This window comes from Fringilla coelebs (assembly GCF_963513975.1).
Source record: "Fringilla coelebs genome assembly, chromosome: 12".
NCBI lineage: Eukaryota > Metazoa > Chordata > Aves > Passeriformes > Fringillidae > Fringilla > Fringilla coelebs.
The window spans coordinates 3110254-3398611 of NC_140038.1; the positions used below are offsets into that span (position 1 = coordinate 3110254).

The window sequence follows — 288358 nt, forward strand, 5'->3', positions numbered from 1 at the left end:
AAGACTGTTTGCAAAAGATTATTTACCTTCAAACATACAATCCAGCTCAAAAGCTGCTTTTGAAAACAGAAGTGCTTACATTGTCAGACTTGACAAGTATGTTTTCTGAATTCAAATGCTATTAAGAGCACTAAAGTAACTTTGAAATTAGTTTTTAAGTCTCCTGGGATCCAGCATATGTACTACATTGCTCAGAGACCATAACACAGGCACAGTCTGAAAATAATGATATTAATGTACTAAGTGTGCCAGTTGATGAGCATTCAAAATTTCAGTTTTACAAATATGTTTGGGAGACAGTTAGTCTTTTTTCTTCCTTAAAATTTAGTTTATTTCCTCAGTTACCTGTTTTATGACCAGGGTAACTGTTACAAGGTTCACGGAAGAGTCTGCAGTTTAGAGCCTCTCTGTTCAAGTCCAAAACCCAAGAAATCTTCAAGACACACAGCAAAGCTCAGTTGCACATGAGCAGAGCACACTATCAAAAACCTTGGTGTATCTCCTGGGTGGTCCTGACATTATTTATACAGCATTAACCATAGTTAAGATAATGTACCTCTAAAACAGCATGAAAAACGAGCTGTTTAAAAGTTAGAAATTAAACACTATGCAAAATCTTTGAGTGTCAAATGCCAGAGGATATTTATGACACTTAATACTTAGATAACTAAGTTTTCACAAAATAATTTACCATTTCCATCAGAGGGGATTACTGCATGTAACACTGACTGCTCAGCTCTGACAGAACATACATCCCATAGCAGTGGGAAGTTCTGTGGTAAAGGGTAATATCTCTATGTGCATACCTGTAACTAACTATCTGTGCTGCAGTTCAGATCTAATTTGAAAGAAGTTAACAAAGAAAGAACATTCTCTTACCTGAATAGCAGCAAATGCTAGTGCTGCCCAGATGACGTACATCATGATCTCCTGAAGCTTCTTTACAACCAGAGCCTCACACCCCTGAAACAAGTAGGCTTTTTATGTATCAATCTGGCAACCATATTGAGACACACCAAAAAACCCCAAAAGCATGACATAGGGCAGAAAGATAATGATAATACTAAAAAAAAGTCATTAGATGAAAATTACTCACAGATGAAAAGAGGAGAGAGAGGATTAAAACTACATCTACTTTTTGTTAAAGCAAATACACCCAAGCTTGGAGTTCTCCCAAAGAAAATGAATTGTAGCTGTGTCAGTTCATGTTGTGGCTGCCTTACCTCTGAATAAAGGTCCATGGGGCGGGTCAAACTGCCAGTGCAATTGCTGAGGGCGGCTTTGCAACAGCTGAGGGGCACACTGTTGTTTTTAGTTTGTTTGAACCAGATAGTATTCTCCCAGTCTGAATAGTTATGGATCCCACAGCAGCGCAGCTGGAAAAGTCAGACAGGTAAAGAATTCAATTCTACTGCAATACCAAGAGGACAAGTCTATTATGTTCCATTGCAGAAAAATACTTAAGTACTACCTGTTTGAATACAAGCACAGATTGAGAGATAGCTACTTATATAAAAATGTATCTCCCCATCAGCATTAATATTGATTTTAACAAAGTTAAGCTATTTGTTGTCCATTTAGCAAATTCCTAGATTTGTCAGAGTGGAGGAAGGACATCTGCACAAGCAGCAGAGCAACAGCATCTGTGTTTTAGGGACAGAAAGGAGTGTTAAACTGGCCCGTGTGTCGCTGGCTCACCTGTCTCTGTACATAGTCGATAGCACGACTGGCGGCATCGGGGTTGGTGCCGTTGTATCGATTGTACACTTTCCGAATGCTGTGATCAACTTCATCCTCCACCTAGGAGGGGGAGGAAAGCAACTGCTTTAGCTAACAGCACAGTAGCACAGGTTAGGTAACATCATTTTGCTTCCAGCTACAGCATTTCAGGAAACCAGGGTAACTCCCCATCACCTGAAATCATCATAATTCAGTGGTACAGCTTCCTAAAGTTCAACCCTGACTTTTGCTAAGATGTTGCCAGCTTACAGCTACAGGAGAAAGAAAACTCAGGCAGCTACCTTCCAGATATCAGGTAAAGTAGCTTTGCACTGTCTCTCAGAAAAGGAACACGCTTTTCCTGTGACACTAGAAGAGATTTCATGAAGTTAAGGGCTGTCCATAAGAACATGCACTCACCTCTCTACTTCAAGGTCCCAAACCAAAACCATTATAAGCGTCTGGGCTAACTCATTCCCCTTGGGACTACAAGGATATTGGGATCAAAAGGTACTAAGTCATACCACCCCCTCTTCTGCCTGAAGCACAGGTAAATAAATTCTCAAAGATGCCTTCTGGCTACAGTGACCAGGCTCTCTGTTCAGCCCCAGTCTCCCAGGGCTTCCCAAGGAACCCCAAGGGCAGGACATTGTGTACAGCAACATTTACTGCAATAGGTCTTAGATCTACTGTAACTGAGTCAAGATGCTGTCAAGTACATGAGTTAGAAATGGATGCCACTCAAGAACCACCACTTGTCCCCTCTAAAGGCATTCTATGATGCTTGGTTTGGAGGAAATCTTACTAGAACCTTTTAAGTACTATATTTTACTGTAAACTATTACTTAAATAACACAGCTTAGTGTAGATAAATATTTGTGCAATTTTAAGATTAGAGCTAACTTGATTTTTTCTATCATATTCAACAGGAATTATGTGCAAGGAATGAAGTTTTAGGATTGAGCACTAAGCATGCAAATTCTTCAGATTTGCAAGCTACAGTAGGAAGGTCTTGTCAACACATCATTCCTTTAAATACTTCAATGGAAGATTTTAATGCAGCAATAGCACAAGCTGAATTCCACCACCACCCCCTCCTACTAAAGGATGCTGCCTATTTCAAGATAGGTATGCATAGAAGTCAATTTAGCCTGCACAGGCAACTTGTTTCAGACCAGTTTAAAATCAATTGTTTGATGATTTAACTAATTTGATTTACAATGCCAACTCATAACAAAGCAGCGGTTCCATTGTCATGTAATTTCAGTGCTTGTTCATGGATCATTTGGCTTGTGGTTCAATCAGGGCAACATTATGCCTGAAAACCATGCAAATTCCTTAAGATCCAAAGAGAAATCACCAGCTCTAGTTAACTGGCAGGTTTAGTGAAAAAATGAAGAGAATGAACCCCTCCACTCAGAGGAAAAAAACCTGCAGGTCCTCAAGCAACCAGGTTTATTTAATCCCTACTGGCACTTCCAAAAAGTCTGACTTTTCCAGCTAAGGACCAATGCTGGAAGGCTCTGCAGCAGCTCAGCCCATCTCAGCAGGGCCTGGGCACGTTTCACACAGTTCTGAAAGACTCTGAATAGGATCAACACACAGGTTTACAGAGGCATGCTGGAAAATTAAGCAATTTTAAGATCAATAATGGTATCTTAAGAGAGCACAGTGCCACTTCCTTGAGGCATTATGCCCAATGTTACAACTGCTATGACTTTAATCTTTCCTTTTGTTTGCAAGTTTGTACAGTGAACACAAAGTGCTTCTAGCATGATTCAGGTGCCTCTAGAAAAACCAAAACAAGGCTCCCACAGATGTGTACACACCATGTCAGAAACAACAGACTAAAATTAACAAAGCATAAAGCTGACTTATTTATCCTGGCAAAAATAATAAGAAGGCTAAGCAGACTTCCCCTCCCAGCTCACTGGCAATACATTTATTTCTGCTTATTTCTGTTGCACTTGAAACAGTAGTTTAAGATGCTAGATACTGCAGGGTACTAGAAAATTGCCATCTTTACTAACGGAACCTGTCTGATTTAAGGCTCAGTTTTCAAATACTGACTTCCACAAACAGCTTAACATGCTGTTAAAACCAGCCAACCTTCCCTCTTCTCCCAAGCTCTGGCCCTGCATTACCTAGTGCAGTGAAAACTGCATGAGAGCAAACCAAAAAAAGAGAAGCAACAGGAACAAACAGGGCAAGGAAAGTCCATGCTTGTAGCTGCTGTGAATACTGCTCACTGAAAAACAGCAAGTCCCTTCAGGATGGAACCATGGAAGACTCTAAGGTGACTACTGCTTAGTCCAGATCAGATCCATCATAATTCTTGCAGATAATTATTCTCTGCAAGTACTGAAACAGAAGGAAGCCGTTCAGATCAACATAGGCCCACTTCCTACTCCCCTGGAATTGTAGTGCTTTCCTCAGTGGCTTCTAAGGCCTACTTCCACTACAAACTTAAGACTCCCCAATGATCTCAGTTCACTGCCAAGCTATCAGAAATGAAATGCAAAGCATGAGAAAAACATATTCTGAGTTCAAGCATGTCAGTAGAGCACTTCTGTTGAAGCAGCCTATTCCAAGTGTCATGCAGCAGGTCTGTAACACAAACACTTCAAGGTCAGGTGGGCAGCTGCTTACTCCAAGCAGCCTTCCCTGGGGCCCAAGCAAAACCAGCACTTTTACTTCCAGGCTGTCTGCCCATTTGTTCCAGGACAGCAGGAAAAAGCAAGGAGGAGAGAATGCTGAACCTGAGTTGTTAACAAAAGGCCAAAGAAAGAGACATGGTACTGTAGCTCAGCTTGCTGGTAAGATATTCCTTAGTGTCCTACACTGCAAACATGCTCCATATCACAGCTAAAATGCCTTCTCTAGTATTTTTTTTTTCCTTCCAGAATTTAGATATAGACATATCAAAAGCTAGTAAACTGTTTAAGTTAGAAATTTCTTTAAGTTACATTGTGGCATCCCTAATACCACATAATATATTTCTGTCATACATTATGCTGGAAGAAACATCTAATTTCATTTGTTCTGGTCCTGTTTCTAAATCCCATTAAACAAACAGTGGGGAAAGTTGTCATTTGTAGCTATAATCCCTGTCAACAACCTGAGTAAGGCTAGAAAGTATACATTACCACATTCAATCCATTTCATTTTATTATTATGCAGCGTTAGTTTGCACACCAAAACACATGACAACATTGAAGTTACTGCATATCAAAAAAATGTGCCCTATATTCAAACATTGCATAGCCTCAATCATTCACAAAGTCAAAGCATACACAAATTAGAAGACCATCTGGAAAATGTAAAGGTATCAATTACTGTGACTCCCTTCTCCTGTTTAACTGATAATGATGTACTCCAGGTAATCTTTTGCCTACAAGATAGCTCTCTGCATTCCTGCTCTAAATTTTAAGGTACTGGTATCACAAATTAATCCACTCAGATGTCTGATTTTAATCCCTTAACAAACACCTATTAACAGTTCTACAGAATCAAACACAGTAAAGATTACACTTCTGTATTATGGCCAGAATTCACAACAAAACATTACTGAAACTGAGAAGTTCTTACCTTTGCTCTGTAAATGTATCCAAGAACCACAACCACAACTTCGGTGATAAAAACCAAGAGCAAGATGATGACAAACTGCAAAATACAATCAAAAGTGTTTTATGCAAACAGTTTCATTCATTTGCTTTCACTAATGAAAGGCTCCACATAGATTTCTTTCTATTTAAAGTTATTTTTGCTGCAAGGTTTTGATTTAACAGATAATTTATTGCAAGCACTTACATTGACCAAATGAGCCCAGAATTCATTCAAGAAACTTTGGAGTTCACAGCTTCACCAAGTAATAAGAAGCTGACCAGTCAGGCAAGTCCAGCTGTCATTAGTACTGAAAATACCATACTGCAGGTCTTTAATCAAGTGGTTCTTTCAATTTTCTTTGTTAGATAAATAGGAATGTCTCATCAGAGAGGCTACCCAGGCAGTTAATCAGAGTGGTAGATGGACTAAGGGAATGTTTCGTCAGATTAAGCTCTGTGACAACTGGAAAAGACAGCAAGCTATGCATTTGTCTAGCTATATTTAAGAGCACTTTTAAAGAAGTCTACACAGCATTCAACAAAAGAAGCCCCAAACCCTTTTGTGGGGACAGTTCAAATACAGCCTCTCCTCTTCCCTACCTAGTTTTCAAGCCAAAATTACAGTTCAAATACTTGGAAACACAGGGCATAAAATACTGCAAAAAAGATGTCCCAGGTAAACCATGAAGAAAATAATCAGGCCTTATGACAACCCTTGGTTAACCCTGATGCAAGACACTTAAAGCAAGAAGGCTCCTGAATCACTTCTCTCCCTCCAATTCATCTTTTAAACCACAACAGATAAAAGTGAGATTTAAAAACTGTTATGACTTAATCATATGGTTTTACACTTTTTAATGAGATTACCACAGACTAAAAAAGGTAAAACTGAGAAGCCTTCTGCTGCTACAACTGTTAAATTTAACACCTTTATTCAGAACAGAAAATTGAAATAAGATGTTCCTAAAATTATGCAGATAACTTTTAAGGCCATAAAGAAAAAACTTCAGGTAATATATTAGGAGTTTATTAAGAGAGAAAGCAGCCAAGTATACACCAGGCCAAGACGCAGGAGGAGCTGTGCACTCACCGTAGCCAGGCCACAGCGGCTCTCTCGAATGGTAGCACAGCAGCCAATCAGTCCAATAATAAAAAGCAGTGTTCCCACAGCTATGATGATAACAGCTGGAATTAGTGTGTAGACATCTTCAAAGAAGTGATCATAGTCATCGTATGTGATGAACACATAGGCTCCCACGTAGCACAGGATGCCTGCTGCTGCCTACAACAGACACAAAAACATGGTAAGTTCCTTGGAACACCGAGCCCTTCCTTCAGCAAGGTAACAATTATTTTAACAAACATCATAAAGTAACGTTCTTCAGAAATTTTGCCAGTTACTATCTATGACTTACTGTTACAATAAAATAGATGTACACATTGTGAACTTCAACCTCTGCTAGGGAAAGATGAACCGCTAGAAATAACAGCATTTCTGAAGGGTTCACAGCACTGGAAAAATTTGATTCCAACCAGAAAGCAGGCAGAAATAAATACAAACCACCAACTACTAAAAGGCAGAAGCAACTACCTACAGAAATGTACCATAAACTTGCAAAATCGATGTTCTCAGAAGGATTGCTGTACAAAATGGTCCTTTCTAAATAAACAAAAAGTCAACTTAAAGTTACTGCTAAATAAGCTCTGTAGGATGAATCTGCAACTATACAGATTTAAACAGTAAGACACAGCTCTCACATCCATCTGCCATGACCTTGTCTCCCGTACAGTTACAAGGATCCCAACACATCAATACCTTCACTATCTTCAAGCTGAGCAGAGCTAGTGAAAGAGAGACAACTGTTGCTTGAGGAGCCAAAATAGCACACATTTATTTTTAAATACAAGGGCCTTATCAGTTTGTGCTTCACAAACGTCTTTCCTAACTGCCCTCACGCTTGCTGCAGAACAAAATATCAATTTTGCAGTGATGGACAATATAATCTGGATGTTTCATGACAGGCTTTTCCAATGTCCTAGTACAAGGCTGAGCTAAAACAATGCACCCAGAAGATGCAATGGCTAGGCTATGACCTGGGGAATTTTATTCTGCTGTGAAGGGTGGTGTCCCTATTACAAACCAATCCATACCCTGGACGCCAGAGCTCACTCAACTGGAAGGTAACACACTGCAGGTACAATCTGAGGGAGAAAGAACACTGCAGGCTGCCTCCAGCCAATGCTCCCACTCACTGGCCTCACAACTACCCCCTCCCTGCCAGTGAAGAGGAGGGCAGACACACATACGGCAGCTTCCAGTAGCTGTAATACTGCAAGGCTGGATTGTGCTGGTGTACAATCAGAGACTCACTCCCTATCTCAGTCTAGGAGGACATCATTTAGCCCAGCTGCCTGCACAAAGCAGGCTCAATGATGAATTCAGAACAGGCTGCTCAAGACTTTGTCACAAGTCCTGGAAGCCCTCCTTGGGAAGCCTGTTCAGCGTGGCACAGAACAAGACAAGCCACAAGACAAAAGGCATCCAGGATTTCAGCCCTGTCTACCACTACATACTAATGTATTGCAACATCACTGGAACTCCTTTCTATAAAACAATAGCACACAACCACTACCAGAACATTACTTTAGGTATGGAATATTCCCTGCAGCACTTTGCTACAGAAACGCTATGTCAAAGAAAGATATTAAGAGCCAGCTCAAAAGTATCATCATCTGCATGGATTTGAGCAATACATTTGACCTCTCTTTCTGCAGCAGAACTGTGTACTCTGCAGGAATCTTAAAGGCACCCAGGAGGCTCACATTCATCCAATAAAAGGTGCTATGCACATATAAGGAGAGGGAAAACTGAAAATTCAGTAACAAAGACCAAGAGCAAGACATCTTTTCCAGACAAGAGTGAACAAGCTATTGCAGAATCACCCCCTTGCCCAGAAGATGTTGAAATGCTAATCCATCCGTACAAACCCTGCCATATTAGGTACAACATGGCAAAATGCAGACATGCACTTTCTGTACACAAAGCAAAGATTCAAAGTAGTGTCACTGAACAATGGAATTACATTAACTGTTGCCTAGCAATGAAGCCTGTGAATGGCAGGCCAGTGATGTAATCCCCAATTTCTAAGAACTAAAATGCTTGAGAGAAATATGGTATGTTACAAGGTAGCTGATGAAAACCCACAGCTGTGGTTGGCATCAGGCAAAGAATATATACCACAAAGCTGAAATCAGAACCATTTGTGAACTCCTTTATCCTTCTTTTGTTGTAATTTAATTGGCTTCCTCTTTGTTTAAGAAAAATCTGGATTATAAACACATTTATGACAAGCATAAGCACATGCATTTGAGGAATGTATTTGAAGCAAAAGGAGTTAAAAAAAAAAATCAAATCTGTCTACAGGTGTTATCTTTCCTTCCCTCCTCCAAGAAGCACATGCATTTTAAGAAACATTACTTTTGCAGCCTTTAGACAGATTAAAAGCTGCCTGCTTTGAATACTTCATTAAATCCCTTCGACACATGGTACAAGAATGACTAGTCATCCATGACAGCACTGGGCCTTAGGTTTTACTTCTGAACAATGTCAAGGAACTGGTGTTTCTGAAACAGACACTGCCTCTGTGATAAAGTGACCACACTCCTCAGCTACTGCTGCTACCTCTTCAACAGGTAATCTGCGGGGGATGAAGGTCCTGAGAGCAGAGGTATCTGCTGGAGCCTGTACAGGGTTTAAAAGCCATGAAGATTAAAACTCCTTCCCCATGTATCACAGCTGAGGACTGTTTCTGAACAGGTGCAGGACTTAGTCTATCACAGAACAATGAAAACAGCAACACTACTAGGTTACTTTACACATAAACAAGTTCCAGATGACCTCCCTTTTCCTTTTACATCACAAACACGGAACTGTTTATTTCAGCCTGCTCTACCCCAGCAAGGGTGAGATCTCAAATGTTTTAGCTGGGATGAGAAAAGTGCTTTTGAAGCAATCCTTTTTGGTCACCTTTTGATGAATTTCTCTTACTACCTTCTGGCTTGCATCACTGGAGTGTGCATCTTAGGAGTGTGTAAGAGGAGTCACTTTGAGTGAAACTAAGCCCAAAGTACAGTTCCTGTGCTGACTGCTCAGAGGTGTTCAGTCAATGGGACTGCACAGGCCCGAGGTTCCTCCCTCTTCAGAGCTCAGCAGCACCAACATGAGTTCTCAGCACACAGTACAGTGTCATCCACTGATAGAAATAACATATCAACACTGTGACAGAGAAGAGAGTTTTAACCACACAAAGTGTGCAGTTTATGTTGACCAGGGCTGCACCAGTTAAATGCACATTTATTACCTGTTGCAAACCAAGTAGAAAGTTGAATACATGTGTTTTTTAAAGAAAAAACCCCAAACCAACTGACTCTCCCCCACCTAAAACCAAACAACCCACCCCAAACCACCCAAAATAGTACCATGTGTTTAAACCATCCATCTCAAAATAGGAATCATCTAAAGAACCCAAAGTCTGTATAGACACAAGAATAACTTAAAAAAAAAATCAAATAATCTAGATCTCAATGCTTACCATCCTGCAGAGTAAATAGAAAATCTGCAAAGTTCAACCTTGCTCAAGTCAAAGGCAAATTAATATAAAGCTACTGTGTTTACAATCATGTATTTCCTATCATTAAATGGAAGCCAAATATATGAACTGCACACAGTTCAAACAAGTCTTTGATAAACAGGCCTTGAAGGAAGAATTCTCCAACTTAATCTGCTCAATGCTCTGAATAGATGGCAGCATTTCCTGAATCTGTGCCAGGTAACATGCACACTCTAGGGACATGACTGGTTATTCAGCATTCACAAATCCTTTTACAGCTGTCTGCATCTAACTCATGGTTCTGAGCCTAGAGCAGCACACTCTTATTTTAGGATGAATTAACCTTTAAAAACACTGATATAAAAGTACAGTCAATGAACACAGCTCATTGCAAAAGGCTTGAGCAATTCAACATCCTTTTCATCAGGAGCGAGTTTCACAGACACGTAGACCTCTCGCCGTTCAGAAAAGGATCGATTTTACTGCTTTGGCTGGAACCTCTATGGGGTTATTAAAACTGGAAGATCCAATGACAATGAAAAGCATCACTCAACACATTCTGGGCAAGCTCAGTTAAAAATGGAGGTTCTTTGAGCAGTCTTTGGGCTGCTGTGACACAGCCTCTTAAGCTCATGGCTACTTCACAAAGTCAGCTTTCACCTCCTGCAAGACCTGAGGTGTACAAGGCTGTACACTGGCCCTCTGCACCTTGAAACAGTTTCAGGGGTTTAGTTTTCTTGTTTGTTTTCCAAGTAGGCTGCAAACACACACCAAGAACTGTTTTCATGTTTTCAGTAACGCTCACACACTGCAGCAGTTTGAAAGCCAGAATTGTGGCTACCTAAGACTATGAGTGTAAGACATTTAAACTTGTTCCACTGATCATTTATTTATTAGCCATGGATACTGAAGCTTCATTTACAAGCAAATTCTTCCTTACACTACTCTAATAATGTTACCGTCAAAAAGATCTGATGAACACTACTTACATGTTCATACTTTTCACCTTGCTAATGGAATTTTCTTCACTTTGGGACCCTAACAGAACACACAGCAGAAGTTCTGAATTTCTTCAATTAACTCTGCCACAGAATGGTATTTGTCCCTTTAGAGTCTATGTTTTATTCACTGTTTCAAGAAAAACACATACTCTCTGAACAAGAAAATGAAGGTAGTAGCAAAGTACTGTAACTGAGGAAAAAACACACCTGATATTCAAGGTGTAAATGCTCCTCTTAGACAAGAGGAGTATTTCACATTTTCGGTAAGGACACCTTCTTATAAATTCCTACTGCTGCCAACTTTGCCACTGCTGATTGGTAAATGTTGATAGCACACAGAGATCACTCCAAACCAATTATTCATTCCACAATGGAAACATCTTTCAAGCATGGAACTGTTAACTGCAACCATTGATATATTCTGACAGACCATCTACATCTTTGATAAAAAGAACCTAAGGATAAAGTGAGAAAAAAGCCTTCTACACTAACAAACCCTCAGCTTTTCTGCCTGGATCCTGTCCTAGGACAATTTTCCCAACATGTCTATTGCTTTCCTCATGTTAAATGTGAGCATATCTTTGTTCTCACATTTTTTAAAAAACAAAGCACATGTCTACTCCAGGGCAGATTTTTGAGAGTCTACAGTATATCAGTTTCATCCTTTCTAATGCTTGCTTTTGTCTATGCATATCAACTCCTGAACACTTCCTACCCAGAAGCAGGAACACTGGTATTGTGGTCTGCCTCCAGATTTTTGGGCTTCTTAGAACAGTACCTGAATAAGTAGGGTTTTCCCACATTTCTCCATTATTTGACTTCGAGGGTATTTCTGACATTTTTGGTTCTTTCCAACACTAGAGTACTCATAGCTGATTACTGTCATAAAAAGAAGGGGATGACAAAAATTTTTAAGACTTCCTTTTAGCTTTCTGTTCTTCAAAATTTATTTCCTTAACGTCAGAAGCCCAACAGGATTTCTCTGGGGTTTATTTATCTTATAGTCTTTTCAGCACTTCACTGCTGTGTATCTCTCTCTCTCCACTCCCCTCCCAAACAAACCCACACCCATACTTGATATTTCCTCTGGTTCCTGAAATTGATGCATAACCAGTTTAGAATGCAATGGTTTCCTGACACACTTATCTTCGTACTCCACAGCAGTAATTTAACTTGAACACTGAGCTCTAAGTGTGGTACAAAATCTTTTGGGAGAAGAAAGACAGCAATTCCATTCAGTTCTGTAACACGGTTAAAGCTACCTTAAAGGCTTAGAAAACAAGCAAGCCCTGTAAAATCCAAGCAAGCCAGACTGCTCTGTCTGTCCTGGCCACATTCAATTCTGCAGCACCGTGCCTAAACACCTCACGTTCCAAGGCTTTTCAGGCTAAAGCAAAAGGCTGAGCTAGGCTGTTCTTGCATTCAGCAGCACATATTCCAAGGGCCACTAACTGCAAGATGTGCAGCATCTGAGTATTCTACCTCTTCAGAAGCCGAGGTACAATACAGCCATTCTTTAACACCTATTTAGTCACCAGGGCTGTAACTTGAGCTGGTGCTCTACTGTTCCCAGGTTCCTTGCTCTGCAGGAGAACAACGATGACCACTCTGTGCTTCAAAGTTCATTAGGTAAAGTGATATTACAATTTCCTTGTACTATTCAAAGGTATCACATTTAGCTTTGCAGCTTGGTTTTGTTAGGTATTAGACCTTCTCAGCTCAGGTCCAGATGCCAAAAATCCTGAGAAATCCCAGGCAAAGACCTGAAACTCGTTCTGTAAAGAAACATGAATGGCACTACCATATTACTTAAAAGCAAATCAAAGTATTTACTACTAAAATTCAGGACCTGGCCCATATTTGCTATCTGAAAATTCATATTCAAATATAGTAAGAAAAATTGCTCAGAGGGCACAACACTTGAGAGTTTTAAATCTTTATTTTTTAATTAAAAGAACTGATTTTTTTAATGCACAGGATTCCAAACCACTATACAATCCTGAAGAATACACTCTCTTCACACTACCATAGTGGCAGAAGCAGAAAATGTTACATTTTTAAATCCAGAAACAACTGTCTTCCAAGACAAAAGGGCTTTGGACAACTAATCCCTGCAAAGTTACCTCTTGGATTATCCATCAATTACAGTCTTTGATCATCAAAGAACTCTCAAGAAATTTCTTTTGAAGTCCAGAGCAGTTACTATTTTCAAGCTCATAATAAACTGGAGAAATTAGTGGGCTTATTGCTATGTAAGAGAAAGTGAACTCAAATCTTCCTTTCTACTACTAAATTGGAATGAATTTCCCCATTGCTCCATTTTACTCATTTTTTTCTACTGGAAATCCCTAAACATATTACATACACATTGACTCCTGCAGCTCCTCTAAGAAAATCCTCCATTTCCCCATACTCTGGCCACTGCACTGGGGTGAGCACAGATCTAGAAAGTATTTGTGCTCTACAATCTCTCTAAACAATCATACCAAGAATGTTTTATAACTGCTTAGTCAAATGAACTGTTAAAGTAATGATTTCAAGCCAGCTAAATACTACAAAAACAACTTAAACAGTCTGCAACTACTGAGTTGCAAGTATTGTGGAAGCAGAGCTCATTTCTTCTCTCAAGAAGGACACAGAGGTGAAAGATAAAAACCTCAAGAAGCACAGGATATCTGGCACTATTTTAGCAGAGCAGGCTGTCCAAGCACATAGATTCCTTGGGAATATAAAATAGATTCCCTCTTCTGAAGCAAGACCACATGGAACTCTGAATATTTTATCATTCTCTCTTATGAGCTAAACTAAGACTGAAAACATTTCCTTCATATTTTTGTCTTCATCTACTCTTCACATCGGTTTCAACTGAATTATGCAAGTCACACCGTGAAGCCTTAATTAAGGGCACACAAACAAACACGTTTGACAGCAGTCTTTAGGTATTTGTTCCAGGTAAATATATTTCTTCCTCTTTCAAAATTATACAGACCTTAAACTTAGGAGGTGTCCTGAAGATTTTTTCAAATACTTTACTATAATTTTTTTTTTTTGCAATTAGTCGTTATCAACATTTCATCAAGGTAACAAAAAAATCTTGCTGATTAGGAAGAAATATGTACTAGAAGTTACATTACTTTACTTCTAAGCTGTATTGTCTCTCTTATCACAATTACTTCCTATGCAATACCCTTCCTTAAAGGGCTCAGCATCCCCTAAATGAAGCCACCAGCTGAACAAATAAATCTTGGGCAAACTTAAGCTAAAGGTCAGCTGAAGGACTGGCCTTCTTTAGCCATTAATCATATCTACCCAAAAATTAACTCACAGCAATGAGACACTAAGAAACTATTAATCGGATCTTGGTCTAAGGAGGGCAAGTTTTAACTCATCCTTCACATCAATGCATTTCTTGGTCAAGTATTTTTGACCATCAACACTCTCTGACAATTGCCCAAAACTCAAGCACATGTTCCACACAAAATTTACACTCTGCTACTCTTTATGACTACAGTCATGACACTGTTTTCTTACAGAACTGTATTTTAAAGGCAACATGGCACCTACAGAAGATGCACTCAATGCTCAACACCCCTGCAAATACAACTCAGCTGAACTGCCAAAATACCACACCAAAAATATGGAAAGGTGAGTACAGTCCATTCAGCTTTCTGCATGATAAACTAGTACCTGCCCTGCTTTTAGACAGCTTCCACAGCCTATCTTCTTTAAGAAATAAAAATCCTACAGTATTACCAACATGTAGGAAAGTATAGTTAATATAAGACTTTTACACAATAGAAAGATGCTTTCACAAGACAATAAATGACTTTTTAGTGTCAACGAAAATTTATCAAGCAGCACAAGACTCTTCAAAGTGAGATGAACTTGTAGAATTTGCAATCAGTAGCTGTAGGTGGCAAGTGGTTGTCACCTGTCAGCAAGGTCTGATCTGCCACTTTCAGACTTGAAAGAAATTTGTAAAAGTTAGAACCAAGACTTCAAAGTATAACTAGCACATCTCTATTTCCTCACAGCACTGATACTTTTCTAAACATCTCAGTCATAAGACAGATATAAAATCTCTCTGAACATTCACATCCTCCCACAGTTAAGAGACCCACGGGGTGAAGGGGGAAGTTATAATCCACTGTGCAGTCACAACTTGCTATTCCTACAGGTGACCATGAAGATAGTGATAACACACAAGACTGGTATATGAAACATTAAAGGGAGAGAGTACATTTACAAAAGGAACTAAAGGACATTTCATAGTTACTTGACCAATTCCAGACATTTGTTTACTGTCAAGTCCCGGGAATTCCCAATGATCTAATTATCAACATTGGAACTACAGAACCACAGGCACAACATTTCTGTAACAGCACAGAAGCACTTACATTGCCCACCAGAAGAGCACCAAATGTTAACATACACAGCTCAGTCAACAAATGAGCTATTGACTCTAGCCTGTGAAAGAAAGGAACACCACTGCTTTCTGTAACTCACTTTCAGAAAGCCTGCCTCATTCTACATGCAGCTGATGAGCTACAAGGTTGTTCCAACACAACAACCCAGTCACTGATCTGCCAAAAAGCTATCACCACATGCTGACTTCTGAGGCTGGAGGTGGTTTACAGGACACAAGATTGATGACATTTTAATTTGTCGTGAAGTACATCTTATCTAAATACAGTCTGCCCATTTTAAGTTAAAGTCAAGTTTATCTCAAAAATAACCAAAAATTGTAAAGCACAAAGTTCAGCATTACACAAAATACCTTTGACCCCGCCACTGTGTGAGATGAATAATTGCAAACTCCAACATGCAGCTAACTTACTAAATGCAGCAGACAACGAGCAATACCTATCACTAAGCTTCTGGAGCAGAGGAGAAACCGCACACGGAACTTGTGCTCATTTACTCCAAACAGAGCCTCGTTTATATCAGCAGCTACAGAAAATTCTGCTTCAAGGGGCCATCAAGAAGGCAACCCACAAAAACTGCGTCCAGTCAAAAAGTTTTAAGTATGATGTAGGAGTCGTAAAAGAGCTTAAGTCACTTGCAAGTATGCATGTAACAAAAAGCCACACCCAACAAAGCAGATTCCAACCTTACTGCTGCACTAAGAGGTTGATGCCACTACTTTAAAGATAAAGAATGGAGCCTGTGCACCTCAGCCAGAATGACAAACTTTACATCTGCACCACTTAAGGCCAAATATGCCTCACCTTTACTGCTCCTCTCCCAGAAGAGCTGTATCGACAAATGCCGGTAAGAATATACAGATATGCCTTTTCCCGGACCATGATTCATTCCCAAGCACCCTTACGGAGCATTCCTTGGTAAAAATTCAGGCAAGAACAGCCATCTAGTATGATTTCTTATGACTTTCAATAGTAAATGAAGCAGCTATATATAGCTACACTTTTATGGTCCAACAGCTTGTTACCCACTATTACGTTTTCGAAGATGTAATCTCTGAACAGTTGGGACAACAGATATTCTGTTCCTGGAGCTGGGATTAGAGCAGGAAAAATGCAGTACCTAAATGCACAAAGGGAATTCAGCAACCTACCGTCCCTCTTTTGTAAGCTTTTGTCTTACTGTCACTATAGCTGTGGGAAGTTTCAGCGATGCATACATACTAAATGCTACCGTGGCTAGTGGAATATAGTGAAACATAAATACATACAGAGCTATTTTGCTGATTTTGTGCTACAGCCTCAGAAGAGATCGGTGCCCACACTGAGCGCTCGGGATGTCCCGCCGCGGACAGCCAAACCCGAGATGGCCAAAAGAGCGCTACAAAAACCAAACCGGCTACACAAATTAAACTGCCAGAGACCTGAGAAGCTCAATAATGCAAGAGAGGAAGGCAGCATGCGCTTACACAACAGCCTCTACCCCAAGATCCCCAATGCTAGTTAAACCTTCAAGGCCAGGTTCAGCTCCCCCCAGGCTGCAGCAGCTCGGCAGGAGGACTGGGAGGGAAGGGACTGCGCCCAGCCCCCACAGCCCACAAAGGGGCTCGGAACGCCCGTTAAACACAGAGAGTTTAAATACGAACGGAACCCGTGCGGGCCGGAGGGGGGAGGGAGGGCTCCGGGCTCCTGAGCGAGGCCCGCAGCGCTCTCGGGGCCAGGCTCCGACCTGGAACCCCGGAGCCGCCGTCTCTCGCGAGGCGCGGCCGGACTCACCCAGAAGATGAGGTTGAGGAAGACGAGGACGGTCTTGGAGGAGGTGATGCCGCACTGCCCCATGGCGCCGCAGAGCCCCGGCCCGGCCCCGCGTCCCCTCAGCGCCGCCGCACGTGACCGCCCGGCCGCGCGGGCAGCCTAAGATGGCGGCCGCTCGCGTCACGTGGCGCGAGGGGGCGGAGGCACCTAAGATGGCGAACCGCTCCCCCTTAAAGGAGTCCCGCCCTCCGGAGGCACTGCTTGGGCAGCCGCGATGGCGCGTTGTTGGGAGTGGCAGGTTAGTGCTGCCCTCCAGATTCTCAACCCAGGCAGCAGAGTCTAACAAACACAGTCTCTGCTTCTCGTTCAGTACTTGAAGCGATAATTTTCCCGTTACCTTACAGTCCTAAAACAGGTGGCAAAGAACTCTGAATATCCACATCCTCCATCAAAAAGCACTGTAAAGCCGGTGGTATCCTCTGGAGACCTTCGGCTGCTGAGGGAGATAACGGCCCGATTGCTGCCTGAGGGGAGGTTGGATGGCGGGCCGTTCCCACAGGGGCCGTGAGGGCCGGAGAGCTGGGCCTGAGGGGAGGGTGGATGGCGGGCCCATGCCCTCAGGGGCCGTGAGGGGAGCTTGGATGGCGGGCCGTGCCCTCAGGGGCCTGAGGGGAGGTTGGATGGCGGGCCGTGCCCTCAGGGGCCGTGAGGGGAGGATGGATGGCGGGCCCGTGCCCTCAGGGGCCGTGAGGGGAGGTTGGATGGCGGGCCGTGCCCTCAGGGGCCATGAGGGCAGGAGAGCTGGGCCTGAGGGGAGCTTGGATGGCGGCCCGTGCCCTCAGGGGCCGTGAGGGGAGGTTGGATGGCGGGCCGTGCCCTCAGGGGCTGTGAGGGGAGGTTGGATGGCGGCCCGTGCCCTCAGGGGCCATGAGGGGAGGATGGATGGCGGGCCCGTGCCCTCAGGGGCCATGAGGGCAGGAGAGCTGGGCGGCGGGCACGGAAGGCAGGTATTCCGTGAGGGGAACAGCCGGCCTTTCACAGCCTTTCTAGGCGTTTCACAGCCTTTGGGCGTTTGTCTAGTGTGGAGGAGGCATGTTCCCAGTAAAGTAAAAGACTCTGGCTCAGAACCTCACTAATTGTCAGGAAAATGCAGAAGGTGGTGATTGTTGGGGGCTTTGGGCGTCCAGAGAAGGCGGCGTTTTCCAGCGAAGAGCAAAGGAAAAGTAAGTTAAGAAGTTAAAGATGTGCATGGGTTCTAGAAGTGGTAACACCAATCCAGGATTTGCTGCCTAATTTATACATAAAGTTTATTTTAGCACGGCCAGGATCCAGCCCTTCATTTTAAGGGCCTTTTTTTTCTGCCTCACTAATCAAACCAAGCCCTTTCTTCTCTCTTCCTTCATGCACCAGGACATCTTCCTTCTCCATCTTCCTCTTTTTTTCTCCTCTCTAATCCCTGCTTTTCCTAGAAATGCCTGTCATTCCTGGGCTGCTTCCCCTGGTTTGGTGAGATTGTTCTTGGTCCTTTCCTGCAGATTTACTTCTCAGGTGGAAACAAAACTACCCGTGGTAATGAAGGCCTTAACATTTTAGCAATTGGTCTTGTAAAGGCAGACAAGTAACAATCAGTTATATTGCACTGCTCTGTTTCCATGGTAGCAAAGTTAGTTCTTTTTCCTCCTACAGTTTGGGAAGTTATATCCAGACCCAGTTCTGGATACCATGGAGATACTAAGTCTTTTTTCAGCTTTCATTTCAAGTCCTTATATGTTCATGGATGAAGCTTCCCAATCTTGGAAGTGTTATCAGACCGTTTTCTGACACTAAAAATGAATTTATATACCCAGAAGATATGCTTAAAGTTGGTTGCACAATTAATGAGGTTTTGCACTGAATTTATGGCTTTTAGGTTGTGATTGTCTTCTAATTTCTGCTTTTTATGTGCTGTTTATATGGGCTTTATATTACAATCCTGTGACATATGGTATTTTTAAAAGCCTATATAGAAGATACTATCAAAAAAGCCATTAAAAGTTGATAGAGAGAAAGCCTTTTAAAGAGCAATTTGATAGGGAAAGGATCAATGATATTTAAAAACTCACAGAAAGACTGTAGTACAATGCTGTTACACAATTTCAACATTGAAATTAACAGTCTTATCTGATTTTCTGTACTAATTCCCTCTGCCTTCACAGGTAGAGAAAGATAGCTAGATAGATCTCACATAAACTTTTATAGATTCATAGGAACTGGTGTTCAATAGAGACTCTTGGGGTTCCTTTTTTGCATTTGACATTGAGAGCTGGCAAGGAAGGGCCAGGACTTTGTGCCTGGAGGGGAGCCAAGGGGCTGCAGGTTTCTGCATCCAGGGAACACCAGGGAGTCGTGGGGAGAGAGGAGGAGTGGGGAGACTGCAGTGCCTCAAGCTGGCACAGGGTTTGTGTGGGCTGGACTCACACTGCCTGAAAGATAAATGCCGAGTGTTCCTCTAAGCATGGCTCCTGAAAAACTCATAAATACAGCAGTGCCTGGCACTCTTCTTTGCAGTGCTGCCTTGCTGCTTTCATGCATAGAGTGGTGGGTGCCAGGCTGGGGTCTTTGCAGGAAAATACTCTTGGTTCTTTGGAGAACACATGTAAAACTTTGGGTATTGTCAGACTGAGATTTGCAGTCTCTGTCTGGGATAAGGTGTGGGCCTGTGCTGGCATCTCGTGCCAAGCATGGCACACCAGCCAAGTGACATTGAGGGGGAAAATGGGGTGAATAGTAAGGTGCCATCAGAAATTGCCCCTCCTCCACACATGGGAATGTAGGCAGGGAATTCTAGCTCTCTGCAGAGAGGAGGAAGGGTGGATGGCTTGCTGAAGTGAGGTGGGGCAAGGCAATTCCCAGGAGAGAAGGCAGCAAGGCTTGCTGGAAAGCAGGTTGGAACAAGCACTGTGAACACTGGCTGCAATTTCAGTCTCTGGCTTAACTGAGTTGGATTGAACTGTCTCCAGCACAGCTTTGCTGCTTAGATCTCCACCTTTCTTGATGTGGACAGGTAGCTTGACTGCCAAGATATGCTTTTGCTTTTAAAACATTTTAAACCTCTTTACAATTCCTCAGAGAATGTTTACTCAGCATTCCACTGCTTGTGACCGTCATCATAGCAGTATTTTCAGAAAGATGCACCAGAAATGAGTACAGGGATATCCTGCACTTCCACAGCCTGTGGGAGAGGGAGAGGATCACAGGCTGGATGGGTGCAGGGCAAGAGTGGCCCAAAGGTCTCGAGTGCAGAATGGGTGCTAGTGAGGGGCCCATGTGTGACCTTGCCAGGGCTCAGTCTCTGGTTCCCAGTGGCATACACTGGGCAGCTTGGCTGGGTGCCTGCTTGTTGTAGTGTGTTTTTATGTGTTATAATGGTTTTGGTTTTGTATCCCCTTATTTTCCCCAAATGGTTTACCCCAGATTGTATCCCCTTTCTCTACCTGTGTAATCCCTTTCCTTTGCTGAGATCATCCCCAAATCCCCACCCTTTGTCTCTGTCAGTCACTCAGCATCCCATCCCCTCCATCGGGAACTTTTGGTCCAGAACGCCGAGTGATCAGCCAGAGGCCAGGGGTAAACCCCCCAAGTGTTATCCCATACTCTGTCCTGAATGTCCATTCCCCCAGTATCCATACCTTAAGTTTTCTTATTGGTTAGCAAATGTTATCTACTTTAGATTTCCACCTCCCTTTAATGTAACCTTGGCACCTCTCCCGGGGCTCTCAGCAGGAGCCCCCTGAGGTTGTAGGGGCTCCCCAGAGCTCCTGAAATAAACCTAAGAGTCGGCTCCTTCATCTTCAGCTGTTCCAGTATCTCCTCTGCTGGAGGTGATCAGCCTGGCTGCCCTCCATACCGCCGGGGCACAGGAGAGCTCCCTGCCCCCGCCCTGCTGTTCACCGTCTTGGGGCTGGCCGGGGTTCCCTCAGTGGCACTCAGAGAGACTGGAACACCTGTTTAAGGTAAGTGGCTGCAGAAGCTGTTTTGCAGACTCAGAAAAGCAGAGGCAAATGTGCAAGGAAATACAATAATGATGTTGTTTGACCTCCAGTTTAATGATGCCCGATTCAACTCTCAGAATTTTTAAACACCAGGAGTTAAATTCTGTGGGCACAGTGCATGTTGCGTTGGTGCAGTTGAGTCTGGACTGCCATAAATCACTCATCTGGCAAGGCTTGTAGAAAATTCCACAGTAGAAGTAATTTTCATTTGCAGGCATGCTTTACAAAAGTAAAAGCGTACTCTTGCTTTTGGGACAAACAATTTAGCAAATGTTATAAAAATGAGTTAACTCCATTTGAATGAATAAGGTAGAATGATCTCATGCTTTTTCTCCAGCTCCTGAGGAGGTAATCATAAGCTTCTTTGAAGTGTGTAATAGCCTGGAAAGGTCCATGAACACTGAAGGATGCATAGTAAAAATGACAGATTACCTGACAAACATTTTGCCAGTCAATCTTTTCAGTATTTGGAAGTACAGTTAGAATATGAGAGCACCCATATCACAGTATTGTAAACCAGTGAATAGAGGGGAGAAGTGGGACTGTCAGTGTAAGGTGGAGAAGGCAGCAGTGGTGAAATCCAGTCGTTCATGTGCTCTGGAGGAGAAGAGATCTCTTACCACTTTGATCCCACCCACCTGATTTTGTGGTTCCCAGGAATGCCAGTCATGACTTGCAATCCATTAACTGCTCTTCAGTGGGAGTAAATGATCTCATAGGAGTCACTCTGTGCATTTCTTCACTTTTTGATGGGCTTGAGCACTGGGGACTTCTCGGTAATGATCAAATGTTGGAAGCAAGGTCCATTTTATTGCTACTGAAGGGGATGCTAAAGGAATGAGCAGCATAGGTTGACATTAGTTCATTATCTTTTCTTTATATCTTTATCATCTATTAACCTACATGAGATACAATTTTGGTAATAAATACCTATATACACTGCATTTAAATACTATTTTCATGAACTGATATAATAATGTATCCTTGTTCAAATATATAAAGGATGTTTGTGTGCTCTAATCTCTATTTCTAAATTTATATTTGATAGCAGTCATTGTGTCATGCTAAGGGTTGGCATGTTAGAGAGAGACCTTTCAGATTTGAGAAGTATCACAGAAAACCAGTTTGGAGCTAGAAGTCTGATGTTAGACAAACTCTGAAGCAATTCTGCATATAGATCCAGAGGACTGATATAATAATTCGAAAAGCAAGAGATCAGAAGTTCTGTTTAGAAACATGTCACTGGCATTGGCAGTTTCCCCAGAGGTACATTAGCATTGTTTTTGTTATGAAATAGGTGTAGGTTGGCCTCCAAGTCCACTCTGGTGCTGGAGAGGAGCTGAATCTGTGCAGTTCATCCATTTTTTTGCTGTAAGAAAAAGTGAGAAATCATGGCACTGTCCATTCTGTTCTTTGGAGTCTTTTGCACCAAACTACAAATAGCACCTTCTCCCTCTTGGCTCCCCCATCATTACATTTTCTGCATGAGTTCTCTGCCAGCTCCAGTCAGCTCAGTTTTCAGGATCTGTCTCCTGGAAAATGACATCAGTGTTCCATGGCTTTTCCCTGGCAGCAGAGGCAAATCCCTCCTGTCTGCACTGCCCTGCATCCTCTCTGCTGCACCGAGGCACTGCTGGAGGAGAGGGTGACACTGTCCTATGCACAAACAGCTGCCACTGCTGCAGAGGGCACTGGGCTGGGGACTTCTTTAATCAGACCTGCTGGAAAGGCAAGGCTTGTGAAATCTCCGAGCATCCTGTGATGAGATTTCCCTTTCTGCAGCCCTCTGCTGGCTTCTCCATTCTCCCTAACCCTTCTTCACATGACAGTAGCAAAGGTACCACCAGAAGTATTTGTGTAACCATGGAGACCAAGTGGAGGCAGCAGATTGGAGGAAAAAATAACTCAGGCAAAAGAAGGTGTATTTTTAACCCAGATTTTTATCCACTCTGTTTTCTGGATGGTCCTCAGGAAAAAGCACACCAGCCTACCTCTCAGGGCCATGCACAGGCAGAAATGAAGAGGTGTGGACTTTTACTTGGTTTCAGCAGAAATGTTCTTGAGACTTCACCCTCCAAGAGCCTTAAAGTGTTTCACCTTACCTGATCATCATTTACTGCTTGTTTGCTGGTTTTTTGTTCAAAATTCAGCTGTTAAGGTCATTTTCTATAAGCTTTTGTGGTCTTTGGACAGTGCCTTGCCTGTTCTTGCACATGCTCTGTATTCCTGTATTGCCTTTTGCAGCACCCTCTTCAAGCCAATTCACAGTTCTCTCACTGTAGCTATTTATGTTTGTGTTTTACCTACTAAGAAAGTCTTTCACAAAGAAAACTGATAAAAAAGAAAATTTTAAAGCTGATGTAAATATAGTAAGTCAGTGACAGGCAGAAAGTAAAATTTAAAAAAAATAGACTTCCTGTGTAAGCACTGCATGATAGGCTCATCATCCAACATGCCTGTCCCTGTGTCCCTGTTACATGATGGGTAGAGCTTCATTTTGGTGATGTGGTGGCAAACCCTGGGGATGTGGCTTGGGGGGCACAGGGACGTGGGGTGTCTCTGTAAGATGTTGTGGGGCCTCCCTGCCTCAGATGCTAAGCACTACTGTCTGAGTTCATGACATAATCTGCAGCTGAAAATATAATGAAAATATTTCATTCTTGTAACTAGCGCTTTTCTATCTGGAAATTTGATCAGTATTCTTTAAAAAATCCCAACTTCCAGTTGGAAATTTTAAAAAAACCCAAGCTATAGTCACAAACCAGCAGGGCTGCCTTTGCTTCTGCAAAACAGAAACACTTAAGTGTTGTCTCAGTGCCATCTGGAGCTGCTGTGAGCTTCTCCAGGTTGAGTGTGTGTGTTTGTACACACATTCTGACCACAGCCTTTGCAGAGTACCTACCCACGGTTAAACCTGTTCTGCTGGAAGGAAAGGGGGTGTTGCTGTTACAGCACGCACTCCATGGATGCAGAACCTTTCCTGGATGCACTTCAAGGTGCTAGGAAATCAGCATAACCTCTTTTTCTGCTTTGCTCGCGGTTTCCTGAGGCTGCTGCTGTGCCTCACAGTGTGTTGTGGTCTTCAGTTGATCCCGTGGTGTTCTGAAGCCTCTGGAGGGCTCCTGTAAGAGGAGCAGGGCCCCTGTAACTGTTGAGCTCCCTGCCATGGATCATCTGTGATCCCTTTCTGGGTGCTGTTGACTGGCTTGGAGCAGATGCCCAGCACGATCCTGCCAGGTATTAGGTGCTGTGATACAGCTCCAGAGAAGTATTCAAAGACATCCATACCTTCAGCAGTGATTCCAGTAGAATGAAAGGCCTAGAAAAACCAATTGGTACTTTCCAAATGGGTAAAGATAATTAAAGGCAAAGTAACTCCTTCTCTTGTATTTCTAAAAGCAATGTTTACTTCTGTACTCTCTCTATTTTAAATTTATTTTCCTTTCAAATTTTGGTATTTTCTGGAGGGCACCTTCCTCAGCTGTTACAAGGAAAATTAAACATCTTTCTTACCAGTTGTAGTTTGCAGTGTCACAGTCTGAAACCAGGTCTCTGTATAATTCTAGCAACTCAGGTGTGGCTCAGTACCCAGAAGCGGCAGCAAACCAAACTGATATTAAGTAGGTGAATCCAGCTAGAAAAGGTAGAAAATGTTAAGCTTTGTGTTGTACTCTCATCATTGTTCTACCACCTCTGTGTGTGGCAGTTTTTCAGGGGAATAATTTATGTCATCCAATATTATGTGTATTTTAGTGCTCAGTTAATGACGACCTAATATTTCAAACAAAATACAACTTCTGTAATGAGATATCTCGTTTCTGCCAGGATGTTATTAGGATCCCTGCTACAGTGATCTAAATGAGATTGACCTTCACTTCATAACAAATTGTGCTCCCCGTGAAACTATTTTTAATAGCATTCATGTAGGGAAATAAATGATTCGAGTAATTATAAATTTTATGAAAATGACAAGTTACTTTAAAGTGCTGCTATATTTTTACAACGTTACACACCGATTGAGTGCAACACTGTGAAAGCCTCACGCGGCTTTGTTCTCTCTGCCGCTCCGCAAAGAACAAAATTAATGAGTTGAGTTCTTGCTGGGTAGAAGATAAACCCGGTGTAATTGGGAACCGGGCGCTGATTTGAGCATCTCGCAGGCTCACCCGGCGCTCCTGCCCCCCGAGTGCCATCTGCTGCCATCTCCTGGGCGGTTCCCAACATTTCAAGGAGAAAATCAAATGCGGGCTCTGATAAATTGCTGCTGTCCTGATCGTCAGTCGTAGTGCACGTGACTTCTAATAGATACTTTAATGAGGTGAATCCTCTTTTTTAGGAGGTGATGAAAAAGAAAAAGAGGCATCCATATTCTCAGTATTTCTGTTAATTGTCTTAAAACTATTAGTTGAAGCAGGATAGGTATAGGATTTCAGAGGGAAGATGAGTAGGATTTGGATATACTTGGCATTATATTTCTAAAAGATAAGAATGCTCTACTATGCTGTAGCTATTTTAATCGCAAAAGCTTTCTACCTGTTATTTAATCCTCACCACGTCCTCAGATTTCTTTTCTTATGTGGTACTACTTTTGTGATGTCATCCATTGTGGTGCAGAAGATTCTTTATATTTATTTCCCGTTGCAGGCAAATAAGCGATGTAAAAATTATATTACTACGTATTTTCTTATATTTTACTCACATATTTTCAGCAGACCTGGATGGAAGTCTCATGCTGTAAATTCTGTCTCAAAAATCCCAGCACCAAAGCTGTTCTGAATAAACAGCTTAACAAAAAAGCTATTTGAGATGAAAAGACTAGGATGCAAATTAAACTTTAAAGGAAAGGCTTCACAAAAATAACATCGTTATTTCCTCAAAGGCCGTAGAAGTTCCCACATTAAGGTAAAGAACTTTCAAGTCTGTATGTAGAGCACCATCTGGTGACTCGTGCACAGCAGGATCCCACGGCAGGGATTTACATACCTTGCCACATGGCAGACAGCGGGGCAGCCGACGTCCCCCGGCAGAGCTCCTCCTGATGTCCTCCCTGCCAGACACAACTCCCTCACAAATGTGCTTTCCTGTGCCCGGGCTTTGGCTGCTCTTGCGTGTCCTGGTTTAGGGCAAATCTGGGAGACAACCTCCAAAGGGGCAAAGCAAACCCACAGAGTCCCTCCCCCCAGCCGGTTCGGGAAGGACTCCTTGGACAGAAGTGGGAAGAACCTGTTTATTTAACAGGCACAGTACCCCCAGCACACAAAATGAACAATACTGGGTGACAACACTCTTTCACTGCTCTGAAAAAGATGACAAATTCAGAAAGTCTCTCCTGGGAGTGGTCGCTCTGTTATCAGTCCCTCCGGTGCTGGGGCAGCTGCTGCAGCCACAAGGTGCCAACTCTTGGTGTTCCCAGGGCCCAGTCCGGAGCAGGTTTGAGTGGTTCCAAAATAGGGAAAGGAAAAACAGTCCAGGGAAAAATTTGGACTGCTTAGTTAAACTAACTAATGAGCAGAAGCAAAAAGCAAGAGCAAGAGCAAAACAAAAAGCCAAGCAACAAGCAAAACCTGCACTATGTACTGCCCCATCTCTGTTTCCCACCAGCCGTGGGGGAGCAGGCTGATAACAAAACCAAACCAAAACAAAACTTTGCTCTTCAGATCCAGTCTTGAAGGAACAGATCATAACATCCAGCATAAACAGAACACAGAAATGGGGATACAAGCATCCTAAGGTCACCCTAGGACATCACTGCTGTTTGTGCAGGGCGCAGGAGGATCAGGGTGCTGGTGCTGTGGCTCACGTCTGTCCAGAGGCAGGCTTCCCTTCTGCCCAGGAAGGGCTCCGGGGACAGGGCTCACAGTTCCAGCGCCAGGCTCGGGAGCAGGCAGCAAGCACAGAGATGACTGCCTGGCAGCCAGCCTCTCTTGGCTGCCCCTCTTCCTGCCTGCCTGAGACATCACTCACTCTGTGCCTCACTGCTGCTGCCACTGTCCTGGCTGTCACAGCTGTCCTGGGAGTGCCACAGTCACTGACAGGGGACAAACCCAGCAGAAACCTGCCTGCCTGGCCGTTTGCTGTGGGTGGTGGAGAGTGGTGGTTGTTGCTGTTTATTTCCACAAAACCAATGAACTGGATTGTTAAAAACGAGAGCAGGCTCCCGGTACTAAAGTGCTTTCAGCATTTATGATAATAAAAAGAAAGGCCTAAAGCAGGGGGCCCGGGCCGAGCAGGAGCGTTCCCGTCAGGATGGAGCAGCGCCGGCGCTGGGGCTGCTCAGCAGCGATGGCCCCGATGCTCCAGGAGGAGCGGCACAAATTCAGTGGGTCAGATGCCCCCTTTTTATCCTGTTTTTTGTTCCTTTGGATTGGTTTCTTTTTGGATTGGTTTCTTTTTGGATTTAAGGTTTAAGGCACTTGATTGTCCCATTACAGTTCTATCCAGGCTGGCTCCTCTCGCTTGGGGGTGGTGCACTTACTGAGGTGTGTAGTGCTATGTTGAGTACCATATATAACTACCCATTAAACCCCTTTTACAATATAACAACCAAACTAACAGTACATGTTTAACAATCTATCAACTATTTTACAACAGTTTCTAACCTGTTTTTAACATGGATGACCCAGTTGTGAACATCATTCTTGGGTGCCTTAACTATTTGTGGATACATGGATTTTGAGCAGTCTTCTTACAGAAACAGTTAGACTTCAAGAGGTTTTCGTTTTCCTGTAAGCATAGAGCAAGTAAAAGATTTGAAGCCTAATTCTCCACTGCATTATACCATAGTACTATAGGTTTCAATACAGTTCTATTTAATCTTAAGGTAATTGTCTTGACTATCATGTTTTCAACCCATAATCCTCTATATCCAACATATCTCAGGCAATCACCTCAGGACCTGTGGATCTCTGAATCACCTTACCACTGAAAAAACATCTCTCCTTTTTTCAGTAGAATAGCCCCTGGACTCAGCAAAAGGATCATGTGTCTGGATACAGCATACAGCATACTTCCTCCAGCAGTAACCACACAAATACTGCAGGAATGAGATGTGCTACTAAGGCTTTTTTTTTTTCCATGTGGCAACTTTCTTAATTCCTTAAAGAACAATTTCTTATAATTTAGCACAGTGGACTGGTTACAAAATCAGTCAGTGTTGTATGTGAGAAACAGAGAAATGCCAGCAGTTTAGCTGATGCCCTGTTCTGCTGGAGCAGACAGGTGTCTGTGTTTGAGCAGGAAGGGAGGATTGAGGGACAGAGATTTGACAGTGAACCTGCATTGCTTCAAACCTCCTTCCAAACACCTTTGCTTTCTAATGAACTTTCATGACTGTGAAGCCTGCAAGGAGGCTGTGAGGATATTTTGGAAGGGTACAGGACTTGCTGAATGTTAAAATATAGCCTTATACTGAGATTTAATATGATAAGGGTGAACCCTATGGTAAATACAGAAGCCAGTAGCTCTGTAGACCACTGAAGATCTACAAATTTCATCATTTGAAAGCTCATATTTTAATCTTAATTTTTTGTCGGTTTAATCCCTTGGGAATTTCTCTATAGCGAAAGGCATACATTAGTTTAGGCCTTTAAATTATATTTATATATTAGCAATAGGGAAAACATGCTACACTACTGTTATTGATTCAGTTAGGTTAAAAAAAAAACCAACAATAAAACAGAATGAAAAGAGAAGCAAAAGATTGAATCTGGAAATTTCCAACTCTATTAACAGTCCTTCTGAAGCACACTAATAAGGCCAGTCCTGACCATGCTGGATTTGTGTGGGTTTATGAGGCAAATGGCTGCAGAGTGTCCAGCCACTGAACCTCCCTACCTCCAACTGTGGGTCCCACCACATGGGACCTTTGCCAGGAATCTGCTGCCTTTTTATGAAGAGTTTCTAACTTCTGAATTTTTATAGCTGTCACCAAACAGTTTAGATGTCCTGAGGCTCATGGTCATGCTTCAAATGTTTCACCATTTGATGAACAGCACCCACGGAAGAACATGTTACAGCTGCTCCTTTGCATGCCACCAGCAGGGCTCAGCTGTCCTGAGCCAGCCTAGCTCTGGGGGCTGCAGTGGAGCTTTCTTAATTTACACTCAGAGCTCCACAGACCAAAAGATGCCGCTTTGCAAAATGCACATCTCCATCCCAAATGGAGCCTCCCTCTGCAGGGATCTGCCACAGGCAGGGGGATTCTCTGACTCTGGAATCTGGGGAGTTGCACAATGAACTTGGGCATTTATTCTGAACTGTAATTGCAATTGATTCTTACAATCAGCAGGGAAAAGTCATTCTGCCTTGGCTGTAAAACACAGCTGCATTTCCCACAAGGAAGACCTTTTCCAGAGATGTGGAGCATCCCAGAGCCCAGCCATGCATGGCTTGGGGAAGCACTCTGGATTGTGTTTGAGAGGGTTATGTGCAGTTATGGCCTTTATCTGTATGAATAATCTTTACTTCAATAGAGAGAAGAACTGTTCTGTATAAGGGCAGCTGTTTTGAACTTTGAATGTTTTGGAGAGAGGAGGAAATGCAGTGAAGGATTGAATTAGGTCACAACTTCCAAAATCTGCCAAGATTTTTCTCTTGATTGGCTTACTGCTTCTGTAAAGCAGTCTCTCAGATTGGAAGGAATAATCTGTCCTCTGCACTCACTGGATCAAAGTATAAAGGGAACTCACTGAAATCATAAAAAATTTAATTTTCTATATTTCTATGTGGAAGTATGGCAATAAAGACAAAGCAATCTTCTCAGCTCTGTAATTAGCATTTATGATTGGGAGATAAACAATCAATCAAGTCACTTAAAGCATTTCTCACAAGCAGTTCAAAGTCTCACTAAAATGACTGAAATGCAGGGCAACACAAGTACTGCTGTGATGGAGTCAGACTCAGGGCAGGAATAGCAATGGGATTGTTGGTGATTAGTAGGATAAGAAGCAGGATTAGAAAGACCACTTTTAAAACTGAGGAGCTCAGTTCAGTTCAGACAACGTCCTGAGCCCACTGATTGCTCCCTGTAGAGAGCAAGCTTGAAATCTTCATTCCCTGTGCTATTTAGAACTAATAAATATGTTCAAATTAGAAGCTAGGGAAGTGGTTTCACATCATATCACTCATTAAGACACTTTGGGGAGGGTGGAAAAGAGAAAATTATTCAAAAGCAATCTTATTAACTGAAGGAATGTATTAAATTTGCCTGCATCCAAAGGGTGGCCCAGAGTTTTGCTTTCAGAGGCTGTGTGCACCCATGTCTGTGAGGGAGGCAGTGGGTGAACAGAGTGTCTGGAAATCTGGCCTACAATGTGTGAAACAAGAAATTAGCAGAGATTTGGTGGCTCATGTTCTGATTAAATCTTTTGCATTATATCCTCTTTGAAAACTGCTGTGGATTTTGAGCACTTACCCAGCTGTATCCATGGTAAGGCACGCTTAGATGCAGTCAAAACAACCTGTTCATGCTTTTTCATGAAATAACATAAATTCACAGCCATACCACTGTCTTCTTCTGGCAGTTTGGAGATATAGGAAATATTGCAATCAGATGTTTCTAATTTAATTCAATCCCTCATTAATTTGATCTCTTCTTTAATTCAATCTCAGCCTCAGGACTTAAATAATTTGTATTAAAAATAACATAATGACCAGTCTTTCTTTAATCAATGGTGACTGCTTTAGGCAGGTATTAGCAGATAATCTGATTACTAAATACACAGTGAGTTGGCATTTAGTTCATAACTAAGAGGGAAAATTTGGAAAGCAATCAAAGGAGAAAAAAAATAAAAAGAGGGATAAGAGAAGAGAGCCTTACAAAGGCATTCAACATTAAAGAAAGTATTGTGGAAAAGTTATTTTTGCTGGTGATTGTTATTGGTAGAAGCCTCTAAGATGCACTGCCAGTGGTGTCAGCTCTGGGCGACAGGCTCAGCCCAGCAGGGAGACTACTCCAGAGTCAGGTCTGTGGTAAATCTGGCACCTTTTCCCCTCAGAGTTATTTAAACTTACTAATGGGATTTGGAGGTTAGATGCTTAGAGTTACTGGGCAGGCACAGCTCCACTGAGCTCTGGCTACACCATTTGCAACCCTCTCTCTCTCAGTGTAGGTAGACACCATTTGCCTGCCCAGTGGCTTTTTTATGGCAAAGATGTTGGGAAAGCTGATGTTGTCTGGCAGGAAAACTTGTGATGCACAGCTCACTGCAGGTTGTACAGAGAGCAGTGTGGAGCAGCTCTGCAGTTGTTCCTAGTAGCTGGTGGGGAAGGCACCAGTCAGGCCCCCTGGCCAGTTCTCTGATTGTCACAAGGTCCCCAAGTTCTCTGGAGACTGGGACTGCCAGGTCTGGCAGTGCTTGACAGATGCTGACAGGGGCTTCCTTTGAGGGGACAGTGCTGCAGCTCTCATTTTCTAACAAACCCCATCTTGGCTCTGCATCTGAAGCAGGTAGTTTGTTGTCCACTATCATTTCCCGTCAAACTGGCAATACTGCTGTAATGACAGCCCTTCCAGCAAGCCAGCAGTTCTAAAGGAGCCTTGGATTGTTATTTCCCACCTGCTTCCCCCTCTCCCTGCTCCTGATGCCTGGATGGGGCCCGTGGTGTGCTGCTCAGCAGGTGGCATGTTTCCAGCGTTGGAAGGGTACCCAGCACAGAGCAAGGGATCCCAAGCTGTTATACAGACAACTTTTGCCTACAGCAGAAGAAAGAGCCCTGACAGTTTGCTGTTTGCAAGTTACCCAATAGCAAAATGGAGATTTACATGGGGAACTGACATTTTCCAATGTGCTGTAACTCTCTGCCCAAGTTCCCAAGTTCACTGGGGCTCTGTTCAGTGTATTTTACACTGATGTGGTGGTGAAAGATGTCATGCCATCTCAGAAGGGACCTCTGGGGCTGACAAGAACTGGATGTGCTCATCACACAAGGGCCTTTGAAGCTTCCAGTAGAGACTGCTTGAAGTCATCAGCATAGTACCACAGCAGATTTGGGAGTTAAGAAATGCAGTGCCTGGCACTCCCATTTCTGAGGGGTGCCAAGGCAGTTCACCACTGGACTCCTACTCGTGTTAATGAGGCTCATTCCCAATGCCCTTTTGTAAGAAAGGCTGCTCAGCAATACCTGGGAATCAGGCTGGTCCAAGTGGGAAAGCTGCTCCAAAGCAGAGTTGTCTCCTGCAAACCGGAGGTATTGACACCTCCCTGGCAGACAGAAGAGGATGCTCAAGTGACAGAGGACACTAGTCTCAGTCCAGATGTGTACTGGAGCTGAAATGGTAGAGCAGCTTCACCTGGTACTCCAGTGCTGTAGCTTTGAACCCCTTTCTTTTGGGACTGTAATCTTGTTACTTTTGTGTTTGAGCAACCGTTATTAAAATTGACAAAACAAATTGATAAGCCTATAAAAATCATTCTGCAATAGATTTAATTGAAGGAGGCTGTCAAGTCACGATGGATAGTTGTAAGTCAGTGGTGAATAGAATGCAAACAGAAATACTGTAGGAGATGGTTTAGTTGAACAGGCCCTGGATTCCTGCATACAATTGCCCCCAATGGCTTGCAGCATCTTTTTTATCCACTCCTTTGCCATGCTGTCCACCAGTTCCTGGATCTGTAACATAGCAATTAATCTCTTCTTGTAAAGTGATTTAGGATCAACACAAAACTTACACTGTATTTTTATTATACTTTTGGTGAGTGAAGAAAAAGGAAACCCTTTTAATGGGGACAGAACAAAACCAATGTAACAAGTACAAATTCTTTAGGGAAGACAGACAACTGTGCCTAAGACTAGTCTTAGCTCAGTGTTTCCAGTTGCTGATTTGCAGGAAGAAGTAATTAATCACCAAGTGAAATCTGTTCAAGATTAGCATAAATTGCAGAAAATTGTAAAAGACTCCAGATGGATTTGAATAATTTGAAAAAAAACAGACAAAAACACCAAAGGGAATGTTGAGTTGGATGAACACAGACTAATTCCTAATAAAAAAGAAACAAAATATTTTTATGTGAACATCCAGAATTTTCAAGACTCTAGGCATGGACATGTCTGCCTAGCACAAGGAAATAGGGTGCTGATGGGCTGTGGATGCAATGCATTCTGCCATTTCTACAGAATGCTGACACCCTTACTCCCAGCCCCTCAGTCGGAGCCAAAACACCTCCAAAACCTACAACAGAAAAGGTCTCACTCACAGCAAGGAAGAGATCAGGACTGTGTGCTGCAGTTCCCATGGCAGGAGATGTTGAGGCTCCAAGGTAAAGGGAGAAATGCTTCGTGCCACAGGGACATGATCTGAACAGTTCACTGCTGCAAAAGGGCCAGGGATGGTGAAGCTCTGGGTCTGGATGGAGTTTATACATTTGTAACAAATGCCATCAAACATTTGTAACCAATGCCATTAAACATTTGTCATGCAGTATCTGACAACCTCTTCTGACTTCCTGTTGTGTCTTCTTGTTTGAAGCTGAAGCACACCTTGGTGTCCTGTGATTGCAGCTTTAGCAATTACTCCTGTACAAACACAAATACATAAGATGAAGGACTAATGTAGCACAGCACATAAAACTTTTTTCCCCAGTAATGAAAATGGAAAGAAAGTTCAAAGGAGACTTTCTTCCCTGGCCAAGAGAAGCTGCATGACTGGCTCACAGGTTATGGGAAGTTCCTTCTCTTCTGATGGTTGTACATGGGCACACTTCTGGCCCATTTCCAACAGTAACTTGATTCAAATTTAGTGCCCATGTAGGAACCTGGAGAATTACCTTGATTTAATTCTTCATTTTCTTTACAAGAACATTTATGTCTTTCTGCACTTTGGAGAGGTGCAAAGTTAATAGCTTGCTTCTTGTAGATACACTGCAGGGCTTTCATGTTTTTTAAGGGTAATCTGCTATTCACTGCAGTTTATCTGGACCATTAAGACTCCAGTGAAGTCAGGCAAAACCTGGCATCTGACATGAGATCTGTAAGTGCCCCCCAGCCCCACTGCACACAAGTTCTGTCCCCGGGGCTGTCCTGTCTCACTGGGCTGTGCAGGGGAGTATGGGCTCCTCCCAGCACCTGTGAAACACCAGGCAACAGCTGGAGAATGTCTTTCTGTGGATCTCTTGATAGAGCAGACAGGTAAATACCTGAGCAAGAAACCTCCCTATTCCTGATCCTTCTCTTTTTGGAAAATAAGAAATGGAGTTTTGTGATTTTACCTTAAATTATTGCCCGTTACTTCCAGTGCTTCCTTCTGTGCATGTCCTGAGTCTGCCAGCTGCAGTGTAACAAAAGCAACACTCTAATGACAGCAAAACAAAGGGTGAGAACAGGAGATATAACAGAAAATGCACCTTTGGTAGCTATTACTTTGAGTTCTCTGATTTTACACAAGCAAATCTGCTTCAGAGCCTCCGAGCTGCTCTCCCAGTGACTCCCCTGGTGTCTGTTTGCCAGACAATGACTTTTTGCTCATCTGGAAGCACTGAACTGACGGCCAGGAGCCTGCCCCCATCTTCCTTGGGAGTGGGCTAACCACCCGGCCCTAGTGCTGCCTCCTGAGACAGCAGCAGCAGCAGCAAGTGCAGCAGATTTGAAGGCTCAAACCTGTGTTTTAATGTGTATCTTTCTCCACAGATCTACCAGTCAGCTCAGAATGGAAACTACAGCCTCTGTCTGCAGAGCAGCTTGCCTTGGGAACTGCTTCCACCAAGCCTGGTTAAAAGCACCTCTGGGCAAGGAGGATGCTGTGATTCCTGTGGGGCACCACAGAAGCTCATTAACTGGGGCAAAAGCAGCAGCCTGCAGAGCTCCAGTGATGCAGGGAGGCTTTCTACAAAAGAAAGGTCCATCATGTAGAACATAGCTCTACTATTGGGTGAGTTTCTGGGTTGGTGAAGAATCTGATACAGACATTTTTGCATCAACTGAAACCAGGCATCTGTTCCACTTGTGTTCATGTCTGGCACAAGCTGAAACGAGAACGCCAGACTGCGACTGCTTAAGGACACCCACAAGAGAGTTTGCACTAACAGAACTAAATTAATTTCAAACAGATTTTAGTTAAACTAGTATAATTATCATGTCTTGACAAGGGCTCAGTCTATTTCTGCATATCTTTTCCCTGCAGAGTGATGATTGCCACTGACATAAATGGCATAATCGAACTCTCTAGCTGAAGTCCATGGCACTTTGTTGAAGTGAGCAGGGATTACTCTGGCAAAGCCAAAGTATCTGTCAGGCTGTAAAATGTGCTGTGTATTTATGTGTGACACCTTTGGAGTCAGCTAGCTTTGTACTTTCAAAAGGATAAGGACAATAGCTTAAACTGTTTTTGAAAGGCTTTCATACCGTGTCTAAGGAATAAATGTGAAGGGCAGGCAGCAGTTACACTTCAACTAATTCTGATCATTGAAGCGACGACATACCTGTGCAAAGCCACTGTGACTGCGGGGAGAATAGAGCCTGCAGGCTGGTTTTTTGGGTTGTTTTTATTTTTCTTTCAAGAGTATTTGTGAGCAGTGTGATTGTCATGCAGAAGCACGGCACTGCTCTGACGTATATTGTGTCATCTGTTCTACACTAATAAATTAGCATCTGCAGCTAGCACTGCTGCCTGTCAAATGTGGGTACAAAATTGAGCTGTTTGATCTCAGTGCCACTGAAGTGTGTCTGCACACTGCAGAAGATGCACATCATCCCATCTGTTTCCCACAGACCCTCCATCAGGTCGGATGCTTCAAGGTAACAGATCAGACACAATGAATTCCACCACAGACGACTGCCTTGGAGGCATCCTCCTGCTTTGTCCCTGCATGTAAAAATTTGACTTAAGAGTAATTTTATTCCTTCACAGCAGGTCATTTAAACCCTGTCCACTCTAGGGAAATCTCTAACTTTGGCTCAGCTCCTTACATGCCAAGGGTTGTCCCCAGCGTGGCCGTTGTCATTAACGTGCCAAGTCACGTCTCTCCAAGCAGGCCTTACAAGACTCTGCTTCAACCAACAGCAGCCACTGGGGGCCAGTTTATTTTTGGGCTGTTGCTGCCACTGGCCAGATGGAGCTGAAACAGTGCCAGCCGTGGTGAGGCTCCTGGGGCAGCGCCAGAGGTGGGAGCTGGGACAGTGTCCTGAGCACAGGCGGCTCCTGCAGCCGGGATGTGTGACCTGCCACACCCGCACTGCTGCTGCCAACCCAGCTGCTCGTGGATACAATCCTCTGCTGCCCTGGCCACATGCATTTGCCTCAGAAATACATGGTTCTGTCTCGTTATCTAGGAAGGGGGAAAATCAGGCAAGGGCAAGTTTGATTTGGAGTGTAATAAAACTAGTTTATTTACACAGTAACATGAATGCCACGGAGTACACAGCAAAGTACCACAGCAAACCAGAGTGTAACTGCCCCTGATCACAAAGGAAGGCTTGAAGTTTATATACTTATTTATATAAAAATGTGTAAATATCAATATGAAGCACCAGATAAAGCAATGCAACCAGGAATTCCAAATACAAATTACCCACAAGAATGGAACTGAAAAAAGAAATTAAAAGAAATTCCCTTATTCAAGGCATTTAAAGAAATCCCATTTATAAAAGTTCACAGATTTTGGAATCCCCAATTTAAAAATAAATTTCCCCCTTTTATTAAAAACAAGAACATATTCTTAAATGCTCAGCATAATCAAGTTTTAAAAGAAAAAAACCCAAGGATTTCAACTGCAAAACCTTCTAATACCAACAATCCAAAGGATAAGGAAACAGAAGTTTTGAGTACGTTTTGAAGAGGTGTTATTTATGAAATAACTATATTAAAATTTACACACTCTTAAAATATATATTATATATACAATATATAATATATATATATTTTCAAGCAAAAAGGGGCAAAGAATACTTTAGGGATAAAAAATTCATATACATACATATATATGAAAACATGCCCACATGCACTCATATATATATATGTATGTATATATATATTTATGAACAAATATTTCTTCCATATTAAAAAAAAAGCTCCAACCTCTTCTAAATCCCTGAAATCTTCCCCTTAAATTTATGGAAAAAAAAATCTTTATAGTCTGAAGTAAAAACCAAATTCTCAAAAGCTGTAGAGTGGTAAAATGCTTATGTACAGGTAAGTTGAGTATTTCATTTCTCACTGGCAACTCTGCTTGATCTGAAAGCATTCTGTGGTTTCCAGGTAAATGCTGAGTGGAGCACCAATGCAAGGAGACTTACAGGAAATTATTTAAATTACATTCTACACCTATTCAAAATCACCATCCTTCTAACACTGCATCCAGGTGAGCAAGAAAATCCATACAAATGTCTACCAGAAATTCTCTGCAACACAGCAGGGAAAAAGACTTGCTCCTTCTTTTGGAGTTGAGGGTGCCCTTATGAAATTTCTCCCCAGTGTTTGGAAAAGTATTTTTTGTGTATTCTTTGCTTGAAGTCTTTGTAATCCACATGACTGTTTACAGAATATTTCCACAGGTGTATTTTTACAGAGGTATTTAAAATTCTATTCTGTACTTCTTTGATGTTCTCTTACTGCATAACTAAATCACAATCACATCTTTCTCTGTGCTGGCTGGAGGGCTCTGATTGTGCTCCAGGTCTTACAAGGAATTTTAGCAGAACCAGCACCACCTCTGCAAAATCAGAGTAAAACTGACAGTCTAGTCATGCAGTAAAGTCCTGATTGTACTGAGAAACAGTCAATTTAGAGAAAGGGGGAAAAGAAAGTGCATTAAAAGGTCTGACTCAGTTTCTATTGTATCCCTCAGAAAACTTAAAATTGATTTAAATAAAAACAGGATCATTTATTTTATATTTACATAAGGATTTGTTATCACAAAAAAAAAGAAATTAATTTAGATGGGAATCTCAGCACAAGAATTCAGAACCAGATACATTTTATTTCAGCAGCAAATACACGTTAAAATCAAGGACCTACAGTATGAAGCTACTGAATAAATTCTGCAGGCAGCTGAACCCTAACACACATATTTTATTTAAATAATATATTTTTCTCTATAACATGTAGGAATCCTCTTGTATTAACACGTCAAGATGATCCATTCATACTTTGTGGGTAGGATGTGTGGAGCATGAAAGATTTAAGGTGGAACACTTTTGTAAAAGCTACCTGCACTCTTCTCTGTGGGGCAGCAACACGGTATCCTGGCTGAAGTTACTGATTTCATCAGTCTGAACTCTGAAGTGAGACCAGGCTTCTGCATCTGGACATTCCAGGGGCTCCAGAAGAAAATTCTGGATTCCCTCATTCCTACAAATGTACAGGCAAGCTTTTACCAGTAGAGTCTCTTTACATTCACCTGGTTCTGCATATTGACTGGATCAGATCTGAGGCTTGACAGACAATTAGTAATTCCCATTTAAGAAATACAAAACTAACCCACTTTCCAAATCACCTCAGGAGCAGTTCTTGTAGCACTCCTGTTTGAAGAGAGGTTTGCATTTCCCACCACAGCCCAGGGCTGCTGTGCAGCCCCTCCAGCCCCTCCAGCAGGAGCAGCACGTTCCCCCCTCCCTGCTGCTCCCAGCCAGACCCCCTGGCCAGCACAGCACCGAGTGTCTGCAGAGATTGTCAGAGCAAGAGGCTTCTCCTGATGCCTGGCCAGGCTGCAACAACTGACTTGGCATCCATTGGTATTCTCCCTGTTCCAGATCCCAAATTTGAAAGCCCACAGTTTTGTTACTTCAGGTTTACACTGTACTACAAGCAACTTAAAGGAACCCGTTCACACGAGTCTTATGGAATGGATCAACCCAGTATCATACAAAGTACAGCACTGAACTTTGTAAAGTCTTTTGCATCTTTACATGGGCAGTATTATTTCTAGGGCTCTTATGAAAAGAATAAGATTTCCACCAACTGACCAGCTACATTTCAGGTTTTTGACAAGGCACTAAACATTGTGAATCCAATCACTGTGCTCTCTCTGTAATATTAGAGAGGGTTTTAATGGCTCTAAAAGGATCAGAAACCACTCGTCATAATTCTTCAAAGAAGCATTTGATTTTTCCAGAAATTAGTTTCCACTGGAAAAATCTTTAAGAGTTCATGTTAAAAATATTTGAATGACAGCTTTTATTAATAGAAAAATATATATTTACAGTCAATACTGTTATCTTAGATTTGCAGCTCTTCCTATTTCTTGAGCTCAACTGAAAGTGCGACATTGCTAGAAAAAAATTCAAGATCTGTGCACATGTTCAAGTACGTTCTAACATGCACAGCCAGGGGTTTTGTTCCTGCCATACACAGGATCCTGTTACAAACAGAGCGGGTTTTTTTCCTTTTGCTTAGCAATTATGCTGTAGCATTCTTAGGATTTGTTTACAATCAGTTTAACGCATACATTCTTGTGTATTTACGTGGCACGATCTGGTGCCAGGATGGAGAACCACCACAAACACAGTTGCAATCATCGGTTAAGGGCAGATCTGCAAAGTCAGCCTCAAGCTCCTCAAGGAAGAACTCAGGCCAGATCAGGTTCGATTACATTGGCCAGTCTTTCTTTTTTAAAGAAAAAAACCACACAACATTACAAATTGCTAAAGTTTACCCAGTGCTGCACAAGAAAGAGGTTGGTAGTGAACATCTATCCATGCTTGGTTATACTGCAGAGCTAAAATGAGTATTGGTGCATCACAAAAGATACAAACTGAAGTTAGATAGCTAGAGATACAAAGGCCTTGGACCAGCTGCATTCATACCTACACTTGTACAACATTCAACATCCAACTGCATGTGCGTGTTGACATCAAAGTGACAGTGGGAACACGTGTCCCTAAACAAGGGAACACCCAGAGCATCCAGAGATGGCCCCACTGCAATGCCAAGTGGTCCAAGAGTTATTCCTATGCCTATGTGAGCTAGCTGGGAAGTCAGGAGCACACACACACACCACGGAACAAACACAAAACCAGACCACAGAGAACAAGAAGCCCCACTGGCAGCTCAGCACACTGGCACTAATAGCTAGTAGGTAGTACACAAGTGATTGCCATGCTCGGTGTATGTGAATTATGGGAGCATTGCCCTCCTGTGTCCAGATAAAGCAGGGCTGCACTCAACAGGAGATTCTTTGTAAAGGTTCTTCTACAAGCTGCTCAGCAGTAGTGCAGAAACTTTCTTTCCTGATGTAGAGGAAGTACTTCAACTACATACATTGCACTTGGGCTTTTAATGCACTGTCCTGTTTTTTCTGCATCAATGCCACCATCCTAACCTTCTTGCCAAAAAGAGAAAGAAAAACATACATATCACATTAAAATATATTATCCTCATCCTTGCCTGATCCTTCACTGATACAGGTGAATCAAACAAAAGAACAATCAGAAGTTTCAAAAAAATCTTCAGAAAGGTAACGAAGACAGTCTATACTAGGGCACAATCGATGTAGGCTTCCACAGGCCATTGAGCTGAGCTCTGAGAGGTGCCAGAGAAGAATCCCACAGACACGTCAGCCCTCCATGTACGCCGTGGATCCAGAGCTACTCTTGCTGACTTTAAGCCTGCAGGACTGTTTGTTCAGTTTCCATGCACGTGGTCCAAGAATGCATATGTTGTATAAAGTGGCTATTTGTTTCAAGGCTGAAGTGAATTGATTCCTCACAGTTTTAACAATTACAATGGAACATCAATCCATAAAAAGAACACATGGATATCTGTGCATTTATGTGCCAGGAAAGTAAAGGAAGGGGCTGCAGATCTAGCATTGGGTAAAGGCTGGTGTGTAAAGTGAACACTGTAATGTACAGCTTTAAAAAATAATACAAGAATTGCACATAGATCCATAGGAGAGAAGCACAGGCTCATAACTACGGCTGTCTGCTTTCCATCACCTGGGTCAGAATATTCAGGATTGCTTTTCCCTCTGCATCCAGATCCATTCTTCAGAGCAACTTGGGAAACAACTTCTAGCCTACCAAAACTGAGCAAAGATACTGTCTGTACAGAGGTTCCACGGGAAACAGCTCTTAGGGCACAGAAGGAAGTCAGCAGTGGCCTTGAAAAGTGAAAAAGCTCCTTCAAGTTGAGGTTTTAAACATTCTGACTCTTCAATCCTTACTAATTCCTGCTCTAGTCCAAAACTCTGTCTGTGATGCTCTTTGAGCTCTTCTGACAACATTCCATTTTTAGGGTGTTGACTATAGCAACATTAGAGAACACTGGTAACAACAGGCAAGAGATGGGCAGCCAAGCACTGCTGTAGGAAATGTGGATCATGATGCTGTTGGTCGTGGCTGCCAAACTTAGCAGCTCCCTCAATAATTAAACAGCAGTGTTTTTGCACCCTTGTTCTTACCCTTCAGAGAACTCTGTCTGCAGTAAAAGTATCTCCACGTTGCCTGTTAGCTACACACAGACAACCTCTAAACATTTCAATCTGCCAACAAACCTGCAGAGCCAATTTCAGTCTCACTTTGCAGTATGGCATAAGTGACAAGAGCAGACCAAACCAAAACAGAAGAGGTGGCTTTTATTTTCGTCCCTGATTCATAGCAGTGATTGTCCATCCATTTCAAGTCAGGCTTTAGTGCTTTTTGCAATGGAAGGGGAATTTCAAGGGTCCACCAAGTGTTGTATTGTTCTTGTATAAATGTGGTTATGGCTACAGTACATCAACAGTCCAGACTGGGGAAAGTTGCCTAGGAAATAGGATAGATAAAGTGTGCATATGCTGCTTTTTAATGCACAGGTCTCAAGGTAAGGGTAATGGTGTGATTAAGGCAGTACTGATGAAATTGTGAATGGTTAGAAAGGATATGGGTAGGCAATGAGGCAGAGGAGGAGGGAAGAGGACTGAACACAGGTGCTTACTGCTCACTGACACTTGCCATGCTCAGTGGGAAAAGCACATCTGGGGAGGAAAGTAGAGGTGGTGTAAAGTGTAAGAGAAAGATCAGAACCTGTTTGGTTGAGACCAAAGGGAAGAGGAGCACAGCCTGCTTGTGGGGGACTAAGCTGAGAGGAAATGTGTGGTATGTGGAGTGAAAGCAAACGAGTGTTTTGTGGCATGGTGGATAATTCATCTCACATTCACCACTAATCCATCTCTGCTTATGGTCACTGCTATTCACTAATCAATGCTACGTAGGAAATGACAGAAACTACCCAGAAGAGGAGGGCAATTTGTTTACTGCAGTGGTAGAAATAGTGGTATCAAAGCTTGCTCTCCTTTTCAGCCAGATATGAATCAAGTTACATACTGGCTGATCCAAATGCAGTCGTGTATGTGATCAATCCCTAGCAGGCCTGGCAAAAAAGTAAAGTTTCTGTCATACTTGGTACAGGATGCAATTTCTCCAATTAGAACCTATTTGCTCAGAGTTGTTGGCTTCGTTGTCTAGGCTGTTCTGTAACAATTGTACAAAGTGTGAGCCCTAGTGCAGGCTGGAGTGAGGGCTGGGGCAGAGGTGGGGATGCTTCACGAAAAGCAACAGGCTCTACAACTAGTGCTGCTTCATGAGTCTCACAATGCGATGAAGTGAGTCTGTAGTGGCAAAAGCCAGATATTGACAACAAAGCCAGTCTTCCAGAATAATTCCACAGTCCCTCTCCAAGGACTTCTCTGCAAACTTGATCATCAGCAGCGTCCTTTTTATATCGAGCCAGTTCTGAAGTATGGCATCTCTCCGTGAGGGGTTGGAAGATGTACTGAGCGCATGGAACAAGTCCTCACGTGGGCCCCAAAGCAGACACTGAAGGATTCCTTTGGCTTCTGATATCAAGATCCTCTCCGAAGGGTTGGGATTCAGCAGGCAGCTGGCAAGTTGCTGAAGCCCTTGAGAGTAGAGGGAACGGCAAGGAATCTTGGGGAGATCGGCACAAGTGTACTCCTTCTCTTTCAGCTCTGGATTCTCATCAAAGGGGTTGGGTAAGTGCAGCATTTCATAGATGAGGATGCCAGTCTGGAACTCATCACACTTCTTGTACTGCGTTGCAGTGATGATTTCTGGAGCCAGGCGGGACTGATCCCGTAGGACCTCAGGATCCACCATGTGACTCTTCTGCTTGGCCTGGGAGAAGTTGCTCACAATTAACCTGGCCGGGCAGGCGGTGTTGGGGTTGGGCTCTGTGGCCTCGGGGCTCAGGGCGCTGCCTCCCGGCCTGGAGTGAACCAGCAGCAGGTTCTCCAGGCGCAGGTCACAGTGGGTGATGTGATAGGGCTTCAGGTGCTCGAGGCCCAGGCACAGCTGCAGGAGCAGCAGGCACACCTGTCTCTCGTACAGGTCGGGGCTCTTGCTGTGCCGGGGCGCGGAGTCGCGCACGAAGTCGGCCACGGTCAGCTGCGGCACCTCGCGCGTGATCACCACCACGCGGCTGCGGGGCTTGCCGATGGTGCCCTGCCTGCTGGGGCTGTCCCTGCAGGAGGCCTCTGGGCTGCAGGCAGCGTCTCTGTTCTTCTGCTCAGGCTCCTTCTCCTCTTCTTCCCGCTCTTCTTCCACGTCCGCCGCGTCGTCGTCCTCCCACGGGAGGAGGCGCACGGGCACCTCAGCCAGGAAATGGCCACAGTCCTGCTGGATGTTGAAGTTGATAGCCAGGCTCTGCCGGATGGACAGGCTGTGGTAATACTGCTGGGACTCCTTAGCCTTGCTCTTACAAATCTGGGGGAAAAGAAACAGAACAGACATCATTCTTTAATTCCTAAATTCTCTATATTTTTTTTAATATGTACTTTGCTGGTGGGATCTCCAGTCTAGGCCTAAACACCAGCAATGAACATTTTTTTAATGGACGACCCTGGCAGACTGTCTTAAGGCACCCAAACAGTTCTCACTGGCTAGTAAGCAACTGCAGAGCAATACATGCAGGCATCTCTCCCTCTGCACAGACGATCCAATGGAAAATACAATTCTGGTTTATAATCAGAACAGCAGCTGATACACGGTAAATGCACAGCAAAGCTTTTTTTACCTGTATGATTTTATTCCAAGTTCTCTCAGCTTTGTGTGCAGCTTGAACAGGATAAAAATAATCAATAGCAATAGGGGATACAAAGAAATATGCATAAAGCATTTGACCAAACACTTGCACATGGCTGAGTTAGCATGGCACAACGAGTCGAGCCCTGTCAGCTCGGTGACTGATGTTTGCTCCTTGCCCACTGGAACTGGAACTGAAACCCATGAGCTGCAGCAGTGTGTCTGCAGTGAGGGGTGCATGTGTGCATGGCACAGCCTGCAGCCAGGCAGACTTGGCTCACCTGATGAGTGGACAATCAGTAGAACATGGTACCTTAACTGCTTTCAATCAATTATCAAGATCCAAAATATGGTTTGTTTTTTTGCCATAGATACTGTATTTATGTCCAGAAGTATCTTATTGATATATACATTATCAACATACTAATTATCCTTATTAATTGTTTGCACTCCCATAACAACTGGCAGCTCCAACCTCTGACAAAAGTCACTATTAGGGCCTCTGTTTCTAAGCTACTAACTGATTAAAATTACAAAGACTCATCTGTCTTGACCTTTGCATATTAACCTTAGTTCTGCTAAATTCAGAGAGATCATTCACAGCATGTAAGGTTAGATGTATGTTTTGATCTTTTTCATGGTTAGAGTGTAACTATTCACTTGCTGTAATGCACCAACAGGTTTTAAGTACAAAGCTCAGAGAAGAAAAAAGAGGAAGTCATCTCTCTCCAGATGAAACTCCAGCTTCCCTTAGCTCATCTCTGGAAGCAAGGAAAGCCAGATAACTACAGTCAGCACTTGTTATACACAGCCACCACCACCAAGAGACCCAGATCTCATCCCAGCCCCAAATGTAAGCATTAGGTGACTTTTCTTCCTGTTTCTCATTTTCCCCCTTCTCAGAACTTCTGCAGCTAAGTTATAAACCTACCTTTCAGTAACACACACATAAATTTTTCATATTTTACATGCTTATGTGGTTAAGAAATATAAATGTGAGATTTAATCTTTTATGGTAGTTGATCAGAAAACTGCATTGTTAGATAACCACAGGAACTCAGACAAAATTTGTAACAACATTCTGATTGTCCTCTTGTCTTTGAGACTCTGCTTATTTCCATACTTCACAAGCACTTACATTTCCCTACTCATTCTGTTCACTGAAACTGCCTGTTTATAACTGCCACAAAACCATAAAACTGATTTGAAAAATCCATTTTCTAGTCAATTTTATTTATGAGAGTAAATGTTGATCCTTACCCTGTTTATACAGGGGCTTTTGCTCACTTAAATTTTCAAATGTATTTTACCCTGTTAGAGGTGAAATGAGTTCTCAGTGGCATGTGTGCCCCCTGGTCCCTCCTCTCAAGGGTTATAGAGGCAAAAATATAGCAATAACCTTTGAATTATACAGAAAAAGAAAAAGCCAGCTGATTGTCTTTGAGACTGAAGTCCCCAGATTGATTAAATACTTAATACTGCACAGAAGACAGAAGTAGAAAAGCTGTACAGACTCATATATAGGTGTTGAATGTACACACATGGTGTGTATCAAATCTGACTGGGAGAACAGCTATTAAGGAAAACAAAATTGTTCCATCTTCTATGCCCTTCAGGTCCATGGCCTTTTTCTTGCACAGCCAGCCATGGGAATACTCAATTCCAACTGCAGAAAAGGTTCAGCATGTTGTAATTCAGCCTTTAGTTTTTAAAAATACTTAAGTGACCTAAGAAAAAAAACCCAACAAAATCCTCATTCTGAAAGAGTTTAAAATTAAAGTCAAGTTTGCTTGCTGATAAAAAATGTTGAGAACCACACTTGGCCTTGGCTACTGCACTCTATTTCTTAATCCACAGAGGATTTCTAGTGCCACCAGTCAGCTAAAACTGATATTCTGCTAGGAATATATAATCCACAAAGTATGTGCTCTGAAAACAATATACACATCTCAGTTTGGTGAATATAAGGCTTTTTTAAAAGTTTATGGAAAGAATTTCTCCTTGCCAACAGAAAAAGAAAAGCAAAGGAATCAAGACTTTCTCCTAGTTTCTAATTTTAGCCCCAGGCAGCCTCTTTTCCTGTTTCAGAGAATGTTCTCAAATTTACTGCTATTTCAGATAAAGCTGGAGACAGGACCTGCACCTCTCAAAATCAGCTTTGGTTCCCTCATTCTAGTAGGCATGGCCAATCCCAGACCTGTGAGAGCACAGAAGCATGCTTTCATCCCTGCTTTATGGGTGTGCTGATGCTTTCTTCTCTTTCAGCAATGGCTGGCCATGCACATCTGCATCCAAAGGCATCCAGCTGTTGGTGCAGAGGATGTTTTTCCTGAGCCAGTGGCCTGCAAGACCAGTCTCCTCTGTTTGGTCATGCCTGAGATGACCTCTCCAGCCTACTAAACAGTTCTGCTTCTCTATCTTCTTTATTTTTCCTTCTACTATTCAATCCCAAATCAACTTCACTTCAAATTAAAGTGACAGCCCTTCTCCTTGCTGATTGGGTAAAAATTGATTCCTGATACCCATCCTTGAATATACCTTCACATCTGGGGAAAATGTAACTTTCCCATCCTCTTTGTTTATTTTTGAAAATACCCAGCCCTTACTTCTCCTATCTTTATTCCTAATCCTCTGATTTGTGTTTCTCTTTCTGGATTCTCCCCATGTATTAGAACTTTCTGAAGAGTGGTACCTATAATGAATTCAGTATTGCAGCTGAGGCCTCTCCATCACTCAGCAGAACAAAGCTTTTGTCCAATGATCCTCAGAACACTTTATACAGAATAAATTACATTACTAACTCCATGTGTTCTTGAAAACATTCAGCACTGTCCACTCTAAGGTAGGAAGACACACCAGGGCCAAACTTTCCCCAAAATCAGTTTTTAAATTTAATGAGGTCTTGCTTCAGACTCCTCTCTACACCAATAAAACAGAATTTAAGTTATCAACAAACCAGACATTAAATACTAAATAGAATAATGATTAAAACTGATACTAAAATGACTGCATTCATGAAAAGAGATTTTCCCTCCTTATTGTGCTGTTAGGGAATCCAACCAATATAGGGAAAAATCCCTAATCCCACAAATGGCCAATGGTGATGGCTTTTGGACACTTCCAGCCCTCTTGTTTAATGCAGAGAAGGAGATGGGAACATGAACCTGCATTCAATATCTACAAAGACAAGAGAGCTGAGATCTGATTTGAGATGTATTTTCTGCTTCTTGCTTTTTGTTTACAAACACCATGAAGTGAGAAGTGGAAGAGGCAGCTGGGTTATTTCAGGCTGATTAAATTGCTGACTACACAAACACTAAAATCTGTACACTGGGCACTCTGCAATTGTCAGGAGGAAGGGAAAGCTGGGATTTCTGGAGGCAGCACCCAAACTCAGAGTGTGAGAACAAATCAGACACCTGCCTGAATTCATAAAGCAGTTTCTAGAAGACAGACCTGCAGTAATCTGATGTTCCTGTAAGTGTCTGGCTTCTCTTCAGGTAAGTCTTGGGGGTTTGCATTGCACTATTCACATTCTTTTACATTGCAGGCTCTACTCAGAAGTCTACTTTATATTATGATTTTGCAACAGAGTAGCAAATACTGGTGTTTAATACCATCACTGGGTAATTATTCTCACCCAAGCCTTTTGTACTGGAATAACTCCCCTATCACCTAAAATTACCATCTGAATGACAGAGATTTTAAACTTTCAAAATGGTTTGAGGTGAAGTCAGTATTTACATTTGAAAAAAATTAGGGAAAAAAAGGTGAAATTTATTGGCCTCCCTAGCAAGTATTTGCAACTGCTGGTGATGAATTGCTAAAGGAGTGCACACAGAGCTCCTTTTCTGCTTGTGATGGTTAATTCTGTGTCAAAGCTGGGAAAAAAATATATAGCCTAGTTTCCTTTGCATTTTTAAAGCTTTTTTCTGTTCCAGTCATTTACTCAAAAAGATGGAAATCCTGTTGCCTTTTACATATAGAATATGCTGAATACATGTTTTTTGGCACAGGAAGAAAAGGTGAAAATACTTTGACTAAAACACTAACACAGAAAGTAGGATCAATGAGTCATTTACTATTTGCTTTAATGAAAAACATCCAGCTGAGCTATGAAGATATGGCATGTGATAGCAGCTGACAGGAAGGTGTTGATAAGGGCTTGGCCAGCCTTATTTCATGAGCTGATAAAGAGCTGGTTGCTCAAAAGATGAAGCAATGTTGATGAAAAACCCTTCCACATGACGCAAGAAAGCAATGAGAAAAAAGGAGAGTACAAGGAGGAAGGAATGCAAAGTATCCAACTTCCTTTTCACTGGAATGCACTGTCATCATGTATCTTTTCCTTAATGCACCCACGTGAACAGAATGTCTGTCACATTTATAGGGATAGGACAGCTTTCCTTATACTCTGCCATTTCAATTTTCCTCGGTGTTCCCAGCCCAAGAAGCAGAATTTGAACATTTCAGAGCTTGTGCAAAATGTTCTGCGTCAGCTTTTCTTCCTTTGTGAGTGCTGTGGCCCACAGTGCCATCAGCTGACTCTCCCTTCCCAGCAGGGAAGCTCATTCCCACTCTGTCCTGTGCATTTCACACGGCAGCAGTGAACTCACAGCACCACCAGGATTGTGGGAAATGAATTTACAAGCGCTGAAAATGAGAAACACAGAAGATCACAAAGACTGCACCATCTGTGCCACTTTGTTGTATTGCACAGAGGGACAACTGCAAATGAAATTCTGTGTAGAATGAAAGCTTGCTAATCCCAAACTGATAGCTTGTTCTTGGCACAACCTTGTTTTCCAAGGAGGCCAGTTTGATCTCTGATTGACCTCATTTTCTTGATCTGGCCTTGGAATAGAGCTTTGACTTTTTAATGATGTGCCAAAACACAGAATTCTGTTTTGCTGTGACTGAACTGGGAATGGGCTGGAAGTTGAATGTTTTGTTTTGATCTGAAGCACGAAGTTCTGGGATAACCTTTAACAATCCTTCTGACAGGAAGCTCCACTAGGAAACTGAATTACCAAATAAAACCACCTTAGCACTCTGTGACAAACTAAACATGACTAGGAAGTAATTGTCAGCTGCAATAGAAAACTGCCAGCCAAGGTCAGCCCAGCACTGCTTTCTTCTGCATTCCTGTGTTCTATACCTGGCACACAAACCTTACCAGGAATCCTCAGGTTTTACTGCTAGGAGAGCTTCTGCTGCCCTGCAGAATCCAAGCAATAAATCTGAACTGCTCCTCTGAGCTGTTTGCACCCCTGCAATTGCTGTTACCCACCTGACCAGCACAGCCACACGTGCCTGTGGCCAGAGCCAGCTGGGTTTTATGGCTGTTGTTCTGTCTGGACTCTGAATCATGGCTCCTGAGTCAGCCTGTGACACTGCACAGGTCTGCTTGGAGTTTATTTCTGAAAGTGGAACCAGTTTATGTCACTGACACAGTGGTCATAGTGTCTGTTTTTCCTTCTGAGTAATCTAATTCATTTATTTATTTATTAATAAAGGATGTCCCTACCACATCGGTGCCTTATTCAATTTGTGTCAGGGCACTAAGAACAGAGCTCATCCAATCTGCTGTGTCCAAGAGCTGGTGCTCTGTGTTGCTTTTACTTTGGTGTAACCTTTTCACCACATATTTGGAATTACTGATAAGACTGTGGTTTCAGGGGAATGTTTATCCCTATTGCCCCAGATCTACCAACAACTTAGAAGGTGGTACTGCACTTAGGTGAAAGAAAAACACCTCAGGGGCTGGAATTTTATGGAAACCTTTCTTGAAATTGAACTTACATTTTTCCAATTGAAAAACTACTTTTCTGATCACGACTTATGTACTGGTTTTATTTCAGTCAAAATAATTTCCACATGGCTTCCTGCAGCTATTTTTGCACTGGGTGTTTACTAGCAGATTAGGTGAGAGTTGAAGCAAAAAGCAAAATAAAGTGCTGTGAAACAACACACCCCTATGAATGTTTCCTCTCATATCCACCCCAACAGAACGAGTTGTGCTCATTCTCCACCAGATTTATCAGAGCATCTTTTACTGGTGAAACCACCAGAATGGAAAAGTGCACTGGTACATTCACCTCTACAAATCATTCACTGTTCTAAATTTAATTCAGCAGTAGTTAAATGGTCAAAGCCGGGTTTTTAACAACGCTTTTGTAACTATATTTTTGGAAATAGAATATTAAAATGCAAATTTTACGTATCAAGAGTATTGGCACTGTTTGGGGGTGAATCTCTGGTTTTCTACAAAGAGAATAATAATTTTAAAAATCTCATTATGACATTGTTTCTCAGATCTAATATTAAAATCATAAAACTTAAGAACTGTCTGAATTGTTAGCCAGCGTTGCTTGGGTAGTTCTGCAAAACTCAAAAGAGCTACATTAATTTACACCATCCAAAGATGTGGTTCCATATACACTTTCAAAGTGTATTTCTAAAACTTGATCCAGAATAACAGGAAGACTGTTTTGGATTCAATTGGCACACCAGCAATTTTCATCTCACTGCTTTTTCCACCCTGTTTTGGGGACAAGGGATTTAAAGTGGCAGGCAGACATAGGTTATTTGTTGAAGGTAGATTACTATGTAATTTGGCTCACACAAAATACACCCATGGCAGTAAAAACTAGCATATTTGTTAAAGCTAAACTCCCCAAATCTCTGAGTAATGAAACAGCAATCTGTGGTTATGAGCTTTTGGACAAATCTGATCCTGGACTGATGGCTTAGAAGTCAAAGATCAGCTTGGGGCCAACACCTTCCACTACCACAGTAAGAGCCAGGGGGGTATTTGCAGGAGGAACTTTTCCACTCATCCTAACAGCACAACAGCTCCTGGTGACCTCTGCCTCAAGGATATTTTGTGGATACTTCACTCACATCTATTACCATGCAATAAATCTTGTTAGTCAGAGAACTATTTTTAAGAAATCTGAATTATGAATAAGAAAATTTAGCACCTCTTTGACCATGTTACCCTGCTGTTCTTTCTTCTCCCTGGCTTTCTACAAGGGTATTTCGGAGGCCAGGAGATAACAGACCAATGACACAGGTCTTGCCTGTCAGGGAATATTGGAAAGGCACATCTGTGATGTGATATCACATTAGTGCTAACTCAACCTGCCCATACAGAGAAACACCACTTTGGGCCCTAGAAGCCATCATTTTGCATTGCTGTATTAAAGCAAAACCCTCCAGGCCAGCCATGAGAATGCCAGATGCTGATTCTGAGCCACAGCTGGCTGCCAGGCAGGCTCAGGGGCTGGCTCTCCCTGCCTGCTCTGTACCACTGCACACAGCAGCTCCAAGACATCTACATTTCATTTCACATCTTCTCCAATGAGAAGTCCTTAATAATTAATGCAATAGAAATGGTTAGAGCCAGATATCTGCATTAAAAAGATACCTCTTCAGGTCTCAGAAAAACATACTAGCTGCACCAATCTTACCTTTCAGTTTTTTATATCTTACTTGTAAACAGTCATGCAGGAGTGGTAACAACATTTTGTTCCTGTAAAGCACCACCCTTGTGAGAATGTGAAATATAAGGAATAACAGCTCAGGCCTCACACATCTGGGTCAGCCAATAAATGTTTTATCTCAGTTTGAACAAGGAGGAGTCAGAAGTTCAGTGATTTACTCAAGGTCACACAGGAAGCCTGACAGTGCTATGAGTCTCAGCTGTCCTTCTCACTATCTTCCTACCAGATAAGCATTGAGAAATGCAGAGTTACAGCACTCAGAAAGAACTACCTATATAGAAGTCCATGAAATAACAATATCTGGTGAGCTAGCTGCCAGCTAGGCACTCATATATTAGCAGTGAATCTAGTAAATCTTTTTTCTTTAATGTGTTAGCTGAAGAATTTATAATGCAAACACTGATGGCTAGGCAGAGCTTCTGAAAGGCTGGTAATGAGCCCTGGTGAAAATCTAAGACCTTGTATGGGAACTGAAAGGTCTAATACCATAGAATTTACACTTAAAATTACATGGCTCTGAAAATGGAGAACTTTTCGAGTTTTTAGGAAACCTTTCCTGACTAGGAGTGATGATCTCATTTCCTCTTCATGCAGGTGAATCAAAGGATTTTGCTATTGTGAGTTTCAAAAAACCTCTGACACACGTTAAAAGAACACAGCTTTTCTGTCAAGATGTCATTAAGCAGTGACCACACTAAAGACTGAGATGTGTTGATTTCTCTTTCAGTTTTGGAGCTGCAAGAAAAACATGCAGTTAAGCAGCAGGTAGCAATGGCACAGATGGGTGTGGACAGAAGAAGAGCCTGCATCTTGGGAACCTTCCTTCTCACCCTCTGCCAGCAGCAGCCCTATCACTGCGGGATGTGGTGCAGAGTGGCTGCTGTCACAGTTTGGCACCAGTGCCTGGGGTTGGCATTGCTGCAGCCCCTCCTGCCCTGACCCAGGTCAGCATTGCTGCAGCCCCTCCTGCCCTGACAGGGTCAGCATTGCTGCAGCCCCTCCTGCCCTGACAGAGGTCAGCATTGCTGCAGCCCCTCCTGCCCTGACATGGTCAGCATTGCTGCAGCCCCTCCTGCCCTGACCCAGATTAGCATTGCTGCAGCCCCTCCTGCCCTGACCCAGGTTAGCATTGCTGCAGCCCCTCCTGCCCTGACCCAGGTCAGCATTGCTGCAGCCCCTCCTGCCCTGACCCAGGTCAGCATTGCTGCAGCCCCTCCTGCCCTGACCCAGGTTAGCATTGCTGCAGCCCCTCCTGCCCTGACCCAGGTTAGCATTGCTGCAGCATCTCCTGCCCTGACCCAGGTCAGCATTGCTGCAGCCCCTCCTGCCCTGACAGGGTCAGCATTGCTGCAGCCCCTCCTGCCCTGGCAGGGTCAGCATTGCTGCAGCCCCTCCTGCCCTGACCCATGTCAGCATTGCTGCAGCCCCTCCTGCCCTGGCAGGGTCAGCATTGCTGCAGCCCCTCCTGCCCTGACCCATGTCAGCATTGCTGCAGCCCCTCCTGCCCTGGCAGGGTCAGCATTGCTGCAGCCCCTCCTGCCTGACCCAGGTCAGCACTGCTGCAGCCCCCCTACCTTGACGGCGTAGTTGTTGAGGGGGTCCTTGGCGTAGGAGGCGGGGTAGTAGACGGCGTCGCCCGCCTCGCAGCACGGCTTGTCGCTGGTGAGCCGGAAATCCGACCAGCTGTCCACGCCGAAGCGCAGCTGGTCCTTCTGCCCCGCCATGAACAGATCCTCGCACTTGAGCGCCAGCTTCTTCAGCGAGTCCGCGTGCAGGCTGCGGATCTTGCCCACCACCTCCTCCCTGTTCTCGATGCCCCGGTACAGCGCCTGCCTCTGCGGCTTCTGCACGCCGCGGCCCGGCCGGGCCTGCGAGAGGCGCCGCCCGCTCAGGGACTCCATGCTGGTGGAGCAGCGCTCCTTAACGCCCACGGTGGCCAGGCTGGAAACGCTGCTCGTGGCCGAGGCGGCCGCCCTCAGCTTCTCTGCGGGCCTGTCCAAGGAATCTCCCGACTCGTTGTCCAGGACCTTGAGCTCCAGGCTGACGGAGGAGCAGGCGCTGCTCGCTTCCCAGTTGGTGTCAATGTCGTAGGTGGGGTTGGCCATGATGCACAGGTTGTTCTCCAGAGCCTGCTTCTGGAGATCTCGCGGAGTCGGCTCCGTGTTGGCTCTCAGAATTGTTTTCTTTGGCAGTGGAGGTGGTGTTGGCTGCAAGTTGTTCGCCGTCTCCTGGTCTGCCAGCCCTCCGAAGGCGATGGCATCATCCAAAGCTCCCTTGGGTTGCCTGGGCTGTTTTGGAGGGATCATAGCTGCTCTGGACTGCCCTGTGGAATGAGATAATAGTGAGAGAAGATTAAAGTACTTCATATGTGCTGCTCCTGTTTGCACTCTGAAAAGAAATTTAAGGCAAAAAACTCCCAAAACTCTGACTAGAACCTACCCCCCCAACATTTCAAAAACCCCATGATCCATATTTGAAAAGATGAACTAATTAGAAAGTAAATGACCAAATCAGCATCGTATATATCTAATTACATCCAGCCAGTCTTGATTTGACCTTGGCATATATATTGAAATCACCTTCAGCACTAGCACTGCTGCCATTTTACATCCAGCAGACCAATGACAAGACCTGCAAGCAAAACCCAAACCTCCATTTGACACTTTGGCCAAGTCCAGTTTCAGCAATTACACCCAGTGTCCTATAATTTCTTCTGTAGTCAACTGACTGTAATATTATTCCTTATTTTCTATTCAAATGTGCTAAAACTAAGGGTGGATTACAGTCCATAAAACAACTGGGAAATGCACTAGACAGGCTGAAAATCCTATTTCAGAATGGAATCCAGAAACTGCCAGACACAAGGAACAGTTTAGCTACTCTGGAGGTCACATCAGGCAGTCAGGACTGCCCCAGCAGATTCACACAGTGAAATCAAGGAAGTCAAAGCAACTTTCACTCAAGTTGACGAGTGTGTTGCCATCAAGAGCAGGACCATAATTTGACAGAAATAGTTTCTACCCTGCAATTAAAACTCCTGTGCCCTCCCCCTGACTGTAAGTTGTCTAATGCATTTCCTTCCTAACTTGCCACAGGTACCTCTGCTGGCAGTGTGACATTCAGAGATAACCACACCTGGCTTCACTCAAGAGATCCCAAATGGCAAGTTACGTACACACAGGCTGGGATTTTCTAGTTTCAGACATTTGTGTGAATCTAGGGAAGATAAACTTCCTGTCATGTGTTGTGGATGGCTTTTATCAAGGGTATTTATGTTTCATAAGCACCAGAGTCCTTGGAAATGCAGAATAAATAAATGACAAAAATATAATGGAGAATAAAAGCTAATAAACACACAATACAAATGACCAGCTCACTGCTCTGGGACAATGAAAGTGTTGTTACTCATACAAAGATGAGATCCTTCCAATCAACTCCTGTTTTCAGAGAAATCATTTTATAAGCTTTCTACTTCTCCTGGGAGGTTCCCCGACTGCCATGGTAAGGTAGGAAGCCAGCTCTGACAGTTGAAAACAGCAGACCTGAAATGGATGCTCTGAATGATTGTAGCTGAGCATCTTTTCTAGTGAGGGAACAGACACCATAACTATTTGACTGTTTATAATGTGCTGAATCATAAAATCATTTTGGCTGAAAAGACCTTTAAGTTCAGAGTCCAGCTGTTAACCTAACACTGCCAAGCCCACAAAATCCTTGTAAAGAGAGGACTCAACTGGAAGACTAGGGGGATCTAAGATTCAGATCTGAATTACAACACTTCAACCCATAATTAATAATTAATGACTTTGCAGTTTGCAAAAAGAAATATTAGCTTCCTCTGCGTGTTAAGATAGGTTGTTACAGTTTTAATGAACACTACAGAACCTGAAATCCACATGGCCAGGATGCACCAAACCCTGCAGTGCTGGGATAGAATGCTGAAATACCCCTCCTAATTTCAGAAGATCAGAGAGGATCATATTTCTGTAGGTATCCACAAACAAACCAGCCTTACACCCTGCTTTCTTAACAATTGTTCTCTTTCCAGTCACTCCAAGGAGACAGCATCCCAAATGAAAGTTCTATCCCCATCTTTTGTTTAAGCTCCAGAAACCCTCAGAAGAAGACTTATGGATTTAATGATAAGTCTGACTATTCCAATGTTTAAAAAACCCCCAAGTTTTGAGCAGGAAATTTTATCAGTTTTGTACATACCTGATATTCAGGGAAGACTGTAAAGGTTGCTGAAAAACAATGTAACTCTTGGAGGGCTGGGGGGACCCTACTGCTCCTCAGTATTGCAGTGAGTGTTTGCTGTGCTGCAGCATCAAATGCTGCTGCCAGCTGGGCACTACAGGAACTCTGTCCTGAAGCTCCTTGTGCAGAGGTGAAGTGTGGTGTGATTCCAAGTCAAAAGCAGAACGGATGTCTGTGTGCCAGACACACATCCTGCTTAATCCTGAGACAAGTTCATTTCTACTTGATACCCATGTGTCCCCTTCCACAACTGCTCAGTCTTACAAAATCCATGACCTATGTACTTCTCCCCAGCAGCACTCTGTGCTAAAGATCACTTGCCTGTTTTCTCCTCCTCACCCTGCTCCCCACTCTGCTGGGTTTTACAGACACTGCTCAGCAGGCACTTGGCTAAGGGGCCTTGCTTGAGGGACTTGCTAACCCAAGGATGCTCAGGTGCTACAGGGAAACAGGGAAAGGAATTAGACCAAGATGCACATCCTGAGCAGCAGCAGCAGCAGCAGCAGCAGCAGCAGCAGCAGCAGCAGCAGCAGCAGCTCTCCAGGAAAGGTAAGATTTATAACAGTGTTACTGCTCCATTCTCTTGTTTTCTGTCTGCTTTAATGACTCCACTCACACAGAGGAGAGTGTTGAGACTGCAGCCAGGGCTGCTTTTGCATAGCTACTGGCACTGTGACATCCAAACAGAATTGGAGAAGGTTTTCATAACCAGAAGTTGTTTTTTCAGATGTCTGGAGGGGGTGGCAGGTTCCAGAGAACTGAATGTACAAGTCATTCTGTAGTTACTGTTTCAAGTACTCTCAGCTGAGAAAAAATGACTTTGTATAACATGCTATGTTACAGTGTGGTTTCTTCCCACAAGAACAAGTTTTCCATATTGAAATCTAACCATCTGTACTATCCAGTTGAAAACTTTCATGTCTGCACTGTTTCTGTGCTGAGTTCTAGCACTGTACACTTCTTTCACAGCTCTTGGGCCAGTCTCCAGCTCAGATTTCCCCAAGCATGGCAGGAAACTACAGGGCCAATTTTTATAAAATCACTGCCCAGCAAGAAAAAGATTGTCTTCAATGTTGTCCCTGTCAGAGGCACAAGAATGTCCTCTTGCATAGAAATACTAGCAGAGCAATTATTTCTTTTTCTTGCCCATCCTTTCCTTCTCCCCTTGCATGCTTAAACTCATCATTTCCTTTCCTACTGCACAGACTCTCCAGCACTGCAAGCTCAGCCTGAGCCACACTCTTGGGAGGCAAAATGAAAAGGAAGAACAGGAATGATATTAGGGTACCAGTGTGAGAGATCTTTGAAGTGGATTCCAGACTGCTTAATGACAGAAAAAAATTTAACTCTTTACAGACAGCAGATTTCTAGAGAGCTTTAAATAATTCTACAGTTCAATAAGATCTTCCATTATAGAATCTCACTACACTATTTAAATATTAATGCTTAAGTCTCCAGACACCGTGCAGAGTTCTGAAACTCTGAAAGACATCTGAGAAAGGCATTTAAGTTTAATTTTTCTGGGTAACTGATTTATCATCAGACTTTGCATTGCAGCCTATTTATGTTAGCTGCTGAAACTATCAAGTCTGACATCACTCCTTAATAAACACTTATCCTGGCTGATAAAAATAACCAAACCATGAAACAAACCCACAAATGCATCAAGTACCTTCCAACCACAGCAAAAGCTGCCAGCATGCTTCACAGCCCAGCCCCAATAAAGGCTGTGCATGTACAGCACCATGCTATGAACCTGTCCTGTGCACAGATTTGCAGGAAATCCTCCACTGTTTACACATGTAGTGTTAATTGAATAGTAAAAAAATCTTACCAGAATGATGATACATGCTAGAGAAAGGGAAGCTAACCTTTGTTAAGTGACATTGGTGATGCATGTGCAGTGTCTCAGCAGTACCCTGAGACTGGCACAGGTCTCCTGGGAGATGCAGTAAGAGAAGTCTCTTTGTTTGCCTGGTGACTTGTCAGGTCTTGCTGCCCACCCTCCATTGCACCACCTTAGACGTTACCTGTGCTAATTATGTACTACACAAAATGCACCAGACTGATGCTATAATCACTGTCTGTCACTGAACTGTCAGTTTTCATCAACAATGACCTCATTACTTTATTTACAGCATGGCTAAAGCACTGCTTTCTGCCCTGGTCCAACTGACTGACTGACAGAGGCAATGCCCCATGGCAGACACTGTGATTGGGATTTTTTTCCAGTGTCAGCAATCACAAAGCCTAGAAACTCAGCCTCCTTTTTTCCCCATTTCTTTAGGTGTAAAGAGAAAAACAGCTGATAATGAATTAACCAATTTTTTTTCAACGGCAGAATAACTATTATTTTTTTCAATGGCAGAAAAACTATCCTGAGTATACTGAGAATACCTTAATCTACTTACAGCCATGCAAATTCAATCAAGCCAATTTCCCCAACAAATTCAGACAAAGACAGAACAATTTAAAGATTTGTAAAGGAAAGGCTTTGTCTTCCTTATCATCAGTTACAGGGCTTACCTGAATTAAGTTCTGTAACAATAAAGAACCCCTTACAAAAGAAAACATCCAGGCCCTCCTTTACACATCTGAACATTTGTTTCTTCATCTTGATTCAAGTGGCAGCCTCTGGATTTTGTTCAATTGTTGATACCACAGGCCTCCCTCACTGCAGTTCTGCTCACCATGAGCACCCCCACCATGATCAAGCCAAACTCTTACTTTGATAAACTGAATGGATTCAGATTCTCAATTAGTCCCCAAGAAGTGCTTGCCACAATACCAGGGCATTTGCAAAGCTTTTCTTTAGAGCCTGTGCAATTTTTAAAGCATTCTTCATAAACTGTGGGCACCAGAGCCTGACTGTGACCATGGCAGTCGAACCTCTCTCCTCCTCCTCAAGTTTCCTCCTATTTCTACAGCCAGGAGCACACCTTATCCTATCATCACAGTGGGATCTCATAAAAGCCCCAACTCTCTTATGTTGTACCTGACTCCTGGAGGAGAATCCTCTGCTTTGTAAGGCTTGTCTCTTGGAAGGCCAAACCAAATATATTCGAGGGCAGTACCTGATAGAAACTATTACCTGACTGCAGATGAAAATTTACCAAGGCTTGTAATTATTTCTGTTCATGACACTTCATGAGTGCTAAGGCACCATGACGTGTCAGAACTGAAGATTAGCCATCTATCAAAGTAGAGACATATTATCTGCTTTTTAATAAAAACCATAGAATATATATCAGATTAGTTTAAAAGGTGAACCTTGTGCATTATGCTGCAAATTGAGATGTGGTGCACGTGATGTATTTTGCAAACTACAAACTGTAGCATGCAGCTCTAACTGCAGCTGAGGCAAGAGTGAAATGTGATGTAACTTCTCATATTATCCTTTCTTCCAGTTTCACATGCCAGTATTTGTTAATTCTATACAAGATAAGGTTTTGCTGCCTAGGTGATGCAAGATGTGAGAACAAGTAGGGATTTTTCTCTGTCCCTACCTAGAAATCTCTCTGTTGCCATCTGAACTAGAAAGTGAGGTTGCCTGAATAAAGCAGGAAGCCTTTGAAGGGCAGCCAGGGAGCTCAGTGCCATTTAGGGAAGCATTGCTCCCACTAGCAGGCAGCTCTCCCAGCCAGAGCCAGGCAAGCCCCAGAGCTAACTTAACCCTTTCACACCAAAAGGTATTTGGAGGCAGCACAGCTCAAAGTGAACCCAGGCTGAGGAGAAGGTTTTGAATAAATTACCATGGGGTTGACTTTTCTATGGTTTTAAAAAGAAACATTCAAACTTAGGAGCAGCACTAACACAGGCCAGGACTGATGGAAGGGATCTCTTGGGACAGACAGGCAGGGTCAGGTGGAGCAGGTTGTCCAGATCCTCTCTATTTGGGCTGGAACTTGTGAATATCTCCACAGACACAGATTCCAAAACTGCTCTGGGCAAGCTGTTCCAGTGTTGATGGTATTCTGCTGCACAGGATAAACATGGTACAGGCAGTTCTGATGCAGCTAGACCTCAGCTGCCTGGACTCTGTCTGCAATGTCCCTGTCTTCTAAATACAGCAAATATAGATACACATACATACCTCACTAAATTGAAAAGAATTCATTAGATCTAGGAGTCATTCACCATAAAGATACAGATTTTAGTTTTCCTTCTCAGAGGAAGAATTTCTTGGTAGATGTTAGCATCACACTTGGACAGGATATTTTTCCTCCTTAGGCTTTATAAACAACACCTAATTAATGTTTCAATAGCAGAATGACTAATAAGCTTGCCACTAATTCCCATTGAAGCAAAAAAATGCAACACTTTCACTGAATGTCTAAGGAATGTATGCACCTGAGGGTTTAAAGTTTAGTGCTTGATCCCTGAAACCTGTGTGGACATGCCAAACTCCCTGTACCCGTGAGCCATCTCTACACAATCACTTTACTCTTGCCCAAATGCTTAATGAGTTGCTGTGTACAGGATTGGGATGTTCAAAAAACATGTACTGGGATATCCTGGAATGTAAATAAATGAGAGATGTTGTTGCTCTAGAAAACCTGGCTGTAGGTATCCCTGAATTCACAGTACTGCAAATCAAAATGCTTTAAAAATCAGGCTGATAATATTGGTACTGTGCACTGGGAGATGCTGCTTTATCTTGCTCCCTTATCTTCCAGAGAAGTTCTGCTTCCATGGATCTCTAAATGAGTCAGGAATTCAGTAATCTTTGAGTAGTACCTTCAGGACATTTGTATCTCTTTGGGAAGGACCGAAAATGAACTCTCTGACAGGATAAGAACAGTCTCAGCCAACAAGAGATGGGTACAAATATTTTAGCAGTTATTGATGCTCTAAAATAAAAATCCCTATCTTTTGATGAAGTTTAGAAAAATATTGAATTTTATTTATTCCTTCTAAAGAAATTAGGTAACTTGCTCTGTATTTTAAACCTCTTTGAGAAAAATCCCTCCAAAGAGATAAAACAATGTTGATTTTAAAAATCATCTGAGATGTTTATCACTAACGGCAATTAAAAGACTGTTTTAAATTACAGGAAAACAAACCTTTGAGTTTGCTGAACCTCCACTTCCTTGGTTATGATCTCTGAATGAGACAATATATCTTTATTTTCTGTACATCAATGTTGAACAGTCAGCCATTAAAAGCTACCCTTATGAAGATGTGTTGAGCTGCTCAGAAGAAAAGCCTCTTCACACCCTGGAGAGGTATCCAGAATGTGACCAGTTCCTGTCCACTCACCCAAGTTGCTGTAGGTAGCACTGCAGGTACTCAGGTCGGGCGAATTTGGAGCTTCTTCCTTCTCCTCCTGGCCCGGGGCGCCGCGGGCCGAGGCCGAGGCGGGGATGACGGAGGCGCTGCCCCCATTGTCCTGCTTCACGAACACGGCCCTGGGCACGCGCGGGGACAGCTCCTCCAGGGCCGGATCCTCGGGCACCTGACTGCAACAGACACAGCAGCGTCACCTGGGCACACCTGCAGCCGGGGGGGCTGGGACAGAAGGAAGTTCTGCACCCTCCTTTTCTAAGAACAATGATCTACAGTTTTTATTTTCCTTAGTGAGAAGGAACGACTTGTGACTGAAATAGTAACATGTTAGTTACTATTATCATGGTTATAATAATATATATCATATAATAGTTCATGCCTTTGATATAAAAGCTACAATTAAATGTTTTACAGCTTGACTACCATCAACATCCATACTCATAAAAGTGCAGGCATGATTCTGGGTAAAGTGAGTGGCACTCAGGACAGCAGCAGAGTTTAGGGTGCTTTTTTGCCAGTGCCAACAACTGTGCCTCAAACAAATGTCACAAGGTATAGCAAGGGGGATCGAGTCCCAATAAATGCATAAAACTTCAATGATACATTTTCATATCCTGGTAGGATTTTGGGAACCGACACTCTGGGAAACAGACCTCATTTAGGCCAATAATCTCTTTCCCGTATAAAATTCTCCACCATTAAAATCCATCTGCATTAGGCCAACTGCAGAAGGCACTGAAGACATCCCTCTGTGCCTGCTCTTAGCTATGAAGTCTTAATCACACTGTGATGACTTACAGCACAGAACTCTGAAAATTGTGCATTTACTTGGTTTCCATGGATATATTTATTGCAGTATAATTTAAAAATGATGCATTATATGCATAAAAAAAAGTCGAGATTTAATAAAACCCCACAATCATACTGAAAATATAACAGCAGTTATCAATAATATGCCACAAAAACATGTCAGAGCAAAAATATTTCCATGCCTTTATGTTCTCTCACTTGCAGGAACAAATACTCATTACAGGCCAAATCTCAAGAGCATATGTGCTGTTTGCTAGCTCTCATTACTACAGCCTGATCAAATACAAGAGGAAGAATTTGAACTACTTGTGACCTCCATTAGGGACAGGAGTAACACACTTCCATCAAAAAACAATCAGCACATCGTGTATCTGTAGAGATACTTATTTTTTGCGATAAGGATTTCAAACTTCCACAAAGAGTTAACATAAATGATAGGTATTTGTCTATGGCAAAGCCAAACCCCTGAAACTCCTGGGACAGGATCTCGTAGCAATCCCCAGTACAAAGATTCCAACATGCCAATGCTCTGCATGACAAGACCCAGGACGGTGCAGTGAGCACATGCTGTTTCTGCTCAGACTCATGAATTTTAACTGCAGGCTGACACAAACCAAACTCATTAGAACTTGTTAGTAAAAGAGAAAAAATGGCGTCAGTTCAAAAAGATGTAATCTTTAATCAGCGAACCAGTTTTTGTTCCATTTTAGTACCATGCATAGGAATGGTGTGAAGAACATTCCATGTGCCATAAATATATCCACATTAAAGAGTTAACCTCAGTAATTTCAGAGTAAAGCAGACATAAAATTAAAGCAGTAACAAGGCACTCAGGATAATTGAACTGAAGGCTTGTAGTTGCTGTGAATAATGTACATACCTGCATTCCTCAACAGGAATGTTTTCTTTAAGAAGAAATAGGTTTTAATAGCTTCACAGTTCTGTCATTGCCACAAACCAGGAATTATCACATCTCAAAGTAACTTTTTAGTATCACTTGGTGAGGTAAGAACATACTCATTCTCCAAACCGGACACATGCATGCACATACGCTAAACCTAAGCTCAGAAGCATTTTGCCAAAGTAAACCGACAGCTAGCAAGGAAGAAAGAAAAAAAATACCAACTCACCCACTGTACTCACTCACACAATTCCCCATTAAAGGAAATTCTTTCAGGGCCTTCTTGAGTCTTTTAATCATGTCTTGAAACTCTGGCGAGCCATTGATTCCACAGTGTTCTGGTGTGCTACAAGTTGTGCAAGCTGTGAGCAAGAGGGCTGAACTCTGCACAGAGTGATACACCTACTGCACCTTAGTGTTTACCTTCAGGGGCTGGGCCCTGCCAGGGCCCCGGGCAGGCAGCCCTGCCTCCTTAACTCCTGCCCTGCCTCCCTGCAGGGCCAGGGCACGCTGCATCACTGCTCTGGAATGGCGCTACGGCCTCACTCGTGCCCGCTGCTCCGCCAAAAGCACAGCTCAGCTCTCACCGGGAGCTGCAGGAAGTGACACTATCCTATTGTTAAGAGTAAGAGAGTATCTCGAATCTGTATCCAGCGCCTCAAAAGAATACATTTTGAAGCACAGCAATTAGAGGTCAGGTCATGAAATCCATGGGGAAACGCTTCCCAGTATCTTAACGCTGAGAACAGAGAGATCAAGCTTATGTACACAGTGCAAATGTCAGCCCTTCAGTGGTGCTGGCAGGACACAGGAGGAGTAAAAGGGGGAACCAGCCTCACTCAGGGGACGGTTCTCACTCCAAGAACCACAGCCCAGCTGCTTCATGAACTAAACGGTTAAAATGACTGGTTTTTCGAGGAAAGAGGAGCAGCTGATGAACAGGCAGTTCTCCCAGATTAGAACCATTAAAACCTGATTTTGTATAATTTTCTATCTGCTTACTGGTAACAAGTCATACTTAAAGCTATCTCCTTATTTGGGATATTTATAGATATTTTGCCAGGATGGATTCTTTGATGCCTTGCATAAGAGCACATATTTAGCATCTAGCACAGTGGGTGCTGCCTCCTCTGTCCGAGTTTTTTTCTCTCTCCTTTTCTATTTCAAAAACAAACTTCATAGAAATTAATTCTCTTAGAGAACTCTGCTCCTCGGGCACAAGTGGCTGAAGCTAAACAATTATTCAGTTAGTGGAGGAAGCAGCCCTCTGCATGCAGAGAATGTGTCTGCTTTCCTAAAAGGCTGACATTTTGTGAAGCAAAAAAACTTGCCATAAAAATGACCGTCCTTCAGACAACACCCCACAGAATTCATATAACTGTCATTCACATGTGCACAGGCTCAAAACTGTTTGAAAAGTGTTATTTTTCTGCAGGGACAAATGCCTCTCTTTCCTTCAGGCTCTCCTCCTGCACGGTTTTTGGAGGAAAGCCAGAAGATGATGTGGTCTAACTCGCCTTGGGAACAGCAGGATGCAGAAAGCTGCCTGTGTAGGGTGTTAATTTTGGAGAGGACACTGGAATCACAGCTCTTGTGTGACCTGTGCTCTCCTCTATTCAGAGCACGCCTGCCCAATTAGGGTGATTAATAAACAGCAATGAATAAGAGGGAGATAAAGTGGAATGCTTATAAGAAGTGAATTGTGAGAGTGTATCCTGAATTAGGGTCAGATCCAGAGGTAAAGGTGAGGGAACACAGTTCTGTACAAGACAGCACATAAATCCCAGTGGCAGGAATTAGTGACAGAAATGGAGAAAAGCTGAGGTGGCCTTGGGGCCAGCACAGGCTCTGATCTCCTCCCTGAGTGGACATCAGCACAGCAGCCACCAATGGCAGCTGTACAGTGGAGGTGACAAGGAAGAGGACTTCATTTTGCACACACAAAAACCAACTGTGCAATTTGTAGCTATATTAGTTTCAAAGAGAGCCCTTTGGGATGCCCTCAGGCCCTGCACTTTTAAGCTAATAAAGCAAACATAAAGCCTAAACTGACTGAATCATGCTGAGGAAAAATGCAGAGGTTGATGGCTGGAGGGAGGGCAGAGGCCACCTTCCCCAGGAGCTTCTCCTCAGAACACTGCCCCCTTTGATCCTGCAGAGCACTGGGCAGGGACAGGCAGTGCCCAGGTTTCAGTCACAGGGCACTGTGGATGCAGAAAACATTCCAGTGGCTCCTGCACCTCCCTCCCTCACCACCACCAATAGTCACTGAAGAGGAAAGTGAACCAAACTTCTCAAATGACAACCTGAAACTACTAAGCCATGAAGTTCATTCCTGATTCTGATTATTGAGAAGCTGGCTTAGTCCTGAGAAGGTTTTTTTTTTAGATCTTGTATAATGCGATGTTTGCACGGATAAAGGGAGTACACTTGATAATCCAGTAAAGACATCCTGCTAAGCTCTTTAGTGTCACTGAAACTTAATGGTAATGAGTTTCACAGATTAACTCTGCATTATAAAGAAGATATTTTTCTTTATCCATTTTAGGTTCTCCGTCTTTCCATTTTACAGATGGTATTAGAGGAGTTAAGAACAATAATACATGATTTACCATTTCCTAATTTAAATTTATAAAATAATAAATGGTAAAGTTCCTTCTACTTGGATCTTTAACAGTCCCTGGTGTTTACAAGTTCTCACATAAAACGTTACCAAACTTATTGCTTAATGCACATGCAGAATTTCCAATTCTGTTAGAATTGGAAAATGTTCTAGAGAAAAACCTCACAAGTTTTCAATTGATGAAATGGTAGAAGAAAGCTAGTTAATACTTTTAAAAGCACTGCTAAGCACTGCTGAATAAGGTAGATAAAGCTTGCTGACACCAAGATAAGAAAAGCCCTAACATGGATTTGACAAGAAGGAAGAGCTGATCCACCTTAAATTTTCAGGGAGAACTTCTCCCATTGCAGTAGACTCAAGCAAGGAATTTCTTTTCATCTATAACATCCTTGAAAATGCTCATCAATTTACTTGGGCTGTACCTAAAAGGTTCTGGGTTCATGTGAGAACCTCACCCTAAGAGGTTCTTCTAAGAGAAGCCCCCAAACAGGGAAGGACTTTGTTTTACACAGAGCTCTACTGTGATTTCACAGATTTTCTTATCTTCCCAAGCAGTTTCTGAAGCAGCTGTGGAATCTGCAGGACTGGATCGGTGACAGTGTGAAAGTGGAATGTGGCAGTGGTGGTTATTCCTGCCTGTCTCTGGATGAAATCCTGATCTAAATGTATGGCTAGATTTTTGTAGAACAGTGATTCCCATTGTTTCCACTGAGTGATCTGTCACAACACTCATATTCCTCTATACAGAGCTCAGATCTATCAGTTATGAGATCAAATCCCTTTGCAAAAATTAACACAATCTTAGGAATTAGACTGGTGATCACAAATTTAGCTATGAAGAAATCCTTCCTTATCTGAACCAGAACAAATCAATACACAGACCTCACTACCTGAAGGAAGTATTTCAGTAAAAACAGTTTTATCTTCACTTCATCCAAGACTGGCCCAAAGATCCCATAAAGGGAAGTTATGGCAGACTTGCAGCTGTGAAAGGAAACTCCTGAGTTTAGCCTGTAAATGGAGATGGCTGTGCCCAGCTCAGATTAGTTCAGCTCTGATGTGCTTTATGAAGACAGCCAAGGCAGCAGCAGGACTGGGCTGCACTTTGCTTTGAGGAAATGTCTCAATCTAACAAGTTGCTGCTGGGCATGAGCAGTGATGTCTCAATGAAGGAGAGAAGCCTTTACCTTGTGAAACTCCAATAGGAGCACTCTGATCCATAAGATAACAAAGCCACTGGAGGATCTTTTTATTCAACCTGTGATGAGTGGATTGCAGCTGTGCTGTACCACCTTCATCAACTACAGCAACTCAGGCCAGAAATACCATGGTAACTTTTGTCAGTTTTAGATTCTGCACCTGAGAATGACTGCTGCTTCATGAACTAAAGGTTCATGAAGTTCTCATTCTAATTAATGAGAAAAATGACATGACTGCTGATTTTTAGCAAAAATTATCTATCTACAAATTTTCAGTAAATTTAATATATCATTATTTGCTAGCTCCTTTTGAACCAGCATATGTGCATCCTGCCATCAAACAGACACAACCACACTGACAAACCAAAACTAAATTCCTTTGAGAGAGATCATTTTCAGCTTTCTGAAAAACTGATAGTTTTGCAAGTGCTGTTCAAAGGGAAAACTGACCTTTCTAGTGATAACTTGAAATACCTTCAGCTGTTTTGTAGTTGTGTTATCAATCTTCAGCAGCTCTGTAATCCATTGCAAAGTAAGGAAATACTGGATCTTCATTAAATTTACTTTTGAGACCCCCCAGTAATCTGACATTTTTAAAGCTTATCTTATTTTCCAGGTCATCAGTTTGTTTTTTCAGAGAGCTTGCTGTTCTTGGCATTCTGAGTTAGGGAAGTGTCCTGTTCACTGATTGCTATCTTCAGGTCATCCATTCTCCTCTAAGCCTCTGCAGGCTTAACTGAACATTCTAAACATCTTTTTCATGCACATATTTTAGCCTGAATTACAGCTAACCTTGTACTAATACCTGGAGGGTTAACACAAAACAAGCAAAGCTTCTCATGGGTTATGCCTCCTGCTTGAGCAAAAATGGCATTTAGAAATCCTGATTCTCACCCACCAGGATATTAAAAACGAAAGCCAAACCCCTTAAACAACAATGAAACCCTTCAATTACGTGGCATTATAAGGTTTCACTTGGTCTCATTGACAACATTAAAAAGTATTAAAAACCCTAAATAACTCAAGGCACCAAGAATATAAGAACTGAAGCATAAAGCTACCCACTGCCCAGTGCTCCCACAACTCAGCACCTCAGTGTATTTTCTTTGAAATTGGTAGAAACCAGGGAACAATATTGTCAGAAAGAAGAAATTCCAATTCTAACATGTGGAAAATTCCAGTTTTCACTGGGGAAAATTCTGAGATATGGTTTTAATGAACATCCTTGTGACTTGAAGAAAAAACTAAAGAGTAAACATGCTTTTTGGAATGAGTGAATGAGAGATCAGTGACCCACTGCCTTCAAAAGGAAGGGCAGAAGGAGAACAGGACACATCCCAACAGCACCATCTCCAGGGCAGTGCAAGGATCCCTGCCAGGCTGCTCCTCTCACCACCCACAGAGGCAGCTGCACCCTCCTGCCCATCCCTGCCCACCAGCCAGCTGATGTGGCTGAGCAGTGCCTGCCAAGCTCCTTCTCACTTGGATCTCTGCCCTGGCTCACCAGAGCACAGCACCTGGGCACTGAGGGAGCAAGGCAAGCTCCTGATGGCACTGGAACCAAAATCGACATCACTTTCCCTAGCTTGCCCCAGGGACAGCAGAGAGAAACCAGGTTCCTGTAAAGGAACAAACTCCTGGAATCCTTCAACCTGCCCTCTAAAGGCAGCTACTTCTCACCAATTCATTTAGGGCAAATCTAGAGACTGCACTATTCTGGCACTTGTCTTGTATGGAGGAAGAAAACCAAGTGATTTTGCTTTAGGACAAGTGGCAGTCAGTTTATGGTAAGCTCTAACTATGCTCACAGAGATTTCTATTAGGTTAAAACTGATTTTCTTGTGCAGAATATGGAGAAAGAAAGCCAAAAAACACTGCCATGATACATTTTCTGGGGCTCACACTTCACAAAATTTTTGATTTCCTCCCATTAGGTTGTTGTTATAATGAAATAAATAATTCAAGTTTGAGGCTACTTTGGAATTGGTTTGTGTAATAACACTGGAAGACAAATTCTAACACATCCACAGCTGTGGTCCAGCACTCAGGGAATTCTACTCTGCCCACATGACTGACTGCAACTGATGTGACCAGCTCTTGCTGGATCTAATACTGCCAGGAGACAAAGCACAGTCACTGCTAAAGGCCTTGCAAGACAGAGATAACACTATTTGTAGGTACCCTAATTCTGTTACTACCTTTTTACAAGGTTTATTTTGAGAGTGCTGCAGCGATGCTGCAGCGTGGTTAATTAGCATCTGTTGAATTCTTGAGCATGTGAAGTAAAGTTAGCACAACACCTTCCATGAGCCACGGATCTTTTCATTTCTATTGTACTTCTCAAGAGTTGCCTCCTATTTCTGCTGAGAAATTGTCAAGTTTCCCATAACTTTCTTAAAGCAGAAATTAAAGAGAATGGATCTGATCCAATGGAACATGACTACTGTGACACATGAGTGAGCCTGCAAGACAAACTCTAAATATCAGGTACTGCTTCTAGCAAATGTTTTACATCTTTTCTGGTATCTAACATAAGAGAAAGTTTTTAAAACACTCTCTAAGTTACCTAAAATAAAGATACTTTGAAAAAATTGCATTAATGTAATAAAACCCCTCAGTCTCTCCCTTTTCAGCAGCATATACAGGAGAGCTCACAACAGAGTAAGTGACTAAAACAGCTGAGCGGTACCTGGGGATTTTCTTGGGAGCCTGAGGCGGTGAGGAATGGCTGGCTGTGCTTTGTTCTGAGCTCTCTGGAGGCTTTTCCTGCGCTTCCCCCTTGTCCTTGGCCAGTGCCTCTGCGATGGCAGAGTCCAGGCCAGGCTGTGCCGGGAGCTCAGCCCGGGGCTCGGCCTGTGCCGGCTCACACCTGTACATGAACACAATGGACGGCTTCTCGCTCGACTCCGACTTGGCCTCGCTGAACCACTGGTGCCGCTGCACCGGGGGCGGGGGCAGCATGTGGATCACGGTTCCATCCAGACCCACCAGCTTCCCTTTCTCCCTGTCCTTCTCCCTCTCCTCCTCATCGTCGGCTTTCCTGCGGCGGAAGAAGCTCTTGAAGGAAATCCAGCGCTTGGGTTTGGCATCGGGGCGCCGCCCCTCCGAGTGCAGGATGGACTCGGCTTCCGTGGACCTGGTGGGGCTGTTGGGCTTGGCCCAGTTGCTGAAATGCCTTTGCAGCAAGTTACTGGCATGGTAGGGAGAGGAGGTGGAGCGTGGAGGGGGGAACGGCGGGGCCTGCTCTGCCTGGGGACTCGTGGCGCTCGGGGTGGCTCGCGCTGCCTTCGGAGAGGGAGTGGCAGCTGGCTGTGACAGCGGATCCTTCTGCATTTTAACGGCAGCGCTTTCCATCTTGGAGGACTCCGCTTCAGGCTGCGATGTAAACAGAGATTTGGGTCGTACCAGGGTGTTTTTACTAGCATCTCCCTCAGGGGGTAAGGAGTACAGCTCTTCTACACTGCAGGACTTAGGAGCGGACTGAGGTGTCTCTGGAGGAGACTGTGGAGGCTGGATGGAAGCCACAATCTGTGAGAGCACCGTGCTCGCGTTCTCTCTGCCACCGCCGCTGCCAACAGGACCGTCCGGGCTCGCGTCTGCTTTTGCTGCAGGCTCTTGCATTGCCTTCTGCACTCTGGAGGGGGAGCTGTGGTCAGCACTGTGACTTCTCTGCGGGGATATCTGGCTTTTACTGAGGCAGCTGTTGAACTCTTGGACCTTCTGAGCCACGGAGCCCAGCCTGCACTCAGAGCTGCCGGCCACCCCCTTTGCTTGGGGTAACTCCGTGGATTTGCTGCCTATGGCTTCGGTGGCTTTACTTTCAGTTTCTATTTCTTCATAGGTATGGCTTATCACACTTGTAGTTTTATCTTTGACAGACAGCTCCCCAGTGGTCCCTAGAAAACTTTTATAGATTGCCAAGTTATCATAGGCATTTGGATTGATTACAATGGGAACTTTAATAGCATTTTTGGAACTCCTAGCGTAAGTGGGCTCATCGTGAATGATAATAGGGAAAGGTGGCATGCCAGCATTGTTGTAACTGTTGAATTTTATCTCAGACAAATTGGGAGACTTAACTGGGATGGTTTTCGAAGAAACGTTTGTAGCTGTAGGTGAAGTAGGAGCTGACTTGTGGCTCGTCTTCCTGGGAGGAACAGAAGGTCCTGAGCTGTTTCCAATCAGTTCCACCTTAGGTATCTTCTGTCTCGGACTAGTGCTGGAAGTCCACACTTCCTGGTATCTGATTGCGCTGGATTTTTTCAGATTAGCGTGTACACGTACAGGTGATGCTGCAGAGGATGCAATAGGCGTGCCTGGGGTTACTGGTGAGCTCGGGTTAGATGATGCCTTTTTGGTTTCTGAGGTTTCAGTCTGGTTCTCTTTACATTCACTGGTCATGGCAGCTGATACATCCACTACGGTGTATGGCTTGCACACTGGCTGTTCCATGTTCACCACCCTGTAAGGTTTAGCTTGCTCCTCCACAGGCACCAAATTAATAGTCACGGCTTGACCAGCAACATCTGAAGAACTTTTATTCTCCTGCGTATCAGTCTGCACAGCGATTTTGCCATCCTTCTCCTCCAGGCGGAGCGCAAGGACCGCCTTGTGAGTTTCCTGACTTTTCAGAGCATTTCTGGGTGCTTTTGGCACATCCTTCACTTGCTGATTGTCACAAAGACTTTCATATTCTGGTTCAATCACTTTGAGGTCCTGAGGAGTGCCAGGAGATAACCCTCCATTACAGAGCTTCTGGGAAGAACTGCTGGTTGTCCCAGAACGAGACTCTTCTGTCAAAGAAGAATCAGGAGACGTAGAATCAGAAGATACCATGCTCTGCATGCTCTCTTGCCCATAAAGAATCACAGTCTCTTCCCCATAACCATTTAAAATTTCATCATAACTGTCGTCATAATCCACGGCACAGATCCGCTGCAGGGACTTGTTCCGAAGGGGCACAGTATTCCATTTTTTGTCAACACAGAACGGAACAGGAGACAGGGTGTTAGCTCTGAAATTAGCAAAGCGAGGTTGGCCCCTCATGCGGATTTCCATTGCTAACAACTCTTCATCACTTTCATCCCAGCTCTCGTGCTCTTCCTGCATGCTGCCAAAAAACGTGTCATCCTCACTCTCATCTCCACTAGACAACTCTGGATAACAGAAACGTCCACCTTCATTACTTATGACTTCAGTGCTTCCACTCAGAATAACATGCTTACTCTGTGAGTCCTTCATTCCACCCACCATGCAGCTCGGAGGGATCTTCCTTTCTAAGGATCTCTTGTAACAATTATTTATCCTTCCCAAGAAGGTTTCTCTTGCGTTTGTTTCTTTTCCAGCGAGCTGAGGTGCGGTATCCAAACCCGCAATCTCCTTCAGAACTTCTGTCAGCCCATTATTATTGTTGTTGGGAATCTTCCCCACGCCCTCGCTGCTGCCGTACGGCCTGGGAACGTGGCTGTACCCTTCGATCTCCTCCTCGTTGTTATTGTTCAGAGGTTTTTTGCTCAGCACCGCCTTGTTGCGGTTCCAGCCCAGGGGCAGGGGTTTGTTCTCACACTGCTCCAGCGCGGCCAGCTCCCCGCAGAGCCCCTCTGCCACCATCATGGTGGGTTTCACCGCTATCGTCGGCTTCTTGGCCACGGGCGGGCGGAAGCTGCCGCTGCCCCTGGCCGGGCGCTGGCTGCTGCTCTGGGTGGCATTGGCTTTCAGGTTGGCATGGGAGAGCGGCTTCTTTTCTGACACCGGGGGTAACTGGTGCAAGCTCTTGGGCTTGAAGCAGTTCTTACATTCACCGGGTTTCCAGACGTGCTCAGTGAAAGTGTTGCAAGCGGACATTTTCCCAGAGGCCGGCGCCTGAAGCCCTGCTGCTCAGTGCATGGCAGGAGTCTCCTCCATGGGCTCTGCTCACCCAGCACCGACACCTCCTGGAGCAGTGATCGTGCTGCAAGAACACCAAACACAGAGAGGATGAGAATGGGGGAAAATCTGCTTGATCGTGATATTTTTCACACTAGGGATAATGTGGAAGGAGCAAGTTGCCTTTTGCTGACATCTTCATTTACAAAACTATATAACTGAAATGTAAAACCAAATTGCAACTATCGTTCTTCTCATACATAAAGAATTAAAACTTTGGCAGCTAAGTCCTATGGTACTTAAAGCAGAGAGAGGGAAAAATGGCAATGACTGAGAATTTAGAGTAATTCTCTTGACTAGTTCAGGACCATTGACCTTTAATTTTGTCCAATAAAACAAATGCAGGAAGAGGATATAAACCCAAAGATTACCACACATTACGCTTTCACCACAATCACTCAAACATGAGATAGAAGAGCAAGAGTATGTTTACTCTCCTAAATGCAATTGAGATAATTTGTTCTAGCTTTGAATGTGAACAAGCTCAGCCTAAGCGAGAAAATGTGTTCAAACAATCCCAAACTCTGCCATTTTAGCACTTTTTTCATCAGAGTCAAATGATAACTGGAGAGGTATTTTGGCTGAACAGACACACTGTTCTGATGTCCTGGAAAAGTCAGATAACTACACAGTGGAAATCTTTCTAGAAAGTCACTGTTTTTTCTCCTTTTGCTTACCACAATGGCAATAAACCACTCTGATATCCTCAAAACAAAGCTAAGGATTTTTAGTCCCTGATTTGTTTCACGTGTAGCTTTTCTACCTAACCCCTCCAGAAATAACAACTGAAGAAGAACTGAAAATCTCTTTCAAAGTGAATCTTTTTATTTCCTGAAACAATCAGCCTTAAGTAAAAATCAAACACGAATCTGCTGTGCTTTATAGTCACCAGAGTATCCAGGATTTGAGAGTTTCATGAATTAATGCCTGAAGATTTTAAGCCTTCTGAGCAAAATCCGCAAGTCTGTTCTCTTCGTTACTGTTGCATAACTCAAATTATCCCAGACATTTCACTGAGGGGAAAGCATCTCTATGTCCACTGCTCCTTCTGTGAGCACAGGCACTGGGAATCAATCATGTTCTATCCTTACAGGCCTTGGGGTGCAAATATCCTTGCTGCTCTCCCAGGTGCCCCAAGGGCAGCGCTGACCCCCTGCAGGTGCAGCTCCCCGAGAGCCCGTGCTGGGAGCAGCACCAGGGAGGCTGTGCTGGGACTCTCAGGGCACCACTGCCTTTCAGCAGCCTGGCAAACAACGGGATCATCAGGAGAGCTGACACTGGGACGGGTTTGTCAGTCTCCTCACGTCCTGCTCTGTGTTTTGGCAAGGGCTGGCCCGTGCTGGCAAAGCAACAGAGCAATCCTGATCCAACAGCAGATGGGGCTGAAGCCTAACTCTATTAGTGCCTGCAGACACAGCCGTGCTACCAGGGCTATCACATTTCATATGCTGACTAAATATGTTTCCAGACAAAGCTTTTTGCCAAAAAGCCACTGCCAAAAGCTTTCTCTGTATGACCTAAGAGATAGAAACTCTGCCAGACTGAGATCTGCCCAAACTTTTAGACTTTTTCTAACATATATAGAGTAAAATGCCTTTGTATGTTTCTTGATCTCTCTCAAGTTTTGTTGCTTCAACACCTTGCAAGGCCATATACTGTAAGCAGAAAAATTACATTAAGAAATAGTTCTCCTAGAACCAGAGTGAGAGCACATACAACAATTTTATACTCTGGTTAGCTCCTTCTTTTCATGTGTTTAACAAGCAGAAGAAGGAAAGTTACACTAATAGGAATCTAAACTAAATGCTTTCTTGAAAAATACATTTCTCCATCACATAAAAGCTTTGAACAACCAATTTAAACAAAAGGGTTAGTGCTCGTGTGTGGGTTTTAAGATTTACCCGTGTGATCTTTTTCTCTGGAATTGCATAAGCTGCACTTGCTCTAGAATCCCATCCCAAGGCAGGCAGCTTTAGGGTGTTCCAGGCATTTCCTGCCAGGAACAGGGGGGCACTGAGGAAGCTCTGCAGAGCCCACCTGCCTGGGGCTACATCCTGACGTGATGACCCCACTGCCTGTGTCACACCTGTCACTCTCCTTTGCCCTGACCCTGGTGCTGGCACTTCCTCTAAGCCAGAGAAGGGTTACACTCAACCTGAGAGTGAGAGCTACAGGAAACTCAGCAGAACCACAGTTCTGCAGAGAGAGTAACAACTACAGCTGTGTGCTTCATCCCAGAACACCCCCTGTGTGCCAGCAGCGCTGCCTGCAGCAGCTCACCCCAGCAATCCCACTCCTGGTGACTGTGGAAATGCAGCCGTGGAACCTGCACACAGAGTACATACCAGCCATGTGTGGCTATCCCAGCTCTTTTGGTCTCCAACAGCCAACAGAAGTGGTTTGAACACAGCCCTGACCCCAGGATGATTTGTGACAGTGTGGAACAGAAGAGCCACTGACTCCCTGCTCTGTGAACCCCAGCTGCGTTTGCAACTGGCTCGGGCACAGCAGGACGAGCAGTTCCTGTCACAGGCCCTGACACTGCCTGCAGCTGCACCACAGAGGAAACAGCCACCTTCCAACCAGAGGAAATGGATCTTAAGAAAACAACCCAAACAATTCCAACACTGTGCTACTTTTGTACTTTGAAATCAGAAGCACTCCTACGCTATTTCAAATTAAATCCGCAGTGACCTTTATATGCTGAAGCAAGCATTTGCATTCTAAAAAAAAGTCAGTTTCTTCCTTGCTGGACAACTAAAGCAATCTTTCTGCTGCTTTCCTCTCTTTTAAAAAGAATTACTTTTTCAACTACAGATTCTCTATCATGTGTGGTAATTATGGTGAGAGTAATTAGGAGTGATAAGAGAAATGAAATCTTTCAGTAGGCTGCTGCTTCCATGGCTGTCACCAGCTGCAGCTTGGCAGGGGGCAGCAGAGGCCATCGAAGGGACTGAAAATGCACACAAAGGAAAAAATCACCCTGACATCGCTCCTTGCTGGATTCCAACACTGGATTCCAACACTACCTCCAAAACAAAGCAGGGCAAGGAGCGATCCCGGCACTCACACTGATCTCTCCAGCTGCAGGTGACCAGGTGTCTTTTCTTCCCTGCCTTCCCTGCTTCCACTGACACTCCACGTGCCTGCTAAGGAACAGGAATGTGCACCCTGCTGAGCTCCTGGCTCTTCTGAAATGAGTAGTTCAGGTGACAAAACTTATTTGAAGACGCTCAATCCACGCAAAATCAAGGCAATGACAAGATGTTACAAAACAGCATCAGACTTGTAAAAGAAGTATTAATAGCAAATATGTGACATCAACAGTCTGCATTTCATCCCCGTGCCTCAAAGCCTTTTATGTAAGTTGGTAAACAGAACTATTCACAATTTATACAGGGAACCACTGCAGTGCAGTGACGTTAAGGAACTAAAATTCACCCAGTGAGTCAGTGTCAGGAGCAAGTACAGACAGACAACTTCTGCTCCCAACAGCAGATCGTGACACTTCATTCACTAAATGCTTGAGTCAGCACAGATTATTAATCAGCCTTAAAGGCCAAATCATTCTTTGTGTGTGTGAGACTAATGCCCCGCATTCCAGCAGGTACACAGCTGTGCACAGGAGGGCTTGGCCTGGCCCTGTTGAGTTGATACCAAGCAGTCAGGAAGGCAAAAGCATATTTCAGTGTTCAGGTCAGAGGGAGAAGATGACAGATTTGGAGTTGCAGCGCAAAGATGAAGCAGGGATCAGCTGAGATACCCTCGTCTCAAGAAGCTTCCACAGCAATGCAGCAATGTCTCTCTGGAGCTTTTATTTGTTGACATCATCTTTGCTGAGTGCATGAAGATAGTAATAAACATGCATTTCAGGCATTTTGCCTTTGTTCTAGGTAATTTCAGGCTGGCAGGTCTCCTTTGGATGCATGCTGGCTGAATCACAATGAAGGCCTTCTCCACTAATACTTTATACTAAAATAATCCAATTAAAAAGAACTTAATTGGTGTGCAACATTCCCTACAATTTCAACATTTTAAAAATGAATAGTCTCTGTAAGTACCAGATGGTGACACGCACTAATTAATCAGGCCTGCTCAATGAAGAGCATATGAAAATGAATGCACCTATTAGACATGTGCTTGCAACGCTGTGTGCTGCAGAAATCTCCCCCCACTGACTTTCCTGAGCTGGGACCAGCACCCTCTGGTCTCCTCTGGGATCACCACATCCTGGCACGGGTTTCCTTTGGTTTGTCCTCCTCCAGGGAAAATCCATTTACCTTTAGTGCTGCTGGCCCTGACAATGGGGCTGCAATTTTTATTCTGCAGAATAAACTGCATTGATCAGCATTCTTGGGCACCAGTCCAGTCAGGGCTGCTGCACAACCACAAACCTCTCCCCACTGCCAGGCCTGTCCTCAGACTGAAAAAATCAGCAGTGGGAATTCAACCTGGACTTCCTATACGGGAGTGCCCAAAGGCCACAAAACCACCACGGCTTTGTGGTTTGTCTGAACCACTTAGAGGCATCTGGACAGTCACTGATCATCATAAACAAAAGTGCGAGTCTCACACAGCACGGAAAAAGGGATGGCTCCTCTCTGCCAGGATTTGATTTCTGTTTCTCTTCAATTTTAATGCAATCATGAACATTTTCAGAGAGTGTTTTAAAACCCCACCCTGGGGCAGGTGCTGCCTGGGGGGCAGGGGCTGTGGGGATGCTCCCAGGGAGTGTCCAGCACTGCCCTCCCTCAGCCTGTGCCAGGAAAACCCACGGAATAAAGAATGCAAGAAGCACTATGGGCTGGCACTACTTTATTCCCAAAGTGAAGGATATTTGCTAAATATCAGCTCGATGCAGTACCAAGCCAGAGCACTGACTCTGGCAGAGAGCACAGATGGACATTTCCATAAATGCTGGGCATTACCACTTTTGTTAAAACAGAAGTTTTATCTTGCTGCAGATAGGGTTTTTTTCCTGTTTTAATGTTTCCCACTGTATTTTCTCTCCTTTAAAAAGAGCTTAAATGACATAAGTATTTCAAAATGCTAAGTAAGTGAAGGAAAACCTTAAATATGGGGTTTTTTTTCCTCCCTAAAACTTGCAAGGATAAAACCTGATGGAAATAACCAACGAACTGGAGAAAAAACCTGCCCAGGGCTAGACAATCTGTGATGCTTCAGAAGAAAACAGGCATTTCTTTGCAATTTACCTAACCCAAAGAGATAATGCCACAGAGCAAGGAAAAGGCAAGGAACATCCTTGGGATGTGCCCAGCTACCCTGAATGGATTCTGCATCACCACACTGGAACACACAGAGCTGTAATAAGGCCAAGCTCTGACCTTTGGTGCTGAGGCCCAAGGGGCCAGCCAAGGCAGGTATTGCAATAGGGACTCTTATGTGTCCCAATAATAAGAATTCTTGACATTCTAAACTGGAGATTTTTTCCTTTTGGAAAAAGAAATCATCATTTAGCATTAATAAGATTTTAAATTTATTTGGTGCATTTAGACATATATAAATTCTTATAATGATGATCACTCAGACACAGCATGACAGTATATTCTTTGGGAATACTTTTTTATTTACATGGAAAATTGATTTTATTTTCTACTTTTAAAAAAGTGAGGTAAGCCAAACTACAAATTGTTTGCTTTCTGAAAATGGCTGTACAACATTCTAAGATTTAGCAGCAAATTATGGGTGTACATATCAGCTGACCGGAAAAAAAGCTCAATAATTATAATTTCAAAAAAGTATCCTCAATTCCAGTGCATTTCAGTTTCTCCCTACTTTATTTAAGGGAAACTATGAGAATTAAGCCCTCCACAGCATTTTAAAAGTGCACCTGTAGGACTGTATCTTGACCAATCTAATTATCTTTGATTTACCCTTCCTGGGCTCACTCGAAATTCTGCCCTTTGATCTTTTCCCTTTTGTTTAAGCACACGCAAACACTCGTGGAAAAGAATGAACTTTACCAAACCTCTCCAGAGGTTGCTCACAATAAACAAAAAAGCAATAGCTGAGAAACATTAGAGTGCTCCTATAGTCAGAGAGCTGGGAACAGTTGTGGTTATCCTTCTGCTGAGCACAGCTGGAGAAGGAAAACAGGGTGGATCACCCCTGGATTGTGGAGTCCAGCAATTTTGTTTGCTTCAGCCTCTCTCCCTTGCACTCCTCCACCCTGGCTCCAAAGATCTGAGTGCTGAACACCTGAGGCAGCAAAATCCACATGTGCCAACCCCCAAAACTTCCCAAAACCCCCATTTCAGTTTAGCAAATAACTTGTGGATAGCAAAATACAAAAGGGCATTGGAAAGGATGGGGAAGAAGTGACTAAACAGGAAGCGAAGACACAGGGAAGTGTCAGGGCAGGTAACTCAGGAGGGAGGGGCTGGCTCACAGCCAGGGCAGGATCAGCTCCAACACCAAGGCTGCAGCACAGTGGGCACCCTCCCGTGGTCCCAGTCTCCCCTGGGAACTTTAGGAGTCATTAAATAAAGGCTTGGCAGGATTAAGTTTAAAAATAAACCACCACGAGCCGTTATAAAAAAATGAGGTATTAAAAATAACCCATAAATTACAGCAACAGCACAGCAGGGCTGGGCTGTGCAGAGCCAAGAACTGTGGAGAAATTCAGGAACCAGGTGGCTGAGCTGTGCAAAATTACAGTCCCTTATCAGAACCAGGCATCAGTACAGCACATGGTGAAGGGACCTGCTCTTTATCATCACTTCTGGCAAGGGAACCTGCTCTTCCTACCAAACCGTGAACCAATGGGCAAAAGAGAAATTGGCAGAGTTTTATTTTAAGCTTTTAAGAAGTTCTCTCCAATTCCTAATGGCAGGGCATGCAAATGGTGTCTCAGCAAAGGCCAGGCAACCAGCAGATTACGTGCTTTCTGTGTGAGAAAATCAATGGCATGATTTACTGAGTATTGCACTCAGTTCTATTTATGACATCTCAGGAAGAAATGCTGCATAAAACAGCCACAAAAATATTTTAATATGGAAAGCTTTTCATCCCTTCAGTGAAACAAAAAGATTAGGATAGTTTAGTTCAGAATGGAGACAAATAAAATAATGTAATAGTACATTAAATGATCTGTCACATAAAGAAGACAGACTGGGCGTTCCCATTTAGTGTCTATCTCAAAAAGAAAAAAAAAGCAATAAACCCAATGCAGCATATTTACATCTCCAAAAAGAAAATTATTCCACATAAAACGCTGGCACTGAGATCAAGGGGTCAGTGGGCTCAGAGGAACAAGCAGACACTGATACATGGGACGAGCCATGACAGTTGTACGAGGTGGGGAGAACCCACAGTTCCCAATTCCAGAGTTTGAAAGCAGCAGCATTAACCCTTTCAGTGCAGAAGAGGCTTTGCTCATTACCAGATTGTTCCCATGCTGGCCACTGGAGCAGTCAGGGGCTGGGCCTGCCTGCTCCTCCTCTTAGCAGATCCTGCTTTTCCTGCTTTCAGCTGGAGCCAGCAAAATCACCCCATGCTGCAGGAGCACTGAGATGCCACCATCTCCTGCTGCAAAGGTCAGGCCTTCCTCTCCTCCTCCCACACTCTGTCACTCTGTCCCACACTTGTCACTCAGTCCTGAGCCATCCCATTTGCACCTTTTGTGACTTGGTGTTTGACCCTGGGCAGCAGGGGCTGTGCCACTCCCACAGGTCCTGCAGGACAAACCCACAGGAATCAGCCAGCTGAGGAAGGCAGGTGGAAAGACATTGCTAAAGATTAGTACTGTTTGAAGCTTGGCACACTACAGGCTAGAAAAATGAGGGTAAGGTTAGAGAGGAATGATAGAAAAGGGATTTTTCTTTAAAAATAACCTAATCAATTTAACTTTTGAAGAAACATGCATTACAATTTTATGGTGGAAAATAGAAATAAAAATAAGCCCTATACTGCTGTCTCATTCACTATGTGGTAGAGCAATGCCTGGAAAGGGCCTGAATCTTTGTAAAAACTCCTCCAGTTTTCCATTCCACAGCAACCATCTCCTCCCCCTGCCATCTGCTTGGTGCACTCATTTTGCCTCATTCCTCACATCTATGATCAAAGACAGACATTCTAATTTGAGGGCCTCTTTGATAATCTTGAGAAACTAGCTACAGGTAATTTTTTGACCATCAAAGCTGGTTCCAGCAGCTTACTCTCACTCAGGCTACTCTTCTAATTAGGGTGTCATTTATTCATCCAATAAGCTACTCCACCAAGCAAGATGAATGCAAGAAATTTTAATCTGCAGTCATAAGCCCAAGCAGTGAAATGAATGATGAGCTCCAAGTCAAAAGGTTAAAGATATTAATGTTTACTAGTGTTGAAGTTTACAACAGATAATTTCTTTGCTTATTCTACTTATGCTTTGCCTAAAATCCATTCCCATAAAATGGCAAGCTACCACTGATAAGAATGTTATTAGGGATAAAAAGCACTAGCATAGATGAAATTCAGAAAAGGAATTAGGAGGTACTGGCACTGGATGCTTTTAGCATACAGAATAAGAATTGACTTTTTCCTTATTCTGATGATTAAGTGCTGTGCCTGCCAGCCCACAACACCCCAGTGTGGCAGGCACATCGTGGGGGCTCTGTGTGCAGCCCTTTCCCTCCGTGGGGACAGAAAAGGACTAACAGCCAAACCCAGGGCAACTCACAGTCAGTAATCAGCTTTTTAGCCTTCCAAAAGAGACAAGATGTAGGGCAGGAAAAAAACCCCAGCAAAACCCCAATCATTTATTTTAGTTCCCAAAATCTGATTCCATACTTTAAAATAATTTTCCACACATGGAAAATTATGCAGTGAAGGCATCATTAAATACAATCAAGGACAGAATCAGAAAGGAAATGCAACAGAAATCCTGTGTTAGTTTTTATCCTTACAGTCAATGACTGGTTTTTGCAGCTGGGCAATTTGCTCAATTTACTCCATGAGAAAAGAAATATCCTGCATTTTCACAGACAGATGTTTGCACCTATCAAGTGCATAAACCACTATAATTTTTAGCCAGTGCTGAAGGAGGAGGAAGGGGAAGCAGGAATCCCGAGCAGGCTGCTCCAGGCAGGAAATCGCTGCCCATGTGCTCCGGGGCAGCAGAGCCACAGGGCAGCTGCGAGCGGCCAGCCCGGCACCGGCGGGGGCTCCCAGGGCCGCAGGGCTGAGCCCAGCCTAACGCCAGAGGGGGCTCCCAGGGCCCCAGGGCTGAGCCCAGCCTAACACCAGAGTGGGCTCCTCAGGGCTGAGCCCAGCCTAACAATAGAATGGGCTCCTCAGGGCTGAGCCCAGCCTAACGCCAGAGGCGGCTCCTCAGGGCTGAGCCCAGCCTAACACCTGAGGGGGCTCCTCAGGGCTGAGCCCAGCCTAACACCTGAGGGGGCTCCTCAGGGCTGAGCCCAGCCTAACACCAGAGTTGGACCTCAGGGCCGCAGGGCTGAGCCCAGCCTAACGCCAGAGGCGGCTCCTCAGGGCTGAGCCCAGCCTAACAGACCAGAGGGGGCCCAACAGAGCCGGAGGGCTGAGCCCAGCCTAACACCAGAGTTGGACCTTAGGGCCGCAGGCCTGAGCCCAGCCTAACGCCAGAGGTGGCTCCTCAGAGCCACAGGGCTGAGCCCAGCCTAAGACCAGAGGTGGCTCCTCAGGGCTGAGCCCAGCCTAAGACCAGAGGTGGCCCAGCAGAGCCGCAGGGCTGAGCCCAGCCTAAGACCAGAGATGACGCCTCAGGGCTGAGCCCAGCCTAACACCAGAGATGGATCTCAGAGCCGCAGGGCTGAGCCCAGACTAACGCCAGAGGTAGCTCCTCAGGGCTGAGCCCAGCCTAACACCAGAGGTGGCTCCTCAGGGCTGAGCCCAGCCTAACACCAGAGGTGGCTCCTCAGGGCTGAGCCCAGCCCAGCCTAACACCAGAGGTGGCCCAGCAGAGGCGCAGCGCTGAGTCCAGCCCAGCCTAACACCAGAGGCGGCTCCCCAGGGCTGAGCCCAGCCTAACACCAGAGGTGGCCCAGCAGAGGCGCAGCGCTGAGTCCAGCCCAGCCTAACACCAGAGGCGGCTCCCCAGGGCTGAGCCCAGCCTAGCACCAGAGGTGGCTCCCCAGGGCTGAGCCCAGCCTAACACCAGAGGTGGCTCCTCAGGGCTGAGCCCAGCCTAACACCAGAGGTGGCTCCCCAGGGCTGAGCCCAGCCTAACACCAGAGGTGGCCCAGCAGAGGCGCAGCGCTGAGCCCAGCCCAGCCCGGGCCCTGCAGCCCCTGCCCATTGTCCCTGGCCGTGCTGAGCTTGCAGCCCGGCCAGCGCTCACTCCTGCAGCTGGACACAGCAGGAAACAACAAAGCCGAAGCACAGCAAACGAGCTCTAGCAAAGGAAAGAGAATCACCCCCAACATTCAATTCTCTTTCTTTAGTTCTTCTTTACAGATAGAAATGTTTTCCTAAAGGAGCTGATTGCCAGACACAAATTTTGCTATTTGTGCTTGACAGAATCCTGAGAATACAAAGCTTTTTGCAGCCAGAAAAAACAATGTGAATTTTCTACTCTTGTACTGCTGAGATGACTCAATACCAGTCCACAGGGGTCTGAAGGTAAAAGCAAAACCACACTCATCTGAATTCCTTGCCTTTCAAACGCGATTTTTATGACAGAATGCTTTATTAGCAAACTGGGCTGCTGCAAGCCCACACCAGGAGCCACACCAAGCCCAGGGCAATTACCTTTTGTCACAGCCATTCCAGTGAAACGGGACAGGCTGCTATTACCTGCTCTCTTGGAGGGTCTTGAGGGAGGTTTATTCCTGCCATGTGCAACACTGTGGTGTTTGGAAGCAAATTGTTTGTAACAAGAACCGGTGTGAGACAACAGCCACAGCAGCAGCATCAGAGCTCTGTCCCTGCTCCCTCTGAGCTCAGCCTCCAGGGGCTGGCCAGGAGACACCAGCCCATTCCAGGGCTGAGGGAATGGCTCAGGAACACAGCCTGGCCTTGCTGCCACCTCCTGCCCAGGGGGGGAAGGTGATGCCAGGTGTCCCCGGGATGGTCACACAGGAGACCCTACGCTCTCTGTAGTGCTTAACCCTGCAATTTATGCAGAAAAAAAAAAGAGTTATGGCAGATCTCAAGGTTCTGGGCTCAACCTTGGCTTAATTAGTGGTGGTGGCATATGTTCTGTGATGGTTACATAAACAGGGATGGCATCCCGACCGGTGGCCAAGGGGTTGCCATGGTAACCGTGACAGCCATCAACGCTGCCTTACTCATTGCTTTCCCCCATCTCCAGCAGCACTTCTGCTTCTACTTTGCTATTTTCAAACACAAACATGAATAAATGGAGCTCTCTGGCCTTCTCTGGGAACGAAGCAGCCCAAAGCCGTAACCCCCAGTGCCACTTGTGAACTGTGAGCAGCACCCTTGGGCTGCTGCTCTCCCAGGACAGCCGGTGTTCCACCCTGGGGACAACCAGCAGAACAACCCTTCCCCTGCTGCAGCGCATCCCTGCACACCTGCAGGCCAGGCACTGTCCTCTGCAGCCCAGGCTGCTAGCCAGAACTCATGATGATGATGTGCTCATGCCTTCCACAAGCTTTTCAGCAGCTTCACTTCTCTCAGTGCAATCAGACAAGCCTGGCCTCAAATCTTTTTTTCCCAGTTTACAGCTATACATAAGAAATAAAATGCATTTCCTCCATCTTTTTTTTCCAGTATAGCCAGTGCACATCTCTGCTTTCAAATCTCCTGCTCTCCCCCTCTTTACATTTTCTTTCAGACTGCTCATAAAAACCCCTGACTAATTTTAGGACAGAGCATCCTGCTCAGTAGCACCTCCTACCTACACCCAGTTTCAGACCTGTCACCTATAGCCAGGCCTAACCCACAGAACATCCACTGCATTTTCATCATTTTGGTTTACCAGTAACAACATAGAACAATGAAATTAAAATATACCAGATTTAAAAGTTAATTTAGCCTTTTGTATACTTGTTAATCAGGTTATCTCTTTGTCCCTCACTAAAATCCAGCACCTGCAAAGACAATACAGAGGCACAAGGAAGACAGGAAACATGGTTTTTCAAATACAAGGAATTTGTGTTTTATTTTAAAGCTGTTTTAAAAAGCAAGCTTTTGTTTGCAATAGTATCCAGCAGTTATTTGACAGAAAAACCACTAATGTGAATAAAGATTAAATGCTAAATTTTTTGGATTTCAGTGATTTGCAGAAATATTTTTTGGCAAAACCAGAAAATGAGTCACTACTAACTTCACCTTCTGTGACTGTTTCAAGTACAAATCATTTCTCATCTGACAATCACTCAGCTTTTAAAGCCAGCTGTTTTATAAAGCCTTTTGTTGAAAGCTGGTATGTGAACAGTGATCCCAAAGCCTTAATTTTGAGAGAAATTGCAGTATGTCAAACTCAATGAAGGCAGAAGACTTGTTTGGATGCCAGAATTCTGTATGTAAAAAAAAAAAAAAAAAATCAAAAAAGCTGAAGTTAATAATAGGAGATTTATCAGCTGCCTGGATACAGGTGTAGGATTGGCCTCTTGGTTGCTTCATACAGCAGAGCTGAGAAACTGAAGCAGATTTACTCTGTGCAGGTCTTCAAAATACATGTTAATACAAACATTTCTGTTACATAAAAATACTTGTTTCTTCTTCCTTTGCTTTGCTCTCTAAAGAATTTCCTTACTGCAGGAACAGGAAGAGTAAAGAAAAAAGTGGAGAGACAGTGATTGTGAGGAGCAGCTCTGCACAACTTCTGTTCACCTGTGGCTGTGCCAAAGCAAGGCTTGGGTTGAGGAGCCCCTGCCCTGCCCTGCCAGGACACAGTGCAGCCCCTGGCAGTGCCCCAGCTCCCAGCACTGCTGCTCCAGCCCAGAGCTCTTCCAAGGCTGAGTTAATCCAACAAAGGACAGGCTCTCAGTGCTGATTAGCTCTGTGTAGTCAGGAGATAGACTGGAGCCTCTGCCTCCAATGCCCCATGTGAAATCTCTGCTCTCCACGTAAAGCCCGGCACATTAACCATGTCTTATTTTCCCATTTTTCTTTTCAGGGAGCCTGGATGGATTGTAATGCACATGGATAGACTGAAATGCTCAGCAGATGATTTTGCTTAAATCTCAAGTAAGACAAATGTGAGGAGATCTTCAATCACTGCCCTGGGAGGTGTGGGCGATGTATTACACTTTACAAGGAACAGCATTTGGAAAAATTCCCTTTTCACTCCTCAGCCACTGTACTCTTTTAATTACTTGCTAAACTTGGAGACAGAAGAACGGGAAAGGAAAAGGGCAGAGGAGACTTGACAGACATAATGAGATGGCTGCCTGCTGAAGTGAGGCATCATTAATGCCTGGGCTGAAGGAGGGCAGGCAGATCCCTCCCCTCCCCTCGAGGCAGCAATTCCTGCAGCCCCTGCTCTGGAGCCACACACCAAGCTCCAGGACATCCTGCAGCCCCTGCTTTGCAGTCACACACCAAGCTCCAGGACATCCTGCAGCCCCTGCTCTGCAGTCACACACCAAGCTCCCATCCTGCAGCCCCTGCTCTGCAGGCACACACCAAGCTCCAGCAGCAAGTTCCATGCTTGGGTCAAGGCCTTTGTTTCATAGGCTATGATGGAAGATTTCAGTCTGAGGCTCTGTAGAAGTAATAAAATAAATTCTGCCTCAAATCTCCACAAACCTGTAATATGCCAGGAACCAGAGACAAATGAAAGTCTCTAAAGGTCCCTGGAATTTTACCACTTGCTCTGCCTATGCATTCCCTGGTGCACGCTTCATTTTTACTGAAAATTCAGTGCAAAGAAATAAATTAGGAAGAGCTGTCATACTAATTTTTTTTTGAAGTGCAATTTCAATCTTCCCTATGAAAAATGTGATTTGAAAACTCTTACAGATATTAGTATCCAAGGGCTACAGGTTTTTTAATCTGGTTGGATTTGATGAGCTGCTCCACACCAATGTGGACACCTTTGTTTCTTTGTAGATGCAAACATGGGAGCATCTTCCCAAAATCCTGAATTATGCCCTGCTGCTAAACCAGGAGTTCTCAGGTGAGTACATCCTTTTCTTACAGAGGTAACCAAGTTCTGACTCTGACACGCTCACAGGTCATGCATCAGGTTCAAAAGTTTTGCACGAGTAAAGCACAATTGAGAGCATTATTGTCTTTCAATATTATTATTGCAATATCTGGTGATAAATGTAATGCCACAAGTGTACAGCTTTAATTGAAATGTAAACTAAACTGTTTGTTGATAGTCTCCTTCAATTGTCCTTTGCTAATGCTGAAAATAATTCTAATAATTACTGTGCCCAAAACATCTGGGAAGGAGATCAAAATCACTATCTGAAAATTAAGTACAGTAGCAGTTCAGGGGTTAAAGTCACATAAATGGTGGCTTCTTTAAAAATACACCTCTATAGTTTGCATAGTGCTGTAGCAGAGAAGTATCAATTAGACATATTTATAAACACAAACACAAAAAAGGGAAAGAAATCACAAGTATCAGATCCATTGGGATATTCTGGTATCTTCAGATTGACATCTACAGAAGACACACACATCCCAGGCAGAAAGCTAAAGTGTGACCAGATAAAAGGGGACTTAAATCTGAGAAAATATGATGACAAACCAGAAATATTATACTATTAATGAATTCCAGGAAGAATTAAGTTAGCCAGCTGATCCAGTGAAAGATGTTAAAGCGGGGATGGTTTAAAGGCCACCCCATAGAAAGCAGCCTGTGAGAAGCCAGTGGGGAGGGTGAGTAACACCCAGGCAGACCCTGCTGGAGCAGATCCACGGGAGCTCACAGCTCTGGTCACAGCCCTGGCTTGGGGATGATTCCCACTCTGCCCCCAGTGGGTCTGCTGGACCAGCCCAGCAACGAGGGGCATTGCAGCCCCACATCACACACGGTGTGCCAAGCTCCAGCAGGGAACTGCCAATCCACATCATGCACTCCAGCTTTTAAAAAACACTGCAAGTCTTCAATTCCTATAGTAACCTTGTGGACATGAGAACGTGCAATTTATGGCAATTATTTTATAAGGGAGAAGGGGAGAGGTTACAATAGGATTATGAGGAAGGAACTTCCAAACCCAGTTCTAAAATTATCATCAGCTTTAACAAATCACAACTCTAACCCCCTCTCCTTTTTGCTTATTCCTAAAGCCTTTCTTCTTTCTCCTCTTATGCTTAATCTGATCTAAATTCTTTCAGGATGTCAAGGGGATAAATCTGCTATTAAGAGCTACTAGTTTCCATTTGCTTTTTAGAAGTGGGTGTGTGACAACACTCTGAGGCATTACACAGGCAATTAGGTATGCACAGGATGCCCTACTCCAGAGAGACAATATGCAGAGAAGTGGAGGCTAAAGCACTTCTGCATTAACAGGAGGACCCTCCAAATGCTCTGCACAGTGTGCTCCAGGGCCACTCAATTGTCCCACAGTGTCAGTATTCCAAGCAGAAGACATTTAACTCTGTTTCTTCCCAGACCAAAGGATCAACACAGGAATCAGGTATTTATCCAATGCCAGTAATAAGATTTCTGCCTAGCAATTTCCTGTAACTTAAATGTAAATGATGCATGTTCTTATGAGATATTAAACACAAGCCAAGTGCTTTAACAGAAAAGTAGGAAACACCCCAATGATCTCTGTGTTTTGTCATCATCGGTGACTGCAGCCCTGAGGAGCCTCCAGCTCCTGCCAACCAGTAGCAAATAAGGACTCAGTGCAGCTTCGAAGAAATGATGGCACTTTCTTATGTGCATTCAGAAAGAGACAGCCATGAAGCATTGCCTTGCTAAATGTTATAAAAGTTCTTATAAATATTCATGTGCAGCATTTGTACTCTGAGTATTTAATCATTTCTTTACAAGAAAGGAACAGGGAAAAGGGGAGAGGAAGAAACTACTGTTTCTTGAATTCCAAAGAGATCAAGGTAACAGAAGAGGCAGGTGATCTATAAATTAGTCAGCACCAAACCCAGAAACCTACAGAAAATGAGAAATTTTTCAGGTAGATTTTCTTTTTTCATTACATCTTTGCAGGTATTAACCTAACGATTTTTTTGATAATTTGAATTTTTACATCATTGTCTTTTGAAAAACAAGCCTGATGTGTTGTTTCTGACATTTGTGTGAAGACAGACTGAGCTGGCTGCACTCTGCACTCCAAAGCCCAGGGTGCCAGGGAAGGCCAACCCCAGAGCAGCAGCACTGCCTGGCACAGAGGCTTTGTGCCAGGGGCGCTGGATCCATCCCTTTCGAAACAAGGCAACCCCGACCAAGGGGGAGAAGGACGAGGAGGACTCCATGGATAGCACAAGGCTAATTAATTACTTCATTATGCTGTATTATGCTACATCTAAACTGAATCTGCACAAGCACCCAACTCAACTGCACAGGATCCTGCTGACCGACAGGCCAAGGAAACAAACCACCATCACTGTGGGTACATAAGCTCCATGTTGCATTCCACTCTGGCACAACACAGGAGCAGCCAATGAGATAAGAAATATTTTGATCATTCTTTTCTCTGCTTCTCTCAGGTTCAGAGAATTGAATCCCACACAATCCCTCTGACCCAGCAGGGCTGAGAGCCCTGCCAGCCTCCGTGCAGGCACTGCCTGTCCAGCTCTGGCCATGGCACACAGCCCTGCATCAACGCCTCTCAGAGCTGAATTTATCAATACTGCTGGGAATGAATATAGATTCTGTAACATGTGCTGACAATACAAATGCCTGCTCACAAGTGGCTTGTGCACAAAAGAGAAAACACATTGTAAAACAGCTTTGATGTCAAATTATAAACCTCAAAGAAAAGCCAAGAGATGTGGAACAGTAACACCTGAACTGCTCAGAAATCACCCAGCAGTCAGGGCTCCTGCATTGCTGTGATGTGGCCTCCAAGCCAGAGCAAGAAAGCCTTGGACACTTTTTCCTCTCCTTCTACAGCAGGAATAGCAATTCCTGCTGCAGACACGTGTTACACCGAGGCTGTGGGTACCAGTGCCTTTGCAGGCCCCACAGTCTGGATGCCCCTCCCCAGGATGCTGCAGCTCAAGGAAAAAAGAACAATCTCAGATGTTTATTACTGCAGGCCCAGCTCCTTCACACACACCTTGGCTGGCAAGCAGACCCAGTGCTGGCTGAACAGGCTGGGACAGCAGCAGTAACAGTGGAAGAAGCTTATTGCTGTGGTGCTTCTGGTTCCCTGTTGGATCAGCCAAGGCAGATTCCTGCCAGCTGTACCTGTCTGTGCTCTCAGGTGTATTGGACAAGTCTCTGTGGAGTCACTCCAGGCCCATGCCATGTTTAGAATTACAAAGCAAAATGAAAAGTGGTGCTGCCTTTTGCTTCCCTCAGGAAAACTGCCTCTTGCAAATGGTTTTATCATTTTCATTATATCCTGTTTGATTTGCTTTACCATCTTGACTGAAACAATAGCTAAGACATAATAGAAAAAGATTTTTCCACAGGCTGGTTCTAATTACATTAAATCTCAAGTGAGATAGGACATTTAAATAAGAAACAACAACTGCAGAGTCTGAGATAATGACATACCGAGATACCAGGCTTTTTGAGAGAGCCATTAAAATGATGCATGAAGCATTACAGCTACTCCAATTGGGTTTCAACACGAAAGCCATTCCTTCTGTGGCACAGTGCTGCAGAGAGAGGTCAGCACTTACTGCACTCAATGTGCTACTCAACAATTAGGAACCATTATCCCTTATGCTGAAGTTGCAACATAGACTATCACAGGCTTAAACTTCTGCATGAGCTGAGGCAGTTGGGAAGGCAGGGTCTCTGGGATGAATCACCTCGTGAACCACAAAACAGAGTGGAGGAGCTTCTGAAGAGCTCCTGGATTTTGCTGCAAGTTGTACCTTTAATATTTTGCCATCATAACTGAATTCTCTTCATTTCCTGGAAAATAATCTTCAGATTTTCTGGAAACCACTGAAATGCAGACATGCCAAATGGAGCCTGTGGCTGTGTGTCCTGCAAACACAGTGCCACCTGTGACAGTCCCACTGCTCATTTGTTTAACCTTGGAGCACTGCCCAGCTGTGCTGCCTGTAGGGCCCTGCAGCAAAGTCCCCTGCTGGAAATCAAACTGAGAAAGGGAGCTTCTGTGGGGAGGAAAGGACTTCAGGCACTTCCCCTGTGCCTCCCTTTCCTTTGGTGACCAAGTGCTAACCCAGGCTAAAGGGAAGGAGATCCTGAGGGGCTCGAGGGCACCCTCAGCCAGGTGGCAGACAGACTCAGTGGGGTGGGAATGTTCATCTGCTGGAGGACTCTGCAGAGGGACCGGGACAGGCCAGATCCATGTGCCAAGGCCAACTGTATGAGGTTCAGCAGGGTGAAAAGCGGGGTCCTGTCCTTGACTCACAACTCCCTGCAGTGCTGCAGGCTGGGGCAGAGGGACTGGGAAGCTCCCCAGCAGGAAGGAAGGACCTGGGCACAGCTGGACATGAACCCAGGTGGGGAACACGGCTGCTGGTCCCTGGCCTGCAGCAGGAGCAGGGCAGTGACCATGGCCCTGTGCTGGGCACTGCTGAGGCCACATCTCACACCCTGGGGTCACAGGGGGGGCCCTCACAACAAGGAGGGCACAGAGTGCAGGGAAGCTTCAGGTCAGAAATGAGGGAAAAATGTCTTCCCTGAAAGGGCTGTCCAGCCTGGCAGAGGCTGCCCGGGGCAGTGTGGAGTCACCATGCCTGGGGGATTAAAAAGCCATGTGGATTTGGGGACACAGGTCAGCAGTGGAGCTGGCAGGGCTGTGTCAGTGGCTGGACACAATGATCATAAGGATTTTTTCAACCTTAACAATTCTCTGATTCTGTAATGGGGCAGAGCAGTTCACCAACTGCCCGTGCTCCCAGCTCATCCCTAGGCTGAATAGCTGACATCAAACCATGGCTAAGTGGCTCTGCTCCATGGCTGAGCTGAGCCAGGGCTCTACTTACACTCTGCTATCACTTTCTTATCTGTCCAGCTACTTTTGCACAGCTGTCATAGGAACGTTTCAAGGCAATTAGCGAGATACTGAGGATTGAGAGGCTTTGTTTCAGTCAATCAACAAAATCTGTGATTCTAAATTCTATACTGAGAGAATAGAAATTTTCACAGAAGCAGGTCAGTAAGTAAAGCATTCTTGTCCAAGTAGCAAAACATTAATTCTCTATTAATAATCAAGTCCACAAAAGAAAATTTACGAAGTTTTTTTCAGCACACAAAATAAAATTATTTTTTTGGGTGTGTATTGCACACTTCAGCCTCGCCCCACTGAAGTGCTGTGACACACAGATTGTCTGTGTTCAGCCAGTGCCAGGGCACTGCAGGATGATGGCTCAGACACAGCTCAGTATTGCAGTTCTGTGACCACGTGGCAAAAGCATTTGCTAAATGCAGCTCAGGTAGCTGCCCAGCACTGCTGGGGATGCCTGCATAGAGCCAACCTGAAGAGAAACACACATGCAACTATTACTGCTTGTGACAGTATTTAATCTGCATCAAACAAAGAAGGAATTTAACTTGTACACCTTTCCTTATCAACTACTGGTTTTGTTAACTTCTTTAGGCCCTTATAAGGTTTATAAGCTAAAATTAGATGGCCATGCTCACCTCCATGACACCTGTGAACAGCCCCAGCTTTCAAACTGCAGCAGCTCCACCTGAGGGTGGGGAGGAGGGGTGGATTTCTGTCAGGTCAGGGAGTGAAGGACATCAGCAGTGAGGGCCTCAGCCTCCCTCTGCTCCCCAGAAGTGCCAGGGGAGGTTTCAGCAGGTTTTGTGCAGCATCATGGCTGGAGCAGATCCTGTCCTTAAGTCCTTGGGCTCACACTGACTGCACTTTTCCCTCCCCAGCTGCTGGCACAAACCTTCCCCACTGGATCCCACTGAAACACCAACATGCAATTTTACATGCAAACTACACAAAAGGCTGTTTTGTGTATAATTTGTGTATAATTTTTGTGTATCATTTGAAAACTTGCCAGTGCTGCTCATGAGCTGAAATAGAGGTTGCACAGCTCATGATGACCTGAGAGCTGAAGGGAGCTGAGGAGTGTCTCCCCAAGCCAGGACATCCCTGGAGCCAGTGCCAGCACTGCAGAGCTGGGAACTCAGCAGCACAAGGGCAAACCCCAGAGCCTGCACTCCACAAGGGGCTGGCACCTCTGGTACTGGCAGTGCTGTACCCCAGGGCACCTCACCCACTGTCTGTCACACACTCCTCTTCCTGCACAGCCTGGTGGTCTCTCATTAATACCAAAATTCACAGAGCACATTTCATCTTTTATAAAACCCACTGTACTTTCTAAAGATCCACCTTGTCTTCCAGGCAAGTGAAATAACACTTTCTTTCTATGGCTCCTGGGAGTTGTTTTCCATCTTTATTTTTAAAAAAAATTATTTAGATCTTGCAATGCCTATTTCTCAGCCAGACTGTCAGGGATGTTAATGAGATTTATCTGCACAGCCTCTCTCACTCTCTGCCCCCTTTCATTCTTTGACACACAAGTGCTTTTATGTTGCAGGAAATGAGGACAACAGAAAGCTGCAGATCCCATGAATGTAAAAATTGTCTTGAAGGCATGGAACAATCCAGCCCTAATTACAGCCAGCTGGAGCCTGCTCTCTTTGCACAGATACTTAGATAATTAACTGAATACTGACTGATGCAAGACTCAAGTATGTCACTACCAGATATTCAAGGTTAATTTTTGTATCCATCACCAGCATCAAGCTTAGTGGATATTATCAGCTCAACTCTTGAAAATCAGTAACACAGACTCATAGTCAGGCAAGGACTATTTTTCCTTCAGTAAGCTTGGTGCCATCTTTCTTTAGCTGCAGAAGAAATGTCTTTTACATCAACAAGGCAAACTCATAAATTTTGATCCATTTAATACCTGTAAATTCACTCACTTAAAGCCTTAAACTTAAATACACTGAAACCACAACAGTGATGCAATAAAATACACCCCAGACTGCTCCAGTGGGCATTACTGGAGTAACACATGTTTATTTCTCAGAGTATGACATCTTTGAATTGGTGGGTGTGTGTATCCCTCCTCAGTAAGCTTTATATGGATGTTGAAAGCAAACAGTTTTATGCTGAAAACCAAATATCCTGATTTGACTGGGCATATATCTGAAACTATTACAGGAGGGGACAACAGAGATAGTGCTCAAGAAGTCTGAAATGTCTGTAAGTCAGAACTGCTGATGCACTTCTCCTCCTGCATGGAACAATAAATGTTCAGATTGTGAGGTACCTGAACTGTGCTGTCAGCAAAAAAACTGAAAGAGGAAGTCAGTCCCAACAAGAGAAAGTTGTCTGTCTCAGTTCCACTTTCAGCAATGCCTTCCCTGGAGACAGGGATTTTTGGACAGATTCAATCCCTCTGACTGGTTTACAGCTGTACTGATAGGAGAAAACAAGGTGTCACTGCTGCTTATCAAGTGGTACTTTTATTCCTGGTTACTAATTCAAGAGATGACTGTGAAAAATCTGAAGTATTTTAACCTGTCAAAGATGTTCATAAGAACAGCAATGCAGCACAGCAAAGCCCCAGTACAAGAGGAACAGAACTAATCAGTAATTGGTAGAGCTTGGGTAGGGTATGCAGCAGATAAGCTGCATGCATCTCAGCAGCCTGCAGTGCTCTCCAAACATCTGGGTGGGGAGGCAGGAATCTGAAGAATCCGGAATAGGGATTCTTTTCATTTTGTATTTGATTTGTCCTCGCACCTTCTTATCTAGTAATGGAAAAATAAACAATCCCAGTTATGTTTGCACATGGCCTGCCATACTCCTTCAGCAGGAAAAGTCTGAATTTTGTGAAATATCTTTGGAATGCCACTGTAATGTAAATCACAAAGCACTGCCACCACAGTGCAAGTTAAAGTGTAACCTGCAGTTTTCCCCAAGAGAATACACAGAATTTATATCCCCAGAAATGGAAAGCAACAGAACAAAAATAAAAGCTTAGCAAAAAAAGTAGGTTAACTCATATAGAGAATGATACATAAGACAAGGCTGAAAAAGAAAGCAAGGCAGGTATTTTGGGAAATATTTTGAAGTCTCTTTAAAGCCCTGCCTATTTGCCTGTGAAGTATTTCTGCTTAAAATATAGATATGCTAATGTTCATATTTAAAATAGAGATGATTGGGCTGAAAGAACTCCTCTTTGTAAGAGCAAAGGAAAAAGACTGTGCACCATCAGCAGCTGGTTCTGAGTGCATTTTCAGAGTTTTCCTGGGGAGGGTTAAGGAATCACAGGATCATTAGGGGTGAAGGGGTGGCTGGAGGTCATCTACTCCAGCTCCAGGAAAATGGATGTTTGAGAGGAAAAGCTGCATTCTGGATAAAGTGAAGAAACCTTTGGAATGTGAGAAGCCTCCAAAACTCCAATTATTTTGTGTTAAAGGGGGCATGAGAAGTGCTGCTGCAGGAACTCCCTGGATGAGGTAGGTGCTGTAGTACCCAAGGGCATCCAGCACTGCCCAGAACCTTGGCACAGTGGCACTACCTGCATTCCATGGAAATGATTATTGCTTGCAGCAGGTCCAAATGTGATAATTATCTTTTTCACCTACAAGTTCATAGTTTTCTTAATTGGAAGGATCTGAACTGTATGCAGGTTTCTTTTTTTGGTTTGGGAATTTTTTTTGTTTGGAAGAATGGGAATGTGTTTCTTGCCAAGGCCACATCACATAATAACAGACTAGAGAAAAATGAAAGGACCCAGTATGAAAAATACAATGCAATTATCACCAACTGAGCAGCTGATAAAAGAAATGACAGAGTAAAACACACAAGTTTCACATGATGGAAATTCAGGGAACGTGAATTTGTTACAAATATTGAGCAAATGAAAAGAGGAGACCTCACCATAAGCAAGACCTATCACCTCCCAGCCACAGAAAGCTTCCTCCTCCTGCAAAGAGCCATCTGCCATCCCATCACAAAAGGAGCTCCAAGATCCCCAGCAGCAGATCTGCCTGGATGGAACTCACAGGGGCATGGCCAAAATGAAGACCAGGAGCCCCACACACTTACAAGATAATTTTTCCATTTTGCCCTGTTTGTTTGAAATTTCCAGCCATCACTCCAGCAAGAATTCAAGCAAACACAGCCTCAGCTGCCTTCTATCAGCTAAACTGACAAGGACAGAATTTTTAACACACCTGTGATGGGCACATTTCAGAGATAAGTCTGAGTGAAAACAGAGACTGCAAGCGTGAAAAATCTGAACTGCCCTCTGGAAAGAAGTGCATATAGGGACATGGAAAAAATATTATTAAGTTATTGTTGCTTAGTCTGTCAATGTTTCCATTTTGAATCAGCCCTCAGCCATTAAAACCTCAGCTGGAAAAGCCTGGTTGAACCTGACAAATGAACAAGCCAGGTCTCGGGAAGAAAAAAAGTCATTTTTCCTTAACCCCCAACTCAAACACATCCTGACTTCAGTATCTTCAGCTTCTTTTGAGATCAGTATCCTCAGTTTTGCATCCTTTTGTGCATGTGCAATTGCAGTTCAAATGTTCCTCTATCTGTTCCCTGTTTTACCCTCAGAGGGAAGCAGCTGGCCTGTTCTGCAGGGGAGCACACCCAGCACAGTCCTCTGTGCCCAGAGTTTCTCCAAACTGCAAGCACACAGAAATGATACAGCACTTGGAATCTGGAAAACTGTTCAGGAATACAAACAGGAAATGCACTATAGAAATGTAAGATCTTTAAAATAATGCTATTATGGTTATTATCCTAAAAACCCATCTAAGCCAGCAGCCCTTGCCTGTCCCTGCAGATACCTCACTTTATCTCAGCTCACATGGATCACAACAGGCTCCTCTTCAGGGCCAGCATTTTCTGCTCCTTCCTTGTTCTTTGTGCCAAGCCAAAGAGAAGCAACAAAGGCTGGTGTTGTTCCTGGAGAGGAATGGCTTCTGCAGGAGTCAGTGGGCAGTCTCCTTTCATGCACACACAGGCTCGAGCTCTGTACAGTGAGGGAACCTCTGCAAACACGTTCCTGGTGCAGCCTTCTCCATGGAGAGCATCCCACAGAACGTGTGTGGGTCCTGTGTGTGGGACAGGAGCCTGGCAGGGGCCTCAGAAGCCTCTGTGTGGCTGCAGAGCCAGGCAGGCTGAGGTGTGTGAGCTGCCCACAGCCTCCCATTGTTCCTGGGAAGGTGGTGACTTCCTCTTCATTGAATCTTTCCCCTTACTTTGTCCTTCCTTCCTGATGATAAATGCAGTTTTTATTTTTCCAACCAATTCAACATTACTTTTAGAAATTTTATCACTCATTCAGATTTCAGTCAGTGAGTCAAGCGGAAAAAATGTGTTCTGAAGCTGAGAGAAAACCCTCCCATTTAAAATCCCTGAGCCAAGAGCACCTCCCAGGCAACATCCTCCAGCTGTTCTCAGAGACAGAAAGAATTTGTGCACTCCATCAGTTCCCACCTAGGCCACTCCAGAGCATCTCCAGCAGGAAGGAGATCTACCTGCCTAGAGCAGCAAGCCCTGGCTCTTCCCAGGCCTCATCCCACCCAGCTCTTCCCTCAACTGCAAAAACATCTTGGTGTTCAGCTGATGAACATCTTCCTGTGCCAGCAGAGGAATCTATCCCATAGTATTGCTCTCCCTGTTTCTGGGCCTCTGACTGTCACTTTTATCAGCTAAATAATCGTAATTTGAATGCAGAAACAATTATGGGAACCTATTTGCTCTGCTGAAGTCCTTGTCCCCAGCAGATTTACAGTTAGTGCTGTTTTGTCAAAGGATGAATGCATGAAGAAGTTGTTCTGCCAGGCAGGGATGTACAAGGGAACAGACAAAACATCACCTTCCAGCTTCCCAGGAATGTTTCCTCTCATGATGGTGGTTAGAGCCTGTTTGTAGCCCCTCCTGATTGCCTGCATACAGACAAGCCAAGGTGGTGCATTTTCCTTAGAAGAACGGGCAAGAGTTTGTGGCTAGGACTGCTTTGTAACTCGTGCTGCTCATATTTCTGGCTCTACAGTGCCCTACATCCCACTGAGGTGCTCCAGCTCCAAAACTTTTGCAAAACAGACATGAGAGCTGGAACTGTCTTTTTTTGTTCTCATTAGACACGTGAGTGAATCAGATCTGAGGATCTATGCACACATTCAAAGAGAAGGGACTGCAGGGCTACAGGGAACAACAGAGAAAAGGCTCTAAGGAGAGCACAGTAAATCTGAAAACCTGAAAGAAGCAAAACATTTTTCTTTTAAGTTCTTTTTGAGCTTCATTTGTCACCACTGCAGACAGATGGAATCTGCAAGCCCTCCCTTCCTGCCAATGCAGCAGAAGACACTGACACAGTAGAGAAACAACTCTGGCAACAAACCAGACAACTCCTAAAGAGGGGAACTCAGTGAGGGAGGAACCCAGCAGCCTCCTGAGCACCTGGTGCACTGGCTGGGCTCTAAGCTCTTGGCTGGGAGGCTCAGTGCTGCTCTGACAGTGCTCTCACAACAGACACAGGAGCACAGTGTGGATTTCACACAGAGTTGCTGACCATTTTCTGAAATCCCACCCTTGGCCTCACAGAATCCTTCTGGGGCACTGACTGTTCTCCCACTGAAGTTCTAACACAGACTATGATACAGGGGTGGAGTGAATACCTCACCTGGACTGGTAAATAAGAACAGGGATATTTGTGAGGCTCAGAAATGCTGGCCTAATTTTTCTACCATCAGTCAAAAAGAACTACTGTCAGATCTGTTCACTCTCCCTCTAAAAAATAAGAGGGTAGAATAAGAGATAAGCATTTCAAACAAAACCACAGCACATAACAGATTTCCTTTGTTTTGTTCATGACAAATGAAAGGAATGTGGTGAGATATCATTTTGGATATTTGCAGTTACATCACAGTTTTCTAACTAAGTCAGATGGTACTGAGCTGGGGTTTGGTGAGGCTTTGAGGAGAGCACAAACACCTCCTTTCACTCTCTTGCCTGAAAAAACATGGAAACATCATCTTGGTGTGGTATTAAAGATGTGCTAATTCCCCTCTACCCCTTTAAAAGCTTCTGGTTTCAGTGGCCAGTTCTACATTGGTACAAAGGCACAGAGCCCAAAAGGGGACAGCAAGACAGAGCTGGGGGGGTCTTTCTGCTCCCAATTTAACTTTAAAAAGTAGCACAGTTTTGTATTCCTGACTAGTAAAATGACCTCAGGTGAACAGGCACAGAAGTATTCAGATGTTTAATACCCAGCTATGAATGGCAGAGAAAAAGATAAGCAAATAAGAAGAGCAAAGAAAAGAAGAAAATGGAAAAAGATTTTTGAGGAAATATTGAATGTCAGCAGAAAAAAGCAAACTTCCTAGTGTGCCAAATTAGTGTGTCTTTCCACAGGTTTCAGGAGTCACACAAAGTACTTAAAATATAACAAAAAACAGAGACAGAGCTACTTCTACACCCTATTCCAAACTGCATTTTGCTGGGCATTGGGTAGGAAAACAGTCAGTAATGGATAAAAATCTTTTTGTTTTTCAAATAGGAAGACATGGGGTGAAACCACAGGAAGAAATTTCAACTACTGAATAAAGCACCAGATACTGAAATTTCAACTTTTTGCTAATGAATGAAGCTCACAAAATCACATGTTTGGCTCTTCTAAGATTCTCTATTTAAACTCTGGTAGTAGTAAAACAATATAATCTAAAATAGAAATGATCCTACTGTACTGTATTGGAAATCAGAAGATGGCAGAAAAATGAGTTACCACTTAAGTCTGAGGCACTGAATCCATTCTCATGTCAATGGCTGGCTTGGCAAAACCTCCTGCAGTCACTGCTAATAAATCCTGCTGCAAATTTCAAACTTCATTCACACTTGTCCAGACAAATTCGCTTCACCCCCTTCTCTTCATGACTGCTGGTCAGGGCAGCAACATTTTCTGTGAAAGAGACAAGAAGATTATTTCAAACAAATTTCCAATCTGATTTATTGTAAGTTTTCCTTGAGTGTCCTCCTGATCTCTTAAATGCTGTGAGAGAATTTTTTTTACAGAAAATACATTTGAATTCTTTTCAGGATTGTGGCTGAATAGCTGGCCCCCCAGACTTTTGTCCTTAACATTCTCATTTCTTTCCCATTCCCCAGGAGCACACTGCTGCAGCCTTCCTTTAACTTTATCTGCCCAAGGGCCATGCTGCAGCTCTGCAAGGAAGGCAGACTGGAGGCACAGGCTGAGGAACAGCCTCTAGAACCTACTGGAAGAATGAAGGGTTTTTCCTGGGAAAAGGAGGAGAGAGCTCTTTGGTGTTATTCAAGGAAACAGCACTGTCCAGTACTCCTGGGGTTTTGTTTGTGGGGTTGGTTTTTTCCCCTCCTCTGGTATTCTGCTTCTTGTGACTTTAAGTGTGAAGACGTTTGTGGGTGACAAAGTTGGCAGAAAGAAAGCAAACACAAATAATTTGTGTAACTGGAAGCCACAAATAACAAGGAGCAAAGCACTTAAACTTGTGTGCAAAGCCAACACAGCCTGGTGAGGGCACAGACTGAGCAGCACAACCAGAACTCCTTGACAACGATTACCACCACAAAAGAACTTTTTAGGACATTTGAAAGGAAGATTCTGAAATAGCTCTGCAGATGAGCAGCAACAAGTGAGATGAATAAGAATTATCCAAAGAGAAAACACACATTATGTGCTTGACAATAATAAGAAGGGTGAACACCCTGGCATTGAAGGCAGGTAAGGGAATAGCCACTAAATCAGACTCCAACTTGTGGCTAAATAGAGACATTAGAGATGAGGAAAAAACTTACTCTGGATGGAGAAGGAATCTTCTTCTAACCCAACTGTTCCCAACCAATTTGCTTTTGCAGATGGGATTAGCCAGAAATAGGATGCAGGAGAAGAACAGGAATGAAAACTGAGCCCTGCAAAGCCTCCAGAAGGAATGTTAAGGGAACATCACAATCCTGAGAACCTCACACAGCAGCAAACTTTTTCTTTGCATATTATCAAGTTATTTGAAATAGAGAAGAGAGCCCAGAAGAAAAGAGAAATCAGCCAACACTTTGTGGCATGGAATGGCCACAATGAAAGATTATTTGAAGTCTCAGCGTAAGGGATGTTGTTTGTGTAAAATTTTAACCCCTTCCAAAATGTTTTTTGTTGGCTAGAAAACAAGAGACTGGGAATTCTGTGGATTCAGGCAGAATGCTGCAGTTCAAGGAGCTGGCTGGGGGAGGAGGGGGGGATGGATTTCTCCTCCTTTAGTGCCCACCAGCCTGCAGAACCTTTTCCAAATTGTGGGCACCTCTGTGCACGTCTCTATAGGGAGCTCCAAACCAGGAAACATTGCCAGAGCTGTAGCTATATAATAAAATACCAACAATTACATGCATTTTTAAATGTTAGCTGCATGCAGGTGTTTATACTTCTGTCCTGAAATTCTGCAGGCTTTGCCCAGCAGTACAAAGGGCTCCCCTTGCCATTTGCCTTCACTTGTGGAGCTGCACTCCAACAGCTCTGGCACAGCTGGAGATGGCAGAGACTCACTGCCACAGCTGGATATAAATCTGGTGTTCCTGTGGCTTGTGAGGATCACTGAGGTGTTTTATAGGTGCCACAGAAAACATTATATCTCCAACATCAGCATAGTGCACATTAAAGGGTAGCTAGGGCAACAGGTGGCACAGAGATCACAGACACAGTTGTCATTGTACTCACAAGCAGCACAGGGACTTGAAAACCACAATCTACCCCTCAAAAAGACATGACTCAAACCACTCCATATTCACTTCTGTTCCAGTGCCCAGTACTACAGATTCATTTAAAACAGTTGAAATTAATTAATTAAGATGATGTGCAATGCTTTTTAGCTGCTGCTCCAAAGAGGCAATTCACATGGGTGGAGTGAATGATGCTGCACAAGAGTCCCTCTCCATCTCCCTTGGCTCTCCCCGGAGGCTGGGGCAGGAGAAGCCCTGTGTGAAGAGCTGCCATGTGACTCGGGCCCCTCTGCTGTCCTCACAGCACAAAGGGCAGGAAGGCTCAACAAATGATTCACAAACCATTCCTGCACACATCTCACAGACCATCCCTGCACACACATCTCACACACCATCCCTGCACACACCCCGAGCAGCTCCTGGCCTGTCAGGCTGAGTGTGACAGCCAGGGGTAAAGGGGCACCTCCTCACAAGATTAGGAGCAGGAAGGCTGTTTCAAACCCCTCCATCTGAATTGTGATTCCTGACTGTGTAAGGAGGCAAAAATGGAAGCAAATCCACAAGGAAACAAAGCTTCATTTGGGAAAGGTTTTTCCTATTCATGATGATGGCAAGTGAATTCTTCCCGAGCTGTGAACAACTGGTGATGCTTTAGTGTTCAGTACATGGCCTGATTTTATCATAAAAGCTCATCCTGGCCTTCAGCTGGCTGTCAGATTTGCCAGGCTGGTAGGATTCTGGCAACACTTGTGCTGTTTAATGTCTCAGCATGTTGTATCTTGGACACAAACCCCTGCAAAAATGCCTAACTATAAATATTTATGTTTGTTATCCTTTTTGCATGATACAGTAAATAGAGGGGAAACAGATTTTTTCCAAATGGACTGAGTCAGAGAAGCATGACAACATCACAGGGTCAATATCCACTAGCAAAACATTCCACTAAACCACGGGATCCCCTCAGTGGAATCCCACACACACCATGAGCGGGGCAGCTTTGCCCAGGAGGCTGCAGGGACCCTCTGGCACAGCAAACTCTGCCCCCAGGAACTCCCAGCCCCCATGGGGACACTGCTGGGGGCTGCTGCTGAGCTCCTGAGGTCACTCAGGTGGTATTACACAGCCATTGAGCAGGGAATGGAGAGATGTGTTCTGCTTTCAGAGCAATAACTTCTTCACTTCCAGATTGTCTCCTAGGGCAAAGAAATGCTGCACACAGAACACATCCACTCTTGGAGGAGATAGGGAAAGGGAATGCATCAGTACAGGGAATGTGCAGCTCCTGACAGATTTGTTTTTAATACAAATTCATAGAGGTACACAAGAGACTCCAGAAAAGTTTAAAAGTCAGAACTTCTGATACTTTAAAAAAATATTAAATATGTGATGACTGTTTAAAATAGAACTGATTCATGGGGAGAAAGGAAGTACTTAATGACTTGCTCATGCTTAAGGACTCTTCAATAAAACAAGTATCTGTTACTCATGCGTTTGAAGGATTTGCTGCTCCCGAACTACTGATTTGAAAAGCTTTTGACACAGCAAGATGAAGACACATCCCCAAGGGCTGCTGTGTGAGCTGAAAGCCTGTGTGCTCTCAAACACTCTTCCTTTCATTGAAGAAGGGAAAGATTAGCAAGAGGAAGAAAAAAAAAATAAAGACTGAGTTGTTTTGGCTTTGGAAATGAGGTGTCAGTAAGATTTTCTGGCCTGAAAAACCACCAAATAACCCCAAATTATCATGTCAAGAAGTAGTGATAGAATTTGAGACCATCAGAGGCCATCCAGGCCCTCATCTGCATCTCTCCTACTGTAATTTTATTCATTAATTATTGGCCTAATATTACAGACCTAATACCATTGAAATAAGAGAAGAAAATTAGCAGAAAAGACAGAAATTACAACTAGTCACCCTCCATCCTTATGAATGAATCACATAGTACAAACTTCAAACACAGGGTTTATCAAAGCTTGGCCAAAATGCAATTTTGGCTCTGAGATAGGCAGGAACAATGAAGCAACATAAGCCTCTGCTCCATTTTTACCGCTCTGTGCTCCAACAAGCACAATTTCTTCTCTCAGCAGCTCCTGGAAACCTAGACTGTTATTGGGATTTCATGTTCCTGAAAGCCCTATGAATAGCTGAATGGGGCTTTCCAGAGGAGGGCTCTTGGCACAGCCAGCCCAGCTCAGGTAGCAGCAGGGACACCGGGAGAAGGGAAAGCTGGCAGCTGTGGCAACAGGAAAACTGAGAGCAACAATAAACTGCCCCCAGTGCCAAAGCCTCAAAAGGCTGTTTATGCAACTTTCTTTCACAAACTAACCCCAAAACTTGCACTGGGATTGCAATTTGCATTTCAGCCCGCTCTCCCCCCGCCCCCGTTTGCTGTTTGCCCAGTTTTATTAGAACCATCTGCAAGATCCTCCCCTTCCAATTTCTTGTGTCGGTTCATCTGGCAGCTGCACTTTCTCATCTATTCAAAAAATCTTTGTTTCAAAGTTGTTGAGACAGAAGGTCTTTGACAGGCTAAAAATCATCTTGAAAATCAACACAGAAACCACATCATATGCTGTTCTGTACAGATTGAAGGGGAAGAATGGAAGCTGAAATAAATAAATATATATATTTTTTAATGGGAAGATAAATGAGGGTTTTGGGGATCAAGAAAAATTTTACCAACTCTATTTATCTAACAAAAGCCCCAATTTACTGAAGTACTGCAAGTTGCCACTGCAGAAAGGGTTTCAGGCTCGCCATTATTACTGACAGAATAAGAGAAATGCAGAGAAGTATTTCCTTACAGCAGCTCTTGGCAAAAGATAAGTGAGGGGAATGCAAAGGGAAGGAGGAATGTTGGTGAAGTGAAGTAGCAGGGTTTGACTCATTTTTTTTTAAACATGATACAAGTATTACAAGTTTTTGAATATAACATGCTTTGCAATCCCTTTCATTAGCTGGGGCATGGTGCTGCTTAAACTTCCATCTTTCACTGTAACCCTCCTAAAGATCCTCGTTCCTTTCTGTGGAGAGATATCCCTGCTGTCACCAAGCTGTCCATCCTGGGGGGACAGCTCCTGCTGCAGCACAGGCCAGGGCACTGCTGAGAAATGGCACAAACCCTGGGCCCTTCATTGCTTTGGGTATTTTTCTTCTCCAAATTGTTTCTGCAGAAGAACGGCACAACCTTCACTTTTGGGGATTCACAGAGAATTCTCTTCCAGATTCCTCTCAATCTCACATTCTTAATAAAGCAAATTCACCTCAAGTATGAACACAAAATAGTCGAGGAACACCACTCCAACTTTCCCATTTAGATTAATACAAACATTTTTCTTACATTGCTGCTGTTTAAAAGGTAACAAATAACTACAGACAATATTCACTTGCCATAAAATACTGCTCGTACACGTGTGAATTTGAGGAATCTGTGACATGAACTGAACTATTTCAAGTCTCCCAGAGTGGCAGCAATGCTGGCAATAACTTTCTCCACATTTGCAAGAGCTGCCTTAAACTCTCCATCACATCCCAGCCATCTCCCCTGACCTCTCTGATCCTGCTTTATACAACCTCCAGCCCACGTCTTCCCTAAGCAAATTCCCAATTCCTTGTTTAACTAAACAAGACCATTTAAAATATCTCAAGCACTCTGACAAGACTTCTACACTGTGATTTGCCATTTTCTTCCCACACTTTCCTTTCAATACTAATAGAACATTTTTGGGTTTAAATAAAAGTATTAAGCAGAATTTCAAAATTGCCATGAACAAATTGGCTTATCTTCTTTCTTGAACTTTATCATAGAACACAAACAATTTCAGTGCTTTTAATTGCACAGGCTCTAAGAAAAAAAGATGCAAATGTAATAATTTGACAGCTCATGCAAGGCAGACTTTTAAAGTATTTTCAGAAATACTGGAAATAGCATTATCCCAATCTAACTTTATAAATTTTATTTGCAAATAAAAAATTAAAAACACAGACCTGAAAAGATTTAACCAAATCTATATATTTCACTGAATAATATAAAAAAAGTAGATCTGCTCTTGAAAAAGCATCCTGGAATCTCTCAGGGGTATTAATGGAATAACCACAGAGTTTGTGCTTTTGTGATCAACTAATAGGAGAGATTTTTATTGAAACACTTAACATTACTTTTGTTAGCATATATTCACTCCAGTGGCTTATTAGAAGTTTTGGTTAAAATGAGACATCTTGTGAAAGCAAGAAAGCTGAACAAAAGCAAAATCTGAGACACCAAGCTTGAAATTTCTCTTCCCCCCAGCCTGGCATGAATTCCAAAAAAATACCATTTTGATGAATAATCTCTTCCAAATCCTCTTTCCCAGTCACTTTTGATCTTTAGAGAATATATACATTTATATAAGCCAGAAACAACCACAAAAGCAATTCAAACCCCCATCTCAATGCATACCCCTGTTTCAAGGTATCATGAATATATTAAGCTAAAATTGCAAACAAAGGAAGGCTTGGGACTATAAAAAAAAATTACACCCTGCTGTTAATGCCATTTTTCTTGCTCTTGAATACGTGATGTCGATTCCCTGGTTTCCATTCAGCAAATAAAGCTGTGAAATGGCAGTGGATTTTCTGCTCCAAGTGCAGGCCCACATCCAAACAATTCAAACATTAAAACTTGGGGCTGCCAGCCTCAAATATTCCCTCCCACAGGAAAAACCACTCCTGGATGTACCACAGAGGTTATCAGAAAATCTTATTGAATTGGGGTTAGAGGAGAAAGCGGCAGATAGAACGTGTGCATGGCATTCTCCTCATGGAATCTGCTCCTACAGAATGAAATTCCTGAGAGCAGAGGCTGCTGTGAGCCTGCTGAAAGCTTCATGCCATGGACAAGGGAAAATCTGGGCAAATCCTGCTGAAAGCTTCATGCCATGGACAAGGGCAAATCTGGGCAAATCCTGCTGAACAGCTTCATGCCATGGACAAGGGCAAATCCAGAGTCCGCAGCATCAGAGGGACTGCAGAACTCTGCACAGCTGCCACAGGAGCCCCAGGACAAACCCAACACAAATGAGCACAGCAGCTACCAAAGGGCAGGGGGTTGGTTAGTGCAGCCTCTGCAGCCCCTGGAGCTTGGGGGGACCCACTGCCACGGGCTGCACCTCTGTCCTGGGCACACAGCCACAGCTCCTTCCTCCCCAGGCTAAGGCAGAGGATCCAGCTCTTGATTCCCATTCTGTACTCTCATGACTCTGTCAGAACAATCCTGCCCTGTCCCTGGCCTGTCCAACACCAGCCCTCCCAAAACACAGGAGTTCAGGCCAGGCAGGCAGCTCAGCTTGAGCACAAGCCCTCTCTGGAGCCCAGAGCCAGCATGCCCAGCACAGAGGGCTTGTGGCTGCAGGAACAGCTTCTCACACAGAGCTGGAACATTCCAGAGATGTGTGGGACCGAGCTCTTCCCACAGCTACAGCCAGACTAAGAACACTCACTGCAGCAGGAAGCTGGAGAGAAATGCTTTAGCTGAATTCTTCTCATCGCTCAAGTCAGAAATGCAATCTTTACTTAAATGTTAAGCCATATACATGGGCCATTAGTCAAAGTTCCTGTTCTTTTTTTAATAGCTTTACCAGGTTTGACATTTTGTAATGCTATTATTTTAAGTCTGGTCTGGTCTAGAATTCAAATATTAGGAAAATGATTTTCAAAAGACTATGCTAAAATATCTTCCTCATATTGCTATCATTTGTCAAAGTTTTGCTTAAAAGCCGGTATTAAGATAAATGAAATGGATCAAGAATGGAATACTTCCAGGAACATAAATGATGGTTAAATTAAGCTTGTGACAAGAGCCAATCCACACATTTTGACTTCTCAGTGAAGTAACATTTGACCTTGCAATGAGAAAGGCACTCATATACTATGTAAATCTAAAGGAAGAAAATACATCAAAAAGTGAACTCAATTGGTTGAAAGAGCCAGAAGGCAAAAAAAGGCAACAAGTGGTGAAGGTGAGGGAGAATGTCAGAAATCAAACAGCAGCTCAGGGAAAGGGCCAGAACTGTAGGGTCAGTCAGCAGAATAAGCAGAGTTTGAAGACAGGTCAGAAGGCACGGTGCACTGAATGTAAAACCTGAGTGAACACTGACAAATTGAGCAGAACCAGCTCTACTTGCTGCAAAGCCTCCTTAAGGCAAACAGCACCGGGGTGACACAGTGCTCCCTGCAAAGGCCTGAGGGCATGGGAAACAGGCTCTGTGATTCCTTCCTGGGCTATTTCTCTCCCTCAAGTACTTAAGGCATTTTCCCTTGTTCTGACTGCAGTTTAAAAATACTGATGGCAAACAACTACAGTTGTAATAGGGAACTTCAAGTAGCACTTAATATTTCTGAAGCATTAAGATACAGAGTATGCATTTAAATAGCACAAAATGCAGCAAGTGTTCAGTGGCTCCAGATTTTTTTTCCCAGTTATCTGAAATACTCTTGCCTGAGCTGCATACATAGCTGCCCTGCTCACCACCAACCATTCACCCACTGCACCACGGCCTAAGATTGAATGTACCAGGCAAACCACATCATAACCCAAAGCACTGCCATCTTTCAAACACTGAAGAAAAGCAAGATTATTTCTTTAAGCTCTCTCTTGCTAGAGACAGGTTGGGCATTAGTGGTTTTGGCAGCTGTATGAAACAGCTGCAGCTGGAAACAATTGGTGCTGAGCAATCGGAAACAGGCGAGGACAGAGGACAATACACTGCAAGTATTGCTCCCGTTCTGGCTTGTCATTAGACACAGGAGAGCTTGCTGCAGCCTCACTTCTCCAACAGCATTTGCTTAAAAAAGAAGAAAAAGATACTGAAATTTAGTATCAAGATCAATATAAGGGTTATGCACTTGCATTGATAAGTATTGTTATGGACAGGGAGACTCTGAGAAGCTTTAATTGTAAACTCCCTTGCCAGAGAAAAGTGGTTGTTTGAATCCTGCAGTTAAAGAAAAATGAGGCAAAAATCAAAAGAGGGTAGTAAAGGACTATCAGAAGAGTAATGCAAATGGTGACACTTGAGAACATCCACAGCTGACAAACAGTCCACTGGGAATACCCAGAAAGGAGAAACAGGTATCAGCAGTAAGGATGAAATCCTGGATCACAAGGAAGAACTGCTGGTGAACAGGAACCATTTGCCAGGTTGGTGCAGACCACAGGGCCAAAGGAACACAGTTCAGGGTGCTAAAGCAACTGCCCAGGGTGAGGTGACCTCAGTGAGTGTTATACTTCAATAAAACAGTTACCAAAGCTACAGAGGAATCTTTTAAATGCTCCTCTAGAAAATGATTTTATATGTTAGCCCAGAATAAAATTCCAAATTGGAACAGCAAGTTACTTTTTCAAGCATTTTACTCCTAAACACAAATTTAAGGGCAAAGGACTTGACTGCCATGGAAAAGCTCCATCTGTGCAGGATAAATTACGGACTAGAAGGGAGGACACAATTCAGCTGCTGACATTTGAAACAACAGAGGTAATAAACTGCAGATTTAGCAAAGCTGCCTAATATCAAAGATGTTGAGAAGAAGATCAGAAGGATCACAAATACCTCAAGGAGAGCCCCAGAGAGGACAGAAGTGGTTACAGGATGCCAGCAGCTGAATCCAGTGTGTTCCGAGGCACCAGCAGCTCCACCTTCCCCAAACTCACTGCCACCTCCATCAGCAACTTGGAGACTTCTGTGAAAGAACTGGGGTCTCTGTCCTTCATATTCCTGCATGGAATTTTCCTTTAGAAATTCATCCAATTACCTTTTGAACCCATTTACAGTCCCATATCCACAACATCCTGTGGAAGGACATTCCACAGCTTCTCAGCTTTGTGCGTTTGTTTTGAGCTGCCAGGTTCTTGTCAGAAAACAAAAAAGAAACCAGATAAGAAACTTGGTTCCTTTATCACCTCTATTTATTTTTCCTATGCCATAATGGTTTGTGATTTCTTTTCCAGGCCCTCTCAGCCTGCCTTGCAGTGGAAGTGTCCTGTTGTATTTGTGCTGAGTGGATGCTGCTCCATACCTCCAGCTCCCCACCCTGCATTCCTCTCCTGCATTCTTTTCAAGTGAAGCTGTGTGTCATATTCAGAAGCTTTTGAGAAGAGGATGAAAGAATTCTAGAGCAGTAAGAACAAAGAGGCGTGTTTGAAGGGAGAGAAAACTTATTTAGGGAAAAAACACAGGAAATAAAAGAAGTTTCACTGTGATTCTACACGTTTGCAAGCAGAATTGTTCAAGCATTATTAAAAGATACAAAATAGGGAACAAACTGAAAGATCTGTAGTAGCAATCAGCTTATTTTTCTGTGCCTTCATGCTTTACAGAGCTGAAATAATTTCAGTGTGCTCTGTTTCCCCTTCAAATGAGCATTTCACCACAGTTTGTAACCTCCCAGCTCATCTAGAAAAGGGCACCAGTGCTAGAGGCAGACACTAATGAGCCTCTGTATTCCAAGTGTATGAATATACTGAAACAATAGAAATAAAGGCAGTGAAACAGATTGCAAAGAACTGGACAGTGGCTGCTGGTAAAGGAGGCTGAAAAAGAATTACTTGTCACTGTACACTTTTAATGTTGTAGGAGTAATACCTGGAACTCAATTTTCCAGTATTAAAAGCCAACTGGGATCTTTATCACTCACTTCCAAAAGTACAAAACATCCCTGAAACCCTGGAGCAGCACTGTGATCCAGCACCCAGGTCAGGCCCCCCTCAGGTCCCACTGAAGCACTGCTGCCCCAGGTAAAGCTGCTTTTCTCACCTTATCACCACTACCTGGCTGTAGGTGGGCACTGGGCATGAAACAGCTCCTGGCAGCTTTTCTTTACTAAAGGAGTCCTCAGTGAAGCCCAGCTGAGGGCAGGTAGGTCACTGCAAGTACAGTCCCCCTTGGAGAAAACATCTTGGATTAAAAGCTGCTGCAAACCACACCCATGGCAGGCCCTGCTCCTCTCGGGATCTGCTCTGAAGGTTTGGTCAGCCCAGACATGGACATTGTTTATTTGCTGCCACAAAAAGTGTCCTATTAACATTTTTGAGGAACACCCCACTTCTAATCTCTGGTGAGCATCTCAAATACCCAAAACTATATTATCAAAAAGAAAAAGAAAAAAAGGCAAAAGGAAAAATCCCACAGGAGGCACACACAAAACATTCCATGCTATTGCATCCCTGGGTTCCAGAACCCCACACACGAATTTTACAGTATATTTTTTCAGATCACAAATGTGCTCATAAATGCTGTGAATTGCATTTAAAATGTTGGCTTCCATTATTTAACAAAAAATCCCAGCAGGTGTCATTCATGAGAATATTTAAATTTTTGTAGTCTGCCACAGCAATCTCAATTTTTTTGTTGTTAAGTTACACCAAGTGTATTTTATATTTTCCCAAGAGTAAGACAGAGGAAAGGAAAAAAAGATATTCCAGTGCTACTCTGTGTATGTACTTGAGAGCTTTCCCACTTGGAAATTAACTTTAGAACTGAATTTTGGCGGGTGTAAGATTTTTGCCTTCTTTGTAAAATCCTTCTAATTTGGCAGAGTTAGGACAGTTTGAAGAAAAACACCAACTCTGTTTATATTTTCAGTACGTTATCTTAAGTGTTGATAAAATTCAGTATTTACTGAATACACTTCAGGACATTGGAAACTAGGGAAGGGGTATTTGCCCTTGATTATAGCAGGTCAGGACTGGAAGAAACACGAGGTTTTCCACATATGACTGTTTTTGAAAATAGGCACAGAAACAGGAGAAAACCCAATGATATCTGCATGTCAGGTAACACTTCTGATATTTTAAAACTTTTCAGCATATATGACTTCATAAACTTGATGCTGCTATGAAGAGCTACAGGCAATGGAAATAAAATGAGTGCTGTGCTGGTTTGCAGTGGGAATTCTTCCCAGCTCCCCACTGCCCACTCTGCATAAACCCATCAAAGTCTGATGCTCTGCCATGATTTCCCCACTGTAATCTGCTGCCTATTATTCTCTCAAACCCCATCTGCAGGTCATTTTTCTATCAAATGAGCTGGTTAAAATTCCTTCTTCCTTTTTATTTAAACCTAGGGGAATTTCAAATAGTCCAGCACTAACCGACAGGAATTTATTTTAACCATTATTTAAAACACCAGCAGCTTTGCACGACTACAGTTTAACAGCTCTGATGGGTTTCATGCAGTCTCCCTTCACTTTATCTCCTCTGACACAGGCATTAGCATCCTGGGAGCCCAAGTATGGCTCAGAGAGTCATTGCCATTGCCTTTATTCTCTTTTAGGCTCAGGCCTCTTTCCACACAGAATTTGGAGCATTACACAAATTTTCTATGGACAGAAAAGCATGTACTAGTGTGAAAATAGCTATATAACAAGTAAAAATATTTAGAAATGTATGCTAAGGTAAATCCTCTTTCCCTTTATAATTTAAGAAATTTTGAGGTGATTTTCCTTATATAAAGGAAGCAAACTGATTATTCCCTGATTTTTGAGGAAGGAGATACTTAAGAGTTAAAATTCTGCATGTGCATTTTGAACTGAAGCTTTTTCCTCTACCAGATACCACTGTGAGTGAAAGCATCACACTTGTCAGCACTTACCTCCATGCCAGAGGCTGAGAGGGAGCATGACCTGGATGGGCTTGCTTCCTAAAGCCTGTATTTGAAGTGATCTAACAGGGTCCTGTGCAGACTGGCTGCTTCTCACAGGCTGCCACACACACTCAAACTCTGCAGCCAAAAAGCAGCTGTTCAGCAAGAAGCTGTAGAGAAATGTATTTTTGCAGACTGCAGCTTGAGAACCTCTTGTAGGAAGCCAACAGAATAAAAGACAATGGAAAACTGTTGGCAGTGATGGGGCTTGAAAATAATGAAGCTTAACATGGCTTACTTTTTCTTGTATGTGTGAAGGAAGAGAGGCAGGTGAGAGAAGCAGGATGGCCAATGCTATCACAACATGCTTCCCTAAAAAACCACCTTTGGAGCACTGTGACAAAGCCACCTAACCAAAGCATCAGGTGTCTGTACTTCAGTGCAAATGCTTCTTTGTGAGTTTCAGAAATTACACTTAAACTACAGGTTCACAAAAACCATTCACCACAAAAACCAATCACCGAAAACACCCAGTACAGGCATCAGGGTTCTCCTCCTTTTAGCAAAATGCCTTTAGGTGTGGGTTTGCAAGCTAAAGTAATGTTTCCTTTTTGGATTCTGAGCTATGCACACGCTCATGGCAGTGCTGCAGCTTGGCTTGGGTTTCACTGAGCTGAGAGCTGACACACACAGAGCAGTGAAGGTGTGACACACAGCGCTGGTGCCACAGGCAATGCTCCTTATCTGCACCACCTGTGGCACTGAGTGAAGTCACACAGGCTGTCCTGACAGATGACAGGCAGGATTCAGCCCTTTCCCTGCCTCTGCTGTCAGCTCTGCTTCCTCTTCTGTGCCCACCCACTCCTCACACAGCAGGGAGCTCTGTGCCCTTGCCAGGCTCTGCTCCCGAGCTCCTGCGGAGATCTGAGGTGGCAGCACCACCGTGGCTGGGGAGGAAGGGCACGGGCAGAGTGCTCAGGAGCAGCAAGATCCGCCCTGGATCTTACAGAGTCCTTACAGAGCCTCTGAGGGTGCTCTCCCCACTGTCTGCTCTGACTGATCACTGTGCAAGCCACACAATGGCACACACACACACCAACAACTGCAGAGCTGCCAGCTTGGCTCTAGCCTAGAGAAAAACAAAGGGAAAACCAGGTGGAACACCTGATCCTCGAGGAATCCTTGTCTTCTTCATTTGCCCAAAGCTGAGTCAGTGGAGCAATGTGCACATGGACACAGAAGCTGCTGCTGTGGCTCAGGGGGCTGCTCCTGGTCCACAAAGGGCACCAGTGACCAACACCTGCAGTGCAAACACCACCTTCTACAGTGCTCCTCAAAGAGGCTGCAACCTGCAAACCTGGCCCACAAAAGCTGCACCAGGAAAACCTCATTGCATGGAACTTCAGCAATCAAGTCCTGTGCCTGAGCCTCAGCAGCATCAGATGAGTATGCTTTGATTTAATTTATCTTAGTCAGGACCTGACCTGGGCTAAATCAGTACAGAGATCTGAAAAAAAGAGACCCTGACGGTGGTTGTTGTCACTTTTGTTGTGTGTGTCCCATTTACATATCACTTATTTTTCGGCAAAACCTTCATTTTTAGGCTGTGGCTCCATTATAACTTTATCAGCAGGAGAACAAACTTACACAACTCCTACCTTTTCTCCCCAAGCTGTTTGCTCCCATGCCAGCCCAACCACCCAAGACCACATGGGTTTATGCTGGCAGTTGGTTTTTTTGGCAGGATTCTCCTTCCCCAGCTGAATCACTTTCCTGGCTGGGTTCACCAACATGTGCTGGCACAGCACAGGAGACAGCACAGAGAGGAAAGGAATGACCAGGAAAAAACAGAAGTCAAGCTTTACTGGGCTGCAGTGCCACCACAGACACAATCCCAGCTTCAATTACCTTCCTGTTCTACACCTGAGATGAGCTACAGAAACGTTTAAGAATGGGGAAGAGTGATGTTAAACTAAAGATGAGGGAGGGATTCAGAGCAGCAGCATTTAAATGGTTAAATCTTGAGAGGACATCTTTTAATCATCCCACAAGTCACACAAATTCTAAGTTCCACAGAAAATTTAAACACACTTCAGTCTGCCAATGCAAATATACTATTTGATATCAGTCTTCAGAACAGGGCCATAAAAGTTGCCCAAACTAATGATTTACTACTCAATGCCCAAAAACATTTCTAGGCTTTGTAATTCCAAGTTTGGCCACATTATCCTCCCAAATGTACAGAAAGCAATATCTCTTTTGTCAATAATGCCATCACTGAACAGTATCATTCCAGAAATCGTGCAAAGAAATATCAATTTGGTTAAACACCAGAGTTCAAGAAAATGCCTTAATTTACAATAAAAAGTGGCTTCAGAAGAAGACAGGGATGGATGTGGAATTGAGGATTTGGTATTTTTGGAGACACTACGCTTTGGCGTTTGCAAGAACAGTTCCAAGGGATGCCAAAGTGCTGGCTGAGTGCCAGCAGAGCTGAGCACCATGCTGGCAGTTGCTCCAGGAGCAGGGAATGCCCATCAAGGCTGTTACACACCAGCAGCCTGCAAAGGGAAGGATTTCCCAATTTCCAGGGACTGCTGCAGACCCCAGGAAGGGGATGGGGACAGCCAGCTGCCTGGAAGCCCTTCTGAGTCCTCAAATGCCCATTAGGTCAGCAGCCAAACATTTCCATAATTTCCTGCTTCTCAAAAAGGCTGTGGCCCACAGCCCACAGGTAGGAGTTACTTAGGCTTAGGAAATGATCTAGCAATAAATCTAGGCAGAAATCCTTCATGGTCTCATCTGAAGTTCAGCATTAAAGGGACTCCAAGGAGACATTTGGACATCATGGCAATCTGGCAGCTTTGCAGAACACATTTGACTGCTGAGCTGTGCAATGATAAATACACAGACAGACAAACCGAATGCCCCACATCCATTAGGCACTTACAGCCACTTTGCCAACACATCAAACCAATAAACACTGAATAAATATCACTATTTAGCCCACCATCTAAGCTGTGTTGTCCAAAAAAGTGGCCATAAACTACCGAGTTTTATGCTAACCCTAAGTTCTGATGACTAATCTGGTTCTTTCATTCCAGCACAATGAAAGACAATGGACACAGGGGCTGATTGGATGCTGGAAACTACAGCTCTTGTGTGAGCTAATCCTTGGGATCTCAGCAGCTCCAAGCAGACAGTGGGGGAAGGTCCCATGCTTATGACTCATGCTACCATTTTTCTCTCTCCTATTGTTTTGCAAATTCTCTGCTTAATCTAAAATCCATTTCAACTAGAAACTTCCAGGCTCAGTGGAAACTTGAAGATAATATATTCCTTCAAAAGGGTGTGGATCTACAACCCTTGAAATCAATATAAATCTGGGCTGGCACTGCCCTGCCCTTGTCACTGGCCTCTGCTCCTTCCCATGCTTGCATGATCCCACAGAGAGCAGATCCAGATGTGACTCAGCTGGAAACCAGGGCAGTGCCACCACGAGGAGCCACAGTGATGGAGGACATGTCACAAGATGAAGTTGTGGCAATCCAGATTTAGACAAATCTAAGTGGAGGTCTACCACTAAGAGTTATTAATCATCCTGAATGAGCCATATCTTAAAGGAAATGGGCATCCTGAGCTTTGGGTTTCGTTTTAAGGTATTGATTTATGTCCCTAAAACATTTTAAACCTGTACATTAGCAGAAAAGTTATCCTACATAAACTGGTAATATATTCTCTTAATGGGATACATAGCAATGAAATTTTGTCTCACTAGATCTTTAAGAGCAGATTCAAACTTCAAGGATTATGAGTTCAGGCAGGATAATGCCCTGATGGCTGGCAGTAACACTTGGAAGCTGGTTTTGATAATAGGTAGGATACCACACTAGCCCCACTCAACTCTAGGAATCTTTTCTGCTTCGTTGCTTTAGCTTAGTTTAACAGCCCATTTTTGAGTGGTAAAACAGTAGTGGAAATGGCAATATATTTATGAAGACACGCTAAATAAAATTGTATTACTTTTACAAGGAAAAGCAATGGATTATACCAAAGTTATAACAAAAACCCCGTGCATCTGTAAGAACAGTGAGAGAACTGCAAGACAGGATTCCATTTGCCTCCCAAGACAACTTTTCATGCTGGGTACCCATGGCATGAAGCCAAACACACCTTCAGAAACAAATGCACTATGTGTCAGATATTTTAATATCACCTTTCTATGCAAAGCATTTCTATTGGCCTACCACCCTCTGCCAGACAGGGAAATTCCCACTAAATCATCAATAATACATCCAGGCAGCCATCAGTCCACCTGCTAATGAGCAGTTCTAGCACACAGCACCTATCCAGAGAAATCAGGCCTGGAAGATGAGAGCATAGCCCTTAATAATTTACAAGACTCATTAACCTTATCCCATAAGACAAACAAAAAGAATGTGGTATCTACTCAGATTTCCAGACCAAACCAAGATACAGTGTTTCAGAGGCCATTAGGATGTATCAGTCAATAAATACTCTCCAAATGTTCTTCTGTGGAATGACCTGGCAGCCAAAGTACCATCCATCTCTAAAAGCCTGTATTATTAGAGACACAACATCAGGAACCTTAAGAAACTTGCATTGCTGAAAATGAGATTGAAAAGGTTTGAAAATTATTCAATATGCCAAATGCTAAACAGTCTTTTGAATTTGCTATTTTAAGTAGACAAAACCAGTCTGGTTCTGCATAGAATAAATACCAGCCCTCTACAAATGTCAAGTGTGCCCAGGGACAGAACTCACATCCAACATCAAATACTCACTCTGGCAGCACAACACAGAACCAGGAGTGGGGGAAAAGACAGCCCAGGGTCTTGTCCTGGGACTAAACACTGAGTTCTGTACCTGGCCAAACAGGGCATCCCTCTTCCCATAGACATTCCTCACCCAGGGATTGGTATGAGGATCTGGGAAGGAATTATGATGATGCAGTTTGGTCTGCAGTTTATGAAAACTGACAAAACCAACCCTAACACAAATTGCTTGGTTTTCATGGTGTCTCCTGCTACAAACACACACCTTACTGCTACAAAACTGCTTTTCTCTCTGTACAAACACCCAGCAGCAACAAGGTTTGCCTCCAGAGGGAAGCTCTCCACTTACATCTCCTTTTCTATCAGATCCCACACTCAGTTACCATATTCCTGTGCCTGCTTTGAAGTCTCCCTAAAGGAGATAATCTAAATGCTGGAGGAGCTGGCTGGAACACCCAGTCATGCTCTGTGGGAAAGGAGGAGGCCCTGTGTTCTTCCCTGGCTCTGCTAAGCAGGTGTAGGAACAGGAGCTGGGAAGCTTTAGGTGCTCCACCTTGTTTCTCACTCCATTTACAGGGATCATGTGGGTTTTTAACAAGGATTTTTTTCCAGACATTGTGTATGAGCTGCTGTACCTTCCCTTCCCTCTCCACATGCTCAGTGAACTCTCCCTTCCAGCTACAAAATCAACATGCAGAACTGCTACACGACATAGGCTAAAACCACTTAAAACCCAGATGTGCTTCTTAGAGCCCATCCTATCCCATTCCTTCAAAAGCCAGGACACAAAGCCCCATTTTACTGTCGATCATTCTGAAATGGCAGCAATTAAGGAACATGCTATTTCCCTAATTACAATTTCCTTTTTACCAAAGCCCCTTTACTCACAGCAGCTTCTATGGCAAGCAGTGAAGCACAGCCCTGTGCTGCCTTGCCAAAGCCAAGTGTGTGTGACACTTGTTCTTTCCTAAAGCTCTGCCTTTCCCTACCAACAGCCACCCCAAGGTGGGCCACAGCACCGGGACTGTTCAACTGCTTGATGACATTTTGGGACTACAAGGAGGAAAAACAGCACTTAGAACAGAACAGAAGAAGTGTGAATTAATAGAAACAAGGAATAACAAGGTAACCAAATATTCCATAAAGTGTGCTGATAGAAATTATCAGAAGAATAATGGTTATCTTCCTGTAAAGAGAGTTTTTACTGAGGTTTCATATTGCATATTCTTTTGAAACAGGACATAAAGATGAAGGAAAAGGTGGTATCTTTTCAAACTTTCTGTCACAATTGGAGTGTATCCTTAATGCTTAAACCTACCTAAACTCAGAACAACTAATTCCAGGTTAGTAAAAAAACTTCCATCTTAAACAAAAGGTGATCTGATAGGGCAAAATTATTATTTCAGTGCATGATCTGGGACATGCTGAAGATGAAACATTAGCAGCATATGCTCATGGAAGGAAAATAAAAAGATGGCATGTTAACAAATACAGTTTTTCCTTCTGGCTTTCACGAGGTTACATCAAGTTCATTATATATAAAAACTCAAATGCTTCAAAATAAAAATTTTTATGTATCAACTTGTCAGACCAACGCAACAATGTCTCAGCCTATAAATAGCACTCCCTGACCCACGCAGTTGTGGTTAAATAAACATTATCCCTGTTTCCAAAGGAAAAGCTGCAGCTCTGGATGATCTGCAGGGTGACTGGGGCAGTCTCCTGACAGAATTCCTGACTGCTCACTGGCAGCACTCGCCCTGCCACACCCCATGAGATGAGCACAGAGTGAGGGTGAACAGGGCATGAAGTACAAATACTGCAAGAAAAGCAAGTAGTGCCAGAATAACGCTGCTGCTGTGAACAGGAAGACATCTCTAAGGTTACTTTTAATCAAAATTAAAACCAGTAACTGGTGTAATTTATCTGGACCCATGTTCAGTGCTGCCATATTTCAGTCCCAACATACCTTTCCTCCACAGAAAAGTGCTTTTCTAATATCCAAAAGTAAAAGAATTTTTGAAAGACCATTCTGTCTCCAAAGAGACCATTAGGATCAGTTTTCCATTCTAAACAGAAATTCCTATCTTCTCAAACAGCTCCAGCTCCTCCAAAATAACCAAACCATCCTGAGCTTTCTCGTGTCCTCACCTGCCAAAAGCAACAAACACTTCTAAAGCAGGAACAGCAGAAAACCAAGAACTATTCTTTAATGGCAGTGAAGTTTGAACCAGTGAAAATTATTGTTGCTTTCCCTGGAATTACAATTACCAAGGGTTTAGCCCAGAAATGCCTTTAAAAAAAAACCAAACAAAAACAAAACTAGGCTACTAAGATTTGCTGCCTTTCTCCATTTGTTTTTTGTCACAGATCTTTAAGGATTTCCTACCTGCAAGTGAGAGATTATCTGTTAACACTTTAAATATTTGTATAGGCAAATGTTATCTAAAATTTTCTAAATCAGTATCTCCCAAAGTTTTGAGGTTTCTACTTCAAAAGTCTCAGTCCTCAGTAAATTTTATTTGCACATCCCACTATAAAGTCCTGTGAGGTGTTTCCTAACACAGTGGTGGGCCATAAACACCAGGTATTTTGTGGTATAAGCAGCAAAGAAATGCACACACCATGTACACTTATTGAGAATGGGTGTAACTTTGCACCAGAGCATCTCACCTTGCCTCTGCCCAGCCTGCACACTGCTCAGCAGGGATTTCTGCACTTGGGAACCTTATTGTTCACACACACTCCTCTCCTCGGCACTAAAAGTTTTAAAACAACTTTCTCATTCATAACAGGTCAGAACATTTTGCCTGCAGACCACACACAAATGCTCAGCTTGACAGCTCGGGTGTTTGGAGGCTGCTGAGGTGCTGCTGGATAAATTACAAAGGCCATGGTACTTCCAGCCCCCCCAGGACCTGCCCAGCTGAGGATGCCAGAATCCCCTCTCTCAGTCCAGCTGCAGTGGGAAATAAGGTTCCCAATGCACATTTATTGTCCTGAAAGTTACAGCATGGACACATTACCTTACAAGGTGCACACAGAATACAGGACATAAATTATGCCTGAAGAGCCCCAGGTCTTCCTATAGACAGGAGAGAAAGATTACATGGACAAATTACTCTTCCAACTGCCCTTCAGGCCAGTAGCTTTCAATACTAACTTTTTATTAGATACTTCATTAAGTTATTGACAATCTTTATCTTCCTTTTTGAAACTGCAGAGATTTAATTTATTTTTCCTTAACAGTACAAGGTATGCATTCCCTGAGGATCTTAAGTTACTTCATTGCTATAGATTAATTTTCTCTAATCTTACTCCTTTATAACTCATTCCTCTGTTCAAAGAGATTTTCTCTCCCCATGAAAAACTAACATAACATCAAAGCTGCAATGCTGTGCTTTTCTCAGTAGTAAGAGAAAGAGATATGTGAGATACCAAATTTTTTATATTGGGATTTTGAACAGTATCTTGTGACAGAACTTGAGCCATGACACCTTACAGAACTTTGAAATTTTCTATTCTTTATGACTCTCAGTTACTGTACACAGCAACTAAATGAAATATATAAAATATACACCAACTTGATAAAAAATCTGATGTTAAATTCTTCATTTTCAACATAACACAAAGTAAACTCCTCTGCAAATGCCAGTCTGTCGATCTGTAGACACACAGGCTCATCTCTCTACTGCTGCCTCTCTCCTCTGTTGAAGTAAGCACTGAATTCAAATAGGAAACATTCTGAAGCACAATTGTTGAGCTGCTCCCAAGGGATAGTTACAGTTTCATGGCTTAATCACGTCAACTTTCCATTTTGTTAATAACATAGTTGAATAAAAATGATCTGATGCTACTTGTGCATTCATTTTAATGAGTCCCTGGAAAGAAATGCCTACAGTGAAGCATGCCCAGATCTCCTGAATCAGTGGGAAAAGTTCTGCACAAAGATTAGAAATATCTTCAGCTTCTATGCATCAGTAACATATTTTTGATCCTGAATCCCAGTTCAGCTCTGAAGAAAAATAAGTTTAGGAGAAAGTTTCATAGTTAAATATGAAAATCAGTGCCTGAGCTAACATAATCCTCCAACCCCAGCTTCCCCTTCCAAATCTAAGCATATTAATCTCCTTTCCTTTTAGCTGCTCCAGTTCTTGCATAACAATGCCATTTCCTGAATTCAAATCTCCACAAATAAACCTTAAAGCTGAATAATACATTATTAAGCCCTATGAATATTCCCTTAAGCAGGGCATCCTTAAAAAACTGGGCTACACTGTCACAAGTCAGCATCATTTTCTTTGGACTTTCAGGGCAAGAACAAGAAGTACTGCAGCAGCCAACAACCTAAAACCTTACTGAAACATAACATTTCTACCCTCTGCAGAGGAGATTTTTAATAAGCTACTAATGCTTTGTTGAAATCCCCATCCCTCCACATAGCAGTCACTCATTTCTCTGTGGATATGTAATTTGCACAGGCTCCCAGGGAAATTCTGAACTGGTATTTTTGGGGGAAGGAAAAGCACACAGCATCCCCAGCTTCCTGCACAGCCCTGAGCCACACACCTCTCCCAAGTGTTCAAACTATCAGTGCTCAAATATTCACCTAAATGATCATTCCTGCAATATGAAAAATTTAGAAGTATTTTACCTAAGAAGGTTGTTCAGTTTCGATTTGCCTGCTCCCTCAGTTCTGATCTGCTCCTCTCCAAGTGCAAATGCTCACTAGAGGCTAAAAATGTGTGTAATTACTGTGTTCAAGCTCCAAGCTGAGCACAGGCTGGAGATTCTCTGCATTAGTTATTATCTCAAATGAGCTTCCTCAAGTGTGACTTGCTGGATGAGGAGGATGGCAGCTGATGGCAATGCAGATTGTACATGGACATGGTCCACAGGAGACTTTTCACCACAAGTCTATCTCAAGCAAGGAAAAAAATCATCTTGAAGTGCAACTACTACAGGGTAAAGTCAGAGGGCAAAATTTATTTCCCAATTAGATCCATAAAAGCAAACTATTCATTACCACTGCTTTATCATCCACTCAAGACCCATGAGACACCTTTTCTCTAAGGGCTGGGAGAATACAAACAGTATTACTAAGGAAACATCAATTACCTGTTGTAAGCTAAACATTTAAAAAAAGTCTTTGCAGTAATCCCGAGTGAAAAACAGACTGACATCCAACAGGACAAGACAGTGTTTCACACATGGAAATGAGACAAGTTCATTACACAGGGAACAAGAAATAAGGCACTGAGAAACAAAGGCACATAATCTCTCAATTTAAACTTTGTTTTATCAGCCACTCAGCAATCAGCACACAGTCCTGCCCCTGCCTGATGGAGCAAGTGTTCAGTACCTTTATCAGCTCAGTTATGCAGTGCAGCAAATGAATGCTGAGCCTGGAGCATGCCTTGGCACGATGAAATGCCAAGCAGTGAAAAGAGCTGAGCCAAAAGAGCTCTGTGCCAGTCCAGCCTAAGCAGTGCTTTCCTAAGGAAAGAGGAACAGAAACCAATGCACTTTCTAAAAACTGATCCTGAACATTTACCAACCAGGAAAGAGACTCACAGCTCTTGGAGCGGTGCCACTATCACCAGCATCTTGTCACCTCCCTCCCCATGCCCTGGAAGATGCATCCTCCAAAATGAACCTGAAAAATCAACTGAAATACAAGTGAAGAATCTGGGACGGCAGACTAGATCTTAAGGTATAATTATTTTAGGGAAAAAAAAAAAAAAAAAGGGAAGCTTGAAAACAAAATCACAATTGAATCCAGCACATTTCAGCTCACTGTGTGACACCGACACCTCTAATTCCAGTATCTTACAAGTCTAGACATCTGTCTGGAACTTTTAATCTGAAGCTAAAAACTGGGGAAAACTGATGCAGTAAGAATACAGCAGTGTAGCAGACTTCATGAAGAACCCTTGTACTTTGGTAAGGAACAAGATCTGTTTACAGGGCATTCTGCTCCAAAACATCCAAATTTAATCAGAAGGAAGTTTACTCATAAAATGATTGATCACTCCCTACACAACTCCATTTAAAGCAAAGCTTCTGGAGCTTTGTTTTTCTCTTTAAAGTGCAAGGAAGCAGCTGAGCCATCCTGAGCCCATCTGCATGTTAACAAACCATTTCTTAAGGTAGGGATTTACAATCTGTGTAAGAAGATAAAAATCTGCACTTTTGGTGGAAGGGACTATCCCTGCACTCCTCTGGCAGCTGGACCTGCTGAAAGTGCTTGTGGGTTGTGTAATCAGCCTGATAGATGTGCTCCCTAATCTGGCTGGAAACTAATCCCACACACAAGAAAACTTCAGCTTCGTGCTTTTCATATTACTTCAGGTCAAGATTATTTACAAGAGGCAGTTCTAATTTCCTACCATGCCATTGCAATTTTTTTTCCTAAGTTATTTAATGGAAACACATTTAGATAAATGCTCTTCCAGAACTGTGGTAATTCTTAGGTAAAAACTTGAGTGGGGCATGATATAAAAACATCCTCTAATTTTCTATAAATTGCATCTCCATATTGGTATTCTAAGAAAATGAAGTGCCCTCCCTTACTAACTGCCAGCCAAATAAAAGGAATGTTAGAACTACTGTGTCTTAAAATCTGCAAAATTCAGGGGGGAAAAGTACCATCCAGTAAATAAAGTCAGCTGAGGAAGCAGACTTTGTCCTTGGCAGAGCTGACAAAAAGGCCACTGAGGGATGCATTGGGTGTGACAAGGGGATGGTGGTGATGGAACAAACCAGGACAGGAAAATGAGGAACCACAGGGAAAGTGGATTGGAACCTCAGCTCTCTCCTGTACTTAGAGATGGCTAAAAATCCTCCATAAATCCCAGTTTTCTAAGAACTTGTTTTCTGCCCCAAACTGAGAGGTGTAAAAACATTTTTTCAAGGAAATTAGATATTCCACAGCTTTTTTTTTTTTTCTTTCCAGTGCTGTGCTTACACAAAGTGATACCACCACACAAAACAATCCAAAGGTAACAGGTTCAACAAAATGTATTTCAGCTCCTTTGGAGAAAAAAGGGAAAAACGGTGTAAAGTAGCTCAGGACAATTAATGCACTTTTGTGCATTGTTTTGGTCATAAAAATGACACTTCTCACTTAAAAACATGAACAGACTTGTACTCACTTTTCCAAACATGAATAGACTTGTATTTCCACCATAAATCTAATCTTTCCACCCTGACACTGAAAATTTTCCACTGACCTCAAGTGCTTCCATGTTCTTTTAAGTCCCAAAAGGACAATCAGCAGCATAAAAGCTCCAGCTGAGCAGAGACCAGATCCATTACTCTAGAATGGATTGGATAACTGATCCATAACTATAAAATATTTATCTACATTTGGCATGTGGCTATCAAACACCATCAAGTTCATTAGGCAGTTTGGTGCAAGGACACATTTCTTGCAAGAATTATTCCAGGGTTTCACAAGAAGTTGGGGTATGTTTTCAAGCACCACAGCGTATTTAGAATATAATCGATCTGTAGAAAAAGAATTGGTTAATTGGCAGATCACCTAATCAAAAAATTCTGACAGAATTACCTCATTAATTCCTCCCTCCTACCCACACAGAGTAAAAGTCACAGGAAAAAAATGCTCACACTGTTTTAAACCAGTCACTTCAGCTTTGTTTTGTTTTTTTTCCACCCTGAATAGAAAAATTGAAGTAATTTTCTTAGATTGGCAACAGCTTGTCTCTTGAATCCACATTAATAGTTGGCTTTCAGTTTTGAAGATCCAGTTTGAGTAGTTCTCTGAACAAAATCCAAAAACCAGCAGCTGGTCCCTAAAGAAACTTTCTTCTTTTGGGGAGAGATCTTGTCCCCTTTTCCTTGAGCCTCTCACAAGAAGGATGCAGTCACTGCCAGACTCAGGATTTCAGACTGGTAATTTTTATGTGGCTCTGAGTTTGGACTGAGTTATTAGAGTAAGAAACTCACTAAGACAATCTCCCAGGTTAGCTAAGCTGAACTTGCTGGAAAAGGACAATTTAGCACCTGAAGGCAGATGCAAACTGAATTTCTCAATATATGGATAAAGGACAACCCATTTCTATTTATGTCTAAAAACCAAGGAAGGGAAGAAAAAGAATAGCAAGTTACCAAAATACAACTGCTGCAATACATTATGTAAACAAATATTTGCAATCCTAGCCAAATTTATTTGTTAATATGTGAATGTATTTGACACATCAGAATGAAATCACTAAATAACCCTGCCAAAATGTTCTGGAGACAAAACTCCTTCTCTATGAGAACCTGGTGGAAAAGCAGACAGGCTTTTCCTTCTGCTTTTCATTAATATGCAAGCCCAACAAGACCAACCAGATACTGCAATAAGTTACAGCCTCACTTGTTACAATCAACCATTGCCAAGCCTACAAAGATAATCAGAATCATCTGATGGACAATGCAACCTGGGACAAAGGGTGGTTTTCAAGACAGGGATTACAGCTTGACACATTTTATTTTTTTGTGGACAGCAGAGGAGAACAAGTCAAAAGCACCCCAAGAAGCAGCTTTCTAAGTTTCTAAAAAAAAAAAAAAAAAATACTTTTTGTTGCACTCCTAATTCCATGAAGCTCCTAAAATTTTGAATTATTTTAAACTCCCAAAATCTGAACAAAAATTATTTTTCCAGAACTGCAGCACCACTTGCAATATACTCAGAAGACAAATTCTGCTCATTTTCCAGCATTAAAAAGCAGATGTTCTTCCGTGCATTAACAACACTTGATTATAAAATAAATTTATCCTCTGTGCAAAGAGGAGTGAACATAATGGCTCCCTGAAGGCACAGCTTCGAGGTATGAGGGCTATTAGTTCAATTTCTTTTTCAAATGCTGCAGAGAAGGATGACAGAAAGAAAGCTTCCAGTTGTGATTCTCTGTCTGGTCCATGGATGCCCTGACTGCAGATTTCCCTAATGAACTCCATTACAGCACAACCCTGCCCTGTCCTCACGACACACAAACTGCAATCTGTGTGGTCTAGTCAGAGAATAGCTCAGGGAAAGCATTTTGGGTTTCCAATGATTATTTTTTTAAAACCTGGGATAGCAAGAGAAGGTCATTTCATTTAAAGAACCCACAGGAATCTCATAACATTCCAAATATTTTTATTTGTGTGTGAAGATAGACATTTGTGTGGGATGTGGAGGGGAAACTTTGGGTTTATATATTAGTTTATTTGGGCAGAGGACGATTGCTGGTTTCCTACCAGTGTTTTTGCTAAATTGTTTTGCTAAACTCTCTGTAGTACTGATTACCTGTTAAAATACTTAACTTGTGAAATTAATGAAGAAGAAATAACACAGCCAGGTAGTTGGTCAACAGCAAAAATTATCAAAAGGGAAGGCAAATCTGTGTTGTTTGGGAGTGGGAGAACAAGAAGTACCACTGGTACATTTAAATAGCAGAGATACATTGAGGGAAACATAAATGCCATCAAGCATGTAAGAGGGAGGAGGAAAACCAGGCAGAAGCATAAAGGGCAGAGGAATGAAGAGAATGAAGGGTGGTTGAGTAACAGGCCATGCAAAGAGGACCATCTTGGAGAGATCTGATCTAGCTGCTCCAGATTCCTCTGCAGAGCACAGACTGCCTTTCCAACAGTCCATAGGACGTAAAATTCAAAGCATGCTCCATCACAAAGCCCAGGTCCTACAAATAACTTTATTTTAACCACATCCTATAGGCTATGTTTAGCCCACATATGTTTCATTGCATTTTTCAACAACCAGTTACTGGCTATACCTCCAACTTTTTTGAATAAAAGCATCAGAAATGTACACAATGTGAGAGTATGGGTAATGAATATTTATTTTCTTTTGTGACAAACTCAAATGTGAAAGTTGTCACCTCCCCAGCCAGCTCTCCCAAATCTTGCTGCTGCTGTTCTGCAGATGTGCTGCTCCACAGGCACCTCCCCTCTCCAGGTGCTGAGCCCACAAAGTTTCCATGGCCTGCTTTCCAGCACAGCCCTATGAACCTGTCTTCTGCACAAATGAGAGAGCAACAGATCTGTGATAAGCAGATGGAATGCAATATGGCCAAGGGGCTGTAAAAAAAAAAGTCTGACATAACTCATTCCTGGTGATGCTGACATCCTTCTGCACGGCCACTGGTTGAACTCATCTGGATAAACAGCAACTCAGCTAAACAAGCACTTGACTCGTGCCCACTTTTTCTGGGATCCATTTCTGGACACAAGTACATGAGTGCATGTGCTAACCAAGGGACAGGACAGGAGCTCTTCAACATGGCCTGTGCCAGACATCTGCCAAAGCACTACTCTGATCTGAGGGCTTGGGTAACCACTAGGCATCACATGGGGAGCAATCCCAGAGCCATTCCCTTCTCTTCTGGCATGCTCTGTTTCCTTCTCACATGCCACAGCATAAGCTCTTTCAGAGACAAAAAGCAACATAGATCTTTAACAAAAGTCATGGTTAAGCAGAATGAAGAATTTCATTTATTTCACTGTGTTACATACAGAGCTTGCACAGGTCCCTCTCCCTTACCACTTTTCCTGGTGCCAGCGTGGCTCCCTCCTGATGTTTGTGAGCCTCATCACTGAGCCAACCTGAACTGCAAACCTAGTGCTAAAACTCTCTTTTCTCCACTGGAGTAACTCCCCACTGCTTTAACAAGTTGACTCAAGTTCAATGGAGGGGCCACAGGTGCTCGTGGCGGGGGAAGAAGCAGAGGCAGCTGGGGAGAGGAGGAAATATAGGAGGAAGAACTAAGCCATTATTTTTGGATTAATGTAGGTGCTGTTTCATGCTACAGTTGAGAGAGGAAAAGGAAATAAGACCTATAAAGAGCAAAGTACTGCTGCTGGTTAATTAAGACCTAGGAGTAAACATGCCAAATGGCATTTGCCACACAACAAACAAATGTGAATCAGAATGTGAATCAGTACTGGAGCAGAGGAGGGAATGTTTTCTCTGCTACTCAGGAAGCACTTCAATTGTTTGGGAAAGGTGTGAGTCATTAACTCTCCATGTACAAGTGAGACATCCCAAGCTATAAATACTTTACATACTTCAAGGGCCCTTTGGAATGGAAGAATGGAAATCTGTACATACTTTTTCAAAATTATAGCAGCGTGAAGCCACGCATCACTTCACAGATTTTGATTTGTTGTGTTTAGGCTCTTCTGAATTGCATTACCCAAGCATGACAAGCTCTAACCTTGAAAGGCCCTGCTTTCTGAGCTCTGGGTAGCTGCACAGCTCTTTGGGATAGAGGTGCACAGCAACTGATGGAATGCTATTTTAATGCAGCACTTTTCTATGTCTCAATTTGTTGCTGATCACAGCCATTTAGCAAAATTACCTTTCTGATGGCAACCAAGAATCTCATGGCAACAGTCACATGCCATAAACACAATCCTTCCCCTCTTTGATTGTGCATCTGCTTGCAGGAGCTCAGCATGAAGGCAGTAAGGAAGTTTTACTGCCATCTTGCAAATTGACTTTTATGGATTCTTCAGACTGTAACACACTGAAGCTCTTCTTAATCTAACTCCTAACATAATTTATTACTTCTAGACACAGGTAAAAGGCTGGTTTGACTTCAGCAAGGTTTTCATTCCCAGGTGAAACCCACCACAGAGGGATAATCAAGCCATGGTGAAGGGCTTGGCTCCTGAGCTAGATTTAGCCAGTCTGGCAGCCTAATGGCAAATATTAGTGTAATAATCCAAGTATAGATCCCATTCCTTCAGATATGCAGCTTTAACATTTTCCCCTATGAACATCATCAAGCTGAGATGGTATTAAACGCCTACACAATCCTTCTAGAGAAAAATATGTTTTTTTCCTCACGATGTGTTCTTCAAAATGATTCTCGCACTGCCTTTTACCTTGGATATCAGAGATTGCAAGGAATACTGATGGGCTGTATGTGATCACACTACAGGCACCTCCCAGAAGGGAGGCAGAAATACCCTGAGAGTCCTGGCTAACCCAGGTTCAGGGAGTAAATGCATTACTCCACTGTGACTGACAAACTCCTGGGAAAACAGATTGCACAACAGGAAGAGGGTGAAGCAGAGCTGAAGAGCTTGGACACACATGAGAGTCATTCATTTACCCCTGACCCCAAATCTCAGAACAGAAACAAGAGGAACACAAAAATGCTTGGCTTTATGTAGGCACATGGAAAGTATGATTTTGCAGCATCATAAATGTTTAATTACACTTTCATGCAACTAGTGATATCCTTTCTTAATTTAAATTCCTTTTAAAATTCCCATTTAAAAAAACCTCTTCAGAACTACACTTCTTAATAAAAAAACCCCTATTTTTCTTAATTTAATAAAAGGTTACGAAAAAATATTTTTATGAAGAACTTATTTTCTTCCAAACACATCTAAGTTATTTTGTCCTCAAGAGAGATTGATCAGGTGTTCTTACAAGCCAAATGATCTGTAAAACCTTTCATGAAGAGCTTCCAGAATGCAGAAGTCTGACTGCCCAGCCTATGGCTGCATTTGAAGTGCTGCAGCCTGCACTGAACTGGTGCTACATCACACCCAACTTCCTTAAGATTGGGAAACCAGTGCAGTATGAGGGGACAGCCCTTCCTTTGCTAGCAAGTTCCAAGTTTTATTAAATTCTCTCACTCAGTGAAGGTTTGCAGTTGTTGAACACTTGGTATTACAAAGTGAGCAACTTTCTATACATTCAATACAAATCTCCCATGTTTAAAAAACCTCCAAGTCCGAAACAAATATTCCCACTTGCTGCTTCAGAGCAAGTAAATCAAGAAACAGGAGCTCATCATAAAGGTTCTGCATGCCAGAGCTGCCCAGACTGCAGTGTGATAACACAGACCCTCACAAGTACAGCTGCGTTATTCTGTTGATGTATTTGTGCAGGCACCATGGCAATGCTGACAATTTATGTAATAAAAGACATCTAAAGAAAAATTAATTACCTTGTGCTGTGGCATTGGTGCATCTTCTCTCCTCTGTCATCTCAGGAAGCAGAAGCACTGCTCCTGCACTGAGACCTGCCACAGCTACCTGTGTCTGAAGGACACTGAGACTCTGTAGTCACGAGCTACATTTGCAGCACAGCTCATACACAGGCTCTCCAACATGGCAGCAATAAGAAAAACATGAGTTTGTCTCACTTTCCAGAAGTCTAAAGTAGCAGTAGGGCTTTTCAGCCTGGAATCACAAATCACTTAGCACTGTGCAATTTCAGAAGGATCCAGGGGATGCAGGTTTTCCACAGCAGGGCCCCATCAGGCTGTGGAGCCAGCCAGCAATCTGCCCAGATCTCCCTGAGCACGCATCTCTGGACTAAAATGCACAGAATGGAAAAAGCTAAACAGGCAAAGAAAGAGATACATGTATAAACACATCTATGTTTTTCAGAGAAACCTTTCCTGGAAGTGTCAGTCAAATGAAGGTACCACATTAGAGTGATTCTTCCCAAAGGACTGCAGGGAAGTAGCCCAGAGGTCCCTTCTGGGGTCACTCAGCAGAGGTTCTGTCCCCCAGGGGGGCACAGCCAGCTGCTGCTCCCTCAGCCCAACAACTCCTGCCCTAAGGAGGGGGGCTGACACATTTTACCATTGCATACACATATTCTTTTCTCACATAATCAGACATCTGAAGAATGGAAAAAAACCCACCTCATTTGTGAGTGGGCTGAAGGTACCAGTCAAGAAGTAAAAACTTGCTCTTGTCAGATGGAGTGATTGATCAAGCTGCTGTCTCTCAGCAAGGGTATGGAGAATGCTTGTGCAAGCTCACTGCAGTGCAAAGGAAAACAACTTAGATTTAAGATGTTTAAATCCCTAAGTAAACAAATTGACCTCACTTTGTACTGAGATCAAGTAAGAGGTGTTGCAGCTCTGTCCTGCAGCGTGGAGCAGGGGCAGTAACCTGTAGCTGAGGGATGGCTGACAGGTGAGGGACAATGTGCCCTTCATGGATTCCAACTTGACCCAGAAAGAATTTACCAGTCTGCATCAACAGAGCACTGAACAGAACTGCAGGAACACGGCTGGCAGGTCTAAGGACTCCATAAGTTTCTGAATAAAAAATAAAATTATCAATGTACAAAATACTCTGAAAAAAAGCTTTGTTAACCAAATTTTTTTTTTGCTAAGTACATAGCCTCATTTTCAGAAAGAGTAGTGGCAATGAGATACACACACACACAATGGTCAGCAGAACTCCACAAGAAATATTTTGGGAACACATCAGCGTTCCAGGCTCTCAGCTCTGCCCCGTTGTTTTCTCTTTGATGTCAGTAAGTTATTAATCTTATTAGTTCAAGCTTTATCTTTTGATCAAACTTTTGAAATACATAATTTGGAAATTAGTTTCTTAGAGGGACAAGAGCTGTCAAATCAGATTGACCCAAACAAAGCAGTAACAGCTTAGGACAAGTCAGACCAAAGCTGGAATTTCAGAGCATACGTGCGAGTTATTATTTTCTAAGAACCACAGTGTTGACATTACAAGGGAAGAAAGGAGAGGAAAGATCCTATCTCCTGAGCCCTTGATCAAATTACTTCATAATTCACCCACTAACCCTATCCCCTGGTTCCCATAACAGACAGCAATCTGAGACAGAACAAACCTGTGGATTTTGGAGCATTAAGGGAGAGAAAGGAACAAACTACAGCGCTGCAGCTAAATCTCCCGAGGATGTAGAAGCACTCAGAGGTATTTTACGTGGCAGAATAATTTTAGGGAACCTTGCAGATATAAAATATGGGGACAACTTGAAATTAGTCACAGTCCATGTGCATGCTATAAAAACTAGGAGCCCAGAACTGTACAGTGTCTGCAGTTTCCTATGGTTTCTTTCAGCAAACTTTTTTCAAAGTAACTGTCAAATATATTAGATTCCAGTATTTTGAAGATGGTATCTACTAGTTCTTAATTTATACTAGCCTCTTATCTTTGAAGCAATTCAGTTTCTGTCTCAGTGCCTAATTTCCATTTTACACATCCTATAATTGTGTTTGTCCTTTTGTCCTTTAAAGTTGACTTCTAAAGATTCCCATCATTAACACATCTACCAGGAACAAACAACTTGGTCTCTGTGTTCTTTGGTTGAGATCTAATTATTAAAGTTATAATTATTTCTCCTTACAGATTTTAATAAGTTGGAACTGGCTTTAAATTGTTCTTTTACTGAAAGCTGTGGGCTTGGACATTTCTTTCTTTAGGAAGGGATGTGTGCTTTGCAGAGGTTTCAGATCCTTAACCTGTAAATTAACTTGTTGCATGAGTTACTGTTCACTTGGCTCTCTATCAAGTCCTGGCTATTTTCAATCATATTTAGTTTCCCTTTGCAAATTTAGGAACTACTCAGCCCAGAAGTTTTATGCATTGTTTCTAGAATTCCTTACTGAGATTTTAAACATTTTACTTACTTTCTCTTTTCTTCAATATCTACTTTCTTAATGGATAAAGCATGAACTTCATCTTCTTAGGATATGGACATGCTAACACTTTTAAACATGTAAACCCAAGAGCTGGCAAGCCCTCTCCCAGATTAAAAAAACCCATGAAAAATAACTCACAACATTGAGCTATGCTTATTTCATGACACAGACTCTTTTCTATACAGGAAAGTATAAATAGTGTCCACAGCTGTGCAATTTATCCTCAGCCATTAAATGTCTCCACAGTCTTACAATTCCTAAGAGTGTCTGCACTGCCTACAAATGAGCTGCATTAATATAAACAGCATGTGAATGTCCAGAGAGCCTATAAAACAAAAGCCCTAGGAAAAGACCTTAACTAAAAAGTGCCATTCTCAGATTTAAAAAATAAGAGCTTGTAACTATTTCACAGTTGATCAGTTTGCCAAAGAACCCTTTCCAATGTTTTGATCCCACAGTTTTGAATCCCTGGGTTAGATACCTGGAGGGAAAACAAGAGCTTGCTTGAGAAGCCTGGAGCCAGGCTGCACCGTGCCCAGGTGCTGGGGTAGCAGGCATCCTGCTCCCAGTCCCAGAACTGCCTGGTTTCACCAAAACCCAGCTCCCTCGGACACAGAGGATGAAATAACCTGCAAAGACTGACAGATCCAAACAAGGGATCACTAACAGGTATGCAGGGGAAACACAACTAAACCTGATTCATTGGCTCAGGTCCTAAACAAACACGCTCATGGTATAGCTATACACTGTTATAAATCCAGCACTGTTCACTTACAGCACTCTGCCGAGGAATAAGTGAGACTAAAATAAGCTGTACACTGTATCTTATCTCCATTTTAAGAATGAGCAAGTTTCTTAACCTCTTTGTCTCAGTTTCCAAGGCTACAAGTGAGGCATGACAAAGGCAGGAAGAAAACCCAGATATTTTTTGGCTCTCAGCTTTTTCTTTTTTTCTTGCTGCTCAGTCATCTTCTCTTCCTAAACTCTGGGATTCAGTTATTTTAACGTAGATATTATTCTGTGTTCAGCCTGTTTTCTTGGTGATTCTAATCAGTCTTCCTCTATGCAAGTCTGGCCAATTGTTTGCTGACTAAATTTGATCACTTTGTGTTTGATACATAGAAATAATCAAGGAAACAATACCCTGACCAGCACTAGCAGAGGAAGAGACACATTCCTACAAAATAAAGTTAAACCAAGCTATTTTTTAAAGGTATGCAAATGATGTGAGAGAAGACAGGAAACCACATTTAAAGTGTAAATCAAATCCATTCTTTTGTAAAATTTCTGGAAAAGCTTTGAAAATGGCTTTTTCTACTTTTATCTCACAGAATTTCTTTGTTCCTTACAAAAGGAAAAACAAAGCAACAGGAAAATGAAGTGATGTTCCTCCTCTGGCAGAGAAGTAATGGAGTCTCCTCCCCCTTCCAAAGGGGATCACAGTTTGCCAGCTTTGGCAGCCACTGTAGCATTTAAAATAGAAATGAATCCCAAAATGCGATTTGGCAAAGCCCTGCTGCAATATCCAGTAAGTCTGTTTTCCCTCTTTTCCACTTCCTTTTTCCCACTCTAATATGGAGAGATGCCTGCAGGCACCTCGGGGATGAGAGGCACCCGTGGCTGACCCCCAGGGAAGAGCCCCATGAACTTTAACACACATGGAACACAGGGATCAGACAGACCAGCTCCTTGTATGGCCACAGCCCCGAGCCTGGGACACGTCCAACAGCTGCTCTTGCTCTTACACAGCTTCAGCTCCACGGGAGGCAGCCCTGTGCCTCCCAGACCTGAGAGCATCACTTCCTCTGGCACTGGAATAAAGCCAACAACACCAGGTTTTGCAACAGGTTCCAGCAATTTTTCAGCACACACAGACAGGACTATGATTTTCGTAACACTTCTGTTTTCACCTACACTGAGGTGAACGCTGCAAGCCAGAACACACAGTATTTTAGAGATATGCTGTGTTGAAAGAAAGAATAAAGAAAATACAAGTGCAAAAGATGAGAGATGAATCAAAGATGTGAACCCTTCAGAGGGATATCCAAATCCACTGCCAGAGTGAAGAATGCTAGCTGGAGTCAGTATGCAAGAACCTTCACTCAAAACAATTGCTTTGGAAAAAAATGACTTCATATGAGACACCACTTGGCACTGGTGGGACAATAAGCCAGTTGTCACAGATGCTTGAAGCAACAACAGAAAGCATGTTTGATTAACAGAGGCACTGAGCTCGAGGTGAAGGAACCATGACAGCCCAGCTTTAAAGAACTGTCTTCAACAAGAGGAGCAGATTGTGCGGCATCTATAACCACTGCCTCACTGGGCTTTCAAACTACTGACTTCTCTCTGACTAAGGAAGCGTTGTATATAAATTAATCCATCTTATTCATTCACAGAAAAAAGCTATTAAGTATCTGAACCCACAAAATGTTAGCTTTAGCATGCAAGCAGCCAGCCTGCTGACTCATTCATACCATCGTTTCAATTTGAAAGGTGGGCAAAATGTCTCCAATATATTTATGCAATAGCAACATTATCAAAGTAATTCTGTTCAGGATCTTGTGACATACCTCCAGAAAATGTCAGGACCAAAACTCTCTCAGTTCCAATTGTAAAGAAACTTTCCAAGCATCAACATTTTGTCTTCTGTATGTTTTAAGCTTTCGAATTTTTATAATCACATCCCAAAGCCTGAGTCATTTCTGCTTTGCCATCAATGAAACTGTTCAAAGGCAGCAGCAGGAAGACTCAAAGACTGATTTCACAGATCATTGGTCCAGGCAGAGTTTGTAAACTGCTGACCCCAACCATGGAGAATTGCTAGGGCCTTGCAGATGGAAGGGAGACTTCCAGTTTAAAACTGATTTGAAACCTGAGGTTAGCCTGTCAGTTTTTCCTAAAAAAACCCAAAAAACCACCTTTTAAAGGAGTTCATTCTAAATGAGTCATATTAGCCCACACAAGTAAATCAGCACATTGTTCTGATTTCCCCTCCCTAAAATGCATCGTGTCCTCAGCACAATGCTACTGCACAAATAACTCAGGACTTGCCAAAAGCTTCCATCAAGCTTTAATTACAGCAGTCCTACTTTGTACATTGTCAAATCAAACAAGAACTAAATCAGCTTGCTAAAAACCAACCAGTAGTTCAAAATCTCCAATGAAGATTAAGAAGTAAATCTCTGCAATAAAGCATTAGCCAGCCCAGGAAGATCCTCATTTTCTTGCTTCAAGAGAAGACTGTGGTACACACGTGAAAACTGCTGTGCAAAAGAAACGGCAGGAACCACCAATTAATTGCAACAAACTATTTTAATGCAGATCATTGCTGCTAAATGTTTCAGACAAGTTAACTGCATTTCCACTTTGCCTTTTTGGCTGCTCTTTCCGACTGATTTAGCTCCACAAGTGAGAATGTTTGCATTGTCAAAGTTTTTGTCACTGTCAGCCATTTTGCTGAGAACACCATGCCCCATGTCAGATTTCAGTATATTTTCCAGAAGAGTTAAAAAATAGAGGGTGCATGTCATTCTGCCAGTCATTCTCATCTTATTAAGCTTTTGTCATGGCCTGACAATACCAAAAGATTTGAAAGCATTTTACTGTTTTGCAAGCAGACTGCTTTCTCTCTTGTCATAAATGATGGAAAATGTGATCCTGGGGTCAATAAAGGAAATTGTAAAAATGAGGCATCCTTACTTATAAGTATTTATTCAGTCTCTAACTTGGAGTTTAAAGGCAGGATCTTCCATGATCTAAAAATAGCAAAACTCTGTTTTAATCCAAAATTTCAATTTTTGGATGGGAAAAGAGCACCTAGATTAAATAATCTGAAAACTGAGCAACAAGCCAAGCATCATCCCAGTTCCCAAGTTTTACCCATGGCTGAACAATACAGAAATTAATTCCCAACACGACTCCCAAATCACATATCAAGTATTCAGCCACAAGCAAAGCAAATACTCATCAGCAGGCCGGACTGCAAGCTTCTGATATGCAAGGCAGCTCTTGCAGCTCCCAGAGAGAAATATTTAACTGGCAAAATGTGTGCTTGCTCTGAACTGACTGTAACACATGACCTGGCATGTGCTTTGACAGCAAGTTATTCAAGAAAGATGACAATACAACAGAGTTACAAAAACAAAATACAGCAGTGCCAGGAGAAGCCTTTGGAAACACAATTTGTGATGTAAAGCCATAAATCTTTAACATTTGAACTAAAGACTTGAAGCTTTTAGAAGCAGCAGCCTCACTGCTAAGGTTAGAAGACATTCCCATACTCTATTATGGCAACTAAATAAATATTTACCATGGCTCTTTTCAAAAGGCTGGGTTAGCAAAGTAAGACCATCAGAGTGTTGTGGGTCCTCTTTTAAACACTAGAATAATTGACTTCAGGCAAGCCAAGCTTTTAGCTCTCTTATTTGTAAAATCAGTAAATTATGGAGTTCTGGGTTTTGATAGGAGTTGACTTAAAAAGCCATTTCACTCTGCTGCCTTTCTGCTTCCAACACACAGGCAGCTGGGATGCTCATTAGAAGTGTCCTCAACAGCACTTTAAAGGGAAAAAAACTTCAGCAAACCAAAGTCCCCGCAAATTTCTGGAAAGATGAGCACTTCAGTCACACTCTCCAGACAGTGAAATGTTTTTAAATCACCCCTACCTTCTACTGTACTACTCTGAAGATAAAATGGGTTCTTCCCAAAACATGAATATAGCAGAAGATTCAACACCACTTCCTAAGCCAGCATTAATAGTCACTTCAAACAAATATATATGCAAGATATACATATCCACATCCAAATAAATCTGAGCAAAGACACACACCATTCTCAGATGTCTTCTCTGTGAATGAAAGTTTGTACAACATTTTTTTCACCAACAACACTAAAAAGTTGATTTTGAGATATAAAGATTTTTAAGCTGTACATTTCAGAGCAACATAGTGTAGGATGATCACATTTGTCCAAATCTTCATGGCCAAAGATATTTACAGAGAGGCCTCTCGAACTACTGACAGAAAATTTATAGCTTAGCTTCCACAAATACTAAAATGGATCAGTCAATAACTGTTTTCTATGAAACTAGAAACTTATTTATACAAACAAGATATGAAATCACAGAAGGTGGTGCACGGAAATGCCAGAACTGACTGGTCTGCAGAGCCAAACAGCATAATAAGCCACAGCAGCTCAAATTGTTTCTTCAATTCAGGCACTTCTTTTTTCTCCACCCAAAAGACATGCTCTCTTTTCTAAGTGACTGCCTTTTTGTCAGATTCCAAAGCAGACACTTCAGCCTTGAGTTTCTTTGTCCGCCTTAATTATGAGGTGAAAGAAGAAATAAAGCAAAGAAAATTAATAATTTGAATACAAGTTCCAAAACCTAACAGCTTCCACAGTTTGTGCCAATATTACTTCAGAAAGTCATAATTTTATACAAAGCAAATTCTAACATGTTTGAATTCTCTAAGTGTTAAATAAAATATTTTCTACTCACAACTCTGCAGAGTTAAAGGTGCCAAACAAACTGTGGGGCACTAAAGGTGTTACAGAGCTAGAATAAAGGGAAATGGATCAATTTTTACATAGCTACAAGCAGTAAATACTTTATGGATGCAAAATAAAAACTTGTGGTCATGCTCTGAACTTAAAAAAACTTAAATGTTATGTAATAAAAAGCACAAAGCTCAAGAGAGTTGCTCATTTGAAAAATATGAAAAATACCCTTTCAAAACAATGTATTTATTCCAGCACATCTTAGAGAGGCAGAAGAGACCAAGTTCCCTCTATGTGCACATTGTGTACAGCTCTTCCAAAGGGAAATGTTTACCCCAGGTCCCAGCACACACTGTGAAACAGTGCAGACACAGGAGGGTCACCAACTAGCAAAGCAGCATCCAGAAAAAGCTGTCTTCATCACAAGACACCTTCACTTTCCTCTCTCAGCAAAAAGAAAGAAGGCAGACTTGTATTTCAATATTTTTCCTTATCTAAAGGCCAGAGTGCTGATTTTTCAGGTGCAGCACAGTTAATTTTGAGACTGCCACCCCTCTTGTTTTCTGTTCTGTACCTGAGTGCTGCTGCCATGTGCACCCAGAGCACAGCAGTGAGGAGCTCCTGTGGTTTGCAGGGCTCCTTATCAGCCTGAGGAAGGCAGCACAGGAAGATATGACTGTCCTATTTTTTAAATTCTCAGAATACAACTTGACTCTAGTTCATCTCTCAAATTAACAAGAAGAGTGCCTTTTGGGTGCTGTGACAGCCCTTCTTTCTAAGCTCCATCACAAACTCACTGCCAAGAACACAACAAGAATGTTCAAGAAAAACTTACATGTGCAGGCTGATGACTGCAAGTGCACTCCTGAGACTACAAATCCCCTCCAACGTGTCCCAGGAAGGATCCAGGAACTGCCCAGCCTTTGAGCTGTCCTCTGGCTGTCATTTTTCAGAACTCTGTGGCAGATTTTTTACCATGTGTCATGAAATGAACATTTGTATGTCTGATACACATTTACCTTGCTTGCAGAACAATTACTCCAAGAAGCCATGAAAAAATAGTGATGGAAAAGAAACCTTGACCCATGTGGCAAAGTCAACTTTAGGAGCTGAAATCTATGGATTTTAAAATACCCTAAGTCACAGACATTTGTAAACTGGCAGCTGAAAGCCAAAAAAAAATACAAAAAAACCCCCAATTCTTGCCTCACATTCACAATAGGGAAGAAACAAAGTTTTTAAATTATAACAGTTACAATTTCATTAGAAACAGCAGCTAGAATTGACAATCATCTCACTCATCATCAGCAAGAGAAACCCAAGAAGCCACATCCATCTGCTGCAGAGATGGAGGATGGGACTGTGCTCCTCTACAATGGCCACACTAATGACAAGCCATGGTTTTGGGAAAAGCAGAACTTACCTTGGTTTAGAAACTGATACTGATTTTCAATTATTTCACTCATTCAGTAATTTTTTATCCACAGTTCAGATATTTGCATGCAGCACAATCCCTGCAGCTATAAACTGAGTACTGGCTGCTTATTTTTCCAATATATTTTCAAACTTCTATTGTGATTATTTGATTGAAAATGTACACCAACTCTTTCCGTCAGCAGAACACAAAAAAAATTCAATGTGTTATCTGTGCAATACTGAATACTATTGACTGAACTTATAACACCCTCAGTAAGCTGTGCTTGCTGCTGAAAACAACATTCATTATATGGATTTGTATTTCCTCCTGTGTTCTACAGATCTCATTCTGTTTGGGTGTTTAAATACTTTTTAATGAAAGCACCCCAACTTAGCTCTCTGTGTAGACAGACCAATATTGAACTGCAGAAACAGAACTCCAGGGGGAAACCCAATTATGTAACATTTGATCTATTAAATCTAATTCCCACTTATTTAAAAGCTTTTGCTTTGGTATATCACCTGTTTACTTTTATTCCTCCTAAGAATTATTAGTGTATGCATGAACCTTCCAGCTGCCCCAGCAGTTGTGCAGGAATACTTTAGAAGATGCCATTATTCCACAGCATTTCCATCATCCCCTCTGGGGGGACTGAGCAGAACTCCCTGATAACCTGTGCTGGTTTATCTTTTCCACCGTGTTTCTGTACAACTCTGTTTCTCACTCAGCAAATTTGGCTTCAAAAGGTCTGTCTGTTGCTATCTCCATTGTTCAGGAATGGCACTGTTGATTTACACTGATAAACAAAGATAATGTACTACCATAAGCAATGAAGTCAATTTGCAAAGGACTCGGTGGGAAAAAAGCCTCCAATGTTATCACTATCAAGTACTACAGAGAAAAACTACAGCCTTGTGGAAAAAAAAAAAAAAGATGAGGGGTGAGGACTGGGCACCTTTTTTTATGCACCACTTCTTGCTGTTTACAACATTATCCAATCCAGTATGATTTGCAGTTGTGTGTGTAAAGAATGTATTTACTGAATGCCCTTGTGATGCTGATGGCAATACCGTCAGAAGGGAACCTGATTCAGCTTCTCTCTTTGAAAGCAACAATCAAACACTTCCCACACTCCAACAAGGAGAACAACAGAGAATTATGCAGAACACAGGAGAACTCACCATGACTAAAGCTCCAGTGAGGCTGAGGAATCTCCATCTAGACCACTGCAATCTCTCCTTTATGCTGCTGCAGGAGGTTTTTCATGGCAACTGTTACTAACAGTGCCTCTCTACCAGCTGCTAAAAACAGGTACTTTGTGTACCAGAGTGCAACACTCCTCCTGATGCACCAGTTACTGAACACCTCACTTAAAGAACCACCTTTGGAAAAGATCTGCTGCTGCTCTGAGAAGATAAGTGGGTTAACTTATAAAGAGCCATGACCCAGCACCCTGCCTGCCAACAGGTTCATGGAGCAAGACGCCAGTTAGGATATGGCATGGAAGTGCCAGCATCACAGGGAAATGAAATACTGAGCTCTGAGCTCTGCTTCTGCTGACATTTTCTCACACAGGGATGCTGCCTTTGCTGCACATGAACTACTTCCCAGGCAAAATTCAGAGGAGCAGGAGCCTCAGTGAGCTTTGCCCTAACATGCCTTCGTTTTCTGTGCTTCCCAAGCAAAATTCTCTAGCCAAAAACACTGGCCTTAAACCTGAACCCGTCTCACTTCAAGGCCTGCAATAATAACACTTTCCAATTTTTGTTGTTACAACTGAAAGGTATGTTATTGACAGCTTCATTAGCAGCAGAGCAGGTTTGAGATGTATTGCTAATTATCTGATATTCCAAATTTAAAAATTAAAAAATCACAACATGAAAATACAATTTTACATCTATAAAGCTCTAAAACAGTCAGCATTTTTGTGTTGGATGTGTGTTTAACACCAAGTTCAGTGAATTCTTCCACTGACTACAACATACCACAAGCTGTTGCACAATCACAGCATGTGTAAATGACCACACTGGCAGCTCTCATGTGCCCCCCACTCTCTACATCTTTACTAGGAGCTGTCTCCTTGCTTCTAAAAACTGAGAATGTCTACAGTTTATGGAACAAAAGTCATTAAATAAACTATCTCCTCCACAGATCATTCCAAATGGCAGGAGTCACACTCCTTAACCATATAGTTACAGCCTTAGAAGTCTCAGACTGGGGAATATTGTGCAACCTGTTTTTAAGGAAAACTACCCAATCTAGATGAGGAAGGCCCAGAAGGACAATTAGCAAGGTTTAAAGCAAATGGAAAAGCAATTACACAACATGACTTACTCCCCCGTGGAAAACTCCTGGACCAATATTTATTCTCTCTGAGCTTGTATATATTTGCATTAAACTTCAAACTTTATTAAGCAACATTGATGTAATTCTGAGCCTTCACAGAGAGAATCAGTGATTTTAACAAGATGCCAAACAGGCTAAAAGGGCATTTTGCAGAAGGCTACTCAGGGCTAAAATAAGGTAGAGAGAAAGGCAGAACTGAGGGGAAGAAAAAGGCACAAAAAGACTTAACTGTTACCCAAGGACAGCTTCAGCTCCAGAGGCACTGCAATTTGAAGTGTCTCTATTACCTTCACACACATGCTTCTGAATGTCCTGGCCAATCTGGGGGGTAGATTATGTATTTTTAAAACTGTTCTTCCTTCTTGCTGCACCCCAGAAGCCCCCAGAAAGGACACCAATAAGTATAAAAGCAGAACAATGACACTCACTAAGAGGAAATTTGGCAGCTGAGACAACAATAAGAGCATCTGTGATATGTACAGAGACTTATGCTAAGAGGGAATATACATGAAGCCAGTGTGGAAGGATGTCTATATTTGTTCATGTTTATACTCTAAGATTTAAATGCCTTTTAAATGTGTTTGAAGGCTTTTCTGACAGCAAGACCCTGGGAGCTGGAAGACTGGATATAAATATATACATGCAGAACTTACATCTCCTGCATTACAGACTGTCTTCCTCCTCTGGGGAGCTTTGTAGAGAGGCCTGTGTAAATACAGGCATGCATCCAAGAGGGAACATTTTAGGATTGAGATCAGTTTTACAAAAACATGGAAGGTCAAACTGTGAACACTAAACAGCTTCCTACAGAACCTGTAGCCAACAATACAATAACCCAAATCTGCTTGAACACCAGTAACGTTGCTTTGGCAAATTCTGTGCTAGTAGCAGTATTTTCTGAAATAGCACTAACTTTATCAAGTCAGTGATCTTACTTTTTAGCACCACACTGAACTGGCATCTCAGACAAGATGTTACTAAAACAAGTATTGCTAGAAGCCTACAATGTTTAGCCTGGCATGATTTTTATCCATTTGTTTACTGTGATTTCAAAAACTTTGCTAAAAATGTCTCCTGCAGACAACAGTGACTGCATTAAGACAGTTGAGCATTTTTCAGGATTTATATTTAAGCACATATAAGGCTTTTTAACTGAAATATTACTCTTAAGGAAAATATGGGATAAAGTCTACAAATGGAAAGATTTTAAATTGCCTTCCCCAGACAACAGAAATTTTTTTTTACACTTCATGTAGATAGAATACTTCCCCCCCCCCCCTCCATTTCCCCAGAACCAAAGACTTTAAAAAGGAAATCCATTACAGATTGATTACAAAACACTTCTCTAAGAGGTATTGGTCAAAACTGAGTTTGTCTTTGTCCTGCACAGCAATATGTGATTACAAGGAGGAGATAAATGATGACTGAGGATCCCAGGGGTTCTGAAATCCTGTTGTTCTTGTTGTCATCTGAACACACAAACTCAAAAACATTTGTGGTAAATCCATTTTGTAACTTGGTGAGTTAACATGTTAACTTTTATAATAGCTGAATGCATCCCAAAAGAAATTCAGTTCAAAGAAGGTGACCTCAGAGTTACACCCACTGTGTAGTTTTCCTCTATTCACATTTTGCACTATCAGGCAATCTCAAATCAACTCAGTCCACTTAAAGAGATATGGGAAAAGAAATTGCTCGAGTCACTCAGCTACTTATCTATCTCAGGCAAAAGGAAAACTGAAAATTTCTTACACAGTTGATAATTTCTGCTTTTGATTTGGAAAACACAGAGCCCACAGCGCTAAACCACAATTTATGGAAATTGCAGCTCAAATATTGGACAATAGTTAGAATTATTACCAAGTAAAAACAAGCCATTTATCCTTGTCACTGATGTTGTAGAGGTTCTAAAGCTGTCACATTCTCCTCAGTGTACACTGTTGACTTGCTCCACTTCACCCTGCTTTAAAACACTGAAAGTCAACTAGCAACTCTTACTCCAGCTTGCAGCCTGTATTTTTCCACTCTAGATTTAAAATTGTATGGTAATGGAAATTCAGCATTATTGTGCTGATCCATAGGAAACAATGGAAGTATTTCAGCCTTAGGCCAACATAAATCCCAGCACAGCTCCTGGTCCTCACACAGCGTCTGTGTGGGAGCACAGGAAGGTGGGAAGACTGGTAATGCCAAGTAAGGCTCTGCAGACAAGGTCCCTGCAGCAGCCTGTCCCAAGTAATGCACTCACAGAACATGCTCCATCCATCCATCCATCCCTGCAGGTATCAGCATGGAGAAGCCAAAGCCTTTTCCCGTGGGTCTGGGGCTACACATCTTCTTCTCCAAAATCCACGGGACTTTACATACACAGACAGTGGAATTTCCCTCACTGGTGATTTTTGGCTGCCACTAACAGCCAGTAAATTCTATATATGGCTGCAAATAACTTGACATTCTCTCTCTCAACTTTGCTTCAATTACTAAACCAAAACATGTTCTACAGGTTATTATTTTTGTACTCAAAGTAGGCTAAAAACATCTGGAGGTGTTAATAGCAGAAAGATAAGAAAGTTACATTTTTCATTTCCCTGTCAGTTGTTTTCTTCACAATCTCCTTTCACACCACAGGTACTCCACAACCCTCTCAGCGCTTTTCACCAGCGCAGCACCATCTCCTCGTCAGAGCCGAGGCATTTGCATTTCAATGCCCTGCCCGTACCCGAATGTCAGCTCTGACACACCGACTGCACGGGAGGGAGCAGCTCGGCAGGATTCCTCGGCAGGATTCCCGGCAGCTGCAGCAGCACAGCAAGTGGGACAGCGCGGGGCTGGCAGGAGACAGCCCGGCTCACCTCGGAGCCCCACCTGGCAATCCTTGGGGGCTCCGGGCCGGGCCAGAGGGGCTCCAACAGCCTCACAATCCAAAGAAAACAAAAAAGAGAAAGGATTACTAACACTGCCTGAAACCCAACCTCATCAGAGAGCGATCAGAACAAGGGAAGCAGTGACAAGGAGGAAAACTGCAGATCCCTTCAGAGAAAAGGGCAAAGAAAACGTGGGCCATTAGCAGGAATGGGATAGCGTGATCCTAAACCGGGAGGGAAAAGGGAGCTTAAGAGCAAAGACTAAACAGGAAAAAGGAAAAGGAGACACACAGGAGCGTGAATTCAGAAAAAAGGTAGAGAAAACATGTTACAAGTTAACTTAGAGTAACTTTTTCACATAGATATTCTTCCTAACAAGATACAAAAGGTTAACAGTAACTGTCAATATCTACGACCCTTATCAATAGATTACAATAGTTATCATAGTATTTTACTATCTTATTTAGGAAAAATAAATTAGTCAACATTTAGGAGTCATTTAGCCAAATAGCATCCTCCCCTTCATTCTTCTTTAAATGACTGATTCCAACCAATTCCTTTACTTGGAAAGTAAACAGGAAATAATACATATATCAGTAAACATGCCTGGAAATGGGTTTTCTGAAGAGCTGAAAAGTCAGAAACACAAATTACCCAAGAAGCTAAAATGATATTTTGTCTCTTTGCTCTCTTTCACTGAAAGAGCCATAAGACTTGCAGATACACAGGAAATGCTGTTCCTTCAAATGAACTGTATGCTCTAAAGTAGAAGGAAATGCAAACATTGCACCCATTATGAACTGCAGCTGAGTGAAAGTGCCTACCTGCAGCCAGGCCAGGCAGCAAAGTCTGCTGGCTCCTTGTTCTGCAGCTGGGACCTCCTGCCCAGGCTCAGGAATCACACCCCACCTGCCACTGCTCAGGGGAGGAAGGTGTAGTTGAGCCAAAGAGATCTGTCCAAAAAGGTAATTTAGGAAAGCTGTGACTGAAGTTATCTACATGGGATATCCTAGCAATACGGGAAAGCCATCAGGAAATGAGTACATAAGATTAATCATGGAAAGTTACTCATGGAAAAACTGGTAATTCCTTCTTGCATAGTTCTGTATTTTAGAGAATAAAGCAAAGTTTTCCTGAAAACACACTGAGCAGTAACTCTGCCAGAAAGATGCTTCATCTGGATAAAACAACTTAGCTATTTTACAGACACAACCTTTTATGCCAGTATGAAGCTAGATTAAGACCTCTAACAAGTCCAAACAACCATATAAAATCTCCACAAGTATTTACCACTCTTGCTACACCCCCTTGATTCAGACTGTCTAGAGGAGGTTTTAAGTCAAACAAAAGTCACACAGAAGGAAGTACATCCAGTTTGTCACAAAGGCAGTTGTTCAGCTGGCAATTTAAAGAAAGTTAAAGTAAACTTTCTAACTATAGAACCTAATTATTGGAATTCCATAAAGTTTTGGTTCCTAAAACAACTGTGTGTTCTTTCCTTCATGTCCATATATCCCCATGTGTTATTTTTTCTGCAAGTATCTGGGAATAAAATGTTTTAGCAGACATCAGACAGCCTTTAAGCCACAGTAAGGGGAAAAACTTTGGAGGCACTTACGAAGTGGTTAAAGAAGAATGAGCTCTACAAAAGTAAATGGCAAAGACCTAAAGTAAACAGAAGTTACATTCTCTGAGAAGGAGAGAATCTGAGGTCAGAGATCCACCAGACGACATTCCGCCTTGCCCCTGTGCTCACCTCGGAGCAGCCTGGCCATTCTGCATCAGGTATCAGCTGCTCCACAAGTAGCAGACAACTGCAAAGTATTCACATCGTTTCACTTGCTGTCCCAGCGCGAATCCCAGCTTTCCCAGCCCAGCCTCAACTTCACCCTCAATAAAAACTGGCAAACAGACCGACCCACCTACAAATCCAAAATAACCTTCGAGAGAAAGGACCGAGAGGATGGAATGCAGCTACACACGTACACGCCAACACGTCAAGCCTTTCAAGTCAGTAATTCGTAATAATAACAGAGCAGGGACGGAGCCCCGGCAGGAACAGCATCCACCCGGCACCCACAGCAGCTTTATCCCGGGAAATTCCTCGAAGGTGTCAGCGCGGCGGCAGGCGCTCCCCGGCAGGGCGCGGGATCGCGCCGCACGCTCCCAGCCGCGCTGCGGGCTCGGCCAGCGCCCGGGGCTGCCGGCGAGCACCCGGGGGCCCCGCGCCGCGCCCGGGGGCGAGGGCGCCGCACGGCCCCGTGGGGGCCCCGCCGCGGCTGCCGGCGCCAGACGGGCTCTGCGGGCGCCGCTGCGACCGGGACCGCGGCGGGGCGAGGGGAGCCGGGGGACCCGAGGGGAGGGAGTGACGGGCAGGCGGCGGCTGCGCCCCGCCGGAGCCCGGCTCGCTGCCCCCGCCGCGGCCCCGCTGAGGAAAGCTGACCGCCGCCGCCCCCCGGCCTCCCCTCACGGCGTGAGGGGCCGTCACCCCACTCCCGTCCCTCACCTGGCAGGGGCTCCCCGGCCCCGCGGCGCCTCCCGCGGGGAGGAGGCGGCGGCTGCGCCCCGGCGGCTCCGTGCGGGCTCGGGCTGGGGCTCCGTTCCCGCCGGGCCCCGGCGAGGACGCGGCTCCCGGGACGGGGCTGCGACCGCCGCGCCCGCGCGCAACAACCAACTCCGGGCGCCGCCCCCCGCGCGCGCACCGCGGCGGGAAGCCCCGCCCCTCGCTCGCTCATTGGCTGCCGGCGGCGAGCGGGCGTGGCGCCACTGCGGGGCGGGCCGCCACTCGGGCGGCCGGGAGAACCGCCGCGAGAAGACTACAACTCCCGGCGTGCACCGCGCGCGGGCCTTTAAATGCGTTCCGTCAGTTCGCGCGCGCGCGCGTGTGTAGAAAGCATGTGCTTCCGCCTGCTGTGGTGAAGTAGTCCCGCTGCGTGGTTTGAGTTCCAGCCCCGCGCTGGGCCGCTGAGGGGAGCGGAACGGCGGGCACCGAGCCGGGAGTGCTTCTGACTTGGCTGGGCCTTCTCCAGAGGGGCTCCTCTGGGGGAGGCGAGAGGGCCGCGCTGAGGCGGGAGCGGAGAGATCCCAGCAGGCGGGGCTGTAAGGTGGCCGTGCGCGTGCGGGAGGCGCGGCGGCTGCGCGGGCTGAGGGGACCCGGCTGAGGGGACGCGGCCACCCCCGGTGACCCCGGCCCTGCGCCAGAGCCGCCGGCAGGTCAGTAGGGACGGGCCCGCCGCCCCTCCTCGGCCGCGGCGGGCGGCTGCGGGTGCCGTGGCCCGCCGTGAGGGGGGCTGGGGGAGCCGCCGGAGCTCACGGGGGGTGAGGGGGAAGAACCGGATGAGGGTCTAAGTGCTTGGCTTTCGGTGTTCTCCATTATATCTTTCCACGGTTCCCCCAGAGCGGTATTTCATGGCTCCTTAGTTCTGTTTATTAGTTCTTTCTGTAGGTCCACTTAACGTTCCCTTGTCAAGCAGGTGATTTATTATGGCGTGGTTTTCTGATAGTTCTGTCCAGGTTTCCACATTCAGTTCCCCCTTCGTGGGGAACCAAGTCTCTTATTTCGAGGCGGTAAAAAGAAGCTCCGACCCTGGGGTTGAAGACCCCGGGGCCTCGTGCCTTGCGAGGCGCCATTCATTCCAGTCCCCTGGAAAAGCAGCGCTAGGGCGAAAAGGAGGAAGGGCAGGGGAAATTGAAATAAAAGAGTTCCTGCTCTTATAGTAGCGGCCTCCAGCTTTTTTGGCTGTCAATAAAGAACACTTTTTATCATGCATCTCTCATGTATGTAAATTTATTGGTTTATCAGTTACCTACAAGGAGTAGTATACCAATATATATATTAGAAAACATACTCAGACATAGAAATTGAGAAAGGATAAGACAAAAGTGAAATAGACAGTATTTTAAGACATTATTTCATAAAGCTGCAAAAAATGTAGCTTTTTAATTGGCCTTGCATGTGACCCCCTTGATCACTTTTAGAGCACATGTATGTTGTTCTGAAGTGACCATTCTTGACTTCTGAAGAGTGTAAACATAAACTGCTGATGAAAACAATGAATTTATTTTTCATAGGTTTTCTTTTTTAATCCTGGCCACATGTGTAGAGGCACAACCTATTTGAAGATAGTGAAATGATAGTGAAATGCTGTTTCACCTTCTCTTTGCTTTTCCCACCCCTGTATCCTATGCCTGTTAGAAGGAATGAGATATTCAGTATTTCTAGAAATATATCACTTCATGGCAGATACTGTAACTTCAGAGTTCAGGAAATTGAGGGAAACTGGTAATTTTTTCCCCCCTGTCCTTAGAAATCTGGCATGTCTTGAAATAGAAGTTGAGAAGTTTGGCTTAGAAATGGTGTCTAAAGTATTTGGGTTAGTCTTTGAAATCCTAGGTTAACTCTTATATAGGATCCCAGCAAAATGTCAGAAAAATGAGAGATTGTGTGATCTGACCGCATTGTCTTGGTTATAAATGGATTTTTGTTCCTTTGGTTGCCCTGGTGGGGCACACAGAGGGTATGTGGTTGATAACCTTTCATGACTCAGAAAAGGGAGGAGAGAATCGTGTTCCTTTAGTACCTGAGGCTTGGGTCCAGCTCCTGTGTGTAGGTGACTGTAACAATTTCTGGTGCTCTGCAATAAAGCAGCCAAGGAAAGATTCTCGCTGTTTACACCTTGTGCTCTTGCAGGGGATTTCCCTGGCCCAGCTCAGGCTTGCAGGGTATGGCTGGCCAGCAGTGCCCCGGAGCTGAGGAGCTGATCTCCCTGTGCTGCTGGATTGCTGGATGCCAGCCCTGACTGTGAGCTGTGCTTTTGCTTGTGTGGCATCACAATGTTATTGTCAGGGCACAGGAATGGAGAAGATTGTGCAGGGATGTGTTGGGGCTGGCTCTGTAACCTGTGTTAGTGTCTGTTCCCAGTGGAGTTAAATGAAGGCTCACTCAGATGTGTCTCCTCACCTGCCACAGCTGCTCAGCCTTCCATGCTAATTGCTTCTCCTTGACTAAATAGGAAGTGTTTTAGGACCAGTTATTCAATGGGATTTTTCTCAAGCTTGCTGGCTCATACAAGTCTCTGAATTCTTGCTGTACTTCTTGCCCTCTCCAGGCTGTGGGTGAAAAATGTAACTATTCCTGTTCAGCATTGCTGCAGTGCACACCGAGCTCTGCTTGGTTTTTTTGAGTGTTGTGGCATGTACTGTGAGGAATTGTTAGAGAATAAAATAATGGAGACACTCTGGATAGTGATCTATGGGAGAGATGGGTGACTCAAGGGAGCAGGCCTTTACAATTTTGAGGACAGTAGGTGAATACAGAAAAGTTGTCTTTTTTTTTTTTTCCCCCAGTTGTTCATGTACCTTTAATAAAATGCTGTTTCAGTCTATAATGTGAGTGGCTTGGGAGTCCCAAAATGAAGTTGCTTTCTGCATTCCTTCTAGCTTTTTTGGTTTTTTACTGCCATGATTTCCCTTAGAAAGAGAGGGGAAAATGTTTCTTATATTCATGGAAGCTGTTAAGCTTCTGCTATTTTTAAGATGAGAAGAGTGATCAATAAACACACTTCAACACTAAGTGTTCACAAGGTATGAATTACTAAGTGTAGTTTGTTTTCAGAAGCCACTGGTTTTTCCAGAGGATTGGTTTGTGAGAGCAGGTAAGGCTGTTTGAAATACACAATCAAGTGGTAGCTAAAGCTTTATTGGTGTAGGTCAGGCTCCCTGGCAGGATGTGCAGTGTTGGCCATCTTGTGGGCTTGTGGCTCCTTCCTGTCCAGTGGCATCAGCAGCACAGCTGCTGGCTCTGATGGCAGCTGTTGCTTTTTGCTGGAGTTGGACTCCGTGGTCCTTGTGGGTCCCTTCCTAATCAGATGTTCTGTGTTCTGTGGTGCAGACCTGTAGTCTGATACTGGACCTGGAATTGTGAGAGCAAACTAGCCAGATCTGGGTTTGTGCATGCACTGCCAGTGGGACAGGTCTGGTGATAAGCATTTCATTACCAGACTAGTCTGTTTTAATCTCTTGCATAATGGGATTGTTGGGATGGATATGGTAAAGCTATTTGTATGCACATTAATCCCACAGATGACTAATTCTTGTTAAAGGAATAACTTGCATTGTTCATAACTGTTAGGGGCAAAGCTGAGACTGACATTTGATTTCTGAAAGTCTACTTGGTACCACCTTGAAAAGGTGAGCTTTTGATGAATTGCACCTACACCTACCTTTAAGTGTGTTTATTTGTGAGAAATCTTCATTCTGTGTTACAGGGAAACAAAACCACTTAACTGTGGAATACCTGAATTTCTTCCAAGTTCTAAATTTGTTAGGAAATATTCCTTGTTCCTAGACCTTACTTTTGCAAGTTCTGATGTACTTGGAAAAAGAACCATCTTTCAGAATCACAAGGAGTATTATTGGCTAGAATGTTTTAACAGTAAATATGCTGAAAGGAGCCTGTGCTGTGTTGCCTTCATTAATGATTTTAGTCCTAGAAACAAATAATCCTGCACTGTTTTGCAGGAGACTGTGGCAAGAGGTGACTTTGGCTGACTGATTTCAGTCTTTTGGACCATGCATCTCTCCTGGCATGCAGTGAATTGCAAAATAAACCTTATATTTCACTGTTTCTGAAATTCTTGTGACTTGGATTGTTTATGCTGCTTCTTCATGCAAGAGGGAATGTAAATCTAAGACACTGGAACTTTCCTTTTGTGCATCCTGGCTGGGATAAGTAATGAGGTGAGCAGTGGGCACCCTTAGCCTGCAGTTCAGGATACCATGAAAATGGCAAAGGATGGTTTGGTCACAAGATTGAGTGGCAGAAGGCTTTGTTGCTGACAACAAAAATGTCTGCAGTGCATAAGAGAATGGGGGTAGTCAAAGTGTTGGTTATTAGTTGACTTCAAGAGGCTTAAGACTGACAGGATTTATTTCTGGATCCTTTTTTCCATTTTTTTTCTTCCCCTAACAAGTGCAAAACACAGAGGATTTCTCAGCAATTTAGTGAATTAACAGGGGAAAAGTCTACTTTTGTTTTATTATTGTGTTCAAATATGAAAAGATGATAAATTCATAGCTTTAATTATACAGTGGTGTCTGAGGGATTGCTTGCAGCCAAAAGAAATTCAGCAGTTTTCAAGTGCCCTTCAGAATGTCATCTGTAGAACTTGCCAGGCTCTGCTTGGAGGGGTTCTCAGTCTTAACCAAATGGTGGTTAAAGCAGGTCTGACTTGGCTGTGTCTGTTCTGTAGTTCCTTTTATTTCAGGTAAGTAGTATGGCATGAATTAGTGGGGCTTTTGGTGAATTTTTGTGTTTGTTACTTAAGAAATTATTTGTTCCTCTTGGAATTCCCTTGGCTGCTGTTTTGATGCCTTGGACATAAGGTGGTTTGTTTCTTCTTAACTTTGGAGTATTGTTTGCTGAAATCCAGTAATTGGCAAAACATTTAGTAATGGGAATGAAAGAGATTTGGGGAGAGTGGACTTTGTGTAAGAATAGGCTAAGTAATCTCAAGCTGGTGTCCTGAGATTATAATACAATTTTATGTTCAGCAAAGGCTGAGTTTCTGATGTAACAGAATTAGTGTCCCATACCAGTATTGAGGATGTGCTGTGCCTAACAATATATGGGAAGTGTCAGTCTCCATAGTTGGGAAAGCAGTGGAGAGAGAGCTGTGGCAAAACAAGCTCTGGTAATAGTATGAGACTGTGCAGGACAGAAAACAGATCAACACAGAGCAAAGTGCTGGAAACAGTAAACTGTGAATCTTCTGTCACACTTCCAAATCTGGAGTTTGCTAACATTGCATTTCTGCCAGGAGGGTGTTCCCAGTGCAGGATAGTGGCACATGGAGGTGAGAGAAGGAAGCTTGGAGTACAAGCTTTGTAGTTTGTCATTTTAGGGGTGTTGTTTCCTTACTTGTATTCTACCCTGAGTATGGTGGTGCTCTTCTGCCCCAGTTTTCTCCATCTTACTTTAAGAACAGTCTGCCTTGTTTGAATTTTCACTTATCCAGGACATTGACAAAGACACCTTTTGATACCCGAAGGATAAAAAAGTAAATCTTACTGAAGTAGGATATTCCATTTAAAGCTACCATCTCTTCAAATATACAAGCATCTTGTTGGAATATCTCAATGATGACAAATTCTGTGGGATTTCTAGAGCAGAGGAGCAAATCTTCAGAGTCTCCAAAAGTCCTGAAATACAGGCATATTGGCATGCATTTTTTTCCAGCCCTGACATCCAGTCAGTAACTATCATGGGTAACCTCCTAAAATCTTTTGGAGCAGAGTGCTGGCTTTGGGTGCATTTACTGCAGTATGTTGTAGCTGCTATTGCACATGACTCATGCTGCTGAAATGAAATTGAGATAACCAATATTTGACTAAATCCTCACTGTTTCAATATGTGGGAAACATGACAGAATAGACTCCAGCTACCCTTTGCTGAGCTTAAGAAATTACTGCAATTCCTGTAAGATATGACAAGCCAGTATAATAAATAATAAAAAGAAATTAATCAGAATTGTAGAATTGAAGTTCTTTTTCCAGACTTATAGGGAAGAATCTCATCTTTCATCAGGAGAATAAATGTTTACTTTAGATTGGAAGGGGGGAAAAATGTCATGTCAGTTTATGATATAACCCTAATTTTTTCTGGTAATCATATTTTGTCCCACTTAAGACTATTTTGGGGCCCTCTGTTACTGGAATAGCTCCAAATGTTCTTTGTTTCTGGCAGCAGGAGAATTTTAGGGAGAGCTGAATCGCAGCCTGTGGAGTTATAGCAATGTACATCACTAACTCCTGGCTGTGTTACTCACATCCCTTTTTCTTCTGCCAGCTGCTTGTTGGATCCTTTGCTGAGCCATTTCACCCTTTCATTTGGCATAAACTAATTTGGTAAATGAACTAAATGCTCTTCTGTTTCTTCAGCGTGCTGAACCACCATGTGGTTTGTCCAGGGAACAGGTGCCAGGCTGAAAGATGATGCTCTAGGAGTAGTTGGTAGCTCAACAGGCTTAGGCTGCAGTGAAACCGTAGCCTGAGGCAGTGGACAGCTGGTGTCTGCACCTTCCAGCACCTGGCTTGTCTTCATGCAGGCAAAGGATCTTTCTGGATGCTTCTCTTGATGTCTTGTGAGAGCTACAGCCCACTGCCGGCAAATGAATCCAGAAAGTTATCTTGGGTGATTGGAGGTGGCTCTTCAAGCTTGATATGACTTTACCACGCATGGCAGTGGGAGTTCCCATACACATTCTTTTGCAATTAGCTCTGGTATTTCTTTGAGCCCTTCCTCCCAACTGTGCCTAGTTGGAGATACTGAGTCTCCTCGCTTTCCTGGGACTCTCCCAAAAGGAAGAGTTAGGGAGTTAAGTAGCTCTGTAAAATGTCCAATAAGCTGTAACCAGCTGAGAAAGGGAGAGAGGGCATGACCTTCCTCTTTGCAGCAGCAGGTTGCTGCTTTGTAAGCTATCAAAATCTAGGTTGTATCAAAATATGCAAAGCCTGAGCAGTAGAGAAATACAATTTTCAGGCCTCTTCCGTCTTAGGCCACCAGAATTTTGCTGGTTTCCCATTCTGTGTCAGTTGATAGCTGTGTATAACTCATGTGACATCATCAGGATTCTGTAAATTGTTCACTAACGCCAAACGTGTACCTGTAATGTAGAAGCACAAATATTTTTTCTTAAAGCTCTGCATATAGGAAAAAGAAAGTGAGAAAAAAGGCTTCTGAATCATATTAGTTTGATCCCTGCTTTCTAAATGTCAATTCCAAGTAACAGTGCATGATTCATACCGCTTGCTGATGGTTTTGAGCAAAATGCCATCAATTTAAAACTTCTGGGTTATTTGTGGAGAGGTAATGTGACAAGTGCTTTTTCAGTAGTTGTGGTTGACTAACCTGGTTCAGCTTTCTGTTTTTAAAGAATGTACTCAAGCAAACCAGACTTGATATTTGGTGCCATTAAAACAAGCACGGCTCTGGACAGGTGTGGGCTGGGAAAGCTTCCTTGGAAGCATTGACATGAGGAGGTGTTGGAGGTGACAGGATAATCCAGCTTGGGAACTTTAGCATTTAGTGAAGCTTGAGCAGCTAAGCCTTAGGTATAAATAAGAGTACAGAAGAATCTTAACAGGCAAGGTATAACACGTGTCTGCTGCAGCTGGCACTGGCACTGCTACAGCTGCTTTGGAATTCTGAAAGGGTTGCTAGCACACTGGAAAAAGATCAGTTTGAACATGAGTTTAAGGCATATTTTAACTCCTAAAAATACAGGCAGGTGCAGCTTTGTTTAATTTCTTGAAATGATACATTTATCAAATAACTTAATCAGAGTTTATTGATACAGGCTCTTAGCTTATAGGGTCTAAGCTGTGAAATCATAACAAAATCTACATGACAGCTGCAGTAAGAAGCTGTACAAATTTACTGTGTGCATAAGTTCCATGTGGGACAGCTACTGTAGTGATGCTTCTTACTTTAAAACCATGATGAAAGTTTGAATTCCTCTGTGTTTCTGTTTTTTAGCAGAGGGTAGTGCCTGGTGTTAAATGGGTCACAGTGATCACACTCATCCCCTCTGGCCTGTTCCTGTGGCTGTGCTGCAGCTTTTTTTATAAGGAAATAAGCTTTTCTAATTCCAGCCCAGGAAATTTTGGGAAAGTACAAAAACTTTTCAGGTATTTGTATTAAACTAACCCAAGTGGTCTTTGTCTTGACATAAGATGTGATTGTTCTTCTGTTTACATTTGGATATAAAAGCCTATAGCACTATTAACTGCATATTAAACTTGGACTGTGAGACTTTATGTGAATTGTTTTGAATGTGTAGTGATGTGAAAATTTTCAAAATATCAAAGATACTTTTCTTACTTGAGAAATCTTTTCTGTTAATATTATTTTAACCTTAAAAAACTTAAAGTTCATGGCAAGTATGAAAAGTTGTGAACTCTGTTACAGATGGCTTACTTCAATTTTCTGTATTAGAAATACACTTTACATGTTTGGATTTTTTAAAGCAAGTTATTTATATCATTTTATTGCCACTTGTAAAAACATGCATTCTGTCCCAAAGTCATTTCAGCAAAGTATTTCTCAAGGGAATTACAGAACAGACGTTTATCAGGAAGGATTTGCAAGGCATGCAGAAAATAACTGATCACAAGGAACTTTTCAGCACGTTCTTCAAGTTTTTGTTCTCACATTGCTGTTACATGGAAAAGTACTATATTCAAATAACCACATACAAAGGGTTTACATTTTTATAGTGAGGAAGAGTGGGAAGACAGATTTCAAATGCATACTAAAGGCTGGATGCATTTTTAAGAAAGATAGCCTTCAGCTTTTATCTTCATGTCTTTGTATTACAGAGTTCTGGGAATTACACTGGAAAAAGATATTTTCTTTTTTGATACAAATTCCTTATTCACAAGTCTGAGATCAGTAATGTTTGTCAGCTCAGTGTCTGTGCTTGACTTTTCCTGGAGACATTTGAGTGATGCTCTTTTAAATGCAGGGACCTGCTGCTCTCTAGCTCTGGTGCATGGTTGGGTGTTTTCAGTGACTGATCAGTAGAAGACTCTGGGCAAGGATTGTGGTAGTGCAGCAATACATTCTAACCTAGAAATGGTCCGTCCTGTAGATAAATTTTACTTAAATCAGTTGTCAATCTGTAATAGGAAATGTGTCTGTCATATTTGTAGTTTTGAGACTTGAGTGTCTCTGCTTCTGAACTGCTTTGTAGCAGCTCTGTTCTGTGGATGTGTTTGTATACCACTGTAACTAAAAATACAGAAATTTGAGCAATTGGAGGTTTTGCAGATCAGATAAAGGAGTTTCCTGGCATTTGCTGTGACTTGAGACTGCTAAATAATTTAGCATTTAAAAGGTGAATGAAATGCAAAGAAGCACAACAGCATTGACAAAACCAGACAAGACTTAGAATGGCAATTTATTGAAAGAATAGAGAAGTGTCAAATCAGTGAAACAGTTGACAAATCATTTGCTTTTTGGGTGTTGAGTGTAGAGGGGGGTTGCAAGTGTGTGAACTACTGCAGCAGTTATTCAGGTAGGGCTGCAGTAGAGATGGGTTCATGCTGCTGGTGGCAGGAGTGTTAGTTGGTGATTCATAATCCAGCTTTGGCACAGAATGTCTCTTCAATTTTTCATATAGTGCTGACTATTTCTTTTAAGATTTAAAGCCCTTTTGTCATGCAGATAACAATATATCCTCTGTCTGGCTAGAAATGAGAACTTCCTTTGCTCATAGGCGATGAAGGGCTTGATGCTAAAATATCTTCTTGGTCCCTCAGTCATCTGTCCCTATCATCTTTTGAAAGTGTGTGCAGCTCATTTTGCTGTGCCTTCCACTTGAAGGACAGAATGAGCAAGTGGACTAGTTAGTGGAGTGGCAAAATAGCAGCCCTGAGCTAAGCTCTCCATTTGAAGAAAAGAAAAAGAACCTGTTTAAAGCTGCTACTGAGTTAAACCTGCTTGAGATCACTGGAAGTTGGGTTCAGTGAAGTGAGCCTAATGTGGGACTTCTCTTGGAAATGGCAGCTCATCATTGTTTTTTACAGTTTGTTGAAATGGTTTGAACTGGGGTAAATGCTGCTTATTGTACTCAGAATTGAGAGTAAGCCTGAGCTCAGTTCAGAGGCTGAGGGTGTCTTTGATTAGGGTCAGTATTGGAAGTCCAGCTCTAGCTTCACAGAGAGAAGATCCTGGATTCCTTGCTAAGGCTGTTCTTGATGCATCTTCTGGTTAATAGATGAATAAAGTGAAAACCTTCTCTCTGTTCCTGTACTGTTTTATCCTCCTGTCCATCCAGCTTTGTCAGGACTAGGGGAGATGTTGTCTCCTGATATACCTGAGTTCCTATGGCCACTGTAAGGGCTTTTTCAACTGTTTTTGTCCTGTCTTCCATCCATCACTGTCTGTGTCCTAAGAAAAAGCAGTGCTTATCTCTTCAGCTCTTGGTAGCCTTCCTAGCAAAAAACCAAAGCAATTGAGGGCATTTGATGATTTAAATCAGTGTTGATCAGGATTTGAGTCAGACAGTGTAATGTGGTGTCTGCCATAAAGATGACTTTACCTTGGTTTTGAGTAGGTGTGGGGATCAAACGACCTCTAGAAGCCACTTCTAGCCTAAACTTGGAATCACTGAATTTGAATGATGCAAGAGATGTACTCCTTGATTTCTGGAAGTAGATTTAATTCAGTATAGCAGAAAATGTGGACCTTTCTCACAGTTTCCATTTTTTCCCCTTCAGCTGGGCAGGGGCAGCTGACAAACTGTGGTGTCTGGGCATGTGCTTGGCTGGGTGGATCTCAATCAGCAAAACTAGTTGGGATCTTCAGATTTTTTTTTTTGTATGCTTAAGGGATACTTGTGTATAAAATGTGTAACTGTTGGGTGATGTCAGCAAGTGGTATTGAAAAAGGCATTTTAAATAGGAATACAAATGAGTTCATGCTGATTAAGACATGGGTACTTGAGTAGAAGGAAATTTAATCGTGAAGAGAATGAATGTTTTGCTTCTTGTTAATTGAACTGTTAGCTGTAAATGAAATACACTTCAGTTGTCAAAAGTCACAATTTTTACAAACTGAAATTTCAAGCAGGGTTTCCTATTCAGCTTGGTTACTTGGCACAGTTTCAAACAATAAACTGCTTGCTTCCTACATGCTAAACTCCAAGACCTGGGCTAGCTGTGCTGTGGATGGGAGGTGTTAAGTAGAGTTTGGTGCAGTATCTTCTGCCAGGATTCCTTATTTACACAGTGCAGCCTGCTCTGAGGTTTCCTCAGTGCTGCTCCTGATCAGGCAGCAGTGGGACCGGTGATGTGTGTTTTGGGGATGTCCTCATTGCTGAAGGATCAGTGTGTGCTGCTTACAGCAGCCAGGTAAGGCATCACTCAAACCTAATGCTTCCTTCTGAGTGTTCTGTCATGAAAAACAAAGCTCGGTTCAGATGGGAACTGAACCTGCTGAATTCTTTTTGGTGCTCTTATCACGGAGCTTTGGAATGCTCTGGCCATATTTTGTCTGTGTTATACATAGATGACCCTTTCTGTAGGTCAGGAAACAGTTCCAGGGTAGGAATTAGCTGTTTTGGGAGACTGTTAAAGACCAGGAAAAACAAGCTTCCATTACTGTAATAAATGTTTTCTCTTGGGACATCTATAAGCTCAAATATGACTGAAGTTTCCATAAAATCTGAAGACCTTTTACTTTAAAAAATAAAATGTTTAAAAAGCAATATCACACCTTTTTGCCTTTGTTTTGGGAGATGTAGGGAGGAGCACAATATAAATGAGTGCCTTTTCAGAGGGGTCTTTTTAAATGAAAAGGGAGTGCTGGTGACTGAGAAGGCAGTTGTCTAACTCAGAAAGCTCTTGAGCTAACTTTGGGGATTAAATGTGGTATTTGATCCTCCGCTAATCTCTGTGCTTACTTCTAACAGAGTGCAAAACGCAATCAAACAATGTAACTTTTCTGTGCTTGCACTTCTGTTGTAAAATGTTTAGGCTACACAAATCAAACATTGTAAAATGTTTTGGCTCCACAAATCAAAAAAGACAGTAGTGCCTGAACTCCTGTTTTCCACCAGTTGGTTTCTTCTGTTTCTGCTCAAGGCAGTGAACTTCAGGTTATGATATTATACTGAGGTGAAATCCATGTTGTAGCACTTTTGAAAATAGAAATGTTTTTCCACTTTCCCACTGTTTAATGCTGTGTAAACCAGAGTGTTGCTGACCTTTTGCAAGGATCACAAGGACTTTAGTTCTTATTTCTCTTTGCAGTAAGAATTGCATGAGCATGATGTGTATTCAGGTCAGAGTCTCAGCACGACTTGAGATCTCAGAAACCAAGCAAAGACTAACAATTAGTTGAGATGTCCAAAATAAAGGTTAAGATTGGTAGTGCTTCAGAGTTTGTTTCTGAAGTTTGGTTGTATTCTTAGCTTTGGGAGATTTCCTTTATGACCTTTAAACCAGCTGTGCATCTCTACCCATATATGGGGGTATTGGGATAATATTTCTGCTTTAGCTCAGAGGAACCATATTTACTTAACAAATATATATAGAAATGAAACCATGCAAAAGAAATGTAAAAGCAGTATAAATCTGCTGTTTGCTAAATATAGTAAATACTCAAACCTGAATGCCAGATATCCTTCAGAACACTTGTACCTAAACATAAATTAGGCATCTTTCCAAGTGCAAGTGCTTGAAGACATAGTGTGTGAGACCTCCGTCCTCATGTCTGTTCAATCATCAACCTGTTTGGAAAGATTTACATTCTCTTCCAGGGCTAAATTTATTGAGTGCTTTATCAACTCTAGTTTTCAAAGATTGTGCATGTTTCCCACCTGCAGTTTCTTATTTCCAGCATATGAGGAGCAGCTGTGGAAGAGCAGATTAAGTCTTGGACTTGCTTTTCCCAGGTTCTTTGCTCTTTGGCTCCAAGCCCTAGACAGTGATACTCTGCTCTTAAGGGTTTTCCCTCACCTCGTTTGCCTTCTTGCCTGTGATGTGTCAGGAGCTGCACAAAGAGGCTGCAGGGGGAAGTTCACCACTGCCTCAGAGCAGTTTCTTTGGGCTGCTGGAGACGGTCTGAGGATGAGGTGCAGTATTGCAAATGTGCTGCTGTTGTTCCAAGCACTCAGCCTAGGATATTTAGGCACACTGCTGGTGTGGATGCTTTTTTGTCAATGCTGCTTCATCTCCAAAATGAACTATTTTCGTTACATATGCTACAGGTGTTCCAAAAATGTGCCCTCTGCCTGCATATTCCCATCCCTCTCATGGACCTCTGGATCTCTTATGTATTGCTGGAGAACAGACCGCCAGTCAGACCACTCCAGTGGCTTTATGCTTTTGTTGGGTTTTTTCCCCTTCTTTTCCATTCATGATGCTAACTATTGTCTTTTCCTCTTGCTTTTGGGTGAAGATGAGTATAGGGAAAGCTTTATTCTAATTTGTCTACATTCTGCTGTTGATTTAAGTTGATTCTTTTATAGAGCCATGGAAGTACTGGGGTTTTGTATGATTTTAAAATTTCTGTGAGCTTTCCCTTTGGTGCTGAGAGGGGTGTCCTGGAATGTGCCTAATTTAGAGCACAAAGTTTGTCTTTTTATATTTTCCTGAATTTTTGTTACTGGTGTAGTCTTTTCCTCTCGTATCCATTTTAACACATTTTGTCTGTGAGCTCAGACAGCTTTCAAATCTTGTTAACAGTGGTAAAAAAATCTGACTGCTGTTCCTGGAGAGGATGCTTTGGCAGGACTGGGCTGTCTTTTCTGTTTCTTTTCTTTTCAGGAATCCAGACAAGGTTTTGTAAGCAGTGCCCACTGATGTATTGATGCTTACACGAACCTCTTGTCTGTTCCTTTGTGCTCACTTTCCTTATTAGTTTTTCCATCAGAGTGTTTCCAAGGCCTTTACAATTTTTACCCTGTGGGACTGCAAGGAGAGCCTTGGCTGAAAAGGGAGTTTGGTTCACTTCATGTGATGTACCTCCAAACTTTAATTTCTGAGAGTTTTTAGGCCAGATTAGAAACAAACAGCCCAACTCAGTTCTTCACTATTCTTGCTATTAGAAAGTATTTGCTAATAGCAGTTCTGTTGTTCAGATTTATATGCCTGTTCTTTTGCACAACTAAGGCTGTCTAAAAATTGTGATTTCTCCTACATGATGGGTTTGAGGGTTCAAACTCACTTGTTTTGTGTTGGAATAAAATGCCATGCTTGTTTTATGTTGTATGCCAACAGGAAGAAAATAAGAACAAAAATGTGTGGAAGCTGACATGTCATATTTTTTTCTAAAGATGGATCTTCTCTGAAGACAGGCAGAATGAGTTGCTTGTTTTGTGTGAGAATCACTGACTCTTCCCACACTTCATTTCCTCTAACCTTTGTCCCTGTACCCATATCAGTGCATTTAAAATATCCAGTTCCATGCTGTCTTTGTGGCTTTTGAGGTCAGAGTAGATGCTTTTGTGTTGGGTCATGATGCCTGTGGTGAGTCATTCTTGTAAGTGTATACTCAATCTCTTTCTCAGTGCTTTCTCACATCCAAAGTATTCGACCCCATATTCTGTAAATGGCCATAATGGCTTGTTTTGGTGGGTATGTGCATGAAAAATTCCAATCTGTATTCCTCTGTGGCAGCAGCCAGAGCTTCCTCTTGCAGAATGTAAGTGAGCTTTGAGTATATGCTCTACTCCTGTACAACTTCTGTGATGAATAAAGCAAAAGTGCTAAAATAGCTTGAAAACAACTTTCCAATCTCATCAGGTATATGCAGTCTTCAATTATTTTATTTTCAAGTATGTGACTTTGCATTTCTCTGGCCAGTCACAATCAGGATTCCTTGACATTCAGTTATCTCTAGTTCAGAATAGTTGTTTGGCATTTTAAATCAAAGTATTCCTCAAGCATTAATTAATACTGTTTCTTATTTCACTGGTGTGATGCTGGTAAATGTTTGAACTGGGTAAACACCATGAAAAACTTCAGTCTGTTCATTTACATTTTTTAATAACTGCTTTGCTTATGGCACTTTTATGTTTGCATTGCACAAACAGTGAGTGATTGAGTCTTACAGACATAAATGATCAGAGGAATGGAGCTCCACTTTTGAAGGGAAGTGACCTGTGCTCACTGCTGGGGAGGGCTGGGTGGTTTCTGGCTGCTGGGCTGTGGGAAGTGTCTCTGCCCTGGGCACCGTTTGTGACACTCTGGAGCTGCTGCTTGTGGGGTTTATGGGGTGCCCCTTGTACCTCCTTAATGGGAAAGGAGCTGTTGGGCAACTTTGTCCCGTGAAATACGAGGTCCTCAGCTCCCAGAGGAGTTTTCAAGTGGCAGAGCAGGTGAAGAAGACTGAATTGCTTATAGTAACTGGAAATTCAAAAGACATTTTTATGGGCAGATTACAAAACCCACTCCCATCCCTGTTAGTCATCTGTTTTACTTACTTTAGGGAGAGTGATTAATGAAAAATAAAACATTCTCAAGATTTATTTTGAGACTTAATTTTTGTGATCTGAATGGTTTCTGTTTTCTCATGTGAGATCTGTAACACGAGAATTAAATTACTTTTGCAGAATTGTATTTGTTAATGGTATTAGTTTAAATGGCAATTGATGCTATCATGAACAAAGTTAATCCAGAATAAAATGAACTATCCTAATCCACAGGTATGTAATACCTGCAGTGAAGAGCTAGATAGCAAAGCATTCCCTCTGGATACCAGAGGTAACCACAGTTACTGGTTTTAGCTATCCAGGGATCTATAGCACAATTAGTTTTCATCTCTTTGTGGGCTTTTGTTTTCCCTGAAGTGATCTAAAAGCTGGATTATTGGTAATGCAAAATTTCACTCACGTATTTGAAGGGAGAGAATCAACGTGGGGCTGTTCTTGCCTTTGTCTGGAGAGTTGAGTATGTTCCTTTCCTGTGGCTTTCATTCCAGAGAGCAGCAAGGTTTTACACACACACACATATATATTTATATCTGTATGAGAGATGTCTTGTATGTGCCTCATCCTAAAGCTTTTCTATAAGTAAGAGTAGAATGCAGAATTGAATATTTGTGTTTTTATAATACATGTTTGCAGATGTTTGACAGCTGTTTCTAAGGTCAGAGTATGAATAGCTTTGTTAGTGTTTGCTGCAAAGACCAAATTAAACTAAACATAAACCTAAGCTTTACATCTTTCCCTCTTTTCCTTAAGCTGCTTGGAAATACAGTGGAGCTCTGGAATTTTTTCCTACAAGTCTCTATTTTGGTCTGTGGTGTTTCTTTGGTTTTACTGGCAAGAACTAAAAATAAAAGCAGTTGGGTATTCTCTGGTATTTATTTTCTGACAAAAACTTTTTTTTGGCAGAAAAACCTTCGTCCCATTAGGTTGAGCTTGCAATTTTCCTAGTCACAAAAACCTTTGTCTAATGAGTTGCCTGTAGGGAAGAAGTCAAATCTGATTTTTTGCAATGAAGTATTTTAGATATCGAGCTTCTGCTACAGCTTGATGGACGAAAAGGCTCTGTCAGAGGGATCTCAACTTCCTCTGACAGCTCCAAAAGCATTGTGGTTTTAATAGGAGATGGACTTACTACGGTTTTCTTTCTGATGTTCTGGTTACTTGTGGAAAGGCAGAGGAAGTGATGGTCCTGTGGGTATTTGGTTTTTCTCTCAGTGAGTCATCTGAATTTAGATTGTTTGCATTCTGAAGTGCTTGGGTTCTGATGCTGAGATAAGGAATACTGTGACTTCTGTGATGTAGCAGATGATCGGTTTTTTGTAATCTCTTAGCCTCTGAATGGTAAAATTTGGACATATTTACTCTGGCAAAGGGGGATGAGAGACTTGAGGAGAAAAATTCTCCGCTCAGCAGTAACGTTTCTAAAACTAGAGCTAGTGATGAGGTAATTGGAACTCCTGCAGTGTTTTATAATCAGCCTGTGAGTTGGATTTCTGATGCTGACTTCATATTTAAATATGCTTAACTGTAATAAAGAATCTTACCTTGTAATTGGATAGCTAAAGAGTATAGTAATTTATTTTTTTATTATTCATAAGATTTTCTGTTGTAATGTAGCCATTGAAGAGGCAACATTGTTAAGAGTGTTCTCCCTTTTCCCAATGTTCAGGGGCATCTAAGGCTCGGCCTGCCTTGGGATGAGAAGGAAGGCAGTGGCAGTGGCTCAGTGGTGACCAGGGCTGTGCAGACCCTGCAGTGCCAGTGACTCAGTGGTGACCAGGGCTGTGCAGACCCTGCAGTGACTCAGTGGTGACCAGGGCTGTGCAGAGCCTGCAGTGGCTCAGTGGTGACCAGAGCTGTGCAGACCCTGCAGTGACTCAGTGGCTCAGTGGTGACCAGGGCTGTGCAGACCCTGCAGTGACAATGACTCAGTGGTGACCAGGGCTGTGCAGAGCCTGCAGTGCCAGTGTCTCAGTGGTGACCAGAGCTGTGCAGACCCTGCAGTGTCTCAGTGGTGACCAGAGCTGTGCAGACCCTGCAGTGTCTCAGTGGTGACCAGGGCTGTGCAGACCCTGCAGTGACTCAGTGGTGACCAGGGCTGTGCAGACCCTGCAGTGTCTCAGTGGTGACCAGGGCTGTGCAGACCCTGCAGTGACTCAGTGGTGACCAGAGCTGTGCAGACCCTGCAGTGCCAGTGACTCAGTGGTGACCAGAGCTGTGCAGACCCTGCAGTGACAGTGATTCAGTGGTGACCAGGGCTGTGCAGACCCTGCAGTGACTCAGTGGTGACCAGAGCTGTGCAGACCCTGCAGTGGCAGTGACTCAGTGTTGAGCAGGGCTGTGCAGACCCTGCAGTGGCAGTGGCTCATTGGTGACCAGGGCTGTGCAGACCCTGCAGTGATTCAGTGTTGAGCAGGGCTGTGCAGACCCTGCAGTGGCAGTGACTCAGTGGTGAGCAGGGCTGTGCAGACCCTGCAGTAACTCAGTGGTGACCAGGGCTGTGCAGACCCTGCAGTGCCAGTGTCTCAGTGGTGACCAGAGCTGTGCAGACCCTGCAGTGACTCAGTGGTGGCCAGGGCTGTGCAGACCCTGCAGTGACTCAGTGGTGACCAGGGCTGTGCAGACCCTGCAGTGGCTCAGTGGTGACCAGGGCTGTGCAGACCCTGCAGTGACAGTGATTCAGTGGTGACCAGAGCTGTGCAGACCCTGCAGTGACTCAGTGGTGACCAGGGCTGCGCAGACCCTGCAGTGACAGTGATTCAGTGGTGACCAGGGCTGCGCAGACCCTGCAGTCGCTCAGTGGTGACCAGGGCTGTGCAGACCCTGCAGTGACTCAGTGGTGACCAGGGCTGTGCAGACCCTGCAGTGACTCAGTGGTGACCAGGGCTGTGCAGACCCTGCAGTGACTCAGTGGTGACCAGGGCTGTGCAGACCCTGCAGTGACTCAGTGGTGACCAGGGCTGTGCAGACCCTGCAGTGACTCAGTGGTGACCAGGGCTGTGCAGACCCTGCAGGGACAGTGACTCAGTGGTGACCAGGGCTGTGCAGACCCTGCAGTGGCTCAGTGGTGAGCAGGGCTGTGCAGACCCTGCAGAGCTGGGTCCTGCAGAGCCCCGCCCTGGCTGTGCCGGTGTGACTGCACAGGCACAGTGAGTGGTGCTGTTTGTGGAAGTGGGTCTGCTGGATAAAATTGTTGGCACATTTTCAATGGCATTTTTGCTGTTCCTGATGCTGTGACTGTGGGTAAATTTTACCCTTCATTTATAGCATGTATAAAAGGCCCTTGAACTTTGTCATGTCCTTACATGTGCTGTCCTGTAGGAGTGCTGTGAACAGTAATGCTGTGGCAAAGTGAGTCATTCTGTCTAGCTCCAGCCATGGACTTGTTCTCACCCTGATTTTAAAGCTACCTGCTTCTGAGTTTTCCTCTCTGCTGTACAAATGTGATTAGAAATTTGATCATATGGTAGCTTTCAGTCCATGTAAAATGTAATTCAGCTACTTTACTACTAGAATAATAATTACATATCATGGCCTACAAAAGGTAATATGAGAAGAAATTAAGAAAGGTTATTTAAACCATTTTCTGGTTTTGAATGGTGTTTAATTACCCACTGTTTGATCCTTGATGTGTGTAGTAGCACTTAGATCTTTATGCTGTAAAAGTTTTGCTGTCATTTCCTGACCATGTTGGTACACTCTGTACCATTTTGTATAAGTATGATCTCTGTGGCATGCAACCAAAGTGTTGAGGTGAAGAATTTAAACTGAAAGTTACAAAATACTGTTGTCCACTTTCTGTGTCATGAAGTCATGATTGATCAGGGAAGAGAGGGAAAGGAAAAGCTAAATTAAGCCACATTTTTGATAATGTAGGATTTTTTCTAGGCTCATATAGAGGTTTAACTAATGCCAGTGTATGTGTTAGTTGAACCTTTGAAATCCTGTCAAATACTGCTGTAAATGAATAAATCAGTATCTATTCATTTGTAGCTTTCTTGAGCCAACACAGCCAGTAGTGTGGCAGTACAGTGAACCCAGAGCTGCTCCAGTTTGAATTAGTTTAATTTGGAGGAGATGCTTCCCTGCATTGCACTGAAGGGCTGGTAGGGTTTGGGGTTTGACTGTAGTTTCAGTTTTCTTTTTGCATTTGGGTAGACATAGTTAAAAAATGAAATTAGGGTATGTGTGTGAGCCACTAGGAAACTAAATGTACATTGTTTCTGTTGCCTTGAATTTAGTTAAATGTGTTTCAATTAATATGGGGCTCTGCAATGGGTCTGAAATGAAGTGGATAATGATTCTGGAGCAGAGGTATGGGAGGTTATCCCTGAGAAATGGGACTGAAAGGCTTCTGTAGGTTCCCATCTGCTCTCAGTGAGTTTTAGGGGAGCTGCTTTGTTTCCTTGCTCTCTGGAATTGATTAGAAGCCATTGTAAATTCACTGATGTTACTTTTTCTTTAGGATGTGGGTCAGCATCATCTGAAAGAGTTACTGTCTAAAGCATATGGGTTAAATAAAAAAAGTGTATGTTCTCCTGGCTTCCTGTGTTTGTGTTCTGTTTATATGTTGTTAAGGTTGGTGTCCAGCTGCCTCCCTGCAGTTTGAAAGTGAGCTTGGGCCAGATGTGAGCAGACAGATCAGGACCTGGTGAGAAGGTCACACTGGGCATAATTGCTTAGGCTTCCTTTTTCAAAAATCTTAATTTAGAATTTTTGACTGATGAATATTGTGCACCATGAAGCAGAACTTAATTTCCTTCTTAGATGATAACTGCATGAAGCAATTTATGTTGTATGTTTAGAAGCTGTGCTTAAACAGCTTCCTGGGCAGTGAAGAGCATAATTTTCAAATCAGTTGAATTTTCTGATTTTTTTTGTATTACATAAGGTCCCAGCCCTTATGTAGTTTCTTTTCTCTCTGTGTAGATTCTTATCCATGTGTGAAGTATTGTTTGCACTGCCTTCTTTAAGGATTTAAATCCTATTTGTTTCACCAGAGTATCTCACTACTTTTCCTCACAGCATTATATTATTTGAGTTGTCTTTCTTTTCCTGTCAGAGATGCTGGTATTTGAAAAAACCTGTAATGTGGAGTTGTGATTCACAGAACTGCAGATGTTGCTTGGAAGGGACATCTGGAGGGAGGTCATCTTAGTCCAGCCTCCCACTCAGAGCAGGACTATTGCCAACATTGCTTTAGGTCAGTTACAGCTTTTAGCATTTAAAATCTGCCAGGATAGACTCCACCTCTCTGGGAACACATCCTGGTGTCCAGCCTGAAGCTGCAAGGCCGATAGAGCTGGGGAGAATTTGGTTCTGTCCTCTCTGCCCCTTCCACCCAGAACCTTTAGGCTCCATTGGGTTGGCCCTTGGCCCCTGTGCCAGGCTGAACGAGCCCATTTCCCCACCACCCCTTAGGCCAGCTGCTTCAGATCCCTGAGCATCCTGGGAGCCCCTTGCTGCTCAGTCTCCAGCTGTGCCACAGCTCTAAGGCTGAGCCCCCAAAACTCTACCAGTCCCTGGTCTGTAGTGGCAGAACAGGAATTCAGGTTCTTCACTCCTGGTTCATTCACTCTGCTGGAGATCAATGCCTGTACCACCCAGGAGCAGTCTGCTAAGCTTTAATTATTTTCCAGATGAGAAGTCAGGATCCTTAAAAGTGGTCTAAGGAGCTCAGCAGCTGCAAAAGCAGAAGAGAAAAGGGTGAATGTCGTCCATGTTGTACTTGTGATAGAGATCTGCAAAATGTAAGATGCAAGAAGCAGTGACCTCTGTCTGTAGAAAACATCTGCCTGTAGAACTGGGGTGGGATGTGGGAAAACTCATCAAATATTCAAAACATGGAGCAGGATTTTATTCTCAGATCACCTGGATTTCAGTGCTGGGTGGAAAGCACCAACCCAGGAGAAAGCAGTACAGGGTGATAGCTCTCCTCAGTCCCTGGAGCCCAAAGCCCAAGTGTTCTGGGTGAGAGGGCCAGCAGTAATTGAGTGGAGTGTCTGCTGCTCATCAAAGGTGACTCTGACACTCAAGGAACAGGAATTTAAGTAGTATGGCCCTTCAAAATGGCCTGAACTGGCAACTCATAATTGCAGAGTGAATTTATTAAGGCTTTTTGGTTTTGCTTGTATTTTTTCACTAAAATACAACAGTTTTGTATTTTAGAAAGGAAGGGGATAAATTAATTAATCTTTGGATTTCCTCTCTCACATTAAATTCCCATGACAGGCCACAGGGTTACAAATGGAACTGCTTCTAATTTGGGGGTAGTTTGTATTCAATGAGAAATACACAGTTCTTAAACCATTTGCTTCAGCAAAAGTTCTGTGGGATTGAAGATAAAATACTCTAAATAGCTGTGTCCTCACCTGCACACATAGATGAATTGTGAAAATCTGGACAGGAAATTATTAGTACAATCTTAATTTGAAACTTCAGGGGGAACTTGGTTTCAGTTTTCTTCAAGGGTCAGCACAAAGCTCTGGTGAAGGGTGCACTGTGAGGAATGATCAGGCAGGTGGACTGGAAGGGCAGGATCTACCTACCTGTGTGCTGAGTATGAGGGTTTGTCTTGAGGGATAAAACAGAACTGCAGGGATTTCCAGCAGCACTGTGGCACAGGGCTCAGTTAAAATGGAAACTGGAAGTGAAGTGTCATTTATGGTCTTTGTTCTCTGTCCTGAAGCCAGTCAGCTGGGACTGGACAATTGGTTCATGGGGTAAAAAATTCCTGCTGTGTTATGATGTTTGATTTGAAGGACTGCTGAAGGGAAACAATCACATAGTTAAATTAACCTTTTTGATCTTGTTCTTTTTTTTCCCCAGAGGTATGGAGAACTTGGTAGCTGGCTCCAATCTTCCTCCACTTTTTACAGATGAGGATGGATCTAAGGAAGGTGCTGAAATTAATGTAACCGGGTAAGTAACTCCTTTTTCACCTTCAGCTGGTCGATGTTATCTCTGCACTTGTCAGGGAAATTGTTTCAGTGAAGGAGGGCATTCTGTGTAATTTGTAAAAATAAGAGAAATAAACTCGACAGAATTTCATTTTGCAGCGTTCCCTTGGCCTTGATGGAAGATCACAGGACTCTGTTTAGGAGAACCAGAACCCTTCTGAACTGATGGAAGTGGTCACAAACTGTTCTTTAGTATCTCTAAGCTTTAAAGGGTAAATCCCTAGGATTTCAGTCTTAAGAAAGTGACATTATGGGGACAGAGAGGGAGGAAGTATCTGTTGGCCATAGTGGTCTCTGCTAGGTTAATTATTTCAATTAAAGATATGATCAGTGTTCATCAAAAATCTCTGAAGCTGATGTCTGAAACTGGTCACTGACACTGATGTCTCATTTTTGTCAGTCTGACTCTGCTTTTAGAAACTGCAACAATGGCCTCTTAAAATCACATTGCCAAGAGAAGTTTTCTTTTAAGAATACATGGAATTTTTGCTGTGTTTGGATAGTTGAAGCTTCTTTTCCATTTTGCAAAGCACCAAACAGTAAAATTCAGACTTTGCAGTTAGGTAAAGCCCTGTAAAAATTAATGTGAACACTTTCACTCTGAATGGGTCTGAATTTGGATTTACTTATCTGGGACTTCAAACTTCTTGGTGACAAATTAGGTCCATGTTCAAATTAGGCTTGTGTTTAAGAGGTATTAATGTTTTGGCTAAGCTTTCATTGGTGTTTGCTGCAAATGGCTGCATCACATGAAGTTTCTCCTCTGGTGTAGTTTAAAGAGCTTCTCTGCAAAGTAGGAATGGAGAGGAAAACTGAAATACTCTTCAAACCCTAACAGTGAATCCAGAGCTGTGTTGTTCCTATTCTTTTTGACACATACCAAATATAATTAACTTAAGGGAGGATGTCTGCTCTGTTCCCTTGGTCCCTCTCTAATTGTCAGTAATGTGAGCTCAATCTGCTGTCTCAAAGTCAGCCATGGATCTCTGCAGCCCTTTTGTCTTTACCAGTAATTATGTCACAATTGCTGATTGTAGTGAGTAGTGAAAATATGCTGCTCTCTCTGAAGACAGATATTCCCATGGGCATTCAAATAACAATTCTGTTAATATATATCAAATTTTTATAGCTGTATTCTGCATACATAGGAACAGTTATTTTGAATATTTAAAATTTGCCATAGACATGAGTAGCTTTAGAGTGGAAAAAATGAGCAAAGGAGACTTGAAGCATATCCTGCTGTTAAAGGAATTTTCATGAATGTAACTGGGTAAGGCCAAGTATTCTTTAGTCTCAAGAAGAGTTTAGAATCTGAGATGAGTCCAAAAATCTTACATTAATTTGCCTACTGAGCACAGGGCTGAGAATGTTCAGGGGGTTGTTGCCCCAAAATGTGTGTTCAGCACTGTCAGTCTACCTTCAGAAGTATTTCTGCAAGTTTGCTCTTTTTTTTTTTTTGCCTGCAGCCATCTTACCCTTTTTTGGAGGAAGGTAGATTGATACAGCTCTTGCAGCAAAATTAAATTATGGCCATTCTGGAGCCTGTTGGGACCTAGTCATGATTGTGTTTAAATACCCGTGTGTATGAGCAGGAGAGTGTGTGGAATGAAGTTCAAGCCAAGATCATACCAAATCACAGATATCTACATGTATTTGTGGAGAAACAGATTAAATACATCCAGAAAGGTGTGTCTTGGCTGATGATTAAACTTTTCGTTTCAAATTCCTTATGGTACTTTTGAAGAAGGATAGATTCACACTGATTGGTTTCTGATGCAAACTTTCACTTGCCTGCAAGTTGTTTGTGTGATCAAATGCTTCACTAAAAATGAAACAAAATACCACTTTAAAAATCAAACTGGGTGTGAAAGTCCATGGGAGCTGTGGTAGTTATAGTGGTTGCTTGGATGGAACAGCCAGTTCTTCAAAAATCACTTCTAAATCCCATTTTTCTTGCTAGTGTGAGAATGAATATATTTGCAACATTTTTACATGTTTTAGAAGATTAGGGAGGAAGTGCTTTAGGAATGATGATTAAATTTTTTGTTCTCCACTTCTGTGCTTTTTCAGATTAGCTAATTCCGAGAGTTCATTCAGTGGTGGAACTTCACAGCCTGTGAATAACCCAGATTTGGTGGAGGACTTGTCACAGGCTCAGCAGCAGCAAAATGAGTCTTCTAATGCTGCTGAAACCACTGAGCAGAAGCCTGAGGAGGAGGTGAGATGAAATAATAGTAACTTTTCAATGAAGCAAAGGCATGGAATTTTGTCATTATATTGTCTTACCTGCTCAGATTTTATTTTTAATGGGATCACAAATTTTTATCTGTTTGCCATGTTCATCTTCAGATTCCCTGATTTTCTCCTGTGTTGCACAGCTGCACACAGGTAGCTGGCAGTTGGACTGTGCAGAGAGCAGCACGTGGGGCTCAGCTTAGCCAGAGGGGCCCACAAGCTGGTGTGCTGCATTCAGGACTGAATCTGAAACTGCCACAACTTATCTTCTCTTGTGAGCCAGCAAAGTAAGACCACTGTGATGTTCTGGTAGTAACTGAGGTCTTTAAAACCATTGTTTTTACTGCTTTAGACTATTCCTTGTGTACCATCCAACACTGATTTTTGGTGACTAAATCGTGAAGGACCTGAACTTGCACTAGGAAGTGGTTTGGGGGTTTTCTGGTTTGGGTTTTGTTGGTTTTTTTCCCTTGATATATGTATTTGATATTCTTCCTTGTAGTTTGTTTTCAGCTGTGAGGTCCTTTTTAAAATGAGTAATAAAATTCCAGGAGGAAAACAAAAACTAACATGATGGCAGGAACATGTTGATCTGGGGAAAGATTAGAAGTACTGAAAATAGATGTATGTACACAGCACTAGAAAATAGTGTTGTCCAGAGCTTGCTGTAGAAATAATTTGAAGCCAAGAGGATGAGTGATAATGTTTTTATTTCTGTGAACTCACAAGTGTGCCCTAGACACATCTTAAAATATTCCCTCCTTTGGAGTTTGTTTGTTGCTCCATTGGAGGTGGTTACTGGGAAAGACAATCTACTTAGCAGATGAGAGTAGAAAAGCCTGTATGCTGTCTTAACAGCCACATTTTGGGCACATTGTGCACGAAGGACAAAGATCTGGAAAGTGCAAAATGACTACTTATCTATTATTAACTAGTACACAAAATCTCTCCAAAAAACCTATTGAAGTAAATGACTTGCAGGGGAGGGTATGCGAGGGTGAGAATAACTAAAACCAAGCAAACAAGTAATAAAAGAATATTTGCAGTTGCATTAGTTGAGATGATCATGTTGTGGGCGATCAGTCCCTGTGATTTTACAGTCAGAAGTTGATGCCAATGTTATTTTGTTGTCCTTGTGGACTAGGAGAAACTGTAAGCTACTTTTCACAGTGAGACTTGTTTGGCTTTGTTTAGACAAAAGTCAGGAAAGCTCTAAAGTAGGGTTTGAAACCCGCATCCATGGAGAGAATTGCAGCCATGTACTCCTGATGAAGTTGTTTATTCCTTCCAGAGGTGCTTATATTCACTCAGCCCAAATTACCTTCATTTTCATCTTGCAGCAACAAAGAACCAAACGAGGAGGCTGGGCCAAAGGGAGGAAGAGGAAGAAACCCCTGCGGGACAGCAATGCCCCCAAGTCGCCCCTCACCGGGTACGTGCGGTTCATGAACGAGCGCAGGGAGCAGCTGCGGGCGAAGCGGCCGGAGGTGCCTTTCCCTGAGATCACCAGGATGCTGGGCAATGAGTGGAGCAAGCTGCCCCCTGAGGAGAAGCGGGTACCACTGCACTTCCTTGTCCTTGCTGCTACGTGGGAATGTTGTTTAGTGAGGAGGGTGACTCAGGCTGGTGGTTGAAATTGTGTTTAGGAGGATATTTCAAAATGAGGTTCACATGATGGGCCCTGGCAGGGCCATGGTGTCTCCTCCAGGGGGGACTTGAGGAGAGCTGTATCCTCTAGGAGGGCAAGAATGCATCCAGAATGGGGGTGTTGCTGTAATGAGACATCCCACAGTTCGTGTGATCCATCTGGATGTAACTCTGCTGTACCAGCTCAGGTACATCTGAGACTTGTAAGGCCAAAGCCTTGGAATGTGATGTCTCCTAACTGGGAGTCCTGTGGCCTTCTGCACTATCTGACAAGTGAATGAAGCTCAAGGCCATGTTTGGGCTGGTTTTTAGGGCCTTCTGGAGTGAACCCTGTTAATGGGTTAATTGCTAATGGATGTCTTACTGTCCACTCCTGATTGCCAGTTAGAGATTACTTCAAAGCAGTTTTTAAAACACTACTGCTACTGAATGCTCTCATATGAATTTGATCTTCATATTTGAACTTTGAAAAGTACCTTAATGGTGTAATGAAAAATGAGATGACACAAAAAACCAAGATTTCCTTTTCTTGCTTTTTACTAAGCTAGTAGAATACCTCTTACAGAGATGGTATGAAATGGTGCCTAGGCACTGTGATTGAACCATAATGGAAAATATGTGGCAAGGCAAAGCAGTTGATTTGGTAGCAGGGGTAGTGAGAATGATGATGCTTAGAGAAAAGTCAGGATTGCTCCTGTGTAAAGTTGGAAATTTACATTCATGGAGAGGATGTCTTGCAGTGATGAAAATGTTTGCTGGGAGAGAAGGGTAAAAGACATCTGCCTCTCTGTCCCCCTGCCCTTTAACATATTCTTATCATGTCTCAGGCAGATTTTTAACCTGAAAAAGGAAATTGAGTTCAAATCTCTATTCTGTATGCTGCTTTTTAAATCCCCAGGAAATCTGTCCTTGAGTAAAGCTGTAAGTTTCTGACTCTCAGAGCAGGTCAAGGGAAGACTGCTGAGCCCTTTCAGCAACACATTCCTGGAGGTGGAAAAAAAGAATTAATATCTTACAGACAAATAACATGTCCAAAAGCAATGCCAACCCAAAAGCATCACCAAATTTGCACCTCAATCCAGAATGTTACTACTGTCACCAGCCAGGTCAAAACTGTGTTGCAAATGTTACATGTATTGTCATGATGGCTTAAAGAGAATCACTGACTAAGGTTCAGTGATTTAATTCTTACATTCATTGAATTTTAAACTCATTTGGAGAAAAAATTGGGAAGGCAACTTTTTTTCTTGAAAGGATCCCATTAGTAAGCCTAGTGACCATTCATTAAATGTTTTTCAGTTCATCAGTTCCCTTAAAGAATTTTCCGGCTAAGCTCATTCTGTCATGCAGATGTGTGAAATACCTTCAGGCTGATAAAAAAAGGTTTCTGTTAACCAAAATGCTGATGGATTATATCAATTTTAAAAAGTTTTCTATTACCAAAAATGCAGAAAGATTATATCAATTAAAACCAGGCTCTTTTATCTTTATGCTGCTCTTTGCAATAGCCATGATGTTTTGTTCACCTCTCAGATGTGCCAGCTTTTTGGTGGTGCTTTTTGCCTGTGGGACCTGAAAATAAGTCTGTATTTGGAACTCCACTGTTGTAGGTCTGAACCATAAAAGCATCATGTGATCTATCATCTGATAAAGATGTTATTGTTTGGCAGCACTTCCTCCTGGCCACAGAACAGGAAATCTGAAGTGTATGGTCTGTGACATGTTGGTAATGTTCAGTTGAGTAGCTTAGCAGCAAGTTACTCCTAGGCCTAGCCAAAAAAAAAAAAAAGAGAATAGTTATTATAAAAAAGAGAGAGAAATGGGACACCAGAGTACAGTAAGTTTATCCAGAGATCTTATGTCTTTGCACCTCATTGTTTCTTCACTCCTCTCCTGTTTGCATAGGGGAAATGGATCAGCACTTCATTTGACAAGTTGTTTTCCTTCCCTTCCTCCTGAAGGGGAGGGAACTCCTTGAAACCCTGGGACTTTTTTGTTTCAGCGCTACCTGGATGAAGCAGACAGAGACAAGGAGCGCTACATGCGGGAGCTGGAGCAGTATCAGAAAACTGAAGCCTACAAAGTCTTCAGCAGGAAAGCACAGGACAGACAAAAAGGCAAATCACACAGACAAGGTATTGAATGGGACAAAAGTTATGTGCCTAGCTAGAGCAATAGAAGATTCCCTGCCAGTCCTGCAGCCTGACACTCCTTGAAAGCCTTGGAGTTAAAGGCTGGTTAAAAAGTGTTCTTTCTGTGGCATTTACCTCAGCTGTGTGTAAAGGGAATTAGACTTACCTGAATTTAACTGTGTCTAGATTGTGTTGGAGGATATGCTTTAAGAGCATCAAAGTTAGACACAGCTTCTCTGTGGCTTTGTGGGAGAGCTGCACAAGTCTGTCTAGAATTGTTGTGTAATTAGGGTTGTGTAACTGCCTTAATTCTTTGCTTCTTGTTTTCTTAAATTTTATTTATTTTGAGAGACTTCTTGCTTGTTTTCTTTTTCAGATGGAGCAAGACAGCCAGCTCATGATCATGAGGTAAACCTCTTAATTCTACATTTACATCAGTGGGTAGACTTTCAGATGAAAAAAATACTTTTAGTGAAGTCAAAACCCAGTTTATCAGAACTTGAGTGTGAATTCTTCCTCCCTAATGCAGGGTTTGAAAAGTTAGAAATGACTGAGTATTCTTACACTCACTGGTATAACAAAACTAAATTTGATGAGTCTTGGGCAGGTACATATGATGGAATGGAGCATAGTATACACTTAAAACATTAGTCTGTTTTGTAATGCAGTGTTAAGAACTTAAAAGTAGGGTGAGACCTCCATAAGCCTGCCAAGTCAGCACCTTTAGGTGGCTGTTTTCAGGTACTAATTTTTTGCAGTAACACAAATGCTTGTGGCTTCCTTGAGAGGAAAATGGGTAAAGCAACGGAATAATTGGAAAATCTCTGGCTTAACTCCCCTCCTGCCCTCCCTTGCCCTCTGCATATAATGTCAGAGTGATAGTGTCTGGAGCTCATCAACTGCAGCACAGGCATCTTACCACAAATCTCATGTGTCCTGGCTGACTGTGCTTTCTCTCTCCTTGAAACACTGCAGCTTTCTCCAGTTGTATTACCTAGGGCCACAGTGCTTCTGTAATGGTTACCAATAAATTGCAAACAAAGAGCAATGAAAAAAATCTTGATTATACACTGCCTCTTCACTTGTAAGCAGTAGGGCTTTCTGAAAGATCTGTTTTTCTTTGTGAGGCTTTTTGCCTTGGGAAAGCAATCCAGTTTGCTTCTAATGTGTTCATTACAATAGTGACAAGTCTGGGCACTGCTGAGAGGCAGCTACTGGTCTTGAAGGAAAGTACATTTCACTTTCAGGAAAATGTTTTGGTAGCATGGTTTTTATATGCCTTTTATTAACTCCTAAAGGAAGTGCTTGCAGTGAGATTATCCTTTAGAAGTACATGGTCCCCAGGTTTTCTGATTCTACAGTCACTGAATCCAAGTTTGTCTGTAATTGTACAAAAACTGAAGGCTTCAAGTTCTAGGTTGACTCTGACTGTTACATAACATTTAAGTTATACAGGCAGCACACTACAAATTTGGAGTCTTCCCTCTTACCCTTCTGATTCAAGCTATCATTGCTGATGTTTCACATCATAAATGCAGTAAAAAATGAGCTCTCCTCACTCTGTAGGACTTCTAAGCTTCATCAGATACAGCTGAACATCAACCTGTCAGTCAGACATCCTACTCTGAACTGTGCCTTTGACTACTTGGTGTTTTTCACCTTTATCTTTATGAAATCCCACATGCTTATCACCTGATGTGCTTTTGCATCTTTTGTGCAGGGAAGTCAAGTATTATAATCCTCTATAGGTGGAAAATAAGCAGAAAAACTAAGATTGCTTTTAGAAGTGTCTGCTCAAGTTGTTACTGGAAGTGAGGCTAAAGCTTTTTGTCATCTTGCTGCTTTCTCCTGTCCACACTGACTTCTGTTGTGTGTTTGTGATTAGCAGGTACAAGCTGATGAAATTAGTTCTTGAGAGAATATAAGAAAATAAGGTCAAAGAAAGCTTTTTTCTTTCCCTTTCTCCACTTAAGTGTTTATTGATGTAGTTTCTGTGAGTTGGTGTTGAAGATTTTTTCAACATCATACACAGAGTTGACCTCTAAAGAGTTTCATGATGGGCAATTCAAATATTGATTATAATAAAATATAACTAAAGGATGAGAGAGAACTTATAATAGATATTGCCTTGAAAAACATGCACACACTGTCCCCTGAGCTCATCTATATGCATGAAATAGAACATTTTTCTTCCTTCAAATTCTAGTTTCATAAATATCACACATAGCAATATACACTGGAACTATTGTCATCAGCAGTGACTAAACCCCTGGATAGTTGTTCTCCATTGTTCTGTTATTGTTAATTTCCTCAAGCTGCTTGATCCCAAGTGGGTCTGGCATCATGCACTCAGTTACACTTGTTACTGGAAAGCTTTCAAAGGTTTGTGCACACAGGTGGAGGAGAGCAGGGGTTGCCTCGTGGTACCTACTCTGAAAACACTTAATGGAGTAGCACACTTATTATATCTGTTCCTTCCACTGTCTGCAGCCTGACCATGGCAGAAAAGGTGAGCTTAAACCCCCCAAAATCTCAGCTATCTCATTACCATACTTCACCAAGTTTCTAAGAACTTCAAGCCTGATTCATTGGAGAATCTTCAGAGTTCATCCTCAGTTTTAATAACCAGATGAGATTGTTGTCTCTTGAAGCATCTCAGTCTTATTTAAGGTAAATGATAGAATTTTGATTCTCTTTTGGTTTGAGGGATGACTAAATGATACGTGAACTGAACAGACTGGGTCCTTTCCAATAGGAGGTAATCAAAGCCTTAGGATTTTAATCTTCAGTGAACCTCAGAGTGGCTTAAGTACTTCAGGGTTCTCAGGAGGATCTTTTATGTGCAGGGTAATGTATTTTGCAATGGGAGAGTGCTGATGGTTTTAATGATCACTCTTCTGCTTAGTAGAATTTCTTGCCTTTTGGAAGCTGGGCAGTTACATCTAAAGCCTTAATATTTTTGGTTTTGTATCTGAAGAACCTGTATCCTAGTGCTGCAAGGAGAATATCTTCTTGGCAGTACTGTCTCCTCCACCATCTATTCTGTAGGAGCCAGTGATGATCCGAGCCAGTGATGATCCAAGCCAGTGGCTCTTTGCACACAGGTAGTAGCAGTGAGCACAAATTAGAATGTGTAAAATGGATGTTTTATAAGTGTTCTAACCAAGCTTCATAACTGCCAATATTTCTTAGTGCACATTAGCGTTGAGATCTTGGGTTCTGGGGTGTAATTAATTCTTAGCTATCTAGGTAGTGTTCAGATAAAACAAATGCATTATTCACACTTCTGTGTATGACTTCTCTTTCTAAATATACTCTTGAGACATTTGCCCTGTAGCATCATGTACAAAAACTTCAGTGAAAAGCATGTGTGATTATAAACCCTAAATAAATCCTACTGTGCCTTACAGAGCAGGGAAGAGTTGCCCTTCCCTCCAGTCTTCCCTGTTTCTCGTGTGTCTCCAGTTGATTCAGGCCAAGTGAGGTTTGAATTCTCACTCAGTAAATACAGAGCTCCTCAACTGTAACTGTGCCACCCAACAAAAGCTAGCTTATCTTTAAAAGCAATCAATGGACAGTGTGTCTCCTCAGGGAAAAACAGAGTAGCTGTAGTTCCATCTAGTCTTGCCTGTTTGGTTGGCTGTCAGGTGGCATTGAGTACCCCTCTGGGGCAGACAGCACCGTGGTACTCTGAGCTCAGGGGCCAGAATTCCCTTCTCAGCTCTCTTGGGTTGTCTGCTGGAGGACACCAGTCATGTGTAACACTGCAAGTCTGGATGATGAGTTTGTGGCACATTATCAGCCATGGTGTTTCAGAGTTGTGAAAAGGTTTGTTCTCCACAGACACTTTTTCCTGCATTACTTTATTTCTGTGTTAAGTTACAGGTTGATTGCAGTTGCTACAGTTTATCAAACCAAATTTACGTTGGCTTTGTTCATAGTGATTCAGGTTCTAAAACAAGCATTAATTCCTTTTGATTTAGAAGTGGTAACTGAAGTATGTTATAGTAGGGGGGTTTTGCCTTGAGTCAAATCACATTATATACAGTTTTTTGACTAAGTTGTAGAGCATTTCCTTATTTAAAAGTGCTTTTTGTTTTTTCGCTTTGGTGTTGAAAGGCCAAGAGCCATGAAACCTATTGTGCATTTTGCTCACTCTGTCTCCTGTTTGTTGATATTCCTGTAAAGAATATTTCAGAATGTGTCAGTTGGTTGATGGTGGAAAATATAAGTGCATTCAGATAGTTTTTAAAACTGAATAATTCTCATGTATAATGCCATTAGGATGAAAGGGTGTATTTTAGTATGTTGTATGTTCTCTCTTAATGATGGTTTGATTAAACCTATGTCTTCAAAATCTAAGACACTTCCTTTGGCCTTTCTTGGTAGGAACTGGAAGTGTCTTTAATCCACACAGCTTTTAGCTGCCTTGGGTTTTGGTCTCCTTGGCCTTTTATTCTCATGATCAAAACAGTTAAATGAATTCTTGAAAACAAACTGTTTAGCTACATTATTACTTGTTCTGTTGTAGAAAGAAGCAGATACGAAGGAGAGATCTGTCTTTGATATCCCAATCTTCACAGAAGAGTTCCTGAATCATAGTAAAGGTAATTTTAACTTTTCCAGGATGCTTTCCTCCTCACTTTTCCAAAATTCTTGGCAAATGCTGTCCAGCTGAAGAGTCCTTGCACTCTCCCATCTCAGCTCACATAAAGACTTGGGTATAGTTTCTGCTATTACCTTACCTCTGTATATACACAGTGGCTGAAAAGCAGCTTTTCCGGGCATTGTCTTCCCAAATTAGCCTTTTTTGAGAATGTTTCTGATGTTTATTCCAGCCAGTCTTGGAATATTGAAGCTGTGTCTACTGTTCTATAGAACTAGGAAATATTTAAGATTTATCTTGATGGTGATTCAGGCTGGTTAGCAGTATTGTATTTCCCCCCATATGTGGAAGATTACACTGATATATTTTCTGTTACTCTGTTTAGTTTTCCTATCTGTGTGTCTCAAGGCTGTGTATTTTTTGCCAGATTTCTTGAAGACTTTCTTGACTGAACAGAATTTAGATTCAGATACTTTCCATGGTCCATAGAAGATTATTTTTGTAACTGGTGTCTTGATTGCAGGATTCTTAGCACTGCTGCTAAACTTTATCATGCTGATTGCATTTGAAATCAGTCTTGCAGTCTTCCTCCCTGATCAATTCCCCATTCACTTCCATTCTGATGCTTTGAATGTTTTCCTAGTTGTCATTCTCTCTAGGAATGATCTCTGTGAAGTGCCGCTGTAGGTGCTCTTGTCGCTCCATAATGCAATGCCTTTTTCATCTCTAAACCACAATGGCACCATTTGTAATTACCAGCTGAGCACTCCAGAACATTCTATCCCATTGCCTGTTGCTCCTAGAGATGTTTGTAGCGTTTTTTTGACTCTCTGGGACGGGTTGGTGTTGGCAGCCCGCGAGGCGGAGCTGCGGCAGCTGCGCAAATCCAACATGGAGTTTGAGGAGCGGAACGCAGCGCTGCAGAAGCACGTGGAGAGCATGCGCACGGCCGTGGAGAAGCTGGAGGTGGACGTGATCCAGGAGCGGAGCCGCAACACGGTGCTGCAGCAGCACCTGGAGAGCCTGCGGCAGGCCCTCACCAGCAGCTTCGCTGCCGTGCCGCTGCCAGGTGCGCCCGGGACGTGGAACCGCACAACAACTGGGGTTGTGTCGTGTTGTGGGCTGAGAAGGCGTGGGCTCCTCTTGTACTTCTGTGCTCCTCTTGTGCTTCTGTGCTCCTCCTGTGCTTCTGTGCTCTTGGCTGTTTCTGAGCTTTTGTTGCATGGGATAATGAAATACTAAAATGCATGCAGGGGGAAGTGTAGAGTCGGTGCTTTATTTCAACGTGACATTTATTTTCTTATTGCTCCTACTCTTCTTAATAAAGTGAGACACATATTCAGTCCTGGCTCTCCTTCAGTTGTTTTATGAAAATGTTACTGAATAGAATAGACAGGACGTGCAAGTTCCTTGATTAAAATAAAGGCTTTGTCTGTATTGTCAGCTGCCAGGGAGCCTGCTTAGATTCTATGAATGCCCAGCTGAAAGAGTTTGTTCTAATCAGCTATGAGACCCAAATAAAAGAGAGCCATGCTTCATTAATCCTGATATCCTTGGAACTACTCACTTGGTGGAGTTAGGAGGACATTGTTTAGCAGAGTCTGTCACAAGAGGTGGTGCACGGCACAATCACCTCCTATAGCAGTTTGGCACAAATTACCCTTAGCATAGTGCTAACTTTTTTGAATTGCTGTGGTGATGCTTGTGGCTCATTCCACTGTGTTCACCGTAGGCAGCGGGGAAACCCCCACGATGGAAACGATTGATTCCTACATGAATAGACTGCACAGCATCATCCTGGCCAACCCACAGGAGAACGAGAACCTCATTGCCACGGTGAGGGACGTGGTGAACAGGCTGGAGCGTTAGTCACAGGGTAAGTGCTCTCTCCCAGGCTGCTCCTGGTGGCTGCTCCCTGCCTCTGGCACCTGTTCTGCTGCTGATGCCTGTGCTGATCACCATATTGTACAATCAAAAAGGTTTCTTCCTCAAAGCTGCTGGAGCAGTTGTCTTAATGAAAGTCAAATTGGGTTGAAAGGATTCCATGGCATTAAAGGGCTCTGAAATTCCCTTTAGCTCCAAGATCTTTATGTATTTGTATAAGGTGAGTAAGAGTTCTGACAGAATGGTAACAGGGTGACTAATTTAGAAGAAGGTTCCTTTCTTGAGTGAAGTATATCTGAAGATTTTAGCAGTAGTTGTAGAAACTGATGGCCACAGGGAAATTGTGTTTGTCTCAAGAGGTTACAGGTGAACTCAATTCTGTTGTAAATTGAAAATGCTCTACCTCTTCTCAGAGGCACCTGTAATCAAGCAGTTGTAATTAGGAAGGCTTAGATGCAAATGGAACACTGAGGTATGGTTTAAGCTGTACATAGCATTTGCTGAGTCTAATGTTTATGTGGCATGTGCATAGACTATTATTGAGCTCATGATTCTGTATTTTTGCTGCTGTTTAACAGCTTGGAAAACTGTAATAGAGAACAGAGTAGAAAAACAAATTAACAAAGAAGTAAATACCAGTCTTTCTGCATTACTGTGCTGCTTTGCATTTCCCACACCTCTCACTCCCCCACTTCCCCATGATGCACAGCACTAGGCAGCCATGAGGAGTTTGCCTATTTCTATTTTAACAAAGTGCATACCTTCATTCTTCAGGCATTTATTATGTAGAGATCTACTGTACATGTCTTGAATAGTGTTTAGAAATGCAAATAAAGCTGCCTTGTGCCATCTGCAAATATGAAGACAGGGCTTTTCATCCTTTCTGGTTCTGACCTTTTGTGGTGCTGTGTAGAACAGTTAATTACACATTTCCCATTATAGTGTGGCTTTAGCTGGGAGATCATTGTCCTTCAGGAGGGTAGCCAGATGGAACGGACTGTAGTTCTAAGAGATGACTGAGCTCCCAGCAGAATAAAGAAGTGCCTTTACTGCTGCTATTTGTGAAGGGAACAGCTTGTCGATCCAGGTCTGGGATTTTTCAGCAGCTCATCAACCTCCTCCTTTTTGTGTACTGTTTTCAGTTAGTTCTCAGGCTCAGAGAGAGAATTGGGAGGGGAGGTTTTACAGAATGGCTAAGAGGGAGAGCAGTTCTCATCCATCAGTTATTAGAAGGGTATGCCAGGCCCAGAAATGGATATTTGTCCTTTAAGCTAGAAAAATCATATCACAAAGCTACTGAAATCTAGACTTTCATTCTCTTGCCAGGTGGCTTCATCTTTCCTAAAGGATACAATTTTCTTGGATAGGCTAGATTTGGCTGTAATTGATTTAGAAAAAGTAATTCTTGCTTTAAAATCCTTCCTTCTAACCTCTACTTGAAAAGTAGTACTTCTTTCCTTTCTTTTCTTTTCCTACCAATGCCTTCCCTCTTTTCCGTAGCAAAACAGTTGTGAGGCAGTCAAAAATGGGATTAATAATCACATGGTTTCACTGGATAATGACATGCATGTAACAGAATATAATGATCAAGTAATTAATGGGACTGTTAATTGCACTGACTTTCACTTGGCACTGATTATATTTTGAAACTAAATATTGGAAGGAAGAAGGTTGGGTTTTGTTGGATGCAAACCTAGAAAATGGTGGAGATTCCCTGGAAAACAAGGAAGCTTTGGATGAAAGGTTCCTCTGGCACATGACAAACTGTATCAACAAACTGCCATCATCAGTGTCCCTTTGTCAGTGTTCATATGTGTATATTAATGCTGAATGTAATCTCTGTCAACCAAGTGGTCTGTGTGAGTTTGGGACACATCAGAAATCAATACCACTGAAAACTGTGCCATAATGCTCCTGAAAACAACTCTTTCACAGATCTGAGGTGGGTTTTGGTGGCTTTGTACATTGTGTTGAGGGATATTTGATTATGCTGGTCAATATTTTGGTTTTTCTGTACTGCATGGTAAAAACTTCTTTGTGCAAACAGTATATGGGAAGAAGAGGAAGGGTTTTGTTATTTAGCACTGGATGGAAACAGTAACTCAGTTTGATTGTGTCTCTAGAGGCTGCTTTGCTATCCTGAGTGTTGTGTTTTCAGATCAAACACCCAAACCCCTGTCATGGTGCCTGTTTGGTCCTGGCAGATTGTAGCCTTCTAACCCTTATTTTTCTGTTTCGTCTGCAGGTCTCGTGACCCGGGGAAGCTTTACAAAATTTTTTTGGCCAGTGTGGAATAAGAAGCCATGGGGGAAAGCCTGAGGTGGGAGGCAGGATGGCAGGTTTGTCCTGGGCCCTGCCTGTGTGATTTGTCAGGGAGACAAACAGATCAATGCATTAAGAGATCTTAAGAAGCCACGGACACCGCCCACGAAGCATTTGGAACTGTCCTCTGTGTGAACATTTAAGAGCATGCAACTTCTGTGCAATCTACATTTTTTTTATGGATTTTGCTGGGTGTGAGGGTGCCTGCGTTCTGTGGACTGGCTGGCTGTGGAGATGAAATCTCAGCTTGTGAAATGGAGTCAGCATATATGTTGTAGTAATAACTTTGATGTGTTATATTGCCTAATGTCTTCTAGTGTCTTTTATTTTGTTTTCATGTTTATCCTGTGGGGTTACCTTCCTTCACTTCAGTTCTCTTCTTTTGATCTTGTTCCCTGATTCTTGCAGTACTGGATGGCAGTGCTTGTATTCTCTGCTCTAACAGGGAGTTTTCCTTGGTGCACTGTCTTGTCCTACCCCTCCTGCTATGTTATAGGAGCTTTTCTTAAGCATAATCCTGGGTTTTTCCTGTTTTGTTTTTGTGTTGGCCTGCAATTCCTACAATGTGAGTTTGCCCCTGCTAGAGACTGGCTGTGGTTGATGCTTTGTGACTTGATTTTACTATGAGACAGACTTCTTCTCTCCCCTCTCTTCAAGCACCTCTCTTGCACATTGCATCCTGCTCTTCTGTGAAGGTCTCCTGTCATCTCTTGAAAACGTTTGCTGGAGCATTTTGCTATCACAAAGATCAGTGGAAATCAAGATAGAAAGTGAAACATTAGTTCTCCTCAGCAAGGAAAATGGGATTCTTCAGTTTAGACTAAACCCACAAAGCTTGCCCTTCCTCTGATACACTGTTCAGTCTAATTTAATGTTATTGCTTTGTTTTTGAGACAATGATCTCATGGGGAAAGCCGTTTTCTATAAAAAGAGAAATGGGCACAGAGATTGCATTTTTTTTCCCTCCCTGCCCTCCTGAAATTGCTGTGCTGGGAATCAATGTGTCTGGAAGCAGCACATATATTTTTGCATGAATTATTAGAGCAGACAAGGTTATTAGCAACTAGGTCCACGTAACCCACAGAACTCAGCACTTCAGCTTGTTTGTGCTCTTGCCTTTTGTAGAGTCCAGTACTGCCCATGGAGCCCATGGCATTCAGCATTTTGTGTTCCAGCTGACCTAAATGCCTTTTACTTGCATTGAATAGAGCTCTGCATGTTTGAGTCTGATCTTGCAGGGCTACACCACCCCTCCTGGCAGAGCTGAGGCACCCACTGCCTGCACTGGCTTGTGCAAAACTTTCCCTGCCCTTTGGTTCCTGTCAAATTGTTAATTCTGACTTTGGCTCAGCACTTGTTGGACATCTCTGGCCTTTATGGGGGTGGATGAAATGCTCTTGCTCCCACATGACAATCTCTTTGCTCCTGCTCAAGACATGTGTTAAGATTCCCTGCTGTGATGTGGAGGTTGCTTTTGTTGCTGGGGCATGTTGCTGTCAGCATCACTTTAATGTACCTGTACACGAATATTTTGAAGATTACAAACCAGTTTCTTCTTTTCCTGCGCTGTACACATGGATGTCATGCTGGCCTGGAGCCATCTTCAGGTCAGCACCTTTATGCCAGGTCTCAGCTTACTCCTGGGGTTATTGCTGCAGCCAAGAAGCAAGGATTTCCATGTAAATCAAGTCTTCCTTCAGGGAGGAAACTCCTTTCTCTTATTATCTGTTTTGTTTTCAAGACTTCACAAAAAGGAACCTCAGTTTGCTGCATTGACTTCCACTCTCCTTAGCATGGATGAGACCAGCTCATGCTGCCATGAACTTTTTTAGTGTGTTCTGTAAAGAATGTTGTAAATCCTAGAGGTTGTTAATGCCTCCAGTAGAAGCACCTACACCTTCATCTCATGTATGTATCTTAGTTTTTTAGAACTGGTGATGTTTGACTCTCTGTTGAAGTGGCCAAAATGCACTGCATAGCCAAAAACTGATGTACAAAATCCTGAAGTTCTGTCTGTAGCATCCTACCTAATACCTGGAGCTGTATCCCATAAAGACTCCAGAAATTCCATGTAATGTAGGATGCAGTTCCAGACTGTAACATATCCAATCCATCAGCAGGGTCAGGTGGCTTCAGGCTGCCTGCTTGCAGGAATCTGCTCGTGGATACTGCTCATCCATCTCTGCTGGGACACATGCAAGTGTTGTGGGATAGGAAATTTAAGGTGATTTTATTAGCTGGGGGCTGACAAATCTCTTGCCTTTTCCCACAAGGAAGGAGGTGTAGGGTGGATTATCCATCTTGAAGCAGCTGGGAGAAGACCGAGTTCTTGCTTGCTGATGATGTGACAGATGATGTTTTGTCTCATTAAGAAGCTTCTTATTTATGTTTATTAACCCTATAAAAATGGATTTTGTCTTTCCAGTGTTTTCGGAGTGTCACTTCAGTTTACAGTTTTCAGTGTTGACTGATTAAAAAAAAATGAAGTGGGTGTCAAGGGGAAGAGAGGAATAAAATGCTTTTGTCACTTGCAGAAATGTTAAGAGAAATATATGAAAGCAGAATCCATTTGCTGGATTAATGTGTTTGGAATTGTTTAAATGCCAAGTTTTCTGTACAATGTTTTTGTAATTAAACTTTGGAGCTCCTTGGTTTCTAAGAAGTTGATGTGCTTGTTTGACACTGCTTCATTAAAATTGTTCAACGCTGAATCCACTCTGATTCAATTTTAACTACATTTTCATGAAAGAACTATTGCAACATTGATCTCTTGTCAGAGATTTTGGCAATTCCACGTTAACCTTTGAACAGAAATGTGCCTCTTCCACCTCTCCATCCTAAGTGCCTTCCTCTGGAAAAGCTGAAGGAATTTAGGTAATTACTTATAGTGGTGAAAGTGTCAGAGTTTTTGGTTATAGCTAGTGGTTGCAAGGGTCTCTCCCCAACTTGACTAACTTTAAAAATGTCATATCTCTCACTCAGCCCTTTTTTTACATCCTTGTCTCCCTTTATCCTCCCTAATTTCCCATCCTCATAGTGATTTTCTTGGAGAACCTTCTGTATCATAACTATTGCTCCCCACTTGATTTTCTTTTCCCCTACTAGATTTCTATCCTCTCTTTACCCACCTGCTGGCTGAGAATGAAGCAAACTGTAGCTTCATGACATTTTGTACTGGTGTAGGTGCTCTGTGGAGGAGTTTAGATGACTTCTGCCTCTGCTGGTGCTCTTTCTGAGGTCACAGTGCTGTGAGCAGCCATGTCTTTATGCTACTTTTGTGGTCACATCTCATTATTTTGGTTAACAGATAATGCCTGGTCTGTCTATACCAACAGGCTTGGTACTGTCTTCTTCCTGGGACAGTCTATCTTGAGATTTAGAATGCTTTGGAGATTTTTTAAACCACTATTTGTGTAATGGTAAAGATACTAAAAGCAGAAGGGATGTAGGGAAAACCTGCATAGGAGAATTAGCAGCCATGTGGCACTGGTTTGGAGCTGGAGACAAGAACAGCACGACAGGTGCACACCCAGAGGAAAGAGTAAGAGCAGAACAGCAGTGAGTTCATAAGGAGAGGAAAACCTCATTCCTCTGTAACCTGTGCTCCTGTTTGTGGCACCAGGAGCAGATGGTGCTAAATCATGCTCAATTTGAGCAATGTGGTGTAATACTTCCTCTGTTTGTGTCTGTTTGTTCCCCCTGTTTACTCTGCAGCTGGGCAATTGGACTGATGATTAATTATCATCTAAGGGAAGTTGGGGGATCTGAGGCCTTCAGGCTCTCTAGAGGAAGAGATCACTTCCTCTCTGCTCAGGCAGGTTCCTGTTGATAATGTGGAATGTGGATTCATTTGGAATCTGAAATTGGGTCTTTTTAACCTTCAGTTTAATGTCAGTTGAATCCTTCAGAGTCAGGAGTACATTGATGCTTCTCCTTTATTTTTGCCTTACCATCTTTCTGCTTGGGAACCATTAAGAGTTTTGCTGCTTCTTTCTCCTTCATTGCTGATAGTATTGAGGTTTTTAAAACATTAACTTTCTTTTTAATATATTCATGATTTGCAGAATCTATGGATTTTGTATGAACTGTACCATTTTTTGTGTGGTGAAGTACCCATATCCATTAAGTAATACATTTATACTAACTTTATGGGTTTTATTAATTAACCTATCATTCTTATGCTGTGGAGGTTTGGGTGTTTTTGCTATTTACTGTGCAAGCACTAATATGTGCACTTGTGTGTGTGAAGATGTAAAAATGCAAGTTATTCTAAGATGTAAGGTAATTGTAAGGGTCTCTGCTGTCTCTTCCTGTTGATGAAATGGCTCTTCTCCTAAAGCTGTTAAATATTCTGTTTACTGAATGGTCATGCCTGCTCTGGAAGGCAAAAGGCATTCTCACTTTTCCCTAGAAATATGTCTGTGCACTGAAGTCTATGTGATCTTTTTGTTTATAAATTTGAATTCTAAAACCTTAATGAAAAAAGAGTTCTACCTGTCCAAATCCTGGGCTGCTAGATACCATCTGGTTGCCTTGAATTGAGTGGAACAACGTTACACCCACTGAATACCTGACTTGCTGGAAATCAGAGAGAGAGTTCTAGTTTTTGTTTTGAAGCAATAGCCCTGTGGGATTTCTCTTTCTATCTCATATCAGCAGTTCTAGTTTTATTAAATCTGTTCTAGTGTTAATCAAGAGAGAATTCCCTCATCTAATTTATTTGAAATACTGCTGAAGCCCAAGACACTTGCAAAGAAATCCCCAGCTGAAATTCAAGGCCTACAAACTGTGTTTCAACCCCTCCCCCTTCAAAGTGGGTGTTAACAACTGTATCAGCATTTGGATTCTTCTCAGAGGAAGTTCCTTTTCCCAATAACACTTCAAATTCCTGCCTGTGTTGGTTTTGTGTCTTGAATATTGAAGGAAGAGAAGTAAACTGTTTGGGCTGGGGGCAGATTAGCAGGAAATTTATCAAAATGCAGGCCAGCAGGGTGGCTGAGTCCAGGAGAGTGAAAAGCTCTGGAAAATTAATCTTACACCTTTCCCAGAAAGGACTGCAGTGCTTTTAGGATGAATGTTGTACATGCAGCAAAACACAGGCTGCATTCCTTGTGTTGGACAGCTGGTTATGGAGAGTGTTGACATGGTCATCCAGTGATTTCAGTTCTCTGAAATTGCTTTTACCCAAGCAAAGCATCTGCTCCTGTAGGAGTAATTCTGTGTGGTGGTTTGTGGCTTTTAGGCACATGTATGAACTTGATGTGCAGGAGGAAGGGGTTAAATTTCCTTTTACTTGCTGGCATTAATGATGAGTGGCTCAGACATATGTAAATGCACAGAGACAAATTCTGTTTACAGCCTGCTTTTTTCCTTTTGTGATGAAGGTGGCAAGAATTGCCTTCTATCTTCACCCTGTTAAAAACCTGTGAAGGGATGTGGTGGGATAAGGACAGAAGAGGATACAAGGATAGAATTTGCCTTTATTCTTGAGGTTAATGTTCACTTACTGCCAGTACAGAAATGATTGAGTTTTCAGCCTCAGTAAATTTGAATTCAGACCTGCAAATTCCATACATTCTTGAAGAGCTTTTGAGGAGGAAGAGTAGCAAATGTAAAATGAAATTCCAGCTGCACCCTCGTTTCAGAACTTCACAGTTATGTGGGAAATGTGCATTTCCAGATATCTGAAATCTCTGTCCACTTAACCAATTTCCTCCTGGGGGGAGCAGTGCCCTCTGATGATCCATCTTGGTATCTCTGAATGAGAGTGAGAAAGCCTGGCAGTGAAGGCCTGAGCCAAAGCTTCTGCATGTGAAAATTTAAGTCAATTCCCTGGTTTTGTTCTAGGCATATGGCAGTTTCTCAGGGTTTTGGTAAGTGGTTTTTTTAATAGATTCATATCTTTGTTTCATGCAGATACATTATTCTTTTCCTACCACTCAGAGCTTGTCAGGGTGAAAGTGGTTCAGCAAGTATTCCTGTGTTACAAGGACAGCAGCATAGAAAACATGACCTGAGCTAGCTTGTCTTTGAGGTCATCGTTGTGACTGCAAGGATGGCTGTGATAAAGATTTCTGCTTGGCTAAAGCTGTCTCTGTGTGTTGGCAAAATCAGCCTGCCTGACTTGGAGCTAGCAGGAGCTGTGAATACATAAATCCATGGAATGGAAGCTTTTCAGCTGTTGGTATTTACACAGTACCATGTCTTTGCAGAGCTGGTTTTTGTTCTGGAAGCCTGCAGCAGCTTTGCACTTCATCAGCCCCAGCAGCTCTCAGGTGTACAGCAAGGTTGGGGGCTGCTTCTCTATGGTCTTACTCCAGCCAGGAGCACCCCTGAGCTTCTCTAGTGCATCAAAATACTCAAAAACTACACAGCTTTTGGTTGTTGTAGAATGTTCTCTGTAGTTTGTGAATTGGCTGAGCTGCTGTAGAAGTCTGGCAAGCACTGGGGTTTTTGTGAAGTGAGCAAGAGGATCAGAGAGGAGAGGAAGAGAAGCAGGAGCTCCTTTCTGGAGGTATCCTGCTTGCATTTTGGCTCCCAGTTTCATGAGACTGCACTCTGAATTGATGTGGGAGCACAGACTGTAGAGTATTATCTCCTTTTCAGCACCTAGGGCTGTCAGTGAATACATGACAATCAAAATATAACTCCTGGCTTCATGCTGTTGCCCTTATCTGTATGTTTTTATGTATGTCTTGCCTTTCTTTCTCTCTCTTCCCCTCTTCCTTTGTGCTGAGCTGTTTCAGCTTAAAACCAGCTAAAATTGACTTAGGTGGCTCCACCAAGATTTTTCTTATAAAGTCTTTTTTATGAATGTCACTGGAATGTCACTATCCAGTGGACTTCAAAGGGGCTCACAAGTACTGCAACTGAAGTATTTAGAAAAGGCAAAATTATGGAAATGAGTATTTTAAATTATCTTGTCTTTTGGGAAACGGGGGCAACAAATCAACCCAGCAACAGTGTTCTTCTCTCTGGTACCAATTTCCAAGCCAGATACTGACAAAAAAAACTGAAGGGATAAAATCAAGGCTGCTTAATCAGGGGGAGGGGGATGAGGGGCAAGATCACATTACTGATAAAAGAAAATATGTAAAATAACAAATTCCAGGCTTTCTCCCTTGGGGTGTGCATTCAGCTGTAGAAATAATGTTTATGGAAGAATACATTGTGCTGTTTAAGCATGCTTCAAAGAACAAATCTTTTCTTACCATGTAGAAATTCATCTCAGCTTTTTCTTTTCTTTCTTTCTTTCAGACCATAAGTCAGTAGAAGTGATGTATGTTACCCATGGGCCAGTTTGTACAGGGCTAGCTTAATCTGGGCACGTCCTTACCTTGGATTGGAAGTCTGTTGTATTTAATGGAGTGTTAACTCAGTTTATTCCCTGGGATTTCTGCAGTAATTTTATTGCCTGCAAAAGGAGCAATTTGAAGCCAGATGAAGTGAAGGTATGCTCTGTACCATACCTGCTGAGCTTGGCAAGGATGCCTGAACACGTCTGGTGTTTCTGTTTTCTTCATCACATCTCTTGCATGCATTTTCCTGGTAGTCCTGCTTTGAGTTCAAGGGTTATCTCCCTTCTTTGAGGAAATAGATCCATAGGCACTGCATCTGGTCTGTTCCCAAGTCTGTGTCAAATGTTCTTGGCAGTACAGGCAAGCATAAGAGGAATGGATTCTGAAGTCAGATTTTACAAACGAGGCTGTTTGGTGAGTTCAGTGATACTGCAGCAGCACCTAAAGTGAATTTCAGTCTAAGACATTTATAATGTTAAAGAAATGGGTTCCTCTAATGCTGAAGCACTGACAGAACAAAGAGGAAAAATCAAAGACAAAGATAAAATATCATCTTAAAGTGGACAAACTGTGCAGGATGACAGACTTTTATCCAGACTTCTGTCAGCTGTGGCTGTTTGGTGAGGGAGGATGGTGTAGATCAGCATTGATGCCTCAGGACACAAAGCTCAATTGTTCAGTCCTCTTACACAGGTGGTCTTACAACTCATATGTGGTAAAAGCACAGTCAACAGTTTCATGAACATTAAAAAGCATTTGGATGTTAAATTACTGGGCAGTATGTGTTTAGTGTGAATGAGAGACACGATGTCACTTGTGCCTGGTGTTTTGGAGAACAGACTGCAGTAACTTCAGCAGACTCTTCTGAAGCACAACTTTGCCTGAACTAACATGAAATATCAGGTTGGTTTCTCTCAGTTCAGTTTGTTGTCATGTGGTTTTGACATACCTATCTAGTAGGAAATACTTCACAATCAGATCAACTGTTTTCTAAAGCCAAAGCTTCAGTGGAAAGTTTTTGGCCCCTATAAAATGAATGAAAATTTAATTATTGACATTGCTGGAGCCAGGATTTCATCTGCAGTCTTCAGCAGTTCTATGTGTGGTTATGGATTATCAGTCCATATGGAAGCTGAAACTGTGTCTCCAGTTCTTCCTAGACTCATCCAGTGTCTGTAACCCTGCAGCTTCACAGAGGAGTCTGTGTGGGGGTTCTTCCTAGGGAATATCCAGGAGGAACTCCTGCAATATATTGCCAGGTTGACAAAGCATATGTTTCTTCAGCTAAAATAGCACTGCTCTTTCACATATAATGGGGTCACTGTTTCTCTGCTGAGTTTCTCATGTTATTGATACTTACTAGCTGGGCTCCAATTTGATGATAAAATATCAGCACTTCAAAATCCTAGCAGTGAGAGGGCTTCACATCACCAAAATGTCAGTCCTGTCACTTAAAGAAACTTCCTGTCACTGCTGCTACTTTTTCTTCTATGATGGGAAATTTCAGTTGGATTCCCAAGCAGTTCTCCATTAGCAATTTCACTGAATCCAGTATTTCACTGCCATGTGCAAATGCAATGAAGGTGTTCTCAGGGTGGGGTGGGAGGACTCAACCTGGATCCAGAGGATCTGGGTTTGTTTTCCAGGCTCTCTCTGTGTGACAGATTCTATTTCTGCTTCATGGTCCAGTCAACAAATTAGTGAAAGATACTCAGTTCAGTGATGATGATGTTAGAAGAACTGATGGAGACAGAATTTTTGGGCAGGGAGCTGTTTTTTGGTCTGCTTCAGTTCTTCATTGTACAAAGGAAAAGAGTAAACATCATCCTTTTAGACAGAGCTGCCTAAAAAGGGGGCAGTGTCTTAGCCTGTGTCTCCAGGAACTACCACTGAACAGGAATCTATAGGCTTTGTTCTGTAAATTCATCCACCTCCACTGATAGTTTTGGATATGATTAAGAGGATTTGGGGTTGGAAATTGTAGTTTCTTGTTGGCTTTTTAATTATTGTGTAAAGTAGACTTGTGATGTCTTTTTTCTGCTTGAGCTGTACTGCCTAAAATAGTGCAACTCCTGCACTTGAATCCTATTTTCATTATTCTTTCTCGAGATCTGACCTTTAAGAACACCAGTGGAACTGGTATCTGTACAAGGAGGTGGCAAAGGTCTTGTGTAGCCTTCTGAAAACAGTCCTGTTTTGTTTGCATGACAGAGTAGTCAGAAAATGTATCAGGAAAGAATAGTGGATAAGAGAAAATGAATGACATAGCTGAGAGCAGCAGCCAGAAATAACCTCCTGCCTGGGCTTGTTCACCTCACCAGAAATCATCAGTATAATGGAAGTGTGATTTTACACCATCTTTAACCATGAGGGTGTCATCTGTGTAGTCATACATTTATGTCAAAATTCTTAATTTTAGTGTGGATACATTAATAAAATGATCCAATGTAACAATCAATGGCTATATAGTCTTACATCATTGAACTGGATCAGTTTAAAAGCTGTTTATTTACCATACTAATGAGCCCTGTCTGGGTTTGATTTCCACAGACAAGACTGTGCATAGTAAATAATAATAACCATTGCAAAAAATTTGTTTCTCAGGGTCACCAGTCTCCACAGTCTATATTTTCTCTTCGTGTGCTGCTTAATTTCTCCTGAATTTCAGTCTTGTTCCTCACTTGAGTCAGTGTGAAATGTGTTTCTACTGGGTTTTTTTAAGATTTAGAACGAATGACAGGCTGACCCAAGGGGTTTAAATGGAGAGGGAAGAACACTGAGTGCTGCTCAGCTAAAGAAATCTTGTTTTATTAGCCCAGTCTGATATTTGAAGAAGAGAACAGATCAGATTTGGGCTTCACTGGTAGATCTAGAGCTGGCTAGGATGCTGCCCTAGAGGGAAAGGTTCCTGTCAACTCCAGATCTCCCAAGAGACATCATTTGCTGAGCTGGTGTGATGAGAAGGTTCAGAGGTAGTGTCAGTCTGGATGGTTCATTAGTTTAAATGTCTGGTGTTGGGAGGTATGTTCTCAAGCAAAGGCTTCTAAATATAAAATAGTCTTGTGAAGTTTTCATCTTATGCATATTCACTTGTTGAATTTACATTTTGTTTTTCATCTCTGAGCTCCTAGAACAGGGCCTTTCACAGAGGACAGCCTTCCCATCTGTCTGAATAAACTGACAGAAAGTTTTTGCAAAAACAGTCCCTTGTTTAACATGTCCATGCCCTCCAGCTAGTTTCTTTCAGAACATTTTGAAGACACAGCCATTGTCACATGCAAGCCTGAATAATCTAAAACTTGAGGAGAAGTTTTGATCTGTGCACCCTTGAATACATTGACTGCAATTGGTGGAGGTGCAGGTGGAACCATAGCACGGTTTTGCCTCAAGAGACTGAAGCATCCAGGCAGTGCTCTCAGTCCAGACAGTTCTTGGTGAAGCTGGGAGAGAGCAAACACATCTGTCACACACCTGTGGGCATCTGGAGTGCCTGCCTGGGAGCTGCAGGATCACTGGGATGGAGGATTTCACCTGAGCTGCAGAGATGCCCCTGTGGTTCATCTGAGCCCATCATCTCTGGCTGTCACTCCTTGTGCACTGCAGTCACAGGAGAAGGCATGAAATGCTTCAATAAGGGGATGCATTCCTCATCCCCTCCAATACTCTTGGGTGCTTGATTGCTTCCAGGCTGTGGCTTTTGTTGTTCTGTTCTCATTTACTTTCTTTTTTCAACTACATATCAAGTTCTTTCCTGATCTGGCTTCATATGGTGGCTAATGGAACAAAATTGATGCAATTGCTCCAAAACCAGGCTTTTAGCTAGTAGATTCTAATTAGAGCAATCCTTTTTTATTTTTCACAGGGCAAAAAAAAAAAAAATCCTTCCAAGGGCCCACTTTCTTTGTATCAAATGAATATATATGCAATAATTTCCCAGCCTGATGGAGACAGAAGTTGAAATATGCTTGGAGCAGTTATAGCCAACCATATGTAAGTGCTGGCATTACCTGGAGCTTATTTCTCCCACAAGGTGGTATTTCTACCATGCTAATCTTGCTGCTTCCTGCTGTAGGCTGTATTAGGGAGAATGTGTCAGAAAATTTGTGAAAATGGCTTTTTCTCAGAAGATTCCATTTTAGTTATGCCCGGGGGGGAAAGAAAAGTATAGGTTTAGTTGAAAATTCATAGTTCTGTGGTTTGGCCAGCATGGGTTTTAGGGACAAAGTCCATATGCCCAGCTGCAGAATCTCCTGTATTTACAAATTCTACTTGCAGGTCCTCCAGGGAGATGGCTTCTTTGTTCTTGCCTGCTTCTTCCATGTGCTTGGTTGCTTAAACAGATGGAGGTGAGGAGATTTTCCCTGCTTCCAGGAATAAAACCCCAAACTCCACACCTACAAACATGATTCAAATTAACCAGTTAAATTCCAAGTGTGGGGTAGGTTTTCAGTGACCAAAGCTGAGTGGAACTGTGCAAGGGAGGAGTTCAGCTGCCTTGGTATGACATGGACTGCTCATTGTGCTAGCTGGATCTAATCTGGTGTTGGGGGAATTACCTTATCTCCAAACCTCATCTCCCTTCCAAATCCACCCTAATGTCAGACTGAGAAATCAGTGCTCAGGAGAACAAAGACACATCACAAATGCACTTCCACTCCAAGTGCCAGGGGCAGGGTTTTCTTTTTTTAATCTTCCTTCTGTATTAGTGAATCTGCTTAATAAGGCTTCTCAAGGTAAGTTATTGCCTGACCCCCAGCCATCCCCAGGAGGAAAGAGTAATGGAAGGAACCAATTGCAGCTCATTCACTGTAGCCTCAAGATGAAAAGACATGGTGGGTAAGGAGGCTTAGGTGCAGGAGGCTCAGTACATGAGAATCTCTGTTTTTTCCCCTCTATAACTGCCTGTGTGCTTCAGAACCATTTTTCATAATTCCCTTCCCTTACTGTCTTAAAGACCAAACAGCCTCTTACTCCCCCTTTGGAGCATTTAGGCTCTCTATTCATGGAGAACCATTCCCTATCACTCCCTACCGAGCCTGAAAATCCTTCCTGAACAACATTAAAAAAAAAAAAACATCCTTTCTTTGTCTGTCCCATTCCTGCTGGCCCCCTGCACCTGAGCTGGCTGTATCTGCAAGTGATGCTGTTTGCCTCTGAGTCAGAGAAGCTTTTAAATCTGAGTGTAAAATGAGCCTCCTCCAGCAGTAAACAGCCCATCATACACCTCCTTTGAAGTTGCCATTTAAATAACCTCCAGGGCTTTCCTGATTTGGGAAGCCAGCAAGAGGAAGCAATTCCCTCCTTCTCCTCTCTCCAAAGCAAGGAAAATGAATTCCCTGGCAGAGGAGGGATGCTGGTTTTCAGGGTACTGCAGAGGAGATGAACAGCTCTTGTTTGCAGCTTAGTTAGTGAGTCAGCACATATTCGTTCATGGGCACAATTTATTAACCCCTGAACACTACAGATGATGCTGTTATCACTGTAAAGTCATTTTAATTTGTTATATAATTTATAAGGTAGCTGCTGCATCAGAGAGAAGCCTGTATCTGCTCATGTGTCCAGGTCCTGGTGTGATGCTAGGGTGGGAAGAGGATCAGGGAAACAAAAAGGAGGGGTCCTGGCAGGACTGTGGGGGCTGACCTGGTTGCAGATGTTTTTTTTGCTGATTTCCCACCCCTGTGGGTTGTTCCTGGTGCTGCTGCCTCATTTAAAAGTGACTGTGTGTTTGCAGGCCCCCAGCTCGACATGTGAATTGATGCTTGGATTTTTCCTGAAGGTGAACAGACACCTAGCAGCAGGAGCACAAGTGAGTCTGTGTGACACCTGACAGCAGTGGAGGGATGTGCAGTGGTGTGTTGGACAGGAGGGTGTCCTGTGCTAGATGGGATCTGTGATGCTGGATGTCAGCATTTTATATTCCTGAGATTATCTTAGGGCCTTCTCCATGGGCTGGTGTCATGTGGCTGCCCAATGTGAGAGTACAGTAAAATCCTCTGAGACCTTAGTAGTCCCTGTGTGCTGCAGGGATTTAATGGGACAGCTTTCCAGTGAGACAGCAGGTTTGCCCATTACTGGAAGGACTGGAAACTGAGGAACCTGGTGAAGTAACATTCCTACTTGCCTGGATATTACTTATTTGCTAGGTAGGTTAACCAGTCAATACCTCAATGAGTTCACTCCTTTGTTAAGTGATTTATTAAATAGTAAAGTTTATTCAAATAATTAAATAGGCTTTACTAGTGCACCATCTTAACTAGAGAATGCCCTGAAGACATCTTAAGAAAGCCTGAAGCTAACCAAGCTGCCTGAGGTCAGTTCTTCCTGGGCTCAGAGGGGCAGAACCCAAGAATCCCTGCATTCTCAGACTGCTCTTAAACAGGTGTTTGGGGTTTATCTTCCACAAGGAGAAATGTGTGCTTGCCTGAACGTGCTGTTAGTCAGTCCTTGGCCTGACTGAAAGTGTGGGGAGTTCCAAGGCAATTATACCTGCACTAATCATAATTTGCTCCTTAATCTAGGAGTATCTGCCTCTATGTCCCTGTTTATGCTAAGTTGCTGAACAATTTGATTAGGTGCTTTGAATAAACCTTGTAATTATGCCATAGATACTCCTGATGCATTATGTTATTTTTATTATCTAAGTTAACACTGCCCATTGTTGTAGCATGGTTACACTCAGAGGCTGCTATTAGAGCTGAAGCTCAATTGTGCTAAATATTGCACAGACATCCAGCTGCAGTCTCTGTCCTGGAGGACTCACAGCTTGGCTGTGCTATTGTGCATCAGCCCATTAGAGCACCCTGAGAGGCATTAGTGCCCCAAATAGTTTCCTAGGTTCTGTAATGGAAATGGCCTTGCAGACCTTTTAACCTGTGAAGGCAGCAGTGCTCCTGAATTCAGCTTTGTCCGTGCTCTCCCATCATTATCACTGCTTGTTAGACAGAATCTAGGGAAATGATAGCTTCAAATGTGGTTGGAACAGGCCAATTCTGCTTTCTCAGTGAGTCCTCCTGAGGGTGGAAGAGTAGAGCCAAGCCACCCTCTTTCATGTCCCCAGCATGGTTTCTGTTTTGTCAAAAGCATTACAATGTGAGCTGAATCCTTTCCTGGCTGGTTTGTACTTCAGCAGGTTTCCCTGACCTTGTGCCAATCAATGAGGAATTGTACAAGTCCCCATCGAAAACACTGCAGAAGCCAGAGGAATGCCAGCCTTGCTGTGTAGTACATTAAATCAAAATATTTTAAGCCTGAGACTGATGGGTATGATTCTTCTATTTCAATCTGCTCCTTCAGATTAAAAAGCTGCTAAAAGCTTCAGCTTGTCTTGCTGCATCTGCTGCTTCAAGACCAATGAATGGCATGTCCAGGACTGGAGGCTGTGGGTAGGAGGATGATATTTTATGATAAATGTACCTGATGGTGTTTTATGTTCACAAAGTTTTTTAAAAGCCTTCTGCAGCAAATGATCAATCTGTTAGAGAGAATACTGAAAGAGCACCTAGCTCTCCTCTGACTGTGAGGAATAAGTAATGTCTAAAAGACCACAGACCTCTAACCTATGTAAATTATGTCACGTTTTGCTTACGTTTCCTTCTTGCTTTACCCTCTTTGGTGCTGTTACTGCTGGATTGGCTATAACTGCAGGACATTATTTTGTAATATTTTGTGTATTGGCTCTCTTACTAATTCTTTATCCCCTTTTTACAGTTTTGTGGCTAAGAGATGAAATATGCAAAGCATTTATATGGAAAAACCATTAAATGACAGATTATTGTTGTTTTTCACTTGCTTTGCCTTAAGTTTTCACTGTCAGTTTCAGTGAGGCAGATTCTGTGGTGATGGGAATCAGTGGTGGTAGAGTTGATTGATTTGAATTTATTGGTGTAAGAATATGAGGATTTCCTGAGTAAGCTGGAAGGTGGGAATCATGCCCAGAGGCATAGCTGGTAGAGCCAGTCTGTAAAACCTTTGAAATGATGAAAAGGCAGAAATATCAGACTTCTTCCTGTTAGACTACTGTGATCTGCCACAGCACCAGTGGTAAAAGGAGGAGAGGTGCAGAGGCTACAAAAGGCAGCTCATATTTCTGGAAGTGGCTGGTGGGATTTAGAACTGGTTTTAGCTCACATGAAATTTTGGGACTGAGGCCAAGTGCTATTTCTGTAATTTGAGGTTGACCCATGGTTAGGATTAAGGGCTTGAATTCGATTTGCTTTAAATCTGAGGCTGAACTTGGTTGACACCTGCTGGTTGGGATTCTAGGAAATCAAAGGGAGCTTCGCTGACTGACATGAAATTCTGCTTTCAAATACTGGTGAGAAATCAAATACTTTTCAGCCATTTTCCAACAACAAAATGAGAACTCAAAGTGGTGATGCTTGGGTCTGACCTCAGCACCCTCATTTCTCCTGTTTAAGAAGCTGGAGCTGGCAGAGAAGAGAAAAAAGACGTCTGGCAAATGGACATTCAATTGGCTTAATACAGGGACTGTTTTGCTGCAGTGTAACTGGAGCCTCTTATTAAGAATCTGATGGCACTTCTAAACAAGGAGAGCTGCTCCCTTGGAGGGGGCAATCTCCAATCATATGCCAACATTGCTTTTGACATATTTATGACTCCAATAAAATCTCCCATCTGGTATATTTTAAAATAAAATTGAAAATTTATCACTTTGCTGTAGTTGGTTTGTCGTTCTCCCTGAGAGAAGATAGCCAGGCTGAGATTATTGCATTGGCAGCCTGTCAGCTGAGGTTAGGCTGAGGTGTGATTTAAATTTCAATACTTTCCACATTACAGCTGTCTGGGGTGGGGAAATTACAAGGAGAAAAGCAGAGAGTCTGTTATTTTTATTCATTAGTCTCTCCTGATTTGTTTTGTTTTTCTTTTGTTTTGTTCTGCTTACCGCATAGAGCACCTGGAGGAAAAGATACTCCCCATTTTTTGGGCTTGCCCAACCTTGGCTTGGCCAGAGCTGTTTGGGAAGGACAAGGTAGACCCCAGGTTGTGTCTGTGTCTCCATGGCTGTGCCATCAGCTGTGATAGCAGGATGAGATCCTTCTGCATGTGGGGTACTGTGCAAGTTTATACAGGGAGACTGCAGCTTTCAGCAGAGCTAAGGGAGCAGTGCTGCTTCCCATTTCCCTGACAAAGGACCAAAGGAGAGATGTGGAAGGCATTTTGTTTCACTTAACATGGACAGCTGTATCTGAGTCGAGATTTCATCTCGGCAGAGAGAAATGTGCATTTCTGGAAGCAGAAGCAAACCTGGTGTGATGTGCCTTGCTGTTTCCCAGCCTTTATGATGGGGTTTGGTCAGGTACTTTTAAATGATGTGCAATAGATGAAATGAATCACCTGCCACAGGATTTCTTTGTGTGTCCATAGCTGGAGTAGGTTTGGAATGTGGAGCAGCTGGAGCAGAGTCTGGTGTTCAAGCTGCAAGGCAGAATGTGTCTCCCAGTGGGTCACTGGGATTTCCCCTGCAGCCTGTGCTGGACAGGAGCTGTGGAACAGGAGTGTTTGTGTGTGTGCAAGCCTCTCTGGAGTGGAAGGCTGGCTGTAGGCCTCAGCAGACTGTTCAGACTGTTCTGCTTCCTGCCCCAGTCCTGCCTGGCTGGCTGCTCTGGCAGTGCCCACTGCTGTGTTTGATTAGGTCCATTTGTTTCTCTTTAGGTACTCCATATTCTGACTGCAAAATTATCAGAGGTCTTCTCTGGGCAATAAAAGGGAGTAAAATGCCTTTATCCTCCACCTCCAGCAGTTGCTTTGTTGCTCAGGTTGTGACTGGTGCTGTAGTGGAACCAGTGGCTGCCCTCCACTGCAGCTGTACAGGTAGTAAGGGGAGAGGACACAGGGCTAATTGAGATGCCCATGTGAGGGCTGCATTAGTTTACCCTCCATAAAATCGAGTTCTTGGGCCCCCCTAGACAGGGGGAAAAATGGGAGAATTGCCAATGAAGCTCCAAATGGATTTTGGCAGTCCAGACACAGTAGCTTATGTAGTTCTAAGAGAGCTTGGGGAATTACAGCAGCAGTGCAGGTGCTTATTCTGGGAGAAGATGAAATTGTGCACATGAACTGTAGGCACTGAACCTGTGTGGGGCCAGCTGTGACCTCAGCCCCACTGCTCTGAGCTGCAGGTGAAATGCAGCCCCAGTGTGTGAGGATTATTAACTGCAGCCTGCATTTGAGACTTAGGAATTATTTTCTCTGGAGCACATATATAACACTTATATGCCTGAGCTGGGTATTTGTGTAGTGTGTTCCTCATTTCTGAAGTGTGCATTTTGACTCCTTATTATGTGTAATGGGCTTTTGTTCTTCTGATACACATTTGTGCAGGTGAGTGTATGGTTAAGGATCTGCCTGGGTGCACTTGAGCACAACAGAAGTGCATGGAGGAGCCCTCAGGGAGCTCTGTGTTTGTTTATGGTGGGGAGTGCTTTCCCCAGTGTACATTCTGTGCACACACAGTGCCTGTGTGTGTGGCATTTCAGATTGTTCTGTTTTCCTGTTTTCTGGGCTGAACAATTAAGGGTGGTTTTTTTTTTTTTTGAGTGCATCAGATGTATTATTTCCTTTCACAGCAATTGTGCATTTGCTGATGTCAAATTTATTCTAAATGGATATACAGGTGCAATTCTTCATTTGGTAGATGTAAATCTTTGCTGCATGGAATGAATGAATGTTTTGTCTGCATGCTCAGTGCATGTGTGCTCCCTTGGTACACATGCTCCTGTTGCCTATAGAAAAAGGTGCTTTGCACTGAAAATCATCTGTGCCTGCCTTATGTGCTGTAAATTTGTTTTTCTGAATGTGGGGGTTAGAGTATGTGTGCAGGGTGTGTAGTAAATGCGTGGCTCTAAAAATCTATGTGCTCAGTTTAGTATTTGTGCCAGGTAAGCACATATTTCCCTGCATTTGCTGGCAGACTTACACAAGTGTTGAGTCTTCATATTGTTAAAATAACAGAAGAATTGTCCACATATTTTCTAATTTTTTAAAATGTCCTGCAGCTTCCATGGCTTAAATTTCTAAATGTCTGTCCAAGTGATATATGTCAAAACATCAGGAAGGATATTTAAGCAGTTATGTCAGTGGAATGAAACAAAGTCGTGAGTTAATGCTTTTCTGATGCTATATAAAAGGGAAAATGGTGAAGAAGGGCCACAACTAAAATACAGAATGAACAAGATCACCCAGAATAAAGTCAGGCAGTTTGCTCTTAAACTGGAGACATCTACAGCAATAGAACTCCCATGACTGTATTGCTATTTTTACGCCATCCTATGATCACACCATCCTGTCCCAGATCTCCCACCCTCTAGGGTCAGTCCCCAGGAACCAGGAAGGATGATGGAGCCCTCCCAACCTTGTTGCTTCCTCCTGTCTGTCCTGCCAGGTGCTTTGAAAGTGAGTCAAGGCATTCATTATCCCACCATTTCTTTTCAATGACATTTTTAAAGACCTGGCACAGTAGGAATGATTGAAGTGCCTGCTGCTTTTCTCTGTAATTATGCAGTTTCCTTGTTGGGACTGAAATTATTGCCCTGCAAGAGGGCAGTGTCCCTATTGCCACGTAAGAGCTACCCAAACACAAACCTGCTTGGCTGCCACCAGCAGCACTCCACGTACCCAGACACACAAAGGTTCTTCCTTGGCTGCTGGGTTGCACTGGGAGTGTGACCCAGGCTCAGCTGGTGAAGCTCCAGTTGGCTGAGGTGATGTTCTGGTAGATGGTTGCAAAAACTTCCCCCTTTTTTGTCTCCCTTTTCGTGGCAAAAAGTAGTGCACTCAAACAAGGGACATCGAGCTGTAATTAGTCCTCAAACAACCTTTGCTGTGGACTGCCCAGCTGAAGGCCTTGCCTGTAATCTGTGGCAGGAACAGGAGGACAAAACCCCTGAGATCACCAGCTCAGCTGGTTAGACATGGTGCTAATAGCACCAAGGCTGTGGGTTTGCACCCTGGATGGGCTGTTCACTGAAGAGTTTCACCTGAGGATCCTTGTGGGTCCCTTAGTGTTCTGTGGAGCAACAAATACAGGTAAAAAATGGAAGGTACAGGAATAGCATGATGGTTGAGGGAAAAGTCTCACTCAATTATGGAGCATCTTCTGTGGCATTTGCTTTTTAGAGGGTGTTCAAGGAGTGTGTGCAGCTGTTGCCAGGGCAAGTTAGATCTATCAGGAAACTCAAAAGCTGGGGGTTGGAGTTTATTCAGCAAAAGGTAGGACTGTGCCAAGGATGGTGTGAGACAGCAGAGGGAGCTGACAGGGATTCCTGTAAGTTTTTGTTGGACAGCTGCTATTCAAAGCCTGAAGAGTTAACAAATAACTAGTCTTGATGCTCAAGGACTGCCCCTCTGCAGTCTGTTGAGTTCTCTGCCTTCACCTGGGCTGTGAATTCCTCTCCAGAATGGACGCTGGAGTGTAGTGGATGAGCAAGCTGAGAGAAGGGGGAAAAGAAGATGAGGTTGAAGGATCAATGAGGTAAATGAGAGAGCTGTTTGTAATGAGCAAGGAGGCAGAAGGACCCTGTGTGGCCTCAGGTGTGTGTGCAGATCCTGTCTCAGCCGTGGGGCGTTCCTGGAGCTCAGCTCACACTGCAGCTGCCTGGGCCCTCGCTTCCCCCTCCCCTTGGAACACACGCTGCCTCTGCCCTGCCCCCTCTGCCTCCAGCTCCTTGTGACAGGCTTAGAAATCCTGGGACCCCTGATGCTGGAATGGCATTTTGGCCTAGCTGGAAATGTTTATAAGCCCAGAGCTTTGATGCTGTCTCCAAAGCCTCTGGAGAGCTGAGAAGGGCTATTTTTCATGTGATGCTTTTGGAGAATGCTATGGGAAAAGGTCAAGGGACAGAGTGGGAACGAGTAGGTCACATACTCATTGGTTTAGGGCACCAGGACAGCGTTGGTTCTTTAGGATCCCAGAGGCTGCTTTGTACAAATAAGCACCTCTCAGTGAGCTGCCTGGGAAAGAGCAGGGCCACGCCTCCTGCAGCGATGTTCCCGCGCCTCCTTCTCCTGCCCTGGCCTTCCCGTGTCTCAGCATCCCTGCCAACCAGGCAGATCCCACAGATGGTGTGCAGCATCCTAAAAAGCCTCTTTGCCTTCTGCTTTCACCTTTGTAATGCCAGGAGGTGTTCTGTAAGCAGGGGCCTTTTGCACCTGGCACAGATGGGGTCTGGTAACAATGCTGCAGGGTTCCTTAGTCCGTCCCTGTGTCACCACCCTGGGCAAGAAGAGCTGAGCCTTGAACAGCTGTTTGCCCCTTGATCTAGCATGTCACCTTTCTCATTTCAGCTGGGCTGGGGGGAAGCAGTCTAACCAGACCTGTTTCCTTTTTCCTCCCTGATTCACACATGCTTCAACTACCAGCCGGAGTGTGGGGGCTCCGTGAAGGAACAGGAAGCAGAGGGGTGAGGTGGCAAGTCATTTACATTGGAAATATGAGCTGAATGTGCATTTCCCTACTGCTGCCATCAATCACTGCGATTTCCTGCACGCTGCAGAGCAGGGGAATGGAGTTTGCTTGCTTCCCACTTCCCCCGGGAATGGAAACGCTCGTTTGTTTCACTGCCTAGAAATGCTGATCACTCAAAACATTTATTGTTTCAGAGATACATGCACTTCTGAAGCTGAATTTTTCAGCTTCCTCTTATCTGGTCTTCAGAAATGTCTTCAGATGTCCTGCAGACCTGGGGAGTCACTCTGCTCTGGTAGAGATGTGAAGGTGCTGCTGCAGGAGCACAGAGCAGATGCTTTACTGCAGAACCCTGGCAGACACCCTCTGCTCTCCATCAAACCAGTTGCTTGTTCATGTGGTCAGCACCTGAGCCAGTGAGATGAGGTTTTCAGAGTCCTAAGTCCTTATTGTTGGAAACTTTTTAGTGACTATTTTATGGGGCTAACAAATCTGTTAAGTGCAAGTTATAGTAGGGAATGACATGGAGCAGACATATCAGCACATGTTCACTGTTCAGATCTGGGGACAATAGAAGAAACAGAACCTAAAATGTGGAACTAAGAAGGAATAGAAAAAGAAGAAAACCAGAAGGAAGCAGTAGGACAAACTAGAAAATAAATGAAAAGTCCATACCAAAGAGCAGAAAATAACTAAGTGTAGAAGAATTCAGGTGACCTTGCACACCACAAAGGTAAAATAAAAGTGCCTGTGTAGTCATTGCCCTTGTGATCATGTGAAGGTCTGGCACACTTCTGCTTTGATGGGATCTGATCTCTGATTAAGAAACATTTAACCATCTCTCATTAGCCAAATTATTTTCCTGCAGAGGAAATGCTGACTTCATTCCTACATGGGGGCCCTCGGGCTGTAGACAGTTTGGGACTTATGGATAACCAAAGGGATGGGGCACTAAAACTCTGGTGTGGTTCCTGCAGCCCTTGTTTGGGGATGGCAGGGCATCTCTGAAGCTTCTGTGCTGGCTGGGACTGGGATGTTGTTGCTATTCAGTTGAGTTGCTGTAACAAAGAGGATGGTGAGGCACCATGTCCTTAAGCATGGTGGTGGCCAGGAAAGCTCTCCTGGCTGTGGGGGCCTGCAGCCCTGTTCCCTGCCTGGGGCAGTGAGCTCAGCAGCTTTTATGAGCTTAGGCACTGTGGGTCTGGGCAGTAACTCAGAGGGGACCTGTTGGGAAACCCAGGGGCTGGAAGGAAATGCTGTTGGTGACTCAATAGGCAGAGCTCTTCCCTCTGTTGATGTTGGAGCTGAGCCACACAGACACATCCCTTCATAATTACCCAGCAGTTCCTCACAGTCCACGCTTTTTGAACCACTGGCATTCGCACATGTGGATTTGGAAGGCTCCAATCCATCCCGGGAAATCTGCTATCACAGCAGTGCCTGCAGCCCCTGAGAAGCAAGGACGTGTTTGCCTCGAGGTGAGGGCACGTGAACACGTCTCAGGCACACACAGGCGTTGTACCCACGCACACAAATCGGGGATTCCTCGCTGTGGCTCCGGGAATGCTGCTGGGGGATTACACGCACAGACCCCAGAGATGTGTCACTAGCCGCTGGTTCCAGCCTGATGAGGAGCTGGGAGGTGGCCTGTGTCGGGGCGCTGTGGGATGCTGGGCAGGGGGAAGGGATGAGCTGGGCTGACAAACATCCCGCAGGACAGAATTCCAGAGTTCCCCGGGTGGGACCGGGCGCGGGGGACCCCTGGCGGGCAAGCGGCGCGCCCGGCCCCGAGCCCGGCCGTCCTTCCGTCCTTCCATGTGCGCTGTTCCATTCGCTCATTTCAGACATGAGGTCATGCCGTGACTTCGGCTCTAGACATGAAACACAGTTTCAGCTGTGTTAACTCCATTGAATAGTTCCACTTTTTTTTTTTTTTTTTTTTTTTTTTTTTTTTTTTTTTTTTGTTTCTTGATGATCCTCTTGGAAATAGGGAGGTGCTTTGTAAAGCTGACACAATTTTCAATTGCTGTATTATTGATTGCTGTGTGATATCAGTGTATTCTGTTGCAACTGCTGCCTTATGCTGAGAAGTTCCTACTTCAAACTCCTTGTAAATCTGTTTGACCTGTCCCTGTGCTTCCATCCAGGCACAGTGGCTTCCTCTTCTCCCTTGCTCCCCACCAGCCCAGTGTGGTTGAATTTGGTGAATGCCATGAATGAATCTGTTCTTCCCTGAGCGGGTGGCGAGGCTCTGGCACCCCTGCAGACCCTGGGAAGCTGGGGATGCCTCACCCCTGGCAGTGTTTGAGCCCATGGACTGTCCTGCTCTAGTGGAAGGTGTCCTTGCCCATGGCAGGGCTTGGAATGAGTTGGTCTTTGAGCTCCCTTCCAAGCCAAACCCTTCTGTGATTCTGCAACACCTTTATCCAACTTGCTAGCAAGTGCACATAGAATCTTGTTGTGCACAGAGAATCTTGTGCTTGCTGCTATCAGAGTTATTTCTGTGCAATTATTCTCTCTGCTGTGGCTGGCAGAGGGACCAGCCCACCCATGCAATGGGTACGTCCTGGCAATGCTGCAGCACTGCCTTCCTGCCCTGTTTGTGAGAACAGGGTTCTCTAGAATGTTCCTAGGTAACAACCAGCAGCGGGAAAATCATCTCAGCTCTCGTGCTCTTTATGAGATTTAATCAGTGCCACTTCAGAAGTCAGGGCCTGCAGTATTCCAAGTGTAGCTTGATGAGTGACAGGCTGGGAATTGGAAAAGATGGGCTGGACATCTCAAGGGGTGCTCATTTGGGGCAAGTCACCTAGGGCTAATAACAGAGGTGTGCAAAACAGGGATAATGGTCTGGCTCACCTTTGCAGAGAGCTTAGAGAACTCAGATGACACTGGGTTTTGCTGACACTGGCTTTTTCTGCCACCTCCCTGCTCCAGCGATGGTTCAAGACCTCCCTTAGGACTCTGACAGCAGGAATCTACTGGTCTATTAGGAATCACAGCACTCTATTGCAGGGCTCTTCCTTCTCTCCCAGTGCTGCTCAGGAGCTGTGCACAAGTTACCACAACATCATCATTGTCATCATTAGGATGCTGTGTGAAATCACCACTTAGTGTGTTCACTGAGTCAGCTCTTTCCTGGCTTCCACATTAGAGCTGACTGATCAAAACTAACACTATCCTGCAAAAAAAACTGGAAAGCTGAGATTTCTTTTCTGCCCAAATTCCCTTCTGCATTGTTATTATTATCTGTCAGTGCTCTAAGTAGTAAATTTTCTGAGGTCATGAGCTGTTACAAGCTGCTAATGATGCTGTATGCAAAGAGCTGATGGAAAGATTGGCTTAGAAGAACCATGGGATCCCAGACAACTTCTGGATAAAGGATTCCAGTAGAGACTGGACCTTGAAGTTAATGTCTCTATCACTGTTGGACTTCTTCCTGAAGCTTCCAGCTCTCCTGCTTGTAGGAGACAATGAGTATAAAGCAAGGGGTGGTTGTTTCTTTAAGGCCCCCCTGCACTGCTCCTCTCTGTTTTCCTGCTGACACAGATTTTCCTCTCTTGCTCAATTTCAGTGCACCTGCTCCTATAAACTAGGCTGCACTGGGTTCTCTCAAGCTGAGCTTGTGTATGGTAACAGAAGCAGCCCCCAAAAGCACATTCCTAGGCTGAGAGGAGTCATCAGCATGCAAGGAGCAGCCTGGCTTCAGCAGCCCCACAGAAACTAGTCAGGAGGTGAAGGAAGTGCCTTTAACTAAAGGTCAAGCCACCTGACATAGCAAAATGCAGGGATATTTTAGAGAGGTAGCAGCAGAACAGGAGGCTTCTCTGTTGGAGCTAGGTATTCACTCTGACTATATATCATTATTATATATCATCTTATACACTCAGTACAAACCTATTTACCTGTGCAGGCTAAAAGCTTTGCATTCAGATTCAATATCAAACAAGACAAGCTGACTTGAAATGTGAATTCCCACATTGTTTTACTGGAGCCTCCAGGTCAACCTCCCCTGTCTTGGTCCTGCTTTATCCTGAGTTAAATAATGTGGGTTAGTCAGCCTGTATTCAGAACATGTATTTTCTTGGTTTTTAAAAGCCATTTTTGTGTAACCAGAAGGACTTAGAGATGGATAGGAAGGCCTCTGTGGTCAAATTTCAGGAAGCCAGAGTGTGCCAAGTGGGAACTGGTTAGAGCTGTGGAGGAAGCTGGCAAATAGCTGGAGAAGCCTGAGAGTTTGGGGGCAGCAATGTCCACCAGGCCTGTGCACATTTGCAGCTTGCTGGAGTTGGGATGAAAAATGTAGTCTCAGAAAGTGTCTGTGTGACAGCTTGTTTGCCATTCTGCCTGTCTGGAGGAGGGAGGAACTCACTCAGAAGGAGAGGAGCAGCTGAATTCATACCCAGCTTCTGGAGCACAGACACAGTCTCTGGCAGGATGTTCTTGCTCTCAGCTCTGTGGGTGGCAGAGCTCCCAAAATGCCCCTCCTGGCAGGGTGCTGATGCTGTTCTGTGCTCTAGGCCCTTCCCTGTTGCTCAGGGCTGCAGCACAGTCCCTGATGTGCACCAGGGCTCACCTGTGAGCAGGGCTCAGAGCTTTGGACAAGGCCAGTGCCATCCAAGGACGAGCTGCAGCGCTCCCCAGGTCTCAGGAGTGGACAAAGCAACTGTGGTGAGGCTCCAAATGATACTGCAGGAAGGCAGGGTTCCTTGGAGTCTGGGTGGGGGCTAATCAATGTACATTCATCATTAATTTATGCATAGAAGGGGCTTTTGGAGTGGAGTTGTCATGCTGGTTTTGATAATGCTAACTCTATCCACCCTGCCAGCTGCTGCAGTGTCGTGGCAGTTTGTGTTGCTGCATGCAGAATTATGGTGCTTTTGTGGGAATGTTATGTTCCCTGAATAGAGCCCCACAGAGCAATTTGCTTCATCCTTACAAACCCATCCAAATAACTGGCAGTGCCTTACAAATACAAAACAATTGAGAAAATAAATGTATTATACTGTACATCTGTGACAAAACAATGCTTTCATGTGCAAAGAGAGAAATGTGTTTGTTTAACTTACGGTCTCCCTTTTGGAAATAAATGCATTCATTTAAATCAAAATGGGATGTTCTTCACTAGTACAGTATTTTCCACGCCAGATGTAAGAAATATGCTGCTTGAGGAGCAGACAAAAAACTTGGAGTGGCTGATCTTACCAAAAGCATGTATGCAGTGCCTTATTCTAGACCCTGCCTGTCCTCTCCTGGAGTGGGAACCTCCTGGCTTGGTGCATGAAGCTTTGGGACTGTGTGGTGTCCTGTTTGCACACAGCAGAGCTTCTTTCCCACCTGGGTTGTGCCCAGAAGAGAGTGCAACCAGCAGCCACACAGCAGAGCTTGACATTGCCACCATCATGAGGCAAATTCCCTGCAGGAGTTGTAGCAGTCCAAAAGATTTTTGATCCTTTACAGCTTTTGTGTTAAAGAAACATTAGTTTCATTTATATGCAGCAGTAGAAGTATTAGATGGGAAAACATAATCAATAAAATACAGGTTGAATGCTCTAATATTTGTTTTAAAAAATGTGCCCCATCTTGTAATTTTCATCTTTTTAAATGGTTGAGCTCTTGTAATGAAAGTCTGCTGCATTTCAGTTTACACATAAGCTTAACATCATCAAGCAAAGTTTGTTCTGGGAGTTAACATTTGCATTTTTGAAAGCAGCAGCCTAATCCAGAGCAAAAGCAGATAGAATGTATTATAATATAGCACATTACCAGCTGTCTGTCAGTAGGTGTGAGAATTGTCAGAAAGGTGCTGAAACTCGACTTCAGTGGTTTTCCAAGTCTGCAGTTTCTTCCAATTCAGTTTGAAGATCACTGCCACCAGGAGTAGGAGTTGTAAACAGAAATTCCAGGAATGATTATTAGAAGGAAAAAATAGCAAGAAAAATAAAGTATACACCTGATCTTTTCCAACCCGATCTTTTAATGATAATAACAATGCTCAGACCACCTTCTATGCTTCCTGTTATTCCTTAATTGAAATCATTTCTCAGATTATAGGTGAGAAGGAAAGAGCTAGGAGTTTCAGCCCCTTGCCAGTGTTGGCCAACACTCTGTAATGGTATTTTCACATGCATCATCAGGTCTGGGCAAGCATTTGATTGTCTTTATCTTTGAGTAGCTGGAGGGCTCCAAGCTGAGATTCCCAATTCAGCAAGTCTAGCATTAATAAATACTCTTTAATTCAGCTGGAAAGCATCATGGTCTGCATCCTGCCCGTGTGAAGTGTGATATCCATCTTACTGCTGGATGCAGCCAGCCAGAGGACTCCTCAGAGCCTGCAGGAAATGTGACACCTTTCTGGAGCCAGCGCCTGTGTATTGACTGATTGACCAGCAGGGCTGTGCAGCAAGGCTGCTTTGGCCTAGCTCTCTTTTTTCCCCTGGATTGATTAATCAAATACTTCAAATAATTGCTGCAGTTGTGATTAATGTCAGCTGCATGGCTAATCTCCCAGGAGAATAAAGTGACTCTCTTTGAAAAAAAAAATCAAAATCCTGTAAATGAGTTAATTATTTACTCTGCTCACCTCTCTAACCTTGTTATGCTTGTAAATGAATAGAAATATTGATCTTGGAGCTGACTTTTGTGTTATCCATCCTGCCTCAGTTGAATTGGGGGGTTCAGTGTAGCCCTGTGCCCTCCTTTTGCCCAAGGACATGCTTTGATTTGCTGTGACCTGGGAGAGCAGCGCTGGCAGCACCGTTGGGGTGGAGCTGACCCCAGGATTTTTAGGGCACCCCTGAATTAGTAATTCCTGCTCTCCAAGGGCCACCGTGGCCCCTGGCAGCAGCACCTCCTGGGCCACCTCTCTCGGTGGCAGACTCTACCACCCAGTGGCTGCCGCTGTTAAAACAATCTTGTTTCCTCCCATTAGCTTCAGCTCACATCCAGATTTCCCACCTTCCTGCTCTGCCAGCACATTGTCCCCACCCTCCCACGGACACAGGACACTTAGAGAGCAGCCAGGGCTGGTGTGCCCCAGCACTCCTCCCCAGCTCTGCAGTGCCTGGCAGCTCCAGTTTGAGGAACATTAGCAGGGGAGTACCACCAGCAGCAGCACAGAAAGCCCCTCTGCTCTCTGCAAAGGAACCTTTAAAGCCAGCTGCTCTTTGTGGTCATGTCAACTCCCTGTGCTTTCCTTTCCTTGCAGTTTGGATTCCAGAAAAAGGTTGGATGTCTCAGCTTTGGAAAAGCTGTTTTAGACACTGTCCAGAGAGCATCAGTTTGTGTAACACAGAGCTGGGACGGGTCCCGTGATGCACAGGTGCTGTTTGCTGGCCACAATGTCACGTTTTCCTTGTGAAAACTCAGCTTCAGGAAACAGGGAAAAGCAAGTGAACAGTTACTGCAATATCTCTGCATCAGATGGAACCTGAGAGGAGGCTGTAGCCAGGTGGGGTCAGGTTCTTTTCCCCCGTGACAAGCAACAAGGGAAGAGGAAAAAGCTTCAGGATGCACTAAGGGAGCTTTAGATTGGATATTGGGGATTTTTTTTCATGAAAAGTGTTGTTAAGTCCTGGCACAGGCTGCCAGGAATCACCATCCCTGGAAGGATTTAAAAGCTGTGTGGATGTGGCACTTGGGGACATGGGTTAGTGGTGGCCTGGGCTGTGCTGGGCAAGCAAATGGACTTGGTGATTGTAGGGGTCTTTTCCAACCTATACAATTCTATGATTGGGAAAAAATAAAACACCCCAGCACAGAGATGGATTTCTCTTCTGCATCAGACTGCAGTGAACACAAAAGGGCAGGAGTTTCTAGCAGAGCTCTGGAGGAGATGTTAATGTTTCCCAGCAAGGCAGACACAGCTCCACCAAAGCATCCTGATGGCCAGACACAGGAATGAGTGTATGAGAGCCAGACAAAGACTTTGTGCCAGGCTCCATCAGCAGTCCCTGCCCAGACACAAATGGTCTGAGTTGGTGCTGAGAGACCCACATTTTCTTCTTCTTTTTATTTATTTTTTTTTGGCAGCAGGAGGCTGAGTTATATATGTAGCCTTAGGCCTATATGGACTTGGTACAGGCATGGCTGGTGCTACAAAGATAAAATAAGTAAAATAAACAAGAAGCATTTTTGCTGCTGGACTCAGTGGCTTGACTTTAATGCCAGGTGCCATCATGGGAACTTGGCTGCAATTCAGTTGGTGAAACTTGATATGTTTTCTTGTAGCTTTTGGATGTGGCTGTGTTTTCTGGCAGCTGAGGAAAACGGCTTTGAAAAATAATAGTGGCTTTTAAGTCAAATTAGTGTCAGCATTCACTCCATGGTACTAGAAGCCAATCAGTTTAAATTCCTACTTGGCAAATGAAATTTCTGTCTTGATAGCCACTCTCTGTAGCCCAGTTCTCATAGCAGCCCAGCTACTGTAGCACAGTTCTCATGCTACTTCTTTTTCACTCCCTTTCTTTCCTTTTAGTGTCTGCTTGAAGAAATGTTTGGTTTGCTGGCTTTGGATCTGGTGTGGTTTTGAAGGTGCCTCTGTCCTTTTGTATAGGACCAGTCTTGCAGGAGCAAAGGGGGGAAAAAAAGCAAAAGTTGGTGAAGCTTTAACACCTGCCTTGGGCACAGTTCAGCTCATGAAAGCCACCAGTGCCTGCTCTCAGCAAGGCACCTGATTCCAGCTGTCCTGCCTGGGCTGAGGCAGGTGGGTAGGGAGGATCCATGGGGGAGCCATTACAGGCTATTCCAGGTGAACAGAAAAAAGAAAGAAGCAAAGCTGCCTGTGAATAGAGAGAATCAAGAGAGCAAGAGGTAGATGGGCTGCTGAAATAATGCTGCCTTTAACTGTGAATAAGTTCCAGCATCACAGGATGCATTCAGGGCAGCAATTTTGGAGGGTTAAAAGGAAGGTTAAAGATTACATTTAGGATTAGGATTAGGAAAATTGGGACCCCTAAGGCACACTCAGTGCATGCTGAAGATAAAGGCAGAGGCAAAACTGGCTCTGTCTGGAGTAAGGACTGGTAATTAGGTGTGTGTGATACACTTCATCATTTTTTGTATTAACACCCCTGTATTTAATATATACAATATCCATGTTATTAGCAGATTAGATGTTATGCAGACTAATTCCTTGGATTTATGGAAGTGTTAGAGGTTGCTGTGCCAAGAAAAAGGTTTCCTCTGGCAGCTCTTTGCATCAGCTCCTGTCCAGGAGCAGCTTCCACAGTGAGCTGAGTGCTGGGCTGTGAATGCAGCCCTGGCTCTGGCTGGAGCTCTCCTGCCCTCCCTGAATGCTCAGGGATAATGCAGCCTGTGTTAGCACGCAATGCAGATGCTGGGGAATGAATAAAACGGGAAAGGAAGGAGCCAGCCTGCCTCTGTCATCCTTTTCAGAGAGCAGAGGAAGGCATTAGCAGCCTCCAGAGGGAGTTTCACTGCTCAGCTGCTCCCCAGGCACGGGCAAGTGGTGCCTCAGGGAATCCTGTGATGGATGAGCCTGTTTTACTCAGTCCTGTCACGGCCCTTCAGAAGGCACTAGTTTCCTGTTTGGTTTTAAAGGATTGGGTTCAGTGTTTGCTAATTTTGTGCGAGGGAGAGGAAGCAAACAAACCCCCTCCCCTGTGTGCAGCACTGTGCCTGCCAGCCCTGGGCTCTGCCTTGGGGGGCTCAGGTAAGCCCAGGTGTGTGCTCTGGGGATCAGCTCCCACCATCCCTGCTCCCCTCTTCCAGAGCAGGGACAGCTCCCCTGTGCAAGGCTTGACTGAGTTGTTTTGTAAATCTCAGCAATAAAAACGTGTCCACAATCGCCCAAATAATGGGAGGAAAAGATGAGAGCATAAAATGATTATGCTGGTGAAAGAAAGGAGGAACTAGTGGAGTCTGAAAGAGATACAGGCAGGTGAGCAATGGGCCTGGTGAAGCAGAACGAACTGCATTATTATTTTTAATGGAAATTCAGAAAAGGCTCTGTAGATGCGCTGGGCAGAGGCTGAGTAGAGAAATTGCTAATTCTGTACTGCTGGAAGTGAAACCAGCTTTGTTCCAGTGCTCAGGCAAATGGATGTGGCAGCTGGAAAGGACTTTCTGGCAAGGGATGGGAGGAACTTCATGTGAGGATTGCACTTCACACCTGCCAGGTTTTCTTCCTGTTTGCACCACGGGAATCCATTGTGCTGGTGTGGAGCTCTGAGTGCCCTGCAGAGGATGTGTCTCAGAAATTTCAGTGTGACACTATTTCCAGGCTCCTTCCTGCCCCTCTGGCTTGCACATCAAACCTGGCCATGCTCCCTTTGCCTTCCTTAGTCCCTAAGCAACCTTTCTGACCTAGGCCATCCTCCATCCAGTGTCCTCCCAGTGTGCTCAAGCCTTGCTGCCCTCAGAAAACTTCCTGCACGTGGGATTTGCAATAAAAGTGCAAGATCCCTGGTAAGCAGGTTTACTATTTCTTCCAAATTACAGGTAGCTAAAGCTATGCTCAGCTTTTTGCTCATAAATTAAGGGAAGGTTCTGATGCCACCACCAAGGAGCAGAACTGAGACTTTCACAGACTCTGAGGTCTTCTCTCTTCTCCTTTCTTCTGGGTGGGGTGACTAAAGCTCAGTTTAGAGAATGGCAATCATGTCACATGTGATGATGGAGTGTCAGAGGGGACATTCCCATTGTGTTCACTGCTCCTTAGAAAATGGTTCCCAACACCTAATCCAGAGGCTAAAGAAAGTGACACACTTAAAAAATAAAATAGAATTAAACCACAAATCAATCTGTGTCCGTGGGTATTCCCAAGAGCAACATTTGCTGAGAAAGAAAGAGCATTCACTCTGTTTCAGGCAGAAGAGCAGTAATTAAGGCACAGCACCTCCCCAGGGCACCTCCCAAGGCTGCTGGCTGGCCAAGTGGGTAATGTGGAGGGATTGAGGTGGTGATAGTGGCCTGTGATGGTGTTTAATAGAAAACAGGGGTTGGGTTATCATTTATTGGGGAATTGAACTATCCCAGACTCGGCACAGCAAATGCTGTGTCTCAGGCTGCACCTGATTACTTGTGCCAGGTCCCCTTTTCTGAGACCTGGGCATCTGCTGAGCTGCATGCTCTCATTCTGTCTCTGACAAATTGTCACTGGCCATGCTTGTGTAGCCTAAATCCTGGGCATCCAGCTGGATCTTGAGGTGACAGGACCAGGCTCACCTCCCTTACAACCCACCAGCCAACATGGAGCATTTGCTTTGGAATTGCCAGTGCCCAAAACCTGATTTCTGTGGGGAAGCAAGAACAAAAGGAGGGTGAGGTTTTAGGATTTGCTTTCTTGGTGGCAGCTCCTGATCCTTTGTGCAAGTGCTTGGGGAGTGCAGGAGTGGAGGGGATGCCTCTGCTTCCTTCAGTGCTCCAGAAGACTAATGGACCTTGACAACTGCAGCACAACGTGGAAACGATGAGAAAGGGAGGGCTGGTTAAAGCCCCAGCCGTCCCAGCATCCCCCTGAGCTCCTAACCCCGTGCTGGAGCTGAGCAGCACAGCACTGCCTCCTCCCAGTCTGCACAATTAACATCTCTTGTCGCTAATTGATTCCTGTGGTGCTCGCAGGACAATTAGAATTTAAATTGCCTTTTACAAAGGTCATGAAAACATGATAAAAGACGAATCTATTAGGGAGGATCACTCAGGAGTCTCTCTCCTTTTCTGCAGTGCTGGCTGTTGGTTATCACACAGACATGAGTGAGGGAGGTTCATGCCTTGGGTTCATTTCTTGATTGTAGTTCATGACAGAGGCTCGGCTCTTTGTGACTTGTGAATATTCTTGCACTGAAGAATATTTTTACTGCCTCTTTTAGAAGGTTTTTGTGTCTGCATGTCTTCTGATAAACTTGAAATGCTGGTTCTGTGCTTGAATCTTGAATTTACTGCAGAGGGGAACTTACAGCATTTGCAATGTGAGAGCAAAAGATTTGCCTTTGCAGGGCAAAGGTGTCCTAGTACAAGCCTGTCTTGGTTCCCAGAGGGTGGAGTAATGGATTAAAATCTGCCATGACTGCCTGGAAAGCACAGGCAGTGAGGCAAAGGGCAGCTGAAGTGCTGTCTGCACAAGGGTGCATTGAGGATCTGAGTCCTTGCTTCAGCAGGGCTGTCACTGCAGCTTTCTGTAAAGCTGTCCCCAGGTCCTCAAAGAGAATGCATAAATGTGAGTGTGTGAAGGCATCACTTCTAAACCCACACTTGCAGCTTTTCCCATCTGCAGCTGGTACTTCTAGGAATGGCATGATGGCTTCAGAAACCTCTGGAGCTGCTGGCATCACATCTGAGCTGGTGCAAACTCTGAATTCAGGTGTCTGCAGCTTCAGGGCTCAGAAAGCTGTGAGCATTTTGCCTCCAAAGCTGAATATGGCAATCTGAGGTGTGTCACAGACATGTTTTATGAAAAATCTTTTCTTTGGGATTTTTTGCCCTGAGAAGCTGAGAGGCCTCAGGAAACAAAATGTAAACTGATTGTTTGGTGCTGTGGGATGCAGCAGGTGGGTCTGGGATTGGTTTTGTGGTTGTTTCTAATTAATGGCCAATCACAGTCAGCTGGCTCAGACTGTTTGGGTCAGTCTGAGCCTTTGTTCTTCATTTCTTTTCTACTCTTAGCCACCACTCTGATGAAATCCTTTCTTCTATTCTTTTAGTATAGTTTAATATAATATATATCATAAAATAATAAACCAAGCCTGCAGCCTGAAATCCTGCAGCTCATCGTTGCTCTCCTGTCTTCTATGCCCCAAGTGTGGGGTTGGACAGGAAAAGCAAAGTTTGAGAGCTGCCACTGTGGTCCAGAACCCGCCTCATGTAACTGCAGCAATATTTCATGCTGAGAGAGAAAATCCAGCCAGAATGTCCAAGTGCCCATCCCATCCCAGTGGCATTCCCATTATAAAGAAAGCTGGCTGGCTATTTGAAAATCTCATGTCCTTTCCAAGTCCTGCCTTTGACTTCTTGCTATTCTGGTTATTGAAATTGATTTTGCACTCCAGGCATGGGATTTTCCATTGCCAAGTTTAATGTGGGAGATAATAGAAATTATGTTTCCACTTGCACATAAATCTCAGGGCTGTTTGTGCTCAGATGACTGGACAGTAAGTACAGGTGAAATTGCTCCTGTGATTGTTTCAGTAAAAGTGTATTATTGTTGTAAGGTTTTATAAAGTGTGTTTAACTGGCTTACACATATTTCTAGCAGTCACCAAGTAGGTTCTTTGTTGAGTTTTTTTTTTTTCTATTCCAATAAATATAAACCTCTAAGCAGGGCATCTAATTTCTCTTCTTGACAGGGTGGTAAATCAGCTGGTTTTGGCAGTAGGCCAGAGAGTGAGCAGCAAGCCCACCCTGCAGTTGTGCAGTGCCCCTCTGCTGTGCTTGCCCTGCAGCTTTGGGCTTGGAGAAGCCAACCTGTGCAAAAACCCCCAGGGATCTCTCTGCTTCTGCACACCTCCTCACACAGAACAAGCACCAGGCTTTGTTCTGACCGCAGCCCAGCCTGCTCTGCACAAAACCCAGCAGCCATCATTAGTCAGAACTCTTAGGAGCCGGCTCTAACAAGCTTGGGAAGGAATAAGCAAAGGTCAATCTCTTGAGCTTTAAGGGCAAAACAGGCAGAGAAGGTTTCTCCAGCCCCCAGGAGCTCAGGGAGATAATGGTGTCAGCGTCAGCCCCTGGGAGATCAGCCAGGGGCTGTGACCTGAGGGCACTCCAGCCCTTGGGGTGCCCCTCTCCTAACCCAGCAGCTTTTTCTGCTCCCAGGAGGAAGGACTTTCCTTTGTCAGAGTGCAGGAGACAATCCCACGCTTTACAAGGATCAGGAGTGGAGGGAAGGACTCCAGAGTGCTGCAGGGGCTGAAGCTGCATCCCCTTCAGCTCAGGCTCCTCTGGGTGGGTGGTTGTGAATCTGCTCAGCCCTGCAGCGCTCACCTGGGTGACATCCCTGTCATCTGGAGGCCTTGGTCAGCTGCCCAAAGAGCTCCAGGTAACCCAGCCAGCTGGCTGCCACCCAGCCTGCTGCCATCTGCCACCCTGGGTGCCAAAGATGCTGCCACAGCTCCTTCCTGAGGGAAGCCCAGGTGTTCAGAAAATATTCTTCCTGCCCAGAGTGCCAGCTCCAGCAGCCAGGGCGTGCTGTGTGTTGATTAGTGCACACACCACATTTCTTGGGTGGTTTCCTATCTGTCCTGACCCCACATTTCTTTTATTCTTTGCATGTCTTGTGTCCTTGGCTGGAGGAATATCATTACTGTGTGCCAGGTAGTGCCCAGCATGGTGAAGCCTCAGCTTGAGCTGGTATTTTAGATACTGCTGAACAGTTAAAAGTGCTGCACTTGGCTTGTTTCTGTACATGTGTGCGTTTGGCAGAGCTGCTTTGGTGTATCACATTGTCTCCCTCCCAGAGATCTTAACTTTGGCTGGGAGCAAAGGGACTCAATTTATCTATGCCTTGCCTTGCAGGGGTTTGGTGAAGCTCAGCTAGCAAAAACTGGTAAATTGCGTGGAGATCATTAGAGGAAAAGTGCTGTAAAAGAGCAAAGTATTATTTATTAATGTGCCTCTGTCTTACAGTGCCAGAAATATCAAGGTTCTAATTGTGCAGACTTGTAATCTGAGTAACTTCCTGTTGTTGTTGGGTTTTTTTTTCCTCTTTGTTTTCTTCTTGGTAAATAAATTCATGGAGCAGTCACTGCCCAAAGTGACACATGGGAGTGGTGTTTAAAAGCCAGGTCTGTCAGATAGGAGGCAAGGGGATGCCACAGTATGACTTTCAGCTTTCCTCTGCCTGCTCTAATCTCTACTGCCTCAGTCTTATCCTCTGCATCTAAACTTGCTTTTCCTCTGTCCTTGTTTAAAACCTGACCTCTGCTCAGGAGAGGAGCGTGTGACACAGTAATGGAGCAGTGAACAGAGACCTTACACTGCCAGCATCACTCCATGCAGCCACTGATAAACTCTGGCCATGCCTGAAGATCTGCACTATTGCCACTTTTGGGCAGGAGATGAATGATGTGGCTGAAGGGCACAGGAGGGAGAAAATCCTTCTCAGACCATGCCAGCAGGGTGGCTGGGAGCTGACTGTAGCTGCTCCAGGAGGAGTTTGAGCAGACAAGATGAGTTCAATGTGTTTCCCTCTGCATGAGAGCTGTCTCCAGATGAGTGATTTTAGGGGAATAATCACCTTGCCCACCCCAGCAGGACTGGACAGGGATCTTGCCCATCCTTCTCTCTGAGGCTGGGGAAAGGGGAAGCCTGGTGCTGCTGCAGGCTGCTCTGCAGGGGCTGATGGCAGATGCTGTGGCTGGTGGGATGGCATCAGGTGATCCACAAAGGATGATGGCAAACACTCTGGTGTGTGGGTTTAAAATTGAACCTCTCTGTAGTATTTCTAATGTGCAATGAGGAAATTCCTGCCCCCTCTCTCTCAATATCTCTCTCCCTTCGCCTGTTTTGTTTCAGTTGCCTCAGAAACACGGCAAGGCTCAGCCTGCTCCTGTTTTCCCAAGTGCATGGGCATCTAGCTGCTTGCTCCTGCATTTCTGGGGTCTGGGACTGGCCCTTTGAATACATTGTTCATTGGCCTCTCAGATCTCCCCATTTCACACAAAATTCACCACAAGCAGCAGCAATTTGGGTGTGCTCTCACTGTTTTCCAGCTCTGGCTGATCAAGACCAGGTTTAAAATGTTCATATTGGCTGTCAGGGAGATGTAGAACTGGTCTGGAGACTTTCCTTTCTTCTGGGCTACAAGAGATGAACAGCACTTCTGCCCTCCAAGTCTCCCACCCTTCTCTCTGATCCTTCCCAAGCTGCCTGTGGGATTTTGAAGGCTTCAAGACAACGATTTCATGGCAAATTCAGGGGGGTGGAATCCCAAATCCATCACTATGACAAGGAAACCTTCAGGCTGGGTGGTGAGCGTGTCTCCAGGCAGTCCCAGGGGGTTGTGCCTGGGGTGAGGTGATCAGACAGCTCCTCTGTGGCCATCACCTCACCTGGAAAAGAGAGGATATCCATGTGATGACCTTCACATGGCTGGAATCCCCCAGGCTCCAAGGGATGGGCTTTCAGCTGGCAGCAGAATTCAGGAGTGCATCTGGCTTGGCCCTCAGCTGTAGCCATCTGCCTTTCCTGCTGGCTCACAGCCTCACTTACCTTTAGCAACCCTCCCCAAGGAGCTCAGGTGTGCCACCTGAGAGAGAAGGGGAGCAAATGCTTCCAAGAGAATGCCAAGACCTAATTCAGGGGCTGTGGCAGCCTGCTCTTCCCTCAGGAGCCAGGGACTCTGTAGGAGAGCAGGTCTCTAATATCTGCAGGTCTCTAATATCTAATATTGACTTCCAGATGTGCAAATGGGAAACAGCTGCAGATGCTGAGGGCCATGAAATGTGCTCCAGGGAAACATCTCCAGTGACAATTGGCCATTCCTTGGGCATCATCACTCAGGCCCCTTCCCTTTAGCTATGCTGAAAACCTCCAGTGCAGCCCTTCAACACTCTCTGGTTTCAAACATGTGGCTGATACTGAAAAGGTGCATTTTAAGCATAAGAGGGCTTTAAGGAGCTGTGTTTATACCTAAGAAAGGAGATCTATGTTTCAAGGGTGTAGATGAAACGACATCAAAGTGGGAAAGGAAGAAAACAGCACTTTTCTTGACTCCACAAAGATTTCAGAAGTATTTTGAAACCTAGAGGAACTCCGCACTGCAGAATCTGTTTTCCTCATATATTTTGGCTGAGATTTCCAATTATTTTTGCAACATGAGCACAATCTGGAGCCTGAAGAGAGAGGGAATGTGGTGGAGTGTGCTGCTGCATTCGCTGGGCAAGCCTGGGGTGCTGCAGGAGGGAGAGGCAGGGGAGGCTTCCAGAGGGAATGGTGCTCACAAGGATGCCCTCCCTGCACAGCTGGGGACAGGGACTGCCCCTGGCCTGGCTGAGGATGTGCCTGGAGTTCAACAGCTGGTGGAAACAAATTCTGGAAGCTGGAATGAAGACTCAAATTGTGTCCCAAGAGCTCAGCACAGGGGGATGCTCCTGCCCTGCTCTTTGAGCCTCCTGCTAGAGGTGCACACTGGTGAGAGCCTGGCTGAAACCTTAGTTTGTGCCTGGAAGGAGAGCTCCTGCAGACTGCTCAGCAGTGATCCCAACATGTCCTGAGCAGTTCTGGGCTCTCAAAAACATCTCTACATTCAAATGATAGAAACTTAACACTCCTGCTTCCATGGCTTCTACTCCCTTCAGCTGATGGCTGGTGACTGATGCCTTCGAAGCCATTGTGAGACTCATTAGGGTAATTAAATGGTTGGAGCCCACCAGGAGTGCTCCCCTGTGTTCCCATTGGGGCACAGAAGGCAAGAGGCAGCGTTTTGTCTGGGTTTGTGGGGAGCACTGACACCTGTGAGCTCCCTGCTGGAGCTCTTGGCGGTTGCTGGTGCTGCCAAAGGCGCCGTGGGCAGGCTGAGGTAAAAGCTGTGTGCACCAAGGAGCCTCCCAGCACTCAGGCTGGAGCTGAAATTAATCCCAGTCCCTTGAGATAGGCTCAGCCTGGGACTTCCAGCACAGTGGCATGCTCAAAGTTATGGCTGGAATTAATTACATTTATATCAAAGAGCAGGTGGGATAGGGCAAGAGGGAGAAAATGAAGGGGCTGTGGAATAGATCTTCCAAGGATCCCTGGGAGCCTGGGTGGTTGCTGTGGCTGTGTTCAGCTGAATTCTCTTCAGCAGAGAAAGGGTTAAGGTGGTGCTTTAGCAGTCCAGCGTGGGAAGAGCAGGGGCTCTGAAGATGGGCACTAAATTGGTACAACAGGCTGGTGTGGACAAAGCTAGTGGGGAGACTTCGTTTCAGGAATGGAAAAGAAATGAAAACTGGCACATGATTCTGTTTCCACTTATGAAGCACCCATCTGCCTTTTTAAAATTCAATTTCTGGCCGTGGTGAGTAAGGCTGGGCCAGTTCCCAGCTATTAGAGCCATGCCATTAACATCCCAGCCCCTTCAGAGTATCAGCAGCACACACGGGGCGAGGGACAGCTCTCACGCAGGATTGGCAGAAATTGATATTAATAAATGGATCTAATATTCTTAAATTTGTATTCCTTCCCTAGCCTCACAGCGACCCCAAAGGGCAGGAGAAATAATAAGTGAAGGCCTAATTCATTATTTATAACCGGGCAAAGCAGGGAAGTAACTCTGGGAGATTACCTGGATAATCCAGCATTAGCATCTTGTTTCAGATATCTTTATTAGGACTCAGGAAGGGCTGCTGGGAGACTGAAGACAGCACAGTCAATTCATGTGCTGGCCTTTGGCCCTGCTGCTGCCCTGGCCTTCTCATTTACTTGGAGTTTAAGAGAAAGATAAACACCTTTGGGTGAGGAGAGAGGGGAGGAGGCTGCAGAGGGGCAGTGCCTTTGCAGGCTGCTTGGAGTGCATCTCAGAGCAAGGTGCTCCTCCATCTTTTAGACTGTTCTACAGAATGGAAAGAATAATATATCACAGAATGGAAAGAATAATATATCACATCCCACAGCTCAGGCTGATGAGGTTAATGTTTATGGGGTGCTTTTAGGTTAAAACACATTAGTTTTTCTAGTGAAATGTTTGTTATTCTTTCTCAGGGCAGGGCCAGCCTATAGGCCTGCTGAAAATTTATTGCCTTACTGTCCTATGCTTTGTGGCTCTTGTGTGTGGTATGTGGATGATTTTGCAGAAGGTTGAGAACTATTGTCCTCACTGGGTTTTTGTTCTTTTTTTTTTTCCTGCAGAGGTTTAGAATGGTCTCAGGTTGCAGGAATGAAATCAGCTAAAAGGTCACAAATAAATTTTTGGGAGAAGATGTAGACGAGAGTACCGTGGGACAGAGAGCGAGATCCTTCTCCTGAGATTCCCAGCTGAGTTTTGCAGATGTGAAATGTTTGAATAAGTTATGGGAGAGGAATTTAATGTGTGCTTAGTCCTGATAATGCCTTCAGCTCTTTATGGTTTGCTGAGCAGCCCCTTATGGCGTGAAGAGCTTTGCTTTTGTGTGCTAATAGCAAGGCAGATGGGAGACACACTCCTTGGAAAAGTGGTGGGGACTCCCCTCTGGATGACTTTTTGATTGGGGCTGTTCCTCATCTTAATTCTTGACATTCATTGTTGATTCAAGTGGGCAGGCAGTTAAAAAGGAGCAGAGCAGGCTGTCAACAGTTAATGGAGCAGCAGTGCAACTGCTTTGCATTTATATTGTACCTTCCCTCAGAGGTTCTCAAAGTGTTTCCAAATATTAGTTAATCCCCACTAGGCACCCACCAGGTAGGTACAGTCAATAATAAGCCCATTTTAGATGAGGAAGTCTGAGGTGGAGCAGTTTAATGGTTCTGTAACAGATCAGTGGCAGTGCTGGGAATAAAGCCCAGGACTCCCAGGTGCCTCTCCCTGGCTCTGATTCACTCTTCTTTGCTTCTTCCTCATCAGAATGGATTTACCCATCTCTAATAGAAAGCAGATCAGATCACCTACCATGTCTGCTTACACGAATTTCCTTTAAACACTAGCTGTCAGTGGGCCTTTTTGTGAAATTACACACAGAGAAAAGAGGGAATATTACCATCTGGGATATCATATCAGCACTTCTAGAGATACTCGGTACAGGATGTATCCAATTATAAATGAGCTAGGAGCCTACAGCCTGACAAAAGCACATGGAACCTTATCAGCAGCAAGGAACAGTTAAGGGAAAGAGAGTTAGCAGGATTATTAACCCTCATGAAATAGATTCTGTCTTCCAAAAGGGAAAATAATAACGTCCAATACCAAAATAATTAACAGAAAAACAATTTGCAACACTTAATTAAATGACTTAGAATATGCTAATGCAGAGTTAAGACTGCACAAAGGCTTCTACTACATTGCATACCAAGTATGCAATTTTCATCTGCTCATAACTTGGTCAAATCAAAGCCCAACTTTTGCCAATTTAGGGAAGCAGAGGCTCCTCGTTGAGGTGCCATGTGTCAGGTCTCAAGCACCAGCCACACTTCCTGGCTGCAAGGCTTCTGAGATTTGTTGGGGGCTTTTTTCCCACCACAAAGTGTGCTTTTCATCATTCTCTAACTCACAAGCAGCTGAAGAGGCTTTTTCAGAGATGATTCAAAACTCTGCAGCTCTGGGAACACATAAAATCCTGAAAGAGCTGTTGAAGAGTGAGCTGGAATGGCCTGGGAATGAGAAGTGTCTCGTGGCCGTGCCTGCTGAGGGTGTGCCAGCTCCAGCCTGGCACCCTGGGCATTGCACCCTGCTGCAAATGTGCACCCTGCTCTGCCACCAAATGGCACAGAGGTGGCTCTGTCTTTATTGTGGTGGTGCCAGTTCTGTGTCCCTGTGTGTGACACTGGCTGGCGGAGCCTGGCCATCCCAGCTCAGGGCTGCAGGAAGGAAACCCCCAGTCCTCCCCCTGAAAAGGGCTTGTGCAGAGAGAGGGGATGAAGTGCCAGACCCTTCTTGGGATGCTCTCTCTGCCTGTCAAGGAGTGCAGGCTGTGCCCTGGTTCTGTCCTGTTCTGCTGGGCTGGGCTTGTGTCATGGAGCCAGCCCTGGCACAGCAGAGTGGGAAATTGGGGATGTCCTGCAAGGTGTGTGAGTCCTGCTACGGTGGCAAAACTGAGGTGGGACTGAATCCAGAAGGTTCTGGGTAAGCAGAGCAGGAAAACATTCTGCTTGTCTCTCAGGATGAGGTCCTTTCTGCTCCAGTCTCTGACAAGGGGGCACTAATAGGAGAACATTTTAAATCTGCATTTGCCATCTCCTTTCCTTTCTGCTGCCTGCACAGAGGCTGGAGGTGCTGGTTGTGGATTGCCTACGTGCATTTTCTGGTATCAACCTGCAAACATTACCTAGTGGCACATAAAATAATGATAATCCTAATAATCCTAATGGTCCTAATAATTGGGCATTGTGTGCTTTTTGCAACCTGCTTGCTTTGTGCTGAGAACTGTTTGGGGTTTAGACTGGCTTTCTCAGTGGTTAGGGGGTGCCATTCACCCCAAAAGCATTTCCAAAACAAAAGGTCCCTATTTCCAAAGTGAGCCTGTTCTGGGCTAATGGTGTTTGCAGCCCAGCTCCCCTCCTTACCTTTGCAGGGAGTGCAGGATGCTGGGGCTGATGAGCACGCTGGTGTTATTCTGGAAAATGCTATTAAAGACAGCCCAGGAAACCGTGTTCTGGAAGCATCAATATCTGCTCTGGGAGGTGGTTCAGGCCCTTTAAACTGATCCCTGCTATTGCAGATTTCTCTGCTGAGAGCCCCAGTCTCATTCCTTACATGTCCAATTCTTTTATGCCTGGAGTTAGCTGTTAAACAACTGGTTGTAAGGTTGGCACGTGGGAATAGGGGGATTCGGTTAGCAGGGGTGGATTGAGCTGAGCAGCACAGGAGAGCAGGACTGGGGGCTTCCCAGGCTGAGCTTAAACCCCTGCTCATCCTCTTCTGCTGCTCACAGCACCCAGGCTGGCTCCAGCAGGTGGGAGAAACACGACAAGAGTGTGGGAAGAGGCAGAAATGGTTCTGGTGCTGTCTCTGCCGAGCTCTGCGCTCGCTTTTTATTGCCTGTGAGAAAGTTGGGAGAGAAATTCCCGCTCAAGTCCCAGGCAGGGGGAATTTTAAGAGATGACTCCAGTGGCAAGAGGGAGAAGAGCACATGAGAGTGGATGTGAGCAGCTCGTTGGAGTCCACGTGACCCAGAACAGAAAGCTCTGGCTCCTGCTCAGGATGACTTATTCCCACTTTGCCAAAACGCAGGCTTTGGAGTACACTATCTGCTGCTTCACCACTCTTTTAAGGCTGAAATGATGTAGCCTCCTCTCCCATGGTAAATGATTGCAGGGCTTGCAGGCTGTTTGGTGGGCTGACACATCCTAAGTGGAGGTGCTTAGGTAAATATTGCCTCTTCCTCGCCTGAATCAATACCCGCGCCGATGGCTTTGTAAACGGATGCCTTTTGATGAGAGGAGAGGGTGCAGTTTGCCATTTCACAGTCATTCTGCAATATCTTTCCCTTCAAATTGTTCTGCTTTTATGGGACTCTGGCCTGTATTCTGCAAATAGCCCTGGAATTTTAAATAGTTAAATGGAGTTGGCCAAATCCTTCCCTTGGAGATGCCCGTGTGGTTCCCATGGCATTGCTGAGAACTCAGAATGCATTTCTGAGGACAAGCTTAAGCTCAACAGAGCCATTTCACTCCAGGCATAACACTGTTCAAAGTCAATGGAAGCATGATTTGAACACATCGTGTTTGTATTTTTACAAGTGTTCTTCTATATTCCTTTATTTCCAGGCTAGAATCCAACTATGCAAATGCCAGGCAGAAAATTGCTGTTTTCTTCTTAACCCTTGTTCTCCAGGAGCTGTGCATGGTTTTGGGGGGGACTTGGGTTTCTGGGTACATTGAGGTCATCTGGATTTGGTCCTGCTGAAGCTGGTTTGTAATCTTGGCTTCCCAGTGGCTAAATAAAGCTGGAGCACAATGCCTTGGAAAAATCTCGTTCCTCCCTGAAAAAGATCAGTTTCTGACCAGTTAAAATCCTTTTCTTCCCAGATTATCTGTCTGAGGTCAGCTGTCAGTGCTGGTAGCCCCATTCTCTCAGCTTAAAGCACCTGCTGCCTTAGCTCCACAAGGTTAATTATGCACGATTGCCAAAACTTAATTGACATGTGTTAAAAGCTGTCTGACGGGAGACACAGCCTGCTTGGTACCCAGGCTGGGTCAAGCTGTCTGTGCTGCTAAAAGTGTCTCCAGCCTGGAAATTCCACCTGCAATCCTGAGTCTTTGCTGTTTGCTCTCCCTTGCTGTGTGGTGGATTCGGGGTTTTTACACGGTGCTCTGTGCTGAGATGCTGGGGGAGCTCTGTGGCCACTTGTGGGCCAGTGTGGCTCTTGAAAGGAAACCATGAAAAAGCTTTGGAAAGCTGCCAAGATGGGAGATGGCATAGCTGGCATCTCATCTCGGCTCACAGCCACCACAAAAACGTGTCCAGACTGGGGCTGGGAGCTGTCTGTGGGGATTTTATGCTAAATCCTGGGTCAGAGGGAGTGCAGCATGCACTCTGTCCATGCTTGAGCTCCTGACTCCACTTAAATAAGTCTGGTTTTATCTTGGGAATTGTTTGGCTCTGTTGGGAGAGCAGTTTAAGATGAGCAGAACCAAGGCTGTCAGCGCAGTTGGGCATGTACAGTGTGTCTGGGCTTGTGCAGCAAATCCTGGTCTTGGATATTAAAAACCCCACTCTTGGCAAATTCATCTGTCTCCCCAGCAACTGGCAAGATGACAGGAAAATTGGGCAGGCAGATTTCCAGCTAGCTTGTGGCAGCCCTGATTTAAGAGGAATATTCCCTGTCAGATTTATTTAGAAGCTCCAAGTCCTCCTTCCTGCTCTCTCCTCATCCACTTCTCATTGTTTTTGTTGTCTGCCTCTCAGCATCTTATTTGCTGTTGAGGTTTTCCTCAGTGAGGTGTTGAATGCTGCAAAATGAGCTCTGGACTCTGACAGTGGGCCTGCTCATACAATTCTAAAGTAATTCCTGGGCTCCCAGGGGCACCAGGAGCACTGGCTGAGCCCTCCTTGTGTAAGCTGGGATGGAGGGGGGCTGTGTCCTTTTTCAAAAAGCACAAGCTGCTGTGCTTGCCCCATGGGATTTCCTTATTGTTCAGCCTGAATTGAAGCCTTCAGGAAAATGCCAGAGATGCTCCAGTGACCTCCTTGCAGTACATCCCAGAGCTCCACCATCAGATATTAATTACAGGCAGGCTCTATATTAAAGCAGAGATTTGCCAAGTTACCATAGGGCTTTCAATAGTTGATGCACATTAATTTAAAGTGGAATTTAGAAATTCCCCCCCCCAGCAACTTTGGAAATCTCATAAAAGCAGAAATGAGGAATTTTGCTGGATGTGCCCTGTTTAGCCAGGTAGCTGCCTAGTGGGCACCTGGCTGAGGTAAAAAGGGTTGTCCACGTTGCACAGTATTTGCTCTGACCCTCTTTTCTTCTTTGTGCCACCAGCTCTATTGCCTGCAGCTCTGCAGAGACTTTAAAAATTGTGATTTCTCCACATGCAAGGCCTGAGTCTCCTGTCACTCGTTTCAGTCCAGTGGCTGATGCTGCTCTCATTGTCCTCTTGCACCCAGATCTGACATAACTTCTTGGCTTTTCCAGCCTGGGAGGAAAAGTCCCATGGGGCTGCATAGCTGTGTAACTGAGCAGTGCTGTGGCTTTGTAGGGCTTCCACTGGGATAGAAACTGATCCTGGGCTGCTTCTGCACAGGAAATCCTTTTTCCAGAGAGAGCCCAAATTCCCCTCTAAGCATGGGGATCAGCAGGTGAAGCAATGGTCGTTGGGCACGTGGGGAATTGGACTTTGTTTTGAATGCTCCAGGAAAACAAGGACCAATTTATTTCTAGTTTAGTGAAGTAAGCTGTGTGAAACAAGAAAATCTCCTTCAAATTCCCCTGGAAGTTGCTAGGAATAAACTCCAGCTATCTGCAGCAAGAGCTGGTCACTGGAACAGGGCATCTGCTCAGCATCCTGGTGGGACCTGGCTCATCTCTCTAAATGTCCTGCAGCAAAATTGCTTCCTGGGATTCCCAGCAGAGGAGATGTTGCCTCTGTGGTCCCAGGAGAGATGCTCCCACTGTGCTGCCTGCTGAAAGCTGTCCATTCTTAACCCCAGTGCTGGAGTGGGAAATGGGATCAGTGGGTCACAGAGGGGCTGTGTCCCAGCTGCCTGCCTGTCCTGGAGAGGAAAGCATGGCAGGGCTGGCTGGGGACATCAAGGGACGTGTGTGAGTGACTGTCTGTGTGAGCAGCAGGGATTTCCTGCCTCTGCCCACTGGTTATAATTCTCTGGCTCTTAATTTCCCTTTTCTTCCCTTCTCTCACCTTCCTCCTTCAGAGTCTGCCATCTCTTGAGCTTCCTCATCATGTTCAGCTCAATATTCTTTGACAGCAGCTCTGGAAGGAAGGAAGAAGTTCAAGCAGCCCTGTTCCCTTCAGAAAACTCTTCCTGAGGCACAGGGCAGCAGAGCTGTGCCCTGGAGCACGGTGTTTCCCTGTCAGGGCAGGGTGCTCTAACAGGCTTTAATTGCCCTGACCACCCTCACCTGGGCCCTCCATCCACCAACCCATCCCAGGTGTGGGCATCAGCCCTTCCCTGAGCTCCCCTGTATCTGCTTCCAGCCCTTTCCTGAGCTCCCCTGTATCTGCTTCCAGCCCTTTCCTGAACTGAGGCTTCTTTGGATTTCCTGGGCTGCCCTCAGACCTGATTTGTTATCTACCTTTGCCTGATGATTTATCAACAGACCTGTTTTTAACTGCCTGGCTCAAGTGCTGTGGGACCAAACCCTGCTGGGGAGGTTGCTGTCCACACCTCTGCTTGCAGCCTTGTCTGCATTTATGGGGGAGCAGGACCTTGCTGTTTCCTGACACTCCTTTGAGAGCTTCAGCTTGGAGTAGCTCTGTCTCTCAAGTTAGACATGGACAGCAAAAACAGCTGTAAAGCTTAGCCTTGCTAACCTGGGGGCTGGTTTTACTCTTCTGCTGATGGCTTGATGAGTGTGCTGTGTGTTCTGCCCCTGAGCAGGCAACTGAGAGCTGGCAGGCAGTGGCCACTGCCTGTACTCCCAGGCTGCAGTGCTGGGGGTGATCCCAAGCAGGACTAAATTCCATTTTGCTGATATCTACAGAAGCTGATGCAGTCAAACAAACCTGTTGTGACAGCAGCATTTAAAAGCCTTGCTGTCTGCAAAACCCTGGGTTCCTGTGCTCGCTGGCAATGAACGTGTGTTTTCAGCAAGCTGAATTTATTGTCTTGGAACTGGATTTACAGCTCAGCATCTGCTGAGTACCTGTGCACCCAGACTGTAAAAGACAGAGGAGGGAGATGGAGGTGTTCAGTGCTCCAGCAGACCCACAGGAGGGAAGGCAGCAGCTTTTGTGCTCCTGGGTGTGCTGGAGCTGACACCCAGGAGGGTGGGAGGCAGGGAGGCAGAGCAAGGCAGCAGCAGGCTGACATCTCTGCTCCCACAGAGCTCCTGTCCCTGCCTGGGGGAGGCTTGTGGGGATGGCACAATTTGCAGGGTGTGGAGCAGTGCCAGGTCCAACAGGCTCTTCACCTTCCTGGAGCTTTGCTCTGTCCTTACAACAGCCTCAGCCACACTGACTCCTGTGAGGAGGAGTTGGTAAGGGGGATGTCTCCAGGATGGAGAGTGAGGAAGGAGCAGAGGGTTGGGGATGTCTCCAGGATGCAGAGTGAGGAAGGAGCAGAGGGTTGGGGATGTCTCCAGGATGCAGAGTGAGGAAGGAGCAGAGGGTTGGTAATGGGGATGTCTCCAGGATGGAGAGTGAGGAAGGAGCAGAGGGTTGGGGATGTCTCCAGGATGGAGAGTGAGGAAGGAGCAGAGGGTTGGGGATGGGGATGTCTCCAGGATGGAGAGTGAGGAAGGAGCAGAGGGTTGGGGATGTCTCCAGGATGGAGAGTGAGGAAGGAGCAGAGGGTTGGTAATGGGGATGTCTCCAGGATGGAGAGTGAGGAAGGAGCAGAGGGTTGGGGATGGGGATGTCTCCAGGATGCAGAGTGAGGAAGGAGCAGAGGGTTGGGGATGGGGATGTCTCCAAGATGCAGAGTGAGCCTCTGAGGTGCCTTCAGCACCCCCAGCAAGGTCACTGCACATCGAGGCAGGGTCAGTAAGGAGAGCCCTGCTTTTGGTTTCTCTCCTCTCATGTTGGGAAAGTTGTGGCAGGGAGGAATTGTGGTGCTCCCTGCCTCGTTTCCCTTCTGTCTCCTGTTGTGGCTGGTACAGTCATGCTTGTTTCTGCCTTTATAGATTAGGTGCTGTCACTGCACAGAGTTGCATCCCACCCTGGGGGTGGCTGCATTTTGGTGATTCATGCTAGCCCAGAGGACTGCCTCCTTGTTCCATCAATTTGATGGAAACAGGCAGTTGAACTCCTTGTTTACATGATGGCTGGAATGCCTGCATGGCAGAAAGCTGTATTTGTAATTAATATCCGTACCAATGGCCTAACAGTTAGTCATCTTTCATTACTGGATGGGCATTCTCTCTCCAGCAGCTGGCAGGGCCTTTCTCTGATGTTGTGGCTAACAGCCAGGGAGGGCAGCCAGCTGTTCAGAGAGCTCTTGGGCCCCAGCAGAAGAGGTTTCAGTTGCTGCATGACACAGAAGGCGTTGCAGCATTCCTCTTCTTGCCTTGTGTCTAAAGGGAGCTTTCAGTGGATGCCTCAGGGAGGACATCAGAGATCTGCTCGGCTGGTCCATCTCTGTTCTGCTGCTCTTCCTGGGAGTGACTCCTGTCCCTTTGGTGGCCACTTGCTATGGGGAGCACACAAACACTCCTCCAGGCCACAGTGTTCTCTCAGGACCAGGGTTTCCAGGAGACAAAGTTAGTGGTGGGTAACTCATTCTCATTTTAATACCAAGGAAAAGGATTTACAGATCACTTCCCCAAGGACTTCACCAGGCTCTTGCTTTTCTCCTGCTGGATGCTTTGCCCTGCACTGAGGTGCCCTGCTTGACTGCTCTGCTCCTCCTGCCAGTCCACATTGTCTCTTCCTCTCCACAAGGTCAGAAGTGTGACGCTCTCCTCGCTTGACTTCAGGCCTGGGGAGCTCTGGGTCACTCCTTCCCCCTCCAGCCCTCACCTCTGCCTTCTCAGCTGCCTCTTCTTCTTCCCCAGCCACTCCTGTGGCTGCCACAGGACTCATGGTCACCTCCTGCCCCTGGCTTTGGCTCAGGCTGAGGGAAGCACCTTCTGTGGGCCCCCCAAAGCACTTTGGTGCTGTTCTGCTGGAGTTTCAGGGGTGCTAAATGGTGAGGTGCACGAGTGGAGGAACTAGAGGGGACGTGGGAAATGCTTTACCTGGGGGAGCAGTGGAGAGGATGCTGCTCTTGTATGGAGTTCTGTGATAAATTCCTCATGGGAACAGCCTTGGGTAAAACAAAAAAAGCAAGCAGAGCTGGGTGTGTAACAGGTCTGCCAGAAGCTTCACTTGCTGGATGTGCTGCCATTCTCAGCCATCCCCTGTGTGTGTTTCCCAATCTCTCCCTCTCCTCCACTCACAGTGAGTGCTTTGGGACAGCAGCCTCACCTGCCAGTGTGTTTTGCAAGCACCTGAAGCACACTTGGTGCTGAGTACCTGACTGCCACCCCTGTTGTTATTGCATCAACAGCTCAGGGCCCCTGAGCACACCCAAGGCCAGTGTGTCCTCCTGCCCTCCATGCCAGCCAGTGGCATCATGTCCTTTGGTGCTTGTTCCTTGATTTCCCCCTCTCCCCACCCTGCCAAGGTCCGTGGAGTGAACGCATCGTTTGTCCCGAGGGATGCTGTGACTTGTCCAAGACATCCCAGCAGTCAGGAGCAAACCCAGGGACTCCTGCTGCCCAGCTGTGTGTTGTACCTGCTCCTCTTGCTGCCCAGGAGGACACCTGGATCCTGCTGGAAGCACAGCAGATGGAGCCAGGCAGCAGGTCCAGCCTGGCAGGGAAAGGGCGAAGCAGCAGCACCAGTGACCTTGTTGATTTATTCATCAGACAGTGCTTAGAAGAAGGGGAGGATTGATTTGTCTGTCAAATACAACATGAAACCATGTGGCCTGCAAGGGGAGGACTAATTGTGCTGCTGACACACGGGCCAGCACTGACTCATGCAGTCAAGCACCTTTTTATTGTGTTTTCCTGCTAGTCAGCTTTTCTTTTCATCTATCCCATTATCTCAGGCAATTTATTGATGCCAAGTCAAATTTGAGTGGTTATTTTGCCTGTGAAAATGAGGAAAAAGTGTCTGAACTGAATACCAGGAGGTGTTGGATCAATCTCTGTTATGGAACCAGTTTGAAGCCATCCAGCTGTAGGATCCACAATAACAAAATGCCTTCGAGGGGCCAAGTCCCTTCTTCAAAAGCCCTTTATGGGCTCTTAGTAAGTGTCCCAAAACAGTCTGCTTCTTGATCCTTGAATCCAAGGGATTCTTGAAAGCACCACACTGCCTGCATGCCTTTGGAATCAGCGCCAGAGCTGCTTTAAAGATAAAAAAATAAAAAAAGGAAGAAAACTTTTTGTATGTGCGATGTGATGGCTCTGAGGCTGCTGTTCCTATTTAAACTGCCTGTTTCACCTGCAAGCAGTGGCCCTGGGCAGCCCAGGCACTGCTGAGCCTCCCCCAGCTCTGTGCTGGGACAAGGTGAGCCAGGCTGGGTGGCAGCAGGGGACAGACCCAGCTGTGCCCTGTGCCCTGTGCTGTGCCCTGCCAGCCTCCCCTGCTGCTCTCCCTCTGGATGTGCCACTGTCCTTCCTGAGGACACTGACCATGCAGGGCTCAGCCACTTCTCTCAGCTTCCTGTCCTGCTCAGAGCTTCACCTGCCCTGCAGGAGCTGAGGACATTCCTGTGTGGGGGATACCTTCAGACAATCCAGGTTTTCTTGGGTCCTGGACAGCTCCTGCTGAGATTCCCAGCCCAGGCCTGGCTTTGAGGGTCAGTGCAGTCCTTTGGAAGATTTCCAGTGGGTGCTGAGCTGAGCCTGCTCCAAGCACACAGGGGAGAATTCCTCGGCTTTGCTAATTTGGTTTTCATTCTCCCCCGCTGCTCTGCTCAATGGACCTGAGCCCTGATCTTGAAGCGAGTGCTTTGCCAAAATTTGCACCCTACAGGACTTGAATGGCTCCTCCTCTCACTTCCAGCCTCTCCTTTCCTTGCAATTTCTGTTCCTCCTCCGCAATTTTTTGAAGGCCATTTATCCTCTGCTTGCAGAATGTGCCTCTCTCCCCCCTGCTTTAGCTCCTTGCTGCCCACAGGATGTTGAATGTGATTCCATCCTGCATTGCAAAGCTAATCACCTTGTAATTATATAGAGGAGAGGGAGTTGGGAAAGCCTTTCAAAGCCCAGAGTCCTCCTGCAAAGCAGAGGCAATGTGAACCTTTTTTCTATTGATAGTGAGCTGCTCCTTTAAGCCAACATTACACCTTCCACCAGTGTTTAGTCATGGACAAAAATGCCAACTGAGAGACCCCTGGGCTCTTTTTGAAAGCCAAGGGGGATTCATTTGAACAAGACCTGGATTCCTTTCTCTTGGCTCCTCTCATCCCCAGGGAGATAAATTAGGGATACTCTCAGCATGAAGGCAACACATTTGGAAAGCCAACTGTTCTGCAGAGGGATTTCAGAAAATCTTGTGGATTTGGCAGGGAGGAAATCAGCACAAATGGCCAACAACCTCCCAAAGGGTAAAACTCTTCTGGATCAGGGAAAAGCTGCTTGCAGTTTGTTTTGGTGCTTTCTGTCTCACTGTGGGACTTTCAGGGCTTTGGAGGGAGTAATGAATCAAGGGATTCAACTTGCAAGACTTCCTTTTTGCTGTGATGCTCAAGTGAAAAAGTGATAGCAAAGGCCTGTGAGAGCTCCATTAATGTCTCCTTTTCATACTGCCTGGTTTATGGTAGCCACTAAATTGGCTGCTTGCTAATCTTGTGCTCACTTCTCTTATAGCTGTGCCCTGCTGCTTCTCCCTTCATAGTTCCTGTCCAAATCATCTGTAAGACAGCAATATTCTGCATTTCATGGAGCACCTGGCAGTCACAGCCAGGCTTAGGGAGCAGCAGTGGAGTCTGCCAGGGGACCCTGACCCTTTTCTGTATCCCAGGTGAATGTTCCACTGGGCTGGATTATTGAGTCATTGCAGTTTTTCTCACCTCAAAAAAAAAAAAGCAAAAAAAAGAGAACACCTTTTAACCTGAGCCATTCAGGTAATTCAAGGGCAGAGAGAGAAACAGGTCAGGGATCTCCAGTTGCTGTGTCATGTGTGTCATAGCAGGTCACACTCCCTGTGGTGAGGTTGAGATGGAGCAGCTCTAGGCTTGGATACTCACCTGGATTTCTGTGAGAGGCTGTTCAAAGGGAAAATCCTGTGTGACCACGTGTTCTGGTTATTCTCTGTACCTGAGCTGTGGCAAAGTTGAAAAAGCTGCAGAAGTACAACTTTGCTGCCAGCATCCTGGGGTGAGGAAGCCCAGGATTGGGTAAGCCTGAAGGACAGACAGGCCTGGCAAAAACCAGCAAGCTGACTTGAGCTGTTGGCATGAAGGTTTGGGTGAAAGGTGAGAGGGGAGCTGAGATGGTGAGGGGCAGGGAAGAGGAACCTGAAGATTCCTGTCCCACCTCTGCACCTCCCTAGAAAGACAGACTCGGATCAGTGTGTTCAGCCTCTGATTCCTGTTTTGATACCTGCTGAGTGATTCTCAGCTATCACATGGCTGCAGCTCTGCCTGGGGCACTGGGATCTGCTGAGTGATGTGAAGGTGCTTGGTGTGGAGGAAGGGCAAAGTCCCCTTTATTGACACTATATTGCACCAGCAGTCAGCAAACAGCTGTGCTCACCTTTGGAAGTCCTTCTGCCCCAAGAGGGGCCCAGGATTAAACCCTCACCCCCTACCCTGAGGACAGCAGGGCCCTGGAGTTGAGGCAGTACCTTCCCTGGCCAGCTGCAAGCCTGTGCTTTGCTAGCAGCTCATTTACATGTCAGCAGGGCTCACTGCAAGCTGGCAGCCAGCCAGGGCAGCGATGCATTCAGCTGGCAGGCCGGGCTGCAAATCCTCTGCAAGTTCATCTCCTGATCTCCAAAAGACAAAAGTAATGAACCTCTTGAAAGAAGGTGGCTGTTTTTGCTGTTGTACTGCCACAATGTTTGGACAGCGGTTAGAGGAGGCTGGAGTCAAAGCAAGAAACTGTTGAATGAATAAATCGGCTTAGAGGGCTTTGTGGCGATTTATTCTGGTCCTTTGGGTTTGTCTGCAGCTCATCAACGAGCTTATTATTCTATCATGATTCACAGCTCTGTGGCAGAGGCTGGATGTGCCACCAGGAAAGGCACAGGGGCTGGAGATGGAGCTTTGGAAGAGGAGATCAGGCAGAGGTCACCTGGAACACGGGGAGAGGGAGAGGCTGTGGCTGCAGCCAGCAGTGAGAGACAGGGCTGGGGATCAGAGCTGGGATCAGGGCTATGGATCAGGGCTGGGGATCAGGGATGATGGATCAGGGCTGGGATCAGGGCTGGGATCAGGGATGATGGATCAGGGATGATGGATCAGGGCTGGGGATCAGAGCTGGGATCAGGGATGATGGATCAGGGATGATGGATCAGGGCTGGGGATCAGAGCTGGGATCAGGGCTGGGGGATCAGGGCTGGGGATCAGGGCTGGGGATGAGGGCTGGGGATCAGGGCTGGGGATCAGGGCTGGGGATCAGGGCTGGGGATGAGGGCTGGGGGATCAGAGCTGATGGATCAGGGCTGATGGATCAGGGCTGGGGGATCAGAGCTGTGGATCAGCGTGCTGGATCAGGGCTGTGGATCAGGGTGCGGGATCAGGGCTGATGGATCAGAGCTGTGGATCAGGGCTGTGGATCAGGGCTGGGGATCAGGGCTGGGGATCAGGGCTGTGGGATCAGGGCTGGGGATCAGGGCTATGGATCAGGGCTGATGGATCAGAGCTGTGGATCAGGGCTATGGATCAGGGCTGTGGATCAGAGCTGTGGATCAGGGCTGTGGATCAGGGTGGTGGATCAGGGCTGTGGATCAGGGCTGTAGATCACTGCACATGCAATGCAGGCTAGGGGGACACCACCCTCCCTGATCAGGGTTTAATTTGTGGCTGCTTTGGCATTCATTTAAAGATACCTGAGATCTCCCAGTGACAGGAAAGTGCTTTGTACATCTACTGGTAGGAGACTTAGTGATGGGTTACCCACAGTCTGTTTTTAGGGAGACCTCCACCCTCCCATCTGTATCCTGGGACTTCTGTTCCACTTCACTGCTCACAAGAGCCATTTCAGCCTTTCCCCTGCCAGTGGCAGAGTTTCTCACTGGGATGTTCTGCTCAGAAGTCCCTCGTGCTCCCCTTAGCATGTATGACATGATGTCCTACTTAGAGTGCTGCACAGCTGGTTTCTGCATGTTGGGGGGCCTCCTGTCACTGGAGATTAATGCTGCAAACAGGAATCAGCTTGAGATGGGGCTTCAAGATGTCCCAGCCCATTATCTGTGTGTCTGATCTGATCTGTCAGTCAGTCTCCCTGGCAAGGCAGCGACAGCATGTGCCAGGCTGCTTAGCCAGATGCTGTGGTATATTTGGTGTTTCAGAGCTGTCAAGGAAGAAAGGAGAAGCCCTGGCCTTTTGCACCTCCCTTGGTTTTTCCAGCAGGAGGCTGAATTGTACCTGCAGGGCTGCTGCACAGCTCTGCCTTTGGAGAATGAGCAGGTGGGCTTTGTTCTCTGTGCCCAGGTCACAGGAGCCTGGAGCACGCTGTCCATGCCCAGTCCCTGAGCTCACTGGGGTCCTCTGTGTCCCAGAGACCTCCTGAGCAAAGGCATCTCAGCAGAGCTGCTGGTGCAGCTGTGGATGTGGTTCTCAGCCATGACCTTGGGCTTTCTTTGCACATCCTCCTCCCTAGAATCACGGTGGGGCTCTGATCTTGTTTGCTTTTCCTTCTGCCAAATGCAGGGGTTGTTTTGATCAGGAGCCTGCCTGGAGTGGCCCAAGGCACAGGAGGGTTTGAGAACAGCCCTTCTCAGGGTGTTCACAGGGACACTGTCCCGTCATTCCTCAAAAGCAGTTCTGATGGAAGGCTGAGCCTCCAGCAGTGCATTTCTTCACACAGGGCAATGAGGGGCAGGTTCTGTTCTTGTGGATATTGCTGAAGTTGGGATTCATCCCATCCAGGCTGGAAAATGCAGATAAATGGTGAGTGCAGCTCTGTCTGCTGGTGTCACAGTCACTGCTCTCAGGGAGAGAGGGAAGTCAGCCCATCTGAGGCCACTGGCCTTCTGGCCATGCTCTCCAACTTGCTGGGTGTAAATGAGCTTGGCATGACTGTTCTTTGCTCCTCCCTTGGGGGCTGAAGCTAACAGAGGTAAATGCAGGTCTCTGACCCTCTCTCTGAAGTGTACCAAGAGGCAAACCCTTCCTCATGACCCTGCAGCTCTTTGCTGTAGCTCCTGGTGCAGTGTGGGGATGCTGGGCAGCCCTGTGAAGGTTTGTTCAGGTGGTTTAGGTGCACAGGTGTTATTTGAGGGTGCTTTGCTTGCCTTAGCCTAAACAGCCAGCCAGCCAAGTGCTCCTTCTCCAGCAGTGGTAAATAGTGGATGGCTACAATAGAGGATGAGTGTAGGAACAGGATAAGCATGCAGTGACACCTCTTCATATATTCTCTCCATCTCCAGAGATTTGGCATTCTCAGCCAAAGTCATTTCCTACAATCAGTAGCTCTAGATGGGGTTTTCTCCCTTGAATTTGTTCAGTTGCTCTTTCAGCTTACAAGAATTTATAGCATCCAGCCCCTGAAACAAGGAGTTCCACTGCTCAAATCCTGCTGGTGCCCAAAACACAGGATTTTGTATAGGCTTCTCTAGTAAAGCAAACCTAATAACTCAAAGAGATGAAGGTCCCTGGGCAGATATCTTTGATGCTTCTGAAACCTGAACGGCTTTCTGTGGAAGTGTGAGTCAGCAGAGTGTTGCCTGTAGCTTAGAAATACTTTCAAGGCTTCTGGCACAAATATGTCTCCTGAAAAGCAGGCTCTGCTTGGTGCCTGCGTGGGCTCCGGGACGCTGGGAGCTCCCAGAAGATGAATTTGCAGAGGGTGTTTCTTCAGTCAGCAAAATTAATCCACAAACACCAGAGGTTTATGCCCAAAAAGGAGACAGAGGAGTTCTTTCTGGCTTTATTCCAATAAAAGGAGAGGCCATGGGGCATTCCCCTGGGATCTGTCAGATTTTTGGAGGATGCTGCCTCCTTTTTATCCCAATTTCCCAGCCGCATTTCCCTTCTCTCTTTCCCCATTGGCTGAGGGACTTGAGAGGTTCAGACTTCCCAGAACACCTGATACCAAAGATTTCCCTCTGATGTACAACCTCCCTTTAAATTTTTAATTCTTACTGAATTTAGGGGTTTTTCTTCCCCATTGTTTCTTTCATCTTTCAATGTCTAATTTCATTTAGCAGCCAACCTAAAGTTTATTTGTAAAATCAAATACCTTTTTCCATTCATCAATCAATGGAACCCTTCCAATTTTCTCTTTTCTCTCCCAGTGCTGGTTTGATCTACCAGCACACCCACAGCTTGTTTGGAAACACAAATCTGCTGCTCCTCTCAGCTGGGAGAAAGGAGAGGCAGTGATTTCCTCCTCTCCTGGCCACAGCCCTGCAGCAGGGCAGGCACGGGTGCCTTCTGCAGCTCCGAGCTGTGGGTGCAGGGACAGGCTGTGCCTGCCCTCCCCACTGCCTCTGGGGCTGCAGCAATGCTGAAGAGTGCAGAAAAGTCAGATATTCATTCACTGTGTGGAAAATGCCCATTTTATGATTGGCTTTTTGCAAATATTCAAATGAATGTTATGTGTGTTATGCTAGAAAGTGATGCTGTATTAATTCTCTTAAGTAGTGTGTTAAATATAGTTCTAGGCTATAACATAATGTTAAAATAGAAACTATGCTATGTAGGATAGTTTTTTTAAAGAGAGGACTTGCACTGAGATAGCAGCCACAGGGCACCTCAATCTTCCAGAGAAAGGAATTTATTGCCCTCTTATCAGAAGAAATTAACTTCTTCCTGCCTCTCTCAGGCTTGAAGATGCCATCAGGATTCAGAGGAAGAAGCTGACACTGCCCAGCCAGAATCCTGTGTGTGAATGGAATTTATGCATCATGGATGAGGTGTATGAATATGCAACAGGCTGTTGTTTTTAAGGGTTAATTCTCTGTTAATTCGGGCTTGTGCTGCCCAGAAAAAGGTACCCAGACTGTCCCTAACTCTTTGTTTCTGTTGTCTCATATTATCCTAATTGCCCCAATTTTTATTACTCTAATTATATTGCTATTTTTATAACCATTTTATTACATTTAAAAAATTTTAAAAACAAGCAATTGGCGTTTTTCCCAATCCCCTTGCAGGGAGCACCGCAGCCTTTTGGCTGAGAAGGGACTGACATGGGACAGCGAGGGAGAGCACAGAGAGCGATTTGGTGGTGAGAAATGTAAATGAAGGCTCTGCCGATTCCACGGGAGCTCTCAGCAGGCTCATCAATCCCTCTGACCCACCAGCCAAGCTGAAAAGAGTGCATTTCCATTTCAAAGGGAGGGAGAAGGTGTGCAGAACGAGGCGGGTTCTTCATTTGGTGATCCTGGGGTAGGTTAAAGAGGCGAGAGCTGCTTCAGTCACATGTGCAAACCACGCTTTCAGAAATGCTCGGGATCGAGGGGTCTCCATCAGGAAGACAACTCCAATTCAGGGTGCAGACAGATTGATGTCACTCTGTCACAGCTGCACCTGCTCGGGCAAATATGGAAAATAAGGAAGTGACTTTGATTAAAGCTGAGAGACAACATGTGGGGGAACAGTGGGAGGACCCACTCTGAGCCACTGGGAGGGAAATCTGCGGGGAAAAAATGCTGGGGAAGGATTTCTGGGGTTTGAAGGGGTGAAGTAATAAGAAAAGAAGGGCTCAGGGAAGGCTGCAAGTGTTTTGGAGATGTAATTGTTTGGGACAGTAGCAGGAAAACAGCCAAATTCCCCTGCCATCCCCACTGTGGCAGCTTTGGAAGGAATGGCAGGATACCAAACCCCACTAGCAGAGGGCTGGGGAGACAAGGAGGGCTCTGGTCCTGGGTGTCTGAGGTCCTGCTCAGCCCAGAGCTCAGGGCTTGGCCATGCCAGAAATAACACTTCAAACAATGTGAAAGAGTTATTAAAACCTTATAAAAAATACAAGGCTGACTAGAGGAAATATTAGGGTGCTGAGAGCAGAGGATCTTTCCCACCATGTGCTCATCCACAATGGGTGTTCCACCTTTTAACCCTTTTGGCTCCTCCCAAAGTCTGGTCAATGGATTCCTCCTTCACTGCCCAGGGGTGAAGATCACTTTCTTACATCTTGATTGGGGGGCAGCTGCTGCCACAGTGAGAGGAGCAGCAGATTTGTCTTTCCAAACAAGCTGGGTAGATCAAACTGGCACTGAGAGATAAAAGAGACAATGGGAAGGATTCCACTGGTTGATGAATGGAAAAAGATATTTGCTTTTACAAATAAACTGTAGGTTGGCTGATAAATGAAATTAGACATTGAAAGATGAAAGAAACAATGGGGAAAACCCTCTAAATTCCATAAGAATTAAAAATGAAAAGGGAGGGTTCTACATCAGAGGGAAATCTTTGGGATCAGGTGTTCCAGGAAGTCTGAACCTCTCAAGTCCCTCAGCCAATGAGGAAAAAACCCTAAATTCCATAGGAATTAAAAATGGAAAGGGAGGGTTCTACATCAGAGGGAAATCTTTGCTATCAGGTGTTCTGGGGAGTCTGAACCTCTCAAGTCCCTCAGCCAATGGGCAAAGAGAGAAGGGAAATGTGGCTGGGAAACTGGGATAAAAAGGAGGCTGCATCCTCCAAAATCTGAGAGATCCCAGGGGAATGCCCCATGGCCTCTCCCTTTATTTGAATGAAGTAAAAGGACTCCTCTGTCTCCTTTTTGGGCATAATCCTCTGGTGTTTGTGGATTAATTCTCCTGACAATGGTCATAAGCCAACCCTGCCATCCCGTGAGAACAATGCAAAATGAACCTGTGAATCTATGAAACTTCTCCCAGCATACACACAATATTTGTCCTTTAATTGTGAGAGCCAACCATATAATTGCTCCTTTATCACAGCCCTGTGCTGTGCAAAGCCAGGGGACAGTGACATGGGGAGGCAGAGCCACCTGGGGATGCTTCTGTGACACTGGTGAGCACATCAGGCTCTGGGGCCATGAAGGCTTCAACCTGTGAATGTGTTCCTCCAAATAACTTCTCAGCCATGGATGTGACTTGCCCAAACCCAGTTTGCTTGTTGTTTCAGTGAATGTGTGTCAGATGGCAGGTGTGCAGGGTTGGAAGCAGGGAAGGCAGGCTGGACAGACAGAGCAGTCACCAAAGTTTCCTCTAACCACCCCTGCCAAGGTGGGGCTCCTTGGAGCCTTGGGTTTGGACAGGAGGAGAGCTGGGCTGTGCAGCTCTGGGGGACACAACCTGCCCTGAAGCCTGGAGCAAAGCAGCTGAGGCTCTGTTTGATTGAGTCACTCTGAAGGGAGGCAGAGTCTGTCACACACACCCACTGTAATGAGTATGAACAAACCCAGAACAGCTGGCTGGAGCATATGGAGCATCCAGAAGGGAAAAAAACTGAAATAATTCCCTTTTCTCTGCTCTTTGCTTACCCTGGCCCTGATTCAGGAGCACACTGGGGACTGTGCTCATCCTCAGGCCTGCACTTTAGATCCCAATGATTTCCTTTTCAGTTTTACTATCAACTTAATGAGTTGTCTGGGCAGATAAGCACCTGCCTGAGTGCAGCTGGGGCACAGCATCTTTCATCACGGATTCCATAAGGAATCTGGCTCCTCTGTGGGGTCAGGTGGGAGTCCAGCTCCATCCTTGCTCCTGGGTCTGTGCTGGACCTTGGTGAAGAAGGCAGGGAAGAAACAGAGGGATGGAATCATCCTGCCACTCACAGTTAGCTAATGCTCCACATCCTGGGTTCTTGTGCTTTCACTTTTCTTTAGAGTTTGTCAGCTTTTGGATTTTGGAATTGAAAATTTTCCTTCATCTGTGCACTGCACATGTGGGAATAACAGCTCCAGGAGACTGGTTTGCTTCAGAGAGCTTGGTACATCTTTTTCACCCTTTTCCATCTCCATCAGGAGGGACAGAAGGGCACAAGCAGATCATTGTTCCCCACTGCCAGCATTTCTGCAGCAGAGCAGTGACAGAAGGACTGAATTGTGCCATAAGCAACATGTATGTGTGTGTGAAAAACGGGAATGTGCCATAAATTATCTCACCCATCCTTTCTGGCTTTGATGCCCAATGGAGGATAATTATCAGCTGCTCTTGCACAGAATGCCCTGGTGAAAACAGGGAGAGTCTGTCAGAAAGCAGGAAGAGGAGCAGAGGAATTCACAGGAAAGTTGCTTACTCCTTGTTGAAAATCCCTGTCTGTATGGGTTTTGCACTTGCCTCAGCATTTTTGGGTGGGCTGTGAGGCAAATTTCCTGAGCAGTCTGCACCTCCTGCTAAGCAAAAGCTGGCCTGAACATTTGTTATGTTAGTAAAATGCATCTTTGTGGTACCCTTTAAGCAACTGCCTCATTTTAGATAAAAATCTGTTTGTGATTTTTAGGGCTCTTGCAATTTATTGCTTCCTCTGATATCCTAAACCTATTAGTTCTCTACCCATCCACAAAATCTTCCAGAGAAACAGAACTGACAAGACCTGAATGTCTAACAAAAAAAACCCTGAGCAGGAATGAAAACAACCAACTAAAGGTAAAAAATCGACAAAACAAAAGCTGGCCTGAGGGTTTCAGGCTCTGCTGTGTGTGGCACAGAAGGGGCTGTAAAAGCAGAGCTGTTTTTCCCTCTGCACTGATGTCCAGAGCCAGGACATCCCTCTGGCTGCCCTGGGTGATTTGAGACCCTGGCAAAGGGGGGTCACAAACCTTGGCAGGCTGTCAAAACCATTGTGCCTTCGATTTTAACCCATGGAAACAATTAACAACTTTGTGTGAAGATTTACAAGCCACAAGAGTTTGAGTAGAATGACAGTGAATTTGTCACAGGGTGGAAAAGTAGAATTTTGGGGTTTTAGAATGGGGGTTTAGAGGGAAGATGGAAGAATCTGGGGGTGCCCTGTCCTTCTCCTTCTTGTCCTCCATCTTCTGCTGGCATGGTGACACTTTTGGATTGGTTTAGAGTAGAGACAGACTGTCCAACACAGGTGACAGGTATTGGGAAATTATTGTAAATAAAGCACACGTAGTTTTTAGTATGAAAAGCCAACACCACCCCAAGGGCAGGGGCTGTGCCACAACCTGACCTGCTGGACAGACCTCAGCAGGTCAGAGAAAGAATGGAATAAATAAAAAAAAATGAACAACCTTGAAAAGCAGAACTGACAAACCTCAACTTCTTCTTTGGTCGTGGGGCTGGGATAAAAAAAGACTTTCTAAAACCTCAGGGGTCCCCTCAAGCACAGAAACCTGAGACACCTCCCCTGTATTTCCCTGAGCTCTCCTGGTGGATGGGCTGGGCTGTGACCTGGAGGCAGCCTGGCAGTGCCCAGGGCAGCATTCCCAGCCTGGAGTGAGTGGGAACAGCCTCTGGTCACTCTTCCAGAAGTTGGGATCCCCTGGCCCCAGCTCTCCTTTGGCTGCTGCTCAGCAAAGCCCAAAGGAGACAAAACAACCCAGAGAACCTGGAGCAGAAGGGAATTTCTCAGCAACACCCAGCACTGACATTCCAGCACATTTCTCAGCTCCCAGGCAGAAGCAAAGCCTTGCTGTTACCTGCTATTCTCAAAGGTGCATTTCATCTCTACTCAAATAGTCATTCGACACCAGATTTTTAAATACAGCCTCCAGAAGGCTTTAATGTTAACATTAAAAAGATAATGAAAACAGGCAAACAGACAAATCATGGTGCCCAGAACTCTGCTTCCTCATTGATAAAACATGAGAGCAGATCCCCCCTTGCAAGATTTTGCCTTTCCAGACAGCTAGTCATTTATGGTTTTATTTATGAAAAGAAGAAGAAATGAGTTTCCATCACAGCCCCTAAGCATAATAGAAAGGGAAAGCTTTCATGCATTCTGCATGGGGCTGTGCTGTCAGGCTCTGCAAGTGGCTCATAACATGATTTCTTGCCTTACAGCCCCAAACCTGCCTCCCAGCTCCATCACAGAGCTCAAAAACAAGTTTGCACTCGATAACATTCCTGTTGTGCTCTTCCACAACTCCCTGCTTTGTTCCTGCTTCACTTTGCAGCGTTCTGGGGTGGTGCATCCCTGTGCCAGGCACTGCTGTGTGCACTGCTGCAAGGCAGAGCATCATCCTGAGAGGCCTCAGTGCAGTGAGAGTTTCTCACTGAAGGTCTAAACAGGCAGGGCAGGTAGAAGTGTTAGTGAGATTTTTAGTGAGAGCTTGAATGACCTGCCAGAGGTCACACAGGGAGCTGTGGGGGACTCACAGCAGGGTTTATTTCAGCTCCTCACCCTGGCTCTTTGCTCAGGAAGGCAGTGTGAGAGCACTGCCCCTGTGTGTGAGCCTGGAGCAGCTCTGGATTTGCAGGGAGCCTCCTGGTCTGAGTGAGGAGTGCTGGGGTGAAGGCACAGGGAACAAACAGCAGCTCCAAGGTGCAGCTCCCTGGATTGCAGAGCTCTGAGCAGCTCCAGGACAGAGCCTGGTGCTGGTCCTGGGGCTCTCACTGGGTGTGTGCCCCACCAGCCTGAGCAGGGAAGCACAAGGGATGGGGATGGCTCTGGTTTTAGCTGGATGAAGAGCTCAGCCCTGTGCCTGGTGTGCCTTGATGTTCAGGAGCAGTGGGAGCCCCACATTTTGCATCAAAGCTGATGTTTATGGCCCTGCTGTGACATGTTATGACAAAACACAGGTTTTAAAAGCACTGCGCAGGTTCATGTGTGATGGGAGCCACCCATGGTCAGTGCTGGAAGTAGAGGCCAGCTAGAAAAACAACAGTCCTGCAGAGCTCCCTGCAGCCAGAATGGGCAGAATGACAGGAATTCCCTTGTGCCAGCTCAGGGCTGGGGCTCTGCTCCACCTGGGCTGTGGAAATGGCTTCTCAGGAGCTGAAACCTGGGCAGTGTGCAGGTCCTCTGCTCTGTTTGGCTGTACAGCAGTTTTGTCAGACAATGCCACAGAATTAGCACAACTGCCTCACTTAGCTAATTGTTTTGAGTGAGATTTTTAAAGAACTCTTTTCCTCTCGTTTCTAGTTTGCTTTCCTATTGTCTGCGAGTACAAAATTCAATTTCCTTAAGCGTCAATTTTTATCTAAAATAAAATACTTATTAGCAGTCCCAATGCATTTCAATGCAACTTTGTTTTTTTGAAACCATTTCACAAAACTCTTTACGTGTCTAATTGAAATTGATTTCATTTGAAACTCTGCCTTAACAGAGTGACCATTTCTGCAATCTGCCCCAGCCTGTTTCCCAAGGAAAATGTTATTTCTCTAGGAAAGGGAAGGACATGAGGGACCCTGCTAGAGACCCAGAGCTGCAGGGACTTTGGCCAGCTGTGAGTTGAGGCTTTCTGAAGCCTGTGCTCGTGCTTTCAGCTCGCTCTCAGCATGTGCTGTGCTCCACAGAGCTTTTTGGGGCATTTTGGCCTTGGAGGAGTAATGCTCACGGTTTCCTGAGAAGTAAACAGTTTTCATCAGGGGCTGAGTTGGAATAAGGCACCAGAATTAATTGAAATGTGAAGGCAGATATTTGAGAGCTAATGCATAATGCTGAATGCAATTCCTTTCCTTTCTTTTGGGTACAATGTGTTCTGGGATTAAAGTTGTCGTTATGGTCAAATAATTTCTCTTCAACTCCATTTTGTGACTTGGCTTTAATGTGTTTTGCCATTGTTTTAATTTTAAAAACTCTACCATTAAAAAGCTTTTAGCACACTGTGAAAGGACCCTTAGTGTGGGGTACTGGAAATACCTTCCTGTGTTGGACAGCCTGAAAGAGCTTAAAAATTGCTGCTGCACAATCTGATCCTCTTCCCCTGCACCAAAGTCACTTCCAGCAGCTTAAGAACATTTAAAAAAAAAAAACCTTTTCAAATGTAGTATATGCAAGGGCCCTGTGGGAAAGCTGAATCACTTTGGGAGACGTTTAAAAAGATTTAAAACTTTGCAATGCAGCCTCCTTGATCAAAGGATGATATATCCATGGGAAACTCGCTGTATGATATATTCCTGTATTCCACTGGCCTTGGGAATTACAGCTCTGTGCACAAATGAACGTTACCAGTTACAAGTGGAGACACTTTGCCAATATTGAAATAATTGCATTACAGTAAATCTTTAACTTTCAAAAATATTCCAAATGGAGTTTCAGCGCTGCTCTCAAAGTCATCATGAAGACAATGGGCTGCTTCCTGTTCAGCTTTGGAGTTCTAAGTGATTATTGAAAATATTTTTATATTTCCAAAGGTTGCAGCGTAGAGAGAGCAAATATAATTGTCCTTTTCTAGGATGTCTTTATTTCCTGTACTGAAAAAGAAGTTAATATATTTTTGTCAATAAACAAAGATTTTGCCTTATGAAGATGCAGCATTCCAGCTAGGAGTTAATCTTGTAGAAACAACATTATTTAATTTGCTACCGATTCAAGAGATCTCTGCAAACAACTAAACAGTGCTGTTGTGTGCCTTTGTGGTTTCACAGAAGCCACTTTGTTACTCTGGATTTGCAGGCAATAATCCATTTCAGAAATGTTCTCTGCTAACCTTTACAAGTTTTATTTTGTGGGCTGTCTCTCATCTGAGTCCAGCACAAGCAACAAAGAAACTTCTGCAAAACCTGTCACGGGTCTTGTGACAATTGTGGGTACCTTCAATGATTCATGCAAAGTAATTTCTCTGCTCAGGTTAGAAAACACCAAATCTTGTAGTGCAGCTGGCAGTGCCATTGAGGGTGTTACCTGAGGAGGATAAAGGGAAGGAAATAATTCTCAGGTTAATTTTTTTATTATAGATCTCTGTATTTTTGTTTCAAGTCATTCTGGTTCATGGGCCAGCAGTGCTCCAGACAGTGAGACTTAGGATTTAGGCCATGGTAAATATAGGGGGAAAAATAATATTTAGAGAGCAACAGGCTCAGAAAATGTGATAATCTGGTAAGTTTAGCTTTGAAAATTCTTGCTGTGATAGCTAAGGTGATTTCTGCATGAAATGTGTGAAGACTTTGAGGGTCCATTAGTCTTGAGGAAATTGTACAAATATGAACTTCTGCTGTTTGAGATCACTTACCCAACCCTTGATCTCAAACAACAAGGAAGTCTGGGGAAATGAAGCAGGCTTTGCAAGACAGCCTGAGTCACTGCTCACAGCCTCTGGGGGAGTGAGCATTTGAAGTACCTTTCTCAGTCAGTTCCAGTCCTTCAACTTGTACTCATTGATTTTCTCCATTCCCAACTCTAACCTCGCTGCAGGATCGGAGGGAGGGCCTGTGCTGGCTTTTGAGGAAATCTCCCTCCCTTTTGTCCCCAAAACCTCCTGTCCCTTTCTCATCCTGAGCTGTAAGAGAGCTCATTATTTCTGCTGTGCTGCAGCAGGAGCAGGCAGGAGTTCTGGGAACAGCCAGGAATTCCCAGCACAGGGATGGAGCTTCCCTCTGCACACAGGGGCTGAGCCTGGGCAAATATTGTCCCAGGACCCTGGGGCAGCCTCCATTTAAAAACTTTGAGGGCCCTCAAACCTGTTTTGCACGTGACAGTGTTCCATCTGTGCAAGAAAATGAAATAAACCTCGCTGTGGCAGTTGTTTGCTTTTCTGATTGCCTCGGTGAGCCCCTGCAGAATTGTTCTTCCTCTCATTTGGTGGGTTTACAGAGCCAGGAGCAGAGCCCAGGGGTGGCAAGGAGCAAAACCACCTTCCTGGCTCTCATTTCTGCTCTGCTGCAGGCTTCACACAACCATCCAAAAGCTCTGTTTTTCTCTCCGTGGAAATGCGTGGATTAACTTTGCTAAAATTTTAGATACGTTCAGGTTGAACTCTCAGCTGAGACGAGGTTTAATCAGCACTTACACTGCTTTGTGGGCTTTTGTGCAGGTCCTTTTCCTTTGTTTCAATCTTCTCCTTTCTCTGCTGATAAATGAATAAAAAGGGGATATTTTCCAAAAGAAGTGATGCTGGGTTACTCTTTGCATTGAGATTAGCTGGAGGGGGTGAAAATGTACCCCGTGGTTTCTGTCCATTTCTACTGTGTTGGGAAAATGGATCAAATGTGCACTAGATTTCAAAGTGTTCTGTAATGCAGGCAAAATATCTATATATCCAAATGTGCCATGATTAAAAAAAAAAAAACAAAAAATATCAACCAAAACCCCCAAGCAAAAAAACCTACAAAGTAAAGGGAAACACAGGCTGAGAGCTTAGACTCTGAATTTCTCCTAAGGAAACTAGTTTAACCCTCCCGCTGGTTTTGGGGGGGTCTAGAGTGAACAAAGTAAACTGGTAAAATCCAGAATTTGTTACCATTGAAGAATCACTCACTCAAACAGGCCTGAGTAGGAAATATTGTCCCTGTGTGCACCAATCCTTCAGCTGTCCCTGCCACGAGCTGGACTCCTGGAGGGGTTTTGTTCATTTGTTTTGTGGAGGTGCTGGAAACCTGCGGCTCCTACCGAATTGGGCAGGTGTCCAGTGAGGTCCCTGGTGAGCTGACAAAAGAGGACAAGGATAGTTGGAACATTTTTCCATCTCAGGCTTGCCTAAGGTGACGGTTCTGGAGTGTGGAGGTGCCTGTTGGATTTTCTGTCTTACTGCTGGTCTCAGAATGGGGACCCAGCCTTGGAGTAGCTGCTGAGGCTAGACAGGAGTCAGAAGGAGAGAGATTCACTGCCCAAACTGCCTTTTGCCTGGCTCTGGTCCTCACAAGTATTAAAAGTTAACCACAATTTTTTGACAGGAGAAAGATGAAATCCAGCCAAGCCCTGCCCTGAATTCCAGGGGAATGGGAAGCAGATGTGCTCACCCCTCCCAGAGCCAGGCACTGCTGGCAGCACCCAGTGGGGCGTTAGGAGGGAGAGAGAGGACAATTTCCTTGCTGATGAAATGCTGCTTTGCTCAAGGGAGCACATTATTGCTGTTATTTATGCACTGCCAAAGGTGTGCACGCTGCTTTATAGTGCAATAAAGCAATGACTGGTGTCCGGCCCCTGGGGGCTGCTGAAGGATGGCAGAGGGGCAGCATGAAGGGCTGACTGTCCCTCTGCGGTGAGGCAGAGCTCTGTCACTGTCACAGCGTGTCCCCCTGGCTGGGGACATTGCAGTGGCTCTGTCACTGGTGTGCACAGCTCCCTGGGATGATGATTCCAAGGGCACGTAGCCTGTTTGAGGTGCACTCGGAGTCTGGTGGCACTGGGGATGAGTGAACAATACCTGGGGCTGTGACAGAGGCACTTTCTAGATTTTTTTTTTTAACTTTTACAGATTCCCAGCCATCTGCTGCCTCACCAGCTGCTCACAGTGCGATGCAAAACTTATCTCCATTCAGGAGCTCAGCCCCCTGAGCAGGGCAAGGGCAGTGGGTGCACAGCTGACCTCCTGTGCACTGTCTGCAGGACAGACCCAGTGCCAAACTCCAGAGAGACGGGGAATAAATGCAAGGAGAATGTGGAAGAACAAACATACGGCTGCACGAACTCCTGTTCACCCCTTCCCAAATCCTGGCCGTGGAGATGCGCTGGCCTGGAGAACTGTGGGAGTGAGTCTGGGGACTGAGACCACACGAGGTGGCCCAGTCCCAGATTTGGCACCTCAGGGAACCTCAGCAGCCACCAGAAACAGAGAAAGGCACAACTACTAGAGATCTGTGGGGCCAGAGGGTCCAGGGAATCCTCCTGCCAGGCCCAGGGAATCCTCCTGCCATGCATTCTTACTCGCTGTCTTTGGGGCACCTAGGCGAGAATTCCCTAATTTCATTCAATCTTATTTTTATAATCCCCTTGGGATCAAGGTGACTGACCTGGGTGATCTCTAATCCCGCCCCTCGAGCTCTCCTGTGCCTGCTCCCCAGAAAGGGAGGGGATGCTGGAGCAGGCAAGGCTGGCTGCAGGATCTGGAGGGAGTGACCAGGTTTCCTCCTCCATTTCCAGAGATCTCCTGTGCTGTGCCTGTGCCACTTCAGCCCGCTCAGAGCTCCCTCCTCCCTCCTCATGCTTTTATGCATTTTCCAATTAAATTCCTTCCACGAGAAGGAGAGAGGCACTCTGAATCCATTAGCATTAGTAATTATGCAAATGCTTCAGGGAGTTGACTGCCCATCATTACATATAATTAATGTTTCTGGTTATGAATGAAGGGTTTGCTACTCTTCCTCACCCCCCTCCCTTTTTGAGCTGGAACGGGGCGGGGTAGAAGCGCGGGAGGGGGGGAGGTGGTGGTGGCGGTGTGTGCATTGGTGGTGATGATGTTGCTGTATTTAATTTGCATAATCAGGAGGCCTGATTGGGTATGCATGAGGGTAGGGGCGGGGGGTCCTTCTCCAGCGTGCACTCAATTAAGCTGGTGGCAAATCTCAGGAGGGACGCGCGGCGTGTGGAGCGCGGCACAGCGATGCAGCCGGCAGGCTCGGCTTTAGGCTCGGCTTTAGGCTCGGCTTTAGGGAGCAGCACCAGTGTGTAGCAGTGTGAATTGCTGCTAGTATAGTCCAGGGTAGGGAAGCAAAAAGGACCTTTGCATAATATCCACAGATGTTTTATTCAGCCGCGCGGTGAGGAGATGTTCGGCTCCCAGACACACACACCGAAGGTCGAGCTTGCTCTCTGCCAGGGCCTGGGGCTGACCCTGCTCTGGGGCGGTACAAACATGAGGGAATAGGGAATAAGTGTGGCTTAGGGACATAGAACAGACAGAGGAACAGGGGAAGGAGCCAATGGGGTCTAGCAGAGCTTTTTGAGGGAAGCTTCTTGTGTCCCCCTAGACCAGGGAATGCCCCCCAGGGTCTCCACACCAGCAGGAACAGAGGTGCCCTTGGACTGGCAGGGCTCTCTTGCCTGGAAATGCTCCTCCTGCCCTTTTGCTCTGCTAGAAATGGCACAGGGGTGTTGTACTGTGTTTTTATTTTGCAGGTTGTTGTTTGATTTGTCCTTTTGGGGTTTTTCTCCCTGTTTTAGAGGGACACAGACCTGCCCTTGTTGTTCACTTGAGCCAGGTGTCTTATCTCTTTGCTACTTAGCTACTTTTCTGCCGAGTTTCAGACCCCTTCCTCCCACATCCAGCTGTTAGACCTGCCCCTTGAGACCTGCCCCCCTTTATCAGCTGTTGTTTGCCCCCAGCTCATTGCCTGGGACCCCGAGACTCCTTGGGGAGTGTAACATCAAATAAAGTCACCCAGTGCCACCCAGGCCTGTGCTGTATCCTTTTGTTCCACGTTGCGCCTCCACTGGTAGCTGGAATTCTGTGGAGCCCCGGGAAAGGGGGACTGTCACCCCCCACTGTCACCATCTAGCTGGGACATGCGACACAGGGGTCCTGCAGAGGTGCTGTTCTGGTCTTTCCTTGGGCAGGACATGGGCCCTGGGTACTGCAGAGCTGCATCCTCCATTCCCGTGGCAGCACGGGGGGAATGGGCTCGGCACCACAGCAAGAGGCACATCCTATGCTATGCTCCATCACCCAAGGCTGTGCCCTGAGATCTGTTCTGTAATTCAAGTAAAATATCTACGTAGCCAAATGTACCATTATTTAAAAAAACCAAACAAAACTCCCAAGCAAATAAACCCTGAGGCTCTGAGCAGGCGTGGTGGTGCTCAGGGGGCTGAGGATGCTCTGTGCCCTGGAAGGCAGGGGCTGAGAGGGGAGGTGTATTGGGATGAGCTGTCCATGGAACAGGGGTCAGGACAGGGAAGTGGTGATGTGGTAGGTCAGAGCTGTACCTCTGTCAGACTTTGCCTCCCACGTCAAACATTACAAAAGTTGGGAGTGGAAGTTTCCTCTGTGTGTTCTAGTTACAACAAATGCCTGGGAAACTCCCTGGAGATCTATCTCTCTGCTTCCTGGTCCACATGAAACAAATGCTTCCTGTCCACTGTAAAGCATCTTCCCATTCCCTGCCACTGTCCTTTCACTTTTTGTCTCTTCTATTCCTCTTCTGTGTTTCCTGCCACAAGCAGCCTGACCTTGGTCTCCAGCTGAAGCCTATCTTGTGTCCTTTACCACCATCCCTGGATGCAGGCAGCCCATCACTGGCCTCTCCAGACTCCCCTGGTTTTTAAGTGTCAGCTGCTGTGTTCCCTCACTCCTCCATGGAGAGGATTTAACCCTTGGTTTTGGCTGATCCAAGATTTACAGATTTCTGTAAATACTCAGTGTAAATACTCAGATACTCAGTGAAGGGGTTCTGGGGTGGGAGAACAAAAGATTCTGGAAGCAATTATGTGCTCAGTGGGATAGAATGCCCTTGGGAGGGCACTGAAAGCCTCCAAGCCAAGGAGAACACAGATCCCCAAAACAGAGGGAGATGAACCTGAGAGTGCCATGGAAATGAGAAAAGCAGGCCTGCAGCAGAGATCAGATTGACCAGAGAGTCTCTGTCCAAACCCCCAAAAAATTGCTTAGATGGAGTCTGGGGAATTGTGTCCTCCTTCTGTGTAACTATCATTATTTTCTGCCCTGATTATAATGCATGGTTTGCAATGCAGCCACTGGAGATGGGATCGATCTCTTCTGGCATCTCCCTCTTGGGTCACCATGGGTGAGGTGTGAGCTCTTCCCAGCAGTGCAGGAATTTGCAGTATCTCAGCAAAGGTTCCCAGAGCAGGCAAGTAGGAAGAATTTCAGTTTTATTTCCTGCCATGCTATCCACACATGAATCCATAGAAATGTGAGACAATCCATAGAAATGTGAGACAATTCCAACAAGAACTCTGCTATTACTTAGAAGAGGGGAGGAATGGGACACACAGAAGAGAAAGAAAAGATCCTGGAAAAATTAATGTGTTTTTATGTGTGTTTGTTCTTAAAAGTTCTGTGTGTGTGTGTTTGTATATAAGCTTTTAAAGGAGAGGAAAAGTGGGGGAAACTTGGAACATTAAACTTCCAAAAATCCCTCAGACTCTTGATAGATGGCTTTATGAACCGATACCAGGTGTGCTCTAAAGATTCTCTTTTGGTACAAGAAACTTGAGGCAGTGCTGGATTCTGTTGTTGTCAAGGTTTTGTTTTCTCTGACTTGAAGCTGCTTTGGAGATTTGTAGTTCTGAGGTTTGTGTTGTTCAGTATTTTGTAAAGCATTTGTGCACTCGGCCTGCTGCTGCAGAAAACCACTGGGGATGACAGGCAGCAGCACCTGTAAAATCTTCAGTGTACACAAAACCCAGAGCCCTGCTTGGCTCACACAAAGGACTTCTCTTAAGGATGACAGAGGTACCAACACTGATGGGAGAGGTGATCCCTGAAGGATTGGCTGAAATCCCAGAGGCGCTTGCCAGCAGTAGAGTGGAGGTCTTTGGGAATGATGGGATGAGTGGCTGCTGTAAAATCACAGCAGCGAGTGATGGCACTTCCTTATGTGATAGAGAGGGAGCTTTCCTCCTGTGGAATGGGAAGGTGTCAGCAGCTCTGCTCTGGCTTTGCTTTCTGTGGCATTCATCCCACAAGAGAATGTGTGACCAAGGCACCAGGACAGCAGTGACCCATGGAAGCAAGGTGGTTCCAGGCTCTTGAGGTGGCCCATTTGCCCAAGCCTGGGTTTGTGCTTCCTGAGGCCAAATCTGCTGATTGTGCTGTGTCCTCAAACAAGACACGAGGGGAAAACCTCACTGTCCCCCAGAGCCACCACTGAGGTCAGCTGGGGCTTGAGAAAGGGTGAGGGAAACAATTCCAAAGCAGAAGGGAGACAGTGCTGAGAGCAGGGAGCGCAGCTGAGGGAGGGAAGGGCAAGGACAGCCCCAGACTGTGTCCCCTCACCCAGAGGGGACAGCCACGGCCCAGGGACTGTGACCTGCAGGAACAGGGCTCCCAGGACACAGCTGAGCTTGTGCAGGGTGTCAGCCCTGCCTGTCACAGGCTGCTCTGACGTTCACAGATGGTGCTTGATGGGGGGAAGGCAAAGAACAAGGTCCCCTCTGAGCCGTGCCCGGCAGTAGCTCCACGTGGTCACATCCCTCTTCTGCATGGCAGTGGCATTTGCTGTGTTTGCCCTTGCCATTTGGTTTATTTTGGTGCCCACAAGGTGGGTCAGGCTGTGTCTGGGCACAAGGACACACGAGAACACCCACGGGCACAGGGCATGGTGCACAGACTCTGGAGATTGCTACAGGCAGAAGTTAAATCCCACATCAAAGCACAGAGCTCTGAGAGCAGCACTGTTCAAAGGCACCAGCTTCCTTCCAGGAAAGACAGATTGTCACTTTGATTAAGAGATTTTAACAAGAGAGAAAAAAGAAGGAGTGAAAGAATGGAGGAGAGAAAAGAGTTTTCATTTGTACCTTTTTTCCCCTTTGGCTATCCAAATAAGGTTTCAGTTTGATCAAAAAGGGACCCCAATTTAAAATAAGTTTAATGTAGCAATGAATTATTTAAAGGAGAAGAAAATACAAGCTGCTGCTTAAAAAAAAAATAGGAAAAGCTATTATTGAAATGTCAGAACAAATACCCAGCTTGATCTGCATTAATATGATAAATACTAATATATTCATTTCCCCTGGTGCTTCTGGGCTTGCAGAGGTACATCTGCAGCACGTTGCTTTTGGTAATCAGGTCACAACTTCAAAGGCAGAACACGAGGTGTTCTGGGGGATGCTGTGCAAGCAGCAGTTAGAGACCTCCTGGAACATCCTGTAGACTTGAGGTGTTCTCATCAAGGCTCTTCTGGAAGTTCTGCTGAAGGAAATGGAACATCTTGTCATGTTCTGTGGTGGCCCACCGGTTGTGGGACAGCACTGGTGCCTGGCTGTCAGCTCCAAAGTTGCTGTTTTCCTGTAGGCAGCCTATCAAGAGAGAAAAAAAAAAAGCTGAGGTGGAGAAAGCAAATGAGCTTCCCACCTTCTATCCCCACCACCTGATTCCCAGCCCCTCCGTGACTGGGAAAGCTGCAGAGCACAGCTGTGAATCAGCCCTGTCAGTTTTGCTTCCAGAGCTGTGAAGTTTTCAGGAGCAATCCAGTGGAGCTGATAGCTTGAGCCTTGAAGCAGCTTTATGTATCTTTGTGTTTTTAGGATCTAACAAGCTGGGAAGGGTGGTTTGGATAGGAACATGCATTATCCTCTACTTGGCATCATCTCTGCCTACACCCTTCTCATCTGCTGGACAAGGAGTTCTGTTGTAATGTGCATCAGGCTTGCTGCTATCAGCACCACCTGTGCCCTTGACAGAGTGACCTGGAGATCAGACCCTCTATGGGGGTCTTTTCTCCAGCCAAGGCCCAGATTTAGCCCAGAGTGATGCACCCAGGTACCAAGAGAAGCCAATGGTTCAGACTTAGGAGAGCTTATTTAGGAGAGATGTGTGAAAGGTGTTGAAGTGTTGTTTCCTAACATAACTGCTGACAGCTGAGTGACAGATTGAGAGTGTGGTTAAACTGAGATGCAAAGGAGTTAAACTGGTCTTCTTGCTGGTAAAATAATGACAAAATGTTGGAGAGAAACAAGGGAGGGGCAATTTTTCATGAGAAGGTTGAACTAGAGAGAAGCTCAGAGTCAGGGACTGGAGGAGAGATGTGTTTAGAAAATCATATGCTATAGAAACCTGTTGGGGTGTCACTCACTCAGGATCCCCAACCGTTGTGGTGTTGAGGGTCCCAAGGATGAGGTAAGAGATGAGAATTGACTCCAAGTTCTCAGAAGGCTGATTTATTATTTTAATGATATTATATTATATTAAAAGAAAGTTATATACTAAAACTATACTAAAGAAAGAGAAAGAAGGCAAGAAAAAGAATGATAATAAAAAGGCGTGACTGACCAGAGTCCTGACACAGCTGGACTGGGATTGGTCATTAAGTAAAAACAATTCACATGGAACTAATGAAAGATGCACCTGTTGGTGAGCAACCTCCAGACCACATTCCAAGCAATCAGATAATTATTGTTTTTGAGGCTTCTCAGCTTCTCAGGAGAAAAATCCTGGCAAAGGGATTTTTCAGAAAATATGACAGTGACAGAAACCTAACGTGAACCCATCATAGAATGGCTTGGATGGGAGGGACTTTAACGATCATCCAGTCCAACTCCCCTTCCTCCAGCCCAGGTTGCTCCAAGCCCTGTCCAGCTTGGACTTGGACACTTCCAGGAATGGGACAGCCACAGCTGCTCTGGGCAGCCAAGGTGAGTTAAAGCCATGAGACATTCAGTCAGATTTTGATCCTCTTCATCAGGACGACTTGTTAAGCATCATTTCAGTTGAGATGGCTCAAACATAATTAATATATTGCCAATCTGCTGCCACACTGCAGCTGCTGTCCCGTGAGACACAGAGCCCCTCCTCACAGGGGGCAGCTGGGGCTGTGGGCTGGCCATGTGCCCACCTCAAGGAAGGAGTGATTGCATCCAGGGGAATTCAGCTGCTGCTGGAGCCTGGAGTTCCCAGGTAGATAGAAGTGTGCCCAAAGCCCAGACAGGGCTGGTTAGAGATCAACAGGAACCGTGCCTGAGAGTCTGCTGTGATAATCTGGGCTCACTTGAGAAGCCCCTCTTCTGTGTGTGTGTGTGTTTCTCCATGAAATGCTCCAGTTTCCAAGGAGCTCTAATGTGCTTTTCCGGTAGATTTTCCTCACAAATGCAGAGTCTTAGTCTGTCTGCTTCTGCCCCTCTTTCCCTGCATTTGAATGTATAATATTGGCTTTTGGGCATGAGTGTGCTGTGCCCAATTTACAGACCAGTTCCTCAATTAAAAGATGCATAAGCTTTATTATTTATACCATTATTTTTCTAATTATTTTGTTTTCCTGGAGATGCCCCGCAGGGTCTACAGTTTGCTGGAAACTCCGCCAAGAGATCCTGGCTTTTGACTTCAGAAGGTTAACTCTCCCAGTAGCTATTTTTGATCCATTCACTGGGAAAATGTGATTACTTCTTATTTACTGACATTAAGTATTCCTGCTTGTAGCCAGTGTGGTATTAAAGCAAAATGTTCAGCGTTTAACACGATGAATGTGGAGATATGAGGCTAAATGCACTGCATAAAATCTTTATGGGCCTGTAAACAGACGCCCAGAATATTTTCAACTGTTTTGTTGTGACTCAGGCTGGGGTCCCCTCTCTCCCAAGTCCCTTGGGAATCAGCCAGGATGTGTCAGCACAGCCTTGGCTTCCAGAGGGGAAGGGGCTGGGGCACAGAAAATGAGCAGGGCTTCCAAAATGGATTGATAGCCCTGGGATTACGGGTGTATAGTTTGTTAGAAGCGTGTAATATCACAGGGTGGAAAACTTAGAGTTTGGGGGTTTAGACTAAAGAAATAAATATGAAGCAAGATGGAGGTTTTAGGGCAGGTTGTTCTTCTTCACCTTCTTCTTCCTTCTTCTTCGTGGGTCTGGGTGGTGTTTTGTGATTGGACAGAAAAGTCCACATTGCAGGCTTTGAGGGATCAGTTATTGGGTTAAAAGGGAAAATAATCTAGGTGTCCTTTCTTGATTGGATAGTTTAGCCTTAAAAGAGCTTGTAACAAGAGCTACTATGTGCCTTGCTAATGAAAGGCTGCAGAACTCATGGTTGTGAGGCTGTTTCACTGATAAGAAATAATGAACACCTGAGTCCCAACAGGAACTACCACCTCAAGTGCCTTCAATCCCAACCCAGAGAAACCAATACTTGGGCACCTTGGCAAGTTCTAGGTATGGTTCATGGTAAGTGAGGAGGCAGAGCTGAGTCACAAGCTCTGAGTATCTTTACTGCTTTAATAAAAGGCTGTGGAAGGTATTTAAATGGCCTCCTGAGGAGCATTCAGAGAGCTAAGTCAAAGGCCACAATTCCATATTTAATGATACGGAATAAAATTGGTTGTGTTTGTGCTGCAGGGAGGTTCACGCAGCCCTGACCTTCCAGAGCTCCTTTCTGCCACGTGCGAGGCTCAATGACAAACCTGAGAGTTTCTCCCAGGGGCTGATTTATTTTTGATTGTTCCAAAGCTGCATCCTGAAATTTGGAGTGGCAGATCCCTGGAAAGTTAACATTTTGCAAGCTTTACTCTTGGTTAGAAGTCTAATGTGCCTGTTGGGAGCGATCAGGACAATTTTACACCTTTGCCCTCCCTGATTGCTTTGGATGCTTCACATTGGGGTTCCCAGCACAGTGAGGGCATCAGCTTGTTGGAGTGACTCCAGGGGAGGCCTCCACATGATCAGAGGGATGGAGCACCTCTCCTGTGTGAAAAAGCTGAGAGAATTGGGGTTGTTCAGCCTGGAGAAGAGAAGGCTCAGGAGTGACCTAATCGTGGCCTTCCAGGACCTGAAGGAGCTCCAAGGAACTCAGAGAGGGACTTTGCTACAAGAGCCTGGAGCGACAGGACAAGGGGGAATGGATTGAAACTAAAAGAGAGTAGGTTTAGATTAGATATTAGGAAAAAATTCTTCCTTGTGGAGGTGGTGAGGCACTGGAACAGGCTCCCCAGAGAAGCTGGGGATGCCCCATCCCTTGAAGCGTTCAGGGCTCGGCTGGATGGAGCTCTGAGCAACCTGATCTAGTGAAAAGCATCCCTGACCGTGGCAGGGGGTTGGAATTGGATGATCTTTAAGGTCCCTTCCAACCCAAACCATTCTGCAGCTCCTTGCTACAAAGGTTTGTGTCCCACATCCCTCCTGCTCCTCTTCCCCGCTGCCTCCCGCTGCATTCAGCATCTCTTCCCTCTAGCATATGGCCAGAGCATATTCTCAGCAAGGCTGACACTTCTGCTCCTTCACTGCAGCAGGCACAGGAACTGTGGGACAGGAAATCTGTTTGGTGTGGGAGAGCAGTAATTAATTACAGCAGCTCTAATTGGCCGGCTGCAGAGCCCCTGCACTCTGTGCTCGGGGCAGGGCAGGCATCACAGCCAGGCTCTCTCCTGCTCTTCTTCCAGCAGGCCAAGTGCTGCTCATTCAGGAAGCTCACAAGGATGTCTGACTGCTGCTTTGAGGGTCTGACCCTTCTACAAAGGAGATGCTGGCCAGCTGAAGTCCAGGAGGTCTCTCCTGAAACTCTTTCAGGGGATCCTGGCAGGGCAGGCTCTTGGCAGCTCTGGTGCTGCCTGCCTCTGCCAGGGCTCCCTGCTTTCCCCTTATCCCACTGCTGCCAGGCTGGAGCAGGGTTTTTTTTCATTAGCAGTGATGCAGGCAGAGCGGGGCCAATTACTCACTGCTTTATGCTTGCTGGAAAACCCACCCAGGACTGGTAATAGCCATTAAGTGAGGGTGCAGCTTTAACTATGTGCCATTACATTAAGTTTCAAGTTGATCTATGGCCAGAGCAAATTGAATTCCTGCTGCTATCCCGTCTGACATTTGTTACATTACAATGCCTGCTCTTTTGTTTTTGAGTCAATAGCTGCTGCTTTCGAGAAATATGGATTATTAGAATTTATAGCCCGTCCAAAGCGTCTTTTCAAACACTCATATCCTTTTATCATTTCGTTTTGTTGTTATTCTGCCCAGCACAGTTTGTATTTCTTCAGGTTTTAGCACCTGGGACTCTTGATACTTGTGCTAAATCAATACCCTTTGTCCTCATTGCTTTAATATACACAACCATTTGTGTGATGCATGAATTGCAGTGGGTTTTCTACCTGCAATAGTCATTTACTCCTCCTGCTCAAGCATTGCTTCCCCTGTCTGTGTACAGGCCGTGCTTTGCAGTAAATATCACACATCTACATTTCAATTCCCTTCTATGACGATTCCAGGTACCTGGCTGCACATGGGAAAGTGAATTTGCTGGCTCCTTATCAGGAGGAGAACACAGGTTTGACAGTATTCCAGGGCTTCCTGGAAAGTGCTGGTGTGCTGAGTTCATAAAAATCCACCTTTTCCTCTTACACCTTAGATTTAGTGCAGTACTTTCATAAAGCAGATGTGAATACTCTCAAGATCAGTGAGAGGGTAAAAAAGTGCTTTTGGATTTTTGTTCAGGTGTGCTCAGCAATTGAGGTTGTCACTCATCAGTTGCCAGTTCTGGAGACTCTTGGGAGAGGAATTGCTCTGATTGCTATCCCACAGCCAGGTGTGCTGGAATGGAGACCCCAGCCTTGTGACTTGGATCCACCCCTGCAGCTCAAAGTGGATTTACAGCAGGAGCAGCCCAGCCAGTGCTGTCACTGCCTGTGCCCTGCTGTGCTGATGGAGACCTTCCCAAGGCTGCTCATCACCCTTTGGATGTGCTAAGGTACATGGTAGGTCTGGGCCTTTGGTATCACTCATCTGCTGACCCTTCTGCTCTGCTCCACTCCTCCTCTGCTGGCTCTGGCAGTCCAGGATGCACAAGAGCAGCAAAGCTGCATCTTCCCTCTGGGTTTTGACTTCTTTTGGTCTATCAGGAAGGGCAGGAAACAGGAAAGGTGAAGGCATATAAGATGAGATCAGAGAAAGAGCAGGCTTGGCTTGGCCACTCTGCATTTCCCACACAAGCAGGAAAACCTTGCCCTCTGCTCATTACCCCTTCCAGATGTTTCTCTTTTCCTCTTCTCCACAGACTGGCAGCCACACACCCACTCCATGCCCCAGCTCCCTGCCATCCCACGAGCTGCCTGGGCTTCAAGTCCTTGACTCAAGCTGCTCAACTTTGTGATCCAAGGCTGCTGCTCCCAGCTGCTGCCAGCCCAGCCCTGCAGCCCCATCCTCCTCCCAGGCTGAGGAGCTCCCTGTGCCTTCCTGCTTGAGAGGTGACAATTTCACCAAGAGCCATTTCCGAGAGTGATGAGCGTGATTTTGAATGTCTCATTGAAACGCAGGGCAAATCCTTCATCCCCAAAGGGAGATGTGTTAAACACTGCTTCAGAATTAATCTGCAGAGTGTGAATCTCCCTTGCAGCAGCAGCAGCAGGGAGAGGCACCACGGTGTCCTCCTTTGTCTCTGTGTTCATGGCAGTCTCCTGGTTTATCTCTGCCACTGCTGCTCTTCGGGGCTCTCCCTCCCTGTCCTGCCCATGAGAAATGAGATGTCAGCTCCCTTCGGGGTGTGGGTATTCCTGACAATATATTTTCCATGTAAATAAATGGCAGCCATTTGCCTATCACTTACACTAATTGTAGGAGAAGCAGGAGAAGGGGTGAGCAGATCCTCTGCTGGGCTCACCCCTGCTGCTGCACCCTGCTCCCAGGGGGCTGCAATTTGGGCAGAGCTGCAGTCTTCTGCATGGAGCATCAGAGCTGCTGACCTGCAGATTTGTAAAAAACATCCCCAGAAGTGGAACCTGACTGTCCTGGCTCAGGGACCAGGTGAAGCAGCCCAGGCCCTGACCCTGACAGATGCATTTTCTGTGGTTTTCAAGTCCTCCCCTCAATCCCTTGATACTCCCTTTTCCTTTAGAGGTGCTTTCAGATGAAGCACCCACGTCACAGAGCCCAGCAGGGCTGTCAGAAGGTCCTTCAAAAATCTGTTGGCACAGGTGGCACGTGCCTGCCTGTTCCTGAAACATAACTGACTATAAAGATTATTTACATTGCAACCAAAGCTGCCAAACACTTTTAAAATGCGCTAACGGTGCCTCTCTCTTCCCACTGCACTTGCTGATAAAGGGCCATAAACAAGCTTGACACATTTATAATAACCTTTCTCCCCTCCCTCTACCTTGTTCTCTCCTCTTCCTCTCTTTGCCTCTCTCGCAGGCTGCATTGGGTAAATTTTTATTCTACTGCCATTAGCTGGGATATATTGTTTGATGGGGGAAATAAAATGTCGAATCTCATTTTATTTTTATTTTTATTTTCTTGTTCTAGTAGCAGCTGCTTCAAATGCCAGCAGCGGATGTTTGGTTTTAAAATTTTGTTTCCCCCAGCATTTTTTCCTTTTCTCTGTTCATTTTCTTCCCCTTTTCCTGCATCTCCCTTCTAAAAGGTCATCTTAAATGATGCAAGGATACATGCTTTTGCAGGTTGTTTTTATCACTTATCAGCCTGTTCCAAAGGCCATTTAGTCTTCTAGGCAAAGGTTGTAGCTTTCAGCCTCCACTTCCCATTTACAAAGGAAAAATGGATGCTCCATTTCTAGGCATATAAATTAGGTATAGATATAGATATAAACCAAAATGCTAAACCCCTCGGAAAGAACAGAACCTTGTAATTTCTTTGTCTCCAGTCTGAAGAGGTCTCAGGTTCACCTTTTTTCATGTCACCTGCTCCTCTCAGAGATATTGATGGAAGTGCCTCATCTAACGATTCCTCCTCCATCCTGTATTGATGGTGCTGTAGAAAGGCCTGTGCTCTGCAGATGAAAGGCAGGGTACAGACTGTTCCTCTGGGGCTGCTCTGGAGGCTTTCTTGCTCGGTAACTCGTGGCTGTGAGGGAGGGGTTGTGGGCAGGGGGGGCACAGGGAACTGCACTGGGGGCCCTTGCAGTTGAAAGTCTGCGTTTCTGGAGCCATCCTGGCTTTGCAATTTTGTACCCATAATGATAAAGCACTTATTTGTTTCATCTTCCCTCGAAGCCCTGGCCAGAGGGAGAGAAATGGATGTGGTAGACCTGGCCTGGAATTGCTCATCCTCTGGCAGCAAATGAAGCCATGTGAGCTGTGCTCAGCTGCTGACACTGGGAAAGCCTGGCTTGGGAGTGGGGGGGGGGGGGGGGGGCATTGATTCCAGGAAATCTGGCAAAGATGCAGCAACTAAGCCATTGTGTAAGAAAACGTGCAAACATTACCTAAGATATGGTTAGACGAGGTGAAACCTCTCCCCACTTTGTCTTGCTCACATAATATGTATATAGTATGTATGTATGTGGTACTGGCAGGGAAATTAATCACAGTGTGCAGACCCAAGTTGGAGCCACTTTCAGGGCTTGAGACTTTCAGATGAGAGATGAGGAAATAATTTTTTATGTTTGATGCATTAAAACTGCTGCTTTTCCTCTTCACTTGGTGTATTTTGTTGTACGTGGTCAATAAATTTGCAGAGATGTGCCTGTGGTTATGGAAATCACACAATGGAATAATTAAATGGCCTAATTGTAAAGTATATTATCTTCAGCACTGCCCTCAGCAGCTATTCTAGCACACCTCATAGGAGGAGGGCAGGAATTATGAAAATCTGACACAGACTTGCACTCAGCAGAGGAATCCAGCCAAATCCAAATGTGATGAACTGAGCCCACCATCCGTGGGGATGGATCCCCCTCCTCCCTCACGGTGCTTTTAGTCATGGTCAGTGACTGAAGACACTGAGGGAGGGGGTGATGATGTACAAGGGATAAATCCTGAAGCATCTGCAGCAGAGAGAAGGTGGGGACCATTTTAATTTTGGTACCACTTTGGCCTTCTAAACCTGCTCTGTGGGACTCAGGTCTGTGTCGTGTCCGAGCATTTCATCCTCTGTGGTCCTGGCTGGAGTTCTGTGAAAATATGCCTGTGGTAGATATCCTGGGGCTCCTGTCAGCACTAAGGGCTGATGCTGTCTAAAAAATGAGGAAGGAATGAAGTGTCCTCTCTAATATGACACAAAACCCTCATCATCCAAGCCATTTTCTAGCGTATTAATATTAATTTTGCACTAATGCAGGATGAATACATTTTAGTGTTTGACCAGAGCCCATTTGTCATTTTTATGTCATACTCACAGAATGCATCAGTGTGATATATTGTGTATTTTACCATAATAGTAGACAATATACCTCAGTATTTCATTTGGACAAGTAGCAAGTATGAGGCAAGGAGACAGTCGCTGCTGGACCAGGGCTGAGCGCAGGAAAACAGAAATAAATTAAAGCGTATTAATCTGGAATAAAAAGTCATTTATCCAGTAAATTAGAAGCAGAAGCCTTCACCTCTTGTTGAGTTGCCCTATTAGGCTGCCTTAGCAAGGCTTGGCCTGGAGCTCCTTCTGTGTGACTTCTGGCAGTGTGAGTTTGGAGACAGGTGGCAAAAGGCAGAACCTGAGAGTGACGGTGCCTGGGGGAGTGCAGAGCTGGAGGATCTGAGCTGGAGCCAGGTGGGCTCAGCACCTGCTGCCAGGTGTGCCATCCACCACCCTGCCTGCTCCCAGAGCACAGCTGGGGCAGGGTGGGGTGCCTCAGGTGCTGCCTCTGGGCGCTGGCAGGGATGGAGCATCCCTGGGGTGCCCACAGGCAGGAGGCTGGGGGGCAGCAAAGGAGGGAGAAGGGGCCCCAAAGCACCAAGGCAGTCACAGGTACTGAATGGACTCTTCCCCATTGCTTTATTTGTTCCCATGTTTTGCCCTGGGCACTGATGTTTAGTCATTTAGACCAAAGCGTTGCCATAAAGGGTAGTTCAAAAATCAATGGATGTTAGAAAGGGTCAAATGATGCCATAAAGAGATTAACAGCAGCATGGAGAGATAATATTCCCCTGACTGCAGAGCTGGCCCTGAGAGCTTTGTGACAGGGAGAGAGCAGAGGCAGCCCCAGCACCTCTTTCCCTGCTTGACTTCTCCCTCTCCTCCCTTCTCTGGGGAGAAGGAGGGTGGGACTGCTGGGGGCAGGGATGGCTCTGGAGATGGGAATGAGAGCAGACAGGCAGGTGGGCCATGCTGCTGCCTGATGAATTCTTCTTCTAACCCAGACAAACTGCAGCTCTGTGGACAGTCCCTGCTAAATCGCCCAGGAGGAATGACTGACTCAGCAATCAGGCACAGGTTTACAGCACCAAGGTCAGGTTTTATCAGGGTCCCCTGGAAATGCATGGGGGAGGCACAGCAGGGCTGTGTGTCACTCCCCTGGCACGGGAGCTAAAGGCAGGGCAGGGGACAGAGCCAGCCAGGGCAGCCTTCCCCTGTCGCTTCCTCCCCAAACCCATCTGTGCAGCCTCCTCACCAAGCTAGGGAATAAAATCAGGAGCCCAAGGGACCTGAGGGCTGAGGCAGAGGTGACATTTGGAGATGAACCGAATGTCCTTGTCAAGAGAAGGAAAGCTGTTCTCTGGGGATTTGTTTTTTGCTTTGCTTTCAGCTGTTCTGTGCTTCCATGGAAGGTTCTCAGCGCTGACAATGCTCTCATGCAGGAGCACATTGGAATAAGCAGCTCTGCTTTCTCCTGTCACTCTCCTGGGGCACTGCCTCTCTCTGTGAGGACAGGCAGAAGGAACCAGTGGCATTTTTTGCTCAGAAAACACTGTTGATGCACAAAGATCTGTTCAGGACATGTGGAGGGGCCACTGCCCCTCAGGCTTGCAGTTGCCTGGGCTCGTGGAAGGGCCCTGAAGGAAGGGAAGAGGCTGAAACCCACGTGCTCAGCAAGGATTGCCTGGGAAATCTCAGCCTGGCCCTCCTGGGAAGGTTTTCCCCTTGGAGAGAAGCCAGAGGCAGCATCCCCACGGCCCAGCTGATGCTTGGGAAGCCTGGGCAGGAGCCAGTGATCTGCATCCAGGGATCTTCCTTCAAAGCATCAGCAGTCCTTGTACACACAGCTCCCTAAGCCTTCCCAGGGTGGCAGTTTATGGCAGGATAAAGCCAAGGCAGACGAAATTACTTGTTTTCCTGGCGTTGCACTGTAGATCTTAGTACTGCAGGAAATTAAAAATCACACCCAGAGGTGCCTGATGTTTCCTGGATAGAGGCTCCTTCCTCCTGGGTGCTGCAGACCTGGCTGGCACCCAGAGGGTGGGGGCTCTTCATGAGGACAGGCACCTTTGGGGTCTGCTGGGGACTCCCCAAGGTGGGAAGAACACATGAAGAATGGGATTGCACTCGGTGCTGCGCTTAAATCAATGTGTGAATCGATGGGACCGGCAGAGATGTGTTGAAGAGCAGCTGACTGATGCTCCATATTAGCAGATGTGAAGGGAAAGGAAAGAGATGGCTGAACCTTGGGAAAAGATGACCTTGATCCAGTGCCCTTTGAAGCCAAAAGGCATCTGTGTACTGGAAGAGACAGCTGCCATTTCATGTGGGAGCACTGAGTCTCCACGTGCTAAGAGGTGACATTCTGAGCTCTTCCTGCTGCCATGATGGGGTGGCTTTAGGCCAGCTCAGAGCCTGCTTTTCTCAGGAGGAACCTTCTATGATTCTCTTGCCCTTGCCCAGAGGGACATTCTTCCCTCCCAGTTCCTTCCTTGCTGAATGCAGCAGAGCCTGGTGGCCATCAGGATGCCTGGTCCATCCCCTGGAGCTGGCCCTGCTGGAGCCATTCCCGTACCCTGGGGCAGAGCAGACAGGAGCCCTGGGCAGGGCTCCCACACCTGCCATGGAGCAGTGGTTTGACCCTTGGTCCACCTCCAAGGAAAGCAGCATTTCACTGATGGGCTTTAGAGTGATGTGTGCTCTGTCATCTCTCCCCTCTCTTGCTCTGTGTGCTCTGTCATCTCTTCCCTCTCTTGCTCTGTCCCTTGATGCCAGGCTGCTGGTTTAACTTGCTCCCTCTCTCTGCATTTCCCCTCCTTCTGTAGCTTTCCTTCTGATCCTCTTCTGCTTCCCATTTTTTTCCCTTTTCCATGTCCTGCTGACCCTGCTCACCTGCCAGCCAGCCCCACTGGGACTCACTCTTGGGCTGCCCTCTGTGAAGATTTGTCACCCAGGTGACAGCAGATGAGGGAGGAGGGTGCTGCCACGAGATTCCTGTGCTTGCTTCCATCAGTCCTTCCTGCAGAGTCTGGGCGATTGTTATCTCTGTAAATGACTGAAAGAAGTAGAGTGATAAAAGGATTAAGTGAGACGTATTTTATTTTATTTATTTATGTGGTGCTGCTCCTCCTCCCATCCCCCTTGACAGGCTGTGGAGCATATTGTGCTGCAGCTGTTCCAGGGAGGAGCAGCGACATGGAGAGCAGGGCAGAGGGCTCTGGGAGCAGGCAGGGAGCACAGATGGGTGTTTGGGCAGGGGGTACATGGGGCTGCAGAAGGAGGGCAACAGACCCCACTGGGAAGGGGCTGGGCATGCAGTGAGGCAGCTTGTCCACTTTTTTGTCTCCTAGTCCTTCTTTTCAAGACAGGGGTAAAGAGCCCATGAGAATGCAGTCGTGGAGCTGGACCTGGAGCTGCTCAGGGTGAGAGCTTCAGTGAGCTACGAACCAGGAGGGCTGACAGAGAGTCTCTGGACTGGAATTGTTGCACAGAAATGCCACAAATTGCTGCTTGCCTGGGGCCCCTGAGTGCACAAGGCAGTGGCACAGCACCGTTCCCATGAGCAGTTCCCAAGCTGTTCCTGCAGCAGATCCCTGCAGATGCTACTGGAAGCAGCCTATTCCCAGCTGAAGTTTATTTCAGGTCTCCATGTGTGTCTGCTAAATAGCTGCCAGCCTACAGACTCGCAGGGACAAGTGAGCCTGTCTGGCAGCTCAGTGAGCCCTGCCTGTGTCTGTGGCCTCACTGATGGCCCTTACAAGGGTTCCCATGCTCAGAAGCCCAGGTGAGTTCCCACCACGCTGGTGGCATTAGAGTTGGATGGGGCTTAAACCAAGACAGAGACTCAGAGTTATATAAAACAATTCAGCTCAAATGTTCAGGTTTTGGTATTGCATCCCCCTCCCAGCTCCTTGGCACAGAGGGAGCAGTACATGATTGCAAACTTTCCTTGGATTGAGCCCTAAGGAATGAAGCTGGAGACTATATTCCTGGCAAAGAGTCCTCTCTAAAACTCATTTGTACCAAGGCTGTATCTATTCTAGTCAATGTAAAAAGCCAGGATGCAGTCTGGTCCTGTGGGGGTGTGATGTGCTGTGGTTCCTGCTGATACAACTAAACTCTGGCCTCTCCCATGCAGTTCCCTCCTGACAGTTCCTGGCTCATGGCATCCCCTGAACTGCGTCCAGGATCCTCTGGGACACTGCTGGCTGGAGCAGGCCAGGGAAGCATGTCCTGGCTTGGATGGCAATGACAGTGTCTGAAGCCTGGGCTCTGGCTCTGGTTACCAATGTAGATCTCTCCTGACACAGTTTCCCAGGGAAGAAGGAGTTTTATGGACCTGCTGGCTGGAGGCAGGTCTGTGGGCTGTCTGTAGGGCAGCACAGGGTCACCACACATGGAGCAGGAGCAAGGATGGGGCTGGAAGGGAGCAGGAGAATTTGGACAGGGAGGGAAGAGTGATTTGTGGCACACTGGGAAGCCTCAGCAAGCAGGAGCAGAGGCAAGAGGAGCCTCCCAGTGTTTCCCTGTAGTCTCAGTGCTGGCATGATCCCACCGCCTGTACCAGCAGGAAGAACTTGGCAGCAGCCATCTCACTGAGTGCTGCATGGAGACAAATCAGCTGCTGTGTTTGTGTGACTAAAGAGACCCAGGAGCACAATCAGTCAGGAAGTGAAACAAAAGGATGGCAGCATTCAGGCCAACACCTTCAGGAGTCCTCAGGATATGGGAGCTCTGCAGGCAGGTGAAGGAGCAGCTAGAGGTATGTGCAATGATTGCATGTTCCCCTGAACCCCTGGGACCAAGAACTGGCCCTAAAGGGGCACCAGCTGCACCATGGTGTTCCCTTAAGGAGTCCAGTCCCTGAGGTGGCATCACAGATATTTGCCTGGTGGGCATGTGGTGGCAGCAGCACCCCTCGATTCGCTCTCGCCATTTGCTCTGCCTCGTGCTGCAGCTGCAGAGCAGCTGATGCTCACCGGGCTCTTGGTGCTTCTGGACCTCGGCCTCCATCTCCATGCCCAGGGTTTATGGCCCTCTCTGGGTCGATGGTCAGCAGCAGAGGCTGTGGGTGGGACGTGCCCCACCAGCTGCCACTGAGAGCCAGCCCAAGGGCTCAAGGCCAGCCTGCTGCCTCTGCTGCCCAAGGCCCACCCGCAGGTCTAAGCAGAAAGAACAATTTTGTCTCTTCCAACAAGGCCTGTGGGAGATGAAGCTGCACCAGAAGGGTCTCCGGTCCACCCTTGGGGAATGCAAGGCAGGTGGGATGGGCAGCCGTCACTGCAGGGTCACCTGAGGACATCTCACAGCCTGACCCTAAAGTCAGTGACTCCCCTGGGCTGACCCTTGCTATGGTGGCTTCTCCCCACAAATCCCCTCTGGCATTTGCTTTTCCCCACCTTCTCTGCCCTGCCATCTCTGCCTTCCCTTCCACCATTGCCCACAATGAGCAGAGTGAGCAATCCAGCATGGCCCAGTTTAATATTCCACAGATCCTCACACGCTGATAAATGAGAACAAGAGAGGGAAGGGGGGGATGAGAGCCTGGTGCAGGGTGGGGGGGGATACAAAGCCCTGAGCCAGTATTCAGAGCAGCAGAGATAACAATAAGCGAGAATAATAGTCTAACAAGTCGGAAATGTCACACGCGATCGGGTGCCATTAACACAACATGGATCTGAAATATCACATAATTAGTTTTGTGCCTGTTGTTCTGATTTGGAGAGAAAAAATATTAAAGGGAAGAGATTTGGGGGGGCAGAGAGGAAAGTGCCAGCAAAGTGAACTCATAAAAGGGCGAAGCCTACAGCGTCTAATGTTTTTGGAATGGTATAATAAAGCTCTATCTCCTTACCCATGTTTGAGGCAGAGATTTTTATCTGGCAGTACGGGATAAAAAGAAATGAGAACTTGAAAAGGGTAGATAAAATTGCGATTGATCTCTCTAGGGCTGCCTTGCCTCCTTTCAGGGAAGCTTGTGGGCCTCATGAATTGCTCCACTACTGAGACACACGATCCCCACCCCTTCCCGTGCCACCTCACTAAAAGATGAAAAAAACCCAATGTTTTCAAGACTTCTTTCCCCATCTTTTTATAACCCAGTGCACAAAGCCCGTGTTTGAAGGCTGTGCAGTGACTCAGGAGCTGTTTGTCCCCTGAGAGCAGGCTGATGCATGGGTGTTTGGGGGACCCCCACTGCTCCAAGGCATGAGAGCGCCTGTGCCTGCAGACAGGCTCGGAATTTCAGGGGCTGGTGTCTGCCACCAGCTGCTGGGAGCAAAGCTCCTGCCTCTGCTGCAGAGCCTGCTTTGTGCTGGGGGCATTTTGTCTTTCTGAGGGATACAGTCACTATCAAAAGAGACAGAAATGCTCAGGTCTCAGTGGGCACTGCTTGGGGGTGGTTGCATAAGGATTGGAACATGACTCTTCTCTGAAATGGTAGGAAAAGGGAAAATTGCAAATATCACAGGAGACAAACACTGTCAGTCCTTTCCTGCCCTGCAGCCTCTTGGGGTGGGAGGACAGCGGTGCACATGCCAAGCTCTTGTGAGGGAACTCTGGCTGTGTCAACTCTACACCTGACTATTAGGTATCTGTATTAGATGACTAGTTAAACTATTAGGTGACTAGTTAGACTACTAGGTGACTATACACTCCTCTTTTTCTGGAAGGAGCTGCCCCTTTCTGCAGGGCCCACACCTCAAACACACTTCTTTGAGACAGGAGCCCTTGAAAGATGGGGTGGGGATTGCACAGTAACGCACCCCTCTATCCTGGAACAACTTCAATGTCAGGCACCGTGTCCCCTTTGCCAGGTCTGTGAAGGGAGAGCAGAGATGTGCTGACCACAGGTTTGAATTACAGTGCCTAGAGCTCTCAGTCACCTGTCTACCTGCCAATTGCTAATCACTTCAAAAGCTATTCTGGGAAAGAGGTGCTTCCAAACAAAAGCAGCACTCCTGCGCCCGAGGCGTGGGTAGCTGCGTCCAACTCCTGTCTCTGGAGGATGCCTCTAGGATTGGGATTCAATTAATTCAAGCCCAGCAGATCCATCCTTTGCCTGCCAAGGGCCAGGCACTGACAGCAGTGTGACAGCAATGCTGATCCATTGCTGCTGCTCTGGCCAGTGGTGACAGGGAGCTGCTGTCACCTCCAGAGCCGCAGCCCTCGCTGTGCAACGAGCCATTCGCAGAGGGCTGGAGTGCAGCTGCTCTGGAACACAGCTCCCCTCCTTCTCATGGCAAGTGAAAAGTATTTCTGCATTTTGTTAACGCCGAGCAGAAGTCGTAAATATTAGGACTAGCAAAGAAGTGAGTTTTCCTTTTGACAGGAAAGTCTGTGGCATCAGTTTTTCTCTTGACTCCGAAATGAATGTTAAAAATTCTGATGAAGCATATGTTCTTCCAAAATTAAACATTTCATTTCTATTTCAGTCTTTGCAGCTTGCCACTATTTTTAAAATACAAACTAAATGATTTTGTTTGGAAAAGTCATTTTGAACAAAGTGTTTTAGACTTCTCAAAATTCTTTGTTTCATTTTTTAAAATGGAAAAGCTATTGAACAGACTGTGTGATATTAGTATATTCTGAAATGTGTTGATTTAAATGAATACAATTGATTATTTTATTTTGGTGGTAAGCAATTATTGATGAAAAATTTGTGATCTGCTCTAGAAAGATGGACAAGGCCTGTATTATATATTGGTCTCTATCTATAGAATGAGACATTAGCTATTGTAAGAAGCAAAGGGAATCTTTTGTGACCATTACTATCAAAAAATCCCTAAACACACTCCTCTGCATCGTATGTCAATGTAAAATATTACATTTCTTCCAGCAGTTTACAGGGAATTTTATCAGAATGATGCAAGAAAGAAATAGGCTGCAAGATGAGCTTAACAGTGCTAGTTCTCCCATCCATTTCAGTCTGCTTGAGCTCTCAGCAGATCAGCTCAGCCTGGACTTGTTGTGAAGGTTCAGACAGACCCCTGACTCTGTCGGGATTTGAATGACAGGTGTCTGCCAAGGGAGGCGGGAACCTCCCTTCCCTCCCTCCGAATTATTGTACCTTTGAAACAAAGGGGCTTTGGGGCAGAGCTGGCTTTAAGAACGGGGAAGATGGGAATGCAATGCTGGAGCAGCAGTGCTGGCCCTTTCCTGGTCCTTTCCCAGTTCTCTCCCAGTCCTTTCCCGGCCCTTTCCCAGTCCTTTCCTGGTTCTTTCCTGGCCCCTTTCCTGGCCCTTCACCGGCCCTTTCCCAGCCCCTTTCCCGATCCTTTCCCAGCCCTTTTTCCCAACCCTTTCCCATTTTCCAGCCCTTTTTCCCTGATCCTTTCCCAGCCCCTTCCCGATCCTTTCCCAGCCCTTTTTCCCAATCCTTTTTTCCCGATCCTTTCCCAGCCCTTTCCCAGCCCTTTTTCCCAATCCTTTCCCAGCCCTTTCCCAGCCCTTTTTCCCAATCCTTTCCCAGCCCTTTTTCCCAATCCTTTTTTCCCGATCCTTTCCCAGCCCTTTCCCGATCCTTTCCCGGCCCTTTCCCAATCCTTTCCCAGCCCCTTTTCCCCGATCCTTTCCCAGCCCTTTTTCCCAATCCTTTTTTCCCGATCCTTTCCCAGCCCTTTCCTGATCCTTTCCCGGCCCTTTCCCAATCCTTTCCCGGCCCTTTTTCCCGATCCTTTCCCAGCCCTTTTCCCCGATCCTTTCCCGGCCCTTTCCCGATCCTTTCCCAGCCCTTTTTCCCGATCCTTTCCCGGCCCTTTCCCGATCCTTTCCCGGCCCTATTTCCTGATCCTTTCCCGATCCTTTCCCAACCCTTTTGCCTGATCCTTTCCCGGCCCTTTTTCCCCATCCTTTCCCGATCCTTTCCCAGCCCTTTTCCCCGATTCTTTCCCGATCCTTTTTCCCGATCCTCTCCCGGCGCTCCAGCCCCGCCCAGGCGCAGCCAGCCCTGCCCGCGCTGCAGTTCCCGGCTCGGCCGCAGGGGGCGCTGCCGGCTCCCGGCCGGGCAGGCGGGCGGGGATCCCCGCGCCGGCAGGGGGCGCTGTGCGCGTCTCCCTCACGCGGTGATGGCGGCGGCGGCGCGGCCGGGCTGGGCCGCGGCAGGAACGGCGGGGCGGCTCACCCGGGCAGCGAGCGAGAGGCGGTGGAAACTGGGCAGTTGTGCCGGGAGCTGCGGGGTGTCCCCGCCAGGCACGGGGTGTGCGGCTACGGTGTAGCAAAAACCCGGAGCAGGGCAGAGAAATGGCGGGCGCGGCCCCGAACACGGCCGGGAGAGGCTCCCCTGAGGGGAAGGGCCCCGGGGTTCCGGAGTTTCCCCTGAGGCAGCCGAGCAGACGGTGAAGGGCCCTTTTTTCCTGAGGTCGGGTGTTGGTAAGGCCCCGGTGCAACAGCCGCTTCCACAAGCACAGCTTCGCTCCCGGTGGCAAAGGCAGCAGGAGACGGAGCCTCACAGCGCTGCCGAATGTCCCGCAGTGAGCACAGCGGCTTCCCCTCCGAGGGACGGCGGGAGAGAGAGCGAGGAGCTGCACCCAGCGCACTTGTCCTGGACAGATCTCGCAGGATCTCTGCCCCTCCAAGGGAAACCCCTCAGATAAGAGAAGCGCAGCCAGGTACACTCCCTTCCCTTCCCTTCCCTTCCCTTCCCTTCCCTTCCCTTCCCTTCCCTTCCCTTCCCTTCCCTTCCCTTCCCTTCCCTTCCCCTCCCCTTTCCTTCCCTTCCCCTTTCCTTTCCTTCCCCTTCCCCTTTCCCTTTTCCTTCCCCTTCCCCTTTCCCTTTTCCTTCCCTTCCCTTCCTTGTAGGTACATATTTTGTCGCTCTTACTACTGCTTGTTATTGTTTCTTAGCAACAAATGGGACAAAATTCCATGAGAGAAACAAAAGGAAAAATCCTAACCCCTAACAAACACCAAGGCCCAGAGTATGCCTAGAGTACAGACCCCAGGAAACTGGGCTGCAAGGCTGAAATCCAGTCAGGAATTCCAGAGGCTTGGAAAGGAGCAGGCAGCTGAGATGGGTTAGGGCCCAAGTTTCAGGTGGTAGCAAGGCCAGGGTGGGGGAATCCCACCAGTGATGTCCCTGGCTCATCTCTGTTAATTGCAAACAGGTGTCACCAACAGGGAGGCTCATCCAAGTGAGCATTGCAGCACCTGAAACTTGTAACAAGGTAACAGACCATGCTGACCAGAGGAGCTGAGATAGTTTGAAGGATTATCAATCTTCAGAAAAAGATAGAAGTCCTTCAGTCTTAGGGACAACTAAGGAGAGGTATGCAAGCAAGGAGGAATTCGGGAATGGTTCTGATGTGTTGCTTCAGCTTTAGAGGAGAGAAACCTCTGCAAAAGCCTTAGGACAAGTAGGATGTTGGATCATTTGAACAGGAATGGCTCAGGAACTGAAGGTACGCTTTGCTGGGTGTGTTTTGGTGCTGGTTGTGGTTGTGGATGGAGAAGGGGCTCTCCTAGCCCTTGATCCTCCCCTGTCTCTCGAGTTGGATTGTGATGATGGATGGAGCAACACCAGCCCTGTAGGTAGGGCTGGCTGGTGCCTGGGGACAGAGGTTCCCTGGCCTTGGAAAACAGGGAAACACGGGCTCTGCCTGTGCTGTGGCTTCAGAGGACAAAGAGCTTCACTGCCCAGGGCAGTGGGCTCTGGACTGGCTGCTCAGAGCAAACATGCCTGTTTTTCTGTGTTTGTGGAAGTTACATTGCCAGCTCTTCCCTGGGAAATGGTCTGCAAATTTGTAAAAATAGAGGAAAACTTGTAAAGTTGTTCTATCTGGCTTGTAGTCCTTTAAGGGCCACTTTTTCCCCCTGTAGCCATGAGGATTAGAAGCATCCTGTCCCCTTCAGTTGAGTTGATGCAGAAAGTGAGGTTAAGTGCAGTGCTGGAGACTCCAGGACCTGAGGATATGCAATTCCCTGAACTCATAAAATCATGACTTGGCAAAACTGTGTTAGCTGCAGAGCTGTTCATGCTCTTAACCTGCATGTTCCCTAAGCCAATTAGGCTGAGTTTCTGGAGAGGGCAATAATGGCTGGGCACACTCCTTTGAACCAATAATGAAGGTGGCTGGAGCTGACGAGTGGCCTGCTAATGAGGGAGTGCTGCTGCTTGCCGTGCATAGCTAATGACCTGGCTCCAGCAGCCCACAGTCAGGCAGAACAAAAAATCTATTTCCACCCAGTCCTTCATTACTATCCAGCTGCACTCAAGGGAACAGCTCTTTGGTGGGGAGAGGGGACAACAGCATGGCTGGTTTGGGGAGAGGTAGAGTGGTTTTTCCTGTGTTATCCTGGGTCAGCCTCAATTCCTCTTTAGGCACTGCTCTTCTTTCCCCTCCCTGCCTTTTCAGTGGTGTTGCTTCAGGGATTGCACTGGGAGTGAAATGGGTCGTGATACATGCTGCAGGTCATGGTGGAGATGAGGAATGCCAAAATACAGGCATTTTAGGTCTCCACTTTGGAGATCCCTGCCTGGTTAGTGTCTGTCACCTCTCCAGCCTTTTCTCAGGGGATAATACTCTTCTGCATTTGGGAAGGGAGCTCAGGAAGCAGGCAAGCCCCACCCAATAAAGCTTTGTAGTCCTTGTGAAACACAGATTTCTCCAGGATTGGTCTTTGTCAGTTGAAACCAGCACCAAGGGCTATAGGCAGGCTGGGGCTGGGTGTGCTCCCATCTCTGCCCTGGGAGGAGTGCCCACCTCTGGAGCTGGGATGGTCTGGTGTGCTGCAGGGGCAGGCACAGGTAGCTGTGTGCAGGGCCCAGGTGTGCAGGAGGCTGTGTCAGCCTCCTTGGAAGGGCTGGGCTTGCTGTGTGTGAACCTCCTGATGTGTGGTGGCAGGGAGGCTGGGTAGGTGGGCAGGGTACAAAATCTGTTGAAAGAAATTCTTCCTTTCACCACATTAAACTCTACTTGCAGAGCTCCTATGCGTCTTCCCTCCTACTTGAAATTATAAATATGTTTTTTCAGCGAGTTAGTGAAAAATTCAAGCTTTCTGCTGTAAAGACCCCCATCTTCAAACCAAGTCCTGTGAGATGTACATGTGGCAGTTGATTTAGCTTCATTGGGCTGCTGTGGTTGGTAAAAATGTATTGAGATGCTTCCAAGATGCTAAAGAAACATAAATGATTGCTGTTAGGCTAATTTATTACTATTTAGCAGAGAACAAATACATTTTTAAAGGGGTAATGGCAAATTAAAATTCCTGTTAGGCAAATTTGCTTATCTAGTACTTAGTAAAAAGTTGGGCTTAGATCCTGCAGTCTCTTAAATGCACACACCACCTTATGCAAGTGTGTAGGCCCAAAGAAATCTTAAATCTCTGTAGGATCAAGAGCGTGGATATTAAATAGAAAGCTTCCACCAAATTAGTCTTTTGCTCTTGGCAATGCTAGTCTGCTCCTTACTCACTGCCTTTGCTTGGAAAATGATAGTCGATGAGGTCAGTGGTACTGCTGTTTCTAGTCAGTGTCAAATCCTTGCCCTCAACACTGGTTTGAGCAGAGTGTGGTATTGATCCTGCCTCTGATCTGCAGCATGGGCATCAGCAGCCAGAAGGACAAGGGCAGTGCCTGTGTGTGCTGGGTCAGGTGGGCTGTGCTCTCCCTTGGAAGGGCTCTGGGGATTTGCAGGATGCGATGCTGTGCCCTCAGTTACACGAGGAAGGATTTGGGGAGCTGGCTGCTGCCATCCAGCACAGGTGGGCTGTGCAGCCCAAAGCAGGATTCACTAATGAAAGGTTATCCTGAAAACTCTTTTCTTGGGCTGCTGGATGAGCACAGTAACCTGCTTCAGCTGCTTCTTGACTTACCTGTCACAGCTGTGCAGCAGCTACAGCTCCTGTTCTGCTCTGTCATTTCCATTCATCCATGCTGAATGTACTAAAAGGGTGAGAATTTTGGTGAGGCCATGGCACAGGCTGCCCTGGGAAGATGTGGCTGCCCCATCCCTGGAAGTGTTTAAGGCCAGGTTAGAGGGGGCTTGGAGCAACCTGAGAAAGGTGGTAGGACACGTGGAATGATAGGATCTTGAAGGTCTCTTCCAACCCAAACCAGTCTGGGATTCTATGATTCTAATTAGTACAAATTGGTCTTGCTTTCCTTCCAGTTCTAGTTTGTACTGCAAATCAAAGCAATTGCCTTTCTGCACTCCTGAATTGGAGACTGGCATTTATTTATTTTTTTAGCTACACTTCTTCCTGTGGTCTGGTGTAGATAATGGAACTGACATGGTTTGCAGTTCAGTTGTGAGCAGGCTGCTTTTTGGGATGGGATGTCACAGAGTCCCTGCAGGGGACTGGCTGAGGTGTGTTGTGGCACCCAGAGGGACACCCCAGAAGTCAGCACAGGTCTGTGCAGGCGTGAGCAGGGCAAATCTGGAATACTGCTGGGATTGGTAATGCTGAATCAGGCAGCACATCTGGAAGTGTTTGAGCAGGGATGTGTGCCTGGGCTGGTTTGTTGTAAAGGCAGCTCGAGAAGGTCCTGCATGCTTGCCTCGGTCCCACTGAAAGCTGGTAGCTGCACATGAGGGCAGGAATGAGCTTCTGGAGGGGCTGTGATTGAACAGGAGGCTGGGGGGGGGAATTCCAGTGGGCTTTGCATGGCCAGAAGTGGTATGGTCTGCACGTGTGCCCTGGGATTTGTAGCCTGTGGCTGGTAAGAGCTGACATCTGCTGAGACCTTTTAGTTGATATCTGGCCTAAAAACCAAATGTGTAGAGCAGCCCTTATTTCCATTGATTGGAATATGAAACTGTGGGGGCAGTGTGAATAAATGCTCACCTGAACCAGCCATTTACCTGTGCTCTCGTCATGGTCACCAGCAGATTGCTTTTCTCCATGTGAGCTGGACCTGTCCCATTGTGCCTGTCAGGCAAGGTCTGCCCTGCCCACACCGCTGTGGGGGCTGCTCCCCTAAGATGGGCACTTACCTGCTCTTCATTAGCAGTTGACTTGATGAGGCAGGCCTGGGGGCAGCCAGAGGCAATTCTCGCCCCAGGCGCCCACGGTTTTGTGCCTGCTCTGACCATATCACAGATTTGAGATGGGTAGTGCATGTTCTGGTTGGAAATGACATGTGCTATAATTCCTGTAGCAAAAAATATACTTGTGAATGTGTTCCTCGGAAAAAGTGGTGAGTTCAGATGATGATGGCTTTCAGAAATCCTTCCTCACTACTTGTACAATGACTTCTATTTGTGTGAAAGTACAGCTTCTGTGAGGACCTTAAATTCGAGAGGAGTTTGGTTTTTTCAGCAGAGAGATGAATTTCTGATAGTCAAAACACTGTTTCAGATCTATGAAGAAGTTCTAAATTACTTTTTTTTGTCCAGGTTTTCCTGGAACTACTCCTGTCTCTTGGATTTGACATAGTTTGGGGAAATATTTGGATGTTTTCATACACAAATGTTTTTTGGTTGGGAACAGCCTGAGGTGTTTTTGGGAAGGGAAGCATACTCATTCAGCAGTCAAGGATTAATATAGCCCTGCCTGCATCCCTCTTCTCTGCCAGCCAGTCACCGCCTTCCAATTCCACAGCAGTGGTCATCCAGGCAAGGCAAAAGAAATAACATGTGAAGTGACCCACTGCAGAGTGTAACTACTGAAATCCAAGGGAATTGACCCCAGCTTCCCCAGTGTGATTCTTACCTGGCTGCAGAGATGCTGGGTGGCCCCTCATGGGCCTGGTCAGGGAAGGACTGTACCTTAAATTACAATTCATGGTAATTGAATGTGATAAAAGTCAAACCAAGAGATATTTTGATGCACAAGTAACACCTTTCTATGAAAAGGAATCCCTCTTTCTATTTTTAGTGTGTAACAGTGTCATTGCAAGTGTCTTTGTGATGCTTTTGTTGTGACAGATCCACTGGGCAGATATACTTCAAAACAGACTTTTCTCTTCTGTGCTTCAGGCAGCTGTTATCCTTGGTGTGCAGGACAGCAGAGAGAACTCTTGTGGGGAGAGCAGGAGGCTGTTGGTGTTTGTGTCCTTGCCAGGCTGGTGGGGTGGGTTGTTTTCCAGGATGTGGGAGTGAGGTGGGTGTGAGTCATGCCTTGCCCTTGTCATTCCCTTGCTTCCTGAGCCATGCTCGCTCATCTTTCTGAGCACAGGATGTGGTTGGCTTTATTTGGAATGTTACAAGCATCCCCGTCTGAGTTAATTGACCAAGACAAATTTTGTTAAAAAACCTTGACATTAATAATGGGAAATAAGAGCTGGGAGGTAAAATACACACTCTCTAGACAAGCATTTAGCAGTACTCCACCCTTCCAGACTCCTCCTGAGGTACTATGGCAGAGAGCTTAGGTCAGTTAGTTTTAAAATTAACTTCTAGTCCTCAAGGCAGCCTTTAAATAGAGTATTTGAGCTGTGACTATTGCTAGTCTTTTTTGGCTGTGTAAGGGAGAGTGGAAGAGTGTAAACCCAGAGAAATCCATGACTGCTGCTGACTGATGACTGATGGTGGGCAGACCCTTAATCTCAAAGCCCCAGGCCCTGCAAGCTGAGCTGGGATGTGCTGCACTGGTTAGCAGCAGGAATGGGAATACTCCTCTCTTCCGAGGGAGAGTCTCCACATGCTGTTAGTCTGCCCTTTGCAGCTTGGATCCACCGAGGCCTTGCTGTGATAATGCAATCCAAGTGGATGTTGTTCCTGCTTCTCTCACCCTGGGCAGGAGTGTGCTGATGTAGCTGTGCAGAAGGCTTGGCCTTGCACTGAAGGGTTGACCCACTGATACTGCTTTGGGTACCAGACATGCACTGAGAAGCTGCATCAGTCCATCTGTGAGGTGCAGAGCTGTTCCCTTCTCTTGGAACAGCAGGCTAAGCCCAAGAGATACGCGGGTCCCTTGCCTGAGATAATTTTAAGGTGGAAAAATTAATCAGGTATAAAGGGAAAAAACAAAGTACCAGATACTCTGATGCCTGGGAAACAAGGTGAGAATCCTGAAAAACACCTGTTTCTTGGCTGGGACAGTCTAAGCTGCAAGGACTCAGTGTGTCCTGTGTCAAAGCACGGCAGCATTCTTCTGCCTCTTCACCTTCCCTTCCCGCGGGGAGGAGGCTCCAACAGGACTGTGGCTGCTGTGCTGCAAATCATACTTTTCTCCAAGGAAGCAAAGCTCTCCCTATTCCTGCTTCCCGACCCAGATAGGATTTTGTGCTGAAAAGATACTCCTGAGCCTACCAGGGCAGCAGCAAAAGGAGCATCTTCATTTGCCTCTGAAAGCAGTGCTCGGGATAGCTCCGGCCCGGAGTCCCGGCGCTGTCCTGGCTCCTCCTGGGACGCTGCCTTGCGGTTTAACCCCAGCCTTGCCCCCTTGCCCTCCCCCGGTGCCGTGGCCTTGCAGGCGATCCATCAGCGCCGGCGTCTGTGCGGAGTGGCAGCGCTGCAGCATCTGATCGATACCGCCCAACCTTGACACGGAATCAGTCACTCGTGGCCAACTCATTACTGCTGCCGAGCCGCTCGCCTGCAGCAGCCCCTTAATAGCCCTGCTCGGCTGCTGCCGAGGCACAGCAAAAGTGTTTGGCCGTCTTATTTACATGCAGCATTTCACAGTCCCTCCTTCCCTTGCTCGCAGCTTGCCATCTGCTCCGGAGCCTCGGAGGAGATAGAGGTTGCAGAGTGGGGACAAGAGCAATCGTGCCTGTGCTTTGTCTCTATGGTGACTGAGTGCTCTCCCTTGTGGAGGCTGGGGGGCTGGTCCCAGGCCTGCCCATTTTAGGCCTTATCTGCTAAAAATTTTCTTCGTCCAGAAGATTTTGGTGCTGTGCTTGGCTTTTATTCTGGCTTTGAAGCTGATTTTACTTACAGCTGTTTTAATCTGCTGTGCGTTTCTTGTCTTGTCATTGTGTTTGCACTCTCCCGAGGGTGGCAAAGGCTTAGGATACTCTTCCTAGACAGCAGCTTTAAAATGGCAATTTATTATTTATAAATTAGGGGATGGATGAGGTCTGGGAGTCGAGTTCCTGTGAGTCTATTAGCTGGGCAGGTTGTGCCCTGTGTCACTGCAAAGATGCTTTCCTCTATATCAGCAGCAAAGTCTTAGACTTGACTCCTGACCTTGGTCATGAGCCATTAATGATCTCTGAAGGAAGAAATGCACTGACATGTGCACTTTGGGGGATATTTGGTACATCTGCTAGCATGCCATTGATTTCCATGAGCAAACTCATGAGGACAGGTTGTTTTTTTTTAATAGCTTTTACTTAAACTGGAGTCCAGTTCTTAAACAGGAGATCCTCTGATTTTCCTAGGAAACAGTTTCACCCTGGGGAGCGAGGATGTGGAGGGTGGCAAGAAATGAGGCGTGTGTGCAGCGGCAGGGCTGGAGAAGCAGCTGCACATGTTGGTTGTGGGGCACTATCAGGGACCTCTTCTCCTCTTCCTCCTCATGCAGTCTCTTACAAGGCAGTGTGACAGGCCAAGGCAGCTGTGGCAGAGAACCCAGACAGAGCAGTATGGGTGTGTTTTCTGCTATGCTGGCTGTTGTGGTAGTTGTGATGCTCATTTGTGGTGTGGGAAGCACAATCTCCAGCACTGCAGTGGCGCAGAACCGAGGTTCAGCCCTGCCCTCAAACTCCCTACATGAGCACCGAGGGTTAGACCAATGTATGTGCCATGGCTGCCAAATAAAGTTGAGGGTTTTGTGACTCTTAACTAGTTCACTAAACTACTTCAAGTGATTGTCCTGTTTCTTTCCCGATTAGGGAAAAAATCTTTAAGTACATGAGACTATTCTTAGATGTTTGGGGAGGTACCAACAGTGCTGTAGAGTGAGTTGTGTTAAAGGTATCTTTAACTGGAATGAAGACAGGAAGGCTTGCTCCAGGAAGCTTATGGGCAAGGAATGTTTTCTAATCTTGTGTTTAGAACCACTATCTTAGGGCCTCTGTTTATTTTCAGTGGTGAGAAAGAAATGAGTGGTTTAATTGCTGTATTTCAGTGTGTTGTGGTTTAACTCCAGCGAGCAAGCAACCAGTGCAGGCAGTGTTTTGAGTACTGAGGTGCCCTGGCCAATGGTTTAAAGCCAGGGAGGGAGAGGCCCTTTGCCCAGATCTTGAGCTTGGTGGGGATTGGAAATTGGAGAAGGCTGGCAGCTAAATGTTTTCCTTCTTGTCAGGGTTTGTGGTCAAACAGCGGGGAGACTCTGGGAGCTTGATCTTCATAAAGGATCAGGAGCAGATTCCTCCCTTATGGTGGGGGACAGCCCTTGCCAGCAGCATGTCTGCATTGCCCTCTGTGCACACCACGGACATGAGGCACCTGACTGGATGAGATGAGGTTTTTGTGGCCATGCTTTCCCACGTGGGGGTGGATGCAGTGCTCCTGGGTGAGCTGGGGCTCTTGGAGTGCCAGCCAGTGCTGCCAGCCTCTGGAGGTTTCTGCTTGTCTGCTACAAAGACCAGCCTTGTGCAGAGGCCACACTCACCCAGAGCTCTCCGCGGAGCCTTGGAGCTGGGAGTGCTCCCGCCAAGGGAGAGGCTGCAGTGGGAAACTGTGCTGTGTTAGCTTCCAGGATTACAGAGGGGATTATGGAGGGGACACTGTGAATGCTGAAATCACAGGAGCACTTCAGTCAGCATTTGTGCTTCTTGCCAGGGCAGTCATTGAGGAATAAGGTGGTTACAGGAGATAGGGCTGAGTACAGTGCCCTGAACCTGCCTTGGTCCTCTTCTCTTACCTGTCTGCCCTGCCCTGAAGGACTCTCTCTCACATCAGTTGCTAATGAAGGAGAGTTTTGTGTTTCAGAGTAAGATTTGTAGGCCTCTGTTTCCCCTCTTGATTTCAAGAGCTGGATATATGATTTCACAGGCAAGGACTTTGTGCTGGCTTCTTTTGTGTACAAATGTAGCTCCAGAGACTTGGAGGACAAAGGCAGTCTGCAGTGGCTTTGCAAACCTACTTCTGTGCAGCAAGGACTGTCTGCAGTGAACCAAAGCTATTTATTTTGCTTCTTTCCAAAAAGTTTCCCCCATCCAAGTTTGAATTAGATTAATTTTCTTTTATGTGGGAGAAGTTGGAGCTTCTCTGTGGGGCGAAGTAAAAATAGATCATTTTGACTTGTTGCATCTTGCATAGTTTCCTGGAATTTGTTCCCCTTGGAAAGGTTGTTGGGAAAATAAAACACCCCTCCTTGGCTGGCTGAATGGCATGAAGATGGAAGGGCTGGGCTGGATGGAGAGAAGGCCAGGCTAACAAATCCCCTTGCTTCCCTGGAGACCAGCTGGAGGTTGGCCAGCTGAAGTGTTCTGGGAATGCCAACAACCTTGTTAGTGGGCAGCAATGAGTGGAGGAGGTTGGAATATCTATATATATATTTTTTACTTTTTTTATTCCAGGGTAAGAAATTAAACAACCAGGTTATTAGGCTTCTAATCTTCATGGTGCCAACAGCTGGATTGGTACATCCTTACCTGCAGGCTGGGCACTCTGGATCAAGTGGGGCTGCAGCAGCAGCACAGATAACACAGCACTGGGGTATAGTGCCCTTCCTCTCACTGAGGCTGGGGAGGTCCATGCAGTCCTGGGAGCCATGACATCAAGGTCTGAGCAGCTGCCTCGTCCATCTCCTCCTCAGCCAGACCTCAGCTCCCTCCACTGCAGTAATCCAGATACAATCAATCAGGCACTTTCAAATATTTATGAATCATTGATGGATTTTTTTGAAGTTTGAAGTTGTAGCTTTCATGGAATTTGGTTTGATTAGCTGGAAAGTCAATATTTTCACTGCGCCGTGGCTGAGCAGCATTAATTCCAGCCCAGGCAGCAGCAATAACAGCACTGCAGTGCTAATGGCTCTCTGCCTGCCCTGGCTGGTGTGTAGGTAGCCTGGGATGAGCTTGGAGCATGTGGAAGAGCCTTAGAGAGGTGATAATAAAGCAATACAGCTCATGGTGAAAATTGGCAGAGGCAGGTAAAGAAAAGGTCTATAACAATGTTTGGGAGTCTGCAGGGTGAGGTGTTGAGGCTGCCTTTCTTCATAAGTCATCTGTTCCAACACATCCAAACAAGGTGGATTGCTTCGTACCACAGCTCCCATTAACTTGTCGTAAGAGGATAAGGCACCTTCAGCAGAGTGAATCAGGACCTCATGGGACCAGGCCTTTATTCTTTTTTAGCTGATGCAAATAGGAATTTGATAGGTGAGCCAAGTTTTCCTTGTCTTTACAGATGAGGGAGCTGAGCCATAGGGGAATTGTTTGAGCTCAGAAGAGGCACAGACACTACATCTTTCTGTCACTTCATGCCATGATAGTCGGTGCTTGCACTGGAGAGCCCACCTCTTCCTTCCATCTCTCTAATACCTGTCCTGTTTCAGATAACCTGTCCCAGTCTTGTTCCAAAGGAGCCCAGCAACTCCCATGCTAATTTGAAATGACTGAACAGGCTGACTGAGAATTTATAAGCTCTTGACTATTAGTGTGGGCTGCAGACAGAGCTTCCTGTGCTCTGAGGATGCCTGTCTGAGAGATTTGAGTTCTGCATGACAGTGAACGTGTCTGCATCTGTCAGGGTCTGGATATTTCAGTGTCATCCCAGGGGTTAAGTGCCTGCAGTGGAAAGTCATGTTCTAGGATATTTCTTTTAAATCCATGTCATGGTGCATTTCTCTCACACCAGGTAGCACAAAGAAACCCAGTGGTTTGCAGCAGGAGATGTCTGATAACCTGTGCTCCCTGGGCAGCAACAGCTCAGCAGGGACTGAGGAGGTTCTGCTGCATATGGATGGGATGAGCCCTCGGGATCCTGTGGCACTCTGCAGTGTTCCATGCTGACTCCATCCTGGGAAGCAGCCTTGCCTCTGCTGCTGAGGCCACAGGGACATGAGGGCCAAGGCCTTGGATCAGATTTCTCCTGGATCAGGAGCTGGGAGGCAGCTGACCAGCTCAGTGTGGAAATGGGATTACAGAGCACTCGCGGTGCAGAGCATATTTTGGATAGAGCTCTTTACACACTGCAGGCTGTCAGATTGCTGTGGCCTTGCTGAGAGGTGGCAAAAGGCACGAATAGCTGTGGCTGTGCTGCTGTTCTCAGGCAGGAATGAGCTGACATGCTGGTGTTAATAGTGTGGATCACAGGTGCTCTGGTGGAGCTTAATGGCAGCAAGGGATGTGAGGAAGCCAAGAGCTGAACTGACTGTGCCAGTGGCACACTAACCCTGCCTTCCAGTGCTCAGGGCCGTTTTTGAGGTGAATTTACATAGCCTGTATCTCCCATTCAGTTCCCAGCTGATCTGGTGTAAATTTTAGGGCACCCTTGTGGTGTTGGCGTCTGTGAGGATGACAGTCCTGCTTTAAACTTCACAGGCTTTTTGGCAATGCTAATGATGCCCAGTCTCTTCTGAAGGAGAAAATGCTGGAGCCTCACCAGCCTGTGCCAAGGTTGTCAGTGCTGTGAGCTTTCAGTCTGAAGGAGAGTGTACAGATCTGTACATGCATAGCCCATCCTTCAGGAGAGAAACCACAGTAAGGACTGGTGGGAGAGATGGCAGATCCTCACAGATTGATGCTGACCACAGAGGTGCTAATGCCTTGCTTTTACACCTTGATCTTGTTGCTGTCTTTTGTGGTGGGTAATAAATACAAGCCACTTCATCCACTTTGTCTCTTCTTTGGACCTTTCTTTAAATTTGGTCAAGTTCCTGATGCATGGATTGTCTTGACCTCACCATGAAAAGACCTGCCCTGGGATTACCCTGAGTTTCACTATAATTTCTGCTGCAATGCTTTATTTCAGTCTTCATTTTGGAGGGATAAGACTGCATTCAGTCACGCTCCACACGGTGCTAAAAGCCTGTGGCCTGGGTGATGCTCCAGTGGAGAGGATTTTGCCAGCTGACTGGGTACCTCTGAACCTGAAGTGCTTTCCCTGACATGATTCTCCTGCCTTCATTTCAAGTGTTTGCTTCCCATTCTGGGTTCTTGGAGGGCTTGGCAAAACGTGTCCCTGGGAGCTGTGCGTGTGGGGAGCGTGGTGCAAGGATTCCCCATTACATGTGAGGGCAGTGTCTCTGCACCAAGGCAGCTGGGGGGGCAGTGCCATCGAGTCCTCTGCTGGAGCTGTGGGATCCTGTTCCCATTAGTCACCTCCACAGGAGCCAGATCAATCCCCTGCTACTTTGCAGTTTCCCTGCAATTGCTGCCAAAGGAAATGTCACTTATTTGGAAACTCTGCTTTCTTATTCTGGCAGTGGATGAACTTTCCTGGACCATCAGAGTTCCCAGGGCTGCAAGGTCCACTTCCCCTCCAGCTCACACTGAGATAAACCAAATGTGCAGCCAAAGGGAAAGCCCAAGGGTTATGTGGAGAATGGCTGCAAGTGTATCTTCCCTTCAGGCTAAAAATTAGCTTATTGCAGGGCTTGGCCATGGTTTTCCATGAAAAGACCACATCTGGAAATGCTGGTTCATTATTCTTGTGGGGCAGTTGAGTTTGCTTGCTTCCAGTGGCAACTGGAGATGGGAAGTCCTTGTCTTGCAGAGTCTGTGGCTTAAAATGGTGTGAATTGTCACAGGGAAAGAGGAAGGACACTTGACAGCAGAATTGGGTGCAGCTGGTTATGGGGAGGGCTTGGGCAGGCAGGTGGGACAACTTTGTGAAGCATGTATGGCATGCACAGCAGGGGGATGCAGCCTGTGCTTGGCTGTCATGATTAGCATGATGTGCTGCTGGCACAGCAACGCCTTCCCTGCTGAAGCAAGAGGCACTCAGTGTGCCAGTTGCAACGAGGTGACAGTGATGCAGGAGATAAAGAGCAGCCTGGGAGTGGAATTCTTGTTTTCTGATCCTGTTCTGGGCCTTTGAGCTTGATACTGATTCTGTTTGTGTGCTGCTAGGGAAGAGATCCCTGATGCCTGCCTAATGCCTTGAACCCTACATGGTACTGTCATAGGGTTAAGGGCAAGAGGTCTCAGTTCCTTACAGCATCAGTAACCCTTGATATGCAAGAGTGGTGAAGCAAAACCCTGAAAACTTGTTCTTTCGATTTGGACATTTGTTCTTGGACAGCTGATTATTCCTGCTGGAGAGAAAAACCCAGCCCTTGTATCTGCCCTGGAAAAAGGATGATTTCTTAAGATACCAACATTTTCTAATCCTGTCTTCTAAAAGAACCTGCCAGTTCTTTCCACCTCCATGCTACCTGTGAATTTAATGAGTTTTCTTTTTGCTCCTTCATCCAGCTCTGTAGCAAAAGCTCTGAAGAAGGCAAGTGTGTGACAGGT

At 44.8% G+C, this 288358-nt stretch overlaps 3 protein-coding genes across 6 annotated transcripts in view; 1 reads left to right on the forward strand and 2 right to left on the reverse strand.

The window, feature by feature from the left end:
• The window catches only part of TSPAN3 (tetraspanin 3), a 21568-nt gene extending 4278 nt beyond the window's left edge, over nt 1-17290 (reverse strand). The window contains exons 1-6 of the mRNA XM_084213723.1: nt 17133-17290; nt 6415-6606; nt 5308-5382; nt 1699-1800; nt 1224-1376; nt 880-963 (exon numbers count right to left, since the gene is read on the reverse strand). Coding sequence (XP_084069849.1) covers nt 880-963; nt 1224-1376; nt 1699-1800; nt 5308-5382; nt 6415-6606; nt 17133-17195 — 669 coding nt within the window. The 5' untranslated portion in view covers nt 17196-17290. The remainder of the gene's footprint in view (nt 1-879; nt 964-1223; nt 1377-1698; nt 1801-5307; nt 5383-6414; nt 6607-17132) is intronic.
• A 19162-nt stretch (nt 17291-36452) lies between these two features.
• On the reverse strand, nt 36453-146980 carry PEAK1 (pseudopodium enriched atypical kinase 1). 3 transcript variants are annotated; one of them, XM_084213970.1, is made up of 7 exons: nt 146841-146980; nt 99389-99562; nt 69363-72623; nt 63081-63197; nt 61114-61313; nt 53172-53920; nt 36453-43774 (listed from the first exon to the last, which is right to left on the reverse strand). In XM_084213970.1, the coding sequence occupies exons 3-7, from the start codon at nt 72515-72517 to the stop codon at nt 42620-42622; spliced, it is 5376 nt and encodes a 1791-aa protein (XP_084070096.1). In that variant the 5' UTR covers nt 72518-72623; nt 99389-99562; nt 146841-146980; the 3' UTR covers nt 36453-42619. The 3 variants fall into 3 exon arrangements, with proteins under 3 accessions (XP_084070096.1, XP_084070097.1, XP_084070098.1); XM_084213971.1 differs by lacking the exon at nt 63081-63197; XM_084213972.1 differs by lacking the exons at nt 36453-43774; nt 53172-53920 and having other exon boundaries at nt 61132-61313; nt 63094-63197.
• A 409-nt stretch (nt 146981-147389) lies between these two features.
• Nucleotides 147390-186705, forward strand: HMG20A (high mobility group 20A). 2 transcript variants are annotated; one of them, XM_084213601.1, is made up of 10 exons: nt 147390-147433; nt 169156-169248; nt 171357-171504; nt 172862-173077; nt 175171-175303; nt 175677-175708; nt 179832-179907; nt 180760-180975; nt 181639-181782; nt 184036-186705. In XM_084213601.1, exons 2-9 carry the CDS (start codon nt 169160-169162, stop codon nt 181773-181775), a joined length of 1047 nt encoding a protein of 348 aa, XP_084069727.1. In that variant the 5' UTR covers nt 147390-147433; nt 169156-169159; the 3' UTR covers nt 181776-181782; nt 184036-186705. The 2 variants fall into 2 exon arrangements, with proteins under 2 accessions (XP_084069727.1, XP_084069726.1); XM_084213600.1 differs by having other exon boundaries at nt 147412-147547.
• Nucleotides 186706-288358: the final 101653 nt, after the last annotated feature.

Coding starts and splice junctions, on each gene's coding strand:
- PEAK1 (XM_084213970.1), bottom strand. CDS start 72,517: ATGTCCGCTTGCAACACTTTCACTGAGCACGTCTGGAAACCCGGTGAA. Junction 63,198..69,362: donor GCTCCCAAGAAAATCCCCAG/GTACCGCTCAGC, acceptor CACAACTTGTAG/CACACCAGAACACTGTGGAA. Junction 61,314..63,080: donor TGTGTGAGTGAGTACAGTGG/GTGAGTTGGTAT, acceptor TGTCTGTTGCAG/TCAGGTGCCCGAGGATCCGG.
- HMG20A (XM_084213601.1), top strand. CDS start 169,160: ATGGAGAACTTGGTAGCTGGCTCCAATCTTCCTCCACTTTTTACAGAT. Junction 175,304..175,676: donor AGGCAAATCACACAGACAAG/GTATTGAATGGG, acceptor TTTCTTTTTCAG/ATGGAGCAAGACAGCCAGCT. Junction 180,976..181,638: donor CGCTGCCGTGCCGCTGCCAG/GTGCGCCCGGGA, acceptor TGTTCACCGTAG/GCAGCGGGGAAACCCCCACG.